Source organism: Mobula birostris, chromosome 14, assembly GCF_030028105.1.
Source record: "Mobula birostris isolate sMobBir1 chromosome 14, sMobBir1.hap1, whole genome shotgun sequence".
NCBI lineage: Eukaryota > Metazoa > Chordata > Chondrichthyes > Myliobatiformes > Myliobatidae > Mobula > Mobula birostris.
In genome coordinates this window covers 85,243,428-85,531,785 of record NC_092383.1, presented here as the reverse complement: position 1 = coordinate 85,531,785, position 288,358 = coordinate 85,243,428, and the positions used below count along the sequence as shown (strand labels likewise).

General features: G+C 43.7%; 1 protein-coding gene and 1 long non-coding RNA gene across 5 annotated transcripts; one reads left to right on the top strand and one right to left on the bottom strand.

Annotated features, from left to right (window-relative positions):
• Positions 1 to 48,189: 48,189 nt before the first annotated feature.
• LOC140209534 (uncharacterized) lies at positions 48,190 to 62,996 on the bottom strand. Its single transcript, XR_011889010.1, has 3 exons — positions 62,876 to 62,996; positions 58,479 to 58,556; positions 48,190 to 48,654 (listed from the first exon to the last, which is right to left on the bottom strand). It is a non-coding gene; the product is annotated as an uncharacterized lncRNA (long non-coding RNA).
• Positions 62,997 to 80,263: 17,267 nt separating this feature from the next.
• Positions 80,264 to 174,976, top strand: LOC140210039 (uncharacterized). 4 transcript variants are annotated; one of them, XM_072278810.1, is made up of 11 exons: positions 80,264 to 80,478; positions 112,248 to 112,313; positions 136,249 to 136,358; positions 141,626 to 141,745; positions 142,115 to 142,180; positions 156,963 to 157,112; positions 159,818 to 159,974; positions 160,849 to 161,375; positions 167,505 to 167,560; positions 168,547 to 168,598; positions 172,324 to 174,976. In XM_072278810.1, exons 2-10 carry the CDS (start codon positions 112,256 to 112,258, stop codon positions 168,581 to 168,583), a joined length of 1,281 nt encoding a protein of 426 aa, XP_072134911.1. In that variant the 5' UTR covers positions 80,264 to 80,478; positions 112,248 to 112,255; the 3' UTR covers positions 168,584 to 168,598; positions 172,324 to 174,976. The 4 variants fall into 4 exon arrangements, with proteins under 4 accessions (XP_072134911.1, XP_072134914.1, XP_072134913.1 ...); XM_072278812.1 differs by lacking the exon at positions 80,264 to 80,478 and adding an exon at positions 80,721 to 80,831; XM_072278811.1 differs by lacking the exon at positions 80,264 to 80,478 and adding an exon at positions 102,649 to 102,723.
• Positions 174,977 to 288,358: the final 113,382 nt, after the last annotated feature.

The window sequence follows — 288,358 nt, the reverse complement described above, 5'->3', positions numbered from 1 at the left end:
AGAAACTGACCATCCTCTGTGTGTGTAAAAAAAAAAAAAAAAAAGTTGCCCCTCAGTTTCCTATTAAATCTTTCTTATTTCACCAATATTCTTGGGCAGATTTGCGAGAGCTGTTTGGGAGGCTCTAAACTAACTTGGCAGGGGGATGGGAACTGGAGTGATAGTACTGAGGATGACTTTATAGATTTACAAACAGAGGCGGTGTGTCGTGAGACTTCTAGCATGAAGAGGCTGATTTTCGGGCAAACTTGCAGTCAGCAGGATGAGTTGCAATGTAAAAGGCAGACAAAATCAAAAAGGGTGAATATTTCAATGTGCGCAGCATGAAGAATGAGGTAGATGAAATTGTGGAACTATTATAGATTGGCATATATGATGTTGAGGAATTCACGGAATCGTGGCTGGAAGAAGATTATAGCTGGGAGCCTAATGTCCAGGTTACACATTGGATCCAAAGGACGGGCAGGTCAACAGAGGTGGTGGTGTGCCTCTATTGGTAAAAAAATGAAATCAAATCATTTGAAAAAGGTGACATAGTGTTAGAAGCTATTGAATCATTGTGGGTAGAGCTAAGGAAGTCCAAGGGTAAGAAGACCTGATGGGATTTACATACGCGCTGCCAAACAGTAACAAAGATGTGGTAGTAAAGGAGGAGGAACAACATCTTATATTCCGTCTGGTTAGCCTCCAACCTGATGGCATAAACATTGATTTCTCAAACTTTAAGTAATGCCCCCCACCCTCCTTCACTATTTTTTTTAGATTAGATTGTAAGGACACGCAGTCCTTTTTTACTGTCATTTAGTAATGCATGCTTTAAGAAATGATACAATATTTCTCTGGTGTGATATTACAGAAACACAGGACAGACCAATACTGAAAAACTGACAAAACCCACATAATTATAACATATAGTTACAACAGTGCAAGCATTACCGTAACTTCATGAAGAACAGGCCATGAGCATGGTAAAAAGCTCAAAGTCTCTCGAAAGTCCCAAATCTCACGCAGACGGGAGAAGGAAGAAAACTCTCCCTGCCTTACCCGAACACAGTCCGACTCTGAGTCATCTGAAAACTTCGAACTCCGACCAGCCCTCCGACACCGAGCACCATCTCTGCCGAACGCTTCGACCCCAGCCCCAGCCACCAGCAGCAGGCAAAGCCGAGGATTTTGGGGCCTTCCCTCCGGAGATTCTCGCTTGCACAGTAGCAGCGGCAGCGAAGCGGGCATTTCAGAAGTTACTCCAGATGTTCTTCTGTCCTCTCACGGCTGTCTCCATCAAATCAGAATTGTGTACAGCCCCTATTTAACAAATACGATATTTAACAAATATTTCCCATCCCTTTTCCCTTTCTCACCTTGCCCACCCATCATCTCCCTCTGGTGCTCCTCGCCCCTTTTTCTTTCTTCCATGGCCCTCTGTCTCTTCCACCAATCAACTTCCCAGCATGTTACTTCATCACCCCCTCCAGGTTTCACCTACCACCTGGTGTTTCTCTCTCCCTACCCCTCACATTTTAAGTCTACTCCTCCGCGATTTTTCTCCAGTCCTGCTGAAGGATTTACTCCCAAAACCTTTTTCCATAGATGCTGCCTGGCCTGCTGAGTTCCTCCAGCATTTTGTGTGCATTCCTAAGGGGTAAGTGATCATAATATGATAGAAATCGCCCTTCAATTTGAGAAGAAGCTAAAGTCAGATGTATCTTTGTTACAGTGGGGTAAAGGGAATTACAGAAGCATGAGTGAGGAGCTGGATAAAATTGATTGGAAAAGAACACTGGCAGGGATGACAACAGAGCAGCAATGGCTGAAGTTTTGGGGAGTAACTTGGAAGGTACAGGATATATACATCTCAAAGAAAGGAAGTATCCTAAAGGCAGGATGACACAACCGTGGCTGACGAGAAGTCAAAGCCAACATAAAGTAGAGGACATATAGTAATGGAATGTTAGGGGACTGGGAAGAGTTTAAAACCAACAAAGGTTAAAAAAAAAGTTATAAGGAGGAAAAAGATGGAATACAAAAGTAAGCTAGCTAATAATATTAAAGAGGATACCAAAAGTTTCTTCAGATGCATAGTGTAAAAGAGGCAAGGGTAGATGTCAAACCATTGGGAAATGATCCTGGAGAGGTAGTGATTCATTGACTAGGAAATGGTGGATGAACTGAATAAGTATTTTGCATCAGTCTTTACTGTGAAAGACACTTGCAGTATGGTGGAAGTTCAAGTGTGTCAGAGGGCTGAAGTGTGTGAAGTTGCTATTACTAAGGAGAAGGTTCTTGGGACACTGGAAGGTCTGAAGATAAATAGATTACCTAGACCAGATGGTATACCCTGGGGCTCTGAAAGAGGTGTCTGAACAAATTGTGGAGGCATAAGAACTGGTCTTTCACAAATCAATTGATTTGGGAATAGTTCTGAAGGAATGGAAAATTTCAAAAGTCACTCCACTCTTCAAAAAGGGAGAGAGGCAGAAGAAAGGAAATCATAGGCCAGTTAGTCTGACCTCAATGGTTGGAACGACGTTGGAGTCGATTGTTAAAGATGTGGTTTCAGGGTTCTTGGAGGCACATGATAAAATAGGCCACAGTCGACATGGTTCCTTAAGGGAAAATCTTGCCTGACAAATTTGTTGGAATTCTTTAAGGAAATAAAAAGCAGGATAGACAAAGGATAATCAGTTGATGTTGTGTACTTGGATTTTCAGAAGGCCTTTGACAAGGTGCCACATATGAGGTAGCTTAACAAACTGGCAAGTTATAGGAAAGATGCTAGCATGGATAAAACAGTGGCTGATTGGCAAGAGGGAAAGAGTGAGAATAAAGGGAACCTTTTTCTGGTTGGCTGCCAGTGACTAGTAGTGTTCTGCAGGGATCTGTGTTAGGACTGCTTTTTTTTATATGTCAATGACTTCGATGATGGAATTGATAGCTTTGTGTATAAGTTTGTGGACAATATGAAGATAGGTGCAGGGGCCGGTAGTTTTGAGGAAATAGAAAGGCTACAGAAGGACTTAGACAGATTAGGAGAATGGACAACTAAGTGGCAGATAGAATTCAGTGTCAGGAAGTGTATGGTTGAAGAATTAAAAGGGTAGGCAATTTTCTAAATGGACAGGAAATTCAAAAAACCTGAGGTGCAAAGGGACTTGGGAGTCCTCATGCAGAATTCCCTAAAGATTAGTTTGCAGGCTGAGTCTGTGGTGAGAAAGGCAAGAATGATGTTAACATTCATTTTGAGTGGACTAGAATATAAAAGCAAAGTTGTAATGCTGAGGCTTTATAAGGCAGTGGTCAGATCATGCTTGGAGTATTGTGAGCAGTTTTAGGCCCCTTGTCTAAGAAAAGATGTGCTGACATCGGAGAGTATTCAAAAGAGGTTCACAAAAATTATTCCGGGATTGAAAGGCTTGTCAGAAGAGAAGCGTTTGATGGTTCTTAGCCTCTACTCACTGGAGATCAGATAAATGAAGGATGACCTCATTGAAACATGTTGAAAGGCCTCAACAGAGTGGATGTGGAGAGGATGTTTCCTATGGTGGGGGAGTCTAAGACCAGAGAACACAGCCTCAAAATAGAGGGGTGTCCTTTTAGAACTGAGATGATGAGTAATTCCTTGAGCCAGACAGTGGTGAATCTGTGAAATTCGTTGCCTCAGGCAGCTGTGGAGTCCAAGTCATTGGGTATATTTAAGGCAGAGATTGATATATTCTGGATGAGTCAGCACATGAAGTGATACAGGGAGAAGGCAGGAGATTGGAGTTGAGAGGAAAAATGGATCAGCCATAATGAAATGACAGAGCAGATTCCTTGGGCCAAATGGCCTAATTCTCCCCCTATAACTTATGGTCTTAAACTCATACCCACTCATACTTTATTCCCCAATCTTTGAAAAAAAGACTGTATGTTCACTCTATCTACATTATCCATGATCTTATACACCTTCATAAGATATCACCCCTCATCTCCAACACTTCAAGGAAAAGTCCCAGCCTATATATTCTGTCCCTGGCAACATCTTTGTAAATATTTTCAGCACGCTTTCCAGTTTAATAGCATCAATCCAATAAATAGAACATAGAACAGTAGAGCAAAATACCAGCCCTGCAGCCCACGATGCTGTGCCAACCTTTTTCAAAGTTCAAGGAAACTTGATGGTTGAAGAATAATAACTGTTTCTATGGTTCCTGAGGCTCCTGTACCACCTTCCTGATGACAGCAGCGAGAAGACAGCATGGTCTGGACAGTAGGGCTCCTTTATGGATGGTGCTTTCCTGCGACAGCACTCCACGTAGGTGTGCTCAATGGTAGAGAGGACTTTACCCATGATGGACTGTGTTGTATCCACAACTTTTTGTTGGATTTACCATTCAAGGGCATTGGTGTTTCCATACTTGGCCATGATGCAAGCAGTCATAAACTCTCCACCAGACATCTGTAGAAGTTTGTCAAAATTTCAGATGTCGTGGAATCTTTGCAAACTTCTAAGAAAGTTGACTCACTACTGTGCTTTCTTCATAATTGCACTTATGTGCTGTGCCCAAGACAGATTCTCTCAAATGATAACACAGAAGAATTTTAAGTTGATAATGCTTCTGATCAGCTGATAAGGACTGACTCAGGGACCTCCTGTTTCCTCATCCTGAAGTCAAAAGTCAGCTCTTTACTCTTGCTATTTAGTGAGATGTTGTTGTTGTGACACCACTCATCCAGATTTTCAGACTCCTCTCCTATATGCTGATTTATCAGCACCTTTGATTTGGCCACAGCAGTGGTGTCTTCAGCAAACTGAAGTGACACTGGAGCCGTGCCTGCCCTCACGGTCATAAATGTAAAGCCAGTAGAGTGGGGGCTAAGCACGTAGCCCTGTGGTTCACCTATGCTGATGGACATTGTGGAGGAGATGCTTTTGCCTATCCAGATCGACTGGGTCTTCAAGTGAGAAACTCGAGGATCCAATTGCACAAGGAGATATTGAGGTCAAGGTCTTGAACAAACTTGATTAGTTTTGAGGGGATGATAATGTTGAATGCCAAGCAGTAGTCAATAAGGAGCTTCCTGATGTACTGTATGCAGTAATCTTTTTAACCTACTCTAAGATCAATCTAACCCTTCTCTCTCACATATCCCTATATGTTTCTTTCATCCATGTGCTTATTTAAGAGTCTCTTAAGTGTCCCTGCTGTATCAGCCTCTACCACCACCTCTGGCAACATGTACCATGCCCCTCCCACTCAGTGTAAATAACTTATTTCTGACATTCCCCCTATACTTCCCTCCAGAATACCAATGCCTCTTCTTATCTTGCAGACCTCTACCAAATCACTTGTTTGCTCTGAAGAGAACAGCCCTAACTCACTCAAACTACCCACATAAGACATGCTCTCTAATCCAGGCAGCATTCCTTGTGAATCTCCTCTGCACACTCTATAAAGCTTCCACATCCTTCCTGTGATGAGGTGGCCTGAACTGAAGACAAAATCCCAGGTGTGGTGTAACCAGAGCTGCAACATGACCCTACGGCTCTTGAACTGGCATGGTGACCAGACCTGAACACAATAATGCAAAGGCAGCCACAGCAACATCTTGTACAACTGCAGCATAACCTCCTAACTATACTTAGTGCCCTGACGGAAGAAGCCCAGTGTGCCAAAAGCCTCCTTAACTGGCCTGTCTACAAGTGACTCCACATCTGGGAAACTATATACCTGAAGTCCAGGCTACCTCTGCTCGGCAACACTCCCACTTCAGGAATCATTCTGTTTCTTCCTCCATAGATACTGCCTAAATTGATCACTATTTACAGAATTTTTTTTTGTTTATAAGTGTTAGGTTTCCATCATCTGCAGTTATGGATTTCCATTTAAGGATGAGTTGTAAGTCCTGATGATTGATGGGGGATAGATGGATAAGGCCCTTTAGTGCTGCCACAACAACAGCCTCTCACTCAACAACAGCAAAACCAAAGAGCCGATTATTGACTTTCGGAGGAAGAAAATGGAGGACTATGAATCAGTCCTGATTTTGAGAGCCAACATAACACCAGATGGTTGCAGGTCACTAGTGATGTTCCGCAAGGGTCAGTGTTGGGACCACTTCTTTTTATGTTATACGAGGGGTGATTGATAAGTTTGTGGCCTAAGGTAGAAGGAGTCAATTTTAGAAAGCCTAGCACATTTATTTTTCAACATAGTCCCCTCCTGCATGTATTCTTAGTCCAGCGGTCATGGAGCATACAGATCCCTTCTTTGTAGAAGTGGTTAACAGTTGATAAGTTCGTGGCCTAAGGTAGAAGGAGGTGAGTTATTAAAGTCAAACTTTCTGCATTATCACTCAAGGAGTTGAACTGCACATGTATGTAACAAGAGCGTCTTGGACCTCCAGGTGGTGCACAGCAGGGGTGATTGATAAGTTTGTGGCCTAAGGTAGAAGGAGATGAGTTATACACCCTTCATGTGTCAGAGATTTGAATGATGGAATTGATGGTTTTGTGACCAGGTTTGTGGACAATATGGAGATAGGTGGAGGGGCAGCTGATGTTGAGGAAGCAGGAAGGCCGCAGAAGGACTTAGACAGATTAGGAGAACGGGCAAAGAAGTGGCAGATGGAATACAGTGTGGGGAATGCACTATGGTAGAGATACACTATTTTCTAACCGGGCAGAAAATTCAAAATTCTGAGGTGCAAAGGGACTTGGGCATCCTCGTGCAGGGTTCCCTAAAGGTTAATTTTTTTTAGATTATGAGGACACTCAGTCTTCGTTTATTGTCATTTCAAAATGCATTAAAAAATGATACAACGTTTCTCCAGAATGATGTCACAAGAAAACACAGGACAAACCAAGATTAAAACTGACAAAACCACATAATTATAACATATCGTTACAACAGTGCAAAGCAATACCATAATTTGATAAAGAGCAAACCATGGGCATGGAAAAAAAAAGTCTCAAAGTCCCGATAGACTCATCATCTCACGCAGGTGGTAGAAGGGAGGAACTCTCCCCGCCGTGAACCTCCAAGCACCGCCAACTCGCCGATGCAGCACCATTGGAAGCACCCGACTGCAATGGACTCTCGTCCGAAAACTTCGAGCCTCCGACCAGCCCCTCCAACACAGCCTCTCTGAGTACTATACTCTGCCGAGCAACAAGCAAAGCCAAGGACTCAGGGCCTTCTCCTCTGGAGATTCTGGACCACACAATAGCACCAGCAGCGAAGCAGACATTTCAGAAGTTTCACCAGATGTTCCTTCGTGCTTTCACGTCCGTCTCCGTCAAATCAGGATTGTGCATGGCACCCTACTTGACAAATAACAGACATCACCACCGGAGCAGCCGCTGCGAGCTGCATCGCGCTGCCATCTTCCTTTCTCGGATTTGCAGGTTGAGTCAGTGATGATGAAGGCAAAGGCAATATTAGCATTCTTTTCGAGAAGACTATAATGTAAGCGCAAGAATTTCATGCTGAAAATTTATAAGGCACTGGTCTGACCACGCTTGGAGTATCCTGAAAAAGTTTTGGGCCCCTTATCGAAGAAAGGACGTGCTAACATTGGAGAAGTTTCAGAGGAGGTTCACAAGAATGATTCCAGGAATTAAAAGGTTACCATATGAGGAATGTTTGATGGCTCTAGGCCTGTACCCACTGAAATTTAAAATAATTTAAAAGAGGGGGTATCTCATTAAAACAGACCCATATAAAGTGGATGTGGAGAGGATGTTTCCTATAGTAAGGGAGTCTAGCACCACAGGGCACAGCTTCAGAATAGAGGTGTGGAGGAATTCCTTTATCCAGAGCATGGCAAGTCTGTGAAATTCATTGCCACAGGCAGCTGTGGGTGCATTTAAGATGGCGATTGATAGGTGGATTAGTTAGAATGTGAAAGGTTATGGGGAGAAAACAGGAGACTAGGATAAAGAGGGAAAATGGATCAGCCATGTTGAAATATAGGAGCAGACTCAATGTGCTGAATGGCCTAATTCTCCTCCTATATTTTATGGTCTTATGGTCTCATTAGGGCATTAGAGATGGAGAGTGTCAGTAACTTTAAATTCCCTGGCGTTGCCATTTCAGAGGATTTGTCCTGGGATCAGCTCCTAAGTGCCATTAAAAGTTTATGCAAAATTCAGCATGCCATCAAAAACTTTGATAAACTTCTATAGATGCACCGTGGAGCTTATCCTGACTGGTTGCATCACAGCCTGGTATGGAAACTTCAATATCCACTCAGCTCAGCACTGAACTCAACCTATGGACTCACTTTCAAAGACTCTACAACTCATGTTCTCAGTATTATTTATTTCCTTATTTCATTATTAGTATTATTTCTTTATTGTATTTGTATAGTTTGTCTTTTACACATTAGTTGCCTGTCAGTCTTTGTGAGTAGTTCTTCATTGATTCTATTGTATTTCTTTGTTCTACTGTGAATGCCTGCAAGAAAATGAATCATAGGGTAGTATATGGTGATATACAAATATCTTGACAATAAATGTACTTTGAACTTTGATGGAACAAAATTTGTTTAGTTCTTTCTTACTGTACTTAACTGTGGATCAGACAATTTTACAAATGCAATCAAACATAGAACAGTGTACATTTCAGCACGGTACAGGTCCTCTGGCCCATAATGTTGTGCCAACCTTTTAACCTAATCTAAGTTTAATCTAATCCTTCCCTCCTACATAGCCCTCCATTATTCTATCATCCACGTGCCCATTTAAAAGTCTTTAAGATGTCTCTAATGTATCTGCTTCTACTACCATCCTAGCAGGGCATTCCACACACCCACCACTCTCTGTGTTAAAAAAAAACTTAACTGCAGTGCCTAAAAGTGTATTCACCACTCTTCCCCCATCCTTGGAAGTTTTCATGTTTTATTCTTCTACAACATTGAATCACAATGGATTTAATTTGGCTTTTTATGACACTGATCAACCAAAAAAGAATCTTTCATATCAAAGTGAAAACAGATCTCTACAAAGTGATCTAAATTAATTACAAATATAAAACACAAAATAATTGATTGCATAAGTACTCACCCCCTTTAATATGACAAACCAAATCATCACTGGTGCAGCCAATTGGTTTTAGAAGTCACATAATTAGTTATGGTGTCCTAGCTATCTATAAACTTGTGTGCAGTCAAGGTGATTCAATTGATTGTAGTAAAGGCACACCTGTATCTGAAAGGTCCAACTGCTGGTGAGTCAGTATCCTGGCAAAAGTTACACCATGAAGACAAAGAACACTCCAAGCAACTCCATGAAAAGGTTATTGAAAGCACAAGTCTGGAGATAGATACAAGAAAATTTCCAAGTCACTGAATATCCCTCGGAGTACAGTTAAGTCAATCATCAAGAAATGGAAAGAATATGGCCACAGCTGTAAATCAGCCTACAGCAGGCCATCCTCAAAAACTGAGTGACCGTTCAAGAAGGGGACTAGTGAGGGAAGCCACCAAGAGACGTATGACAACTCTGGAAGAGTTACAAACTTCAGTGGCAGAGATGGGAGAGACTGCGCATACACCAACTGTTGCCCAGGTACTTCACTAGTCACAGCTTTATGGGAGAGAGGCAAAGAGAAAGCCACTGTTGAAAAAAAACACCCACATGAAATCTCAGCTAGAGTTTTCCAGAAGGCATGTGGGAGTCTCTGAAGGTCTATGGTCTGATGAAACCAAAATTGAGATCTTTGGCCATCAGACTAAACACTATGTTGAATTAAGCCAAACACAGCACATCATCAAAACACACCATCCCTACCGTGAAGCATGGTGGTGGCTGCATCATGCTGTGGAGATGCTTCACTGCAGCAGGCTCTGGAAGGTTTGTGAAGTGAGCGGGTAAAATGAATGCAGCAAAGTACAAAGAAATCCTGGAGGAAATCTTGTTGCAGTCTGCAAGAGAACTGTGACTTGGGAGAAGATTTGTTTTCCAGCAAGACAATGACGCCAAGCATAAAGACAAAGCTGCACAGGAATGGCTTAAACAACAAACAACTCTGGAGTGGGCAAGTCAGAGTCCAGACCTCAATCCAATTGAGAATTTGTGGCTGGACTTGAAAAGGACTGTTCACTCATGATCCCCATGCAATCTGACAGAGCTTGAGCAGTTTTGTAAAGAAGAATGGAGAAAAATTGCAGTGTCCAATGTGCAAAGCTGATAGAGACCTTTCCACACAGACTCAAGCCTGTAATCGCTGTCAAAGGTACATCTACTAAATATTGACTTGATGGGGGTGAATACTTATGAAATCAATTATGTTGTGTTTTATATTTGTAATTAATTTAGACCAACCTGTAGAAATTTGTTTTCACTTATACACAAATGACTCTTTTCTGTTGATCAGTGTTAAAAATAAACAATTACATCCACTGTGATTCAATGTTGCAAAACAGTAAAACAAGAAAACTTCCAAAGGGGTGAATAGTTTTTATAGGCACTGTAAATAAGAGTTTTAGAATTTACCTAAATAAAAGATTTAAACTGTATTGATGTATGGAAATAGATGGGGAATAGGGAGATGTTACTGACATGCAGTACACTTAGCCGAACAACAGGAAAACTCTGAGTTTCATTTGCTGATGAAGGGAATCAGCCTAAAGCATCAACTGTTCTCTTTTCCATAGATGCTGCTTGGCCTGCTGAGTTCTTCCAACATTTTGTGTGTGTTGTTTGGATTTCCAGCATCTGCAGATTTTCTCTCTTTGGTTTCATTTGCTATCATCTACTGTGTTGGTGCAAATATAATTTGCAATGAAATTCTAACAGTAAGCTTCTTTAGCTCTGCATCATCATTCCAGCAATCAAATAAACAAACTACATCCTGTTTAATCAATCGCTGGTATTTTACATATTTCTTACTAAACAGTTTACCTCTGGCAGTATGCCTTTTATTTAAAGTTATTGCCTGTAAAGACTCTAATGATCAAGCTCTTGGATGTGGAAGTGATGAAATTCTTCCACTACAGATCATTCAACAGCCAGCAAAGTGAAGTCAGTGTGCTGGATGGTTCTGTGACAGAAATGATCAAACAAATGAATCATAATTGCAGAAACAACATCACCTAAAGGAGCAAAATTTGTAACTTCCTTTTGGTTTTCATATGAAGAGGAGGGCCAACTTCAGAGGAGAGGGTTATTTGAAACGGTAATAAACTGACAGTGGTAACCATATCTGTTGTGTATTGTGTACCTGTGACCTTAATAAGCTGATTACCGATTTGTTGTTCCATCACTTGGTCAGATTATAACTTGTAGCTCAGAGCCATGTTTCGCTCTACCGCCATGTTCCTTAATGCCTTTAATACAGGGGTCCCCAACCTTTTTTGCACCACGGACCGGTTTAATATTGACAATACTCTTGCGGACTGGCCGACCGGGGGAGGGGGGTGTATTCAAGTAGAGTTAAACTCACCTCAACATGTCTTTTACAGTTAGGGTTGCCAACCTTCTCACTCCCAAATAAGGGACAAAAGTAGCAGTCAAATCCCGGGACACTGGAAAGACCACCATGACCATGAAACCTTGCGCGGGCACCTGTGTGCGCATACGTGACGTGCGCATTTGCGTACGTGCCGAATTTTTCCCCACCAATCGGTTTTGCCTTCATCTTCCCGACTATACTGTACATACATTATTTCTACTTTATATAGGCTGTGTATTTATCATATCATTCCTGCTTTTACTATATGTTAGTGTTACTTATTTTCGGTTTTATGTGTTATTTGGTATGATTTGTTAAGTTATTTTTTGGGTCTGGAAACGCTCAAAAATTTTCCCATATAAATTAATGGTAATTGCTTCCTTGCTTCACGTCATTTCGGCACGAAAGGTTTCATAGGAATGCTCTACCTTAGGGAGGGAAATACGGGACAAACCAATTTAGCCCAATATACGGGATGTCCTGGCAAATACGGGACAGTTGGCAACCCTATGTTCAAGTTCAATGGTGCGTGACAGGGAATGAGGAAAGGTGCAGCTGACTCGTATCATTTCCTTACGGCCTGGTAGCACCTGCTCTGCGGTCCAGTACCAGTCCGCGGCCCGGTGGTTGGGGAGCACTGCTTTAATATATAGATTCAGATTTTTTTTCGGATTCAGATTTATTTATCACAGGTACATTGAGACACACAGTGAGACGTGTTTATTTGCATTAACAACCAAAACACCCAAGGATGTGCTGGGGGCAGCCCGCAAATGCCGCCACACATTCGGGCGTCAATGCAACGTGCCCGCAATGCTCACCAGAACGTACAATCAACAACCACTACAGCCACAAAATTAAAAACAGACAGCAACAAAACAATTTCCTTTCCCACCCTCCCACCCCTGTGCAATCATACACACACACACAGGCCTCCAGCCCCAGGGCAAGCTGCATCCGGGACTTCAGACCTTGACCCCAGAATGTAATATCTAGTACTATTGAAGTCCACGATGTCCAGGAGATATTTTCCTTTTTCTTACATCATGACCTTTCCATGACTGCTATGACTGGGGTTCTCGACTGTATCTTAGCTCTTCCTCACATTCCTGCTTCATCTACTGGACACAGTGGTGATAAAAGCTCCCATGGTCCTCACCTTTCACCCTACTAGTCTCTGCAGTGAATATGTTGATGCACTTTCTGTTACCTTTAATGAGATTTCACCCTTGCACATATCTTCACCTCCCCTCACTTCCCAGCATTCTGGAAAGGCACTCCCTTCAGACTATATAGTGCGTACTTCTGTTTCCAGCAATCAACTCCCTTCTCGAGCAGCAGGGGTTAAGCGTCAACTTTATTCTCCATATACAGTACACTTACATGGATTAGGAATGTGCCGTAGTGTGGTGTGCAACAAGAAACAACAACATTCAGCCATAAATAAAGAACTATATAAAAATAACATTAGAGATTAAAGTACGGATATGGAATACAATGAGCCTCAATAAATAACTTCCAGCATTCATTTACAAAGTAAACAGCATTATAGTGCAGTGACATGAGCAATAAGTAGAAGGGGTGGAGGGAGTCTCTCTCTCTCTCTCTCTCTCGCTCTCACTCTTATTCTCTTTCTCTCTATCTCTATCTCTCTCTCCCCCTCTCTCTCTCACTCAGTCTGTCTGCCTGTCTCTTTGTGGAAAGGGTGCACAAAAAATTCACTTGATATTACTGTGGCTGGATGACTTAAGCCATAAGGAGGGACTGGAGAGGCTAGGGCTTTATTTTCCTCTGGAATACTGGAATACTGGGGGCTGAGGGGGGTGACCTTACAGTGGTACAGAATATAAAATCAGGAAGGATGTAGAAAGGGTGTTGATAAAGTCTTTTTTCTAGGGAGGGGATATCTAAAACTTGAGGACATGACTTTAGTGTGTAAGGGAATGATTTAAAAATAACTTGAGGACAAATATTTTCACAACAGGAGAGTGAGTATTTGGAATGAGTTGCCAGAGCTCGTATTAGAAGCAAGATTATCTACAATGTTTAAATGATAAACACAAGAAATTCTGCAGATGCTGGAAATCCAAAGCAACACACACAAAATGCTGGAGGAAATCAGCAGATCAGGCTGGAAATGAACAACCAGTTAACATTTTGGGCTTTTCTTCAGAACATATAAATAACAACAGCACAAGTATAACAAGTGACGAAGGGTCTTGGCCTGAAACATCGACTGCACCTCTTCCTAGAGATGCTGCCTGGCCTGCTGCGTTCACCAGCAACTTTGATGTGTGTTGCTTGAATTTCCAGCATCTGCAGAATTCCTGTTGTTTGCGTTAACATTGACTTCTCTAACTTCCACTAATGCCCCACTTCCCCCTCGTACCCCATCCATTATTTATTTATATACACACATTCTTTCTCTCTCTCTCCTTTTTCTCCCTCTGTCCCTCTGACTATACCCCATGCCCATCCTCTGGGCTTTCCCTCCCCCTCCCCCTTTTCCTTCTCCGTAGGCCTCCTGTCCCATGATCCTCTCGTATCCCTTTTGCCAATCACCTGTCAAGCTCTTGGCTCCATCCCTCCCCCTCCTGTCTTCTCCTATCATTTCGGATCTCCCCCTCCCTCTCCCACTTTCAAATCTCTTACTAACTCTTCCTTTAGTTAGTCCTGACGAAGGGTCTCAGCCCGAAACTTCGACTGTTCCTCTTCCTAGAGATGCTGCCTGGCCTGCTGCGTTCACCAGCAACTAAGTGCGCATGCGCCGGTCGTGCATGCAGCCTGTTACAGCTGTTCCGAATAGTTTTCTTACTTTTTTTCTTCTTACTTTTTTAACTTGTGTTATTTGTTGTATTTTTTTTCACGGTAACACGTCGAAGCTGCACCCTCTCTAACATGCTGGTGGAGAGAGTTTTATTTGGGTTTTTAGTGCTGGTAATAGCTACATTCGGACACGTCTCATTAGCGGGGCAGCAGTATGGTCGTATTGTTTATTCCAGGTACCAGCTGATTGCGCTTATGCCGGCCGGTTTAGCGAGCAGAGCGGTGGACACCCTGGCTGAAATCTGGAGGAAAACACACAGAGGATGCAGAGGAGGATCACAAAGGTAAGGAAAGAGGACTGGGTCGAGACAACAGAGACTTATGGAGAAGAGGAGTTCGATGGGTAATAAAATGGACGAGTTGATGGCCCTAGCCAGGCGTCAGAGAACATTTCGGGAGTGCAGTGTTATGTGTTTTACTAAAACGGGGCTGCACAAGGACATACCCGATCAAAACTTTTCCATGGATGGCTTCCAGACCGTTCCGGCTGACCGGAAGTGCACTGAGAGCGGTAAGCGTAAAGGAGTTGGGGGCCTGCTGTTCTGGTTAACAACGGATGGTGCAATCCTGGTCATATTACGATCGAGGAACGTGTTTGTAGCCCGGATATTGAACTTTTTGCTGTTGGACTCTGGCCATATTCCACCAAGATACAACACTGGGCGTCACGGGAGGTTGTTCCTGCCTGCGGCCATCGAACTTTGCAGCTCCTCCCGTGGAGGGTCAGACACCCTGAGCCAATAGGCTGGTCCTGGACTTATTTCCATCTGGCATAGTTTGCATTTTGTTGTTTGATTGTTTGTGGTTTTTGTATTGTTATATTTATGCTCGATTCTTGGTTGGTGCGGCTGTAACGAAACCCAATTTCCCTCGGGATCAATAAAATATATCTATCTATCTATCTATCTACCTATCTATCTTTGATGTGTGTTGCTTGAATTTCCAGCATCTGCAGAATTCCTCACGTTTGGGATTATCTCCAGTGGGTACCTTGGTCAGCGTGAACAATTGGACTGAAGGAGCTTCTTCCAGACTTTGTCGCACCATGACCCATGAAAAAGCATACTTCCTCTCCTTCCAGTTCACACGAAGGATCTCTCACCCAACATCTTCATATCATCTCTCTCTATAGATGCTGCCTCTCATGCTGTAAATCCAAAGCAACACACACACACAATACGGGAGGAACTCAGCAGGTCAGGCAGCATCTATGGAAATCAATAAACAGTTGACTATTCATGCCAAACCCCTTCAGAGACTTGTTACCAGCAAATTCTGTTTCTCCATCTATTTGGCTCTGCCATAAATGCATTCAGTGCCTGGGCCCCCACCGCCCTGTAGGATAAAGAATCTCAACCCTTCATCTCTCTCTGTGTGAAGGGATTTTCTTATCACCATTCTGAATAGCTGGCCTCTTAAGTAAACAGATGGAATGCTGATTCAAAGCACTCCAGCCTGGGAATATATTCAAGCAAGTACACTTCAAGGCTGCCTATGCAAACATTATTTAATTAATGATAATGAACAACAATATCATCCCAGCATTTTACCTTGCCAAACCAAAGACTAACTTTGTATGTATCTCTGAGATGACTCCTCATTCTTCTAAATCCTTGCGAATGCAGGCACAGTCTGCTTCATCAGATCCACAGTGGAATTACTCAGGTGAACCCACAGTATGTTCTGCTTCCTCTTTCAGAAGTATTTCCACCTGAACAATGTAAAATTACAAAGCTAATGTGCTTGGCAAAACAGTCCATTTCTAAGTGTCAGTAAGGATTAGATCTCAGCTCTGAACAATGTTAAAATAAAAGTCTGGTACATAAACCTCACTGGTTGGGGAGGACCCAGTTACAAAAAAACACTTCCTCGTTGACATAAGGGGTACCGCAGATGCTGGAGATCTGGAGCAATGCACACAGTGCTGGCGGAGCTCAGCAGATCAGCAGCGTCTATGGATGGGAATAAACAGTCGACGTTTTGTGCTGAGACCCTTCCTCAAGACTCCAGCATCTGCAGTATCTCTTTTGTCTATGATTTACTTTTTCACTGCAAAGTTTCTTTGAGGTACGATGATTCTAAAGAGTTTAAATCTTCTTTTTGATGGGAGTTCTACGAGACCCTCTCTGACTGCTCCTCCACTGTGATCTCTGCTGCTCTCCGACTTTTCAACCACGTGCTCACCCAGACTTGTTATCATAACCACGTATCCTTCCTGAACCTGTCTTTGCCGTTAGTCCTGATAAAGGGAATCAGCCAGAAACGTTGACTGATTATTACCATCCATAGATGCTGCCTTACCTGCTGAGATCCTCCAGCACATTGTGTGTAACACTTTGTCACTAAAATGTTCCTTTTCTTTTCCATTAGAATGCTGAACTCTTCTCCCCATTCCACCAACAACAATGGAGCAGAAATCAAAGATGATGGAAATAATTGATTAGTTTCTCTCCGGATCTTTAATGCTGTCCTTGTAGAGTTTGCGCATTCTTCCCTGACTGTAAAACCAAAAACACAGGAGCAGAATTAGGCCTTTTGGCCCATTGAGTGTATTCCACTATTCCATCACGTTTGATTTATTATCCCTCTCAACCCGATACTCCTGTCTTCTCTCTGTAACACATGACGCCATTACTAATCAAGAACCTATCAACCTTCTCTTTAAATATACCCAATGACTTGGCCTCGACAGCTGTAATTGGCAATGAATTCCACAGATTCTCCACCCTCTGGCTAAAGAAATTCCTCCTCATCTCAGCGATGGAAAATGGCGGTCTATGTATAAGGGAAGGGTAGGTTCAAATGTTGGCACAACACAACATCATGGGCCGAAGGTGCTGTGCTGTAGCTTTCGATCTTTTATGTTCTTTCTTTTTATTTTTTTAAATTTTATTTTTATTTAGAATCACAGCGTTGAATAGTCCTTTCCAGTCCTTCAAGCCGTAGTGGTCCGCAACCCCCGACAAGCCTGATTTCACCCTAAGCTTCTCACGAGACAATTCACAATGACCACTTATTCTACCCGGTACATATAGAGACCTAGCAGAGGACACTGGAATTGACTCCAATGCCTCAAGCTGCAATGGTGTTGAGCTAACCACTACACTACCATGGTGCCCATGTTCTATCTCTGTTCTAAAGGGACGTCCTTGGATTCTGAGGCTGTTCCCTCTGGTCCTTGACTCACCCAGTACTGGAAACATTCTCTCCACGTCCTTTCAATATTCAGTTGGTTTCAATGAGATCCTCCCTCATACATCAAAACTCCAATGAGTACAGGCCCAGGGCCATCAAGTGGTCTCTTATAGTATGTTACTCCTTGTGACTTTGTGGCTTACCTGTTTCCTCTGATGTGCCAAAAGTGAGCAAGAAGGTTAATTACTCACTGTAAATTATCCCTATTGTGCAAAAGTGGTAATATAGCGGGCATAGAGTGAGTGTTGATGGGAAACAATGGAAAATATGGGTTGGGGAAGATTTGTTTTGCTAAATAGGTGCTGATGGTAAGTGAAGATTCAGAGGATTGAAGGGCCTCTTTCTGTACCATATGTCTCCATGACTCCATTAATGTCTGTAGACTGTGCAGTCTGAACTTGCCAAGGTGATGCTCTATCCAACAGACTTCACTGTAAACAGCAGGATCACTTCATCTAGGATAACCACTGTCTTGCCTATTCTCTCTGTAGCTGAAACCTCACTTGTTTATTCTCTTTCCCAGTTTTCATGAAGGGTTTTTTGACATTCTGCATGTTGAAAGAGCCCCGAAGAGAGAATGTCCAGGACGGCCAAGGTGTTTGATTCTGTTGGTTGCTTTGTTGAGGGAGTGAGAAGTATCGACAGAACCACAGAGAGTAAGTTGGTTTCTGTGAAGCGCTGAGCTGTGCCCACATCTCTCAATAGTTTCCTGTGGTCACATGCAATGCAGTTGCATCACCATGCTTTTATGCATCTGGATAGTATGATTTCTCTAGTGCATCAATAAAATCTTGGAAGGGTCGACGGGGACATGTAAAATTTCTTTAGCCTCCTGAAGAAGTAGAGACATTGGTGGGATTTCTTTGCCATGATGTCTACATGGTTGGACCAGGATGGACTACTGGTGAAGTTAGCTCTTTGGTCTTTAATGCTGTCAACCCTGACATCGTGAACACCATTGATGTACCAGCCGCCCATTCCCCCAGAAGTGAATGACCAGCTCTTTTGTTTTGCTGACGTTGAGGGAAAAGTTGTTGCCATGACACCATGTCACTCAGCTGTCCATCTCCTTCCTGTGGTTATTTCCTCATTGTTATCTGAGATACCACCCACTACAGTGGTATCAACTCCAATCTTATAGATCAGGGTCTCCCAACCTAGGGTCTGTTGACCCCTTGCTTAATGGTATGAATCCATGGCATAAATAAGATTGGGAATGCAATATAGATGGAGTAAGAGCAGAGTGTTTATTGTTCCATACACTATCTACAGTCTCTAATTTGGACTTCTAATATTTTGTTTGGCTAGTTGATAAAGGTACTTTTTAAATGGAAATATTTGTTCTTGCAATAAATCATCTATACTTCACTCAGGCCAGTCTTCATGTAAAGCTGCCAATACACGTACTGACAGCTTGGCGAACACACAACTTCTAATGTCGTGGATGGCAGGAAGCTAGGCATAGTCATTTAGAATCCGTTAAAGATTAATTTATTCCTCTGGACTACTGGTTCTTCAACACAAAGCCAAGCAAGTTTAATTAAAGATATCTTTCCACACCAGCGCCATGGGAGCTGTTATCTTGATAGTGATAACAAAAGTGAGAAGGTTAGCACAGATCAAAGGAGTCTGGAAATTCATCTCTCTCTCTCTCTCTCTCTCTCTCTATATATATAATTTTTTTTCAAGACAAATTACTACAGTACTGTGCAAATGTCTGAGGTGCTACTTTTGCACAGCAATGTAGTAATTTTCATGAAGAAAAGTTCACGACATATGTGAATGATGATAAACCTGATTCTGATATGGCTCTCTATTGTGGACTGAGATTGGGAAGAGGGGCAGAGAGAGGGGAATCATGCTTGTGAATAGGGAAAAGGAGAGGAGAGGGAGCAGGAAGCAACAGAGAGTCATTTTCTAATGGTCATTAAACCAATTGCGTGGAATCAAATGACCTTACCTGGTGTCTCAGGACTGAGGGTGTCAGCACCCATCCCACATCCTACCCCTGGCACTCCTTCTCTGCCATCTCCTGCGGCACTTCACCCTGGCCATTCTCAACATCCTTTGCTTCCACCAGATTTGCAAGCTCGCTCTCCCCTCCACTCTGACAAATACAGTATTGTGCAAAAGTCTTCGGCAGCCTAGCTATATATATGTGTATCTCTAAGACTTTTGTACAGTACTATATATATACACACACACACACACACACACACACACACACACGCACACGCACACACAGATAGATCGGTATAGACATGTAGATAGCTCTAGCTAGATAGATATAAAGACACAGACATAAGCAAACCCATATATCCTATGGTAGGTGAGTCTCAAACTGGAGGCTATACTTTGGAATAAATTGAGAGCAGAAAAACTTGAGATTTTTAAATCAGCACTTCAATTTATTTCCTTAGCACCATCACACATAACTAACTGCTTTGTTAAACTAAGGTACATTTGCACAAGCTGAATTGGGATTTTATATAGATAAATGTAGACACAAGATCACACCCCATTTCTGGTAAGTTTTTGCCTTCAGCATAACTATAGTCTGGAAAAACAGTGTATTTTAAAGGTTTTTGACTGACCCAAGGAGAATTCCAATTTTTTAAAAAATAATTTTTCTTTTTTTTTGCTTCAACATGTAACTGGTTTCTGGATGGTGTTGAATGGAACAGAAGCCTTTATCCTGGTCAGAGAGTCAATGTGATTCTGCTTAATGAGACATCTGGTCTGACAAGCTCTTCGGATACATCCTTTCCGTGTCAGTTACAACCACACACAGAGCCTGCATTCGTGGCTGCTAGTATTGTAACATAAACTATTGTAGCCACATTTTCACGACCAACACTGCAGTTTGAATCTGAAACAGGTATGATTCAACTTCAGCTGCATCATTCTCCAATTTCTCCAACCTACCCCCGCTCTCTGTTGCTTTCTCTTCCTTCCTGAGACCTACTGACTTCCTCCTAACCCACCCCTGACCCCTACCCCTACCCTCATCAGCCTGATTTTCCCCTCCTCCACCCAGTCTGTTAGAAATTATTCTGGAGATCTGAAGACAGCAGACTCCGATTCAGAAACAACTTCTTTGCCTCCACGATCAAACTTCTGAATGTTCCATGAAACCATGAGCACCACCTCACTCTTCCTTTTGCTTTGCACTGCTTATTTAATTAATAGTAATTTTATACTTTATACTTTATTGTCGCCAAACAATTGGTACTAGAACATATAGTCATCACAGCAATATTTGATTCTGCGCTTCACACTCCCTGGATTACAAATATTAAAGATATTAAAAATAGTTAGAAATAAGTAAATATTAAAAATTTATATTATAACTCATAAATAGGAAGTAAGGTAGTGCAAAAAAAACCTGAGAGGCAGGTCCAGATATCTGGAGGGTACGGCCCAGATCCGGGTCAGGATCCCTTCAGCAGTCTTATCACAGTTGGAAAGAAGCTATTCCCAAATCTGGCCATTCAAGTCTTCAAGCTCCTGAACCTTCTCCCGGAGGGAAGAGGGACAAAAAGTGTGTTGACTGGGTGGGTCGTGTCCTTGATTATCCTGGCAGCACTGCTCCGACAGTGTGCTGTGTAAAGTGAGTCCATAGATGGAAGATTGGTTTGTGTGATGTGCTGCGCCATGTTCACGATCTTTTGCAGCTTCTTTCGGTCTTGGACAGGACAACTTCCATACCAGGTTGTGATGCACCCTAGAAAAATGCTTTCTACGGTACATCTATAAAAATTAGTGAGGGTTTTAGGGGACAGGTCAAATTTCTTTAGTTTTCTCAGGAAGTAAAGGCGCTGGTGGGCCTTCTTGGCAGTGAATTTAATGCCTCTGCACTGTAATGCTGCTCTGCAATGACAAATTTCACCTCATACGTATAAGACAATGATAATAATCCTGATTCTGATTCTGATATTATTTATAAAGAGGATTGCAGGGCATGCAAAGCCAGGATATAAAACCTGTTGACAACTTGTAAACACAGGAGATTCTGCAGATTCTGGCAATCCGTAGTAACACACACAAAATGCTGGAGGAACTCAGCAGGGCACGAAGCTTCTATGGAGAGTAACAAAGAACCGATGTTTCTGGCCAAAACGCTTCATCAGAGCTGGAAAGGAAGGGGGAAGAATCCAGAATAAAAAGCTGGGGGAGGGGAAGGAGTACAGGCTAGAAAGTGAAAGGTGAAACTAGTTTAGGGGGAAGGTGAGTGATAAACTGAGAAAATGGGAGGAGATAGGTAAAAAAGGTAAAGGACTAAAGAGGAAGGAATCTGATGGGAGAGGAGAATGGATCATGGAAGAAAGGGAAGGAAGAGGGGCACCAAAGAGAAGTAATACTCAGATGAGGAGAAGTAGTAAGAGAACAGCTCATGTTAATTGGTGCTCCTTGAAATCTTCAGGATGAAATCAGAGAAAGCATTAAATGGCCATCACCTGTATTAAAACATCATTAAATGTTCAAAGCAGGTCTCTTTTGTTGTAAAGTTCTGGCTAGTTGTATGTTCACAGGCCAGACCTCAATACCATCACAAAAGAGGCACATTTTGAGTCCTCTGCAATCAATGGTATGGTTGGAATTCATCAATGCGTCTGCTGAGAAGCTTTCAGACCAGCCAGATGTATAGAATTTCCGAAGGGGTTTTGCTAGTTGGGATATGCTAACATTGTAAATACATAATTCTGCAGAACTACCTGTCCACATTCAAAGTGTTAAAGGTAAGTAGGTGAATATAGCCATTAAAACGGAAGTTAATCACTCATTATTCTCCTGATGTTTAGACCATGAGACCATAAGATATAGGAGCAGAATAAGGCCACTTGGCCAATCAAGTCTGCTCTGCCATTTCATTCTGGCTGATCCATTTCCCTCTTAACCCCAGTCTCCTGTCTTCTCCCTGTAACCCTTCATTCCTTGACTAATCTAGAACCTATCAACCTCTGCCTTAATGACTTGGGTTCCACATCTGCCTGTGGCAACGAATTCCACAGATTCCCCACTCTCTCACTGAAGAAATTCTTCCTGATCTTCATTCTAAATGGACATCACTCTATTCTGAGGCTGTGTCCCCTGGTCTTAGTCTCCCCCACCATAGGAAACATCCTCTCCACATCCACTGTTTTGAAGAGTTTCAATGTTCAACAGGTTTCAATGTTTATACTTTAAAAAGAATTTACATTGTGTGAGAAGAGCAGAATTAGATTCTCTAGAAGGTCCGTTATGTGAACAAATATCTCTCAAATCTTCTAACTACAGTTGTACGGCTCAGTTTAGTCAATCATACCAACTCCATCTGGCCAACCCCCCTGGCCATCACCAACAAATTCTTCTCACTGGATCTCCTCCCCTAACTGTTCCCATCTGCCATCCGCACCTCCGTCTCTGATGAAGGGTCATGACTTGAAATGTCAACTGTCCTTGTCTCTCCATAGTAGCTACCTGACTTGTTGAGTTTTAGTTGTAGTCTTCTGCTTCAGCTGCATTAGTTATCTTGCTGTCTGCTCGGATTTACCAGGCTAATCTGTACTGTCACTACATCCTAAGCAACCGAGCCATAACTAGCAACTCTTATTAGAATCAGAATCAGGTTTACTATCACTGGCATATGTCATGAAATTTGTTAATTCTGCGGTAGCAGTACAGTGCATTACATGATAATAGAGAGAAAAAATGTGTATTAAATAGATAAATTAAAGTAGTGTAAAGAAATGCAATATAAAAAATAAAGTAGTGTCAGTATCTCCAGCTGAGCTTTGTCTTTTTGTGTGTTTCCCCCTACCTGTCAGTCTGTGGTTTTGTACTGCCATGAGCTCCTGTCCCCTCTCCTGCTCTACTCTGGCCCGTGTATTACTGAGTACCCTGTCTCTCATCTGTTTCTCATTATTACCTGTATTGCTGCCACCTGTATCTCATTGTGCTCCACCTATCATCTGCCTCTCTGTTCAGTGTATTTCAGTCCTGTGTTTCCAACTGTTTGTTGCCAGATTGGGCCAGTGAATTTTCCTGAGTGGTTCAAGTGTTTGTATCTGTACTCTCTCTCTCTGTCTGTCTGAATATTGACTGGGCCTGTTTCCTGATTCTGGTTTTGGCTTTCTCTGGATGTTCTGACCTTTGTCTGAACTTTGATGCTGGCTTTGTTCACAGCATGGGATTTGTTACTCAATTAATATCACTGTGTGCACAGTACTGGGTCTGTAATTGGCTCCCTGCTCCAGTGCCCTGACAGCACAATCTGGCCAGAATGGATCCAGCAGACCCTGGTTGTCTGAGAGCTGCCCTGGATTAACAGGGAGTGATGCTGGTGAGACCCTCGAACCAGCTGGACTCACTGTTCAGGGCAGTGGAGTTGCTTTCTGCTACTACGACAGCTGATCTTGTGGCCCAGACTCTGTCACTCCAGCTGTCCCAGAATGTCATCAACATTTAGCGACTGCATCTTCCGCCCTGCCCCCCCGTGTCCTTGCATGCTCCTCCCGTCCAAGAGCCCTGTCTGCCTCCTCTAGAAAATACTGGGTGAACCCAGTACCTGCCGCTCTTTTCTTTCCCAGTGTGCCCTCCGTTTTGAATTGCAACCAACAACATTTCCAACTGATCACACCAAGGTAGCTTGTCATCACCCAACTGTCTGGTCAGGTGAGAGAATGGGGAACAGCTGTCTGGGAGGCAGGTTCCCCTTTCTGCAGTAGTTTTCAGTTATTTTCTCAGGAGATGAGAAAAATGTTTGACCGCTCCAAACATGAGAGAGAGGCTGCCTGTGAAATGCTGCACATGCACCAGGGGTGCAGATCTGTGTCAGATTACGCCATAGAGTTCCGGACCCGAGCCACCTCCAGCAGCTGGAACTCAGAAGCACAGTGTGACACCTTCCTGAATGGCCTCTCCGAAGACATCAAAGATGAGCTGGTCACCCAGGACCTTCCTGCCACCTTTGAAGCCCTGGTGGATTTGGCCATCGGCATTGATGTTTGCCTTCAGCAGTGCCCATAGGGGGAAGGGTTCCAGAGGGTCCCTGGGGGTACTGGGTGAGTTCCAAGCTCCTCATCAGTCTACATTGCCCTGCTGTTTGCCTCCCGAGGTTATGCAGATTGACCGTATCTGCTTGTCGCCGACTGAAAGACAAAGGAGAATCAGCACCCGATCCTGTCTGTACTGTGGCCAACCAGGCCATTTCATCTCCACCTGCCCAGTAAAAGCCAGTGCTCACCAGTAGGACGGGAGTACTGGTGAGCGTGACCCCTGGCCGGCCCTCCTCAACACCATTCACTTTCATACCTGCTTCTCTGGAGTGGGGCGTCCAATGCCGAGCAGTCTCCATCTTGGTCGATTCTCTATTTTATCAATTCCAGTTTGGCTGCCCAGTGGGGACTACCCACATCTGCTGTCCAGTCACCATTAATTGCCAACGCCTTGAACGGTCAGACTGGCTAACATCACCCATGTCACAGCCCTGGTGAGTTTCAGTTTATCAGGCAACCATCCTGAACAGTTAACCCTTTGTTATTGACTCTCCTCAAGCTCCCATTGTCCTGGGCCATCCCTGGTTAGTCAGACACAACCCCCACATTGACTGGCTCAGTCGCAAGATTGTAGGCTGGAGCCCATTCTGTCATTCCCACTGCCTCTGTTATGCTCAGATCCCCTTGTTTCCAAGCCCAGAAACCCCCTGATGAATTTCTGGACCTTAGTGCCATCCCTCCTGAATACATGAACCTCAAGGCTATATTCAGCAAGTCCTGGGCCACTTCCCTGCCGCCTCATCATCCATGATTGGGCCATTGACCTCTTGCCTGGAACATCTTCCCCCAAGGGGCCACCTGTATTCCTTGTCCGTACCTGAAACAGAAGCCATGAATAAGTACATTCAAGAATCTCTGTCTGCAGGCATCTTCTGGCCATCTTCTTCCCCTGCTGGTGCCGGTTTTTTCTTTGTTGAAAAGAAGGATGGCTCCTTGCGTCCATGCATTGATTACTGGGGACTGAAGGAAGTCACTGTTAAGAATTGTTGCTCTCTTCCACTCATGACCTCGGCATTTGAGCTACTACAAGGATCCTCAGTTTTCACCAAGCTTGATCTCTCCGTAGTGCCTACCATCTTGACCGCATCCGTGAAGGAGACGAGTGGAAGACAGCCTTCAACACCACGTCAGACCATTACGAGTATCTGGTCTTGCCATTCGGTCTCACCAATGCTCCTGCTGTCTTCCAAGCCCTGGTAAATGACTTTCTCGGGGACATGCTGAACCAATTTGTTTTTGTTTATCTCGACAACGTTTTGATTTTTTTTTCTAAGTCCCTTGCTGAACACACAGGTCACGTCCGCAGAGTTCTCCAGCACCTTCTGGAGAACCAGCTCTTTGTGAAGGCTGAGAAATGAGTTTCATTGCAATAGTCTCCCTGAAATATGTAATTTCAAGCAGTTCCATTCAGGTGGACCAAGAGAAGGTCAAGACGGTGGTCGAATGGCCCCAACACTTGACTTGTCGGGAGTTGCAATGCTTCTTGGGCTTTGCTAACTTCCATTGCCACTTCATCAGAAATTACAATACACTGGCTGCATCATTCACTGCTCTTACCTAAATTGCTGTCAGATTCTCCTGGTCCCCTGCTGCTGAGAAAGCATTCTCTGACCTGAAGGAAAGTTTCACCTCTGCCCATCCTGATTCAACCCGACACCGACCAGCAGTTCATTGTGGAGGTGGATGCATCTGACATTGGTGTAGGAGCTGTTCTCTCTCAGCGCTCGGCCAAGGATGAGAAGGTACACCCCTGCGCCGCCTTCTGTCATCGCCTCACTCCCACGGAGCGGAATTACGATGTCGGAAACTGGGAGCTGCTGGCTGTGAAGCTAGCTCTGAAGGAGTGGAGGCATTGGCTGGAGGAAAAAAAGGTGCCATTCTTAGTCTAGTCTGATCACAAGAGTCTGGAATATATCTGTACAGCCAAGCATCTCAACTCCCCTCAAGCTCGTTGGTCCCTGTTTTTCTCAAGATTCAATTTTACTCTGTCCTTCCGCCCCAGTTCTAAGAATGGAAAACCCAATGCCCTCTCCTGAAGATTTCCTTCCTCTGAGACCCCTGAGGCACCCGAAGTCATCCTCCCTACTCTCTGTCTCATGGGTGCAGTGCAATGGGACATTGAAACCATGGTGCAAGCTGCTCAACAGAGCGAGGCAGCCCCTCGTCAATGCCCCACTAACCGTGTTTATGTTCCCAGCTCTGTCCGGTCACAGGTATTGCAGTGGGCTCGTTCTTCCCGGTTATCCTGTCACCCTGGAACCAAGTGTACTCAAGCCTCCATCAGTCAGCAGTTCTGGTGGCCCTCCATGGGAAATGACATCTGCAACTTTGTCTCAGCCTGCTCGGTTGGGGCTCAAGGCAAGAACTCTAACCGGTCACCTGCTGGTCTTTTACAACCCCTGTCTATCCCCAAGAGGGCCTGGTCCCACATTGCCCTGGACTTTGTCACCGATCTTCCCCCATCAGATGGTAACACCACAATTCTCACAGTAGTTGATAGTTTCTCTAAGTCTGTACACTTTATTCCTTTACCTGAACTCCCCTCGGCCAAAGAGACAGCCAGATTACTAGCACTACATGTTTTTAAATTACATGGTTTGCCTGTAGATGTTGTGTCAGACAGGGGCTCTCAATTCACATGCAACTTCTGGAGGGCATTCTGTAATCTTCTGGGTGCCTCCATGTGTCTGGCTTCAGGATTCCACCCACGAACCAATGGCCAGACCAAACAGGCCAACAGCTGGAGAATCTATTGTGGTGTCTGGTCTCCCAGAACCCCTCTGCATGGAGTCAGCAGCCACCCTAGGCTGAGTACACCATAAACTATTATCCACCAGTCTGTCCCCTTTTGAGTGCTGCCTTGGCTACCAACCTCCACTGTTTCCTGCCCAGGAGGAGGAGGTTGGCGTTCCATCTGCTGAGGCATTCATCTGCCATTGTCAGCGGATGTGCTCTGCCCTTCCCCATGCCTCTACTAGGATCAAGCATCAAGCTGACCGCCATCGATCCAAGGCCCCGCCTCGAGGGACAGCGTGTGTGGCTTTCAACCCGAGACCTGCTCCTCAAGTTGGATTTCTGCAAGCTCGCCCTTCGCTTCATCGGCCCCTTTCCCATTGCTAAAGTCATCAGCCCTGCTGCCGTCTGTCTCAAGCTCCCCTCCACTCTCCACCGCATTCATCCCACCTTCCATGTGTCCCATATCAAGCCTGTCATGAGTCACCCCCTGTGCCCTGTCCCCCAAACACCCCCTCCCTAACAGCTCATGGATGGGTCAGAGGCCTTCACGGTGCGTCGACTGCTGGACGTTCGTCGCCAGGGCCGTGGCCTCCAGTACCTTGTGGACTGAGAGGGCTACAGTCCTGAGGAGAGGTACTGGGTCCCCACCCATAACATCCTGGACCCCTCTCTCAGGGACATTCATCGCCAGCACCCAGCTCTTACCTGCTGTGACGCTAGGAGGCGTCTATGGGGGGGGGCGGTGTTGCTGTCAGTGCCTCCAGTTGAACTGTCTTTTTGTGAGTTTTTTTTCCCCCACTAGCTGTCAGTCTGTGTTTTGTATTGCCATGTGCTCCTGTCCCCGCTCCTGCTCTGCTCTGGCCCCTGTATTACTGAGTACTCTGTCTCTGTCTGTCTGTATCTTGTTTTACAGCGGTCGGCATCCAGCTTAATGGTACATTACCGCCACCCTCTGCTCCGGAATGTGCACTAGACATATACTCTAAATCCCTTCACCCAATCGCGCACGCGTGTGTACACACACACACACCCACACACACACACACACCCCCCCCCGACACTTTACCCTCCCATCTTTGACCATCCTAGTACCCTATTCCTGTTTATCCATCATATCCTATTAAAACCCCTGTACCCCTTAAAAACACTAAAAATACCCTGACGTGCTCTCTCACCCATACCCAGCAACCATTTTAATGTGAATTCCTGCACCCCCAACTCCCTTAATTTAATTCTCATCATCTCTCTCTGTATCCCATACTTCCTGCAACACAAAACTACATGTTCTACTGACTCCTCTTCCTGACATTCCTCACACAACCCTGTCTGGTGTTTCCCTATCATTTTCAATGTTTTGTTTAATGCACAATGCCCCAGCCTTAACCTAGTCCACACAGTTTCCTCTCTTCTGTTTCCATTACCTTCCCTAGTAACTGCAACACTCTTTTGTATTTGATATAAATGCCTCCCTTTCCCCTCCCTGTCCCATCTTTCTTGCCACATTCGGTTGACTTTTTCCCAGATTACACACTTAACCTCTGCTTTACTGATACTAATGTGCATTTCCACATTTTCTTTCTTTAACGCCCTCTTTGCCAACTCATCCACCCTCTCATTTCCCTTCATCCCTACATGTGCTGGAACCCATAGAAATTTTACCTGACCTCCCTGATTTGCAATTCTTGTAACTAACTGAAGGACTTCATAAAGTACATCTTGCCGACTGTTTGTGTGAAAAGACCTTAAACTTGCTAGAACTGAGGATGAATCTGAACATATCAATGCTTTGGCTTGTCTGGCTTTCTGCACCCATTGCAACTCAACCAACACTGCCAGCATCTCCACTGTAAACACCCCTAACTTATTAGATGTTCTTCTGCTGATTCCAATTTCTTTTGCTGGTATTACCACCCCAAACCCTGTCACTCCTGTTTCAGGTTCCTTTGCACCATCCGTATAAATGTGAGTATAATCACTATACTTTTCCATCACATGACAGTTAAATGCATTTACCAAATCTGTTTTATATCTTTCTTTCCTTTTTAACTCTAACAAATGCCAGTTTATGTCAGGCCATACAAGCGTCCATGGAGCTACAACCGGATAAACTACTGAAGGACTTATCCTCAGATCAAACACTCCACATTCTTTCGCGATATCATTCCCTACCCGACTAAAGGTATCTCTCTGAAACCTCCCGTTTTCCCAGCACTCCTGCAACACTCCTTTAGCAGGGTGAGAATCATTGTGCCCCTGCAAGTTAGCCCAGTAGTTTGCCATCAGTTGCATCCTTCTTAGTTCCAAAGGCATTATTCCCATTTCTACCTGTAGGGCTGACACTGGTGACGTTTTAAAAGCCCCACTGCACACTCTCAAGGCCTGAGCCTGAATCACATCCAGTTTCCTTATAAGAGACCTAGCTGCTGATCCATATACTATATTTCCATAGTCCAATACAGATCTCACTAAAGCCACATACATTCTCTTCAAAACTGAACAACTTGCTCCCCATTCCCTACCAGTCAAACACCTCATCACATTACTTTTTTACATTTCTCCTCAACTTTCCTGATATGGTCTGCTCATGCTAATCGTGAATCAAATATGACTCCCAGAAATTTAAATGATGCAACCCTTTCTAATTCAACCCCATACATCCTTAACTTCTTCCTTACCTCAACTCTTTTCCCAGTAAAAAATAGTGCCATTTTCCACTATGTACTGTTTTGATAATTCTGATCCAATCCGAACTTGAATTTTTCTACCAAACAAAAAATCTTTAATCCAATTAAAAACTCTCCCACCAACCCCCATCTTGTGCAGTTTAATTAATAATCCTTCCTTCCACATCATATCATAGGCTTTTTCAATGTCAAAGAACACTGCCACTACTGACTCTCTATTTGCCTGGGCCTTCCTTATTTCAGTCTCTAACATTATCACTGAGTCCATGGAATTCCTTCCCTTTCTAAAACCACTGATAACTTGCCAGTATTTCCCTTTTCTCAAGCTCATACGATACCCTTTCTGTTATCATCCTTTCCATTATCTTACATATACCTGATGTTAATGCAATTGGTCTGTAGCTAGTGGGTTTTGACAGATCCTTACCAGGCTTCCTTATTGGAATTACTACTGCTTCTTTCCATGCACTTGGTAATCTTCCCTCCTCCCACACCCTGTTATAAAAATGCAGCAACTTCAAGAGCGCTCCTTCTCCTAGATTTTTTAGCATCACAGAGCATATCAGATCTTTCCCTGGCGAGGTTGGTCTCGATCTCTTTATTGCTCTCACCATTTCTGTTAATGTAAATGGACCATCAATTATATCATCTGTTCCTTCCCTCCTGCTTAACACACCTGGGTGTGGGCTCATTATTCTTTCCCTTCTTCAGACAAATTTTCTGAACTGTGTATCAGTACAAATGACTTGACAGTAGCCTTATCCCTACTGGAGACTGCAGTTTCCTCCTCAGATATCATTACTGGATATTCCCATTCCCTTCTATCTCCTCCCATCCTCTTAATCATTCCCCATATCTCTCCCACAGGTGTTGTTCTTCCTACCTTGTCGCAAAAACTCTTCCAACCCCAACTTGTCCTTTTAGCTTGACATATAGTTCTTCTCACCACTGCCTGTGCTTTCTTATATTGAACCAAATGCTGCATATTGTGGGTTCTTTTAACTAGCCTGAATGCTCTATTTCTGTTTTTCACAGCCTGACAACATTCCTCTGTCCACCATGGTACCAGTTTTCTATTCATCCTATTTTTACTCCTGGGTATAGATCCTTCTGCTGCCATGATAATTGCTGAAGTCACCTGACTGTTTAATTCATCTACATTTCCAGAAATATCAATCTTTGTCAACTCTTCTTCACTCAATTTCTGGAACTTACCCCAATCTGCTTTTCCAAACACCCACTTTGGGGTTCCGCCACCTGGTCTTACTTCAACTCTTTCACCCACTGAACACAAAACTGGGTAGTGATCACTGCCTACTGTTGAAGCAGTCCAAACTCCCCAGTTACTAATGCCAGCCAAGGTATTAGACACTAACGTAATATCTAATACTGACTCAGTTCCTGTTGTTGTGTCTATCCTTGTGCCTCTACCATCATTCATACACACCAAATCCCTTTCTTCCATCAAATCTTCAATTACCTTTCCATTTGGATCTGTAATCTGATCCCCCCATTTTGTGCTATGAGCATTGAAATCTGCACACCACACTACTTTATGTCTGATTTGTCCTTGTATCTTTAACAGGCTGTCCAAATCCAATCTTTTACATGGATTGTAGTAGTTAATTATAACCACTCCCTCCCCTCTCTCCCACACTTCCACCACTATGTATTCCTGATCATCTCCTTTTTCCAATACCCTAGATGGTATACCTTGCTTGATTAACATAGCACAACCCCCTCCTCCCCCTAGATTTCTATCTTTCATTATTATTGTATACCCATATACCACAAAGTCTAAAGTTGGTTTCAACCAAGTTTCCTGAATACACACTACATCCGGTTTTACAACCATTTCTTTAATAAAGTGCTTGAATTCCTGGCTATTGACCAGTAAGCTCCTTGCATTCCATTGTAAAAGAATCACCATAATTAGTATTAACCAACATATGACACTTCCTGGCTTGACTGATTAGTGAGGTTCTCCCTCACTTCCTCCCATGTCAGTCCTACTAACCCTAAATGGTTTACTGCTGCTTTGACCACCAGCTGAATTTTGTCACTTTTTGACTTTACCTCAGCCGTACTATTAATCACTCCTGCAGTGAATGTTACTAGAGCCTTTTTGTCTACATAAATCTTGTCATTTGTTCTTTGTTGCATCTCTCGTATCCCTATTGCTTCCTGTTCATTAGGAGCGTTATTCTGTTCTCTTGACATTCTTACAGCTTCTGCACAAGTGATCTTTCTTTTCACTCTTATTTCTTGAATTTTAGTCTCCCATCTGACAACCTCACACCCACTATATGCAACATTATGAGCTCCTCCACAATTGCAGCATTTTAGTTGCACTCCTGTTCCACACTTTCCATATTCATGATTACCCCCACATCCAGCACATCTCCTCTGCCTTTTACAGTTTTTAGCTACCTGTCCAAACCTTTGACAATTATAGCACCTCAGTGGCTTTGGCACATACACCCTTACTGGGTAACTCATGAAACCCAGGAACACCTTCCTTGGCACTCCTTCTTCTTCAAATTCAATCAATACTGATTCACTTTCCTTCTTCACTCCCTCCTTTGTTTTCAGTCTTTGAACATTCATTACTTTCCCTCCTTTGATATTCCTCTTTAACTCCTCCGTATCTATACTCATTGGTATCCCCGTGATCACTCCTTTACAACCACTATTTTGTGCTCCCACCCTCCCAGTGTATTCCACCTTGCATTTTCCTATCTCTTTTAGCTTGAGCGCTTTCTCAAGTTGTTCCTCATTCACACATCTTACCAATAAGTTGCCATCATTAAGGACTTTTGCAAATACTATTTCCCCTATCTTATTTGCCAGAGTTGTTGTTAGCACAAACAGGTTAATTTTCTTCATATGTCCCTGAGCCTTCTCATTAAACCTAATTATGACAACACCTCCTCTCTGAGCTTGTTCATCTTCCTCACTTTCAGAGCTTTCTCCACTATCATTTCTTATTCTTTTATTCCCTTTGTCTTGGTTTTTATTCATCCAACCCCTCACTATCTCCTCATTCCCTTTATTTCTCCCTTCACAATAATCCACCTCTCCCTAGCTGCCTACCTCTGGTCCCAAGTCCCTATTCCTCTCCTTCTCCACTTTCTTTCCCTCAACCCCCCCCCCTTATCTTGTCCACCATTACCAGACCCACTCAACCCCCTCCCAGCAATTTCCATTCCTTTCCCACTCTCTTTCCCTCAACAGGTTCCAAACCACATTCACACATCAAGTAAAACACAGCCAGCTTCCAGTCAAGCCAACTCCCTCTCACCCAGCAGCAGCCTTTCATTACTCTTCCATCCAACCCAACCACCTGGGCTTTTTCGAGCCCTTAAGTACTCTGTCTCTCATTATTACCTGTACTGCTGCCACTTCTGTCTCATTGCGCTCCACCTATCATCTGCCTCTCTTTATTACTCTGTGTATTTCAGTCATGTGTTTTCACCTGTTTGTTGCCAGATTGGGCTAGTGAATTTTCCTGAGCCTTTCCAGCATTTGTGTCTGTACTCTGTCCGCCTGAATATCGACTCTGCCTGTTCTGATTTTTAGAGATCTCTGGCTGTACTTTGACGCTGACTTTGTTTACACCTTGGGATTTGTTACTCAATTAACGTCACTGTGCACAGTACTGGGTCTGCGATGGGATCCCTGCTCCAGCGCCCTGACAAGCGGTGAGGTCCATTAAAAATCAGATGGCAGAGGGGTAGAAACTGTACCTGAATTGTTGAGTGTGTGCCTTCAGGCTCCTGTACCTCCTTCCTGATGTTAGAGATAAGAAGAGGACTTCTTACTGAAGTTCAACAATAAGAACTTCATCTCTTCCAAATGTGCAGCTGTTTTTTATGAGTCATAGCTCGGTGGCATTTTGCCTGAACATTCTCAGTGGCACGCTCAGCTGATGAAACTAATCAAGAACAATAAACGGGTAATTTTTTCCCTCTGTTTCCCTCTATTGAGGATGTATTTTAATGCCAAAACCAGGGAAGGTCACAAATGCAAAGTAAAGACTTTATATTCTAAGAGTACCAACACTGTCTCCTGCCGATTTATAACGCAACGAGTGAAAGCAACACACTGAGTCGAGCAGGGTCTGGTTGATCTGTTTACTGTTTCAATCTGCGCGCGCTTAAGTGCCCGCTCCCAGCATCCCCCGCTCTTTGCAGGGCGGAAGTGACGTCGGCTTCCGGGCCGAGGTCTGCCCCGCACTCAGAGTCCTCTCGGTTGCCGCCGGCTGCAGACTCGCCTGCAACTGCTGGAGCCAGTTCGCTTACCGCGTAGGCGAGCCGCCACATGCCCCCCCCCCCCCCGGCCCTCCAAGAACCGGCGCTAGGAGGTGCAGAGTCCACAGCCTGCACACTGTCAGTTCTTTTAGGTGGCCGGCCTCGTCATCGTGGGGGTGGAACCGCAACCGGGCGTTCAAGGTCTAGATGCACCGGTTTGAGACGGTGAGTGGTAAAAGTCTCTTCACGACTGCCGATGTTGAGAACGCAGGTCGCTTCATTATGGCGCACCACCTTGTAGGGTTCTTCGTATGGTTGCTGCAGGGGTGATCTGTGCACGCCTCGGCGAACGAAAACATACTTGTTCTGTTGTAGGTCCTTGGGCACGAAAGAGGGTGCTGTTCTGTGATGGGACATCAGGACTGGGACAAGTGTTCCAAGCCGCTCCCAGAGTTTAGTTAGGACCACCGTAGGTGTGTCCTCCTGGCCCCAGTGTGCTGCACAAACTCACTGGGAACTATGAGCGGGGACCGTAAGCAAATTCGGCCGATGATACGGCCAGGTCCTCCTCGGGTGCCGTGCGGATGCCAACCAGCACCCAGGGGAATTCGTCCACCCAGTCTGGCCCTCGGAGGCGTGCCATCAGGACCGACTTCAAGTGCCTGTGGAAACGTTCCACCAGGCTGTTGGACTGCGGGTGGTAAGCAGTCGTTTGGTGGAGCTGCGTTCCGAGGAGTTGTGCCAGTGCAGACCACAAAGCCGATGTGAACTGTACTCCCCTGTCTGAAGTGACGTGGGCTGGGATTCCGAACCATCCCACCCAGGTGGCAAGCAGGGCTCTGGCGCATGTCTCCGTGGCCGTGTCAGCGAGTGGGATAGCTTCCGGCCACCTCGTGAACCTGTCCACCATGGTGACCAGGTACCTCGCTCCTCTCGAAACCGGCAGTGGGCCGACAATGTCCACGTGGACATGTCCAAACCTCCTATGCTTCGGCTGGAAGGGTTGCAGTGGGGCCCTCATGTGCCTCTGGATTTTGGAGGTTTGACAGTGCGTGCATGCCCTGGCCCAGTTCCCAACCTGCTTGCATAGGCCGTGTTACACAAACCAGTCTGCGATCAGCCAGATGGTCGCCCGGGTGGAAGGGTGGGCTAAACCGTGCAAGGCGTCGAAAACGCGGCGCCTCCGAGCGGTTGGGACAATGGGTCGAGGTTGCACGGTGGACACATCGCAAAGGAGCTCATTACCTTCGGGTCCAGTGGATATGCCTTCGAGGCGGAGTCCTGAGACTGTGTTTCAGTACACCGGCATCTCGCTGTCCAGCCGTTGCGCCTTAGCTAACGCCACGTAATCCACCCCCGGAGACAGAGAGTGCACTGATTGGATGGAGGTGCATGACAGCACGTCGGCTGCCACGTTGTTCTTCCTGGAGATGTGCTTGATCGTGGTGGTAAACTCCGAGATGTACGACAAGTGGCGTTGCTCGCGGCACAACCACGGGTCCAACACTTTGGCAAATGTGAAAGTGAGGGGCTTGTGGTCTGTGAAGACCGTGAGCTCCCTCCCTTCCAGGAAATACCCGAAGTGCAGGATGGCAAGGTACAGGGCCAACAGCTCCCTGTTGAAAGCACTGTACTTAACTTCCGGGGGTCGTAGGTGCAGGCTGAAAAAAGCGAGCGGCTTCCACTGGCCTTCGATGAGCTGCTCGAGCACACTGCCAACTGCCGCGTCGGGGGGATCCACAGTGAGGGCAGTGGGGACGTCGACCCGGGGGTGGACCAGGAGCGTGGCGTTTGCTAGTATGTTCTTGGCTTGTTCGAAGGCCGCCTTCGCCTTATCTGTCCAGGTGACCTCTTTGACCTTGCCGGACATCAAGCCAAAAAGGGGCCGCATGATCCGGGCCGCCTAGGGCAGGGAACGGTGATAAAAGTTAACCACCCCAACATATTCCTGCAGGCCTTTAACAGCGCTGGGTCTGGTGAATTGGCGGATGGCTTCAACTTTTGCCGGCAGGGGCACAGCTCCATGGCGGTCGATCTGGTGTCGCAAGAAGTCGATGGCGGGTAGACCGAACTGGCACTTGGCGGGGTTGATAGCCAGGCCGTAGTTGCTTAGGTGGCAGCAGAGTAGGCGTAGATGTGCTAGATGTTCCTGGCAGGAGTGGCTGGCGATAAGTATGTCATCCAGGTAGATGAACAGAAAGTCCAGATCTCGCCCTACTGTGTCTTTCAGGTGCTGGAACGTCTGCACCACATTTTTGAGCCTGAACGGCATTCTGAGGAACTCGAACAGGCCAAAGGGGGCAATGAGGGCTGTCTTGGGTACATCGTCTGGGTGGACTGGGATCTGATGATACCCTCGGATCAGGTCAATCTTCGAAAAGATGCGCGCCGCGTGCAGGTTGGCCGTAAGATCCTGGATGTGTGGTACCGGATAGCGATCGGACGTGGTAGCGTCGTTCAGCCTCCTATAGTCGCCGCACAGTCTCCACCCTCCCGCGGACTTGGGCACCATATGGAATGGGGAGGCCCATGGGCTGTCAGAACGCTGCACAATCCCCATCTCCTCCATCTTCTTGAATTCCTCTTTCGCGAGGCAGAGGTTGTCAGGCGGTAGCCTGCGGGCCCGGGCATAAAGGGAAGGTCCCTGTGTGGGGATGTGGTGCATCACACCGTGCTTGGGGTCTTTTGAGGAAAACTGCGGCGTGATGATAGATGGGAACTCCGATATAACACTCTGGCGAACTCGTTGGCAGAATAAATGACGGAGTCAAGGTGCGGGGCCGGTAACCTGGTCTCACTGAGGGAGAAAGACTGGAGCGTCTTCGCATCGACCAATCGTCATCCCTTCAAATCCATGAGCAGGCAGTGCGCACGGAGGAAGTCTGCCCCAGCAATGGCTGTGACACTGCAGCCAGTGTAAATGTCCATGTAAGCGGCTGGAACCGAACTGCAAGGGGATGGTTCTTGTGCCGTAGGTGCAGATGGTGCTGCTGTTGGCTGCCGTAAGTTCCAGTCCTGTTCTTCTAGTTCGGGTGTCGTGGCTCGAGGGGGGTAGGACAATGACTTCCGCCCCTGTATCCACCAGGAATCTTCACCCAGAGAGCTTGTCCCAAACGTAGAGGAGGCTATCATGGTGACCAGCCACCGTAGCCATCAGCAACGGCTGGTCCTGGCGTTTCCCTGGAACGAGCATGGCGGTCGGCAGCGGCGGGCCCCGGAACCCCACCTGTGATGATAAAAACACCAAGACTCAGAAGTGGTGCCGTCCCTTGGTGTGGGTGTTACGTGCTCTGCTGCTGTGGTGCGGGAGGGCTACACTTTCGGCCGTAGTCGCAGCATGAATTTCGATGGTGGTTCCGCCATTTTGTTTGGCGCGCCAAAGCACATCCGCGCGGGCAGCCACCCTGTGTGGGTCTCTGAAGTCTTCATTTGCTAGCAGGAGGCGGATGTCTTCTGGCATTTGCTCCAAGAGGATCTGTTCAAAAAGCAGGCAAGGCCTATGGCCGTCTGCCAGTGCTAGCACGTCACTCATCAAGTCTGATGGCGCGCAGTCGCCCAGGCCGTCCATGTGCAGTAACCGCGCGGCCCGTTCATGGCGGGAGAGGCTAAGTGTGCGGATTGATAGGCCCTTGAATGCCTCGTACCTGTCTGTTGTCGGGGGCTGCTGCAGAAAGTCATTCCATTTTTAAAATCCTTTTATTGATACATAATCTTCTACAGCTTTAAAATGGTACAAGATGACAGCAAATTAATATATATACAGTTAATAAAGCAGAAAAAAACTTAACAAAAGAGAATAATATGATAATGAAAAAAATATATTTTTTATAAAGAAAAGAAGGATAAAGAGAACCCCAACTACTAAAAGAGGGGGAAAAAAAACAGAAACTACAAGAGAAAGAAAAGGAAAAAAGAGAGAAAAAAATACCATTAGGAACCAACTCCCGGAGCAATTCGACTTACAGTCAGCTGTATAAATAAAGAAGAAAAATCATCAACTGCCAATTCACATTTATATAAAATAAGATTGGACGGAAACCATATAAATTAATTCAAATTAAATGATAATATTTGGCAAAAGAGCCCCATCTTCTCTCAAAATCGAATTGAGAATCAAAAGTACTACTAATTTTTTCCAAGCTAAGACATGACATAACTTGAGAAAACCATTGTATCAAAGTGAGGACAGAGGCATCTTTCCATTTCAATAAAATAGCCCTTCTTGCCAACAATGTGACAAATGCAATTACATGTTGGTCTGAAGATGAAATACCCTGGATATGCTGCGGAACTATTCCAAATAAGACAGCCAATGTATTAGGTTGTAAGTTAATTTTCAGAGCTTTAGAAATGGTAGAAAATAAAGATTTCCAAAAAGATTTTAATGAAGAACATATGTGACAAAATGGCTACTTCAGTTTTACACCTATCACAACAATTGTCTGTGTTAAGCAATATTTTAGATAATCTCTCCTTTGTTAAATAATAACGGTGAACAATTTTAAATTGAATTAAAGAGTGATTGGCACATATTGAAGAAGAATTAATCATTTTCAAAACTCGCAACCAATCTTCATTAGGTTATGAGAACACTCAGTCCTCTTTTATTGTCATTTAGAAATGCATACATGCATTAAGAAATGATACAATGTTCCTCCAGAGTGATATCACAGAAAACAGGACAAACCACAGACTAACACTGACAGAACCACATAATTATAACATATAGTTACAGCAGTGCAAAACAATACCATAATTTGATAAAGAACAGACCATGGGCATGGTAAAAAAAAGTCAAAAGTCTCAATCGACTCCCGAGTCCCCGATAGCAGGCAGCAAAAGGGAGAAACTCCCTGCCATAAACCTCCAAGGCACCGACAACTGCCGATGCCTTGGAAGCAGCCGACCACGGCCAACACTGAGTCCGTCCATCCAAAAACTTCGAACGTCCGATCAGCCCCTCCGATACAGCCTCCCGAGTGCCATCCTCTGCCGAGTACCTTCGACCTAGTACCAGACGCCGAAACAAGCAAAGCCGAGGATTCAGGCCTTCTGCTCCGGAGATTCCAGTTACCACACAGTAGCAGCAACAGCGAAGCGGGTATTTCAGAAGTTTCTCCAGATGTTCCTCCGTACTCTCAGATCTTTCTCCATCAAATCAGGATTGTGCACGGTCCCCTACTTCATAGATAACAGATATCATTCACCGGAGAGGCCAGAGACAAAGGTCATATTAAGTTCTCTCTCCCAATCTTGTTTAATCTTTAGTGAGAGGTTATCTTTTTGTAGTAAAAATAAATTATAAATTCTACCAATGGAACCTCTCACTAAAGGATTCATATTTAAAATAGTATTCAACAAATCAGATTCTTGCTTATATGGAAACTTAGATAAGTATTTTTGTAAAAATGTCTAACCTGAAAATATTGTAGGAAGTGTGTCTGAGAGAGAGAGTATTCGCTAATTAACTCTTCAAAAGTCATCAATTGACCATCACAAAGTTAATCCGCAAAAGAACAGATCTTGTTATTTCTCCATAAGAGAAAAATGGGATTGGTTGTTGATGGTTTAAATAGAAAATTTCAGTAATTTCAATTTAAATTGTTTCAAGTTAAAAGAGTTGCGAAACTGAAACCAAATCACGTCGGCGAGCTGCCACGATATTCTTTACTGTAATATTAAAATTAACAAAGCAATCTGTTTCACATTCAGCAGTAAAATATGGGACCAGGCACCATTTTATGTCACATAGTGATAATCTCCAGATTGTTTAATGTCATTTTCAGAACACAAGTGTAAAGGAGGACAAAACAATTGCTACTCAGTATTCAATGCAGCACAAAAAAACACAAAATAGGATAGAGAACACACTAATAAATAAAAACAGAATAAATATACATAAGATATATTATATACGAGATTGTTTACGTTCATAAAGTGACAGGCACAGGAGTGTCTGTACAGAAGGTGACTGACAGAAAATGGTAAATTATTAGTGGTCGGGGGTGTGGAGCAGAGGATTAGTGGGTGGAGGTGTTGATCAGCTTTACTGCTTGGGGAGTACAACTGTTTTTGAGTCACATGGTCCTGGAATGGATGCTACGTTGCCTCTTCCCTGATGGGAGTGGTTGGGGTCCTTTATGATGTTACTGTCCCTTTCTGTATATATGTCCTTGATGGCAGGTAGGCTGGTGCTGGTGATGCATTGGGCAGTTTCCGTAATCTGTTGTGGGGTCTTCCTGTCTGCCGCAGTGCAGTTTCCGTATCAATCAGTGATGCAGCTTGTTAAGATGATCCCTACTCTACATCTGTAGTAGAGATATAGATGTACAAAGTCCTCTTCTCTTTCGCTTCCTTGGAAATTAGAGGCATTGGTGAACTTTCTTGACTATGTCGGATGTGTTCTGGGACAATGAATGGTTGTGTGAGACGTGCACTTCCGGGAGTTTGAAACTGCTCACAGTTTCCACTATTGTGCCGTCATCGTAAGGAGGCCTGTGAATGGTGTAAGTTCTCCTGAAGTCAATAACCACATCCTTAGTCTTGTTCGCGTTGAGGAAGCGGTTATTTTCCTGGCACCAAGCGTCGAGCTCGTCCACTTCCTCTCTGTAGGCCAGCTCATTGTTGTTGGTGATGAGCCCCACCAATGTCGAACGTGATGATGTGATGACTCGGGTGTCTGGCCATGCAGTCATGTGTGAGCAGAGGGTACAGCAATGGGCTCAGCACACAGCCCTTGGGGCATCCATTTTGATGGTGGTGGTGGTGAGGGAGGAACAATTGTGCATCATGACTATCTGAGACCGTAGAGCTGTTCTGTTGGTAAGCACATACTGAGTGTCCAATGTGGCAAGAATGGAACTTTTGGTTTGTGCCATTATCATCCATTCAAAAAAGACGCTTGGCATCAGTGGCACTGGGCACAAGTTATTTAGTTCTGAAAGGGTAGAGGGGATGATGCTGGCTGATTTGAAGCATGTGTGGATAGCAGTCTGTATGGGTGAAGTGTTGAAGATGTCAGTGAGCTGGGATGTACACTCCCTGAGTACTTGGCTGGGGATGTTTTCTGGCCTGGCTGCCTTACTGTGGTTGGGTCTCTGCACCTTCTTACGTCTGTAGCAGTTACAGATAGTGGCTGCTCACTTGGGAGAGGGGTAGCTATCGTGGCCGGTGTTGTGTTGCATACCTCGAAACATGCACTAAAGTTTTTAGAATATCAGGGAGGGTGGTGTCACCGGTACATTTGACGCTGTTTTTCCTTGTGTAGTCAGTAATATCCTTGATACCCAGTGAAATATGCCGGACATTGTCATCAGACAGGTGTTCCTGAATTATTTGAGCGTGGGCAGTCTTTTCCTTCTTGATGCCTATGGTGATGACTTGGCTGCACTGAGAGCCCTTCTGTCACCAGACTTGAAGGCAGCATCCTGGGCTTTTAGTAGGGAGTACACCTCAGCATTCAGCCAGGGCTTCTGGCTGCGATGTGAGATGACTGTTCTTGAGGTACCAATGTCGTGTACACACTTTCTGATGTAGCCAATCACAGATGAGGCATATTCCTCGGTCTGTGTCTTCTCCATTTGTTGTGACCTCCTTCAACTTCTGCCAATTCATCCACTCAAAACAGTTCTGAAGCATAGAGATTGCCTCATTAGGCCATACAGTGATGGTCCTCTTGACTAGTTTCCCCATTTTCAGTTACAGTCAGGATGCTGGGATTAATGTTAAGGAGACATAGTCAGGGAGACTAAGATGAGGCGTGGGATAGAATTTTAAATACCGCATCTGTTTGTATAAGCATGGTCCGGTCTGTTATTGTCTTGGTGGCCATGCTGGAATTTGTGTAAAATGTCTGGCAGGTTAACATGATTGAAGTCTCTGCAATTATGAAGAGATGGCCTGGATGCTTGTTTTAGAGAGAGCCGGTGAGCTGGTGATACTGTAAAGGTCTCCCAGTGTGACCTTGCTGTTCGCACTCAGTTGTGGGGGCAGGTAGGGAATGTAGACGGTGGTAATGATTCCAGGATATAAATGCTAGCCATGTGAAGAGTGTTTGATGGCTCTGGACCTGTATTCACTAGAATTCAGAAGAATGAATGCTGACCTCATTCTGATGAAAGGCCTTGATGGAGTGGAGGTGGAGAGGATGTTTCCTATGGCAGGTTTGTCTAAGACCAGAGGACAAGGCCTCAGAATCAAGGGGTGTCCTTTCAGAACAGAGTTGAGGGGTTATTTCTCAAGCCAGAGAGTGGTGAATCTGTGGAATTCTTTGCCACAGGCAGATGTGGAGGCCAAGTCTTTATGTATGTTTAAGGCAGAGGTTGATAAATTCTTGATTGGCCAGGGCATGAAGGGATACAGGAAGATGACAGGATATTGGGACTGAGTGGGAAATGAATTAGCCATGATAAAATGGTAGAGCAGACTTAATGGGTCAAATGGTTTAAATATGCTCCTATATCTTATGGACTTATGGCTAATGAACACCACAGTAAATGTCCTGATCAGATAATGTGTCCGGCATTTAATTGTAATATGTTCAATTGCTCCACGTCAATTTTCCCAGGTAAATCAGAAATTGACTCCTAAATTTCTTTGAATGTTACCTTGGGATTGTTAATATCCAGTTGAACTGAGGCCTTGGCCTGTTGTCTTATTCACATAGTGGTGCCTCTGAGCATTGTGATGAACTTGAGAGGAACTTCAAGTCAATATCTTCCGAATTATTTTAATGCTAATGCTATTGAGGGAGAGCAGCGTAGGTTCACAAGGTTAATTCCTGGGATGGCGGAACTGTCATATGTCGAAAGATTGGAGCGACTGGGCTTGTATACTCTGGGATTTAGAAGGCTGAGGGGGATCTTCTTGAAACATATAAGATTATTAAGGGATTAGACACGCTGGAGGCAGAAAGTATGTTCCCGCTGATGGGTGAGTCCAGAACCAGAGGCCACAGTTTAAGAATTAGGGGTAGGCCATTTAGAACGGAGTTGAGGAAAAACTTTTTCACCCAGAGAGTGGTGGATATATGGAATGCTCTGCCCCTCTGTGGAGGCCAAGTCTCTGGATGCTTTCAAAAAAGGGATGGATAGAGCTCTTAAAGATAGCGGAATCAAAGGTTATGGGGATAAGGCAGGAACTGGATACTGATTGTGGGTGATCAGCCATGATCACAGTGAATGGCAGTGCTTGCTCAATGGGCCGAATGGCCTACTCCTGCATCTATTGTCTATTGTCTATTGCCTATAATGGATGTGCTACAAGTAAAGGCAAGCTGACAGCATGATAAGGGATAACAAATCATGATGGAATGGCAAAGCAGACCCAAAGGGCTGAATGGCCTTATGCTCCTCCCACGGCTTCTGATCTTATGATCACATATAATATATCAAGTTTTGATGAAAGAGAAACATAAGGTTCGAATGCTGGAGACCAGAAACTAAAGAGAAGAATAAATTAAGTCATGCCAACTAACATGATCTAAGCAGATTATCGCTAATATGATGCACGTTTCAACAAAACGGACTATTCGAAACAGCAGGAGCTGCTTTAACTTACTGTGATGGATCCGTACTGTGGTGAACCGTCCAATGGCCAATGAATTACCCGATAGTTATAGCAAGACCGTAGTGCCGGGATTCGTAACCTGGGGTCCACAGACCTCTCGGTTAGTGGTAGCAGTTCATGACATTAAAGAAGTTGGGAATCCTTGCTGTAGAGGAACGACACCACAAAGAAGGACATACTATAGAGCAAGGATGTATTTAACAGTGGAAAGGACAATATAGGAAGGTTCAAAGGTTTATTTTATTGTCAAAGTGTGCATATACAATACAACTCTGATATTCGTCTTCTCCAGATAGCCATGAAATACAGAAAAGAGAAGAGACATCAACCACCTCCCCACACGAAAAGGGAGGTCTCTTTTTCAGCCTTCCCCCCACCCGTGAGAGTCCTGAACTCCCTGCCACCACCCACGTCTGATCACATAGAAGAGCCAGTAGCATTACACCGTTTGCCTTTTAACTTGTGTCATAAATGTACATTATGCTAAATCTCAAACTTCTGAAATATATTTTATTATTAAATTTATTAGTGATAATGTTACTTCGTGTGTTGCGTGTGAGTTGTATGTACTGTGTTGTGCAAACTTGGCCCAGAGGAACACTGTTTTATTTAAGGTATACTGTATAGGGTCAAATGACAATAAAAGTGAACTTGAACTTTATCTCCTCTAGTGGTCACAGTGTGCCATTTATAAACTCACTGAGTTTTCCATCAATGGGCGCGGTAAAGGAACTAGAGTGACAGGAAGTTGGTGGATGAGATGAGGATCTTTTGCTTGTTAACAGCTGGTTCGTATACTTATTCTGCTGATGGATCTTGATTTGCCTGTCATTGACACAGCTTGCTAACCTCCAGGATAACAAGCTCCTCTTCAGATTACACCAAGTGCTGGCCAGTTGACATTTCACTCGTGTTGAGTTGGACATGGGTTCACTGTGTACCAGAAGCATGCTCATTTGTAAGGTCACGCATAAATGGTTGTAGCTTATCATTGCTTATTATGTTCAGTGCCAACAATGAAGCCATTTATGAGTTGCTCAGTTAGCAAGTACTTGGTGCCTCTTTCTCTGAATCATTAACATGATGCAGAATATCTCTGAGACCTCTGACACTTCTGAGCTTTCCGTTGAAGGCTTTAATGTAGGCAATGCACAGTGTGTTACAGTAAAACTTCTACAACCCTGGATACTCCGAAGTTCCCTGGTAATTTTTAGAAGGGTACATGGTAAGGTTAAATGGATTTGGGAACTGTGGCATGTTAAGGTTAAAGGGAACAGGGGTGGTGGGCCTGGTGGGTTGAAGAGAAGTGAGGGAACTCTGACTACACAGAGCTTAAAGGGAACTGGGATCTTAAGACCATAAGACATAGGAGCTGAATTTGTTCGTTAGGTCTATCAAGACTGCTCCACCATTCCGTAATGATTAAAACACAAAATGCTCCGCAGATGCCTGGGGTCAAAGCAACACTCACAACACGCTGGAGGAACTCAGCAGGTCGGGCAGCATCCGTGGAAATGATCAGTCAACGTTTCAAGCCGGAACCTTTCGTCAGGACTGAAGAGGGAGGGGGAAGAGGCCCTATATAGAAGGTGGGGGGAGGGTGGGAAGGAGAAGGCTGGTAGGCTCCAGGTGAAAAACCAGTAAGGGGAAAGGTCAAGGGGTGGGGGAGGGGAAGTAGGGAGGTGGATAGGCAGGAAAGATGAAGAAGGAATAGGGGAAAGCACAAAGGGTAGTAGAAGGACGCAGAAACATGAGGGAGGTGATAGGCAGCTGGGGGAGGGGCAGTGTGAAACTGGGATGGGGGAAGGGGGAAGGGAGGGGGAGGGGACTACCAGAAGTTGGAGAATTCAGTGTTCATACCAAGAGGTTGGAGACAGTATATGAGTTGTTGCTCCTCCAACCTGAGTTTAGCCTCGTAATGATTGATTTATTATCCATCCTCTGGCTGAAGAGATTCTTCTTCATATCTTTGGTAAATGTCATAGAGTCATTGATAAATACAACAGAGATACAGACCCTTCAGCCCAACAAGTCTATACTGACCATGGTGCCTACCCAGCTAATCCCTATTTCCTGTGTTGAGCCATATCCCTCTAAGCCCCACTCCTCCATGTACCGATCCAAGTGCTTCCTAATCGATAGTGTTGTACCTGCCTCAACCACTTTCTCTTGCAGTTTCTTCCCTATATTCACCACCTTTTGCAAATAAAAGTTGTCTCTCAGATTCCTTCTGAAGTCTTTCCCCTCTCACCCTGAAACTATGTCCCTGAGTTTTGTATTCCCCTCCTTTAGGGAAAGACTGTTACCATCCTCCTATCACAATTTTAAACACTTCTGTGATGTTGCCCCTCGTTCTCCTATGATCCAAGTTTTTTTTTAAAAAAAGAGACAAGTCCTGGTCAACCTCTCTCTTCCTATAACTCAGGCCCTCTAGTCTTCTATACGCTCATAAATCTTTTATACTCTCTTTCCAGTTTATCTATGTCTTTTCTATACTGGGATGATCAAAAATGTACACAGTACTCCAAGTTTATCCTCACCAATGGCATACAACCCCAACGTAATGTCCAATTTATGCTGAGTACACTGATGGATTAGGACCAAAGTTCAAAGTAAATTTATAACCAAAGTACATACATGTCACCGAATACTATCCTGAGGTTAATTTTCTTGTAGGCCACTGTGCTAAAAGCCTTTTTTAGCACCATGTCTACATGTGATGCTGCTTTCAATCAACTGTACCTATGAGCTCCTAGGTCCCTCTGGCCCATTATACCTCCTAGTGCCCTACTATTCATAGTATAAATCTGACACTAATTTGACTTCTAAAAATGTATCGCCTCACACTTAACTGCACTGACATCCATTAGCCACTCCTCGGCCTACTTCTCCAGCTGATCATGAACCCCTTGTGACCTACGGTAGCCTTCTTCACTGTTAACACCACCTCCTAATGTTATGTCACCTGCATTTCGTGATGTTATTATTTGTGAGTGGCAAGGGAGTGGGGCAAACATCATATTGTATGCCATACTTTGAGCCATTAGGATTCCTGGATACCGAATGATTGGAGTTTCACTGTATTACCTGACCTGTACTCCTGAATCTGAAAGCGTTCCCAATGCTTGGGAGGAAGTGACATTTACATGTGAATGAAGTAACTTAGACACAAGAGATTCTGCAGATGCTGAGAATTTTGATCAACACGCACACAAGATGCTGGAGGAACTCAGTAGGTCAAGCAGCATCTATGGAGAAAAATAAACAGTCGAAGGTTTGGGCCGAGACCCCTCATCAGAACTGGAAAGGAAGTGGGGAAGGAGCCAGCCACATTTTTCAATAATGAATATATTGAGTTTTCACTGTATGGATTGAGTTCTGATATAAGAACACAAGAGATTTGACGGATGCAGGAAATCGAGAGTAGCATACACATATTGCTGGAGGAACTCAGCATGTCAGGCAGCATCTATGGAAAGGAATAAAGAGTTGGCATTTCAGCCCAAGACCCTCATCAGGTTTCTTTCTTCACTAAAGCTAACTGAGGGGCTCAATATTTCCAACTTTTACTCTTAAAAGTAGAGCTGTTCTTTTGCCAAATACATTTTCAAATATTTTATTTTCCTTTGTAAATCTTGAGTCTGATTTACCAGTCACATCACACAACTTTGGTCAGAGAGAGCAGACGGCTCAGATATTCCTTATACGCCTGATAGTGTCAATGGTCAGCTACACCAATACTCTGTGCAGTTGGATTGTTTCCATTGATCCTAGCTGATAGCCTGTTGCCAGGTTTCTAGTGGGAACAGCCACACCAGAATGCAGATAAAAGCAGGAAGGGATACGACACACTAATAAGATAATGAGCTATACAAAAGGCCTTGTTTCCCAGAGACTGGGTGAGAGATGCTATGAAGGACTCCTAAACAGAAAGTCAAGTTGAGTCAAGAGGAAGATCTGGTAGTGTATCAGTTAGTGCAAGGCTTTACAGCTATCGCAGTCACTGATTGGGACTCAGTTCCCACACTGTCTATAAAGAGTTGCCATGTTCTACCCTTTACTGAGTGGGCTTCCTCAGGGTCCTCAGGTTCCCTCCCATATTCCAAAGATCTACCGTTAGGGTTAGTGAACTGTGGGCAAGCTGTGCTAGTGCTGGAAGCCTGCTGATCCTTGCGGGCTGTCCCAGCACAATCCTCAGACTATGTTGGTTGTTGACACCAAACAACGCAGTTCACTCTGCGTTTCAATGTTTCCACGTACGTGTGAAAAATAAAGCTAATCTTCGTAATCTTTTTTTAAGATGCGCTTGCTGGGACATGCATGCACAGGTACAATTGAAAACTTAATTGCAGCAGCATCAGAGACATATCAAGAAAAATTTTAATTAAACATAAATTATTGACAGTTTTACAAAGGAGAACACAATTAGAACAAAAAAGAAGCTAAGTCCGTTCTTGTGCAAAGCAGTCAAGGTGATTATGGTGTTGGTATACCGGGACAGTGATTACTTGTGTTGGTTCACCCAAGAACCGAGTAGTTGAAGGGAAGTAGCTGTACTTGAATCTGGTTGTGTGGGGCTTCAGGCTTCTGTATCTTCTGCCCAGTGGTAGCTGTGAGAGGATGACATGGCTCAGGTGATGGGGATCTTTGATGGATTTTGCCTTGAAAAGCTGTGCTCTGCAGCAGTGTGAGTCAAACACTGAGGGAAATGGAATTAATCTAATATATACTTTCAGCCGGAAATAACTTTCGGAAGTCATGGATTAGGGATAACATCTGTTGCTTGTGGCTGTTTTATGAATACTGAGACCTTGAGTTGCAGGTTCCTCAAAAATGAGTCAGTAGGTTGTGGAATCAGTTCAGGGTTGTGGTGGGTGAAGTTATCCACAGCAGCTCAGTAGGATTTTGTGGCCAAAGTAACAGACTAAAATGAAAAAAAAATCCAGACTAATTTAGTTATTTAAAAGTTAAGTTTTTTTTTAAAACAAGTACTTTGATAATATGTTTACTTTGACTAAATCATCTGTAAAGAAAAATATTTATTTATTTATTTATTTCCGGATACTGCATGGTAACAGGGCCTTCTGGCTCCTCAAGCCAGTGCTGCCCAGTTACCCCCACGTGACCAATTAACCTAAACCCCTGTAAGTCTTCAGAATGTGGCAGGACATCAGAGCCTCTGGAGGAAGATATGCTCTAATAGCATTATACAAACCACTGTCCTCCTTTGGTGGATCAAATTCACTTAAATCTTTTAACTAGTGCAATTTTAATTGAAAGTAAGCATGTTCTATTGTACCATTTTGCTGAAAATCAACAATCCTGTTCAAATTCATGGGGCAGCAATGACAGGCTTAAAATTAAGTAGACTTATGCAAAAAAATATGGAGGAACAAGACTGAGAACATGGTTGAAGATCGGGGAGCAGTAGAAATCATAGTATCATTACAGAGATGAACATGAAAGATACACACAGTGGCCAGTTTATTAGGTACAATGGTACACCTGATCATTAATCTAATATTTAATCAGCCAATCATGTGGCAGCAACTCAATAAACAAAAACATGCAGACATGGTCAAGATGTTAAAAGTTCAAGCAAATCCACTAATAGAAAGGTTGTGAGTGGTGGTAAAAATCTTCTGAGGTGTATATATTTCAATGCTAGGAGTATTGCGGGGAAGGCGGATGAGTTGGGGGCGTGGATTGACACGTGGAATTATGACGTTGTAGCAATTAGTGAAACTTGGCTACAGGAGGAGCAGGACTGGCAGCTTAATATTCCAGGGTTCCGATGTTTCAGATGTGATCGAGGCAGAGGGGTGAAAGGTGGGGGAGTGGCATTGCTTGTTAGGGAAAATATTACAGCAGTGCTCAGGCAGAACAGATTAGAGGGCTTGTCTACTGAGTCCTTGTGGGTGGAGCTGAGAAACAGGAAAAGTATGGCCACATTAGTGGGATTGTATTACAGACCACCCAATAGTCAAAGAGAATTGGAAGTGCAGATCTGCAGAGAGATAGCAGGCAACTGCAGGAAACATAAAGTTGTGGTGGTAGGGGATTTTAATTTTCCATATATTGATTGGGTCTCCCATACTGTTAGGGGTCTAGATGGTTTAGAGTTTGTAAAATGTGTTCAGGAAAGTTTTCTAAATCAATATATAGAGGGATCAACTAGAGGGGATGCAATATTGGATCTCCTGTTAGGAAACGAGTTAGGACAAGTGACAGAAGTCTGTGTAGGGGAGCACTTTGGTTCCAGTGATCATAACACCATTAGTTTCAATTTGATCATGGACAAGGATAGATCTGGTCCTAGGGTTGAGTTTCTTAACTGGAAGAAGGCCAAATTTGAAGAAATGAGAAAGGATCTAAAAAGCTTGGATTGGGACAGGTTGTTCTCTGGCATGGATGTGATTGGTAGGTGGGAAGCCTTCAAAGCAGAAATTTTGAGAGTGCAGAATTTGTATGTTCCTGTCAGGATTAAAGGCAAAATGAATAGGACTAAGGAACCTTGGTTCTCAAGGGATATTGCAACTCTGATAAAGAAGAAGAGGGAGTTGTATGACGTGTATAGGAAGCAGGGAGTAAATAAGGTGCTTGAGGAGTATAAGAAGTGCAAGAAAATACTTAAGAAAGAAATCAGGAGGGCTAAAAGAAGACATGAGGTTGCCTTGGCAGTCAAAGTGAAGGATAACCCAAAGAGCTTTTGCAGGTATATTAAGAGCAAAAGGATTGTAAGGGATAAAATTGGTCCTCTTGAAGATCGGAGTGGTCGGCTATGTGCAGAACCAAAGGAAATGGGGGAGATCTTAAATAGGTTTTTTCGTCTGTGTTTACTAAGGAAACTGGCATGAAGTCTATGGAATTAAGGGAAACAAGTAGTGAGATCATGGAAACTGTACAGATCGAAAGGAGGAGATCCTTGCTGTCTTGAGGAAAATTAAAGTGGATAAATCCCCCGGACCTGACAGGGTGTTCCCTCGGATCTTGAAGGAGACTAGTGTTTAAATTTCAGGGGCCCTGGCTGAAATATTTAAAATGTCGCTGTCTACAGGTGAGGTGCTGGAGGATTGGAGAGTGGCTCATGTTGCTCCGTTGTTTAAAAAAGGATCGAAAAGTAATCCGGGAAATTATAGGCCAGTAAGTTTAACGTCGGTAGTAGGTAAGTTATTGGAGGGAGTACTAAGAGACAGAATCTACAAGCATTTGGATAGACAGGGACTTAGTAGGGAGAGTCAACATGGCTTTATGCGTGGTAGGTCATGTTTGACCAATCTGTTGGAGTTTTTCGAGGAGGTTACCAGGAAAGTGGATGAAGGGAAGGCAGTGGATATTGTTTACATGGACTTCAGTAAGGCCTTTGACAAGGTCCCGCATGGGAGGTTAGTTAGGAAAATTCAGTCACTAGGTATACATGGAGAGGTGATAAATTGGATTAGACATTGGCTCGATGGAAGAAGCCAGAGAGTGGTGGTAGAGAATTGCTTCTCTGAGTGGAGGCCTGTGACTAGTGGTGAGCCACAGGAATCAGTGCTGGGTCCATTGTTATTTGTCATCTATGTCAATGATCTGGATGATAATGTGGTAAATTGGATCAGCAAGTTTGCTGATGATACAAAGATTGGAGGTGTAGTAGACAGTGAGGAAGGTTTTCAGAGCCTGCAGAGGGACTTGGACCAGCTGGAAAAATGGGCTAAAAAACGGCAGATGGAGTTTAATACTGACAAGTGTGAAATATTGCACGTTGAAAGGACAAACCAAGGTAGAACATACAGGGTTAATGGTAAGGCACTGAGGAGTGCAGTGGAACAGAGGGATCTGGGAATACAGATACAAAATTCCCTAAAAGTGGCATCACAGGTAGAAAGGGTCGTAAAGAGAGCTTTTGGTACATTGACCTTTATTGATCAGAGTATTGAGTATAAGAGCTGGAATGTTATGATGAGGTTGTATAAGGCATTGGTGAGGCCGAATTTGGAGTATTATGTTCAGTTTTGGTCACCAAATTACAGGAAGGATATAAATAAGGTTGAAAGAGTGCAGAGAAGGTTTACAAGGATGTTGCCAGGACTTGAGAAACTCAGTTACAGAGAAAGGTTGAATAGGTTGGGACTTTATTCCCTGGAGTGTAGAAGAATGAGGGGAGAAATGATAGAGGTATATAAAATTATGATGGGTATAGATAGAGTGAATGCAAGCAGGCTTTTTCCACTGAGGCAAGGGGAGAAAAAAACCAGAGGACATGGGTTTAGGGTGAGGGGGGAAAAGTTTAAAGGGAACATTAGTGGGGGCTTCTTCACACAGAGAGTGGTGGGAGTATGGAATGAGCTGCCAGACGAGGTGGTAAATACGGGTTCTTTTTTAACATTTAAGAATAAATTGGACAGATACATGGATGGGAGGTGTATGGAGGGATATGGTCCATGTGCAGGTCAATGGGACTAGGCAGAAAATGGTTCGGCACAGCCAAGAAGGGCCAAAAGGCCTGTTTCTGTTCTGTAGTTTCTATGGTTTCTATGCTCATTTGTTGTTCAGACCAAATGTCAGAATGGAGAAGAAATGTGATCTAAGTGACTTTGACCGTGGAATAATTGTTGGTGCCAGGTGGGGTGGATTGAGTATCTCAGAAACTGCTGATCTGCTGGAATTTTTTTTACACACAGCTGTCTGTAGAGTTTACAGAGAAAGTTGGAAAAACAAAAAAACAAATCCGTTAAGTTTGATATAAAGGATATACTTTGTATTGAAAGGACAGGCAGGAAGGCATAGGCAGTGGTGTGGCTCTGTTGGTAAGAGATGGAATTACATCTTAAGAAGAAGGTGACATAGGGTCAGAGAATGATGAAACTTTGTGTTTGGTGTTAAGAAACAGCAAGGGTTAAAAAAAAACCTTATGGGAATCATATATATGCCTTCAAACAATAGCCAATATGTAGGGTTGAGGTTGCAAAGGGAGGTGGATAAGGCATGTATTTAGGGTAATGACACAATTGTAATGGGGACTCAAATGTGCAAGGAGATTGGGAAAATCAGGTTGGTGTCAGATCACAAGAGGGAAGTTGTTGAATGCCTATGAGACAGCTTTGTAGAGCAGCTTGTGGTTGAGCCTACTTGGGGAAAGGCTATCTTAGATTGGGTGTTGTGTAATAGCCCAGATCTTATTTGGGAGCTTAATGCAAAGGAACAATTTGGAGGCAGTGATTATAATATGATTGAATTCATACTGCAATTTGACAAGAAGTACACATCAGATGTATCAGTATCAAATTGGAATAAAGGGAATTACAAGAGGTATGAGAGAGTTGGTTTGGAGGAGAATACTGGTAGAGATGAAGGCAGAGCAGAGATGGCTGAATAAGAGCAGGATAGATATGTCTCACAGAGGAAGAAGTTCTTAAACGGCATGGGTAGACAAAGAAAGATGAGGACTGCCAAAAGCCAAGGAAAGGGCGGATAAGGTAGCAAAAGTGAGTGGGAACTTGGATTATTGGGAAGCTTTTAAAATCCCAAAAAAAAAGGCATCTAAAAAAGCTATAAGAAGGGAAAAGATGAAATATGAGGGCAGCCTAACCAATTGTATAAAACAGGATACCAAAAGTTTTTCAGTTACATAAAGAGTAAATGGGAGGTGATAGCTGATATTAGACTATTGGAAAATGATGCTGGTGAGGTAGTAATGGGGAACAAAGAACTGGCAGATGAACTTGAATGGTACTTTACATCTGTCTTCACTGTGGAAGACACTAGCAGCATGCGAGAGATCCATGAGTGTCAGGGAGCAGGAGTGAGGTCCGTTGCCGTTACAAGGGAAAGTTGCTAGGCAAACTCAAAGGTCTTAAGGTGGATAAGTCACCTGAACCAGCAGGACTATATTCCCAGAGTCCTTACAGAGGTTGCTGAAGAGTTAATGGATGCATTGGTCATGATCTTTCAAGAATCACTTGATTCTGGCATGGTCTTGGAGGATTGGAAGATTGCAAATGTCACTCCGCTCTTTAAGAAGGGAGGAAGGCAAAAGAAAGAAAATTATAGGCCAGTTAGCCTGACCTCGGTGGTTGGAAAAGTGTTGGAGTCTATTATTCAGGATGAAGTTTCAGGGTACTTAAAGACTAATAATAAAATAAACCAACATCAGCATGGTTTCTGTAAAGGGAAATCTTGCCTGACGAATTTGTTAGAATTATCCGAGGAAGAAACAAGCAGGGTGGACAAACGAGAGGCAGTGGATGTCAATTTTCTTAGATTTTTCAGAAGGCATTTGATAAGGTGCCACACAGGAGGCTGCTGAACAAGATAAAATCCTGTGGCATTACAGGAGAGATACTGGCATTGATAGAGGAATGGCTGACAGGCAGGAGGCAGCGAGTGGGAATAAAAGGGGGCCTTTTCTGGTTGGCTGCCGGTGAATAGTGGTGTTCCTCAGGGATCAGTATTGAGACCGCTACTTTTCGCATTGTTTGTCAATGATTTGGATAATGGAATTGATGGCTTTGTGGCAAAGTTTGAAGATGATACGAAGATAGGTGGAGTGGTAGGTAGTGCTGAGGAAGCAATGCCATTGCAACAGGACTTGGACAACTTGGAAGAATTGGACAAAAAAGTGGCAGATGGAATAGAGTGTTAAGAAATGTATGATAATGCACTTTGGTAAAAGGAACAATAGTGTAGACTATAAATGGGGAGAAGGTTCAAACATCAGAGGTGCTGAGGGGCTTAGGAATCCTCATGCAAGACTCCGAGAAGGTTCATTTACAGGTTGAGTCTGTGGTAAAGAAGGCAAATGCAATGTTGGCATTATTTCAAGCGGGATAGAATATAAAAGCAAGGATATAATGCTGAGCCTTAATTAGTCAGGCTGCCCTTGGACTATTGTCAACAGTTTTGGGCCCCATATCTCAGAAGGATGTGTTGTCATTGGAGAGAGTCCAGAGGAGATTCACAAGGATAATTCTGGGAATGAAGGGGTTAACATATGAAGAGCATTTGGCAGCTTTGGGCCCAAACTCACTGGAATTTAGAAAAATGCAGGGGGATGTCATTTCCAAATGTTGAAAGGACTAGATAGGGTGGATGTGGAGAAGATGTTTCCTGTGGTGAAGGTATCCAGAATTAGAGGGCACAACCTCAAAATTGAGGGGCAACCTTATAGAAGAGAGGTAAGAAGGATTTTCTTTTAGCCAGAGAGTAGTGAATCTGTGGATATGGTCTGCCACAGACTGTGGTGAAGGCCAGGTCTGTGGGTATATTTAAGGCGGAAGTTGATTTTTTCTGGTCAGGGCATCAAAGGAAAGGGCAAGAAGGCAGGCGTATGGGATTGAGTGGGATTCGGGATCAGCCATGATGGAATGGTGGAGCAGACTTAATGGGCTGAATGACCAAATTCTGCTCCTATGTCTTATGGAGCTGCAGTTCTATGGGCGAAAACACCTTGTTAATAAGAGAGGTCAGAGGAGAACGACCAGACTGGTTCAAGCTGACAGAAAGGGGACAGTAATTCAAATAACCACAGGTTACAACAGTAGTGTACAGAAGAGCATCTCTGAATGCACAACATGTCGAACCTTGAAGTGGATGGGATACAGCAGCAGAATACCACAACACCTCCTTCTCCCGTGTGTGTGTGTGTGTGTGTATGTGTGTGAGAGTGAGTGTGAGACTGTGACTGACTGTGGTATGTGGTATGTGGTATGCCATATACTGGGTGAAACGCAAAGTCTTTGGAGTAACTGCGAGTCTGTGTCTTTGCTATTGCTTTGCTCATGCTTGAGTGCTGGGTGGCTTTTTTTTGCCAGTGGGGGGAAGGGGGGTATTGTTGCTCACTACCACTTGTGAGCAGGAGGGAGGGGAGCTGGGGAGGACTTTGGGGTTCTAACATTCAACTGTCATTCATTCTTTGGGGCAGTCCTCTGTTTTTGTGGATGGCTGCGAAGAAAAAACATTTCAAGATGTATATTGTATACATTTCTCCGACATTAAATTGGACCTATGAACATACATTCAATGGCCACTTACTAGGTACACGAGGTACCTAATAATGTGCCACAGAGTATATAATGGGAGTAGTTAGAATGCTGACAAGTAATATTAAGTCCAGTAAGCCATGTATGCACAGGCAATGCTTAGATTCCTAAAACAAGCAACATATCTTCTTAGCATTCTTAATTTCCTTGTTTGGTCAGTATTTGTTTCTTTCAAGCATACAGGAATTGCCTGGGAATACACAAATATAAAGAGGCAAAGTTTAAGTGTTTCCTGACCACCTCAATCATTCATAAATTTTGTTTAAACATGTTCCAAAGATCTTGCTATGCTGACCTGTTTACCTTGACTAGACTTCATTTACAATGGAAACAACAGGAATTCTGCAGATGCTGGAAATTCAAGCAACACACATCAAAGTTGCTGGTGAACGCAGCAGGCCAGGCAGCATCTCTAGGAAGAGGTACAGTCGACGTTTCAGGCCGAGACCCTTCGTCAGGACTAACTGAAGGAAGAGCTAGTAGATTTGAAAGTGAGAGGGGGAGGGGGAGATCCAAAATGATAGGAGAAGACAGGAGGGGGAGGGATGGAGCCAAGAGCTGGACAGGTGATTGGCAAAAGGGATATGAGAGGATCATGGGTCAGGAGGGCCGGGGAGAAAGACGGCGGGGGGGGGAACCCAGAGGATGGGCAAGGGGTATAGTCAGAGGGACAGAGGGAGAAAAACGAGAGAGAGAGAAAGAATGTGTGTGTGTATATAAATAAATAACGGATGGGGTACGAGGGGGAGGTGGGGCATTAGCGGAAGTTAGAGAAGTCAATGTCATGCTATCAGGTTGGAAGCTACCCAGACGGAATATAAGGTGTTATATTAAATATAAGGGCATAAATTAACATTCATTATAACTCACTTGCATGATACACCAAACTAAACTTAATGATGTTAGTGCAAGACTGAGTGAAAAAAATAATAGTTTGAGGCAGTGTTAAGGATTTTCCAATCAGTTCAAGAAGCAGTGGGAAAGAAGCTGTTGTTGAAACTCGAGGTTTGCATCTTCAGTATCTGCTTTCTACCATCAAGCCAACACTTAGCCATCTCTCCTGGATCCTATGCAATTTCACCTTCAAGATCAGCCTTCCATGTGGGACCTCAAAGGCCTTGCTGAGCTCCATGCAGACAACGTCCACTGCCCTGACCATGCCAATCCTCTTGGTTACATCTTCAAAAAAAAACTCTGAACAGATTTACCTTGCAAAAAGTCATGGTGACTGTTCCTGATCAGTCCTTTGTCTGTCCATGTTCGAATAAATTTTGCATTTACATGACCTGAGATAATGTTATGTTTTGTAACTTCAGAACATTAAACCAGTTCAATGAAAAAACATGGGCATCTGGGAATGCATATGTAGCATTGCCATGTCTTTAAGCAAGGTGCATATGTAATTAATGTATTTTTACATAGAATCTTTTTAGCCAGAGTCTGGAGAAAGGGTGGAATTAATTTCCACAGACATCAGTGGAGGCCAAATCATTGAGTATATTCAAAGTGAAGGTTGAAGGGTTCTTGATTAGTGAGGGTGTCAAAGAGCATGGTGAACAGGCAGGATAATGGGATTGAGAGGGATAATAAATCAACCATTATGGAATGGTGAAGCAGACTTGATGGACCTAATGACCTAATTCTGCTCATATGTCTTATGATCTTAAGACCCCAGTTCCCTTTAAGCTCTTATAGTCATAGTACCATCACTTCTCTTCAACCCACCAGGTCCACCACCCCTGCTCCCGTTAACCTTAACATGCCACAGTTCCCAACTCCATTTAACCTCACCATGTACCCTTCTAAAAATTACCAGGGAACTTCAGAGCATCAGGGGTTGTAGAAGTTTTACTGTAACACACTGTGCATTGCCTACATTAAAGCCTTCAACAGAAAGCTCAGAGGTGTCAGTCCGTGTTATTATGCATCATGGTAACAATTCAGGGAAAGAGATAAAATATTTGCTAATTGAGCAACTCATAAGTGGTTTCATCTTTGGCACTGAACAAAATAATGATAAGCTACAACCATTTATGTGTGACCTTACAAATGAGCATGCTTCTGGTACACAGTGAACCCATGTCCAACTCAACACGTGTGAAATGTCAACTGGCCTGCACTTGGTGTAAACTGAAGAGGAGCTTGTTATCCTGGAGGTTAGCAAGCTGTGTCAATGACAGGAAAATCAAGCTCCATCAGCAGAATAAGTATACGAACCAGCTGTTAACAAGCAAAGGATCCTCATCTCATCCGCCAACTTCCTCTCACTCTAGTTCCTTTACCGCGCCCATTGATGGAAAACTCAGTGAGTTTGTAAATGGCACACTGTGACCACTAGAGGAGATAAAGTTCAAGTTCACTTTTATTGTCGTTTGACCCTATACAGTATACCTTAAATAAAACAGTGTTCCTCTGGGCCAAGGTTGCACAACACAGTACATACAACTCACACACAACGCATGAAGTAACATTATCACTAATAAATTAAATAATAAAGTATATTTCAGAAGGTTGACATTGAGCAAAATGTACATTTACGACGCAAGTTAAAAAGCAAATGGTGTAATGCAATTGGCTCTTCTATGTGATGAGACCTGGGTGGTGGCAGTGAGTTCAGGGCTCTCACGGCCTGGAGAGGGTGAAGGGTGAAAAAGAGATTGAAAGGATTAGAGGGGTTGATGAAGTACCAAATAAACAAGTTGCTTTCTGCTAAATGGTGTCATACCTTCCAGTTTTGTTTCTTTTCCCTTTTCGTGTGGGGAGGTGGTTGATGTCTTTTCTCTTTTCTGTATTTCGTGGCTATCTGGAGAAGACGAATATCAGAGTTGTATTGTACATGCATACTTTGACAATAAAATGAACTTTTGTACCTTTGAACCTTCCTCTATTGTCCTTTCCACTGTGCAGTATGTCCATCCTCTACAGTATGTCCTTCCCTGTGGTGTCATTCCTCTACAGCAAGAGTTTCCAAACTTTTTTATTGTCATAAACACCGACCAGTAACCGAGAGGTCTGTGGACCTCAGGTTGGGAATCCTGGCACTACAGTCTTGTTATAACTATAGTGTCATTCATAGACCATTGAACAGCTCATGACAGTATGGACCCTTCATCACAGTAAGGTTAAGCAGCTCCTGTTGTTCCCAATAGTCTGTTTTGTTGAAAATGTGCATCATATTGGGGATAATCCGCTTAGATCATAATAGTTGGCATAACTTATTGTGTTCTTCTCTTTAGTTTCTGGTCTCCAGCATTTGAACCTTATGTTTCTCTTTCATCAAGGCTTGATATTTTATATGTGATCATAAGACTATAAAATATAGGAACAGAAGTAGGCCATTCACCCCATCGAGTCTGTTCCACCATTCAATCATGGGCTGATCCAATTCATCCAGTCATCCCATTCCCCTGCCTTCTCCCCATACCCTTTGATGCCCTGGCTAATCAAGAACCTATCTATCTCTGCTTTAAATGTACCCAATGACTTGGCCTCCACAGCCGCTCATGGCAACAAATTCCACAGATTTACAACCCTCTGACTAAAGTCATTTCTCCGCATCTTTGCCCTAAATGGACATCCTTCAACCCTAAAGTTGTGTCTTCTTGTCCGAGACTCTCCTACCATGGGAAAGAACTTTGCCATATTTCATCTGCTCAGGTCTTTTAACATTTGGAATGTTTCTATGAGAACCCCCCTCATTCTCCTGAACTCCAGGGAATACAGTCCAAGAGCTGCCAGAAATTCTTCATACAGTAACTCTTTCATTCTTAGAATCACTCTTGTGAATCTTCTCTGAACGCTCTCCAATGTCAGTATATCCTTTTTAAAATAAGGAGCCCAAAACTGCACACAATACTGTAAGTGTGGTCTCACGAGTGCCTTATAGAGCCTCAACATCACATCCCTGCTCTATATCTCTAGAAATGAATGCCAACAATATATTCCTGTTCCTCACAACCAAATCAGCCTGGAGGTTAACCTTTAGGGTATCCTGCACAAGGACTCCCAAGTCCCTTTGTATCTCTGCATTTTTGAATTCTCTTCCCATCTAAATAATCTGCCCATTTAATTCTTCCACCAAGTGTATGACCATAAACTTTTCAACATTGTATCTCACTTGCCACTTCTTTGCCCATTAACCTGAACTATCTAAGTCTCTCTGCAGGCTCTCTGTTTCCTCAACACTACCCACTCCTCCATTTATCTTTGTATCATTGGCAAATTTAGCCACAAATCCATTAATCCCATAGTCTAAATCATTGATATATATTGTAAAAAGCTGTGATCCCAACACCGACCACTGTGGAAATCCACTGGTAACCGGCAGCCAGCCAGAATAAGATCCCTTTATTCCCACTCTCTGTTTTCTGCCAATCAGCCAATGCTCCACCCATGCTCATAATTTCCCTGTAATTTCATGGGCTCATACCTTGCTAAGCAGCCTCATGTGCAGCACCTTGTTAAAGGCCTTCTGAAAATCCAAGTACACCACATCTACTATTTCTCCTTCATCTCAGGAAACCATGCCGGCTTTGGCCTATCTTGTAATGTGCCACCAGGTACTCCATAATCTCATCCCTAACAATCGATTCCAACAACTTCCCAAACATTGATGTCAGGCTAACAGTTCTATAGTTTCCTTTCTGCTGCCTCCCACCCTTCGTAAATAACGGAGTAACATTTGCAATTTTCCAGTCATCGGTACAATGCCAGAATCTATCGATTCTTGAAAGATCATTTTTATTCCCTCCGCAATCTCTCCAGCTACTTCCTTCAGAACCGGAGGGTGCATTCCATCAGATCCCGGAGATTTATCCACCCACAGACGGTTAAGCTTTCTGAGTACCTTCCCAGTTGCAATTTTCACTTCACATACTTCACTTCCCTGACACTCTGGAATGTCCAGTATACTGCAGGTGACTTCCACTGTGAAGACTGATGCAAAATAAGCATTCAGTTCCTCTGCCATCTCTGCATCTCTCATTATACTACCTCCAGCATCATTTCCTATTGGTCCTACCCTCAACTCCCTTTTATCCTTTATATACTTAATAAGATCAGAAGCCATGGGAGGAGCATTAAGCTATTAAACCCATTGAGTCTGCTCTGCCGTTCCATCACGGCTGATTAGTTATCCCTAATTATGCTGTCAGCTTGCTTTTACTTGTAGCACATCCATTGAAATAAGTCAGAAGATATTGGCTTGAAGTTCCTCTCAAGTTCCTCACGATGCTCAGAGGCACCACTATGTGAATAAGACAACAGGCCCAGGTCTCAGTTCAACTGGATATTAACAATACCAAGGTAACATTCAAAGAAGATTAGGAGTGGTTTTCCCATTTACCTGGGAAAATTGACACCCGGCAATTGAACATATTACAATTAAATGCCAGACACGTTACCTGATCAGGACGTTTATTGTTGTGTTCATAAGTCCATAAGGTATAGGAGCAGATTTAGACCATTTGACCCATTAGGTCCGCTCTGCCATTTCATCATGGCTAATCCATTTCCCATTCAGTCCCAATCTCCTTCCATCTTCCTGTATCCCTTCATACCCTGGCCAATCAAGAATTTATCAGCCTCTGCCTTAAACATACATAAAGACTTGGCCTCCACATCTGCCTGTGGCAAAGAATTCCACAGATTCACCACTCTCTGGCTTGAGAAATAAACCCTCGACTCTGTTCTGAAAGGACACCCCTCGATTCTGAGGCCGTGTCCTATGGTCTTAGACTCTCCCAACATAGGAAACATCCTCTCCACATCCATTCTATTGAGGCCTTTCATCATTTGATAGGTTTCTATGAGGACACCCCTCATTCTTCTGAATTGCAGTGAATACAGGCCCAGAGCCATCAAACACTCTTCACATGACAAGCCATTGTGTCCTGGAATCATTAGCACTGTCTACATCCCCTACCCACCACCAACCCCCACACCCTGTAGCCACCACCCCCTACCAACCGAGTGCAAACATCAAGGTCACACTGGGAGACCTTTACAGTATCACCAGCTCACCGGCTCTCTCTAAAACAAGCATCCAGGTCATCTCTTCATAATTGCAGAGACTTCAATCGTGTTAACCTGCTGGACATTTACACAAATTCCAGCATAGCCACCATGACAATAACAGACCGGACCATGATTATACAAGAGATATGGTATTTAAAATTTTATCCCACGCCTCATCTTGGTCTCCCTGACTACATCTCTATAACGTTAATCCCATTGTCCTGACCACAACTGAAAATGGAGAAACCAATCAAGAGGACCATCACTGTATGGCCTCACGAGGCAATCTCTATGCTTCAAAACTGTTTTGAGTGGATGAATTGGCAGAAGTTGAAGGAGGTCACAACAAATGGAGAAGACTCAGACCGAGGATCATTCCTCATCTGTGATTGGCTACATCAGAAAGTGTGTACACGACATTGGTACCTCAAGAACAGTCATCTCACATCGCAGCCAGAAGCCCTGGCTGAATGCTGAGGTGTACTCCCTACTAAAAGCCCAGGATGCTGCCTTCAAGTCTGGTGACAGAAGAGCTCTCGGTGCAGCCAAGTCATCACCATAGGCATCAAGAAGGAAAAGACTGCCCACGCTCAAATAATTCAGGAACACCTGTCCGATGACAATGTCCAGCATATTTCACTGGGTATCAAGGATATTACTGACTACACAAGGAAAAACAGCGTCAAATGTACCGGTGACACCACCCTCCCTGATATTCTAAAAACTTTAGTGCATGTTTCGAGGTATGCAACACAACACCGGCCACGATAGCTACCCCTCTCCCAAGTGAGCAGCCACTATCTGTAACTGCTACAGACGTAAGAAGGTGCAGAGACCCAACCACAGTAAGGCAGCCAGGCCAGAAAACATCCCCAGCCAAGTACTCAGGGAGTGTACATCCCAGCTCACTGACATCTTCAACACTTCACCCATACAGACTGCTATCCACACATGCTTCAAATCAGCCAGCATCATCCCCTCTACCCTTTCAGAACTAAATAACTTGTGCCCAGTGCCACTGATGCCAAGCGTCTTTTTTGAATGGATGATAATGGCACAAATCAAAAGTTCCATTCTTGCCACATCGGACACTCAGTATGTGCTTACCAACAGAACAGCTCTACGGTCTCAGATAGTCATGATGCACAATTGTTCCTCCCTCACCACCACCACCATCAAAATGGATGCCCCAAGGGCTGTGTGCTGAGCCCATTGCTGTACCCTCTGCTCACACATGACTGCATGGCCAGACACCCGAGTCATCACATCATCACGTTCGACATTGGTGGGGCTCATCACCAACAACAATGAGCTGGCCTACAGAGAGGAAGTGGACGAGCTCGATGCTTGGTGCCAGGAAAATAACCACTTCCTCAACGCGAGCAAGACTAAGGATGTGGTTATTGACTTCAGGAGAACTTACACCATTCACAGGCCTCCTTACGATGACGGCACAATAGTGGAAACTGTGAGCAGTTTCAAACTCCCGGAAGTGCACGTCTCACACAACCATTCATTGTCCCAGAACACATCCGACATAGTCAAGAAAGTTCACCAATGCCTCTAATTTCCAAGGAAGCTAAAGAGAAGAGGACTTTGTACATCTATATCTCCACTACAGATGTAGAGTAGGGAGCATCCTAACAAGCTGCATCACTGATTGATACGAAAACTGCACTGCGGCAGACAGGAAGATCCCACAGCAGATTTTTTTTGCTTATTATTGTGCTCTTTATCCTATTGTGTGTGTGTGTTTTTTTAGTGCTGCATCGAATACTGAGTAGCAATTATTCTGTTTTCCTTTACACTTGTGTTCTGGAAATGACATTAAACGATCTTGAATATGGAGACTTATCACTATGTGACATAAAATGGTGTCAATTCCCATATTTTATTGCTGACTGTGAAACAGATGGTTTTCTGTTGTTTTCAATATTACAGTGATGAATATATATTTTATTGACTGCTAATCACCAGGAAACAGTGATTGGTACTCTTGGAATATAAAGACTTCACTTTCCCGTTTGTGACCTTCTCTGGTTTTGGCATTAAATTACATCCTGAGTAATTATGACAGAGGGAAAGAAATACTCGTTTATTGTCCTTGATCACTTTCCCCAGCTGAGTGTGCCACTGAGAATGTTCAGGCAAAATACCACAGAGCCATGACTCATAAAAAACAGCCGCACATTTAGAAGAGATGAAGTTCTTATTGTCATATAGATAATGAGGGTACGTGTGTACAGAACTGAAAAAGAGTGACACTTTGTAAAGATCAAACGGCTTCATGGGGAACCAAGTGGTGCCTATTGTGGAAAATATTTAAGATTCAGCCAGCTTGGTTGTAGCTGGGAAAATAATGCCAGTAGCCAAAGAACCACAACATTTGTGGATGGATAAGAATGTAGTGGAGCTAAAACGGGATTTGTGAAGCTATAAGTAAGATATGACAGCGGCTATATTTCATTAGGAGTTTGAGGAGATTTGGTATGTCACCGAAAGCACTCACAACTATCTGCAGATGTACTGTGGAGAGCATGCTAACTGACTGCATCACTGTCTGGTATGGCGGGGGGGGGGGGGGGTGGGGGTGGTGGGAGAGCAACAGCACAGGATCAGAGTAAGCTGCAAAGATTTGCAAAATCAGCCAGCTCCATCATGGCCAGTAGCCTCCATGGTATCCAGGACCTCTTCAAGGAACGGTGCCTCAGAAAGGCAGCATCCATCATTAAGGAGCTCCACCACCCAGGACATGCCCTCTTCTCATCGCGACCATCAGGAAGGAGGTACAGGAACTTGAAGGAACACACTCAACATTTCAGGTGCAGTTTCTTCCCCTCTGCCATCCGAATTTTGAGTGGACAGCGAACCCATGAACACTACCTCACTACTTTATTTTTTATATCATATTTTTTGCACTTCTTGTTTAATTCAACTATTTAATATATATATTTTTCTCTCTATTATCATGCATACACTGTACTGCTACTGCAGAATTAACAAATTTCAGGACATATGCCAGTGATATTAAACCTGATTCTGGTTCTGATTTTAATAAGAGTTGCTAGTTATGGCTCGGTTGCTTAGAATGTAGTGACAGTACAGATTAGCCTGGTAAATCTGAGCAGACAGCAAGATAACTAATGCAGCTGAAGCAGAAAACTACAACAAAAACTCAACAAGTCAGGTAGCTACTATGGAGAGACAAGGACAGTTGACATTTCAAGTCATGACCCTTCATCAGAGACGTAGGTGTGGATGGCAGATGGGAACAGTCAGGGGAGGAGATCCAGTGAGAAGAATTTGTTGGTGATGGCCAGATGGAGTTGGTATGATTGACTAAACTGAGCCGTACAGCTGTAGTTAGAAGATATGAAAGATATTTGTTCACACTACGGACCTTCTAGAGAATCTAATTCTGCTCTCCTCACACAATGTATATTCTTTTTAAAGTATAAACATTGAAACCTATTGAACATTGAAACTCTTCAAAACAGTGGATGTGGAGAGGATGTTTCCTATGGTGGGGGAGACTAAGACCAGGGGACATAGCCTCAGAATAGAGCAATGTCCATTTAGAATGAAGATCAGGAAGAATTTCTTTAGTGAGAGAGTGGGGAATCTGTGGAATTCGTTGCCACAGGCAGATGTGGAACCCAAGTCATTAAGGCAGAGGTTGATAGGTTCTAGATTAGTTGAGGAATGAAGGGTTACAGGGAGAAGACAGGAGACTGGGGTTAAGAGGGAAATGGATCAGCCAGAATGAAATGGCAGAGCAGACTTGATGGGCCAAATGGCCTTATTCTGCTCCTATATCTTATGGGCTCATGGTCTAAACATCAGGAGAATAATGAGTGATTAACTTCCATTTCAATGGCTATAATCACCTACCTACCTTTAACACTTTGACTGTGGACAGGTACTTTTGCAGAATTACGTATTTACAATGTTAGCATATCCCAACTAGCAAAAACCCTTTGGAAATTCTATACAGCTGGCTGGTCTGAAAGCTTCTCAGCAGACGCATTGATGAATTCCAACCATACCACTGATTGCAGAGGACTCAAAATGTGCCTCTTTTGTGATGATATTAACTTCTGGCCTGTGAACGTACAACTAGCCAGAACTTTACAACAAAAGAGACCTGCTTTGAACATTTAATGATGGTTTAATACAGGTGATGGCCATTTAATGTTTTCCCTGATCTCATCCTGAAGATTTCAAGGAGCACCGATTAACATGAGCTGTTCTCTTACTACTTCTCCTCATCTGACTATTACCTCTCTTTGGTGCCCCTCTTCCTTCCCTTTCTTCCATGATCCATTCTCCTCTCCCATCAGATACCTTCTTCTTCAGCCCTTTACCTTTTTTACCTATCTCCTCCCAGCTTCTCAGTTTAACACTCATCTTCCCCCTAAACTAGTTTCACCTTTCACTTTCTAGCCTGTATTCCTTCCCCTCCCCCCAGCTTTTTATTCTGGTTTCTTCCCTCTTCCTTTCCAGCCCTGATGAAGCACCTTGGCCAGAAACATCAGTTCTTTGTTACTCTCCACAGAAGCTTCGTGCCCTGCTGAGTTCCTCCAGCATTTTGTGTGTTACTCTTGATTGCCAGCATCTGCAGAATCTCCTGTGTTTATAGGTTGTCAACAGGTTTTATATCCTGGCTTTGCATGCTCTAGTATCCTCTTTATAATTAATATCAGAATCAGAATCAGGATTATTATCACTGTCTCGTACGTGTGAGGTGAAATTTGTCATTTCAGAGCAGCAGTACAGTGCAGAGGCATTAAATTACTATTAATTAAATAAACAGCGCAAGGCAAAAGGAAGAGTGAGGTGGTGCTCATGGTTTCATGGAGCATTCAGAAGTTTGATCGTGGAGGCAAAGAATCTCTGAATCTCTGAGTCTGCTGTCTTCAGAACTCCAGAATAATTTCTAACAGACTGGGTGGAGGAGGAGGAAAATCAGGCTGATGAGGGTGGGGGTAGGGGTCAGGGTTGGGTTAGGAGGAAGTCAGTAGGTCTCAGGAAGAAAGAGAAAGCAACAGAGAGTGGGGGTAGGTTGGAGAAATTGGAGAATGATGCAGCTGAAGTTGAATCATGCAACACACATAAAAGTTGCTGGTGAACGCAGCAGGCCAGGCAGCATCTCTAGAGAGAAGTGCAGTTGACATTTCAGGCCAAGACCCTTCATCAGGACTAACTGAAGGAAGAGTGAGTAAGGGATTTGAAAGTTGAAGTGGGAGGGGGAGATCCAAAATGATAGGAGAAGACAGGAGGGGGAGAGATGGAGCCAAGAGCTGGACAGGTGATAGACAAAAGGGATACGAGAGGATCATGGGACAGGAGGTCCGGGAAGAAAGACAAGTGGGGTGGGGGAGAACCCAGAGGATGGTCAAGGGGTACATTCAGAGGGACAGAGGGAGAAAAAGGAGAGTGAGAGAAAGAATGTGTGCATAAAATAAGTAACAGATGGGGTACGAGGGGGAGGTGGGGTCTTAGCGGAAGTTAGAGAAGTCGATGTTCATGCCATCAGGTTGGAGGCTACCCAGACAGAATATAAGGTGTTGTTCCTCCAACCTGAGTGTGGCTTCATCTTTACAGTAGAGGAGGCCGTGGATAGACATGTCAGAATGGAAATGGGATGTGGAATTAAAATGTGTGGCCACTGGGAGATCCTGCTTTCTCTGGCGGACAGAGCGTAGGTGTTCAGCAAAGCGGTCTCCCAGTCTGCGTCGGGTCTCGCCAATATATAACAGGCCACATCGGGAGCACCGGACGCAGTATATCACCCCAGCCGACTCACAGGTGAAGTGTTGCCTCACCTGGAAGGACTGTTTGGGGCCCTGAATGGTGGTAAGGGAGGAAGTGTAAGGGCATGTGTAGCACTTGTTCCGCTTACACGGATAAGTGCCAGGCGGGAGATCAGTGGGGAGGGATGGGGGGGACGAATGGACAAGGGAGTTGTGTAGGGAGCGATCCCTGCGGAATGCAGAGAGAGGGGGGGAGGGAAAGATGTGCTTAGTGGTGGGATCCCGTTGGAGGTGGCGGAAGTTACGGAGAATAATATGTTGGACCCGGAGGCTGGTGGGGTGGTAGGTGAGGACCAGGGTAACCCTATCCCTAGTGGGGTGGTGGGAGGATGGAGTGAGAGCAGATGTACGTGAAATGGGGGAGATGCGTTTAAAAGCAGAGTTGATAGTGGAGGAAGGAAGGCCTCTTTCTTTAAAAAAGGAAGACATCTCCCTTGTCCTAGAATGAAAAGCCTCATCCTGAGAGCAGATGCAGCGGAGACGGAGGAACTGCGAGAAGGAGATGGCGTTGTTGCAAGAGACAGGGTGAGAAGAGGAATAGTCCAGATAGCTGTGAGAGTCAATAGGCTTATAGTAGACATCAGTGGATAAGCTGTCTCCAGAGACAGAGACAGAAAGATCTAGAAAGGGGAGGGAGGTGTCGGAAATGGACCAGGTAAAGTTGAGGGCAGGGTGAAAGTTGGAGGCAAAGTTAATGAAGTCAACGAGCTCTGCATGCGTGCAGGAAGCAGCGCCAATGCAGTCATTGATGTAGCGAAGGAAAAGTGGGGGGCAGATACCAGAATAGGCACGAATGCCCCACCTCCCCTTCGTACCCCATCTGTTACTTATTTTTATACACACATTCTTTCTCTCACTCTCCTTTTTCTCCCTCTGTCCCTCTGAATATACCCCTTGCCCATCCTCTGGGTCCCCCACCCCTCGTCTTTCTTCCCGGACCTCCTGTCCCATGATCCTCTCGTATCCCTTTTGCCTATCACCTGTCCAGCTCTTGGCTCCATCCCTCCCCCTCCTGTCCTCTCCTATCATTTTGGATCTCCCCCTCCCCCTCCATCTTTCAAATCCCTTACTCACTCTTCCTTCAGTTAGTCCTGATGAAGGGTCTCGGCCTGAAACGTCGACTGCACCTCTTCCTAGAGATGCTGCCTGGCCTGCTGCGTTCACCAGCAACTTTTATGTGTGTTGCTTGAATTTCCAGCATCTGCAGAATTCCTGTCGTTTGAAGTTGAATCATACCTGTTTCAGATTCAAACTGCAGTGTTGGTCGTGAAAATGTGGCTACAATATTTTATGTTACAATACTAGCAGCCACGAATGCAGGCTCTGTGTGTGGTTGTAACTGACACGGAAAGGATGTATCCGAAGACCTTGTCAGACCAGATGTCTCATTAAGCAGAATCACGTTGACTCTCTGACCTGGATAAAGGCTTCACACCATCCAGAAAGCAGTTACATATTAAAGCAAGAAAAGAAGGAAAAGTTATTTAAAAGAAAATTGGAATTCTCCTTGGGTCAGTCAAAAACCTTTAAAATACACTGGTTTTCCAGACTGTAGTTATGCTGATGGCAAAAACTTACCAGAAATGGGGTGTGATCTTCTGCCTACATTTATCCATATAAAATCCCAATTCAGCTGTGCAAATGTACCTTAGTTTAAAAAAGCAGTTAATTATGAGTGATAGTGCTGAGGAAATAAATTAAAGTGGTGATTTTAAAATCTCCTTCAAATTTTTCTGCTGTCAATTTATTCCAAAATATATCCTCTAGTTTGAGACTCCCCTGCCACAGGATATATGGATTTATTCATACCTGTGTCGTTATATCTATCTAGCTAGAGCTATCTACATGTCTTTATCTATCTATATACATGTGTTTGTTTGTGTGTGTATACAGTACTGTACCACTTAGAGATACACATATATATAGCTAGGCTGCCGAAGACTTTTGCACAATACTGTATTTGTCAGAGTGGAGGGGAGAGCAAGCTTGCAAATCTGGTGGAAGCAAAGGATGTTGGGAATGGCCAGGGTGAAATGCCGCAGGAGATGGCAGAGAAGGAGTGCCAGGGGTAGGATGTGGGATGGGTGCTGACACCCCCAGCCCTGAGACACCAGGTAAGGTCATTTGATTCCACACAATTGGTTTAATGACCATTAGAGAATGACTCTCTGTTGCTTCCTGCTCCCTCTCCTCTCCTTTTCCCTATTCACAAGCATGATTCCCCTCTCTCTGCCCCTCTTCCCAATCTCAGTCCACAATAGAGAGCCATATCAGAATCAGGTTTATCATCATTCACATATGTCGTGAACTTTTCTTCATGAAAATTACTACATTGCTGTGCAAAAGTAGCACCTCAGACATTTGCACAGTACTGTAGTAATTTGTCTTGAAAAAAAATTATATATATATATATATATATATATATATAGAGAGAGAGAGAGAGATGAATTTCCAGACTCCTTTGATCTGTGCTAACCTTCTCACTTTTGTTATCACTATCAAGGTAACAGCTCCCATGGTGCTGGTGTGAAAAGATATCTTTAATTAAATTTGCTTGGCTTTGTGTTGAAGAACTAGTGGTCCAGGAGAATAAGTTAATCTTTAACGGATTCTAAATGACTATGCCTAGCTTCCTGCCATCCACGACATTAGAAGTTTTGTGTTCGCCAAGCTGTCAGTACGTGTATTGGCAGCTTTACATGAAGACTGGCCTGAGTGAAATGTAGATGATTTGTTGCAAAAACAAATAGTTCCATTTAAAAAGTACCTTCAGCAACTAGCCAAACAAAATATTAGAAGTCCAAATTAGAGACTGTAGATAGTGTATGGAACAGTAAACACTCTGCTCTTACTTTATACTTTATACTTTACACTTTATTGTCGCCAAATAATTGATACTAAAATGTACGATCATCGTAGCGATATTTGATTCTGCACTTCCCGCTCCCTAGATTACAAATCGATAGTAAATATTAAAAACTTAAATTATAAATCATAAATAGAAAATAAAAAAATGGGAAGTAAAGTAGTGCAAAAAAACCGAGATGCAGGTCCGGATATTTGGAGGGTACGGCCCAGATCCGGGTCAGGATCCGTTCAGCAGTCTTATCACAGTTGGAAAAAAGCTGTTCCCAAATCTGGCTGTATGAGTCTTCAAGCTCCTGAGCCTTCTCCCAGAGGGAAGAGGGATGAAAAGTGTGTTGGCTGGGTGGGTCGTGTCCTTGATTATCCTGGCAGCACTGCTCTGACAGCGTGCGGTGAGTCCAAGGACGGAAGATTGGTTTGTGTGATGAGCTGCGCCATGTTCATGATCTTCTGCAGCTTCTTCCTGTCTTGGACAGGACAACTTCCATACTCCATCTATATTGCATTCCCAATCTTAATTATGCCATGGATTCATACCATTAAGCAAGGAGTCAACAGACCCTAGGTTGGGAGCTCCTGATCTATAAGATTGGAGTTGGTACCACTGTAGTGGGTGGTATCTCAGATAACAATGAGGAAATAACCACAGGAAGGAGATGGACAGCTGAGTGACATGGTGACATGGCAACAACTTTTCCCTCAACGTCAGCAAAACAAAAGAGCTGGTCATTCACTTCTGGGGGAATGGGAGGCTGGTACATCAATGGTGTTCACAATGTCAGGGTTGACAGCATTAAAGACCAAAGAGCTAACTTCACCTGTAGCCCATTCTGGTCCAACCATGTTTACATCACGGCAAAGAAATCCCACCAATGTCTCTACTTCTTCAGGAGGCTAAAGAAATTTTACATGTCTCCGTCGACCCTTCCAAGATTTTATTGATGCACTAGAGAAATCATACTATCCAGATGCATAAAAGCATGGTGAGGCAACTGCATTGCATGTGACCACAGGAAACTATTGAGAGATGTGGGCACAGCTCAGCACTTCACAGAAACCAACTTACTCTCTGTGGTTCTGTCGATACTTCTCACTCCCTCAATAAAGCAACCAACAGAATCAAACACCTTGGCCGTCCTGGATATTCTCTCTTCCGGCCTCTTCCAACATGCAGAATGTCAAAAAACCCTTCATGAAAACTGGGAAAGAGAACAAACAAGTGAGGTTTAAGCTACAGAGAGAATAGGCAAGACAGTGGTTATCCTAGATGAAGTGATCCTGCTGTTTACAGTGAAGTCTGGTGGATAGAGTATCACCTTGACAAGTTCAGACTGCACAGTCTACAGACATTAATGGAGTCATGGAGACATATGGTACAGAAAGAGGCCCTTCAATCCTCTGAATCTTTAATTACCATCAGCACCTATTTAGCAAAACCAATCTTCCCCAACCCATATTTTCCATTCTTTCCCATCAACTCTCACCCTATGCCCGCTATTTTACCACTTTTGCACATTATTAATTAATCTTCTGCTCACTTTTGGCACATCAGAGGAAACAGCACCTGCAGGTAAGCAACACAGTCACAGGGAGTAACATACTGTAAGAGACCACTTGATGGCCCTGGGCCTGTACTCATTGGAGTTGTGAAGGATAAAGGAGGATCTCATTGAAACCTACTGAATATTGAAAGGTCGAGATAGAGTGGATATGGACAGAATGTTTCCAATACTGGGTGACTTGAGGACCAGAGGCACAGAATCCAAGGACATCCCTTTAGAACAGAGATAGACCATAGGCACCATGGTAGTGTAGCAGTTAGCTCAACACCATTACAGCTCGATACATTGGAGTTCAATCCCAATGTCCTCTGTATGTAGGATGATTGGTCATTGTAAATTGTCTCGTGATTAGTTTAGGGTTAAATCAGGCATTGCAGGCAGTGTGGCTTGAAGGACTGGAAGGGACTATTCCATGCTGTGATTCTGAATAAAAATAAAATTTAAAAAAATAAAAAGAAAGAACATAAAAGATCGAAAGCTACAGCACAGCACCTTCGGCCCATGATGTTGTGTTGTGCCAACATTTGAACCTACCCTTCCCTTATACATAGACCGCCATTTTTCATCGCTGAGATGAGGAGGAATTTCTTTAGCCAGAGGGTGGAGAATCTGTGGAATTCATTGCCAATTACAGCTGTCGAGGCCAAGTCATTGGGTATATTTAAAGAGAAGATCGATAGGTTCTTGATTAGTAATGGTGTCATACGTTGCAGAGAGAAGACAGGAGTATCGGGTTGAGAGGGATAATAAATCAAACGTGATGGAATAGTGGATATACTCAATGGGCCAAAAGGCCTAATTCTGCTCCTATATTTTTGGTTTTATAGTCAGGGAAGAATGCGCGAACTCTACAAGGACGGCATTAAAGATCCGGAGAGAAACCAATCAATTATTTCCATCATCTTTGATTTCTGCTCCATTGTTGTTGGTGGAATGGGGAGAAGAGTTCAGCATTCTAATGGAAAAGAAAAGGAACATTTTAGTGACAAAGTGTTACACACAATGTGCTGGAGGATCTCAGCAGGTAAGGCAGCATCTATGGATGGTAATAATCAGTCAACGTTTCTGGCTGATTCCCTTTATCAGGACTAACGGCAAAGACAAGTTCAGGAAGGATACGTGGCTATGATAACAAGTCTGGGTGAGCACTTGGTTGAAAAGTCAGAGAGCAGCAGAGATCACAGAGGAGGAGCAGTGAGAGAAGGTCTTGTAGAACCCCCATCAAAGAGAAGATTTAAACTTTTTAGAGTAAGCATACCTCGAAGAAACTGTGTAGTGAAAAAGTAAATCATAGACAAAAGAGATACTGCAGATGCTGGAGTCTTGAGGAAGGGTCTCAGCACAAAACGTCGACTGTTTATTCCCATCCATAGACGCTGCTGATCTGCTGAGCTCCGCCAGCACTGTGTGCATTGCTCCAGATCTCCAGCATCTGCGGTACCCCTTATGTCAACGAGGAAGTGTTTTTTTGTAACTGGGTCCTCCCCAACCAGGGAGGTTCATATCCCAGACTTTTATTTTAACATTGTGCAGAGCTGAGATCTTATCCTTACTGACACTTAGAAACGGACTGTTTTGCCAAGCAAATTAGCTTTGTAATTTTACATTGTTCCAGTGGAAATACTTCTGAAAGAAGAAGCGGAACATACCGTGGGTTCACCTGAGTAATTCCACTGTGGATCTGATGAAGCAGACTGTGCCTGCATTCACAAGGATATAGAAGAATGAGGAGTCATCTCAGAGATACATGCAAAGTTAATCCTTGGCTTGGCAAGGTAAAACGCTGGAATGATATTGTTATTCATTATCATTATCATTAATTAAATAATATTTGCATAGACAGCCTTGAAGTGTACTTGCTTGAATATATTCGCAGCCCAGGGTGCTTTGAAACAGGATTCTATTTTTCCACTTAAGAGGCCAGCCATTCAGAATGGAGATAAGAAAATCCCCTCACACAGTGAGCGGTGAAGGTTTGAGATTCTGTATCCTGCAGGGCTGTGGAGGCTCAGGCACTGAATGCACTTAAGACAGAGAAAAATAGACAAGGCAAACAGAAAATGCTGGTAATGAGTCTCTGAAGGGTTTTGGCACGAATAGTCAACTGTTCATTGATTTCCATAGTTGCCGCCTGACCTGCTGATTTCCTCCAGTATTTTGTGTGTGTTACTTTGAATTTCCAGCATCTGCAGAATTTCTTGAGTTTATCATTTAAACATTGTCGATAATCTTGTTTCTAGCACGACCTCTGGCAACTCATTCCAAATGCCCACTCTCCTTTTGTGAAAATGTTTGCCCTCAAGTTAATTTTAAGTTATTCCCTTACATGCTGAAGTCATGTCCTCAAGTTTTAAATATCTCCCCCCTACAGAAAAGATTTTTATCAACACCCTTTCTACATCCTTCCTGATCTTATATACTGTACCACTGTAAGGTCACCCCCTCAGCCCTCGGTGTTCCAGAGGGGAAATAGCCCTAGTCTCTCCAATACCACTTTATGACTTAAGTTGTCCAGCCCCAGTAACATCTAGTGAAGTTTATGTGCACTCTTTACACAGAGACAGACAGACTGAGTGGGTGAGCTTTTATCACTGCTGTGTCCAGTAGATGAAGCAGCACTGTGAGGAAGAGCTAAGATACAGTCAAGAACCCCAGTCATAACGGTCATGGAAAGGTCATGATGTAAGAAAAAGGAAAATATCTCCTGGACATCTTGGACTTCAATTGTACTAGATATTATATTCTGGGGTCAAGATCTGGAGCCCGGATGCAGCTTGCCCTGTGGCCCGAGGCCTGTGTGTGTGTGTGTGTGTGTGTGTGTGTGTGTGTGTGTGTGTGTGTGTGTGTGTGTGTGTGTGTGTGTGTGTGTGTGTGTGTATAATTGCACAGGGGTGGGAGGGTGAGAAAGGAAATTGTTTTGTTGCTGTAGTGGTTGTTGTTTGTACATCCTGCTGAACATTGTGGGCACCCTGCGTTGACGCCGGAATGTGTAGCAGCATTTGTGGGCTGCCCCCAGCACATCTTTGGGTGTTTTGGTTGTTAATGCAAATAAACACATCTCACTGTGTGTTTCAATGTACCTGTGATAAATAAATCTGAATCTATATATTAAGGGCATCAAGGAATATCGGGGCAGAGCAAAACTTGGCTCTGAGCTACAAACTATAACCTTACTAAGTTCAAAGGTTCACAGGTCCAATTTAATATCAGAGAAATATATACAATATGTATCCTGAGATACTTTTTCTTTGCAACTATCCATGTAAACAGAGGACTGCCCCAAAGAATAAATGACAGTTCAATATTAGAAACCCAAAGTACCCCCCCAGCTCCCCTACCTCCCATGCGTAAGCGGCAGCAAGCAACAACCCCTCCCCCCACCAGCAAAAAAAGCATCAGCACCCCACCACCAAGCACTCAAGCGTGAGCAAAGCAATAGCAAAGACACAGACTTGCATTTCACCCAGTATACGACATACCACAGGCTTTCTCTCTCCCTAATAAAGGAGAAGCAGGTGTCACCATTTTCCCAGCGAGCAGGGAGCCATAACAAAGAACTTGCTGGTTTACGATGTTAAAAGTCTGTTACGTCGCTTTTTTTAAGCTCTGCGCCTGAAGATCTTACAGATCTCGGGTTTCCCGGTATACAGCCGTAGATGTTTTGACTGCCCTGATGACACACGGGTCTCCTGCCGTTACACTGACCCTCGATCCGCCCATCTCCAGAGCCCCGAGATCTTAGGCTTCCAAATCCGAGCCAGACTCTTAGGCCAAGCCCTTGGCGTGCCGAATGACGGCCAGTTATGAAACCCCGGGAGCGGGTCCCATTCGCACAAAGAACCGAAGTCAGCGTGTAAGTGATGGAACAGTGAACTGGTAATCAGTTTATTAAGGTCACAGGTACTGAGATACAGTGGAAAGCTTTTGTTTTTAGGTTATCCATACAGATCATTCCAAACATATCGAGGTACACTACTGTGCGAAAGTCTTAGGCACATATATATAGCTAGGGTGCCTATGACCCTTATATAGTACCGTATTTGTCAACGTGGAGCGGAAAGCAAATTGTAAATCTGGTGGGAGCTAAGGATGTTGGGAATGGCCAGGGTGGAGCGCTGCAGGAGGGGTGTGGGACAAGTGGTAGAGAAGAAGGGCCAGAGGTGGGGGCAGTGGGGGTGGTAGCATGGGTGCAGACACAACCAGCTCTGAGACACCAGACAAGGCCATTTGATTCTAAACAGTTGGTTTATTGATCATTACGGACACTTCCTGTTCCCTCCTCTTTCCCCAACCACGATTCCCCTTTTTCTGCGCACCCCACCCTTCCCATCTCAGTCCACAACAGAGACCTATAACAGAATCAGGTTTGTCATTACTCACATATGTCATGAAATTTGTTTTTCTGTGTGGCGGTGGTAAAGTGCAATACAGTAAATTGCTGCAGTTCTGTGCCAAAGAGTAGGCACCCTAGCTGTGCCCAGTACTGTAGTACTAAAGAGAAAGAATACAGAATGTAGAATATAATGTTACAGTTACAGAGAATGTGCAGTGCAATAGACAGATAGAGTGCAAGGTCCATGACAAGGTAGACTGAGAGATCAAGAATTCATCTTCATGGAATAAGAGGTCCTTTCAGGAGTCTTATAACAGTGGCATAGAAGCTGTCCTTGAGACTGATGGCTATTATAGGTTGTATGTTTATTTTTGTCACATGTAACAAGATACAGTAAAAAGCTTGTCTTAAATAAGATATAGGGGCAGAATTAGGCCACTTGGCCCATTGAGTCTGCTGGACCATTTCATCATGTCTGACCTATTTTCCCTTTCAGCCTCAGTCTCCTGCCTTCTCCCCATATAACCCTTCATGACCTGACTAATCAAGAATCTATCAATCTAAACAATGACTTGGCCTTCACAGCTGCTGTAGCAACAAATTCCACAGATTCACCACTCTTCGGCTAAAGAAATTCTAAAAGGATGTCCCTCTATTCTGAGGCTGTGTTCTCTGGTTTTAGACAACCACTCCACAAACTGTTCCTGCAGATCAGATTGCATTCAGGTAGAACAAGGCTAAAACAATAACAATGCAGAATAAAATGCTAAAAGTCCAGAGAAAGGAAATTATAAAGTGCAAGATTCTAACAAGGTAGATTGTGAGGTCAAGAGTCCAACTTGGGGGATACGTGTTCTTAGACTTTTGTATGTTCTCCCCAATTTGGGGAGGGAGGGATGAAGAAGAGAGAATGAACTGGGTCAGAGTAGTCCTTGATTATGTTGGCTGCTTTTTCCAAGGCGGTGGGAAGCGTTGACAAAGTCAGTGGGGGAGAGCCTATTTTCAGTAATAGACTGGGCTGCATACACAACTCTGCAACTTATTGCAATCTTGCACAGAGCAGTTGCCATACGAAGTTGTGGATAATGGGATAGGCCAAATGCTCTTTCCCTGCTTTCATTCCTGAAATTCTTATACCAGTTGCCAATGTGATGCTTGGGTGGCATGGTGATAGAGCAGTTAGTACAACACTATTAGAGTGACAGTGGCTCGAGTTTAATTCCCATCGCTGCCTGTAAGGAGTTTGTATGTTCTCCAGAAGGGCTTGTTACTGTGCTGTATCTCTAAATTTTAAAAAATAAAGTTTTTTTTTAATAGTTTGTGCTCGGTAGTACTCAGTCCATCAAGTGCAGCCAAGTTTTGTAAACATACAATCAATATCATTCAACATATAAATTTACAATGGTTGCCTATTAATAGAAGGAACATTAGTGCGTGTACTTGCAATCATATGAAGTTATGGACGTAGTTTAGCTTAACATTTTTTGACCAGTTGACGATTGAGACACAGCCAGGGAACAAACTTCAAAACTGAAGGAGTTCATCAGCTTTCCCATGATCAGCCATGCAGGTGTATGGCAGTGTTTCAACTTGTCGGCTTCTCACTCAGATAATATCACAATTTATGAGCATGCTATAATTAACAATAATATACAGTTTTATCAAAATTCAATTGTGGTCATGCTGTGTTGGTGCTGGAAGCATGAAGACACTTGTACAATCCTCGCTGATTTGATTTGACACAAACAATGCATTTCATTTTTTTTTAATGTACACAAAAGGCAAAGACAATGAACTAGAAATTAAATATCCAACAATTCCAAAGGGTTCTTCAACTACAATAAATACTGTACAACAGGACATTAAATGTGGTCATGGTGTGTAGAAAGTCGTTCAGATAGCTGCAGGGGCTGGAATTGCTCTCTACATCAAATGGCCGTAGACAATAGACATTAGGTGCAGGGGTAGGCCATTCAGCCCTTCAAGCCAGCACCGTCATTCACTGTGATCATGGCTGATCATCCACAAACAGTACCCTTTTCCTGCCTTCTCCCCATTTCCCTTGACTCCACCAACATTAAGAGTTCTATCTAACTCTTTCTTGAAAGCATCCAGAGAATTGGCCTCCACTGCCTTCTGAGGCAGAGCATTCCACAGATCCACAACACTCTGGGTGAAAAAGTTTTTCCTCAACTCCGTTCTAAATGGCTTACCCCTTATTCTCAACCTGTGGCCTCTGGTTCTGGACTCCCTCAACATCGGGAACATGTTTCCTGCCTCTAGCGTGTCCAATCCCTTAATAATCTGATATATTTCAAGCAGATCCCCTCTCATCCCTCTAAATTCCAGTGTATACAAGCCCAGTCACTCCAATCTTTCAACATATGACAGTCTTGCCATCCCGGGAATTAACCTTGTGAATTTACACTGCACTCCCTCAATAGCAAGAATATCCTTCCTCAAATTTGGAGACCAAAACTGTACACAGTACTCCAGGTGTGATCTCACCAGGGCCCTGTACAACTGCAGAAGGATCTCTTTGCTCCTATACTGAACTCCCCTTGTTATGAAGGCCAATATGCTATTAGCTTTCTTCACTGCCTGCAGTACCTGCATGCTTACTTTCAGTGACTGATGAACAAGGACACCTAGATCTCCTTGTACTTCCCCTTTTCCTAACTTGACACCACTCAGGTAGTAATCAGCCTTCCTGATCTTGCCACCAAAGTGGATAACCTCACATTCATCCACATTAAACATTGCATCTGTCCACTCACCCAACCTGTCCAAGTCATCCTGCATTATCATAACATCCTCTGCACATTTCACACTGCCACCCTGCTTTGTGACACCTGCAAATTTGCTAATGTTACTTTTAATCCCTTCATCTAAATCATTAATGCATATTGTAAATAGCTGCAGTCCCAGCACTGAGCCTTGCAGTACCCCACTAGTCACTGCCTGCCATTCTGAAAAGGACCTGTTAATCCCCACTCTTTGTTTCCTGTCTGCCAACCAATTTTCTATCCATGTCAGTACCCTACCCCCAATACCATGTGCTCTAATTTTGCCCACTAATCTCCTATATGGGACCTTACCAAAGGCTTTCTGAAAGTCCAGGTACACTACATCCACTGGCTCTCCCTTGTCCATTTTCATAGTTAAATCCTCAAAAAATTCCAGAAGATTATTCAAGCATGACTTTCCCTTTGTAAATCCATGCTGACTCGGACCGATCCTGTTACTGCTATCCAAATGTGTTGCTATTTCATCTTTTATAATTGACTCCAGCATCTTCCCCACCACTGATGTCAGGCTAACTGGTCTATAATTCCCTGTTTTCTCTCTCCCTCCTTTCTTAAAAAGTGGGACAACATTAGCTACCCTCCAGTCCTCAGGAACTGATCCTGAATCTATAGGACATTGGAAAATGATTACCAATGCGTCCATGATTTTTAAAGCCACCTCCTTCAGTACCCCGGGGTGCAGACCATCAGGCCCTGGTGCTTTTCACGTATCAGGTCAATATTAATAGGTGAACAATAGACACTATTTGGTCAGTAAGGGGCACTATGCCTGTTTAAAAATAGACACAGTACTAGGTTAGTAATGGATAGTGACACAGAAGCTGGTCAGTAAACGATGCCTCTCTAGTCAGTATTGGCCACTCGGTAAATCGTGAACACTGAACTGAGGCGGGAGAAAATATGGTATAGTATTGTGTCATATAAGGGTAGTGTACTGGACTAGTAATAGACCCTATACTGGGCCGCTAATGGACACTGCGCCGGGTCAGCAATGTACACTGTCCTGGCTCACTCTGCTGACTGCCTGTCATCCGGTGATCGGACGGAGAGCGAGTGCCGGTCTCCCCAGAGCCGCTCGGGTCGCTGTGCAACAGCTGCAGTCTGGCTGCCGGGAAATCACATGGCCCAGGGGAGGGTTGCGAAATAAAGTCGGTGCCAAAAGAGAAGTGTGCGTTGTTCGCTCAGTCCAGGTATTGCCCGCAGCCGCTCGGCCATGTGCGCTGACATTTGTGATGTGAACTTTCCCTGAGAAGGCACGTTGTCGAATCCCCGGAGTTACTCCCGACATCTGCTCCCTATGAAGAAGCAAGCGGCTCCCTGCAAACTCAAGGCAAGTGACATTTGGCGCTAAAGCGGTCTCCCGGTGCGGGCTTTCGGACAGTGGAGAAGTTTCACTTAATCGTTGTCAGGGCTTTCTTGCAGAGGGAGTCTTGGTTCGCCTCGGGCGCGATTATTTCCACTAAACTAACATGTACAACTGATCAGGTCGCATCGAATCTGTGTTTTGTCTGTACTTTCACTTTCGTAGCTTTCGTCGTTTGCCCTTCTCTCTCTCCGAAATGCTGCGTTGTAAAAGTATCTGCATGCGAATAGACCTGTGTTCCTCAGACGCTAAATCCTTTTGGTACTCTTCGTGTCGTTAGCCCATTCCTAAAAAAACGGCATCTGCCGAGACGTGACCAGGTAAGGTTTCTTCTTGTCCCTGACTTTTAAGAAAACGCAGCAGCGCTTTTGTGTTTGTACTTCAGCGCGAGAGGGGTTATCTCCACATCCAGAGGTGATTCAAGTGCTGTTTTGCGAAGGCCCCCTTTCCAGTGTGGTCTTTCAAATGTAGGTCAAACTTAACCTCTGTGTGCTCGCAGGTACATAAAGGGTTGTGAGAGCACTGCCTAATCTTCCAATCATTAAGCACCCAAATAGACTTCCATGCCTTATTGTGTGTGTGTGTGTGTGTGCGATCTTGCTGTAGCAAATTTCTTACACAATGACTTTAACCCAAAGTTATTATTGCTGTGACTTGACAGAGGTGTACAAGATGATAAGAGGCTTAGATGGATCCCTTCTAATCTGTAATCGCCCTGAGGGATATTTGTCTAATCTTTAAATGTGTGTTTATTAGTGACCAGCTTTTAAATTTTTTTTTGAGGTACGGCGCGGAGCAAGAACCGCTCCGTTTAGCAATCCCGCAATTTAACCCTAGCCTAACCACGGGGCAATTTACTATGACCAAACAGTTCACTAACCCGCAGGTCTTTGGAATGTGGGTGGAAACCGGAGCACAGGAGGAAACACACGTGCTCACGGGAAGAACGTACAAATTTCTTACAAGGCAGCGGCGGGAATTGATCCTGGGTTGTTGGCATCGTACCCTCTAATTTGTAATGACCAATGTGTGCAAAAAAATATCTTGTGCTGTGCAATTTTTTTGACCAGCGACAACATGTATAAATAAGCCAGTTTTAAAATCTGCAGACAAATCATTGCAAACTCCACGTTGTCAGCACTGTCCGCATTAGAAATTGGAAAAGGGAATGTGATTGTGTACGATCGTGAAATATTCTTATCATACCAACGAGGTAGAGGGTGACAACTTTTTGTGTGCAATTTAAGTTCCGTTGTGTGATAGTAGCAAATGATGTGTGCACGAACATACCTTAGAGGGTACATGGGTTGCTGGCACAGTAAAGGAGTGCGCTGACCACTACTCTACTGTGCTACCCAGCCTCTTGATTTGGGATTTTGCCTCCGCACCCCATTCCCTGCCTTGTGAAACTCCATTATTTAAAGGTTGGTCAAGCCCCGTCCCTTCCTGAGAACCGCCTTTGGCAAAGGAGAGATATACCAGATCAGACCCATTGTCATTGACTTACTTACAAGATGTGAAAGTTGTTGTTTTTGCAGCCGGAACGCGGTGCAAAGAGATAAAATCACTATAAACTACAAAGTAAATAAATAGTGCAATAAAAAAATAGAATTGCAAGGTAGTGGTGTTCATGGGTTCACGGACCATTCAGAAGTCTGAAGCTGTTATTGAATCATTCAATATGGATCTTCAGGCTCCTGCACTTTCTTCCTGGTGGCAGTAACAAGAAGAGGACATGTGTTCAATGGTGAGGATTGTTAACGATGTAAACTGCCTTCCTGAGGCACTTGTAGATGCCCTTTATAGTGGGGAGAGTTGTACCCATGATGGAACTGGCTGAGTATATCCCTCTGCATCCTCTTGTGATCCTATGCACTGGATTCTCCACACCAGACACTTGTGTGGAGAATGAGGAGAATGGGCTTAGCTGGGTAGCTTTTTAAAAGTGATGGTCTTATCTCTTTGAGGTCGTTAAAATCATGAGGGGCATGGATAGAATGAAAACACTTGGTCTTTTTTTTCACCAGGGTTGGGAAATTAAGAGCCGGAGATGACAGGTGAGATGGGAAAAATTTAATTGAAACCTGAGGGGCAACTTTTCTTTAGACAGTGGATGGTTCAGATATAGAACAGGCTGCTCAAGGAAGTGGTTGAGGCAGGCACAATAGCAAATTTTAAAAGACAGCTGAATTGGATTGTGGATTGGAAAGGTTTCGAGGGATATGGACCACATGCAGGCAAATGGGACTTGCTTGGAAGGGCATCTTGGTCAGGCTAGATCAGATGCGCTGAAGTATGATCACAGTATGATTGAGTTTCTCATACAAATGGAGGGTGAAATAGTTCGATCTTAAAACTTGTTTAGTGTATTATGTCTAAACGGGGGAGACTACAAGGGGATGAGGGAGGAGTTGGATAGAGTAGACTGGGAACACAGGCTTTCTGGTGGGACACGAGAAACAGTGGAAGACTTTCATTGAGATTTTTCTTCATGCTCAACAAAAGTATATTCCAGTTAAAAGCAAGGACAGTAAGGTTAGGGAGAGCCAGCCTTGGATAACTAAGGAAGTAAAGAAAGGTATCAAACTAAAAGCTCGTGTGAGGCATCTGGAAGGAAATGGATCCATCAGGCAGATGCAACATGGATTCAGCAAAGGCAGGTCTGTTTGACAAACTTACTGGAGTCCTTTGAGAATATAACAAGCACAGTGGATAGAGGGGAACAAATGGACATTATTTACTTGGATTTCCAAAAAGCATTTGATAAGGTGCCACATGAAAGACTTATCCATAAGATAAGGATGCATAGAGTTGGGGGTGATGTATTAGTACGGATAGAGCAATAGAAAACAGAAAGTTGGGATTCACGGGTGTTTCTCTAGTTGGCAATCAGTAATGAGCGGTGGTTCGCAGGGGTCGGTGCTGGGCATATAACTGTTCACGGTATACATTAACAAAATGGAACAGGGGATCAAGTAGTGTCTCTACGTTTGCTGATGACACTAAATTGAGTGGAAAAGCAAACTGTGCAGAGGATACAGAGAGTCTGTGGAGAGATATAGATAGGTTAATTGAGTGGGCAAGGATCTGGCAGATGGAATACAATGCTGGTAAGTGCAAGGTCATCCGCTTTGGAAGGTAAAATGGAAGATCAGATTATTATTTAAATGGTAAAAGATTGCAACGTAGAGCTGTACAGAAGGACTTGAGAGTGCTTGTGTGTGAATCGCAAAAGTTTGGTTTGCAGGTGCAGCAGGCTGTCAAGAAGGCAAATGGAACGTTGGCTGAGTGGGATTGAATTTAAGAACAGGGAGGTTATGCTGCAACTATATAGGGCACTGTTCAGGCCCCAACTGGAGTACAGCATGTGGTTCTGGGCTCCTTACTTGAGGAAGGATATACTGGCTTTGGAGGCAGTGCAGAGGAGGTTCACCAGGTTGGTTCCAGAAATGAGAAGGTTAGAACATAGAACATGGAATAGTACAGCACAGTACAGGCCCTTCGGCCCACAATATTGTGCCGACCCTTAAACCCTGCTTCCCATATAACACCCCACCTTAAATTCCTCCATATACCTGTCTAGTAGTCTCTTAAACTTCACTAGTGTATCTGCCTCCACCACTGACTCAGGCAGTGTATTCCACGCACCAACCACTCTCTGAGTAAAAAACCTTCTCATAATATCCCCCTTGAACTTTCCACCCCTCACCTTAAAGCCATGTCCACTTGTATTGAGCAGTGGTGCCCTGGGGAAGAGGCACTGGCTGTCCACTCTATTTGTTGGTCTTAATATCTTGTATACCTCTATCGTGTCTCCTCTCATCCTCTTTCTCTCCAAAGAGTAAAGCCCTAGCTCCCTTAATCTCTGAACATAATGCATACTCTCTAAACTAGGCAGCATCCTGGTAAATTTCCTCTGTACCCTTTCCAATGCTTCCACATCCTTCCAATAGTGAGGCGACCAGAACTGGACACAGTACTCCAAGTGCGGTCTAACCAGAGTTTTATAGAGCTGCATCATTACCTCATGACTCTTAAACACTATTCCTCGACTTATGAAGGCTAACACCCCATTAGCTTTCTTAACTACCCTATCTACTTTCAGGGATCTGTGGACATGTACCCCCAGATCCCTTTGCTCCTCCACACTACCGAGCATCCTACCATTTACTTTGTACTCTGCCTTGGAGTTTGTCCTTCCAAAGTGTACCACCTCACACTTCTCCGGATTGAACTCCATCTGCCACTTCTCAGCCCACTTCTGCATCCTATCAATGTCTCTCTGCAATCTTCGACAATCCTCTACACTATCCACAATACCACCAACCTTTGCGTCGTCTGAAAACTTGCTAACCCACCCTTCTACCCCCACATCCAGGTCGTTAATGAAAATCACGATATGTAGAGGTCCCAAAACTGATCCTGTGGGACACCACTAGTCACAATCCTCCAATCAGAATGTACTCCCTCCACCACGATCCTTTGCTTTCTGCAGGCAAGCCAATTCTGAATCCACCTGGCCAAATCTTCCTGGATCCCATGCCTTCTAACTTTCTGAATAAGCCTACTGTGTGGAACCTTGTCAAATGCCTTACTAAAATCCATGTAGATCACATCCACTGCACTACCCTCATCTATATGCCTAGTCACCTCCTCAAAGAACTCTTTCAGGCTTGCTAGACACAATCTGGCCTTCACAAAGCCATGCTGACTGTCCCTTTTCAGACCATGTTTCTCTAAATGCCTATAGATCCTATTTCTAAGAATCTTTTCCAACAGCTTTCCCACCACAGACATAAGGCTTACTGATCTATAATTACCCAGACTATCGCTACTAACTTTTTTGAACAAGGGGACAACATTCGCCTCCCTCCAATCCTCCGGTACTATTCCCGTGGACAATGAGGACATAAAGATCCTAGCCAGAGACTCAGCAATCTCTTCCCTCGCCTCGTGGAGCAGCCTGGGGAATATTCCATCAGGCCCCGAGGACTTACCCGTCCTAATATATTTTAACAACTCCAATACCTCCTCTCCCTTAATATCAACATGCTCCAGAACATCAACCTCACTCATATTGTCCTCACCATCATATTGTCCTCTTCATTAAGATGGAGAGTGACATAGTTAATTCAGAAACAAAGGTTCTGAACTTAAAGAGGGGTAACTTTGAAGGTATGAGACGTGAATTAGCTAAGATAGACTGGCAAATGACACTTAAAGGATTGACGGTGGATATGCAATGGCAAGCATTTAAAGATCGCATGGAAGAACTACAACAATTCTTCATCCCAGTTTGGCAAAAGAATAAATCAAGGAAGGTAGTGCACCCGTGGCTGACAAGAGAAATTAGTGATAGTATCAATTTCAAAGAAGAAGCATACAAATTAGCCAGAAAAAGTGGCTCACCTGAGGACTGGGAGAAATTCAGAGATCAGCAGAGGAGGACAAAGGGCTTAATTAGGAAGGGGAAAAAAGATTATGAGAGAAAACTGGCAAGGAACATAAAAATTGACTGTAAAAGCTTTTATAGATATGTAAAAAGGAAAAGACTGGTAAAGACAAATGTAGGTCCCCTGCAGACAGAAACAGGTAAATTGATTATGGGTAGCAAGGACATGGCAGACCAATTGAATAATTACTTTGGTTCTGTCTTCACTAAGGAGGACATAAATAATCTTCCAGAAATAGTAGGGGACAGAGGGTCCAGTGAGATGGAGGAACTGAGCGAAATACATGTTAGTAGGGAAGTGGTATTAGGTAAATTGAAGGTATTAAAGGCAGATAAATCCCCAGGGCCAGATGGTCTGCATCCCAGAGTGCTTAAGGAAGTAGCCCAAGAAATAGTGGATGCATTAGTGATAATTTTTCAAAACTCTTTAGATTCTGGACTAGTTCCTGAGGATTGGAGGGTGGCTAATGTAACCCCACTTTTTAAAAAAGGAGGGAGAGAGAAACCGGGGAGTTATAGACCGGTTAGCCTAGCGTCGGTGGTGGGGAAACTGCTGGAGTCAGTTATCAAAGACGTGATAACAGCATATTTGGAAAGCGGTGAAATCATCGGACAAAGTCAGCATGGATCTGTGAAAGGAAAATCATGTCTGACGAATCTCATAGAATTTTTTGAGGATGTAACTAGTAGAGTGGATAGGGGAGAACCAGTGGATGTGGTATGTTTGGATTTTCAAAAGGCTTTTGACAAGGTCCCACACAGGAGATTAGTGTGCAAACTTAAAGCACACGGTATTGGGGGTAAGGTATTGATATGGATAGAGAATTGGTTAGCAGACAGGAAGCAAAGAGTGGGAATAAACGGGACCTTTTCAGAATGGCAGGCAGTGACAAGTGGGGTACTGCAAGGCTCAGTGCTGGGACCCCAGTTGTTTACAATATATATTAATGACTTGGATGAGGGAATTAAATGCAGCATCTCCAAGTTTGCGGATGACACGAAGCTGGGCGGCAGTGTTAGCTGTGAGGAGGATGCTAAGAGGATGCAAGGTGACTTGGATAGGTTGGGTGGGTGGGCAAATTCATGGCAGATGCAATTTAATGTGGATAAATGTGAAGTTATCCACTTTGGTGGCAAAAATAGGAAAACAGATTATTATCTGAATGGTGGCCGATTAGGAAAAGGGGAGGTGCAACGAGACCTGGGTGTCATTATACACCAGTCATTGAAAGTGGGCATGCAGGTACAGCAGGCGGTGAAAAAGGTGAATGGTATGCTGGCATTTATAGTGAGAGGATTCGAGTACAGGAGCAGGGAGGTACTACTGCAGTTGTACAAGGCCTTGGTGAGACCACACCTGGAGTATTGTGTGCAGTTTTGGTCCCCTAATCTGAGGAAAGACATCCTTGCCATAGAGGGAGTACAAAGAAGGTTCACCAGATAGATTCCTGGGATGGCAGGACTTTCATATGAAGAAAGACTGGATGAACTAGGCTTGTACTCATTGGAATTTAGAAGATTGAGGGAGGATCTGATTGAAACGTATAAAATCCTAAAGGGATTGGACAGGTTAGATGCAGGAAGATTGTTCCCGATGTTGGGGAAGTCCAGAACGAGGGGTCACAGTTTGAGGATAAAGGGGAAGCCTTTTAGGACTGAGATGAGGAAAAACTTCTTCACACAGAGAGTGGTGAATCTGTGGAATTCTCTGCCACAGGAAACAGTTGAGGCCAGTTCATTGGCTATATTTAAGAGGGAGTTAGATATGGCCCTTGTGGCTACAGGGATCAGGGGGTATGGAGGGAAGGCTGGTGCAGGGTTCTGAGTTGGATGATCAGCTATGATCATAATAAATGGCGGTGCAGGCTCGAAGGGCCGAATGGCCTACTCCTGCGCCTATTTTCTATGTTTTTATGTTTCTATGTCATCCAAGTTCCCTCTCATTGGTGAATACCGAAGAGAAGTTTTCATTGAGGGCCTCGCTCACTTCCACAGCCTCCAGGCACATCTTCCCACCTTTATCTCTAATCGGTCCTACCTTCACCCCTGTCATCCTTTTGTTCTTCACATAATTGAAGAATGCCTTGGGGTTTTCCTTTACCCTACTCGCCAAGGCCTTCTCATGCCCCCTTCTTGCTCTCCTCAGTCCCTTAAGCTGCTTTCTTGCTTCCCTATATTCGTCAATAGATTCATCTGATCCTTGCTGCCTAAGCTTCATGTATGCTGCCTTCTTCTACCTGACTAGATTTTCCACTTCACTTGTCACCCATGGTTCCTTTACCCTACCATTCTTTATCTGCCTCACCGGGACAAATTTATCCCTGACATCCTGCAAGAGATCCCTAAACATCGACCACATGTCCATAGTACATTTCCCTGCAAAAACATCATCGCAATTCACACCCGCAAGTTCTAGCCTTATAGCCTCATAATTTGCCTTTCCCCAATTAAAAATGTTCCTGTCCTCTTTGATTCTATCCTTTTCCATGATAATGCTAAAGGCCAGGGAGCGGTGGTCACTGTTCCCCAGATGCTCACCCACTGAGAGATCTGTGACCTGACCCAGTTCGTTACCTAATACTAGATCTAGTATGGCATTCCCCCTAGTTGGCCTGTCCACATACTGTGACAGGAATCTGTCCTGGACACACTTAAACTCTGTCCCATCTAAACCATTGGAACTAATCAGTTGCCAATCAATATTAGGGAAGTTAAAGTCACCCATGATAACAACCCGTTATTTTTGCACCTTTCCAAAATCTGCCTCCCAATCTGCTCCTCGGTATCTCTGTTGCTACCAGGGGGGCCTATAGAATACCCTCAATAGAGTAAATGCTCCCTTCCTGTTCCTGACTTCCACCCATACTGACTCAAAAGAGGATCCTGCTACATTACCCACCCTTTCTGTAGCTGTAATAGTATCCCTGACCAGTAATGCCACCTTTGCTCCCCTTTTCCCCCTCTCCTCACCTTTTCCCCCCTCTCCTCCCCTTTTTCCCCCCTCTCTATCCCTTTTAAAGCACTGAAATCCAGGAATATTAGGCTATGAGGAAAAATTGAGTCACCTGGACTGTACTTGCTGGAATTCAGAAGGATGAGAGCAGATCTTATAGAAACATATAAAATTATGAAAGGAATAAATCAGATAGATGCAGGAAAGTTGTTTCCACTGGTAGTTAGACTAGAACTAGGGGACATAGCCTTAAGATTCAGGGAAGTAAATTTAGGACCGAGGTGAGGTGGAACTGCTTTTCCCAAAGAGTGGTGAATCTGTGGAATTCTCTGCCCAATGAAGCAGTGGAGGCTACCTCAGTAAATATATTTAAGACAAGGTTGGATAGATTTTTGCATAGGAGGGGAAATAAGGGTTATGGGGTAAAGACAGGTAGGTAGAGATGAGTCCATGGCCAGATCAGCCATGATCTTACTGAATGGTGGAGCAGGCTCGATGGGCCAGTTGGCCTACTCCTGCTCCTTATCCTTATGTTCTTGTGAAGGGCCTTTTCTGTGCTGTATGATTTTATGACCTGCTCCTGCACTGTTCTAGGACGTGCAGAATCATTTCACAAGCACCCTTTTCAGCAGGATTCAGCTGTGGCTCTAGCACGTACTTCTCCTTGCAACAAAATACCAGGGTAGTCAATGTATATGGACTGACTTTCTGAATCTCCACCTTTGCCGCCAGCGCCAACATAGCATGCCCTTCATGTTTGGTAGAACAGCACGAGCAGCTGCAACGACTAAACAAAACAACGTCAACAAAACAAGCCCCTTTTTCTCTCTCCCACCCATACACACACACACACACACACACACACACACACACACACACACACACACACACACACACACACACACGCACAGTCAGGCCTGCAACCACATGAGAGGCTCCCTCCGGCCCCCCAGACGTCCAGTCCCCGGCCTGGATTTAGGGCTTCCAGTTTCCGGACACTACCTCACTATTCCTCTTCCACACAATTTGTTTATTTATTTTTGCAAGTTATAGTGATTTTTATGTCTTGAACTGTTCTGCTACAAAACAATGCAAAACAACAAATTTCACAACATTTCTCAGTGATAATAATTCAGATTCAGATTCTGCAGTCTATTTAAAACAGCCTTGCTATTCAATACGATCAGACCAATCTATTCCAGGCTTCCTTTGTTCCACATTCTCCTAATCCTCAATCCCCTGATCACTAAAAGATATTTTAATGAGCTGGACTCTCCAACTCTCCAGAATAGAGAATTCTAGAGATTCACTACCCCATGGTGAGAAAAAATTTCTGCATCTCTTAATTACAAATGCTACCTCCGCCCCCGCCCGATTTGGAAACTATATGCCCTCGTTCAAAACTTTCCCTCTAGTGAAAACATCTGGATATCTACCTTATCATATCCCCTTAGGATAAAGTATGTTTCAAGAAGTCTTACCTGTGACTCCTCTAAACTCTAGAGAAAACAGACCCAAACTGTTTAGCCTCCCTCGGCCAGCCAAAGAAATCAATTCCCAAGTTCAAAGTAATGCAGTTATTAAAGGAAACATAAATTGTTGATATACTTTATATAACAGCTCAGGATCGGGAACTAAAGAATTCTGCTTCCTCATCTTATGGTCTTACAATTTCAAGCTAGGAGTCCTTATTGGATGGTAGTAGGTAATAAATTTAGTAGGAAATTATAAAAGACATCAGAATCAGATTTATTATCATAGACTTATATATGTCATAAAATTTTGTTATTTTTGCATCAAGAGTACAGTGCAATATATTAAAAATGCAATAGGTAACAATGAAAAATATAAAATAAAAATATTGCAGAAAGAAAGCAAAATAGGTAGTGTTCATGGGTTCATGAATCGTTCTGAAATCTGATGGCGGAGGGGAAGAAGTTCTTTCTGAAACATTGACTGTGCATCTTCGCTCTCCTATACCTCCTCCCTGATGGCAGTAATGAGAAGAGGGCAAGTCCTGGATGCTGAGGGCCCTCAGTAATTCTTGAGATGTCACCTTTGGAAGATGCCCTTGATGTTGGGGAGTTGCTCCCGTGATGGGGCTGGCTAAGTCTACAAACCTCTGCAGCCTTTTCTGTACCTGTGCAACTGTGCCTCCATACCAGTTTGTGATATAATCAGTGAGGATACTCTCCACGGTACATCTGTAGAAATTTTACTAAATTAGTATACCAAATCTTCTGAAACCCCTAATGAAGTAAGGCCACACACAGGTGTGCCTTCTTTGTGATTGCGTCGAGATGTTGGACCCAGGATTGATCCTCTGAGAAGCTGACACCCAGGAACTTAAAGTTGCTCACCCTTTCCACTGCTGGCCCCTCAATGTGGATTGGTGTGTGTTCTCCTGATTTTTGCCTTCCTGAAATCCAAAATCAATTCCTTGGCCTTACTGATGTTGACTGCAAGGTTGTTGGTGTAACACTGCTCAATCAGCTGATGTACCTCATTCCTGTTTGCTTCCTCATCACCATCTGAGATTCTGCCAACAGTTGTGTCATCGGCAAATCTATAATTGGCCTTTGAATTGGGCCCAGACAGAGTCATGGGTGTAGAGAGTGTAGAGCAGTGGGCTGAGCACGCATCCTTGCACTGTTTGTCAGTGAGGATGAGATGTTATTTCTGATCTGCCGACTGTGGTCTCCCAGTGAAGGATGTCACGGGTACAGTTGTAGAGAGAAGTACTGAGGGACAGGTTCTGAAGCTTGTTGATTAGCACAGAAGAGATGGCATTGAACGCTGAGCTGTAATCAATAAACAGTAGAAATTGCTGTCATCCAAGTGGTTCAGAGCCAAGCTGAGAGTGAGTGAGACTGCTTCCAGTGTAAACCTGTTGTGAGCATCACAATAGCATAGTGGTTAGTGCGACACTAGTATCACTGGGGGCGTTTCAGAGTTCAGAGTTCAGCTCCAGTGCTGGCCGTAAGGAGTTTGTTCGTTCTCCCCGTGAACAGTGTGGGTTTCCTTCAGGGGCAAAAATTTCCATCCACAGTCCAAAAGATGTACCAATTAGTAGGTTAACTGGTCATTGTAAATAGTCCTGTGATTAGGTTAGGGTTAAGTGGGGGGTTGCTGGGCAGTGCGGCCTGTTGGGCTGGAAGGGCCTGTACCGCATTGTATCTCTAAATGAACAAACAAACAAAACAAACAAATTGCAGTGAATAGTGAGATCTTATTTGCTCATGGGCTCTCACTCCCAATGCCAGCACATGTCGTCTATCCCTTGTAGCCTCTCAGTTGGGGAGGCTAATTAGTCTTCAGCACTGGGGGTGGGAATCAGACACAGCCCGGACTGTGTAAGGACGGCAGATTCCCTTCCCGGAGAAATGGTAGTGAACCAAGCAGGTCTTTACATGGAGGCGCAAGAGACGCAGATGAATAAACTGGAGCAAAATCCATCTCAACGGGGGTCAGACAGCGTCCGCAGAGGGAAATGGACAGTTGACATTTTGGATTAAGTCCTCTCATCCAGCCTCTAGGTCTGAACCTGAAGCGTCAACTTCCCACTTCCCTTAACCGTTGGTTTTTATGTGGTTTCATCACTGAGATTAGCTTCTTTTTTTCTTCTTCAAAAATCCTTTTTTAAGTTTATTTGAATTCTCTGTGGGACTTGAACTCAAGTTGCATAGTCTAGATAGAACTCCAGCTTCTAGTCTGGTAACGCAGCCACTGCATTATCACATCACTTGGCATGACTGTCAGCAGATGATATGGTTACAAGGGTGTGGCTCTGCTGCTCCCGCACTTAATAAACACTTGAGGGAAGAGGGAATGATTCACAGTTCTGAGGTTTGCTGGTGTGATGAAGGGGGAGAAGTGGTGCAGCGTAAACACTAGTATGGATTAGATGGAATAAATGCCCATTGTCCGTGCTGATGCTTTATGCAATCTAATGAAAACAAGTGGTTCTCAGTCTAACACCACGTGCTGAAACTTAATAGTTGATGTTGGGAATTGTTCAAAGTTCTGATGTACAATCCTATCTTGAAGTACTTCTACTTCTTATTTGTTCAACAGTGAAAAATGTCAGTGTTTGTACTAACACTTTCAGGAGATTACATTGGTAAAGCACACTTATCTGAGATACAGTATGCCCAGATAATCGAGAGGACTTTTTACAATGTGTAACTAAGGGCACGGGAAAGCCCCGAGGCAGATTTCCTGCTTTAGAAGGGAAAGGAGGTTATGACAAAGGGGTTGGCTTAGGAGTGGGGAGAGGGTTTGTGTGGGGTACATACATACTTTATACTTTATTGTTGCCAAACAATTGATACTAGAACGTACAATCATCACAGCGATATTTGATTCTGTGCTTCCCGCACCCTGGATTACAAATATTAAATATTAAAAATAGTAAATATTAGTAAATATTAAAAGTTTAAATTATAAATCATAAATAGAAAATAAAAAATGGATACCTTCTCATTCTATACTGTACATCCTGCACAGTTAGGCACTGAAGATGGTGTATATACCATGATTAAACCATAGAACATGGAACAGTAGTGAAGTCACTCAAATTGTGTACGATGTTCTCCAAAGGGGTTGTCTATTGGCGTGTCCTCAGGTGGCTGTAGGGGCCGATCTGAGATCTACATATTCCATGGGACTTAATCCAGGATGTTAGGATGGATTCCCTGAACGGACTCCCCTGATGTGTCTTTGCTTAGCGTGGGGAGGGTGACGCACATGATTCATGGAGATCGGGGTCAGGGTCCAGTGGCCTGGAGTGCAAGATGACTGGGGACCCTTCCCTGCTGTGGCCTCACTCCACCTCCGCTGCGCTGCGATGTGTCGTCGTCTCCTGCCAGCACCACTGTCAGGCTCTTGGCTGGATTGCTCTTCGTCTGCATCCTCTCTCTTGGTTTCACCGCCACGGGTGACCCTAGCCGGAGCTAAGCGCCGGATGGGTAAACTCCAGGCGGCATCGCTCTCTGGGGCTCACAGGTCTCTCCACAACAACCTTTGGAGAGGACATGCAACAGCAGAGCACGCAGACGAGTCTTTCACTCCGTGATGTGAGCGCCAACCATGCTGATAGATCTAATCACTCCGGCTGCACAAGATCCATATCTCTCTATTCTCCGTCTGTTCCCGTGTCTCTTAAAATTTATTTTTGTATGTACTTTAAGTAAACTGTGGGATTAACTCTTACAATCACAGCCACTAGACCTCCACATTGAACGTTCCGCATTAGGAAGCCCAAGGCGCTTACAGACTCCAACACTGGCATGAATCAACACTCTCCTGACCAATCACTAAATGATCTAGCCTTCTCCCTGTAAAGGGTATCACCCCACACGTGGAATGTATATATAAACTCCTACTATTTGTTTCAAAGGAATCCTGTTTGAGATTTGTTTCTCTGTAAATTCTAATGTTTAAGCAGAATTTTTTGATGCTTATAATGTCATTTACACTATTCCAAGAAGTGAGTCTCTTGCACAAGTCACACATAAAATGATTTAACCCATGTTAGATCACATGTTGCTTCCGTAAAGCAAACAGCACTATAAAGGACCTCACGCACCCCTCATACAAACTCTTCTCCCTCCTGCCATCTGCAAAAAGGCACCGAAGTATTCAGGCTCTCACGACCAGACTATGTAACAGTTTCTTCCCCCAAGCCATCAGACTCTTCAATACCCAGAGCCCAGACTGACACCAACCTACTGCCCTCTACTGTGCCTATTGTCTTGTTTATTATTTATTGTAATGCCTGCACTGTATTGTGCACTTTATGCAGTCCTGGGTAGGTCTGTAGTCTAGTGTAGTATTGTGTTGTTTTACGTAGTTCAGTGTAGTTTTTGTATTATTCATGTAGCACCATGGTCCTGAAAAACATTGTCTCGTTTTTACTGTGTACTGCACCAGCAGATATGGTCAAAATAACAATAAACAGTGACTTACTTGACTTGATATACAGGCAATTATTTCCAAGTTAATTTGAGTCTGTTGGAATTTTAGTGTGCAATTCTGCTTAATGCCCTGAGATTTTCAAACATCTCAATAAAAGGATCTCATTCCAGCTCTAATGAAGCATCTCAACCCAAAATACTGACTATCCATTTCCCTCCAGAGATGCTGTCCACCCACTGTGCTGCTCTGGGAGTTTTTTTTTTTGCTGATCTTCATTCCAGCATCTGCAGTCTTCTGTGTCTACATGCTGACCTTCCTCGCAGACTTGCAGTTTTCAGCTCATGGGATATTACTGCTGCGTTTTCATGTTAATCTCCAAGCCAAATGTTGTGCTGTAGCTATGGAGCCATACAGTACAGAAACAAGCCCTTCAGCCACCTCGTTCATACTAGCTACTTTGCCCACATCGGGTCCATAACCTTGCCTATTGAAATGCCTGTGTAAACATCACTGAAGCACAGTGATTGTATTTAATTCTAACTACCTTCTCTGCTACCATGTTCCAAGTATTAACCACCTTGATGTACATTTAATCTTCAAACCCACTTTAAAACCAGAATCAGGTTTGTTAGCACTAGCACATCATGAAATTCATTCTACTTTGCAGCACGCACAAAAAAAACTAAGTCAGCAGTAAGAAACACGTTTGTAATAGATAGATTAGATGGATAAAGCAAAACAGTGAAGTAGTGTTCATAGTTCATAGACTGTTCAGAAGTCTGAAGGAGGGGGTGGAAGAAGCTGTTCCTAAAACATGTATTGTACAGAAGCATGAAGTCACATTCTCAAAGATTTAGGTTCTTCCCCTTTGCCATTTGATTTCTGAATGGTCATTCAACCCATAAACATTATCTCACTACTTTTTATTTCTATTTTTGCACTACTTAACTATTTTATATATATGCTTTCTGTAATTCAGGTCTGTTATTATGTATTGCATTGTACTGCTGCTGCAGAGTTAATAAGTTTTACAACTTATGTCAGCGATGTTAATCCTGATTCTCTAAACCGCGTCCTCTCATCTTAAACCTGGGCCCTTTAGTTTTTGATACCATTACCGTAGAAGAAATGTTTCTGGAGCAACATACACAAAGTGCTGGAGGAACTCAGCAGGTCAGGTAGTACCAACGTAGAGAAATAGACTGTCGGCATTTGAGCCAACATGCTTCAACAGGACGACAAAGTCTCATGATTACGAAAAGATAATCAGCAGTCTGTCCCAAGTCTCATAGCATTATACATACCCCTATCATATCGCTCCTCATTCTCTTGCACCTGAGGGAAATCAAGTCACACTACCCAACATCTCCCCAAGTTCCTCCAATATAGGTAAGGTCCTGGTGAACAACCTCTGCCCTCCCGCCATCACCACCGCAACACTCACAACACGCTGGAGGAACTCAGCAGGTCAGGCAGCATCCGTGGAAACGATCAGTCAATGTTTCGGGCCGGAACCCTTCGTCAGGACTGTAGAGGGAAGGGGCAGGGGCCCTATAAAGAAGGTGGGGGAGGGTGGGAGGAGAAGGCTGGTAGGTTCCAGGTGAAAAACCAGTAAGGGGAAAGATAAAGGAGTGGGGGAGGGGAGGCAGGGAGGTGATAGGCAGGAAAGGTGAAGAAGGAATAGGGGAAAACACAATGGGTAGTAGAAGGAGGCGGAACCATGAGAGAGGTGATAGGCAGCTGGGGGAGGTGGCAGAGTGAAATAGGGATAGAGGAAGGGAGGGGGAGGTAATTACTGGAAGTTGGAGAATTCAATGTTCATACCAAGGGGCTGGAGACTACACAGACGGTACATGAGGTGTTGCTCCTCCAACCCGAGTTTAGCCTCATCATGGCAGTAGAGGAGATTGACATTGAATTCTCCAACTTCTGATAATTCCTTCCCCCTCCCTTCCTCTATCCCTATGTCACTCTGCCCCCTCCCCCAGCTGCCTATCACCTCCCTCATGGTTCCGCCTCCTTCTACTACCCATTGTGTTTTCCCCTATTCCTTCTTCACCTTTCCTGCCTATCACCTCCCTGCCTCCCCTCCCCCACCCCTTTACCTTTCCCCTTACTGGTTTTTCACCTAGAACCCTCCAGCCTTCTCCTCCCACCCTCCCCCCACCTTCTTTATAGGGCCTCTGCCCCTTCCCTCTACAGTCCTGACGAAGGGTTCCGGCCCGAAACGTTGACTGATCGTTCCCATGGATGCTGCCCGACCTGCTGAGTTCCTCCAGCGTGCTGTGAGTGTTGCTTTGACCCCAGCATCTGCAGAGTATTCTGTGTTTAGGCATCACCACCATATCATTCCTGTAGTGTCGTGACCAGAAGTGCACGCAGTACTGCAAGTGCTTTGTAAAGTTGCCTCATTGACCTTAATGTGAGGGTGGCACAATAACATAGCAGTTAACATAACGCATTAGAGTGCCAACTGTAAGATCGGGGTTCAGTTCCCACTGTTGTCTATCAGGAGTTCATAAACTCTTCCCGGGACCATTTGGGTTTCCTCCGGACACTCCCGTTTCCTTCCGCATTCCAAAGATATACGGGTTAGTGTTTGTAAATTGTGCACATGCTGTGCTGGCGGAGTGCTTTCAGGGTGTCAATTGACACATTTCACTGAATCTATCGCTGTTTCAATGTAAGTGTGACAAATAACGCTACCTCCTTAATCTCCCTTTTCGTACATCCCTGTGGTATGAGGTCACAAGTTGACATAACCTGATTTTGGCCAGGCAATTTTTGGGCTGCAGGAGCACCCACACACAACATATGGCTGTATCCCTCCATTTCCATCATCTCGATGCCAACCTTTTGCTCGGCTGCACTGTAGCTCTCATGCACTGATTCACTGATTAATTTAAGGTCTGACACTTGTTGCAATGTTAGTGCTCATGCCTGGGTTAGACCACACCCAGGGAGAAATTAGCTCCAACTTGTATATGGATGTTTCACCTTAATATTCACCACTTCCAGGTGTGATTTCTGTGTTTAATAACGGTCATAAGATAGAGAAGCAGAACCAGGCCATTTGGCCCATCAAGACCATTCTACCATTCGGTCATGGATGATTTATTACTCTTCTCAACACTCTTCTCCTGCCTTTGAAACCCCCCACTTGAACTATACCTAATGATTTGGCCTCCACAGCCGTCTCTGGCAATGAATTGCACAGATTTGCCACCCTCTGGCTAAAAGACCAAGACTGCTCATAGTTCCTCTGTTACTAACACTGGGAACTTTGTGCAACTCCTGTCAAAAGCCATACAGGTCCTGTTTCTACCTCTGGTAAATCTCGGTTACATTGATTGTAATGTATTGTTGGTTAACTTTTTTATGATGGAATCTGATTAGATGTTGCTGTTATTCACAGCAGATGTCTGATGCATCCAGAAAGGGCGTTTACCAAATATCTGGTAGTTCTTTTGATCCTTGGAACTAGATTTAACAACAGACTGATGGGGTGGCTTCCCATTCCCGCAGACTAATAGTTTACACAAGAGATTATGTAAATGCTGGAAATCCAGAGTAACAAACACACAAAATGCAGGTCAGGCAGCATCTGGGGAGAGGAATAGACATAGTTTATTGACAGCGAAAGAGGCTTCAATGGGACCCTTCCCAGCCAGTAAAAACAGAAGGTGCTGGAGCTATTCAGCATCTGTGAAAGAGAAAATCTGTTGTCATTTCAGTTTGATAGCTCTTCCTCAGCACCGGGACTTTTGATGTGAATATACAATTGGGTAGCTGGTTGTGCAGCAAATGACACTGCTGTCTCATTGTTCCAGCAACCTAGGTTCAATCCTGACACTTACTTTACTTCATATTTTATTGTCGCCGAACAATTGATACTAGGGCGTACAATCATCACAGCGATATTTGATTCTGTGCTTCCCGCTCCCTGGATTACAAATCGATAGTAAATATTAAAAACTTAAATTATAAGTCATAAATAGAAAATAGAAAAATGGAAAGTAAGGTAATGCAAAAAAAAACCAAGAGGCAGGTCCGGATATTTGGAGGGTTTGGCCCCAATCCGGGTCAGGATCCGTTCAGCAGTCTTATCACATTTGGAAAGAAGCTGTTCCCAAATCTGGCCGTACGAGTCTTCAAGCTCCTGAGCCTTCTCCCGGAGGAAAGAGGGACGAAAAGTGTATTGGCTGGGTGGGTTGTGTCCTTGATTATCCTGGCAGCACTGCTCCGACAGCGTGCGGTGTAAAGTGAGTCCACGGACAGAAGATTGGTTTGTGTGATGTGCTGCGCCGTGTTCATGATCTTCTGCAGCTTCTTTCGGTCTTGGACGGGACAACTTCCATACCAGGTTGTGATGCACCCTAGAAGAATGCTTTCTACAGTGCATCTATAAAAATTAGTGAGGGATTTAGGGGACAGGCCAAATTTCTTTAGTTTTCGCAGGAAGTAAATGCGCTGGTGGGCCTTCTTGGCAGTGGACTCTGCTTGGTTGGACCAAGTCAGGTCATTTGTGATACTGACCCCGAGGAACTTAAAGCTTTTGACCTGTTCCATTTCCCTGTACTCCTTGGTATATGTACTTCCTCCCTGTGACTTCATAGACTCCCCCTCCCCTGGGTGCTCCAGTTTCCTCCGATGTCCTTAATGTGTGCAAGTGGATTGCCCCAGTGTGTGTTGGTGCTGGTGGGCGGTGAAATCTGGGAGGAGTGGAAAATGGAATTAACCCAAATGGATGCTGGATGGCCAGCATGCATTTGTCGGGAGGGAGAAAGAGAGAAAGGTTGAGAAAAAGAGAGGAAGAAAGAAAGGCAATTATTTGTCACATATACATCGAAACAGTGAGGATTGTGTTGGGCAGCTGGCAAGTGCCACCATGCTTCTGGCGCCAACAGAGCATGCTCACAGCTCACTAACCTTAACTCATATGCCTTTAGAATGTGGGAGAAAACTCGAGCAGTCAGAGAAAATGAGGTCATGGGGGAGACAGTGGAGGGAGTTAAATCCCCACCTTGTGGCTGGAATGGTGAAGCAGTGTGCTAACCATGGCTCACCACTTCCACTGCGTAGCCTCTGCCTCAGGTAGGACCAGCTGAGCTGAGGTTTTGGCCAACATTAGTGCAGAGCACTCTGGTGTTCTGAATGGTGGTGAGGGAGGAAGTGTAAGGGCATGTGTAGCACTTGTTCTGCTTACAAGGATAAGTGCCAGGAGGGAGATCAGTGGGGAGGGATGGGGGTGGGTACGAATGAATGGACAAGGGAGTCGCGTAGGGAGCGATCTCTGCGGAAAGCAGAAGTGCTACACATGCCCTTACACTTCCTCCCTCACCACCATTCAGGGCCCCAGACAGTCCTTCCAGGTGAGGCGACACTTCACCTGTGAGTCGGCTGGGGTGATATACTGCATCCGGTGCTCCCGATGTGGCTATCTATACATTGGCGAGACCCGACGCAGACTGGGAGATCATTTCGCTGAACACCTACGCTCTGTCCGCCAGAGAAAGCAGGATCTCCCAGTGGCCACACATTTTAATTCCACGTCCCATTCCCATTCTGATATGTCTATCCACGGCCTCCTCTACCGTCAAGATGAAGCCACACTCAGGTTGGAGGAACAACACCTTATATTCCGTCTGGGTAGTCTCCAACCTGATGGCATGAACATTGACTTCTCAAACTTCTGCTAATGCCCCACCTCCCCCTCATACCCCATCCGTTATTTATTTATATACACACATTCTTTTTCTCTCTCTCCTTTTTCTCCCTCTGTCCCTCTCACTATACCCCTTGCCCATCCTCTGGGCCTTCCCCCTCCTCCCCCTTTTCTTTCTCCCTAGGCCTCCTGTCCCATGATCCTCTCATATCCCTTTTGCCAATCACCTGTCCAGCTCTTGGCTCCATCCCTCCCCCTCCTGTCTTCTCCTATCATTCAGATCTCCCCCTCCCCCTCCCACTTTCAAATCTCTTACTAGCTCTTCTTTCAGTTAGTACTGACAAATGGTCTCAGCCCGAAACGTCGACTGTACCTCTTCCTAGAGATGCTGCCTGGCCTGCTGCATTCACCGGCAACTTTGATGTGTGTTGCTTGAAATTCCAGCATCTGCAGATTGCCTCGTGTCTGGTGTTCATAATGGTTTTACAGAGTGCCACAAAAATGCTAGCCCTGCATCCTAATTGAAATGGGTTTGAAAATTTCCAACTTGAACAGAGGTGAAGAGCACCCGCAAAAATTAACATACATGTTTCAGGAAATGTAAGCATTGACAGCAACAGGGGATCATTGTGGTTAAAGACTGAGATAATGAAAGCTTTCTCAATTGTACACCCATGCTATTATCTGTATGGGTGTGTTTGAAATTACAATTAATTATGGATTAAGATTAATTCAGAAACACTGTGTTCTTCCATGTTGCACAATTAACAAATGGAATTTTCAAATCTTACAGTAGAGGTTAGAAATTATACCTATAAACTTCATGCCCAATGACTGTAACTGTATGTCGCCAACTAAAATACTGCAGATGCTAGAAATCTGAAATAAAATCAGTCAAAGCTAGAAAAAGAGTCGTACAGCAGCGTAGTGGTTAGCCCAATCACTGTAGCACCATATCATCAATCGGGGTTCAGTTCCCACTGCTATTTGTAAGGAGTTAGTACGTTCTCCTGGTGACCACATGGATGCCTTCTGGTTGCTCTGGTTTCCTTCCACATTCCGAAGATGTGCAGGTTAGGGTTTGCGAGTTGTGGGCAGGCTAAGTTGGCTCCGGAAGAGTGGCAACACTTGCGGGCTGCGCCCCCCCCCCAGCACAATCCTTGCTGATTTGATTTGACGCAAATGACACATTTCGTTGTACGTGTGACAAATAAAGCTGATCGTTATCTATCCTTTTTTTAAAAGAAACTCAGCAGGTCAAGCAGCCGCTGTGAAGTGAAAAACAGATTTCGTGTCAGTCACTTTTCATCAGAACACAGGCTCTGTAATGGGATCGCGGGGTTGGAGAGAATCAATAAGTAGCAGTGTAGCTGTGTAACCAAAATAGAAAAAGGGCATCAACAAATCACAGAATGTCAGTCTCAAGGAGAAGCAAGCATGAAAATGTAAATAAACAAGAGGAGATTAACATGTAAATGATCAGCAGGAAAGAATTCAATCATAATTCTATGATTCAATCCAGCTGTTGTTCCTTTAATTATATTGAATGGAAAAGCCTAAAAAGATTCAAAATGCAGGTCGCATCTCTCCCTTAAAAGAGAGCAAATAATTAATGTCAAAGAACAATACAAATCAAGAATCTAATTTGGACAGAGCCACATTAATCTCAGGAATAATAATGGTGGTTTGTGTCCTGTTTTAGATTATGCAATACCACAAGAAAACAGTTTGAATCTAACACACTGCATCATTGTTTATGCTGGAATGAGTGTTGTTAGTATAAATCCCTTCTAGCACACAATTTTAGGCTTCAGCTGCAAAGGGCCTTTTTATGAAGGACATTGTCGTGTATTTAATATTTTAACAATATTTAAGTAACCTTGTATTGTTTGATTAAGCACTTAAATAATTCATTACGAGTTATTTGTAAACACATGTTAATTGCATACGCTATCACGTTACGTGATATGCATACACCTCGCTTAAAGTAAACCCAATGTGAGACTCACATTTTGTAGTCCTTTGTCTTCCTTTGAACTAGTTTAATGTTTTGAAGTTACAAAACACAACAGACATGCAGTAGTATATGCCAATGACTTCTTCCTCCTCTGCTTCTAAGACAGCTCAGCACGGTCAAGGATGACTTTTTGAGATGGCCTCTTTTTCGCAGGCAAACAAAGGTTGAGATGCTGTCCTGAAGGTGGTGAACTTTATCATCAGTGTGAGGTGGGTGTTCCTACCACACAGACATGATAGAGTGAGATCGTGGTCCAGGGAGATTTTCACATATGTGTATATGGACTTGCGTGTGTTACCCACTTAAACACACACACAGAGCTTCTATGTGCTCCTGATGCACAGTTCCAAAGGTCATAACCTCTTCCACCTCCCAGCTGTCATATCGCCTTCTCTGCACACCCATTATCCCCCTCACCGATCACCTGCCAGGTCGTAGCCTCCCTCTCACCCCCAGCTTCTTATTCTGGCTTCTTCCCCTTCCTTTCAAGTTCAAAACGATGACTGTTTATTCCTCGCTATAGATGCTGCCCGACTTGCAGAGTTCCTCCAGCCTTTTGCGTATGTGAGAAAATGAAGGAGGTTGTTTTCATTGAGAGGAACGAAATGACGCCAGCCGGGAATTGAACAAGAGGTAGAGACGCAGGTCCTCCGTGCAGGGTTGTGACTAGAAACCTTTATATTCCTTCCCCTCACACCCACCCACCCCCTCCCGACAACAGGTGCTGCTCAGCTTACTGGCTTCCTCCGGCAGATTGCTTGTTCCTAGAGCAATAAATAATCTAATGCTCTTTGACCCATTTCATAACCACAAAATATCACCCCCATGACCAATTATTTCTTCCTGCAACGTATTCACCATGCACTCTGAATGCTGTGAGCTGAGGCAGAAATGTTGACCGGGTCACCAGGAAAACCCCTGGCAATGTAATGGGAGTTTTCATTTATCTGAAGAATATTCAGAAGTATAGCACGACTGAGAGGACAGCATTACATCATGTTTGCACTAAGTTGTCAGCTATGGCTACGTGCTAATGCACTGACTGGTGGTGCTTGAACGTACAGCCTTCGGACACATTAAGAACTGCAATACGTCTGCTTTCTGGCTTCACTCAAACATTACGTGGCCCGAGCACAAACACAGGAAAATCTGCCGACGCTGGAAATCAAAGCAACACACTCAAAGTGCTGGAGGAACTCAGCAGGCCAGGCAGTATCAATGGAAAAGAGTACAGTCAACATTACAGGCTGAGACCCTTCATCAGGACTGGAAAGGAAGAGGAGAAGTCAGAGTAAGAAGGTGGAGGGAGGGGAGGAAGAAGTACAAGGTGGTAGGTGATAGGTGAAACCGGGAGAGGGGAAGGGGTGAAGTAACGAGCTGGGAAGTTAATCACAGAAAGAGATAAAGGGCTGGAGAAGGGGGAATCTGACAAGAGAGGGTAGAAAACCATGGAAGAAAGGGAAGGGGGTGGAGCACCAGAGGGAGGTGATGTACAAGTCAGGATATAAGGTGAGAGAGGGAAACGGGAATGGGAAATGGTGAGGGGGGGGCGCAATTAACAGAAGTTCGAGAAATCGTTGTTCATGCCATCAGTTTTGGTCCCCTAATCTGAGGAAAGACATCCTTGCCATAGAGGGAGTACAAAGAAGGTTCACCAGATTGATTCCTGGGATGGCAGGACTTTCATATGATGAAAGACTTTCATATGATGAAAGACTGGATCGACTAGGCTTATACTCGTTGGAATTTAGAAGATTGAGGGGGGATCTTATTGAAACATATAAAATCCTAAAGGGATTGGACAAGCTAGATGCAGGAAGATTGTTCCTGATGTTGGGGAAGTCCAGAACGAGGGGTCACAGTTTGAGGATAAAAGGGAAGCCTTTTAGGAACGAAATTAGGAAAAACTTCTTCACACAGAGAGTGGTGAATCTGTGGAATTCTCTGCCACAGGAAACAGTTGAGGCCAGTTCATTGGCTATATTTAAGAGGGAGTTAGATATGGCCCTTGTGGCTAAGGGGATCAGGGGTATGGAGAGAAGGCAGGTACAGAGTTCTGAGTTGGACGATCAGCCATGATCATACTGAATGGCGGTGCAGGCTCGAAGGGCCGAATGGCCTACTCCTGCACCTATTTTCTATGTTTCTATGTTTCTAAGTGGCCCCAATAATTCATTCTGCTTATCTGTAACTGATTTGTGAAATGGGCTTAAGGAGGGAGTGGCGTGTCTTCACCATGACTGTTACATGTAGATCCAGACCAAACCATTGGGTTATGATCATTAAAGTGGTAAAGACAGCAATAGCATAAACACATGAGATTCTGCAGATGCTGGAAATCTTGAGCAAAACCCACAAAATGCTGGAGAAATCAGCATATCAGGCAGCACCAATAGAGGGGAATAAACTGCCGACATTACTGGCCAAGACCTTTCATCTGGACTGGGAAGGAAAGGGGCAGAAGTTCTCCCTTGTTTATAATGTCTGATCTATTGCCAAGGAATTTCACTCCTGATGTGATTCAGCTCATCATTCCAAACATGCTAAATAGATTTATGAAAATTGTCTTTTAAAAAGTAACAAATGTTCAGCTGGAGCTTCTCCTGTCTGCCCATTGACCAATGTGCTCAAGACACTTCCATGCAAACTCTTTGAAACATAACTGCCATGGGAACTTAGTCACACAGACACAGGAAGATAGCAAGTTATAAACATAATAGATTCTACAGATGCCAGAAATCTAAAGCAACACACACAGAATGCTGGAGGAACTCAGCAGGTCAGGCAGCATATACAGAAATGAATAAACAGTTGATGTTTCAGGCCGAGATCATTCTGCAGGACTGGAAAGGAGGGGGGAAGATGACGGAGTAAAATGGTGGGGGGAGGGGAAGAAGGATGGCTGGAAGGTGATAGGTGAAGCCAGGTGGGTGGGAAAGGTAAAGAACTGGAGAGGAAGGAATCTGATAGGAAAGGAGAGTGGACCATGGGAGAAAGGGAATGAGGAGAGGACTCGGGGAAGTGATAGGCAGGTGAGAAGAGGTAAAAGGCGAGGGACATAGCCACAGACTTACAGACTTCTGGATGTAATGGGCTAAATCACATTCTTCTGTGCTGTGAGGTTGTACAGTTTTGGACACACACATACATAGAGGTGCAGTCGACATTTCAGGCCGAGACCCTTCGTCAGGACTAGTCCTGACGAAGGGTCTCGGCCTGAAACGTCGACTGCACCTCTTCCTACAGATGCTGCTTGGCCTGCTGCGTTCACCAGCAACTTTGATGTGTGTTGCTTGAATTTCCAGCATCTGCAGAATTCCTGTTGTTCACATACATAGAAACATAGAAAGTAGGTGCAGGAGTAGGCTTTTCGGCCCTTCGAGCCTGCACCGCCATTCAGTATGATCATGGCTGATCATCCAACTCAGAACCCTGCACCAGCCTTCCCCCCATACCCCCTGATCCCTTTAGCCACAAGGGCCATATCTAACTCCCTCTTAAATATAGCCAATGAACTGGCCTCAACTGTTTCCTGTGGCAGAGAATTCCACAGATTCACCACTCTCTGTGTGAAGAAGTTTTTCCTAATCTCGGTCCTAAAAGGCTTCCCCTTTATCCTCAAACTGTGACCCCTCGTTCTGGACTTCCCCAACATCAGGAACAATCTTCCTGCATCTAGCCTGTCCAATCCCTTTAGGATTTTATGTGTTTCAATAAGATCCCCCCTCAATCTTCTAAATTCTAACGAGTACAAGCCTAGTCGATCCAGTCTTTCATCATATGAAAGTCCTGCCATCCCAGGAATCAATCTGGTGAACCTTCTTTGTACTCCCTCTATAGCAAGGATGTCTTTCCTCAGATTAGGGGACCAAAACTGCACACAATACTCCAGGTGTGGTCTCACCAAGGCCTTGTACAACTGCAGTAGTACCTCCCTGCTCCTGTACTCGAATCCTCTTGCTATGAATGCCAGCATATCATTCGCCTTTTTTACCGCCTGCTGTACCTGCATATCCACTTTCAATGACTGGTGTATAATGACACCCAGGTCTCGTTGCACCTCCCCTTTTCCTAATCAGCCACCATTCAGATAATAATCTGTTTATCCATACTTACTGACATGTACACCCACATGGACACAGACATATACAGAGACATAACGACAGACACACATGGACATATAGACATAAATGCACATGTACATGCACAACACACAGATATGGAATCACTCACTCTCTCTTTCACACACGCACACACACACAAGCACACACACACACAAGCGCACACACACACACACACAGACAAGCATTGTAAGCCTTGGAGGGGACATTGGCAACAAGATGTTAGAACATAAGCAAACAAGAGAAAAATAACAGATTTCATTAATAACTCATTCCATTTCCAGACTATTTTTATTAAAAAAGCCAGATGCTCCCCACTGTGCATTGAACCATAAACACATGGCAGTACGTATCAAATCATAACCTCGGAGGATTTGATGTGTATCTCAAGACATTTCTCTGAAAAGATCTCTTTAATGCGAGATATCACAAGGATTAGTACAGGATTCCATTGACCTGGAGCCAGACAGCTAAGGTTCTTACTATTACTGTAGAAGCACAAGATACAGTGGTCAGAGAAAGGTTATTCGGGTTCATATGTGGTGAAAGGGGTAGGGATGATAATTGAAGCCTAAATGTTAATCCCCAGCACAGAATCCCTGTCCATAGCTCGGCTCTCAATCTCAGGATTTCTTTCAGATTTAGAATAAACTCAAAAAGAACAATCAATGCAAAATTTAATAATTAACTTTTGATTTAGAAAATGATTTGTAAGGTATTCACATTCACTATTAATCGGTTGCCATGAAATACTGGTCACAACACAGTTGGCTTTTGAGTTAGCAGCACTGAGCTCATTGTAAAGCGGCAGGAGCAGGGCAGTTTGTTTGTTCTCTTGGGGCTTCCTGTCTAACCTTATGAACATACCAATTTCCTGTTCAAAGTTTAGGCATAAAAGAGTAATGGAGATAATATAGAAAAAAAGGAAGCTGCCCCATCAGCTCTTCCTATCACAGCTTGACCTATGAAAGGCACAAGTTAAAGCTACACTGTGCAGTCTTATGGATTAACTGCTTTGCAGTTTTCCTCTTCCTTTTTTATATTCCAGTTGCACTCCAATATGGTATTGATTCTCGTCAAACCCGTGCTTATGTCTCCATGGTAACAGAGCAGTCAGCGCAACACTTTGCAGCACCGTCTGTAAGATCAGGAGGTACGATTCCCTCTGCTGTCTAAAAGGAGTTCTTTACGTTCTCCCCGTGATGGCGTGGGTTTCCTCAGAGTCGTCCGGCTTCTGCCCACATTCCAACGACACACGGGTTAAGATTAATGAGCTGTGGGAATGCTATACTGGTGCCAGTAGTGCGGTGAGATTTGTGGACTGCACAGCACAATCCTCTCTGACTTGAGTGGGTACAAGCAACGCATTTAACTGTATGTCCCGATGTACTGTACATGTGACAAATAAAGCTACTCTTTCCTTCCTCCTTTCTTTCCAGCCATCCTGGGCACACGCTTGTCACTGCTGTGTGCAACGTTTGGCCTTCTCCCCACTGCGGAGAGTGGGTTGCATTGTGCCCATTTCTTTCACTCATGCTGGCAGCTAATGATTGACCAGAGACGTTCAATAAACCTACCAAAGATGGTGCCTTCTTCACCATGTCTGCTTCAGTTGCAGAGTGAGTGGCTACTGAACCTGCTAGCACAGTGCGTGATACTGTAATGGCTTGGAAACAACGAGAAAATGGCTCAGTCTTTAGTGTCAACAGGGTAGGATGCTGAATGCTGGGCTGCAGAGACTCGGCCACTTTTGGAGTTCTTACCTTTTACGTAGGGTGTTAAGACACTATTGGCCTCTCATGGGGACATAGAGCATCACGTGAGCAGGGGAGTTAAACCCGATGCTACGATCAGCATCTCTCAACTGGACTATTTGTCATGCAGTACTCACAGAGCCTTTGCACATCCTGCTTTATAATAGCAGCAACATGTCAAGCAATGTCTGTGAAACACGCCTGAGTTGCATGGGAAGTCAATAAGAAGGCATCGTGTAACTACAAGACATCTTGCTCGCCTTTAAATGCTTATGGAATAGAGTGTTCATTTCAGGTGTCTAGATCCAGGCATGGACCCGAATGCTCTTAAGGTTTTAATGCCAGGGATGTAGGCCAAAGAGAGGGCACTGACACGGATTCACTTATTCCACACCCCTACCCCCAGTGGATTTAGAGGTTTTGGCAAAATCATAATCCACTATTAGATTAGTATTGTTTTCAACAATTAATATTGTTTTCATCAATAGTATCTCTCCTGTGCCCATAATGCACTAACCCTAACCCATACAGTATGTCTTTGGAATGCAGGAGGAAACCCAACCGGTCACGGGGAGAATGTGCAAACTCCTTCCAGGCACTGACAGGAATCGAACTCCAGTCGGAGTTTGCTGGTGCTGTAAAGCGATTGCGCTAACTGCTATACCAACCTGCTACCCCTAGGCCTATGACGGGACCTTAAACAGCATGGCCGTCGCTCAGTGAAAGCGGGCGTCAATGATACCACTATTTCCAAAGTGCCAACACAGCCCTTGGACATCAAAAGATAAGAATGTTCAAAAAGAAAGATGCCAAATCCTGTTCAAGACTCTTGTTGTGCAAGCGGGCTGTGATGATGCCCACCTTCCTGTATGGTCAGAGACATGACAGCTACAACAGAAACCCCGGGGCACTGGAGAGATTCTATGAATGGATCCTCTGCAAAATCTTCCAAATTATCCAATAGGATGAGTAAATACACTAGCAAGGCCTCACTTGGAGTATTGCGAACAGTTTTGGGCCCCTTATCCAACAGAGAATGTGCTGACATTAGAGAGGGTTCAGAGGAGGTTCACAAGAATGATTCTGGGAATGAAAGGGCTATAAGAGGAGCATTTGATCGCTCTGGGCTGTGACTCAGTGCAATTTAGAAGAATGATGGGCAGATCTCATTGAATGTCAGAAGGCCTCAATAGAGTGTATGTGCAGAGGATGGTTCCTATACTAGGAGCATCTAGGACCATGGGGCACGGCCTCAAAATAGAAGGATGACCATTTAGAACGGAGGAATTCGTTTCTCAAGCCAACGGATGCTGAATTTGTGGAATTTGTTGCCACAGGCAGCTGTGGAAGCCAGATCGTTAAGTGCATTTAGGTTCTTGATAAGTCAGGGTATGAAAGGTTGTGGGAAGAAGGCAGGAGAATGGGGTTGAGAGGCAAAATGAACAGGCCACGATAAAATGGCAGAGCAGACTCGATGGCCCAAATGGCCTACTTCTGCTCCTGTCTCCTATGATCTTGTGATCTAAAGCTAACATCAGGGTCCTCCCAAAGGGCAGCAAGCCCCAGCATCAATGACACGTCTCCACAGGGAGAGTCATATTGCAGGCTTGCCCAACACTAGACTTCTCTTAATAGGTGGTATCACAGGAAAAGATCACCACTAAGGTAGAAAAAGCAGTTTCAGACCTCCTTCAGGGGGTATAAAAAATGGAACATAATGGGAACCACTGTCTTAACACTGTTCAAAATGGAGGAGGTCCATTCAGTATGGTAGCAAGTACCTCGAGTTTCTTCACTGGGTGCATATAAGAGCTGTATAACAACAGTAATGGGAGTACATCGATCCCCAAGCCAAGGACTTCCTTTCCCACCAATGGCATTGTTTGGGAGTATCATAGTCATCTCACCAGCCTCCAAAAATCCCACAGTTCTAAGTCACCCTCAATAATAATGGGACAGGCCAAGTGGAAGAATATCTTTATTCATATGAGCTTTAGGAAATACATCCATAGATCAGAAGGTAGATCACAATGTAGCCCAACCACAGCTTTGTATCTATTCATTTTACGTGTTCATTTGTATAGCTATTGGACGATTATTGCTTTGCTGCGCTTATGCGTGGGAGAGGGAGGTAGGGGAGCTTTGGGTTCTAACATTTTTACTCATTCTTTGGGACACCCTTCTATTTTTGTGAATGTCTGTGAAGAACCAGAATTTCAGGTTGTATATTGTATACATTCTCTGATATTAAAAGGAACTATGGATGAAAAGGATGGAAGGAGTAAAGGAAATTGATGGAAATGTTTGTAGCTTCAGTGCAGACAAAGGGGATCAGAGCCAATTAAGTCATTCTGTAATGTATTAAGCAGATACAAAAGCGAAGTTATGCCTGACACAAGCAATAAAGAATTAAACAACCGGAAAGAAATATCCAAACATCCAGTTTAAGAAATTATCCTCAACTCCCTACAGTTTCTTTTAAAATTGTCTAACTGGATTTTGACTACAAACTCAAAGTAAGTTTATTATCGGAACATGTGTAGTCACCATATGCTACCTAGAGATTCATTTTCTTGCAGGCATTCACATGAAAATAAAGAAATACAACCCTGCTAGCAGTCGTTTTCTCATGCACAACATGAAAACTGCACGTACAACATGCAGAGTCAACAGTTAGAGCCAAGACATCAAATGCTTATTCTCCTCCATGGATATGCTGAACTCCTCCATCATTTTGTGTATGTTGCTCAAGATCTCTAGCACCTGCAGAGTCTCTTGTGTTTATGAAATGCATGCCCTGTGTTCTTTGAAATGAAGTCTCGCCCCATCCCTGTGCATGTTCACCACTAGATGGGGTTTCGTATATTCTTGTGTATTGGTGCACCTAGCATCATGCACCTTGAATGAAGTTTGATCCCATCACACCTAACAATATGTTTTGATATAAAGTACAAAGGATGGTTTATATTAATGAGAGGGTGCTGAAGAGCAGTGTAGAGAGAGAAATGCCGGGCTTACTTGTGTGACTACAATTAAGGCCGGAAAGAAAATCAATAGTTCCATAGTTCCATTTAATTTCAGAGAAATGTATATAATATACAACCTGTAATTCTTGTTTTTCACAGACATTTACAAAATCAGGAGAGTGCCCCAAAGAATGAGTGACAGTAAAAATGTTAGAACCCCAAAGCTTCCCTACTGCCCTCTCCCATGCACAAACGGCAGCAAAGCAATAATTGTCCAATAGATATACAAATGAACATGCAAAATGCATAGATAGAAAGCTGTGGTTAGGCTACATTGTGAGTATTGTGTGATCTGGAAAACCCTATTACAGATAGTGTTAGAGTCAGGATTACAATCACTAACATATGTCATAAAATTTATTGTCTTGTGGCAGCAGTACAATGCAAGACATAAAAGTTAATATAAGTTACAAAAAAAGTGCAGAAGAGGAACAGTGAGATAGTGTTCATTGGTTCATGGACCATTTGGAAATCTGATGGCAGAGGGGAAGAAGCTGTTCCTAAACAGACAGCATGGGCCCTCAGGTTCCTATTCCTCCTCCCTGAAGTGATTAACGAGAAGAGGGTATTTCTTGGTTGGTGAGGGTCCTTAATGATGGATGCCACCTTCTTGAGTTAAATACTTCTTCCAGGTGACCCTTCAATCTATATCACTCCAGAGAATCAATCAATTTGTCCAACCTCTCTATATAGCTAATTCTCTTTAATCCAGGCAACATCCCAGTGAACATCTTCTGCACCGGCTAGGGCTTTGCATTTTGAGGTTTAATGTTCTGTGTATTGTTCGCTCATTTTTTTTCCGTTTGCATGACTTGCTTTTTTTTGCTTGTAGCGTGTTTGATGATTTCTTCGAAGGGGTTCCATGGTGTTTCTTTGTTTTGTGGCTGTCTGCCTGAAGGTGAGTCTGAGGATTCCATACTGCATACATACTTGGAGAATAAATGTACTTTGAACTTTTGAATCTGTTAAAAGGCTCCACATCCATCCTGTATTGCAGCAACCAGAACTGCACACAGTATTCCAAATGTGACCTAATCACCATTGTACAATTGCAACATAATTTCCCAATTTCTACACTCAACAATCTAACTGATTAAGGCAAATGTGTAATTCTCCTTTTTAACCATGCTACCTGTGTTGCCACTTTCAGAGAGCTATGCATTTGTACACCAGGTCACTGTATGTCTGTTTTTCTAAGTGTCCAGCATTTACAGGATACTTTCCTCTTGTATTTGACCTCCTGCAGTCCAATGCTGCTCACTTGTCCAGACTAAACTCCATCTTCCATTTCCCTGTTCATATTAGTAACTTTTCTAGATCCTGCTGAATCCATTGACAACTTTCCTGACAGTCCACAACTCAGCCAGTTTGTGTGCCATCTGCAAGCTTGTTAATCAGCCTCCCTACATTATTGTCCAAGTGATTTTCCCAAAAAAAAACAGAGTTTCCTGCACTAATCCTTGTGGAATATCACTGGTCATGTACTTCCAGTCAGAATGACACACCATTGTTTTATTTGGTCAAGCCAATTTTTAATCTAGTCTACCAAGGCTCGCTGAGCCTTCTGGATTCAACTTACCATGAGGAACCTTGTCAAAGGCTTTTCTGAAGTCTCTGCACAATAGACACAGATCTTTTACACAGACTTCAGTAAAACCTTTGACAAGATCCATCATAGTAAGCTGATCCAGTGGATACAAATTGTCCATGATGCGTTGAGCAGTTTTGACTCCCCATTGTGCTACGTATATAATATTTAAGTAATACTGTAAATATATTGTTTGATTAAGCATTCTCTCTTGTTTACATAATCCTGCGGGTTTATATGTAAAAGTATGTGAATAGCATACACCATCTCGCCATGTGAATGGCATACGCCATAAGTGCGTACCTTGCTAAAAGTAAAAATGAAACTAAGACACATATCTCTCAGGATCCCTTTGTTTTATTTTGATTAGTTTGCTGTTTTGGAGTTACAAACATAATGGTAGTGAAGTGTAAGTTTTAAAACAGTTCTGAGATGACTACCTACCTGTTGAAGCACAGTGAAATATTTGAGTTTAAGGAAAGCACAGCATACCTTCTTCACAAGAGGAGAAGATGTTCAAGTTAAAAAAAAGGCAGAAAACAAACAAATTCATGGGTTTATAAACATTGAGTACAAGGTGATAATAATACAGTTTTTTTTTAAATCAGAAATGGCTGGCTACATCGGAAAGATAAACCTGTTCAATTGCAGAAAAGATAACTGGCTACTGTATACAGACCAAATTGAGCAGTATTTTGAAGAAGATGAAATAGCCAATGAAAAGCAAGTGCCAAATTTGCTGAGTGCATTGGATTTAAAGGCAATGAAATTTGCTTAGAAATTTAACTGTTCCAACAGAGCAGTTGAAATACCTGTATTAATGGAAACAGCAGACAGAGGCACAGTAGAGCTGCAGTCAGTTATGAAAGTGAGCATGAACAAAATTGCAGTGTCTAATCATACATTGGCCTGGCTGAATAAATTGTGTCACCATTGTGGCAGGGGCTCACATACACCAGACCAATGCTGACTTAAACTTGAAATTTGCATAAAATGCAACAAAGAGCAAGTCAGGCAGACAAAATAAATGGACTGAACAGCAAAGAGAAAAGAATAAAATGTCAAGCTGCAATTTCAAAAAGAGCACTGATCTGCAAGCTGCCGATGAAAACTCTGATAATGATGAGAGTGATACAAGACTGGGTAGCCTTGAGATTTTTAATGTGAAAACTAACTAAATATGGCTTACACCAGAAATGAACAGCAAATTAATTAGAACGCAATTGGACACTGGCTCAGCTTTTGCAGTAATTTCACAAAATGAGTTTGAATGGCATTTCAAACTGAAGCCTGCAGATATCCAACTAAGAACTTTTACTGGAGAAAATATAACTCCTGTGGGAATGCCATTTGTAACAGTGAAATACAACAACCAACAATCCACATTGGGCTTGCACAGTATGTGTGAAAGACAGGAGGGCCAGCATTGTGGGGTTGAGATTGACTGAGGCAACTACAACTTGATTGGAGATCCATCCACTATTTACATGCCACATCCCCTGCAACAGAGTCAACTAAAAGCAAATTAAGAAATGTACTGGATGATGCCACAGCAGAATTTAGGGATAGCATTGGAAAACATAAATGTGTCAAGGGTAAAAAAAGAGTTAAATGAAAATGCAACACCCAAGTTTTACAAAGCCTGTCCTTTTTCTAGCTAGTGAGCTAGATTGCATGGAGGCTGAAGGATTTCTTTCCAAGGTTGAGTGGAGCCCATGGGCAATGCCAGTGGTCCCAGCAGCCAAGAAGAATGGATCTGTCAGGATTTGTGGTAATTTTAAGGTCACCATCAACCCAGTACTGAAAATAGATCAATATTCTGGATAGAGGATATCTTTGCGAGCCTTTCTGAAGGGAAACACTTCAGCAAAGTGGACGTAGCTGAGTCCTACCTGTAGATGAAGATGAGAAAAGAGTCCGATGTGTTTCTCACCATAAACACTCACAATGGGCTTTATCACTATAATAGGCTTATTTTTGGAGCAGTATCTGAGCCGGCATTCTGGCAGAAAGTTATGGACCAGGCACTCAGTATTACCTGGATGACATCATTGTCACTGGTAAGGTTGACAAGGAACATCTGCAAAATCTCAAGACAGTGTTAAAAAGATTAGTAGATTATGGGCCAAGAGTAGTCATCTACAGCAATTAAATCTTTGGGGCTAGTGGGAGAATTAAAAATTTGCTATACTGTGGTATTATATTGTATACTGTGTAAATAGTTTAGATGCATTCTATATTAAAGGTTCAAAGGCTCATTTAATGTCAGAGAAACGTATACAATATACATCCTGAAATGCATTTTTCTTCGCAACCATTTATGAAAACAGAGGAGTGCCCAAAAGAATGAATGACAGTTAAATGTTAGAACCCCGAAGTCCACCCAACTCCCCCCTCCCGTGCGTAAGCGGCAGCGAGCAACAATTCCCCCCCTCCCCCCACCGGCATAAATAAAGTGCACCCGCTACCAGCACTCAAGCGTGAGCAAAGCAATAGCAAATACACAGACTTGCAGTTACCCCAAAGACTACATTGTTCACCCGATAATTCGACATGCTGCAGGCTCTCTCTCTCCTAATAAGGGAGAAAGAGGTGATTCCATTCCATTTTCCAGCAATTGGGGAGACATAACAATCAACAAGTTTGAGTTTATAGCTAAGCAAGAAGGATGGTTATGTATTTATCTTTCAGTAATATTTGAGTAGTATTGTAAATGTACTGTTTGATTAAGCATTCTTTGTTGTTTACATAATGAATTGCAGGTTATATGTTAAAGTACATGAATGTCATACCTCACCACGTCATAAGTGCTCACCTTGCTAAAAGTAAAAATGAAACTAAGCTTGCTGGCTTCCTGGCTCCGTTTTTATTTCAATCAGTTGTTATGTTTTGGAGTAGCTTGTTGAGATGCTCTGTATTGCGCATCTGTAGAATGACATGAGTATGGATGCGCAAAGTCCACCTCTCTTCAACCTCCTCAGAAAGTAATGGCATTGGTGAGCTTTCTTCTCTGTATAGGATGTGTCCTGGGACTGAGAGGTTGTGTGTGATGTGCACTCCCAGGCATTTAAAACTGCTTGGGGTTTCCATTCCTGCAATAGAGTGAATGGGATAGCAAAAACTATTCCCACTGATTGAAGAGATGGTAAGAGGATGATTGGGAGCAATTCTTTACATTAAGGACTGATTTTGTCTTGAACCAGTGGGCATAGCCTCAGAATATAAGGATGTTTCTTAAGAACAAAGGTGAAGAGGAAATTTGTTAGAGGGTGGTGAATCTGTAGAATTCATTTCCAAATATGGGTGTTGAAATCACTGGGTACATTTGAAGTGGAGATCGATATGTTTCGGATTAGTAAGGGCTTCAAAGGTTACAGGGAGATGACAGGAGAACAGGATTGAGAGGGATAACAATTCAGCCATGATGGATTGGCAGAGGAAATTCAATATGCCAAATGGCCTAATTCTGTTTCTATGATAGACTGGAATGCTGTGCCACTAGAAACAGCTGGGATAGGGATATGAGCTGATTGAAGGAAAATTGATGAAGGGTCCTGGCCCGAAGTGTTTACTGTTTACTCTTTTCCATAGATGCTGCCTGACCTGCTGAGTTCTTCCAGCATTTTGTGTGTATTGCTTTGACTTCCAGCATCTGCAGCTTTCCTCTTGTGAGGGAAAATTGGACTCCTCACTTAGAGGAGCCTAAAGCCGAGGGATTTAAGGAGTAGGTAGTGGTGTCAGAGAGTTGGAAGTGAAACACCCTGGTTTCCTTGGCCGCATAAATTTAGGGAAGAAAACCTCCAACCCTGCCAAACTCGTGAGATTGAGGAACACTCAATCCCACCCCAAACCTTGGATTGTGTCGCTGCTGTGTCGTTTGCTACCTTGTTAAAAATCAATGCCACAAAATAACAGCTAGTACACTGCATACGATTAAAGGAATTACATTTACGAATCTTAACTAAAGGGTTAGTAAAGAATAATGAAAAGATAAGGGCCCATTCTAATTAAACAAGTTGGAGCTCATCTTGAACTTCCCTGTCACTCATGCGCTGGGCCCTCGGTCAACATGATGACACACACCACCTTCCGAACATTGCTTGCAATCCATCCCGAATAAGCGGGTCTCCCACCAGGTCATATCCTACAGCCGGTTCTCCCCAGTGTCTTCTCTCTTCACCTCCTCTCAAACAAAAGCCCCAACCCCAGCCTTGGTGTCCCTCACCAGAGAAACCTCCCCTTAATCCAACCATCCTAACTGGATAGCATATGTTTCTCCCCATCTCATATCTTCAACAGTAATCTAAACAAACATGAAAACAGAACAGCCTGTTCTTACAGAACTGCCAAAATGAAATTCATACAGCATGACGGTAAAAAATATAAACCAGGGCATTACAGAAGGGATGACATGTTGGAAATGGAACCATTCTGTATTGTAACCAAAGGCATTTTCATTAGATTTCCTCAAGGGATCAGGTTATTGCTAGAGCAATTTGACTAAGCACTCATATCTAATTTCCTTTGCTTCAACTTCTGAGCTTTCTTATCAGTGCTAAGTGAGATATTTCTCTAGAGGATTAAGGACATGAGATGCAGTTCAATCAGTCACGAAATACAAACGTTTCTACATGGAGCACTGCTGCAGGAAAGCAGCATCCATCATCAGGGAACCACACCGCACAGATCATGCTGTCTTCTCACTGTTGCCATTAGGAAGAAAGTACAGGAGCCTCTAGACTCTCACTACCAAGTTCAGAAAGAGTTATTACCCCTCAACCATCAGGCTCTTGAACCAGTGGGGATAACATCATCCATCACTGAACTGTTCCCACAACCTACGGAGTCACTTTCAAGGACTGTTCTTCTCATGTTCTTGATATTTATTGCTTATATATTATTTATTATTATTTTCTCTTTTGTATTTGCACAATTTGTTGCCTTTTGCACATTGCTGTTTGTCCACCCTTTTGGATGTGATCTTTCATTGTTTCTGTGATGTTTCCTGGAGTTATTGAGTATGCCCACAAGAAAACAAATCCCAGGGGACATATGTGTACTTTGATAACTAATTTACTTACACTGCTGAGCAATAGCCACACTCATTATGCTCTGATAATTTTACAAACCAGATTAAATTATCTGTTTTACCCCCAGTGATTGAACCAAAACTACTCAGAGCAACACATATTGTAAGATAATTAGCTTGCATAATTAGCAGTGCAATATCTAATAAGGGTCGATGCTTGCAAAGACAGCAAACGTTGCTTGCTCATGCTTCTGTTAGTTCAAAGTTCAATGTTCAAAGTGAAGTTAAGAGTAAATTTACTATCAAAGTACATACATGTCACCATATACAGCCCTATGATTCATTTTCTTGCAGGCATACTCAATAAATCCACTATAGAATAACAGCCATGATTGAATCAGTGAAAGACCGCACCGACCAGAGTGCAAAAGACAACGAGCTATGCAAGTACAAAGAGGAAGATATAATAATAATGAATCAATGAGCATTAAATATGGAGAACATGAGATTGAGAGTCCTTGACAGTGAGTCCGTAGGTTGTGGGAACATTTCAATGACGAGCAAGTGAAGTTATCCACACTGGTTCAATAGCTTGATGGTTGAGTGGTAATAACTGTTTCTGAACCTAGTGGTGTGAGCCCTGAGGCTCTTTTCCATGGAGTTACAGTGCAAAAAGAAGATACCTCAGTATCACATTCTCAAGGGCTATTGTCCAATAAATCACAAAATTGATACTGATGCCTACATTTTATGAAAGAATGCTTGAACAGGCATCGCAAGAAGTTTTAGGATATGGGCTAATAACAATTGGCAAATCATAAACACAAGTGATGCTGCAGATGCTGGAAATCCAGAGCAACACTCACAAAATGCTGGAGGAATTCCCCAGGTCAGGTAGCATCTATAGAAATGAATAAACAATCGACGCTTTGGACCAAGACCCTTCATCAGTCCTGACTCATTTCCATAGATGCTGCCTGACCTGATGAGTTCTTTCAGCATTTTGTGTGTAATTACAATTGTCACTAGCCGGCTGCTGACATAGTGGCATCAGCGCCGGACTTCGGGGCGAAGGCTCCCAAGTTCGAATCCAGCCGGCTCCCTTGCACACTTTCCATCCGTGCTGCCTTGAGCGTCAAGTTAGCAACTCGGCCTCGTAAAAATAAGAAATAAGAGTCATCGGGGCAACGGCGTCCTGATGACTCCACTCAGAGTTATGGGCTTTCTTCTTTACAATTGTCACTATTGCATATCTTGTGTGTGCATCTGGACATTGATATTGGCATTAGTTTATTATTGTCACACGGACCAGGATACAGTGAAAATCTTGTTTTCTGTTCATACAGATCAGATCATGACGCAGTGCACTGAGGCAGAATAAGATTAAAGAATAACAATGAAGAGTAAAGTGTAAAAGCTATAGAGAACGTGCAGGGCATGTAAATAAAAAGTGCAAGATCATAACAAGGTAGATTGTGAGGTCACAGTAGCTGTCCTTGAACGTCACAGTACATGCTTTCAGGCCTTTGTGTCTTCTGCCTGACAGGAAAGGGTGGAAGAGAAAATGTCTGGGGTGGGTGGGCTCCTTGGTAATGCTGGCTGATTTCCTGAAGCGATGAGAGGTGTAGGCCACAGAGGGGAGGCTGGTTTCTGTGATGAGCTCAGCTGCTCTCTGCAGTTTCTTGCTGGGATGTTACTGTAATTGCCGTTTAAAGCAGCATTTATGAAACGGTGTTGCTGCTCTGTCCTGTGACATAGTAATGCTGAAAAGCAGTGGCCAACTGCATTCTGAAGCAATGGCAGCACCGTGGCATAGAAAAAAATATCGTCGAGTAGGCTACGATTCTGGAGTTCGGTACAAGTCTGCGTTAGGAACAAATTCTTGAATCAGCTCGATTACTTGCATTTAGATTTAGAGAGGGGGAGGGAATGTCAACTCAGACCATGAGAGGCCTGCGTTGGGCATTTTCATGCCTTACAAGGCGCAGGTTGGAAGTCTGTGTGGGGCGCCACTCCTCGCACAGACATTAGAGCAATGTGTGATTATGTGCCTTGCTCAAGGGCACAAACACGCTGCCACAGCTGAGGCTTGAACCAGCGACCTTCAGATCACTAGACGAATGCCTTAACCACTTGGCTACATGCCCTACATGATACAGCACAATAACAGGCCCTTCTAGCCCAATGAGCCCACCACCCAATTACACTCATGTGACACACTAGCCTACTAACCCCTACACCTTTGGAATGTGGGAGGAAACTGAAGCACTTGGAGGAAACCTATGAAGTCATGAGGAGAATGTGCAAACTCTTTACAGACTGTGGCAGAATCGAAACTGGGTCACTGGTGCTGTAATAACATCATGCTAACAGCAGAGTTACCGTGCTGCTCATTGTCACCAGCATATGACGGAAGATTCATTGTCTTATACAATGCAAAGGCATAAAAATCTATAAATTACAAAAAAATAAATAGTACAAAAAAAAGGAATAACGAGGTAGTGTTCATGTTCAAGATATGGACCGGTTATTCTTGAGGAGCTGGTGGTGAATGGTCTGTCGTAGCAACTATTGAAGCCAGAGTGTCACAGCGTATGGATGTCTCCAAACAAGAGTTTTTCATGATCGTGACATCCGAACAGACACCAAAATGTTAGTGTGCAAAGCAGTGGTGATCCCAACGCTCCTGTATGCATCAGAAACCTGGACAAGATACCGACGATATCTGAAGGCACTTGAAAAGTTCCATCAACGCTGTCTTCAAAACATTTTAAATATCAGCTGAGAAGATAGAAGAACCAACGTCAGTGTGTTAAATGAAGCAAAAACAGCAAGCATTGAAGCCTATGTCATCAAGAATCAACTAAGGTGGAGCGGTCATGTTGTTCGGATGAAGGACGAACGTCTGCCGAAACAAATCTTCTACTCCCAGCTTAAAGAAGGTAAACATAAAAGAGGTGGACAACAGAAGAGATTCAAAGATGTCTTAAAAGCTAACATGAAGTACAAAAGTAACATCAACATCAACAATTTGGAAACCAAGGCCAAGGACAGGAAACTCTGGCAAATCATCATCCGAGAAGGAACAGCAATTTTCAAAGCCAACAGATGTGCAGAATTAGAAGAAAAGAGAAGAAAATGGAAAGAGAGGCAGCAACAATCAAAGCCCGAGCTGCCATCTGGAACTACCTGTCCTGAATGTAGAAGAACTTTCACAGCCAAGATTGGACTCATAAGCCACTTGAGACCCCATAAATAGATAACGGAACGAAGGCCACCATCTTCGACCTCGAGGGATAGCCACAACGATGACGAATAAAAACTATGAATTACAATAAGTATATATATGTAAAATTTTAAATAAGTAGAGCAAAAATGTAGTGAGATAGTGTTCATGGGTTCAATGTCCATTCAGAAATCTGAAGGCAGAGGGGAAGAAGGTATCCTCTCTTCGTTCTCCTGCGAATTCATGCAAGAAAACGAATCTCAGGGTAGTATTGGTGACATACAGTATATGTACTTTGATAATAAATTTACTTTGAACTTCTGAACTTTGAACTTTGAATCTGCCTAGATAGTGGAAACTTTAAAATTAGAAGATCCAATCTAATCTGTAACATTACATATGCTAAAACTAGTAAGTTGGGTTATTATTGTCACATGGGCTGAGGTACAGTGAGAAACTGTCCTTGCATACTGTTCATAAAGGTCCGTTCAGGACACTTGGCATTGTGATCTAGTATAAGTTAAAAACAATAACAATAGAGGATATTTATATTTATGACGAAGACATAAATCTTGCTCGAACTGTGTAAAATACTAGTTAAGCGACAGATGGAACAATGCATACAATTCCACTCACAACATCAGTGGAAAGACTTGTGATTGATAAATATGGGCTTAAAATTGCACACACTTTCTTGGTTGGGCCTATTTTCTTTGGCACAACAATAACTGAAGGAAGCTTCTGTTGTGAAGTAGAAAGCTATTAAGGGCCAAAAAGTAATTGTTTGCTTTAGTGAAGAATGCAGCAGCATAAAAATATAGAATTAAGTTGATTGGTAGAAGGATTAGAGAGGAGCTGAAAATAAATGTAACAGTCAGTGATTGGGAGGTGCCTGGATCTTAATTTTTGGAAAAATAATGGATGCAGAAGCATTCACTGTGTTGAGGAAGGATGTAGATATATAAAGAGCTATGTACAAAGGTTGAGGATTAGCCTTACATTCAGTTGGGCCAGCATGGACATGAAGCTGTAAATTCCTTTGTGTTGACAAGGTGCAATAATGAGCTCAGGAAATTTTATTTCGGACATCTGTGACGTCCAATCCACTTACCATTGTTTTGCAGGATCTTGTTGAGAACCAGAGTCATAATCAGAATCAAGTTTACTATCACTGACAGATGTCATAAAATTTGCAGTTTATCATAACATATATGATAAATTTATATATATAGAAAAGATAATTAAGTTTTGCAAAAAGAGAGCAAAAATAGTGAGGAAGGTGGTTGGGAAGTTGTTGGCGTCGATTGTCAAGGATGAGGTAACAGAGTACCTGGAGGCATATGACAAGATAGGCAGAACTCAGCATGGATTCCTTAAAGGAAAGTCCTGCCTGACAAACCGATTAGAATTTTTTGAGGAAATTACCAGTGGGCTAGACGAGGGAGATGCAGTGGAAGTTCTATATTTGAATTTTCAGAAGGCCTTTGACAAGGTACTACGCATGAGGCTACTTAACAAGATAAGAGCCCATGGAATTACGGGAAAGTTACATATGTGGATAGAGCGTTGGCTGATTGGCAGGAAACAGAGAGTGGGAATAAAGGGATCCTATTCCGGATGGCTGCCGGTTACCAGTGGTGTTCCACAGGGGTCCGTGTTGGGGCCACTTCTTTTTACATTTACATCAACGATTTGGATTATGGAATAGATGGCTTTGTGGCTAAGTTTGCTGATGATACGAAGATAGGTGGAGGGGCCGGTAGTGCTGAGGAAACAGAGAGTCTGCAGAGAGACTTGGATAGATTGGGCAAAGAATTGGCAAATGATATACAATGTTGGAAAGTGCATGGTTATGCACTTCGGCAGAAGAAATAAATGTGCAGACTATTATTTAAATGGGGAAAGAATTCAAAGTTCTGAGATGCAATGGGACTTGGGAGTCCTCGTACAGGACACCCTTAAGGTTAACCTCCAGGTTGAGTCGGTAGTGAAGAAGGCGAATGCAATGTTGGCATTCATTTCTAGGGGAATAGAGTATAGGAGCAGGGATGTGATGTTAAGGCTCTATAAGGCACTGGTAAGACATCACTTGGAGTACTGTGAGCAGTTTTGGTCTCCTTATTTAAGAAAGGATGTGCTGACGTTGGAGAGGGTACAGAGAAGATTCACTGGAATGATTCTGGGAATGAGAGGGTTAACATATGAGGAACGTTTGTCTGCTCTTGGACTGTATTCCTTGGAGTTTAGAAGAATGAGGGGAGGCCTCATAGAAACATTTTGAATGTTGAAAGCTGTGGACAGAGTGGATGTGGCAAAGTTGTTTCCCATGATGGGGGGGTCTAGTACGAGAGGACATGACTTAAGGATTGAAGGGCGCCCTTTCAGAACAGAAATGCAAAGAAATTTTTTTAGTCAGAGGGTGGTGAATCTATGGAACTTGTTGCCACAGGCAGCAGTGGAGGCCAAGTCATTGGGTATATTTAAGGCAGAGATTGATATGTATCTGAGTAGCCAGGGCATCAAAGGTTATGGTGAGAAGGCGGGGGAGTGGGACTAAATGGAAGAATGAATCAGCTCATGATAAAATGGTGGAGCAGACTTGATGGGCCAAATGGCCGACTTCTGCTCCTTTACCTTACGGTCTTATGGTCTTACTCATGGATTCATTGTCCATTCAGAAATCTTATGGTGGAAAGGAAGAAACTGTTCCTAAAATATCATGTGTGTGTTTTCAGGCTTCTGTACCTGCTCCCTGATGGTATTATTTAGAAGGGGGCACCTTCTATGTAGTGGGTTCCCTAATGATGGATGCTGCTTTTTTGAGGCATCGCGCTTTGAAAATGTCCTCAATGGTTATTTAATTTGGGTTGTTTCAAACTAGACAATGTTGGCTAAGTTATTTAGTTCAAGAAACCTTCAGTCCAGGCTGAGATTATGACTCAGCACATCAAATATCTAATCCGTTAATAGTTGGAACATGTGTGTACTCAGGGAGTTAACTTCACAGTGTTAATTGTAGGAATCTGGGATCTGTCTCCAGGAGCTTTTAGACAATTTGTGTAAGAAGGTATCTGAAAAATAGCATGTGAGAAACAGAGAAACAGTATAAGTGCAAAGAAAGCAGTCCAGGGTTTTTAGGAATGGCCTAAAAACGTCAAGAAGAATGACAGAAACTGAGAGTGGACTAGAATCCATTCCTCTGCTCTTGATTTCTGCGAAGGACAATTAATTCATCTGCGGCTTGTAGGCTTTTTACTTTATAGGAGTTGTAACTGTGTTTTGGGAATCCTTTGTGTTTCAGAAATGGTTTGTAATTTGGAAATTTTGTATACAATAGAGATCTCTGTGAGTTTTAAGTCTGTTTAAGTTTGTTGTTTGGCTTTAAACTTGTATCACTGAAAATAAATGAACTGAGTTTATATTACTTTGTTAGCTGGAAGCATCTCTTCCTTGCAGGAAGAGGAGAGCCACTGCTCAAATAGTGGGTATGGACAGCTAATCTTGCCGTGAAGGATAAAGAGGGAAGTAAACTCTTTGAAGATTGGGTGGTTACAATATAACCTCCCTTTAGTGAAGATACCCGTAATTATCTATATTGGATAGGGCTTAAGGTTTTCATCAGAGTTTTCCCCATCGCACTGGAAAAGTGTGAAGTGATTCTCTTGGAAGTGAGAACTTGAAGGCAGAACACAGGGTTAATGGCAGGATCTTGGCAGTTTGGTGGAAGAGAGGAATGTTGAGGTTCATGTCCATAGATCCCCCAAAGTTGTAGAGCATTTGATAGGATGGTTAAGAAAGTGTGTGTCAGCTTCATTAGTTGGGGATTGTGAAGACAGACTCCGGCGGATTGAGCAGACGAGACCAATGGAAGGTCCAACGGTCAAGGCGGCGGTCTCTGCAAGCGCCATGGAACGTGTAGAGCAGGACAAGACACAGAAGACGTCCTGGTCATCCACTGCGCCTAGTCCCATCTCCAGCCGTCTAGACTCTGGATCCAGATGGGAATTGGGAAGAGAGAGTGAGGCTGACGCTGTGCAACTCTCCCTCACTTAAATCCAAATCACGTGCTAGTCTTGACACCATCATAATGGTGTCGAGGTCCTCATCGACGTCAACGATGGATGAACAACAACAGTTGGGGATTGAGTCTGTGGCCAGGGGATAATGTTGCAGCTCTATGGAACTCTGGTTAGATCGCACTTGGCGTGTTTGTTCAGTTCTGGTCGCCTCATTACTAGAAGGATGTGAAAGTTTCAGAGAGCGTGTGGAGGGGATGTACCACGTGAATGAAAAAATGGAGTGCAATGTAAGAGGGAAGGATAGGATAGATCTTGGAGTAGGTTAAAGTGTCAGCACGACATTGTGGGCCGAATGGCCATTATTCTGATTTCTAACTTCTGATTACAGTATTCTGATGGTGGGGTGGCTCGTGCCCATGAAGGAGCTGGCTGTGTTTCTGACCCTGTGCAGCGGTGCCTCCATATCAGTCAGTGATGCAGCCAGCTCGAATGCTCTCCATCACACATGTACAGCATCCAGGGTGACAACTGGAACCAGAGCCAGTGGAGAGAAATACAGCTGAGCTCTAGGGCAGTGCTCAGGTTGTCGTTGCCATGGAAACGTATAATCTACCGGGTGAAGGTGAACAAAGTACAAACCAAAGCTGATAAACAGAAAGCTGGCAGAGCTAGTGAAAAACTGCCCTCTGTCCATTAACTAAGTATAAGAGAACTTATCTTATAAACTTTATTTGTCACATGAACATCAAAACATACTGCGAAATGCATCGTTTTGCATCAAAGACCAACATAGTGTGACAGGGCAGCCGCAAGTGCCGCTACATTTCTGACGCCAACATTAGCAGATGCTCAACTCACTAACCCTAACCCCTGTGTCCTTGGAATGGGGCGGGGGGGGGCTGAAACCGGAGAACCCAAAGTAAACCAACACAGTTCACAGGGAGATTGTTTCATCTCCTTATGGATGGTGGCAGGAATAAACCCCGATTTCTGGCACTGTAAAGCATTAATGCTAACCATTAGACTACAGTACCTCCCTAGGCTTGTATAATGAAAGGAAATGCTTTGTGAAATGCAGTTGCTCCAGTACAGGTGACATCCTTGCAATGGAGTTCAATCCTGGAACCAGGTTCCGGAATACCATTACCTTAGGAACACACTTAAGACGCTGGAGGAATTCTGCAGGCCAGGCAGCATCTATGGAAAAGAGTACAGTCGACATTTCAGACCAAGACCCTTCATCAGGTCCTGACCTGCTGAGTTCCTCCAGCATCTTGTGTGTGTGTTGCTTGGATTTCCAGCATCTGCAGATTTTCCCTTGTCCATTACTGTAGGAATCATTTTCTAGAAATAATATATAAGCTGTTGGAACTAAGGAGTTTGAATGGCACATTAAAGTTGAAAGTTCAAAGTAAATTTATTATCAATGTGCATATATGTCACCAAGTACAACCCTGAGGTTCATTTTCTTCTGGGCATATCAATAAATCCACAATAGGATCAATGAAGAACCGCTCCAACTTGGGCATTTAACCAGTGTGCAAAAGACAACAAACTGTGCAAATACAAAAAGAAAGAAATAATAATAAAAGTAAATAAATATCGAGAACATGAGATGAAGAATCCTTGAAAGTAATCCATAGATTGTGGGAACATTTCAGTGATGGGGCAAGTGAAGTTGAGTGAAGTTATCACCACTGGTTCATGAGCCTGATGTTTGAGTGGTAGTAATTTTTCCTGAACCTGTTGGTGTGAGTCCTGAAGCTCCAATATTTTCTTCCTGATGAATGCTGCCTTCCTGTGACTGCACCCCATGCAGATGTGTGCCACAGTGGAGAGGGCTTTACCTCTGATGGACTGGGCCACATCCACTACTTCTTGTAGGAGTTTCTGTTCAAGGGCATTGGCCAATCAATATACTCTCCACCACACATCTATAGGTGCTTGATCCAGATTAGATTCTTCCAGGAGGAAATTAGGCCGAAGACACAGTTACTGACACTCTTCTGTATTGGGTTTCCTTGGTTACTGTCCAAGGTAAGCAGCACACAGATTGGGTATGAGCTGAATCACACAGCAATCATTTCTCTGTTTTTTTCAGCCCTTATTCATGACAGAACTGGCATTAACATTTGGTGCTTTTTGAATCCCTCTGGTGTCTTCAGCTCTGTACACCAAGCCAATTTAGAAGAACAACCATTTTGTTCTCTGGTTGTTTTGAATCCCACACTCAGAAGTAAGAGAATCATTCAGAACTAATCATTTGTAAACTGACAGCCAAATTTTGTCAGCCTGTAACAAAGCTGGCTGTTAAAGGAATTTATTAGTTGTGCATTCTAGAAGAACTTAGTGGCAACTTGGCGGTGTAAAAATTGCCATTATTTACACCAGAAGAAAACATTTGAGCTTTTAAATTGTATCTACTACTTGTCCTCAATGATAACTGGGCTTGCTGTGTGTGCTTCGTCAGTGGGCTTGTTTCAGCTCAGGGTTAGTCAGGCCAACTCTGAACCCTATCATAACCCAAATCTAGGCCATAGATAGGGTTGCTAACTTTCTCACTCCCAAATAAAGGACAAAAGTAGCAGTCAGATATGGGACACTTGTGTTTACCCTGAGAAAGACTACCATGACCATGAAGCCTTGTGTGGGCACCTGTGAGCGCATGCGTGTACGTGCCGATTTTTTTTTCTACAAATCGATTTTGGCTTAATCTTCCCGATTCTGTTAAGTGAAACTACACTGTACATACATTATTTCTACTTTATATAGGCTATGTATTTATCATATTATTCCTGCTTTTACTATATGTTAGTGTTATTTTTAGGTTTCTGTATTATTTGGTATGATTTGGTAGGCTATTTTTTGGGTCTGGGAATGCTCAAAAAATTTTCCCTTATAAATTAATGGTAATTGCTTCTTCGCTTTACGCCATTTCGGCTTATGAATGATTTCATAGGAATGCTATACCTTAGCAGGGGAAATACAGGACAAGGGGGGTCCCGTATGGGACAAACCAATTTAGCCCAATATACCGGATGTCCCGGCTAATACGGGACAGTTGGCAACCCTAGCCATAGAGTCCAGGCCTGAGAGCATATCGAAGCAACAGGGACCACGTCCAAGAGCAAGGAACAACCCAAGGTTTGAATGATTTAAGCAGCAGGCCTAATTGAAGCAGTGGGTTCTGGGGCTGGGATCATCTCGAAGCAGCAGGGCCCAAGTCTGAAAGCAAGGAATGACCTGAGGTATGGATGAGTTAAGCTAGACATCCCACCCTGCAAAAACTGATTTCAGGGAGGTAGTACCATCAATTTGCAGGAGACTTCCGGGAGAGGTGGGATGTCTGCAATAGAGTAGCTCCTTAGCAGCTGGCCAGCAAGTTTAAATAACGTTAGCTATGCTAATGAATGAGTGACACCTGTTAAACTCACCTCAACATGTCTTTTACAGTCTTAACCCACCATGGGCAATAGAAAAGTCACTGTTGCAAACAGTGCAGCGAGCAACACTGTCATTATTTTTGACCCCTATTAGGCAGGGGTACACTTTAGTCTGGGGTGACGTACATTTTATATTTTCTTTTTTTGGAACACTCTGCCACTCTGACTTTTTTTGGAACTCTCTCGCTCTTGCTCTTGCACTCATGCTCTCTCACTCGTGGTCGCTGTCACACGCGCTCACTCTCTCGCGCTTGCTTTCTCGCTCTTGCTCTCGCTCTCTCGCGCTTGCTTTCTCGCTCTTGCTCTCGCTGTCTCTCGCGCACGCACTCTCTCGCTCTCTCTCTCACGCTTGCTTTCTCGCTCTCGCTCTCTCGCGCTTGCTTTCTCGCTCTTGCTCGCTCTCTCGCTCGCTTGCGCTCGCTCTCTCACTCTCTCTCGCGCGCTGTGTCACGCTCGCTCTCAAAAAAAAAGTCAATTTCCGGGACATTGTATATAATTTGCTGGCATCAGGGAGCCACTATTAATTTGCGGGAAACTCCCGGAACGTCCGGGAGAGATGGGATGTCTGAGTTAAGCGCCAGGCCAGGGTGTCAGGACCTGAGGTTTACTCATCTCTGTGCTGAACCCAGCGCTGTAGCCTGCAGCTAACAGGCTACTGGATCGGCTACAGTGATGCCTGGCTTCGCAGCTGTGGGCTCACTTTCATGAACTTCATTGGCCTGTTTGCTTTTCTTGTTTGCACAATTTGATTTATTTTCTGCACATTGGATGTTAGACAGCCTTCTTTTTTTAATGAGTTCTCTTGGGATTCTTTGTTTTGTGGCTGCCTGTAAGGAGGTGAATCTCAAGGTTGTATATAGTCTACATCCATTGATAATAAATGTATTTTGACTTCTTGTCAGGATTTTACTGTTTGTCCATGGTTAACCTGAAGTGAAATTTCTTAAACTTTCCACTGAGTAGTTTTATAAAACTATCTCAGAATCAGAATCAGGTTTAGTATCATTGATATATGTCATAAAACTTGTTGTTTTGCAGCAGCAGTACATTGCAGTATATAACCATTATTATAAATTACAGTAAGGATATATAAAAAACCAAATTGTGCAAAATGAGAGAAGGTAGTGAGGAAACGTTCAGGGATTTGTTGTCCACTTGGAAACCTGATGGCGGAGAGGAAGAAGCTGTTCTTAAAACATCTTCAGGCGTCTTCACCTCCTCACTGATGGTAGCAATGGGAAGAAAGCTTGTCCTGAATAGTGAGGATCCTTCATGATGGACGTCACCTCCTTGGGGCATCGCCTTTGGAAGATGCCCTCATTGGTGGAGAGGCTGGTGACCATGACGGATCTGGCTGAGTTTACAGCCCTCTGCAGCTTTTTTTTTCCAATATTGTCCTCCGGTGCCTTCATTACAGACAACCCGGTCAGAATGCTTTCCATCATGCATCTCTAGAAGTTTGCCAGGGTCCTTGGTGGCGTACCAAATCTCTTCAAACTCCGATTGAAATATAAGCATGGGCTTGCCTTCTTTGTAATTGCCTCAATATGTTGGATCCTGCATAAGTTTTCAGAGATGTTGATGCCAAGGAATTGAAGTTGCTCACCCTGTCCTCTGCTGACCCCATCCTAGCTTGCTCCCAATTATAGGGGCATAAGTAGGGCGAATTGGGGCACAGACTGGGTGAATGGACACCATCTTTCTCCCATTAAGAACTAGAGATTTCAGGTGAAAGGAGAAAGATAGGAACTCGAGGGGTAACTTTTTCATATACTGTATATTGAACAAGAAACTAGAGGAGGTGGTTGAGGCAGGTATAGTGACAAAATTTAGAAGAGTATTTGGACAGACACATTGGTAGAAAGCTTTAGAGGGATATAGTAGTGGAATGGATTTGTTATTGTCATATCGACAGTGAAAAGCATGTCATTGTTTATACAGATCAAATCATTATAAGACCACAAGGCCATTTGGTCTGTTGAGTCAACTCCACCATTTTGTCATGGATGATCCATTTTCCCTCTCAGCCTTCCCAATCTCCTGCCTTCTCCCCGTATCCTTTCATGCACTGACTAATTAAGAATCTGTCAGCCTCTGCCTTGAAAATACCCAACGACTTGGCCTCTGTAGCTGCTTGTGGCAACAGATTCCACAGATTCACCACTCTGGCTAAAGAAATTCCTCCTCAATTCCATTCTATTCTGAGGCTGTATCCTCTTATACAGCGTAAAAGCTACTGGAGAATTGCAGTGCTGGTAAACAAATAAAGTACAAGATCATAATGAGGTAATTTGTGAGGCCAAGAGTCCATCTTACTGTGCGAGAGGTCGATTCAAGAGTTTGATAATGGTGGGTGTAGAAGCTGTCATTGGGCCTGGTGCTTCCAGGCTTTTGTATCTTCTGCCAGATGGGAGGGGGAATGTTTGGGGTGGTTGGAGGGAGCTTTGATTATGCTGGCTGCTTTAGTCAAGCAGTGAAAAATATAGACAGCGTCTATATGATGTTGTTGTTTAAAGTTAAATTGGATAGATATATGGACAGGAGAGGAATGAAGGATTATGGGCTGAGTGCAGGTCGGTGGGACTAGGTGAGAGTAAGAGTTCAGGCCAGACTAGAAGGGCTGAGATGGCCTGTTTCCGTGCTGTAATTGTTATATGGTTATATGAGTTAAACACCACAGGCACATGCGACTAGCTTGGTTGGGCATTTGGTCAGCATAGTTGAGTTGGGCCAAAGAGCTTGGTTCCATGCTGTATTACTCCATAACTTAGTAAGACCATAAGACAGATAGAACCAGATTTAGGAGTCTCCTTCATGGCTGATTTATTTTCCCTCTCAACCTTACTCTCCTCCCTCCTCCCTGTAACATTTGACATCCTGGTCAGATCCCACTCGGAGTACTGTGCTCAGTTTTGGTCGCCTCACTACAGGAAGGATGTTGGAAACCATAGAAAGGGTACAGAGGAGACTTACAAGGATGTTGCCTGGATCGGGGAGCATGCTTTATGAAAACAGGTTGAGTGAACTCGGCCTTTTCTCCTTGGAGCGACGGAGGATGAGAGGTGACCTGATAGAGGTGTATAAGATGATGAAAGGCATTGATCGTGTGGATAGTCAGAGGCTTTTTCCCAGGGCTGAAATGGCTGCCACAAGAGGGCATGGGTTTAAGATGCTTAGGAATAGGTACAGAGGAGATGTCAGGGGTAAGTTTTTTACGCATAAAGTGGTGAGTGCGTGGAATGGGCTGCCGGCAACAGTGGTGGAGGCGGTTACGATAGGGTCTTTTAAGAGACTCTTGAATAGGTACATGGAGCTTAGAAAAATAGAGGGCTGTGAGTAATGCCCTCTAATCACCGAGATGCCCCATTATTGGAAATATAGTAGGACTCAATCATCTATTACAACTTGCAGGAATATTAATTGTCTCTCCCTCACTAGAGATATACACCCTACTGATTGAGACAGTTTGCAAACATCATCAACATCAAGAAGAGAGTTAGTCACAAGATGAATTGGTAGGAAATGATACTTATTAGTTACTGTGGTTTATGGCAGAATGGAGTTGGAACCCAATCATAGGTTAACACATACAGAAGAAATTCCATTCTTCACTAAAGCATTATCTGTTTTCAAGAGTAATATATATGATGATCTAACACATTTCTGGAAAGGGTTATAATACTTCTCATCCATACTGGAACGAAAATCATGGCTGTCATGTTACATGTTTAAAATATGCGAGTATGGGGATTTTTAATTATTTAGTTTCAGAGTTGTTGAACTGTAAAATTCTGATTGCTTTCAATTCCTTTGTGAACCATTCACAATAGAGTAAGGGAGTTTGCCAGGAAGTTATTCCATAGAATGTCAAGAAGGCACTTGACATAAGGGATTTGGCTGGGCTTAAATTGTTAAGTCATGTTTTCTGAATCAACATGCAAGTGACCCTCCCACAGAGGATCTACAAGCAATGTCCTCTTGGGAAGTTAGGCTGATGGGTCAGTGGAGGAGCACTTTAGCAGGAAATACAAAGCTATTAGCTTCAAAATAATTCTGAAATGAGAGTGATAGGTTTTGGAGGTCTAGCTTTAACGGCAATAGAAAGAAAATTGAAAACATTGATTGGCAGAGACTGTTGGTTTGTACTTTCCCTGTGTGGCAAATAGGAGATTTTTAATAGTGAGATAGAATGAGTTCAGGGCCAGCATGGTCCTGTTAGCATGAAGGTCAAGGCTGGCACGATAAGGGAACCTTAGTTGACAATGGACATTGAGACTCCAGTCAAGATACAGAGGAAACCGATGTCGGCTAGAGGTAGCTGTAGTCAAGTAAGTCCCCTGGGGAGTATAAGAGATGTACGATATACTTAAGAAGGCAAAAAATAGACATGAAATACCCATCATTTCATTGGTTCATCATTCAGCTCTAGAACATCAAGATGCTCTTCATTGACAACAGCTCAGTATTCAGCACTATCAACCCCTTGAAACTAATCACTAAGCTCCAAGACCTATGCTTCAATACGTCCTTGTGCAATGAGATCCTCAATTTCCTTACTTGCAGACCCCAATCAGTACAGATTGGCAACAGCATCTCCTCCACAATAACCACGGGTACAGGTGCATAGAAGGCTATGTCCGTAATCCTCAACGTTATCCATTTTATACCTCTGACTGGGAGGCTAAACAACTCCGATACCACTGTTATTTACTGATTCAAAGTTGTATTGGCATATAGGAGAGAGATTGAAAATCTAGTTGAATAGTGCCACAACAACAACCTCTCACTCAGCAGCACTAAAGAGCTGATTATTGACTACAGAACCCGGAGATCTATGAGCCAGTCCTCATCAGGGGATCAGACATGGAGAGAGTTAGAAACTGTAAATTCCTTGGAGTTATCATATCAGAGGATCTCTCATGGGACTAGTATATAAGTACTATTAAAAAGAAGGCACACCCACATGTCTACTTTTTTTAAGAGTTTGCAAAGATTCAGCATGTTACCTAAAACTTTGACAAACTTCTGTAGATTTGTGGTGGAGAGTATATTGACTGGTTGCATCATGGGCTGTTATGGAAACACCAATACCCTAGAATGGAAAATCCTACAAAAAGGAGTGGATGCAGTTCAGTCCATCACAGGTAAAGTTGTTTCCACTATAGAGCACATCTACATGGAGTGCTTTTGCAGGAAAGCAGCATCCATCATCAAGGACTCCCAACATCCAGGCCATGCTCTGTTCTCACTGCTGCCATTATGAAGGAGGTGTATGAGTGTCAGGGTGCACGCCACCAGGTTCAGAAACAGTTACTACCCCTCAACCCTGAGGCTGCTGAACCAATGTCAATAACTTCACTCACCTCAACGCTGAACTGATTCCGCAGCCTATGGACTCTCTTTCAAGGACTCAACAACTCATTTTCTCCATATTACTTATTTACATATTATTATTATTATCATTATCATCATCATTATTATTATTATTGTCGTATTTTTTATTTTGTTCTCAGCTCAAGCTGGTAAAAGCTGAGGTACAGGCATTGCCATGTACACTCATTTCTCAATTGCTAGGAACTTTCAGACTATTCTAGTGGAGTTTATTTTTGTGGCTCCTGGAGATTTACATAAATATTGTTGTGTAGGCCTAATTGGTTAATGCTATTATGTAATGCCTTTAGGATGATACCAGTTGTAGATATTACTATTGGGACAATATACAGTATACCCTGTTCATGTTTCATAATCTTTCAGTTTCCTCTTTTAATTCAGCATATTTCTGGTGTTTTCATTTAGTGACTTCTGTATGTTATTTGTGTTTGGAATGGCTATATCTATTAAGAAAGCTGTTTCTACTTGCTTATATTGGATTATTATATCTGGGCAGTTATCATGGATTATCCTGTCTGTAATAATTCCTCGGTCATAATATAGTATGTGGGAATCTGACTCTAAAAATGGATCAGGCTTGTATTTATACTAAGGGATGGTGTCTTTTATGAATTTGTATTTTAAAGCATGATTTTGGTGAATAATGTTTACCACTTCATTGTGCCTGTGTAAGTAATTAGATTGGGTTAAACTGCAGCAGGATCCTGGAATGTGTTGGATTGTTTCTAGTTTCTCTTGGCATTTTCTGCATTTATCATCTTAAATTTGTTGATCTTTTAATACGTATTCTTGATAATTTTTTTGTGTTAACCACCTGGTTCCGTATTGCCACAAGGAACCCTTCTGTTTCTGAGAAGTGGTCTCCAACACTGATCCAAGCATTCGATGCTTCCTTGTTGATATCTAGTCTGCTCAGATCATGGGGGTGCCTTCCATGGAGGGTCATGCTCTGCCATTGGTTAACTTTTTCTTCAATACTGATAATTTCTTCATATTTCTGGGTTGTGCTCTCATTTAAGTTTAGTGATGTGTACTTATTAGAATTTCTTATGCTCGTGTGGAGTGCTGAATCCTGTTTTCGTTGATGATTTCAGGATCTTTAAAGAAAATTATTGATGTACATTAATAGATACAGATAAGTCAAATTTTTTATACCGATAATTATGAATGTTATCACTGCCAGTACTTTTCCAGTTGTGGGTATTTTTTAACCTCTTTTAGCATATCCATTGTAACTTCAAGTGTTTGCATGTCTTCAGTTGTGTGAGTATGCTCTTTTTCCTCCCTAATCCAGCTTGCTTCTTGATTGTGCATCATCCTTTTTGACCAGATATTAGACCAAAAGTTCATTATCTCTGTGTTTGTTGGTAATTTTGTGCTAGGGTTGGCACATTTCATGTATCCATTTAGTCTTGCTTTGTATGCACCAAGCTTTTGTTTTAGTGTATTTATAAATTCTACAATGCTTTTGTTAGGTGGATTGTATCTTGTATGGACTTTTATATTTCCTTAGAGTTTCCTTAGCTTTTCTCTTAACTTTCTTGCTTCAGTTATCCATTTTATATTCTATTACATGGGCTATTTCTGCTCTTAAGGTTTCAATTTTGTTTTTTAATCTCTTCTGCCATTTTGGTGTTCTCATTTTGTTACTCAGTTTTGAATTTCTATTAATGAGTGTCTCTATTTTGGAGCCATTGCATTGCACTGTTGTTAATGCTCAGCATGTTATTGCGTGTCATTCTACAAATGTTTCAAATTTTCCTAAATATGGTAATATAACATTGTTGAGAGTATTAAAATTTTTTTGCAAATTTTGATGACTTTTTTTGTTTTGGTATGTAGGCTGCTTTTGCCGAGTCAGTGCCCATATATTCTGTTAGTGTGGTGTTAAGTGTTAGGATTATTTTGTCTGCAATTATTATAGTTGCATTTACACAGTTACTATTTATATATGTATTTATTATTATTGTATTTGCATAATTTTCTTCTTTTGCACATTGATTGTCAGTCTTTGTGTATAGTTTCTCATTGATTCTATTGGATTTCTTTGTTCAAATGTAAATGCCTGCAAGAAAATGAATCTCAGGGTAGTAGATGGTGACAAAATAAATTTACTTTGAACTTTGAACTTTTGCAGGTAAGATAAAGGAGGACCTAAATAAAACGAAGCAACAAGGGAGTGAGTTGGTGTTGTGTGAAATCTGGTTCGCAGGTTCGATGAGTAGGGACAGAAGACACTCACTACCGGTAAGTAGTTTATTTATTTAGAGAACAAGACAGAGACTAAACATTCAGTATACCCTTCAATTTAAAACTCAGTTACCAATACTTATCTGAGGTGTATACCTGAAGTAGCAGGACAAGACAGACGCTGAACATACAAACAGTGGCAAATACTGATCGAAAGTGTGCACTCAGCCCCTCTTTACTGCAGCGCACTTCCACTGTTCACTGTTTCCGTGGCACTGGCCAACCGCCACCCCCCAGTCCATGGCAACACCGAGAGGGACTAAAAGGAGTGCATGTTTTCAGTGCACTAGATCTATACTCTACCTGCACCAAGACATTTTCAGCTAAATGGCACTAGTGCTAGGGGCTGCAGTGTTCCTTAAACAACCCCATTCCTTGCTAGCACAGTGGAGCGGGTTTCAATGAACAGGTAAAATGGACAATTACTACAACAGTAGGTTTTCTTAAGGTCTAGTTTGTAATGTATTAATGGAGCCATTGGTGATAGGGAAACTCTTAAATGAATACTTTTTTCTGTATTCAAAAAGACCTGTTTCTGTGCTGTAGTACCCTATGACTCTATACTGGGAAGCATTTCACTCATCGGAGATAGTGGTGTTTCGTTGTATCTGCTTTTGTCCAGCCTGATGGTGATGGTCACGAGTTTGGGACGTTCTGTCCTGAAGAAGGGTCTCGACCTGAAACATCAACTATCTGTTCATTCCCAGAGATGCTGCCTGACCCGCTGAGTTCCTCCAACATTTTGTGTGTGTTGCATTGGATTTCCAGCACTTGCAGACCTTCTCATGTTCTGTCCATATAGCCTGTTTAAAAGGAGAACGATTCCAGGAATGAAAGGGTTAACACGTGAAGTGCATTTGATGGCTCTAGGCCTCTACTTGCTGGAGTTTAGAAGAATGACGGGGGATATCATTGAAACCTATCGATTGTTGAAAGCCCTAGATATAATAGATTGGAGAGGATGTTTCCTATAGTAGGTGAATCTAGGACCAGAGGGCACAGTTTCAGAATAGAAAGACATCCATTTAAAACAGAGATTAGAAGGAATTTCTTGAGCCAGAGGGTAGTGCATCTGTGGAATTCATTGCCACAGATGACTGTGGAGGCCAAGTCATTAAGCAAAGGTTGATAGTTATTTAGAGTGTCAAAGGTTAGGGGAAAAGACAGGGAAGTGGGGTTGAGAGGAATAATAAGTCAACCATGATGGAATGGTGGAGCAGACTCAATGAGCATAGTGGCCTAATACCGCTCCTGTCTTAATGGTCTTACGGTCTTAAGTAACTTTACTGACCTCACAGCCAGGTGCGTCGATGGGACCCACTGCAGAGATTCCTGCCAGCGATGCAAGGAATGAATGTCTGTAGTGATGGATAGGATGAGAGCCAAACAAATGAATTTGTCCTGGATAAGAGTCAAACTTGTTTAGTGTCATTGGAGCTATAGCCATCAAGTCAAGTGGAAAATAATCAGCCATGGTCCAGATTTCTGCTTTATGGGTTACTCCCACCACCCACCCCACTACAGTGTTGCACTGGACTGACAACACCAACTTGCTTTTGTAGCAATAGTGTTTACATGTCAAGATAAATTGGGAGACTTGCCAATAGCAATGGTCAGTGGTGTAGGGGCATCAGCACTGGACTTTGAGGGACTTTGAGGTAGAAGGTCCTGAGTTCAAATCTGGCCAGGTCCCAACATGGACTGAAGAAAGTCTTGGCAATCTACCTCCATATCTTGCCACAAAAATCCTACGGACAACTACACGATCCATAGGGACAACTACACTCTCCATAGGGTCACCATGAGTCACTCTATGACCTGACATCACTCAACGACAATATCTCCTGATCCTGAAAGATTTTAAAGCGCTCTGCAGCCAAACAAATGCAGCATGGTTTCTGTTGTAAAATGCAGAGAAATATGAACATTCACTGTGGAGAACGTCCTGCTCTATTCTGGAATAGAGCTGTGGGATCTGAGGGGGACCTCAGATATGCATCTCCCCCAAGGGCTGACACTCTGGACAGAGAAGTACTGGGTGTCAGCCTAGATTACTTGCTTAAGTCCTTGTTGTGGAATTCCATCCCTGAGCCTTCTGGCTCAGAGGCAAGCTGAACACATCTGATTGTTATTGAGAAATGATTTTGTCAGATATTTTTGTTTAAAGATGCAGCGTGGAATAGGTGCTTCTGGCCCAACAAGCCTCACTGCCCAGCAACCCAACTGTTTAATGTACAGGACAATTTATAATGGCCAATTAACCTACTAGCCAGCACATCTTTTCGAATCTGGGAGGAAAACCAAGCACCCGGTTGAAACCCACACGATTCACAAGGAGAACAAACAGATTCCATAAAGACAGCCACCGAAGTTGAACTCCAGGCTCCGGAATGTTCTGAGTTATAATAGTGTCACACTAACCCCCGCACTACTGTGACGCCAAGAGTATACCAGAAAATATCACCAGATGTGGGATGTCTTTGGTTATGAAATATGTGAAGGGATTTTTTACACCATTTTGCATGGAGAAGCAGTTCTCTTCAGTCCTTTATACTGTATGTCTCTCTTTGCTTCTCAGCTGCACTAAAATTGTGGAATCCCTTTTTTGAATTTCACAGGGATTTTTTTTTAATAATGGCTTGTGGTTTTGGAATTCTGCAAACACAATGAAGGGCAATTCCAATGTTTTCGAAGGGGATTCCCAACTGCCAGATAAAAGATTTTCTATGTGACCCTTTTGCAACTTTGTCAGTATACCAGAAATTCCTAACATGCTTAAAAAACAATAATTTCACAGTCTTAAACTATGCATCTCACAAATCCAAATTTTATTGCCAGTGAAGAGCTGCTTCACATACCTAAGTTATCTTATATCCTGACGGTGCAAAGAGGATTCCTTCACTGAGAAGATTTTGTAGTACTTTTTGTTAACACTTATTACAAAAGTTCAAAGTGAGTTTATCATCAAAGTACATATATGTCACCATATACTTGAGATTCATTTTCTTGTGGGCATTTACAGGAAAATAAAGAAATACAACAGAGATTATGAAAAACTATACATAACAAAGACTGACAAACAACCAATGAGCAAAACAAGATAAGTTGTACAAATAAAAACTGATACTGAGAGCATGAGTTGTAATGAGTCACTGAAAGTGAGTCTGTCGGTTGTGACACACATCAAAGTTGCTGGTGAACGCAGCAGGCCAGGCAGCATCTCTATAAAGAGGTACAGTCGACGTTTTGGGCCGAGACCCTTCATCAGGACCGAAGCGTCGACTATACCTCTTCCTAGAGATGCTGCCTGGCCTGCTGCGTTCACCAGCAACTTTGATGTGTGTTGCTTGAATTTCCAGCATCTGCAGATTTCCTCGTGTTTGCTGTCGGTTGTGAAATCACTTCAGAGTTGAGGTGAGTGAAGTTATTCAAGCCAGTTCAGGAGGCTGATAGTTGTAGGGCAATAGCTGTTCCTGAACCTGGAGATGAGGGACCTAAGGCTTCTGTACCTTCTACCTGACGACAGTCGCGAGAAGACAGCATTCCTTGGATGAGGGGGGGCTTTGAATGATGGATGTTGTTTTCTTGTGGCAGCGCTCAATGTAAGTGTCTTCAGTGATGGGGAGGGCTTTGTCTGGGATGGAATGGGGAGTGCAAGTAATTTTTAAAAAGTAAAAAAAAATATACTAAGAACATAAGCTGTAAAGTCCTTGAAAGTGAGTCATTAGGTTGTGGAGTGAGTTCAGCATTGAGGTGAGTGAAGTTATCTACGCTGGTTCAAGACCTGATGGTTGAAGGGTAGTAACTGTTCCTGAACCTGGTAGTGTGTGACATAAGGCTGCTGTACCTCCTGCCCAATGGTAGTAACTGGAATAAGTCCGCTCATCCTATTTCCATCAGAACTGCAAACTGGTATTGTCTATCACCATCTCATAATGTACATTGCAGTTTGGACAATTCAACACGCAGCAGTGTACACTAATGAAGTTAAGTATAACTCTGTAAAGCCCACTCTATTGCTTACCATGATTTTTAAAAAATGCTTTAACTTTTTTTTGTGGGGGGAAGGAATTGTCAAAGATTCAGATCAGACCTTGCAGTGAAAATGCCTTCCCTCTCCCCAACAGCTGCTGAATTCCTCCAGCAGATTGCTTGTTGTTCCACACTGTAGCATCTGCAGGCTCTTATGTTTCCTCTTGCTTTTAGGACATTTCTTTATTGTATTTCTTTATTTTCTTGCTTTTATGTCCTTGCACTTGGAGTTCAAATGCTACCCAGGATGGTAAGGTAGAAGCTCCTTTATCTAGCAAGTGTAAAGGTGGATCTGAGATACCTTTGAACGTGTCAAATTCCTTCCTGGACATGGACTCAGAATTTGGCAATGAGGCCATTGAGGTTGGCGTGGTCTAGCACCTTTTAGGAAATTCAGGGTTAAACATTTTTAAAGATTAGCTTTATTTGTAACATGTGCACCAAAACATATAGTGAAATATGTCATTTGCATCGATGATCAACACAGCCTGAAGATGTTTCTGGGGGTAGGGGGTGGCATCCTGCAAGTCTCGCCATGCTTCTGGCACCAACATTGCGTACCCTCAACACACTAACCCTAACCCGTACATCTTTTGGAATGTGGGAGGAAACTGGAGCACCTGGAGGAAACTCAATGTGGTCATGGGGAAGAACATACAGGCAGTGGTGGGAGTTGAACCCTGATATTCCATTCACTGGCACTGTGACGCGTTACACCAACCACTATACTACCGTGCCACCTTGCACCTTACTGTGCCACTTCTGACCCAGGAGTCACTGGTGTGGGCACTGTCCACCACACTAAAGTTTGGAAGAGTTAAAAGTATATAAAGTAAGGTGAAAATATGGAAATTGGCATTACCAGATCCCTCTTCCACCTTTTTTTTGACCAACTCCGTATTGTCTACTTAATCTTTGGTCTGAAATCCTTATTCCTGAATCACAAGTTCTGAGTTCTAGCTTTTGTTTCTCAACAAAATATTAATTGCCACAATGGCATATGGACTCAAAGGATTTACCCAAGCAGGGGATTTAGTACCATAGAGAGTGAAAAGGAAGTTTTGTTCTGGAAGCTAAAACTGGATAAACAGAGGGAGATGTTGATAGGTCATGATAAGATATGGATGTTGGGTCAAATAGCTGTTCTCTAAAGGTGACCGTCTGACTGACTGTTTGTACCTGCATGACTGAGCCACACTGATGGCAATGATTGTATTTCCGTTTTATTGCAGGCACTCTTCTTCATGTGTCTTGTGTTTCTGCTGCATATTAATGCATCAGATTCATGGCGTGCTTTCATCAAAAACACAATAGGAGCGGCAGGGAGCTGTCGGGAAAAGATCGATAATCTGGTTAGAAAACAAACAGTATAATGCTGACACCTCAATGTCTAATGCATTTGTCCTTGTTAACACTAATAAACCCCCCTCTCCCCTTAAGTTAACACGAATAACCCCTGCTCTCCCTTTAAGTTAACAAATTTCACAACATATGTGCTGGTGATATTAAACTTGATTCTGATTACGATATACCCACCAAACTATTATACCCTGAGCTATGATTTCCCACATGGACGCTACTAATCTTGATATAGCTTTTAACTCTCTGTAGTGCTGCCTGTAAGAGCTTCAATCCTTTTTAAAATACCCCAGAGGCTATAAACCCTAATGAACTTCAAATGCATTAATGTCAGACACCTTAACTGTATCTTTCTTTTCCAGGCTAGTACCCTGCTTCCAAGTGTGGTGCGATATGAAGTTTTATCAGATACAGACGTTGAAAATCTGGTAAGAAATTCTTATGTTGGATCAATTTTACAACAGCATGGAGTGATGTTCTCTCTAAGTTGTTTTGCTCTATGAATGAGTATTAACGTGTGTGGTGGAACACAGGAGCCAGATACTGACAGTTCAAGTTCAAGTTTAGTTTATTAACATTCAACCGTACACACGTATACAATCAAACAAAACAATGTTCCTCCGGACCAAGGTGCATAATACAGTACATATAACTGACACACACAACACTTAAAGAAATATTACTGGTATAAATTAACAAGTATAAGGTGTATTTACGACACAAGTTAAAATTAAACAGTGTAACACTACTGGCATTTCATATGTAATGAGACCTAGCTGGTGGCGGTGAATAGACTAGACTCACAGCCTGGGAGGGGAAGCTGTTCCCTATTCTAACAGTCCTTGTCATAATGCTACGGTACGTCTTGCCTGATGATAGAGGGCCAAAAAGATCGTTGGATAGATGGGAGTGACCATTGACGATGCTAAGAGCTCAGCATACGCAGTACTCTGAATATATATATCTGATGGGTGGAATAGAAACCCCAGTGGTCCTCTAGGAATGGAGCATTCCTAGTTTAAAAACAGAAACAGTGGGATTGCCGAGCAGCTCAGGAAACAATTGTGGAATGAGAAACAGAGTTAACATTTTGAGTTGACTGTATTTCATTAGGACTGTGCAAAGTTAGAAATAAACCAAGTTTTAAGAAGGGAAGAGGTGGAGAGGACAGATAGAGTGGAAGGCAGGAGAGATAAAGTGTTGTGCAAAAGTTTTGGGCACACGTATATTACTAGGGAGCATAAGACGTTTGCACAGTACTGCATTTGTCAACAGCGGAGTGCAAGTTTGTAAATCTAGCGGGAGCGAAGGGTGTTGGAATGTCGGATCTGGAGTGCCACAGGAGGGGAGTGGGACAGGTGTCACGTGATTGGCAACAATGACTATCAATCGAATTGAGTCAGGTTTTATAAAAACAATCAAACATTTATTAAACTCTGCTCAATATTAAAAAAAAACAAATGAAAATCTTAACCACAAGTAAACTGCTATGCAGCTATTTAACAAACCGCCACTCAGTACTAGTCCTTAAAGTGGTAAATGCGAAAACAGTCTTAAAGTGGTAAATTCAAACACAGTTCTTAGAATGGTAAATTTGAAAGTCCAAGAGATTTATACAGTCAATTAGGAGAGACTTTCCTGAAGTAAAGAATTCCTCAAAGACGCGACGTCACTGCCAATCCCAGCCGGATCCTGCCTTGTCCGCAGGATCACATCGACGAAAATAAAACATTTTAAAGGCACTAACCTTTCCCTCTGGATACTAGATACTGCACAACCTTTCTGCTGCTTTTAGCAGAGGCTATCTCATGCAGATCACTCTTACTTGAACGAATTCAATAATGGTCAATCCTTTCAACCGTTGAACGACTCCCGTCTTCACTCTCCAATGCTACTGAAAAGGTACATCAACAAATCTGGCAGCTATTGGTTAAACTGCCGACCCAACACTTTTGTACCTTACAATAGAACGTAAAGCTCCGTTTTAAATCAAAACTGCATCATAAAGCAAATACACAGGGGAACGGAGTATCTGGCTGATGTTCTAACTGGAACCCAGGGGTCTCCTTTTATACCCGTGGTGAACGTGTCATCACGTGACCTCACATTGGTGGGAAAATTACATCAGGTGACCTCCAAAAGACCATTACATCATCCTCATAAGACAGTCAGAAGATATCCATGAGGTATGTATCACAGGTGACAGAGAAGGAGTGCCGGGGGGGGGGGGGGGGGGCGGTTGCAGGTGCAGACACACCCAGCCCTGAGACACGAGGCAAGGTCATTTGATTCTAAACACATCTTAGGTACCCCAGCAATATATATGCGTCTCAGGCTTTTGCACGATATAGTATAAATCAGGACTGAATCTTGCAGCTGGGTGATGAAGAGAGGTGATCAAAGGGGATCGTAAAATCATGAAGGAAAGGCTTAGATGGAGTAGACAGTCAGCAATCCCAGGGTGGAAATGGCAAATACAAGAGGACATAATTTTAAGGTGATTGGAGGAAAATACACGGGGCATGTCAAAGTGTGTGGTTTTTTTTCCACACAGAATGTGGTGAGTGTGTTGAATGTGCTGCCGAGGATACGTTAGGGGCATTTATGAGACTTTTAGATAGGACGTGGATTATGCAGAAAGAGAGGACTACGTGGGAGGGGAAGGGCGAGATTGATCTTTGAGTTGGTTAAAGGGTCAGCACAACATTGTGGGCCGCATGGCCTGTACTGTGCTGTAATGTTCTATGTTCTGTGTGTTAAGTCAGCAGATCAGATAGTGAGGAGGCACAAACCAGGGATGTGATTGACTAAGGAATCAAAAGTGATTGGGGCAAAAACCCCTTTGTGCAGCGAGTGACTTCAAAAGAGTGCAACAATGATTCATGATAATTTTATCCTCAGTTATCAGGAGAGGCTGGTCAATCTAGAACTTTAATCATTGGAGTGTGGGAGATATTATGGAGGTGTATAAAATCATGAGGGCCATAAGTAGAGTAAATCTTGCAATCTCTTTCCTAGGGAAAGGGAATCAAAGACTAGAGGTCATAGGTTTAAGGTGAGGGGTGAATTGCCTGTGGAGCTATTTCTTCACACAGATGCTGGCGCATAGCTGGAACGTGCTTCCAGAAGGAGTAATTGAGGTAGATACAATGACAACACTAAAAAGACATTTGGAAGGGTACATGGACAGGAAAGGTTTAGAGGGATTTGGGCATTTTGGCTGGCATTGTTGGATCTTGATACTCTTGCGATCCAAAGATTCTTTGGAAGTCAAGATTGAGGTGCAAACCTTGTTGCGTGCGACCATTTTATGAACTGCTACAAGAACAAAGAACAGGCAAAGAGAGCTGAGAGAAGCAAAGTAAAGAAAAAAAATGTAGGCCTGGTCATCTCCTGCTCAGACTAGAAATAACAACATTCCAGTGATAAGAGAGCCAGTTCCAAGTGGCATGACACCTACAGAAAACTAAAAAGCTTCTAGAAAAGTGCAGAAGCAGCTGAACTTTTCACTGAATAATTACGTGTGTATACAGTAGATGATTATACATGAATATAGCTAAAAGGCCTTCTACTGAGCTGTAAGACTCTATGAGTTATTGGGCTAGGGAATCGACTGGTAAGGAAGGCTCCATCGTATCCTCTGGAACAGAACTGGAAAAATATCCTAAAGGAAAGAATCTAGAGAACACAGACTGTGCAAAAGTCCGAGGCACGTATAGACATAGCTAGGTTACCGAAGTCTTCTGCACGGTGTGGTAATTGTCAATGGGGAGCAGAAAGTGAGTTTATAAATCTGCCAGGAACGAAGGGTGATGATAGGAATAGTGAGGGTGGAGCACCGCGGGAAAAGTGTGGGACGGGTGGCAGAGAAGGTCTGCCAGGTGCCGGGGTGGTGGGGTAGGGGGTGGGGTGGTGGAGCAGGTGCAGATACACCCAGCCCTGAGACACCGGGCAAGGTCATTTGATTCCAAACAATTGGTTTTTTGATCATTACGGAATGTCTGTCTGGTGCTTCCCGCTCCCTCCCCCCCCCTTTCCCCTTTTCCCAACCATGATTCCCCTCTCCCTGCCCCCTTCCCACTCTCAATCCACAATAGAGACCCATATCAGAATCAGGTTTATCACTACTCATGTATGTCATGAAATCTGTTTTTTATTTTGTGTCAGCAGTACAGTGCAATACATAAAATTACTACTGTACTGTTTAAAGGTGTTAGGCTCCTATCTATATATACAAGATATTAAGAGGAATAGATAGAGTGGATAGCCAGCATCTCTTCCCCAGGGCACCACTGCTCAATACAAGAGGACATGGCTTTAAGGTAAGGGGTGGGAAGTTCAAGGGCGATATTAGAGGAAGGTTTTTTACTCAGTGGCTGGTGCATGGAATGCACTGCCTGAGTCAGTGGTGGGGTCAGATACACGAGTGAAACTTAAGAGACTATTAGACATGTATATGGAGGAATTTAAGGTGGGGGGTTTTATGGGAGGCAGGGTTTAAGGATCGGCATAACATTGTGGGCCGAAGGGCCTGTACTGTGCTGTACTGTTCTGTGTTCTATGTTCTATTTGCCTTAGACTTCTGCACAGTTCTGAATAAGGAGAGAGAGTGGGGCAAATTGGAGAAGTCTTATATTGGGTCATTTGGGGACTGAAGAGCAACTGTGATTGACTAAGGAAGAGCATTTTGTGATTCTGTATTGGGACAAATCAAAAGAAAGGACCAAATTGGAGCAAATGTAACCATACGAGAAGAATCATGGAGAATTGCAAGTGGAAACACCATAAGACAGACATTGGTGCCATCATCTGCTCTGTCATTTCATCTTGCCTGATTTATTACCCTTCTCAATCCCGTCCTCCTGCTTTCTTCCCATAACCTTTGATGCCCTTACTAATCAAGAACCTATCAAACAACACTTTAAATATACCCAATGACTTGGCCTCCACAGCCGTCAGTTGCAATGAATGCCACAGATTCACCACCTTCTGGGTAAAGAAATTCCTCCTCATCTCTGTTCTAAGGAGAAGTCCTTCTATTCTGAGGCTGTGCCCTCTGGCGCTAGACTCTCCCACTATTGGAAACATCCTCTCCACATCCACACTTTTTAGGCTTTTTAAAATTCGGTACACTTCAGTGATCCCCCACTCTTCATTTGTCTTGAGGAGTGGAGCTGGATGAAATCCTGCGGAGCTTAACAGTGCCGAGGACAGAGCTGCCTGCTTGATTAGTGTCCTCAGCCACCTTGACCATGAACTCTTCATTACAGTTATTGGGTCCAAGTCTTGGAATTCCTTATCTAAGAGCACTGTGGGGTCCCTTCACCTGACAAGCAGACTGTAATAGATTAAAAGGCATCTCACCACCAAGTTCTAAGGCGTATTTAAGGATGGACATAAATCTGCAATTAACATATCTGTACAGAGTAAACTTAAACTTAAATATTCAAATAACCTCCAAACAAGTTCACCCAAACATAATACCATAAGCTATAGAAGCAGAATTAGGCCATTTGGCCCATCGAGTCTGCTCTACCATTTCATCATGGGTGATCCAATTTTTCTCTCAGCCCCAATCTCCTGTCTTCTCCTCATATTCTTTCATGCCCTGACCAATCAAGAATCTATCAACCTCTGCCTCAAATATACTTACAGACCTGGCCTCCATAGCTGCCTGTGACAAAGAAATCCACAGATTCACCACTCTCTGGCTAAAGAAATTCCTCCTCATCTCTTTTCTAAGAGCACTCCCCTCAATTCTGATGCTGTGTCCTCTGGTCTTAGGCTCTCCCACCATAGGGAACATCCTCTCCATATCCACTTTCTCAAGGCCTTACACTCTTTGATAGGTTTCAATGATGTTATCCCTCATTCTTCGGAATTCCAGTGCATACAAGCGCAGAGCCATCAAACACACTTTATATGACAAGTGATTCAATTCTGGAATCATTTTTGTGAACGTCCTTTGAACCCTCTCATGTTTCAGCAGTTTCTCAGATAAGGGACCCAAAGTTGCTCACAATACTCCAAGTGAGGCCTCGCCAGTGCTTTGTAAAGTCTCAACTCTTTCCTTATGATCAACAATTCTTTGTACCCTTTTCCCTGAGCACTAGCTTAACTTGCAAATAGAACCACTCGTGAAGTGCAACCAAATGCGGTCATTTGTGGTCAGCAACTTTTGAGGAGCAGCAATGAAAAATGCACTCATAAATCAAAAGCAATTACCAGAAAATTCTGGAGGAACTCAGCCAGTCAAGAGACATCAATGGAAAACAAGAAAAGCTAGTGTTTCAGATCGAGAACTGTGGGTTGAAGAGCAGCGACAAATCCTGTGGGATAGAGCTATTAAGAAAAACAAAAACTTTATATCATCATAGAAGTTTCTTCCCTTGGACAAATTATCTGATTAACCATTCTACTTGTCAACCCACCCTGTCTATTAACCCTGAAATGCACTGAACTGCAGTTAAACCACTTATTATAATGTTGTTTACATTTTAAATTCATGTTGGCATTCATGCTCATTTTACTGTACTTAACCTCTAACTTAATTTTTAGATAACACCTCTTTCTTAATAATTGTTCAATGCTGTCATTTTTTGTCGCTAGCTCGCCAACACACCATAGCAAGTGCACCATAAATCCGATGTCATATTTACCTTTGCTGGCAACACCGGTGCCATTGGCCAAATCAAAGGTGATGAATCAGCATGTAGGAGAGAGATTGAAAATCTGGCTGGATGATGCCACAACAACATCCTCTCACTCAGTATCAGCAAGACCATTATGACTTCAGGATGAGGAGACCAGGGGTTCGTGAGCTAGTCCTTATCAGGGGATTAGAGGTGGTGAGGGTCAGCAACTTTGAAGTCCTCAGTGTGATTATTTCAGAGGATCTGTCCAGGGCCCATACATAAGTGCAGTTATGAAGAAAACACAGCTGCTCTTGTATCTACTTAGGAGTTTGAAAAAATTCAGCATGACATCTAAAACCTTGACAAACACCCATAGATGTGTGGTGGAGAGAATATTGACTGGTTGCATCATGACTTGGTGTGGAAACGCCAATGCCGTGAATGAAAATGCCTGCAAAATGTGGGTAAAGCCCTCCCCACCATTGAGTACATCTACATAGAGCATTGTCACAGGAAAGCAGCATCCATTATTAGGGACCTCCACCAGCCATCTCATGCTCTCTTCTCTCTGTTGCCATCAAAAAGAAGGGACAGGAACCTTATGACTCACACCAGGTTCAGGAACAGTTATTACCCATCAACCATCAGGCTCTTGAACCAGTGGGGATAACTTCACTTGCCCCATCACAGAACTGTTCCCACAACCAATTAATTCACGTTCAAGGACTTTTCATCTCATGTTCTCCCTATTTATTGCTTAATTATTTTTATTATTTTTTTTTCTTTTGTATTTGCAGTTTGTTGCCTTTTGCACATCTGGTTATTTGTTGGGTGCTGTCTTTTCATTGATTCCATTATGGTTCTTGGATTTACTAAGCTCGCATGAAAACATGTTACGACACGCACCCATCCAGGGTTTAGACACTAACTGTCTGGAGTATGGGTAGCTAGTGCAGCACCTTTAAAGATTCAGAGCAGTCCCACTAATTGCCGTTCATGTTTTAAGCACCAAGGTTTGAGCATTTAAGGAGCACCTGAACTGAGGTTCGATGCTCAATTGTAAGCCTACTCACGATTACGTCTAGTGTTTGTTTTGAGCTCAGGTCTCTTTCCACTTTGAAACCCTGTCTCAATCCTAGCCTTGGATACCCCTCATCTGAGTCCAAGCCATTCTCGTCAAAGACTCTCATCACAGTATGACTGAGCCAGTATGGACCCAGTGGGGTACCAGAGTCTTTCGTCTGCTGTGACCAGCCACAGCGAAGATGTTTCCCAACAGAGCCTGCAGGTACAACACGACCTCCAGGTATCCATGGGTCAACTTGTGCAACGAGGAGAGCAGAGTCGCTTGGGAAAACCAGTCAAAGCCAGCAAATCTTCCAACCCGGAGAGATTCAAAGGTCACCTGGGTTCTTATCTCGACTTCCTTATCCAGTGCTTGTTAGTGTTTGAGGGATTCATTTGGCCCTCCACCTCTCCAGCCAGCACTGGCTTCTTCTTAGAACAGAAGGCGGACAGGAATCTGTAGCCTTACATTGACTATAGAGGGCTGAATTGCAAAACAGTCAAGGATGGTTACTCTCTTCCACTCATGAACACTGCTTTCGAGATTTTCCAAGGAGCAAGAGTATTCTTGAAGCTGGTCCTGCAGAGTGCATACAACCTCATTCACTTAAAGGCAGATGGTGACTGAAAGACAGCATTCAACACACGGACAGGGCCCTGTAAGTACCTAGTTATGCCCTCGTCCTTATGAATCTGCCAGCAGTTTTCCAGGCCTTTATAAATGACATTCTCCAGGATGCTCTCCATAAGTATACCTTCATCTACTTGGATGACATCCTAATTTTCTCGAAGTCATTGGAGCAGCACATCACTCAAGTCAAAGATATCCTAAAGAGGCTTCTTGAACATGGATTTTACGTCAGGCTGGAGAAGTCCGAATTTCACATAACCACTATTTATTTTTGGGCTTCATCCTCTCTAATGGCAGTATCAAGATGGACCCTAGAAGGACGCAGGTCGTCGGAGACTGGCCACCACCATCCAGTGTGAAGCAGATGCAACAATTCTTGGGATTTGCCAACTTTTATCAAAAGTTTGTCAGGAACTTCAGCTCAGTGGTGGCTCCGCTGACAGCACTAACCAAGAGATCCATGGGCCCTTTTATTTGGACTACCGAGGCGGAGGCTGTTTCTCAGAGCTCAAACAGCGGTTCACGACAGCTCTCAACTTGGTCGCACCTAACCCGGACCTTCCTTTCATCCTGGAAATGGACGCCTCAGATGTCAGAGTGGATGCAGTGTTGACTCGATGAACATCTTCGGACAATAAACTGCACCCATGTGCGTTCTTCTCCAGGTGATTATCCCCGGCAGAGGTGAATTACGACATTGGGATTAGAGAACTGCTCATGATCGAGTTGGCTGTGGAGGAATGGCGTCACTGGTTCAAGGGAGCCAAGAGTCTTGTTACCGTATGGACGGACCACAAGAACCTGGCTAATATTCAGGAGGCCGAGAGACTGAATTCCAGGCAGGCCAGGTGGTCTTTTTTCTTTAACCGTTTTGATTTCATCCCGACCAAGATCTAAGAACCAGAAGCCAGATGCTTTCTGCTGTCCGAGCAATGAATCTGAATGGGAAAAGCTGCCTACCACTATTTTGCCCCAGGTCAAAGTGATAGCGCCTATTCATTGAGGGATTGGCACACTTGTTCACAAGGCCCAGGGATGAGGGGAAATTCCTCAGAGTGGCCCCCTGGGTCAGCTGTTTGTTCCTAGTCCTGTCCAGTCACAGGTTCTTCAGTGGGGACGTGCATCAAGATTCATATCTCACCCAGAGATTGCCAGAATCCTCGAGTTCATTAAGAGAAGATATTAGTGGCCTGGAATGCTGAGGGAGGTCCGTCCACATGTGCAGGCATGCGAGGTGTGCATGCAGAACAAGGGGTCCTGCACCCAACCTCAAGAGCTCCTTCATCTTCTGCCTGTTCCGGACAGACCATGGGCGCACACGTCCGTGGACTTTGTCATGGTAACTGAGGATCATTTTTCAACTTCCGTCTGCGGCAAAGGTCTACAGGATCCACGGCTTTCCGGTGGACATTGAATCAGATCGCGGTCCACAGTTCGCATCATGTTTCTGGAGGGCATTTTGCAAACTGATTGAGGCAACAGCGAGTCTTTCCTCTGGGTTTCACCCGCAGTCCAATGGCCTGTCAGAGCAGATGAACCAAGATATGGAGGGTACTCTAAGATGACTGTATACCTCTAAAAGACCGAATGATTGGAGCAACCACTTGATGTGGGCAGAGTCTACCCAAAACACTTTACAGCATTCGGTGCACGGGATGTCTCCTTTCAAATGCCAATTTGGGCGTTCTCCACCACTCTTCCCTGAGCAAGGAGGCAGAGGTTGGGGTTCCTGCGGCTGAAGATCTCATCCGATACCGCAAGGTGAGATGGACTAGGGCAAGGGAGATTTTGTTAGCTTCTACCCGGAAGGCTGAAGTAAAAGCTAACTGCAAGAGCAGACGGGGACCAGTTTTGCAGCTTGGGCAACAGGTCGGTCTGTCTCATGGAGTGGAATCCAGGAAACTGGCACCCAAGTTCATTGGACCCTTCAGGATTCTCGGGAAAGTAAACCCTGTGGCCTACACCTTGCAGCTCCCCAAGACCCTCAAACTCCCACTTTCCATGTTTCCAAGTTAAAGCCCATTAGCCTCACCACCATCAGGCCCGCCGCCACCCAGGTTTGCTGATGGGGAACAGGTTTTCACTGTGAGAAGAATTTTGGACTCACGTACTGTCTGAGCTGTTCAGCAATATCTCATGGACTGGGAAGGATTCGAACCAGAGGAGAGGTGTTGGGCGCCCGAAAGAGACATGTTGGATTTAGCTCTCATCCATAACTACAATTGTTCCTCCAAGCAGCCAGCCATAGAGGAGGAGGTCCTGGTACGACACACACCCATCTGAGCCAGCTTCTGAGGCTTAGATGCTCTAATTCTCCAGAGTATGGATAGCTGACTCGGCCCCTTTAAATATTCAGCACAGTCTCACTTATTGGCAATCATGTTTTGGGTGCCAAGTCTTGAGAACTTAAGGAGAACCTGAAATCAATCGTAAGCCTACTTGGAACTTTGTCTAGTGTTTGTTTTGTGCTCAGATTCTCAGTCCAGTTTGAATCCATGTCTCAATCCTTGCCTCAAACACTCCGGCAATTGGGTCCAAGCCATCCTCGTCAAGGACTGTCGTCATAACAACAAATGAGGATCAGAGGGATCTTGGGGTCCGAGTCCGTAGGACAATCAAAGCAGCTGGGCAGGTTGACTTTGTGGTTAAGAAGGCCTTCATTAATCGTGGAATTGAATTTAGGAGCCAAGAGGTGATGTTGCAGCTATATAGGACCCTGGTCAGACCCCATTTGACCACCGAGTCTCTGGTGGCCAGTGCTATCATGTTTGCTGTTGTGTGCTGGGGCAGCAGGCTGAGGGTAGCAGACACCAACGGAGTCAACAAACTCATTCGTAAGGCCAGTGATGTTGTGGGGATGGAACTGGACTCTCTCACGGGGGTGTCTGAAAAGAGGATGCTTTCTAAGTTGCATGCCATCTTGGACAATGTCTCCCATCCACTACATAATGTACTGGGTGGGCACAGGAGTACATTCAGCCAGAGACTCATTCCACTGAGATGCAACACAGAGCATCATAGGAAGTCATTCCTGCCTGTGGCCATCAAACTTTACAACTCCTCCCTGGGGGGGGGGGGGTCAGACACCCTGAGCCAATAGGCTGGTCCTGGACTTATTTCATAATTTACTGGCACAATTTACATATTACTATTTAACTATTTATGGTTTTATTACTATTTATTATTTATGGTGCAACTGTAACGAAAACCAGTTTCCCCGGGGATCAATAAAGTATGACTATGACTATTTGGAGTACTGTGCTCAGTTCTGGTCGCCTCACTACAGGAAGGAAGCCATAGAAAGGGTGTAGAGGAGATTTACAAGGATGTTGCCTGGATTGGGGAACATGCCTTATGAAAACAGGTTGAGTGACCTCGGCCTTTTCTCCTTGGAGCGATGGAGGATGAGAGGTGATCTGATAGAGGTGTATAAGATGATGAGAGGCATTGCTCGTGTGGGTAGTCAGAGGCTTTTTTCCAGGGCTGAAATGGCTGCCACAAGAGGGCACAAGTTTAAGGTGCTGGGGAGTAGGTACAGAGGAGATGTCAGGGGTAAGTTTTTTACGCAGAGAGTGGTGAGTGCGTGGAAAGGGCTGCCGGCAATGGTGGTGGATATGATAGGGTCTTTTAAGAGACTTCTGGATAGGTACATGGCGCTTAGAAAAGTAGAGGGCTGTGGGTAAGCCTAGTAATTTCTAAGGTAGGGACATGTTCGGCACAACTTTGTGGGCTAAAGGGCCTGTATTGTGCTGTCGCTTTTCTATGTTTCTATGACATATATGTGCTTTGGTGATAAGTTTACTTTAAACTTTGATAATATGGAGAATAAGGCTTGATAAGGTTTCTTGAAAAACAGCGTGCACATTTTGCAATACAGTTGAGACGGCGGATAAGCCAATCTCTTACGTATCACCCTTCCCTCTTACTTATCCCTCCATTTTTCTATCATCCATGTGCCTATCTCAGAATCCTTTAAATGTCCCTATTGTATCTACCTGTATCTATCGGGCAGATGGGGCTCATCAGACGTGGTTGGCAGCTCATCTAGGAGAAGGATAACTCTGATCTCAAACCTCCTCATGGGGGAGGCTTTAGGAGTAAACCCAGAGGGAAAAATCAGCAGCTGGAGTCCTTAATGCAGTCGTATGTTGACTTCAATGCAGACAGGCAACCCCTGGGATGCTGCTGGTGCTAAACCCTGTGCTTCTTTGGTTTTACCAGATGCACAGAGAGGGGGAGCTTGCGACATGAACAGCTTGCTCTCCATACTCTACTGCTCAGGCTTGCGTATCTAGACAGCTAGGACACATCATCCATGGTCGACCCTGAATGACGAAGGCCTGAATCTCAATCTAGCTGTACCACCACCCCTGGCAGGACATCCTCCACACCTCACACACACTGTAAAAATCTTACTTCTTGCATCTCCTCCCCATACTTTCCTCCAATCGCCTTAATATTGTGACCCCTCACATTAGCTATTGCTATCCTGGGAAGAAATCTGGTCTTCCATCAGCAATGGCAGTTCTTTGCTCCCCTTTGCTGACCATCATTCAAATTGCTCTTTGGGAATGTCAGCAGGTTATGTGATAGTTTAGTCCAAGACCCATTCTCTTACTTGCTGGATTGGTATCCAGAGGCCAGAACAACTCTTCACGTTACCTGCTAATAGGTGGAGCACTTAAACTGAAATAATCAAATAAATCTATTTTGTATAAAAATCTAGACTCAGTAACAGAAACCCATGGGGCTGCCATATTATTGTGTAAAAAAAGACATCCTCAGACTGATTTGAAACACTAAACCTACCACAGTCAACAGAGAGGTAACTTTTTGTATAGTGTGGTCCATATATGAAATAACTTGCCAGAGGAAGTGGTTGAGCCAAGCATAATAACAACATCTAAAAGATATTTAGATCTCAAAGGTATTGAATACAGATATTTCTCCCCATCCTATTACTGCTATCTTTGGATTACCTAAAACTTCCAGTAATCTTTCCCCTTCAGCCCATAGAATGATTGCATTTTTTACTTTAATGGCGAAAAGATGTATTTTACAACATTGGAAGGAGATTAATGCCCGAACTGCGTTTTTTTGGTTTTCTCAAACGATACTATGTTTAAATTTGGAAAAAAATCAGAAGTAATCTTTATGATACTTCAGTTAAATTTGAACAGACCTGGAGATCTTTTATTCAACATTTTCATTTAATGTAACTTTTTTTTTCTCCTTGACCATATTTACATTCCCTTCTTGGTTTTTAACTGTTATTAATGGAGGTCGGGTTTGAAGACGTGATTGTTTAAGTTGTTTAAGTCTACTTGGTACCTAGTTAGCCCATTGCTTTGCTTTGCTTTTTAGGTTAGTTGCACGGTGGGGTTTTTTTGGGGGGTTTTTTTCTTCTCCTCATTGATATATATGGAAAATTAGTATACTACTATATTACCTCGTTATTTTATAACTAAACTGCACTGTTTCTACTTTTTTATGTATTATTATCTCTTGTAAATTTATATCGCAACAGTGTATTAGTTTCTATATGTTTTACCTTTTGTGTACTAATTCAATAAAAAGATTTAAAGAGAAAGAAAAGACATTTGGACTTGGACATAGATAGGAAATGTTTACGTTATATTGATATGGGCTAAATGCATGCAAGTGGGATGAACTTTAATGGGTATCTTGGTTGGAAATGACAAGTTGAGCGAAGCTGTTTCAGTATTGTACCGTACTACAGAATATATAACACAGCACAGTACAGGCCCTTCAGCCCATAATGTTGTGCTAACCTTTTAAGCTACTCTAAGATCAATCTAACCCTTCCCTCCTACAGAGCTCTCCATAGTTCTATCATCTACGTGCCGATGGGTTTCTTAAATGTTCCTAGTGTATCTGCTCTATAACCACCCTTGGCAAGGCGTTTCACACACCCACCAATCTCTGTTTGAAAAAACCTATCTCTGACATCGCCCCTGGACTTCCCTCCAATCACCTTAAAATTATGCTCCCTCGAATTTGCCATATCCGTTCTGGGAAAAAGTCTCTAGCTATCCACTCAATCTATTCATCTTATCATCTTGTACACCTCTGTCAAGTCGCCTTTCATCCTCCTTCACTCCAAAGAGGAAAACCATAGCTCACTCAACCTATCCTTGTAAGACATGCTCTCTGATCCAGGCACCATCCTAGTAAGTATCCTCCGCATCCTGTCTAAAGCTTCCATATCCTACCTATGATAAGGTGACCAGAACTGAACACAGTAGAATCAGAGTCATAAACTAATACAATACAGAAGCTGGACCTTCGGTCCAACTGAGTCATGTTGATCATAGCATCCTCTCTGCTATTCCCAGATGCCTATGTTTTACCCATAACCCTCTCAGCACCCCTCTTCCATGTACCTACCCAAAGCCTTTTAAAATATACTTGCTTTGATCACTCATTCGAAGTAGTCACTACCCTCTGTGTAAAAAAAGGTATATCTCAGATCTCAGATCTTTTTCAGATCCTTCTGATCTTATATCTGTGTGCTCTAGACTTGGACTCCCCAATCCTGGGGAAAAGACCTTATCTATACTCCTCATGAATTTATAAACATTTAAGAAGTCACCCCCTCATTCTCCTGCACTCAAGGAAATAAAGATCCAGCATGCCCAACATTCCTCAATAACTTAGGTCCTTCAATCTAGCCAGCATCTCTTCTGCATTATCTCCACTTTGACAGTGTTCCAAGTGTGGTCTAACCAGGGTTTTATAGAGCTGTAATGTTATGAAATGCCTTAATGGCAATATTTCCAGCAGGGATATTGTATGAATGCTCACTTCTTAAGATGGAAGAGAAAAGGTTCATATTGTTTCATCATCTTCTCCCCACAGACTGTTTGCTGCTTTATCAGTATCACTGCTCATCAGCTGTCCTACACATTCAGCAACCTATCGAAAAACTTTAAAAATGATTCCAAAATTGCCAACGAGATATCAAACTGGCTGTCAAGAGTTTGCTGTGGACGGAATGCTGCAGTCCAGGTTTGGCCCCCTCTGCTTTTTTCTTGCTGTTTAAGTCACAGTGGAGTGGATCGCTATATGTGGTGCGTGACAAGGGTTGCATATGTACACAAGAGTACCAACTGTTCCACAAGGGACAGATGTTTATCATGTTCAAGGCACAGTGTCAATCGCCCAAGGATTTCATTAAAGGTTTGAAATAAACACAGATATGGATTAAAATCTCCCACAAAACATCTGTTGGTTCCTCTTACGCCAATGCTGTCCATTTGTTTATATGAATAAATAAATAAATAACTGTGGTATTTGTTACATTGCTCCCATTCTTAAAACTGGGATCAGTAGATGTTTAACTTGGGTAATTTTTGTTTTAATTTGCTTCCTCACTATGATGACAATTATGGTGTTTTCTTCCAAGTATCTTGCCATTGTTTTATTTTTGTAATAGTGGGCTCTGCGTAGCCAGAAGAGATACACTTACAGACCCCTACCTGTTGAAACCAGTAAGGGGCCTTCAAAAAAGATCCAACTAAATTTATTTGCGGATCCAAAAGATTAGATCAGAAGTGTGGGATGGCACAGTCAAACAGCTGTTAATGCAACACTATTAAAGCTCCCGCTGTAAAATTCCCACTGCTGTTTGTGAGGAGTTTGTATCTTCTCCCCTTGACCATGTGGGTTTATTCCTCCTACATTTCCAAAGATTACATTTGAGGTCAGTGAGTTGTGGGCATGCTATGTTGGCATCAGAAGCATGGCGACTCTTGTGACTTGGCGCAAAACGTTGCTTTGATGTACGTGTAACGAATAAAGTTCATCCGTCTCAGAATCCAAGTTATCAGCACTGACTTGAATGATGTGAAATATATTGTTTTGCTGCAACAGTACAGTGCAAAGACAAAAATTTGCTGTAGAGCACAAAGTTTTGCACAAAAGGGTGAAGAAGACTCTGACAAACTACCACCGACATGTCATCTGTAGAATGAGAGGATCCAGCGTACACAGTCACTGTTACAGCACCATCAGGAATGCCAACTGTGCCATCCCATGCCCGCACTTCGGCAGGTCCGATCACTGCCTGTACCTCTACTGTTAGCGTATAGGCAAGACTGAAACACCAGTAATGAGAACAGTAGGCATGGTCGAGAGAGCTGGTGGAGTGTTTATAGGCCTGCTTTGAATTAGTGAACTAGACCATATCCAGGGATTCATCCCTTTATCTGAGTGAATATGCCACAGCCATTACTGACTTCATCAGGACCTGTACTCAGCAAATCTATAGAACAGTACTTACTACAGGATCAATGAAAGATGAACGAGAGCACAGGAGGCAACAAACTGTGAAAATGCAAATATAAATAAATAGCAATAAATAATGAGAAACTGAAATAACAAGATAAAGAATCCTAAAATGAGAGCATTGGCTGTGAGAACATCTCAATGGAGGAGCAAGTGAGTGTAGTTAACCCCTTTGTTTAAGAGCCTGATGGTTGTGGGGTAGTAACTGCTCTTGGACTCCTGGGCTCTTGCCCCTTCTCCCTCATGACAGCAGCGAGAAGAGAGCATGACCTGGGTGTTGGGGATCACTGATGATGGGTGCTGCTGTCCTACGACAGGGTTTCGTGTAGATGTGCTCAGTGGTTGGGAGGGCCTTACCTGTGATATACTGGGCTGAACCCACTACAGTTTGTACAGGCCATTCAGCCCATCAGTCCATGCCAACCATCAAACACCCACTTACCCTATTCCTACATTAATCCCAATTTTCATCCTCCCCACACTCTTCGACTCACTAAGCCGCTTAGAGAGGCCAATTAACCTACCAGCTTGAACATCTTTGCAGTAAGGAAGGAAACCAGAGGAACCAAAGGAAACCCATGCAGTTCACAGGGAGAACATGAAAACTCCACACAGACGACACAAAAGGCCAGGATAAAACCCAGGACACTGGAACTGTGAGGCAGTGGCTTCACTAGCTATATCACTTGTGCTACTCTAATACATCACAGGTTTGCTTGAGCAATGCTCTAACTGACAAATATAATGTTCTTTTTTTTTTGCCCAGTGAATATCTGGATATACCTCACCCCCAAAAAACTTACATGTGTAGTTATCAGTCACATAAAACTGTTGAGGCTTCTTCCCTGTTTTGCTCCTTCGGCACTGTGCGATTGACTGACAGATTTTCTCATGTTTGAGGATGTTAGAGGCTGTCAATCAACAATGAATAGTTGGGGATGAGGTACAGATTATCTAGGACCTGATTGACTGGTCAAACAGAGGCCGGGAACCTATGGGCTATTCCCAAGTCACCAAAAAAATATTGCCAGAGAAAATGATGGTGGAATGTTAACCAAAGGAACTATGTAAGTGGGACATCTGAGGAACATGACAGGACACCTCCACGTTTATGGAAAGAAGGACCTGAAGACCAAAAGTAAAAGAACAACTTACCAGAGATGTTTGAGATGTTTCTTTTCTCCATCCCCCTACCCCAGTATTCTGCCCTTAAATATGAACTTACTGAATTATTTTTTTTTGAAAATGTTGATGCTTATGATTGGGATTGGGGAAAATTCTAAGCAAACATTTCAATTCCATTTTGTTTTCCAGAAGGTTGGCATTTATTGGTTGATTGAGATCGTTTTCACGTTTGCCCACTAAAAATATAACAGTAAATGTTTAATTGTGGAAAATAAGTGTTTTCTTTTAATTGCTCTCCACAGTGTCCTGAATCGTGTTTGACTCCAACACCAAGGATTGTGACAGGGTGTACAAATAACCTCTTTGAATATGCTAAGACTATCCTGCTTCTATATGAAAAGTTAACAGAGCAAAGTGATTCCAAAGTTCAAGACTCAAACATTCTCAGCCTCCTGAGAAGTAAGTGGAATTTAGTTGAATTTTACACACCAGAAAAAATATCCTTCATCCTACTGCTAACTCTTTAAAAGAACACGTCTTGGTCCTAATAGGTTATCTTCTCCTTGCACCGAGTACATTACATACTGTATATCCTTTCACTTTTCAGCTTTTGGCCCATGAGAATTTGTTTTTGCGAAACTCTAGATGTGTGCATTTATTTGAAAGATTGATACTGCCTTCTGGCTATTAGATATTTTATTCAAAGTCTACATACCAATGCTTTACGACTTCCTTCCAAAGTGCTACAGCTTACTAGGAAAATAAGTTATTCCTGCCAAAGGCATTCTCAAATTACATAAAACTGTTATGACTTCTTCCTGCGTTTGCTTCTTTGGCACCACATGGTCCTGAGTACAGCCTCCTGTTCCACCCATCCAGTCATTGCGGCTTCCTCTTTGATCTACCCAATTGTTGCAGTTTTCCTTTCAACCTATCCAATCGTTGCAGTTTCTCCTTCAACCTATCCAATCGTTACAGCTTCCTCTACTACCCATCCAATCATTACAGCCTTCTCTACTACCTAGCCAATCATTGCAGCTTTCTCTACTACCCATCCAATCATTGCAGCTGTCTCGATCCTCTCTGGACAACCATTCTCCTTCTACTGTTAATCAGTATTTTTTTTCAACTGCCAAGGAATCGCCCTCTTTTATTGACGTTGGTTGAAATGCATTGACATTGATCCATGGTCTGTACTTTATTACAGTGGTGTTACTTGGGTCCTGTGTTGTGAAGAAGATATCACAGAGTCTGTGTATGAGCAGCAATGTCTGGGATGTTTGGAATACAGTATAGCCTTCCAAAAACCTGACATGTTTGATTCTTTCTGCAGATCACAGCAGTTCCATTGATTTGAATTCTTGTGTGCTTAATCTTTACAACGGATTGCCCTCCAACAATTTCTTCACAAGCTTATGCTCTCAGTATTTGTCTACTACGAGCCCACCACCACAGACCTCCACTTCCATGATGCCTACCACACAGACTGCAATGAACAATGAGCTTAGCACCAGCAGAGAAGGCACAACCACTCCAGACAGCTTGGTGATAGAAGCCAATCATCAGCGACCTAGCACCACCGAGGAAGTGTCAACAGCCGAGCCAACTCATCATGATGTCACCTTGTCACGCACAGAAACCAGTTGGGGTGGACCTAGATCTAAAAGACAGCCTCTGTCCCACCCTACTGTTCTCTACTCACAGACTGCAAGTGTAGCCGATGGCAAAGCAGGAAAAGTTGTGTTCAAGTTAGATGCAAAGAACAGCAAGAACAACATGACTATATTGGTTATAACCGCTGTTCCATTGGCAGTGATTATCTTAGTTATCGTGTTCTTCTACACATTCAAGAAAATAAGGGTAAGTAATTTGTCTCATTCAGTCCTCCTTTCCTGATCTTCTAAGTGTAGAATAAGAGAATTAATAAACAGGGAAGCAGTTCATTCATGTGCCAATGAAACCACTCCCAATCTGCCTGGCAACTACAGCCTATTCTTATCCATGTAGGTCATTCTACCTTGAGTGCATAGATAGTTCACTGATTTATTCAGATTCATTCATCTCATGTATAACAAAATAACAGAGCCAACATAACCCAAGGAGTCGCCAGACAATTCTGGCGCCAACCTAGCATGCCCGCAAGGTTCATCAGAATGACACAAGCAACAACAACAGGAACAGAACAACATCAATAAAGCAACAACAGCAAAACAAGCCACTTGCCACCTACTCACAGACAGTCCTCCAACCTCAGGACAAACCACCTCCAGCCTTCAACCTCCAATGGACTCACGGTTCACACCTTCTCTGCAGACAGTGAATTCTTGACCATCACCTCCCCCGTAGCATTTGGTCAATTGTTGAAAGCTGTTCCAACCCCAACACCCCTAAATCCCCCATCCTTGTCTCATGCATTTTCTGCTACTTGTCTATCTCAACCAGTAATAATTCACCATAAATCTTCTCTCATTATTCTTCGCTCAATGAGGAAAGCTCCTCATCTCCAGAAAGCCTTGCCACTGAAACCCAACTGCCTGGAACCATTTTGTGAAACCTTTTTTTTTGCACATTCTCCAGAACCTTCATATTCCCACCTAAAACAAGGTGATCAAAATGGAATCCAGCACTGCTGTCATGACTCCATCTGTGCTGATATTGTCTCCATGTTTTGCCTCTCAGGAAGTGGCACATAAAGGATGTGAATCAGAGCTTTTCTTAGCAACGTGGAAGAACAGAGCGATCATAGGGTACATGTCCATAGATCCCTGAAAGTTCCAGCACAGGTTGATAGGGTCATTAAGGCATATGGTGTCTTAGCCTTCTTTAGTTAGGGAATTCAATTCAAACACCTTGCGATAACATTCCCTATATAAAGACCTGATTAGACCACACTTGGAATATTGTGTTCATTTCTGGTCTCCTCATTACAGGAAGGGTGTGGAAGCCTTAGGAGGGGTTGCTGAGGAGATTTATACAGATGGTGAGAACGTGTCTTATGAGGAAAGGTTGAGCCAGCTAGAATTTTTCTCTTTGGTGTGAAGAAGAAGGAGAGGCAACTTGATAGAGGTGTACAAGAAGACAAGAGGCATAAATAGTTTGGACAAACAGACATCTTTATCCTCCAGGTGGAAATGTCTAATACCAGGAGGCATAATTTTAAGATGATTGCAGGAAAGTATAGGTCACAAAGAGAAAGCACAAACTCCTTACAGACGTCAGCGGAATGAACTTAGGTCACCGGTACTGTAATAACGACGTGCTAACCACTATGTTACCCTGCCACTCCAAAGTCTAATGAGCTCTTTACCAAAGGTGCCCAGTATTGTGATGGAAATAGAACAGAGAACTGTACAGAATATACAGGCCCTTCAGCCCACAATATTGTGCCGAACATATAACCGACTCTAAGATCAATCTAACCCTTCCCTCCTACGGGGCCCTCCATCTTTGTATTACTCAAGAGCCTATCTAAAAGTTTCTTAAATCTCTTCAATGTACCTCAGAATCAGGCTTCATATCGCTGGCATATGTAGTGGTATTTGTTGTTTTGCGACAACAGTACAATGCAATAAATAATAAAAAACTATAAGTTATAATATAAAAAATGTATGTGGAATATAAAGAGTAAATTAAATTAGTGCATAAAGAAAGCAAAACAAGAGAAAATATATAGTAAGGTGATGTACCTACCTCTACCATCACCTAGTGGCAGGTCATTCCATACACCCGCTACTCTCTGAATTAAAAAACAACTTACTTCAGAAATCCCCCCAATGTATTTTTCTCCCAGCACCTTAAAACCTACTCTAAGGTCATTCTACCCCTTCCCTCCTACACAGCCGTCTGTTTTTCTTTCATTATGTGCCTATTTAGGAGATTCTTAAATGCTCCTCTTTCACCACCTCCACACACGCCACTTCATGTAGAAAACTTACCTGCCTAGTCCCATCTAACTGTACCCGGACTACAACCCTTCATACCATTCTCATCCATGTACCTATCTGAACTTCTCTAAAGTGTTGCGTATGAGCCTGTATCCATCACTTACGCTGGCAGCTTGTTCCACACTCATATCACCCTCTGAGTGAAAAAGGTTCCCCTCAGGTTTCCCTTTAATAGAGTCATAGAAAAATACAGCACAGAAAAGGCCCTTCGGCCCATCTAGTCCACGCCGAGCAAGTTAAACTCACTACTCTCATCGACCTGCACCCGTGCCATATCCGTCCATACCCCTACCACACTTCTCTTCAGCATTAAAATCAAGCTTACATGCACCACTTGTGCTGGCAGCTCGTTCCACACTTTCACAGCCCTCTGACTGAAGAAATTTCCCCTCATGTTCCCCTTAAACTTTTCACCTTTCACCCTAGACCTGTAACTTCTAGTTCTAGTCTCACCCAACCTGAGGGGAAAAAGCCTGGATGTATTTACTATATCTATACCTCTCATAATTTTGTATACCTCTAGAAGATCTCTCCTTAATCTACCACTCTTCAGGTAATAAAAACAGAACATGGAAATTTACAGCACATTACAGGCCCTTTGGCCTACAATGTTGTGCCGACCATGTAACCTACAAGCTAATTTCCCTAGTGCATAGTCCTCTGTTTTTCTAAGCTCCATGTACCTATCCAAAAGGCTCTTAAAAGACCCTGTTGTATCCATTTAATAAAGTCCTAACCTATTCAACCTTTCCCTATAGCTTCAAGTCCCAACAACATCTGGGATGGAATTTGACCCTGAAGCCTTCTAAACCTGAGGCAGGAACATTACCGGCACTGAACTGTTGTCAAACTTTGAAAGAATCCAGCCCAGCTCCAAAGTTGTTGAACCTCTTGAGAAACCACATACAAAATTTGGAGGTTATATCATGGAAAATGCTATTTGTCACCTGCTGCCTCTTTTTTTTTGTTAATGTTTTGGGTGGAGTGGTAAGTAAAGGCAGTTTAGGATATCAGTTCATTGCCAAGTGATGCAATATTGCAGAATTTCCCAGACAAACACACAATACAGCCTGTTACAACTTGCTAGGTTGTAAATGAATAGGAACAGAGGTCACAGATACATTTTCACCTGACGGTATCTGAAGAATTGCCCAATATTTGAGACACTTTCCTAACATTCCAGACTTCTCATCTTTTTTTTCCAGTCCTGTAGAAGGGCCTCAGCCCAAAACATGGACTGTTTACTCTTTTTCATAGATACTACCTGGCATGCTGAGTTCCTCCAACATTTTGTTTGTGTGGTTTTTTAGTTTCCAGCATCTGCAGATTTTCTCTTGCTTGTGATTCCAGGTAGTTACCTATTCCTCTGTTGAACTGGGTCAGTTCAGAGGCAATTTGCTGCAAAATGAGAGACAACGGCATCCCCTCTTAATCGAGCAAATCCTCAAAACTCCCATCTCTGTACCCGAGTCTGCGTCAGATGTCATCCCTCCTGATCCACCTAGAGAAGGTGCAGAGAAAAATTCCCAGGATGGTGCCTGGATTAGAGAGCGTGTCTTATGAGGAAAGGTTGAGCAAGCCAGGGCTTTTCTCTTTGGAGAGGAGGAGAATGAAAGGTGACTAGATAGAGGTGTATAAGATTATGAGAGGCATAGACAGAGAAGACGGCCAGAGTTTAATTTTCCCCAGGGAGGCATGGTTAATACCAAAGAACATCCTTTGAATGTAAGTGGAGAAATGTTTAAGGGGGATGTCAGAGGTAGCTTTTTTCAAACACAGAGTGACAAGTGCATGTAGTGCACTGCCAGTGGTGGTGGTAGACATAGATACTTCAGTGATATTGAAGGGACCCTAAGACCAGGGCACAACAATAATAGAAAAATGGAGGATTATATGGAAGGGAAGGATTAAATTGATCTTGGAGTAGAGTAAAACATTGGCACAACCTTGTAGGCCAATGGACCTGTGCTGTACTGTACTGTTATATGTTCTAATCCTCTCTGTTTTTTATTTAATAAGTATGGAGTTCTTTATATTGTTATAATCAGCCATACATTATGTTAATTAGGACAATCAACCTTCGGATTCATTCTCAATGCATGTGATGGCTCACTGGTGAACCAGAGATTTACAAAAACCTGTGTTTTATATATATATGTTCCAAGAGGAAAGTGGAAGAAAGTCAATTAATTGTTACTTACTGACAAGTGTAACAATGCAAATCACATTCCATCTGTTCTTTCTGATGAAGGTAGATGAGGGTAAGGTAGCGGGTGTTATCTACTTGGACTTCTGCAAAGCCTTGAGTGCAGTCCTGCATGGTGGGCTGGTTTGGTAGGTTAGGTGCCATGGAATCCAAAGAGAGCTAGTTAGGTAGATTCAGAATTGACTCAGAGAAAAGAAGCAAAGTGTGGAGATTGAAGGCTAACAACAGGAATTCTGCAGATGCTGGAAATTCAAGCAACACACATAAAAGTTGCTGGTGAACGCAGCAGGCCAGGCAGCATCTCTAGGAAGAGGTGCAGTCGACGTTTCAGGCCGAGACCCTTCGTCAGGTTGAAGGCTGTTTCTTTGATAAGAGCCCAGTGACAAGTGGTGTAACAAAGTGTCTGGTGTTGAGGCCCTTGTTACTTATTATTTATATAAATAATTTGGCTGTGAATTTACAAAGCTTGATCAGTAAGCTTATGGATGACATAAAATTGGAAGGTGCTATTGATTATGAAGTTATTGTAGATTACGAGATCTTATTCAGTTAGGAAAGTGGTCTGAGGAGTGGCAGATGGAAATAAATGCAGATGTGTGAGGTGATGTATTGTGGAAAGTGGAAGCAATGTAGGACTTATTCTATTAATGGGGCACTAGGGTATGTATTGGAACAGAGGGACCTGTGAATGCAAGTTCATAGTTTGTTGAAAGCAGCATCACAGGTGGATGTTTTTGTTGTGTGCCATACTCTGCCAGAGCCTTGGCGACCACTTTTTTTTTCAAGTGTTTTTCTTGGAGGAAAGATTCTGTGAGTGGTCCCCCACGTCCTTCTCACAGCGCAGTTTTTTTTTATGAGGCCGAATTGTGAGCCCGACACTCCGGCCTCACAGGTGGATAGGGTGGTGAAAAAGGTGCTTAGCATTGAGCCCTTCATCAAGGCATTGGGTATACAGTATGAGGTGAGACATTATGTTGCAGTTGTACAAGTCATTGGTGAGGCCACACTTGGAATACTACAGTACGCACAATTATGATCACCCTGTTATAGGAAAGAATTGGTTAAACTGGAAAGTGCAGAAAAGATTTTTGAGAATGTTGCCTAGGCTTGAGGGCTTGAGTTATATGGAGATATTGGCCATTCTAGGTCTTTAGTTCCCTGGAACACAGGAGAATGAGGAGCAACCTTACAGGAATGCCTTAAATTATGAGAGACATAGGTAAGGTGGATGGTAATAGTCTTTTCATCAGGCTAGAGGAGTCTAAAACTAGGAGGGCATTGGTTTAGGATGAGAGGGGAAGGACACAGAGGATGGCGAGTATATGGAACAAGCTGCCAGAGAAAGTGGTTGAGGCAGATACAATAGTGTCATTTAAGAATCACTTGGATAGGTACATGGAAGGGCAGGACTTTGAGAGATATGATCTGAACACAGGAATTTGGGACAAGCCGGGTGGGCCCTGTGGTCAGCATGGACTCATTGGGCCAAAGGGCCTGAATATCAGCTCTATTGCTCCATGACTCTACGAAGTCAATGGGCAGTCATACTACAGCACCATTTAATGCTAGCAACCAAAGAAAAAATTCTGACTACTAGTACTTTTCCCACACAGCAGTAAGTTTGTAGATTAGATACCCAATCATAGACATTTTGATGGTAGAAGGAGCTTGATTTTTCTGTAATGGTTGACAGACTTACTTGGACAAGTTTGGTTTCCAACTCTTACACAATAATGGCAGTATGTCATGTGCAAGTCATCCCACTGGAATAATAATGAAAATCTAAGGAGAAAAATGCATCATTATGAATATTAATGTCATCTTAATATTACCTTCCAGACGCAGAGGAGGAGCTATCAGGCATGGTCCTTTCAAGATTCTGCACTATATACTAGGTAGGATTTTACTGTATTTTTCACTCTCATTTTCTCAAAATGCAGGCAGTCCCAGAGTCCCGGGGTTCAGTTCCTGAAAATTCTCCAAACCCCTATTTTTCCTGTGCCAATGAGGACTGATGGTCATGAATGTTTATTAATTAGAGACGGAGAAGCTGCAGATGCTGAATCTGAAGCAAAAAAAAATGGTGTATGAGCATAGTGGGTCAATCAGTAGCTGCAGAAGCAAGGGGAATACTTTTCTTTGCATGTATTAATAATTTATTTATCATCTTCCCTGATGCTTCAGTGTTGCTAAATCAGAATGTCCCATATCTTATGGTTAGAATGGTGGCATTAAAGTATCAATGGATGCTGCATTGTTTGAAATAGTATTTTACAAGTGTCAGCTGAAGAAATTTGCCTTGTCAGTTTCCAGAGCAAATTTGTTAAGTGGCCTCCCACTGTGAACTGGTAACTGTGTTCTTGATCTGTCTGATTACTGCAAGATTATTTGTAAACAGTTATGTTTTAAAGACTGATAGTCTTTTGAATGAAGTAACTGCTATGCCTGATCCAAAATTTCTGTAACTAACTTCCCTGTGTTGGAAAATGCTTTAAAATTTTTATGGGAGAATTTGCATAAAATCATTGATTACAGGCTCTCACTAATGCAATATTACAGTACTTTGAGATACATCCCGGGTACAGTTTCAAACTACACAGTCATTGTAACCCAGAGTGCACTCGAGCTCCTGTGGCACCCACCACTCCCAAAAATCCCTCATTGTGTCTGTGGATAAATTGACATTCTTAACAGTACTGGACAATTAGTTGCTAAGAGCCTGGTCATCTGCTCTTCCCATCTCTAACCCACTGGTGGGTATAGCTGCTAATGGACACTCTGAACATAAAATGAAGAGTTCAGGATGTGTTATTGGTTGGAATTAGGCAGTGCTTCACCCTTCTCTTCAGACTGCCAATCTTTACTACTTTTCTCTTTACAGCAATAGCTGTGCAGAAGACCCCTTTAACAAACTTTAAAGGAGTAGAAGAGTGGTAAGTGTTTAAAAAGTTTTACGCACGTGGATCTGAAAATCACTGCAGCTGATTGGAAATGCAATTCACCCCACTAAAGTCGTTGAACTGATGATATCAGTAACTGTACAGGAAGTCATACTTGAGAATGGTTTCAAATGTCACATTACACTGAGGTCCCATCTGCCCACAGGTAAAATATCCCAAACTTCTGCTTTACAGAACAGATACCTGGTATCCAGGCCAGTATTTATACTTCGGACTGCACCTTAGTATTATCATGTTGCAGTTAGTAAGATCTGTGTGGACAAATTCCTTGTCATGTATCTGACACAGCAAGAAGAATTACCGTGAGAAAAAAACTACCCACGATGTCTGTGCTAACCACGGAGCCAAACTAAAGCACAGTTAAACACAAGAGATTCTGCAAATGCTGGAAACAATAAGCGAAACATTCAAAGTGCTGGAGGAACTCTGCAGGTCAGGCAGTCGATTTTTCGGGCCACGGCCCTTCAGCAGGACTGGGTAGGAAGGGGACTGAAGTGAAATAAGAGGGCGGCGGGGAGGGGAAGGAGTACAGTTTGGCAGGTGATGGGTCAAGTCAGGTGAGGTGAAAGTGGAAGTAGGAAGCTGGGAGAGGATTAGTGGAAGGGGTAAAGAGCTGAAGAAGAAGCAAACTAATAGGAGAGGGCAGAGGACCGTGGAGCACCAGAGGGAGTTGAGGAAAAGAGAAAGGGAGCCGGAATAGGGAATGTAGAAAGAGAGGAGTAGGGGGTGGGAGAAATTACTGTAACTTAGAGAAATTATGTTCATCTGGAAATTAGAAAAATTACTGTTCAAAACTGACTGCACATGATCTTCATTCCCTGCATATTCTAGTGGCCTACTGAATGCCTTAAAGGCTACACTATCATATCTGCTTCCACCATCACATCTTGCAGTCATTCCAGACATCCAACTCTCTCCATGCAAAAAAAAAATTTCCTGTGTATCTCCTCCAACTTAACTTAATGGTTTGTCCTTCAGCATTTGATATTTCCACCCTTTGAAAAAGACTCTGACCATCTACCCTGTCATTACCCAGGAGGTCCACGATATCCAATATCCATGAGGACTCCCCTCAAATCTTCAACGCAACAGAGAAAATGGTCCAAAATTGTCAAACCACTCCTTATAGTGAATACTCTAGGCAAGCAGTAACACACACAACACTGGAGGATCTCAGCAGGTCAGGCAGTCTCTATAGAAATGAAACATCGACTGTTTATTCATTTCCATAGATGCTGCCTGACCAGCCGTGCTCCTCCAGTATTTTGTGTGCGCTGCTCAAGATTTCCAGCATCCGCAGAATCTCTGGTGTTTAAAATCAGTTTTGAACGTTAGCCTCTGCCCATCCATCCACCATCCAATCAGTGAATTCTATTGGTGGACACCATAGAATGCAGAGAATTTAATGTGCATTTCTGTGGAAGCGTGGCGGTTAGCATGGCACTATTACAACTTGAGCGTACCAGATTTCAGAGTTCAATTCTGGGACTGTTCTGTAAGGAGTCTCTGTACGTCCTCCCCGTGGAACGCAGACACGAGGAAATCTGCAGATGCTGGAATTTCAAGCAACACACATAAAAAGTGCTGGTGAACGCAGCAGGCCAGGCAGCATTTCTAGGAAGAGGTACAGTCGACATTTCGGGCCGAGACCCTTCATCAGGACTAACTGAAAGAAGAGTTAGTAAGAGATTTGAAAGTGGGAGATCCGAAGTGATAGGAGAAGATAGGAGGAGGAGGGATGGAGCTAAGAGCTGGAAAGTTGATTGGCAAAAGGGATATGAAGCTGGAGAAGGGAGAGGATCATGGGACGGGAGGCCTGGGGAGAACGAAAGAGGGAGGGGAGCCCAGAGGATGGGCAAGGAGTTATAGTGAGAGTGATAGATGGAGAAAAAGGAGAGAGAGAAAATAATAAGTAAATAAATTGATAGATAGATAGATAAGGGATGGGGTACGAAGGGGAGGTGGGGCATTAACGGTAGTTAGAGAAGTCTATGTTTATGCCATCAGGTTGGAGGCTACCCAGACAGAATATAAGGTGTTGTTCCTCCAACCTGAGTGTGGCTTCATCTTGACAGTAGAGGAGGCCTTGGATAGACATATCAGAATGGGAATGGGATGTGGAATTAAAATGTGTGGCCACTGGGAGATCCTGCTTTCTCTGGCAGACAGAGCGTAGGTGTTCAGCGAAACGGTCTCCCAGTCTGTGTCGGGTCTCGCCAATATATAGAAGGCCGCATCAGGAGCACCGGACGCAGTATATCACCCCAGCCGACTCACAGATGAAGTATCGCCTCACCTGGAAGGACTGTCTGGGGCCTCTCCCCCTTTCTTTCTCCCTAGGCCTCCCGTCCCATGATCCTCTCGCTTCTCCAGCCTCATATCACTTTCGCCAATTAACTTTCCAGCTCTTGGCTCCATCCTTCCCCCTCCTGTCTTCTCCTGTCATTTCGGATCTCCCCCTCCCCCTCCCACTTTCAAATCTCTTACTATCTCTTCTTTCAGTCAGTCCTGACGAAGGGTCTCGGCCCGAAACATGACTGTACCTCTTCCTAGAGATGCTGCCTGGCCTGCTGCATTCCACCAGCATTTTTTACCTGTGTTCCCCGTGGAACGTGCGTGTTTTCTCCGGTTTCCTTCCACAATCCAAAGGGGTACTAGGTAGGTTAATTGGTCACTGTAAAATGTCCCATGATTAGGTCAGAGTGAATCAGGCTTGTTGGAGGCTGCCAGGGCAGTGTACTCAACGGGCCGGAAAGGGCCTACTCTGTGATGTAGATAGATAGAAAGAAAAAAGGTCAGAGGCTTTCAAGAATAACATGTAAAAATAGAAGTTCTTGGTGAATTGATATCATTCTGTAAAGCCTAAAAAATATCTATAGTCTGCTGGTTGAGAGCATTAGAAAGGCTTTAATCTGAAGTGCTTCTAAATGAGTCTAGCATCTGCCTGCTTACACAGAATAGATCTCTAAAAGACAATCACAAACAAAAGAAAATCTGCAGATGCTGGAAATCAAAGTAATATACACAAAATGCTGGAGGAACTCAGCAGGCCAGGCAGCATCTGTGGAAAAGAGCAAACAGTCAACGTTTCGGGCCGAGACCCTTCATCATGATTGCCGTCCGAAACGTCGACTATTTACTCTTTTCCATAGGTGCTCCCTGGCTTGTTGAGTTCCTCCAGCATTTGACAACACAAACTCAGTCCCCATTGTCCTGCTCCCCACAACTATCCTGGGACCCAAATGAACTCATCAGCTGCAAACTTGGAAGCTTGGCCCTAATTCTGTGCGCGTCACACAATTTATATTATTGACTGTGTGTTCTGGCATGCTTCCAGAATTGAGTTCCATTGAAGCAGCTACCACAGTCATGCAAAACCACAAGCATAGTTCTATTCCTTCATGTTTTATCGTTTATTCCTTCATGTTGGCTTCTGCAGTCCTATTTTTGTGGGTAGATCAGCTCTATTGGCTTTCATAACCATGGAGACCTTTATGCATTACAATTCGTAAACAGGCAGGAACACTGCACAAGCTTGCTCTGCTATTCAACTAAAATCACAGTTAATCTGAACATTGGCTGCATTTAATCACCTAATAAAGTAGAAATCAGAAAGCAGCAGCTAAAATAAATGGTCATTAATTCCCTGCGAACTTTCTATTCCCTATCTGAGCTAACATGTAGCCTTTCTATTGCAGGTTTGATGGAATTCAGGAGGTTTTGGCTTCTGTGAAGCAGACTGTGTTTGCTTTCTTACCATTTTATTGATGGACCTGGATCATGTCATGAACTTTCCCAGCGAAACTAGTTCCCGAGCTCCCTGTGAGTTTTTGGCTCCAGACTACAGCTCGCCACGTTTCTACCCAAACTGATATGAAGCCAAATAACGAATGCGGGACTCTTGCCACATACAAAAGGCACTTCTTTATTATTCAATATCTGTAACTGGGAAGCATGAGGCGGTCTTTTCTTTGTACTAGGTAACCTGGCCTGAATCTTTGTACCCTTCGCCTATTGTTCTGGGCTAAAGGAACAGAAAGTGTCTACTGTTGAAAGTAGCTGGAACAACTGAATTGTGTTTGTAAAAGGGTGGACACTGGATAAGAAATTATTTTTATATTAAAAAATAGGTGTTGTATATAAAATAGATAGTAACTGATATTACTGATTCTACATACCAGAGCTGCCTTAGAGATAATAATCTCACTTTACTAAGTCAGTAGTTAATGAGTAAGCCTTGGTAATGTATTGCCATTGAGCTCTCTCAAAGTAATCTCACTGTCATTTCACTAGTTCTCCATCACCTGCTCATTACCAACTAACAGGATACCCAATTTCCCAGTACACTAGTACCGATTCAGGTAAAGCAAGCAGTTCAAACGCCTGGCAGAGTGTAATCGCTTATTGCTAATGGAATGAAATGCAGGAGGTTATGCCTCAGTCATACAGAGTAGTGATGAGACCACACCTAGAGTAGTATGTAGTTTTGGTTTGCATATTTAAGGAAGGATGCTAATGCTTTCAAAGCAGTCCAGGAAAGGTTTACTGGACTAAATTAATGCACTTTGGTAGAAGGAATAAAGGCATAGACAATTTTCTGAATGGGGAGTGAATTCAGAAACTGGATTTGCTAAGGGACCTGGGAGTCCTAGTACAGAATTCCCCAAAGGTTAACTCATGGATTGAGTCTGTAGTAAGGAAGACAAATGCAATGTTAGAATTCATTTCAAGTGAACTGGAATATAAAAGCAAGAATGTAATATTGAGGCTTCATAAGGCATTGGTCAGACCACACTTGAAGGTATTGTGAGCAGTTTTGGGCCTCTTATGTAAGAGAGCTGATGTGCTGACATTGGCAAGGTAACAGCGGAGTTTCACGAGAATGATCCCAGGAAAGATAGGGTTAACATATGAAGAGCAATTGATGGCTCTGGGCCTGTACTCATTGGAGTTTAGAAGAATGAAAGGAGATGTCATTTAAACCTATCGAATATCGAAAGGCCTAGATAGAGTGAACAATGAAGAGGATGTTTCCTATAGAAGTCAAGGACCAGGGGGTACAGCCTCAGAATACAAGTACATTCCTTTAAAAACAGAAATGAGGAGAAATTTCTTTAGCCAGAGGGTAGTGAATCCACAGAATTCATTTTCACAGACAGCTGTGGAGACCAAGCTATTGGGTCTGTTTATAGGTTCTTGATTAGTAAGGGTGTCAAAAGTTAAAGGGAGAAGGAAGAAAAATGGGACTGAGGGGGATAATAAATCTGCCATGATAGAATAGCGGAGCAAACTCGATGGGCCAAATGGCCTAATTCTACTTCTACATCTTATATTCTTCCGGTGAACTGTGAAATGGGCAGGTGGTCTCGTAAGGAAAGGCTGGGCTCATATCCACTGGAGTTTGATAGAGTGAAACACAAGGCAGATAGTGGACGTGGAACTCCTGATGGCAGTTGATGGTACCTGATGTACTCCAGTAAGCACATACAGGGTAGACAGTCAGAATCTTTTTTCCCAGGGTAGAAATGTCAAGTACTGGATTCAGGATGAGAGAGGGAGAGCTTTACGGAGATGTGCAGGGCATGTTTATGTACACAGAGAGCAACAGAGCCTGAAACTGGCTTCAGGAGGGTAGTGGTAGAAGCAGATGAAATATTAGCATTTAAGAGGCTTTTAGATATACCAACGATTATGCAGGAAATGGAAGGATATGGACAGCATACAGGCAGAAGAGGAGTAGCTTAATTCAGCTTAACGCACAAAAAATGCTGGAGGAACTCAGCAGGTCAGTCAGCATCCATGGAGAGGAACAAACAGCTGATGTTCTAGACTGAGACTCTTCAACAAGTGATTGGCGCAGGCAACATGTTCCTTTGAACAATTTATGCCCCAGACACCTGTGCAACCCTGGATGTCTCAGCAGCAGAGGGTAGGGGTGACAGTGAACTATGTCATTTGGCAGAGCAGAAATCTGTAAGCATCCTTCTAGAAATAAAAGATCACTCCTAAAATATTCCTGAAGATTTGAGACAAACCAGTTCTTGGCCATTTTCTTTGGAACTTCTGTGGAATTTTGAGGTGTTTTAGTTTCCTAAGGTGTAAAGTAAATAAACAATTTAACAACTATAGAATAGATCACTATTATAATACTTTCATAGTGCTTACATTCTGGAAACAGCCATGTTAAAGTGCTTCCTTACCATGTTCTTTTGCTGAACATTGGAAGGCTGATGTTCCAGTGTTATATTGGAAATTACAACAGGATATTGTGCCAGTGTAAAGAGTTGGCAGAAGCTGGATTCTGAATTATGGGTTCCTTTGTCTGAAAATTAAACAGTATGTACAGCACACCGCCAATGTCTTGTAAATATTCATTATTTAGTGCTATATTTTAACCATTGAATTTTTTTTCATTCCATCGCAATGTTTTTTTTTCATCAATGATGTCACCAATGATGCCCTCACCCGCATCTCCTCCATTTCCTGCACTTCGGCTCTCACCCCATCCTCCTGTCACCACAACAGGTACAGAGTTCCCCTTGTCCTAACCTACCACCCCACCAGCCTCCAGGTCCAGCACATTATCCTCCGCAACTTCCGCCACCTTCAGCAGGACCCCACCACTAAGCACATCTTTCCCTCTCCATCCCTCTCCGTTTTCCACAGGGATCGGTCCCTCCGCGATTCCCTGATCCACACGTCCCTCCCCACTGATCTCCCACCCGGCACTTATCCCTGTAAGCGTAAGTGCTACACCTGTCCCTACACCTCCTCTCTCGCCACCATTCAGGGTCCCAAACAGTCCTTCCAGGTGAGGCAACACTTCACTTGTGGTCTGTTGGGGTCATCTATTGCATCCGGTGCTCCCAGTGCGGCCTCCTCTACATCGGTGAAACCTGACGCAGATTGGGGGACCGCTTCGTCGAGCACCTCCGCTCCATCCGCCACAGCAGACAGGATCTCCCAGTAGCCACCCACTTCAACTCTGCTTCCCATTCCCATTCAGATATGTCCACACATGGCCTCCTCTACTGCCATGATGAGGCTAAACTCAGGTTGCAGGAGGAACACCTCATATACCGTCTAGGTAGTCTCCAGCCCCTTGGTATGAACATAGAATTCTCCAACTTCCGGTAATTCCCTCCACCTCCTTTCCCCTATCCCTATTTCACTCTGCCCCCTCCCCCAGCTGCCTCATGGTTCCGCCTCCTTCTACTACCCATTGTGTTTTCCCCTATTCCTTCTTCACCTTTCCTGCCTATCACCTCCCTGCTTCCCCTCCCCCACCCCTTTATCTTTCCCCTTACTGGTTTTTCACCTGGAACCTACCAGCCTTCTCCTCCCACCCTCCCCCCACCTTCTTTATAGGGCCTCTGCCCCTTCCCTCTACACTCCTGACGAAGGGTTCCGGCCCGAAATGTTGACTGATCATTTCCACAGATGCTGCCCGACCTGCTGAGTTCCTCCAGCGTGTTGTGAGTGTTGCTTTGACCCCAGCATCTGCAGAGTATTTTGTGTTGTTTTTTTCCCAAGATCTCTATTATCTGACACTCCAGCTGCTACTGACAAATCTCTTCCATAACTCTATGAAAGCAGCCTTTGCCATCCTTCCCTCAACCACTTACATGTACTCTCTCACACAAATTTTGTCGTTAACTACCAACACACCCGGGGTGGGCTGGGGGCAGCCCTCAAGTATCAACAGACATTCTGGCACCAACATGGCCACCGTGTTCAGCAGAACAACACTCAAGAAATCAGAACATACCAAGCAACAATCATAATAAAATAAGGCCCGTTCCTTCCACCCACCCACGCACCCAAACTCAAACAGGGTCCTGTAAGCCAAGGGCAGGCTGTCTTCTTCGGCCTCCAGCAGACACTGCGCCTTCAGCTTCCCCAGCGGATTATCAGAGATTCACAGCTTCACGGCTCCGCCCAACGAGCCTCACCTTCTGGACTTTCGATCAATGTTCGGGCTTCAATCTGGACTTCTGGTCAACCTTCGGGTTTTGGTATTGACCCAGGACTCACCAGCAACACTAAATGAGGACCCAGACTTCAGTCAATAAATCAGCTATGATCAAATGGCAGAATAGATGAGCTAGATGGCCTAATTTTGCTCCTACACATTACGGTCATGTGATGAAACCTTCCCTCTCCCAATTTTTAACCATGTCCCAACCCATTATGACCTAGAATGCCCTTCCTTCCTTCCTTGTAATTCCGGGAACTCCCCACCCAAAGGCATGGAGGACTTTCACTGCAAACGCGACAACTGTACTCGATGATGACCAACTTCTCGTGGACAAGGATGGATGGATATAATTGTCAGCAGAGTATGTGTGCCAAAAAGAGAATAAAATGGGCTTTACCCATTCCCTGTAGCTTTCTTTTCCAGTTTTTGGAAGATAACAGCAAGTGAGTTGGGATGTTGCCAAAGGGGATATGGGAAATTGTTACAGCTGCCTCCTGGATAATGGAGCGTTAGTGCATCCACGTGCGAGGTGAAAGTGCAGATAATACTTGCACTGTAGTGCATTTCCCTATATACACACTGGACAACAAATTTTTTGAAAGTGTTGCTTCCTCAGAATTTTTTTCCTTATGAGAGACTGCTTGAAGCTGAACACATATCATTTCAGGCTACTTATATCAGGTAGGCACTTGTAGAAATGAATGAAATTTTATTGAATATAATGTGTTTTTTTAAATACTGTATTTTCAAAATTTTCAAAAAAAAACAATGGAATCAACAAGAACATACCAGCTCAGACATGTAAAAAAATGAAATAAGCAAAAAAAAAGAAAGAGACATAACATTAGAGGGATGCCTATTGTACAAAGTGCTCAGAAATACTAAACATTAAATCTCAAATGAGGGCCATGAAAAATCAGCTTGGGGGGAAATTGCTCATCGGCTCCCGGCCTCATCCAGGTAGGCAAGAAATGGATCCCAGGTAGCTGAAAATTTTTTAATTGAATTGGTTCTCAAGAACCTAAGTTTCTCCATCTGTATGACTGAGATCATATCAGCCATCCATCTCCGAAAGGAATGGGGAGAGGGTGATTTCCATTCCATCAAGGTAAGTCTTTTGGCAACAATCATCCCCAGCATCAGAGACTGTTGTATGGCTGCAGGGAAACAAATAGTAGATTGCGAGCAGCCAAATATAGCGAGACCAGCTTCCAAGGGGAAGGATCTTTTATAGGCCTTTGAGTACCAGTCAAATATTTTGGACCAAAATCCAGTCAGTAATGGACAAAACCAAAAGGTATGTGACAACATGGCTTCCGTCCCTTGGCATCTATCACACATTGGTGAAACAGAAGGGTAAATCCTGTGCAACCTAAGTTGAGAGTAATGGAGACAGTGGACAACTTTAAACTGGATCATTTGGTCCCTGCTGTTAACAGAGCAAGCCTGTATCATAGACAAACACTTATCCCAGGCAGCTTCAGATAATTCAATGCCCATCTCCTCTCTCCAGGTGTCTCTAATCTTCACAGTAGATGCTACAGTGCAATTATCAAACAAATGTACAAACTTAGAAACGAGACGCCTGGAGTCAAGAGGGTTCTTTAGTCATAGTCATACTTCATTGATCCCGAGGGAAATTGGTTTTCATTACATTTGCACCAACCAAGAATAGAGTATAAATATAGCAATATAGCAAAAAACACGTTTCCCTGGAAGGATTTCAAAATTACAAATCTTAGATTGAATGTAGTGTCTAATTTGTAAGTAACGAAAAAAGTGCGAATGAGGCAGCTCAAATTTCTCTTTCAGCAAAATAAATGCTGCAAACCATCTCTCTATGTACAGGTCTTCAATAGAAACTAGACCCTTCTCCCTCCAAGCATAGTAAGTTTTATCTGACCTTGAGGGTGGAAAGGAATGATTGAAACAGATTGGTGTTTGTACAGAGGTTCTGGTAAATTCAGAACGCTCTTAATCTGATTTAAAATTCTGATGGAATTTTTCAAAACAAAACTCAAACTTTTTGAAGTCCCAGGCTTCTCTAACTTAGAGAACAGCATGGCTGGCAAGGAGGAATTGACAACTGAGTTAGACTCCATACATAGCCACAAGGGAGCCCCAGGGGCGGGGCTAGGTTATCCGGAGCCCCCTGTTGCCAAAACATTAAAACCCTAGCATTGACAGCCCAATAATAGCGTCTAAATACAGGTAATCCCAGCCCTCCTTCAGACTTGGGCTTTTGTAAATGAATTTTCAAAATCCTGTGATTCTTATAACTCCAGATATAAGACAATATTATGGAGCCCAAATTCTTTAAGGAAAGCTGATGTAAGAAAAATGGGCAAATTTTGACAAAGATAGAGAAGCCTAGGAAGGGAAACCATTTTAATTGAATTTATACGACTAATCTTGGACAGAGGTAGGTTTTTCCAACTTTCTATATTCTGTTTAAGTTTTGAAATAAACTCCGCGAAGTTTAATTTGAGTATTAATTTAGGATCTTTGAGGATTGTCAAGCCAAGATAAGTAAAGTGATCTTTAACTACTTTGAATGGGACACTTTCCAAAAAACCCCACGTGTAGTCGTTGGAGAGGGGCAAAAAGGCACTTTTTGTCCAATTGATTGAGTATCCCGATAGACTGCCAAAAGAGGTGATTAAATCTAGAAGAAGAGGGACTGAATATCATGCGTTTAATTGCACAATGATGCTGATGCTTTGTAATAGTTCAACTAAGCTAAAAGGGTTCTATTGACAAATTTTATTTGTACTCAATGTCTGAGGCTTCTTGTTTAAGTGTCCAACAATAATCAGCCAGCATTGATGAATTCCAGTTGCCCCAATACCGTTTCTCCATGACCACAATGTCCTAGTGAAACCTTTTAACATGCTCGTCACTGACAGCGCCAAGATTTGCAGGGAAGAAGTCTAGATGGAAATGTAGAAGATCAGTCTTTAGTGACATATTGCACTTTGTGGTTTTATATGCTTGAACCGTGTTGTCAACCAGCTACATCAAGTTTGGTGCTCTGTAGTTACCAAGAAAATTTTCAGCAACATCCTTGAATGCCTGGTATGTGATTTTCTTCAGTCGCACTAGATGTTCCTCGAATTACCTGATATTTATGACCTGTTTGATTTGTGGACCAACATAAATGACTTCATTAATCTTGGCATCGGTTATTCAGACTTGAATTATGAATTGAAATAACAAACATAGGTGATTTTTTAAAAGGTGCTTGACAGAGGATATAGAATGTCTTAGACAGATTAGGAGAATGGGCAAAGAAATGGCAGATGGAATATGGTCTTGGGAAGTATATGGTCATGCACATTGGTAGAAGAAATGAAAAGGTTGGCTATTTTCTAAATGGAGAGAAAATACAAAAAACTGAGGTCAAAGGGACTTGGGAGTCCTTTGTGCAGGATTCCCCAAAGGTTAATTTTCAGTTGAGTCTATGGTGAGAAAGGCGAAAGCAATGTTAGCATTCATTTCAAGAGGACTAGAATATAAAAGCAAGGATACAATTTTGAAACTTTATAAAACACTGGTGAGGGCTCACTGGGAGTATTGTGAGCAGGATTTTGGGGCTGAGAGGAAAATTGAATGAGCCATGATGAAATGGCAGAGCAGACTCAATGGGTCAAATGGCCCAATTCTGCTCCTACATCTTATGGTCTACGGTGATAGGGAAATTTCATTGTGATTTTCATGACCAGCAACCAAAAATCCATACGATATACACAAAAGTATTCAGGCAGCAAAATATTTGTTGTCCAGTGTTATTAAAATAAAAGATATTGGATTCAATATGCCTCAGCACAATGGAGAGGCTGCATTCCTAGAAAAACATTGGTATCCCAATACTCCAAAGCATAAATTCTTAACAAAAACGGGTATTTTTCCCATTTGCTTTCCTCTTTGTGTTGCTCTCACGTCCTTCAGTCTGACTCATCCATGCTGACTGAGGTGCCCACCTGAGGTTCTTCCGTTTGGTCTGTTATGTCTCTGAGCCTTAATGCACAGTGTTTCCCAATGGGTCCCGTCCAGAACTTTAGTAATTAGTATACGGTGAGCTTGGAATGGTATGGCGGCAATTGCAAAATGTGTGGTGACACTTGTGGGCTGCCCCAAAACATCCGTATGTGTGTTGGTTGTTAATGCAAACACTGTGTTTCAATGTATAGGTGATGACTGCCTCTGAATCTGACAACAAGGTTAGAGAGTTGGGTGAAGCTGGTGCTCCACATGGCTGGAGATGGGAAGAGCAACACGACTGTTCACATTTTGTATGCATTTCTGGTCACACCCACTGCAGGAAGGTCACGGAGTCCCTGGAGACAGTGCAGAAATGGCTCACCAGGATACTGCATAGGTTAAAGGGCACAAGCCATAAGAAAGGTTTGGACAATGCAATATTGCCTTCCATAGAAGTCAAAGGCTGAGGAGAGACCCGACACAAGTTCATAAAGTTGTGAAAGGCATTGATCAGATAGACAACTGTTAAAACTTCCCCAGGGTAGGCATGTCAGTTATCAGAGGAGTGAATTTTTTTTAATTCTGTACCTCATTTTTTAGTGATGGTTTGTAAATCCAGCGAAGGCATATTTCCATTACAAGGCGGCTAAGGGGAGGAATAAATGGTGGCCGCCAGTGACTAGGGGTAGACTTTACATTTTAAAGATCTTCAGAAACATTTTCCATCAGGAGTTCCGGAGCACGAGAGATGGTATAGCCTACTGGTGTCTCATTTCTTATGTGAAGTACTGTTACCTTTGTTTGAGTTAATTTATTTTTTCCAGCTTCTCAAGCATGCCAAACGTTTTTCAAAGGCTAAAGGCCAAAGTATTACATGTCTATTTACAGGATTCTGTAATATTATTTACAGCGCAGTGTAAATCCTTAAAATGCAGTACTGAGCCTAAGGAGCTTTAACATTTCAATATACTCTTGCTGCAAGATACCACAGTGCACTATTACTGTAATGAGTGCATTGCTGCTGTATTCTTCTTGAACCTGGTGTCCTCTTACTGTACAGTGTTCCTGGAGAGGTTCCAGAGGTTATCCAGTGGCTTTTAAGTGCAGAGCATTGCAATTAATTATATAAGCCTTTGAAACATCACATGCTTAACCTGCAAGCTGATAATATCTGAGATTTACAGTATATAACTGTATCTGTTATCATGCACAAATAGTATATAAAACACAACCCTGCTCTCAATTGCTCTGACAAGTTTAAACTCGATAAGAGATTACAGGATCATTTCTGCCTGAACCATAGGCAGGAGTGACAGTGAGGTTGGTGAAAGAATTCAGATCCTCAGGTATGTCGATTGTTAACACAAACGAAGCTTTTCACTCTGTGTTTTGATGTAAATCTCACAGATAAACCTGAATCTTAAATCCTAATCTCGACTAAAATAGATGACTCATCAAAGGAAGAGGATTATAAACTAATCACTTTCAATGCAGCTAGTCACCTAGCAAAATGCAAACATCTGTGAAAACTAATCATTTAAACTTTGGTATTTCAAAGTCAAAACTCAAATTTACTATCAAAGTACCAGTAGATTAACAGATTCATTTCCTCGCAGGCATTCATAATGGATACAAGGAAATACAATAGAACCAGTGAAAAACTACACACAAAGAGAGACAAACAACCAATGTGCAAAAGACAAACTGCAAATAAAAAAAAAAAGAATATTGAGAACACGAGTTGCTTGTTAAACCAAGCTGGAAACAGGCAAGTTTCAGGAAAATTTCAATGTGAAAATAATAATAAACTCCTGATTGAGGAAAGATGTGGTGAATCATGGGGTTCTCCTGGACAGAGGAGCACTGAAAGCTCTGAAATCCTCCGGCAACTTCATGGTGGTAACAGGATATGTTCCTATTTTATTTATTTTCCAGAACATGGGCATCTCTGGCAAGGCCGGCATTTATTGGCTATCCCTAAACACCGCTGACAGGGTGGTGGGTGAGCTGTCACTCCGGACCACAGCTGGCCCTTCTGATGAAAGCTGTCCACTGCTGTTTCAGAGAGGGTACCTGGACTTTAAACATAGAACATCGAAAATTACAGCATGGTTCATGACTTTTGGCCCACAAATTTGTATCAACTTTTTAACCCAAGATCAATCAAACCTTTCCCTCCAGCATAGTCCTCCATTTTTTATCACTCATGTATCTATCAAAGATTTTCTTAAATGCCCCTAATCAATGTTCCCTCTAAGCATTAGAGTCTAAGGTGCATGCCTGTGCACACACACATCTTTTGCTACTAGTGCACAAAGGAATTTAAACTGCACTACCTCATTGAAGTGTTAAGTACATTTCACAATCGTACACAATCACATTTCCTTTTCCGGTTTCTGATGTGGACAGTGTTGACAATGTGGAGCTACAATGATTTCTCTGCAGATTTTAGAACTGGCTTATTTATACTGATTTCCTTGAAGAAATTATTGATACACTATGTTGAATTCTCAAGAAGCAAAGGGTGTGAGGTGCAAAAGAACTACTAGTTCATTTAAAGCAGAAATGCTTAATTAAACAGTAGAAACTGCTGCGCTGAAAGCTCATGAGGTCAGGAACATGCAGCTACGAGAAATATTTCTGCACAGTACAGAAACTGGCGTTACCTGCATGGATTGTTGTGATGCAAAAGTTCAAACGATCGAACCCAGAGGAGATGAAAGATCTTATTGACATTATAGTCAATGTTTCAGGCCAAGACCCTTCAGCAGGACTGGAGAAAAAAAGATGACGGGGAGGGGAGAGAGAAACACAAGGTGATATGTGAAACCTGGACGGTGGGGGGAGGTGTGTAAAGAAAAGAACTGGGAGGTTGATTGGTGAGAAACATGCAGGGCCGGAGAAGAGGTAATCTAATAGGAGAGATCAAGGAAGAATGAAAAGGGGTGAGGAGCACCAGAGGGAGGTGATGGGCAGGCAAGGTGAGACAGGAAAAAGGAGATGGGGAACGGTGAAGTGGGGGGGGGGGGAGCGCAGAGGACCATTACTGGAAGTTGGAGAAATTGATGTTCATGCCACCAGGTTGGAGCTTACCCAGACAGGATATAATGTGTTGCTCCTTCAAGCAACGCCTTATCTTCCGTCTGTGTAGACTCCAACCTGATGGCATGAACAGCAATTTCTTGAACTTCCAGTAATGGCCCTCCCTCTCCCCTTCATCATTCCCCATCCCCTTTTACCTCTTTCACTTTATCTCTTTGCCTGCCCATCACCTCCCTCTGGTGCTCCTCCCCCCTTTACATTCTTCCGTCCTTTCCTATTAGATTACCGCCTCTCCAAGTGGGATCTGACCAGGGCCCTATATAGCTGCAGCATTACCTCTCAGCTCCTAAACTCAATCCCACAACTGATGAAGGCCAATGCACCATATGCTTTCTTAACCACAGAGTCAACCTGCGCAGCAGCCTTGAGTGTCCTATGGGCTCGGACCCCAAGATCTCTCTGATCCTCCACACTGCCAAGAGTCTTAACATTAATACTATATTCTGTCATCATATTTGACCGACCAAAATGAACCACCTCACACTTGTTTGGGTTGAACTGCATCTGCCACTTCTCAGCCCAGTTTTGCATCCTATCAATGTGCCGCTGTAACCTCTGACAGCCTTCCACACTGCCCACAACACCCCCAACCTTTGTGTCATCAACAAATTTACTAACCCATCACTCCACTTCTTCTTCCAGGTCATTTATAAAAATGACAAAGAGTAGGGATCCCAGAACAGAGCCCCGAGGCACACCACTGGTGACTGACCTCCATGCAGAATATGACCCATCTACAATCACCCTTTGCTTTCTGTGGGCAAGCCAGTTCTGGATCCACAAAGCAATTTCCCCTCCTTACTTTCTCAATAAGCCTCGCATGGGGTACCTTGTCAAATGCCTTTCTGAAATCCATATACACTACATCTATGGCTCTACCTTCATCAATGTGTTTAGTCACATCCTCAGAAAAATTCAATCAGGCTAGTAAGGCATGACCTGCCTTTCACAAAGCCATCCTGACTACTCCTAATCATATTATGCCTCTCCAAATGTTCACAAATCCTGCCACTCAGGATCTTCTCCATCAACTTACCAACCAATGAAGTAAGCTCACTGGTCTATAATTTCCTGGGCTATCTCTAATCCCTTTCTTGAATAATGGAACAACGTCCACAATTCTCCAATCCTCTGAAAGCTCTCCCATCCCCATTGATGATGCAAAGATCATTGCCAGAGGCTCAGCAATCTGCTCCCTCACCTCCCACAGTAGCCTGGGGTACATCTTGTCCAGTCCCAGTGACTTATCCAACTTGATGCTTTCCAAAACCTCCCGCACATCCTCTTTCTTAATATCTACGTGCTCAAACTTTTCAGTCCACTGTAAGTCATCCCTACAATCACCAAGATCCTTTGTTGTTGGCGTCACTGGGCAGAAAATTACACAGCACAAGATTTTTGCGCACAAATGTCTTTACAAATTAGGGAGAACATTGTCCATAATGTATCTGCCTCTACCAGCATCCCTGACAGAGTGTTCCAGACACCCATCACTCTCTGTGTAAAGAATTTAACTCATATATATTCCTCTAAATCACTTTAAAATTATGCACCCTCGTACATCACATTGCCCTGGGGAAATGGTCTCTGGCTGTCAGCTCAATTTATGCCTCTTAATCTTGTACATCTCTCTCAAGTCACTTCTTGTGCTTCTTTGCTCCTAAGAGAAGAGTCCTACCTCATTCACCTGTCATAAGACATGCCCTCTAACTCAGGCAGCATCCTGGCAAATCTCCTTGGCATCCTCTCTAAAGCTCCCAATTCCTTCCTATAATGAGGCAACCAAAACTGTAAATAACATTCCAAGTGTGGTCTAACCAGGGTTTTATAGAGCTGTAACATTACCTTGTTGCTCTTGAACTCACTCCCCCAAACTATGAAGGCCAGCACACCATATGCCTTCTTGGCATTTAGACCCAGTATTTGTGAGCAGTATTAATTCTGAGTAGGGATGGTGTGTGGACCTGAGGGCAATCTCAGAATTGGAATCATAAGAATACTAGTAATAAAAACTGAATTACAGTAAATATAAGTAAAGGCATCCATTAGTCTTGCGAGACCATGGATCTGCGCCTGGAGAGTCTATATGTAATAGATTAATAAATAGAGCAAAAAAAGTAGTGAGGTAGTGTTCATGGGCTCAATGCCCTTTCAGAAATTAGATGGCAGAAGGGAAGAAGCTGTTCCTGAAACATTGAGTGTGTGCCTTCAAGCTTCTGTACCTCCTTCCTGATGGTAGCCGTGAGAAGGGAGCACATCCTGAGTGATGGGAGTCCTTAATGATGGATGCCGCCTTTTTGAGGCATCGCTCCTTGAAGATGTCCTGGATGCTACAAAGAAGGCACGACAGCATTGATATGTTGGGCCCAGGATAGACCCTCAGAGATGTTGACATCTAGGAACCTGAAATTACTCACACTTTCCACTTCTGATCCCTCTGTGAGACTGGTGTGTGTTCCCTCATCTTACCCTTTCTGAAGTCCACAATCAGTTCTTTGGTCTTACTGACGTTGAGTGCTAGGTTGTTGCTGCGATACCACTGAGCTAACTGATATATCTCGCCTTCTCAACACCATCTGAAATTCTGTCAATAGTTGTGTCATCAGCAAATTTATAGACGGCATTTGAGCTATGCCTAGCCACACAGTCATGGGTGTAGAGAGGCTAGAGCAGTGGGACAATGTTGACTTTCAGCAAGCCAGAGATGTTATTCCTAATCCACACAGACTTCTGGTGAGGAAGGTGAGGATCCAGTTGCAGAGGGAAGTACGAAGACCCAGGTTTTGGAGCTCTTCGATCAGAACTGCAGGAATGATTGTGTTAACACTGAGCTGTAGTCAATAAACAGCATCTTGTATTAGTATTATCTAGGTGATCCAAAGATGCATGAAGAGCCAATGAGATAGGATCCGCTGTAGACCTATTGTACTATAGGTAAATTGCAGTGGGTTCAGGTCCTTGCGGAGACAGGAGATGATTCTTGCCACGTCCTCAGCGTAGACGTGAACGCTACTGGATGATAGTGGTGGTGCTCCTGTGCACTGACTACCTTTGTCCATTGTTTTGCTAAAAGTTGGTTTGGTACCTCCCTTAGACAAGAAAATCTGCAGATGTTGGAAATCCAAGCAACACACATAAAATCCTGGAGGAATTCAGCAGGTCAGGCAGCATCAATGGAAAAGAATAAACAGTCAGCGTTTCGGGCCAAGACCCTTCATCAGGACTGGAAAGGAAGAAAAGTCAGAGTAAAAGGTGGAGGAAGGAGTGGAAGTAGTACAAGGTGGTTGGTGATTGGCAAATCCAGGGATAGGGAGGGGGGTGAAGAAAAGAGCTGGCAAGTTGATTGGTGAAACAGATAAAGGGCTGGAAGAGGGAAAATCTAATAGGAGAGGACACAAGATCATGGAAGGAAGGGAAGAAGGAGGGGCACCAGAGGGATGTGATGGGCAGGTAAGGATATAAGGTGACAGAGGAAAACAGGAATGGGGTATGATGAAAGGGAGGGGGGGGGTGGCATTTACTGGAAGTTTGAGAAATCAATGTTCATGCAATCAAGTTGGAGACTACCCAGATGGAATACAAGGTGCTGCTCCTCCAACCTGAGTGTGGCCTCGACACAGCAGTAGAGGAGGCCATGTTGGAATGGGAATGCGAGGACAGCGCATTGGTGCTCGGTGAAGTAGTCTCCCAATTTATGTCGGGACTCACCAATACACAGGAGGCCACACTGGGCCTGAAGTTAGACCAGATAAAGTTGTTCCTTCTCCTCATTTCAACGTAATGCTTGACTCTATTATCAGGGAAGGTATGCAGAATGAGTTTTGAATGTTGCAAGGTGCATTTTTGCACAAGTATCTACTTCCACTGCTGACAGGTTTGAAGCATGTTGCAGAATGTGTGGAAGGACAACTGAGCACATTAGAAAGGAATGAAGCTCCAGTGTTACTATCCTGGCCAATTGTGGTCAGTTGTAGTAACAATAGCCACAAGACTGCTTGATCCCTTGGGCAGGAGAAGACGCCACTGAATGAAGTAACACATACTTTACTCAACAAACTGCATCGTTTGGCTACTTTATAATATTTATATGAAGGAGAAAATGTGGCTCTTACCTGGCTGTGCTCACCTGAATACAGGCAAGGGAAGTCCAGAATATTTAATTATTAACACTCAAGTGTTTTATGCCAACACAAAATAACTATAGTTTGAAAACATCACCAAAGACCTTTCAAAATATGATGGACAAGTACAGCGTGCATTTTTGTGAGCAGAATCAGAATTAGATTTGCTATTACAGAGAGTCATAGGGTCATAGAAAAGTACAGCACAAAAACAGGCCCTTTGGCCCATCTAGTCTGAGCCAAGTCATTTAAGCTGTCTACTCTCATCGACATGCACTAGGACCATAGCCCTTCATACCCCCACCATCCACAAGACGATAAGACACAGGAGCAGGATTAGGCCATTCAGTTCATCGAGTCTGCTCCGCCATTTCTTCATCGCTGATCCCAGATCCCACTCAACCCCATAGGCTTGCCTTCTCACCATACCTTTGATACCCTGACCGATCAGAAAACCATCAACTTCCACTTTAAATTTACCCCCAGACTTGGTCTCCACCGCAGTGTGTGGTAGAGCATTCCACAGATTCACTACTCTCTGACTAATAAAAAAAATCCTCCTTACCTCTATTCTAAAAAGTCACCCCTCAATTTTGAGGCTGTGCCCTATGGTTCTGGATACCCCCCCCCAGAGGAAAAACCCTCTCAACGTTCAGTAGGTTTCAATGAGATCCCCCCCAACACTCCACCCCCCCTGACATTCTTCTAAATTCCAGTGAGTACAGGCCAAAGCTGCCAAACACTCCTCATATGTTAACCCCTTCATTCCTGGTATCATTCTCGAGAACCTCATCTGGGCTCTCTCCGATGAGATATGGGGCCCAAAACTGTTGACAATACTCCAAGTGCGGCCTGACTAGTGTCTTATAAAGGCTCAGCATTATCCCTTTGCTTTTATATTCTATTCCCCTTGAAATAAATGCCAACATTGCATTTTCCTTCTTTACCACAGACTCAACTTGTAAATTAACCTTCTAGGAGTCTTGCACAAGTACTCCCAAGTCCCTCTGCACCTCTGATGTTTGAACCTTCTCCCCATTTAGATAATAGTCTGCACTGTTGTACCTTTTTTCAAAATGCATTATCATACATTTCCCAACACTGTATTCCATCTGCCACATTTTTGCCCCTTCTTCCAATTTGTCCAAGCTCTGCTGCAATCACATTGCTTCCTCAGCACTAACCGCCCCCACCTACCTTTGTATCATCCACAATCTTTGCCACAAAGTCATCAATTCCGTTATCTAAGTCATTGATAAACAACGGGAAAAGTAGTGGTCCCAATACTGACCCCTGAGGAACACCAATAGTCACCAGCAGCCAACCAGAAAAGGCCCCTTTTATTCCCACTCACTGCCTCCTGCATGTCAGCCATTCCTTTATCCATGCCAGTAACTATCCTGTAATGCCATAGGATTTTACCTTCTTAAGCGGCCTCATGTGTGGCACCTTATCAAATGCCTTCTGAAAAATCCAAGTAAATGACATGCTCTTCCTCTCTCTTGTCCACCCTGCTTGTTACTTCTTCGAAGAACCAACGGATTTGTCAGGCAAGACTTCCCTTTACAGAAACCATGCTGACTCTGACTTATTCTATCATCAGTCTCCAAGTACCTTGAAACCTCATCCTTAATAATAGACTCCAACACTTTCCCAACCACTGAGTTTAGGCTAACTAGCCAGTCATTTCCTTTCTTTTGCCTTCCTCACTTCTTAAAGAGCAGAGTGACATCTGCAATCTTCTGGTCCTCCAGAACCATGCCAGGATCAAGTGATCCTTGAAGATAGAGGGCTATGGGCAACCTTAGGTGATTTTGAAAGTAAGTACATGTTCGGCACGGCGTTATGAGCCGAAGGGCCTGTATTGTGCTGTAGGTTTTCTATGTTTCTATGTTTCTAGATCATGACCGATGCATCCATTATCTCTTCACCACTAGTCACTGGTAGCCAACCAGAAAAAGGCTCCCTTTATTCCCATTCACTGCCTTCTGCCTGTCAGCTATTCTGATACCTTTCCATGCTGGTACGTTTCCCATAACACCACAGGGTTGCTAGGTGAGATTTATGACTAGGCTGTGGATGTGGAGCCACATGTGTTATGTGCAAAGAATCTAGCTTTTAAATCTGTGGATGATAAGAAAATATTTTTAAATCAGGCAAGATTTAATGTGCCTTATCTTAAAGGGAAATCTAAGGAAGTTCATTTGTAAATTTCAGAGTAACTGAGTACATGGTTAACAATGAAATCATTGCAATGATGGTGGGAATTGGAACAAACAGAACAGCACAGTCTATGTGGGCTGGTGGCTTCCTGTTCTGTATGATGGCTCGCTGATTATTTTAAATGTGTTCCCTTCCTTTATCACAACAGCCACAGAAACAAACTATTGACATTATCTTTATTGAAACTTTTCATCAAGCTTAAGATTTTTGGATTGAAAAAGATAGTTTTCCTCAAACTATCTCTTAGTTATTGCAACTTCTGCTCAAGAAGTGGAAATTTTAGTCACCTGTATCTCCTATACAAACTCGAGAAAAATAAGTGGTATATAACTCTTCGAGATCTCTGCTGAAGCTTCCTAGCAAAAACCTTAACACGTGCAGTTCAACAAATCAAATTCAAAACTGTAGGAAAAATAAGTACTTCAAAATAAGTCCATTGGCATCTTCCAGGTTTCCAGTAACTTAGATTCTGACTTTTACAATATTAAAATAATTTACCATCTTACACAGGAAAGGACAAACCTCAAAGAATTTCAATTAAACTTATTCTGTAAAGGTTTCTAAACACACACTTTCATTCTCTAGAAATCTTATTATTTCAGCCCATTCACCTCTGAATTATTTCAATCACATAAGTCAGGTCAAGTTACTTTTTATTGTCATTTTGACCATAACTGCTGGTACAGAACACAGTAAAAACGAGACAACATTTTTCAGGACCATGTTGCTACATGAAACAATACAAAAACTACACTGAACTATGTAAAAACACAAAAACTACACTAGATTACAGACCCTACCCAGGACTGCATGAAGTGCACAAAACAGTGCAGGCATTACAATAGATAATAAACAAGACAATAGGCACAGTAGAGGGCAGTAGGCTGGTGTCAGTCCAGGCTCTGGGTATTAAAGGGTCTGATGGCTTGGGGGAAGAAACTGTTACATAGTCTGGTCGTGAGAGCCTGAATGCCTCGGTGCCTTTTCCCAGATGGCAGGAGGGAGAAGAGTTTGTGTGAGGGGTACGTGGGGTCCTTCATAATGTTGTTTGCTTTATGGATGCAGCGTGTGGTGTAAATGTCTGTAATGGTGGGAAAAGAGACCCTGATGATATTCTCAGCTGGCCTCACTATCCGCTGCAGGGTCTTGCGATCCGAGATGGTGCAATTTCTGAACCAGGCAGTGATGTAGCTGCTCAGGATGCTCTCAATACAACCTCTGTAGAATGTGGTGAGGATGGGAGGTGAGAGATGGACTTTTCTCAGCCTTTGCAGAAAGCAGAGAAGCTGCTGGGCTTTCTTTGCTATGAAGCTGGTGTTGAAGGACCAGGTGAGATTCTCTGCCAGGTGAACACCAAGAAATTTGGTGCTCTTAACAATCTCTACAGAGGAGTCCTCGATGTTTAGCGGAGAGTGGTCGCTCCGTGTCCTCCTGAAGTCAACAACTGGCTCTGCACCAGTCCGTTAGCCGCTGCACCTCCTCTCTGTATGCTGACTCATCGTTCTTGCTGATGAGACCCACCACGGTGGTGTCATCGGCGAATTTGATGATGTGGTTCGAGCTGTGTGTTGCAGCACAGTCGTGGGTCAGCAGAGTGAACAGCAGTGGACTGAGCACACAGACCTGAGGGGCCCCCGTGCTCAGTGTGATGGTGTTGGAGATGCTGCTTCCAATCTGGACTGACTGAGGTCTCCCGGTCAGGAAGTCTAGGATCCAGTTGCAGAGGGAGGTGTTCAGGCCCAGTAGGCTCAGCTTTCCAATCAGTTTCTGAGGAATGATTGTGTTGAATGCTGAACTGAAGTCTATGAACAGCATTCGAACGTACCTGTCTTTTTTGTTCAGGTGGGTTAGGGCCCGGTGGAGGGTGATGGCAATGGGATCGTCTGTTGAACGGTTGGGACGGTACATGAACTGCAGGGGGACCAGTGAGGGGGGCAGCAGGGTCTTGATGTGCCTCATTATGAGCCTCTCGAAACACTTCATGATGATGGATGTGAGTGCGACGGGACAGTAGCCGTTAAGGCAGGACACTGAAGACTTCTTCGGCATGGGGACGATGGTGGCAGCCTTGAAGCACGTAGCAATGACGGCGCTGCTCAGTCCACTGGTAATAATTTAACCCACTGGTAAAAAAAAATCCATCGGGAATTGCACGAAAAGGCCAGGTTTTTAAATCAAATTGCAAAAAACAGACATGGTTTTAATGAGATAGAAGTCCAATTTTGAATTTCATACTAAGATTATGAAACATTTGCTGGTAAAAATGTCACCAAATTACACAGACTTCTTTATTGTTCACCCGTAATCACTGCTCCTTAACTGAAATCCCAAATCTTACAATTGCATTTGTGTAAAACTACATTAAACAAATTCTGATTCATATGGCATTGATTTCCAATCAACAAAATCTTTATTTGGGTTTAATTACAAGAGGGGAAGCAAAGGGTGGTTGGGGGAGTGGTGAGAAGACAGTGAAAACAGGAAGGAATGATAAAAAGATGTATTGGATGGATGTGGGGAGAATGGCTGTGAAGAAATAACAGCTGGGGTTGAGAACCGAACGTATTTTAACAGAGGAGCCTAAAGATACTTTGAAGTGAAGGTGGTGCTCTTGGAACTTCATTCTAAATTTGATTGCTTTACAGTCTGGTCAAGAGTACTACAATCATTATACAGTGCTACTGTTTTTTTAATAATGACAGCAGAAGCAGCCAACTCTAAAAAGCAAATCTAAAATATTGGCAAATACCTTCAGTCAGAGGTACCCAGTTGAAAATCCTTTTTCTTGGCCTTCTCATAAAGATCCCGCGATGACAACACTAATCTTCAGTTAATTTGATTCACTCAATAAATGGCTGAATGCAGCGAGGATTACCGATCTCACCCTCAAGCTGTAGAAGAATCTCTATTTCTAAACCAGCTTTGTATTTAGTCAAGCTCCAATTTTGTAACTTAATTAGCAATATAGAAAGCTGCTACAAAATTTGTCCAGACCCAACTAAGGCCCAAAACCTGGTGAAAGAAACCATCAAAGTAATCAAAGTGTCCAGCGTGCTACCATTTGATTTTGGAACTTAAATCTAGATGTGTAATATACATTTAGTGGCCATTTTATTAGGTACAGGAATGGAACTTACTGTGGTCTTCTGCATCTGTAGCCCATCCACTTCAAGGTTCAATATGTTGTATGTTCAGAGATGCTCTTCTGCACACCACTGTTGTAACACGTGATTATTTGAGTTACTATCATCTTCAAGTCAGCTTGCACCAGTCTAACCATTCTCCGCTGACCTCTCTTATTAACAAGGTGTCTTTCCCCCCACAAAAAATGCTGCTCACTGGATTTTTTTTCTTGTTTTATCCATCATTCTCAGTTAACTTCAGAGATGGCCGTGTATGAAAGTCCCAGATCAGCAGCCGAAATCGAGTTTGCATGCATTACTTCCGCTGGCAGCTTGTTCCACACTCTCATAACTCTCTGAGTGAAGAACTTTCCCCTCATGTTCTCCTTAAACTTTTCACCTTTCACCCCTAACCCATGACCTCTTGTAGTTTCACCCAACCTCAATAGAAAAAGCCTGCTTGCATTTACCCTCTCTATAACCCTCATAATTCTGTATTCCTCTATCAAATCTCCTCTCAATCTTCCACATTCCAAGGAATAAAGTCCTGACCTATTCAATCTTTCCATATAACTCCAGTCCTAGCAACATCCTTATAACCAGTACTCATTTAACCTTTGGCCGGCTGGTGGCATAGTGGCATCCGCACCGGACTTCGGAGCGAAGGCTCCCGTGTTCGATCCCAGCCGGCTCCCTGGCACACTTTCCATCTGTGCTGAGTTGAGCGTCGAGCTAGCACCTCGACCTTGTAAAAAAGAAACTGCCTGCTACAGAAACATCAACAGCAAAAAGTTGATGGCCTATGCTCTCTCGTGAGTTTAAAAGGCAATTTCCTTCCTCTTTCCATTCAATCTTATTTATATATTTCCTCTAGGTAGCTGACTAAAATTACACTCCAAATTAGGCTTCAATGTCCTATAAAACTTCAGCATAACATCCCATCTAATGTTCTTAGTACTTTGATTTATTAAGGCCAATGTGCCAAATGCTTTCTTTATGACCCTACTAACCTGTGACACTACTTACAATTAATCATGGACCTCTATTTCCAGATCCCTTTGTTCTGGTGCCCTGCATTACTCACACTTCATTGTTACTCCTGCCACCTATCCCGTTCACACTTCTACAAATCCCTTGTTTTTACTGTTTTCTGAACATCCTTTGTGAACATTACAATTTCTGGAAGCTACATCTATAATTTGTTACTGTTACAGTTTGTAGAAGTTACATCTACTGTTTGTATAACTTGTGAACTTTACAGTTTCTGAAAGCTGCCTGTACAACTTGTAAAGGCTGCAATTTTAAACAACCTACACATATAATCTGAACATAAGAAAGTCTGCAGATGCTGGAAATCCAAAGCAACACACACAAAATGCTGGAGGAACTTAGCATGTCAGGCAGCATCTATGGAGAGAGGAATAAACAATCGATGGTTTGGCCCGAGACCCTTCTTCAGGACTGAAAAGGAAGGGGGAAGTTGACAGAATAAAATAGTGGGGCAGGGGGAGGGGAAGGAGGATAGCTAGAGAATATTATAATTTTTAATCACCACAACTTTTGAAAACTACAAGTATTAATTCCTGAAATGTTACAGTTACTGAAATTTTGATGTATGCATTCAATTTGTGAAAGGTATATGTATAATCTGGGAATGTGACAATTTCTGAAGACTACATCTGCGAAGGTGACTTGTCAGTACCTTATCAGATACCGCCTGAAATAACTGGAGGTATTTTTGTTTTCCACATCACTCTCTATAAGTTCTAAAGACTGTTGTGCATGAAAATCCGAGGAAATCGGCAGTTTCTCAGATACTCAAATCACCCCATATGACACCAATAATTATTCCACAGTTTAATTTGCTTAGATCATATTTCTTCCCCTTTTTGATGTTTGGTCTGAACGACTGCATCTTGACCATGTCGGCATGCTTTTATACACTGAGTTGCTGTCACCTGATTGGCCCATTAGATATTTGCATTAACGAGCAGGTGTATGGATGTAGCTCAAAGTTGACACTGATTTATATATTGTGAAAGCTCAGCACAATTTGTGATGGTTATAGTTCTTGAAAGCTAATGTACAATTTCTAAATGCTACAGTTTGTAAAAGTTCCAATATAATCTGTGAATTGTAAAAGTTGAAAGCTAATGTCCATCTTCTAAACTATCATTTGTAAAATCTACATGTGCAGTATAATTTGAAAATACTACAATTTCTCAGCACAACTTTTGAAAGCTACAGGTAAAAATTCGGAAAGTTACAGTTTATGTAAGTTCTATGTATAATTTTGAATCCTACAATTTTGAAGCTAAATTTATAATAAGTAAATGATACAATTTGTAGAAGCTACTAAGTTAACCAATTTCCCCCAGGATCAACAAAGTATGACTATGACTATGACTATGATTTGAGAATGCTACAATTTCTGATTGCAACAAAATTTGAAACCTACAGATATATTTTGTGAAAATTGCAACTCATAAAATTTACAAGTACAAGTTGTCAATGCTACAAATTTGTAATATCTATATATATAAATATGAACAATTCCTGAAGCTCTGTGAGTAATTTATGAACACTACAATGCGAAGACCATAATTTGCAAAATTTACATGTATAATTAGAAAATGCTACAAATTCTAAACGCAAAAGTTTTTGAAAGCTAACAAGAGAAAATCTGCAGATACTGGAAATCAAGCAACACACACAAAATGCTAGAGCAACTCGGCAGGCCAGGCAGCATCTATAAAAATAACGGAGTCGATGTTTCGGGCCAGGACCCTTCTTTAGGTACAATTTGTGGAAGTTCGCTTTTATGGGACGTCCATGTATAGTTTACAAGCACTACAATTTGAGAAAGTTCAAATTTGTTAAAACTTTAGGTATAATTTGTGATTACTGCAGTTTTTGAAAGTATTGTGTATAATTACTGAACATTATGGTTTAAGTTACATATAGTATATAATTTGTTAACTAGTTTTGAAAGAGACATATAACTTCTCAATGCCACATTTTAAAAAATCTACATGTACTACATGTATCATTTGTGAATGCTATAATTTTTGAATGCAACAATTTTTGCAAGAGCTTTTGAAAGCTACGAGTATCGTGTGAAAATTACAGATGAAGGTTACATGTTAGTCCTGACGAAGGGTCTCGGCCTGAAACGTCGACTGCACCTCTTCCTACAGATGCTGCCTGGCCTGCTGCGTTCACCAGCAACTTTGATGTGTGTTGCTTGAATTTCCAGCATCTGCAGAATTCCTGTTGTTAAGGTTACATGTATAGTTTTTGAATGCTACAGTTTGTGAAGGGTTTTTGTATAATCTGTAACAATTTATGCAGGCTGCATTTATGATTTTTGAAGGTTGCAGTGTGTTAAAGCTGTATGTGGAAGGTGTGAATACTAGGATTTCTGAACAAGTTGGGAAATCTACATGTATTATTTCTGGAGGTTATACTTTTTTAAAATTTACATACACAATTTACAAAGAAAACTATTTGTGAAGCTGCACACACAAATTGTAAAAGTTACAATTTATGAACACTACAGATTTTGAAAGGTACAGATATAATTTGTGGAAGTTACAATTTATGAAAGTTACATGTATAATTCTTAAATGCTACAATATGTGTGTGCTACAATATGTGGAATGTACCTGTGTACATTATGATAACTACGATGAGTAACAATTACATTTAGAATTTCTGAATGTTACAGTTTGTTAAAGCTGTGTATAATGTGTGCATGCTACAACATAGAGTCATAGAAAAATACAGCACAGAAACAGGCCCTTTGGTCCATCTAGTCCATGCTAGATCATTTAAACTGCCCATTCCCATCTACCTGGGAAAAGCTTCAGGGGTAAACCCAGGGGGAAAAATCCAGAGCTGGAGTTCCTAAGGCAGTCCTACATTGAATTCAATGCTGACTAGCAACTCCTGCGAAACTGCTGGCACCAAACTCTATCAGTCTCTGTGGTTCCTTTGGTTTCATTAGGTGTGTGGAAACTTCTGTTTGATTCATGACCAACGGCGTGCTCTCCACATTGTACTGCCCAGGCTTGCGTATCTAGACAGCTAGGATGCAATTTCCGTGGGCAACTCTAACCGATGGAGGCCCTCGCTCACTCATGCCGTGTCCTTATCTTCACATAGATTTGACTTTTCACTCTCATGTTGGCCTTGCATAGGTTGTACCTGGACCTTATGTAGGCTTCTGGATTGCCAGTCTTGAACACAACAGATCTGGCCCTCAGCAGACTGTACATCTCCTGGTTTATCCAGCACTTCTGGTTTCAGTGTGCTCAGTATGTTCTCAAAAGCATACACTCATCCATGCAGGTCTTGATGAAGTCAATGACGACTGTGGCATATTCCATCAGAGCCAAAGATGGGCCAGTCCACCACTTAAAGCAGTCCTCTACCACCTTTGACCATACTTTTGCAGTCTTTACAACTGGTTCTGTGGTCCTCAATCTCTACCAGGAGTAGAAGGTGTTTAAACTTGCCACAATGCAGGCTTGGGATGGTACTGTAACTGTTCTTGATGGTGTTGTAACAGGGATCAAGTGTGTTAGTTCTGCCAGTTCCACAAGTGACTTGTTGGTAGTAATTTATCACAGACTTCTTCAAGCTGGCCCATGTTGGAGAAGGCATCTTGGTTCACTGTCTCGTGAATTTATGCTGTAAGCCCAGGAACCGGAGCCCCAACTTAGTGGAAAAGACTTCAGGAACCAGAGCCCCAGTGAAGCTTAGGGATCAGAGTCTCAGATGAGTGGAAGGGAGTGTGGGACCCACGGGCCAGGTTAGTGGAAGGGAACATGGTAGTCAGCACAGTACTGAACCACTGGAATTTCTGAATTGTCAGACAGCAGATTATTGGAGTTTTGCTGTAGCAGACATTTTCAAATAATGACACAAGCACAATGGAGAACTCAAAAGAAGCAAGCATAGATTGTTCGAAAAGAAGTAGTTAATCTTGGAATGAAAGTGCATACAAGAGATTTGGTATTTCACTTGAGAAATAGCGCAAGTAGTCATGGGGCGTATATAGCGGTAAAGACGGTGGCCCACTCAGACACAATGGCTTCTACGGGGACAAGCAAAGCCATTGTTAAATGAATTTCTTACTATCGCAAGGCCCTGCTGGACATTAAGAATATAACGTACTCCAGGTCTACCCCATCAGCAAGTTGCTCGTTAGTGGAGAAACTGAAGGAGCTGGACTTGGTACAGATCATGCTGCTCTCTGTGAGAGAGAGGCGTCAATGTGTGAAGGCAGTCCAACAGCAAATGATCATCTTAGTCACTTTCCTTGTGATCACAAGACCCTGTTGAACATTGCTAATGTGAAATGCTGCAAGTCCAATTCACTGACTTATTGGTGAACAGCGGGGGGCAAATGACAGGGCAGCTGCTTAGCGTCAGTTGTAGCAAGGACCTGGCCTCTTTCTGCACTGTCACCTAGGAGACAGGCGCTGGAGTCGGTGCACTCTACCAGAGTGCCAGAGGTGGAGTGACGCCACGTCGATGCTGCCCTCTAGTGTTCACCCGGCAGAAGACAAGATGTGTCCTGTTCGACTGCAGACTGCTGCAGCATTAATGGACTCAGGGACTTGGACTAGTTTTTTTCATGTGAATGTATTTTGCTGCTGTTTTATGTATGCTACGTGTGCCTTGTGTTGTGTGTGACTGTGGGTACTGTGTGTTGCAACTTGGCCCTGGAGTAACCTTGTCTCATTTGGCTGTATTCATGGGTATCCCTGTATGGCTGAATGTTAATTTGACATGAATTTGAACTTGAGAGAAAACTTGAAAATATTTCAGCACTTGTGCTGTTTCCAGCTATGGTGCAATGTAGCTAGGGTTTTGCCAAAACTTACAACAGTACCATTGCCTTTTACATGAGTTACTAAATAAAAGGCAAGGAATAGAAATGGAGCAAAGAACAGCAAAGCGCATGTGCATAGTTCCCTGAAAGTGGAAGCATATACTCAGTGGCCACTTTATTAGGTACAGGAGGTGCATGTTTCTTGTTTGAAAAACATATCAGTTGTTAAGTCTGAGAATCGTGACAGTATGCAGTACTCCTGGAGCAGACGCTCCCTCGCTGCATTCAAAAAGATATTGAGGTCAATATACTGCTTTCTAATCAACTGCTTCATCTGCCTCTTGGTGCTCAGCATGGTAGCTGAAGCGTGCAACATCAAAAAACATCTCTGGGAACTGGAGATTAAGTTGAAAGCATACAGTGATAAAATCATAAACGCAAAATAATCTGCAGATGCTGTGATCAAAGCAACACTTTCAGTACGCTGGATGAACTCAGCAGGTCGGGCAGCATCAGTTAGAAACCATGAGTCGACGTTTCGGGCCAGAACCCTTCGAATGAAAGATGGGGAAGGATTTGAAGAATGCTTGTAGCTTCAGTTTTCCCAGTTCCTCCGTCTCCGCTGCATCTGCTCCAAGGATGAGGCTTTCCATTCCAGGGCATCTCAAATGTCCTCTTTCTTTAAGGATCATGGTTTCCCTTCTACTGTCATCAATGATGCCCTCATCCGCATCTCCTCCATTTCCCGCTCTTCGGCCCTCACCCCATCCTCCCACAACCACAACAGGGTCAGAGTTCTCCTTGTCCTCACCTACCACCCCACCAGCCTCCGGATCCAGCACATTATCCTTCCGCAACTTCTGCCACCTTCAACAGGACCCCACCACTAAGCACATCTTTCCCTCTCCACCCCTCTCCATTTTCCGCAGGGATCGGTCCCTCCGCGACTCCCTTATCCATACGTCCATCCCCACTGATCTCCCACCCGGCACTTATCCCTGTAAGCGTAAGTGCTACACCTGTCCCTACACCTCCTCTCTTGCAACAATTCAGGGCCCCAAACAGTCCTTCCAGGTGAGACAACACTTCACTTGTGCGTCTGTTGGGGTCATCTATTGCATCCAGTGCTCCCGGTGCGGCCTCCTCTGCATCGGTGAAACCCGACACAGATTGGGGGACCGCTTCGTCAAGAACCTCCACTCCGTCCGCCACAACAGACAAGATCTCCCGGTAGCCACCCACTTCAACTCTGCTTCCCATTCCCATTCAGATATGTCCACACATGGCCTCCTCTACTGCCATGATGAGGCTAAACTCAGGTTGGAGGAGCAACACCTCATATATCGTCTAGGTAGTCCCCAGCCCCTTGGTATGAACATCGAATTCTCCAACTTCCGGTAATTCCCTCCCCCTCCCTTTTTCTATCCCTATTTCACTCTACCCCCTCCCCCAGCTTCCTCATGGTTCCACCTCCTTCTTCTACCACCCATTGTTTTCAGGGCTATGACATCAATGCTTCCCCTCCCCCACCCCTTTGTTCAAATTACTGGTCTTCCAACTGAAGCTACAAGCATTCTTCAAATCCTTCCCCATCTTTCATTCTTCAATCCTGATGAAGGGTTCCGGCCCGAAACGTCGACTCATTGTTTCTAACTGATGCTGCCCAACCTGCTGAGTTCATCCAGTGTACTGAAAGTGTTCCAGTGATAAAATCACTGCCTGGTCTGCTGAGTTCCTCCAACACATTACGTGTGTTGCAGTGCTGAAAATCGTTCCTTGCTAAAAAAAAGGAGGGAAGTGTTAGATTGATCCTAGATTAGGTTTTAAAGTTTTGGCTTACCATTGTGGGCCAAAAGGGCAGTAATGTGCTATAAAGTTCTATGTTCTAAAAGTTTAGAGTGATCTGCATTTTACCCTTGCTGCACGTGGCTGAAAAGATGAGATTGTCTCACTCCTGTGCTGAGTGAGAAGAAACTGAATCTGTCTGTAGCCCCCTATGGAAATTCATAAGAAGTATGTCAAATGAACAAAGAAAAGAATCATCGTGGCAACACTGGAGCAGTTAATGAAATGATAGTCAATTGGAGAGGATCATCTCTTAGTGGAATACACAACAATATTTTCTTCAGATGCAGCTTCACCTGATGTACCAACAAGATTTTTAAAAAACTTGCCCTGCAGGTCAAAGTTCAAAGTAAATTCATGATGAAAGTACGTATTATGTCACCATTTACTGCCCTTAGATTCATTTTCTTGCAGGCATTCACAGTAGAACATAGAAATACAATAGAATCAATGAGAAACTACACACAAAGACTGATAAGCAACCAGTGTGAAAAAGACAATCTGTGCAAATACAAAAATAATAATTTATGATGGCACATTGGAGCTTATACATCAGTTTATCGAGTGCAGGAGATGTGATGTTATGTTGTAGTTGTATCAAATGTTGGTGAGGCCTAATTTTGAATATTGTGTGCAGTTTTGGTCACCTACCTTCAGGAAAGATGTAAGTAAGGTTGAAAGAGTACAGAGAAAATTTACAAGTATGTTGCCGGGACTGGAGGACCTGAGTTATAAGGAAAGATTGAATAGGTTAGTACTTCATTCCTTGTAGCATAGAAGACTGAGGGCAGATTTGATGGAGGTATGAGAGGTATAGATAGGGTAAATGAAAGCAGGCTTTTTGTACTGCACCGGGGTGGGACTACAATTCAAGCTAATGGATTAAGGATGAAAAGTGAAAAGTTTAAGACCGTAAGATCATATAACTATAAAAAATATAGGAGCAGAATTAGGCCATTTGACCCATCAAGTCTGCTCTGCCATTTCATCATGGCTGATCCAATTTTCCTCTCAGCTCCAATCTCCTGTGTCTCCCCCCTATCTCTTCATGCCCTGACCAACCAAGAATCTATCAACCTCTGCCTTAAATATACATAGAGACTTGACCTCCTCAGCTGCCTGTGGCAATGAATTCCATAGATAAACCACTCTCTGTCATACTCATCTCCGTTCTTAAAGGATGCCCCTTTATCCTGAGGCTGTGTCCTCCAGTCTTAGACTCCCCCTCAATAGGAAACATCCTTTTCACATCCACTCTATCAAGGCCTTTCAGCATTCAGGAGGTTTTCATTCTTCTGAATTCCAATGAGTAGAGGCCCAGAGCCAACACTCTTCATATGACAAGCCTTTCAATCCCAAGATCATTTTGCAACCTCCTTTGAACCTTCTCCAATGTCAGTACATCTTTTCCTAGATAAGGGGCCCAAAGCTGCTCACAATGCTTCAAAGGAGACCTCACCTGTGCTTTATAACGACTCAATATTACATCCTTGTCTTTATATTCTAGTTCTCTTGAAATGAATGCTAACTCACATTTCCCTTCTTCACCACTGACTCAACTTGCTAAATAAACTTTAGGGAATTCTGAATTCCCAAATCCCTTTGCACCTCAGATTTTTGAATTTTTTCTCCATTAAGAAAATAGTCTACCGTTTTACTTCTTCTACCAAAGTGCATGACCATACATTTCCCAAAAGTGTATTCTATCTGCCATTTCTTTGCCCGTTCTCCTAATCTGTCTTGGTCCTTCTGTAGCCTCTCTACGTCCTCAAAAGTACATGCCCCCCCCCCACACCTATCTTCATATCATCCACAAACTTTGCAACAAAGCCATCAATTCCATCATCTAAATTATTGACATATAGCGTAAGAAGAATCGGTCCCAACACAAAACCCTGTGGAACACCTCTAGTCACCGGCAACCAACCAGAAAAAGCTCCCTTTATTCCTACTCATTGCCTCCTGCCAATCAGCTGCTGCTTTATCAATGCTAAAATCATTTCCTCTAATACCATGGACTTGTAACTAATAGAGCAGCCTCATGTGTGGCACTTTGTCAAAGGCATTCTGAAAATCCAAGTACACAACATCCACCGATTCTCCTTTGTTTGTCCTCCTTATTATTTCTTCAAAGAATTCCAACAGATCTGGCAGACAAGATTTTCCCTTGAGGAAACCATGCTGACTATGGCCGATTTTATCATGTGCATCCAAGTACCCTGAAACCACATCCATAATGATCAACTCCAACATCTTCCCACCCACTGAGGTCAAACTAACTGCCCTATAGTTTCCTTTCTTCTGCATCTCACCCTTCTTGAGGAGTGGAATGACATTTGCAATATTCCATTCCTCTGGAACCAATCTAGAATCTAGTGATTTTTGAAAGATCATTACTAATGCCTCCACAATCTTTTCAGCCACCTTTTTCAGAACCCTGGGGTGTACACTATGTGGTCCAGGTGACTTATCTACTTTCAGGCCTTTCAACTTCTCAATATCCTTCTCTCTAGTAATGGCATCTTCACACACTTCTGCCCCTGACACTCTATAACTTCCAGCATGTTACTAGTGTCTTCCACAGTAAAGACTGATGCAAAATGTTTATTCAGTTCATCTGTCATTCCCTTGTCTCTTATTATTACCTCTCCAGCATCATTTTCCAGTGACCGATATCCACTCTCACCTCTCTTTTACACTTTATGTATCTGAAGAAACTTTTGGTATTCTCTTGAATATTATTGGTCAGCTTATCTTCAAATTCCATCTTTTCTTTCTATATACTTTTTTAGTTACCTTCTGTTGGCTTTTAAAACCTTCCCATTCCCAAACCTCTAACTAATTTTTGCTCTATTATATGCCCTTTCTTTGGTTTTTATGTTGATTTTGACTTCTCTTGTTAGCCATGGTTGTGTCATCTTGCCTTTAGAACACTTCTTTGCTCTTAGGATGTATATATCCTGCACCTTGCAAACTACATCTAGAAATTCTAGCCATCATCCCTGTCAGTGTTCCTTTCCAATCAGTTTTGTCCAGCTCCTCTGTCATGCCTCTGTAACTCCCTTTGCTCCAATATCATACTGGTATATCTGACTTTAGCTTTTTCTTCTCACATTACAGGGTGAATTCTATTATATTATGATCACCTACCCCTAAGGGTTTCTTTACCTTAAGCTCTCTAATCAACTCCAGTTCATTGCACAGCACCCAATCCAGAATAGCTGATCTAGTGTGCTCAATCACGAGCTGCTCTAAAAAGCGGTCTTGTAGACATTCCACAAATTGCCCCTCTTGGTATATAGAACCAACCTAATGTAACTTCTTCAGTCCTGTATTCACTCTTTTTGATTTTACAACTCATCCTATTAACTGCAATTTTGCCCTGTCATCAGCCTCTCCCTGCTAGCCGCCTCTGTTTGTAAAGCAACTATCATTTTTTATGATAGATACTGCTTTCTTGACGTAGTGCCTTCTGTAGACAGTGCCACTGGTGGGGCAATATGTGCCATTGATCTATTAGGCAGAGTCCAATACTCTCTGCTACTTCCTACACTCCTGCACATTCAAAATTGATATACCAGACCACAAAGCAGGCTGTCAGGATACATTCAAAAGTGTATCTGTAGAAGTTTTTTACAATGCTTGGTAACAAACAGGACCTCCTTAACCTCCGAGAAGTGTAAAGACACTGGCACGCTTTCTTTGTGATTGCATCTATGTGCTTAATCCAGAACAGGAAATTCAATATGTTAAGGCAGAGGAACTAAAAGTGGCTGACCTTCTCCACCACTGCCCCCGTAACGTAGACCAGTGAGAGTTCACCCTCCTTTCCCTTGTTTTGCTGACACCGAGTGAGAGGTTGTTGTTGTGGCACCACTCAACCATGTGTCCTTTCATGTTCCGCTAAGCTGCCTCATTTCCACCTGTGATTCGTCCAACAAACTGTTGGAAAATATGGAGCCATGCTTAGCTGCACAATCATGTGTGTAAAGAGAGCAGCCAGGGACAAAGCACACAGCCTTGAGGTGCACCTGTGATGGTTATCTTCTACGGATGCCCAGTGGAGAGAATCCTAATTGGTGGCATCATGGCGTGGTATGGAAACACCAATGGCCAGGAATGGAAAAGGCTACAGAGAGTGGTGGATACAGCCTATCCATCACAGGTAAAGCCCTTCCCAACAATGAGCACATTTACCTGGAGTATTACCACAAGAAAGCAGCATCCACCATCAAAGACCTTCCCCTCTTCTTGCTACCATCAGGCAAGAGGTACAGAAACATTAGGTCCCACATCACCATGTTCAGGAATAGTTATTACCCTTCAACCATCAGATTCCTAAAGTGCCAAGGATAACTTCATTCTCCGATACTCCGAACTGATCCTACAACCTACAGATTCACTTTCAAGGACTCTTTTCAACTCTTGTTCTCAGTATTTTTTTTATTTTTGTTTTCTTTTGCATAATTGCTATTTGTCAATCTTTGTTTATGTATAGGTTTTCATAAATTCTATTGTATTTCATTTCTCCCTGTAAAAGCCTGCGAGAAAATAAATCTCAAGGCCGTAAATGGTAACATCTACATTCTTTGATAATAAATTTTCTTTAAACTTCAGAGAGAAAATGTTATTACAAACCTTTACTGACTGAAGGTATTGAGTGGCAGAGGAATCTGCAATGCATTGTATTCACGAAGGGATAAATTGCATTATTATAGAGGAAAACTTCTATAAAACATCCTTTATTCTTCTAATGGTTGCAACACACACAAAATGCTGGTGGAACGCAGCAGGCCAGGCAGCATCTATTGGAAGAGGTACAGTCGACGTATCGGGCTGAGACCCTTCGTCAGGAATTTCCAGCATCTGCAGATTTCCTTGTGCTTGTGTTCTAATGGTTGTTTGGTTTTCAGCTTTACACTTCAATCCTGCAAGGGAATATCAAAGAGACTGATTATGAGGTATTTCTGAAGTTGATGCAGAAGATCCATAAGATATAGGAGCAGAATGAGGCCATTCAGCCCATCATGATGGCTCCACCAACCAATTATTGCTAAATCCCCAATCTATAACGTGAGGGCTTAACTTCTTCACTCAGAGGGTGGTGAGAGAGTGGAACAAACCACACACAAAAATTGCTGGAGGAACTCAGCAGCCCAGGCAGCATCTATGGAAAAAAGTACAGTCGACATTGTGAGACCCTTTGGCGGTCTCGGCCCGAAACCTCGACCTTACTTTTTCCATAGATGCTGCCTGGCCTGCTGAGTTCCTCCAGAATTGTGTGTGTTGCTTGGATTTCCAGCATCTGCAGATTTTCTTGTTTGCGAGTGGAACAAGCTGCCAGCGGAAATGGTGGGCGCATATTTGATTTCAACATTTAAGTTTGGATAGGTACATGGACGGGAATGATTTGGAGGGCCATGGTGTGGGTTTGGGTAGATGAGACTGGGCAGGAGGCCAGGCTGGCACGGACTTGATGGGCCGAAAGGCCTGTTTCTGTGCTATAGTGTTCTATGACATTATGACTCAATGATACCTTCCAATCTGATCAGCAGAAGCCAGAAACCTGCCATTGGAGCACAGGTACAAATCTGTCTGTCATTATTCATTACAACTCTTCCTGAGCAAAACGAATAGCTTTGTCCTCATCGGCTAATAGTAGAATTTTTTGTAACTACTCATTTTATGAAAGGTCATCAATGTTAAGCATTAATTATGACAAAGTTACAACATTGCATGCCATATCTTCAGGTCAAATATCCTTCAGAGGTTTTACATCATCTACAGGCCCTTTCCCACCTCTCTGATCTCATCACTTTCCGGATGATATTTTGGGTGTCAGACTGGGGGCAAGGTCCACATGACAAAACAATCACTTTTTAGACCCCTCAGGTGAACATGTTGCAGTCGAACAGCCCAGATTTAGTTGTTTTTGCAGGTTTGCAAGGATGGTTTTAGGGACAGAGAGGGGAATTGCAGATCAGGTTAGGGTTGAGAGACAGGGATATGAGGAGTTAGAAGTCAGGCTGGAGCCTAGCCCTCCAAACTGTGATCCCAGGCCAGTGACAATGTTGTCAGAGGACATCTGTGGACGAAAGCCAGAGGGGATGAGGTCTGGTGCTTCCCACCCCTGTGGGATCAATGGAATCATGTGTCCGTGCAGGCAGAAGGCACGAGGGCCAGCAAACCCCAAGATAAACAAGCTAAAGGTTTCGGAGTTCAAGACCAAGAACTCAAGAGCCTGCCTTTGGCAAACCCTGGGGTCAATACAGAAAGGCCAATCTGGTCTGGAAGTCAAAGCCCTAGGTGTGTAAGTCCACTGGGACAGTCTGAGGCCTGATGCCAGTGAGTCCAATGGAGGCTGGAGACCCACAGGCAGTCTGCCCTGGGGTTGGAGGACTCTGTGTGTGTGTGTGTGTGTGTGTGTGTGTGTGTGTGTGTGTGTGTGTGTGTGATCGGTGAGTGTGTGGGAGGAAGGAAAGGAGCTTGTTTGCTACTGTTGCTTTGTTGCTGCTGTGCAAGGTGGACTTAGTGTGTTGGCGTATTAGTGCATGGCCACACTTGTGGGCTGCACCTAACGCGCCGAAGATTCAACTTGTTGTTAACATAACTGATGCTTCACTGTATGTTTCAATGTACATGTCATAAATATATGAATCTGAATCTGCTTTTTTTTTTCATTTTTGACCTGAAGCATTAATTTGGTTTCTTTGATCACAGATGCTGCCTGACGTGTGGTATGACTATGAACTGAGTCACCAAAGAGACAATAAAACTGGTTAATGTACAATTGTCTTTATTCATTGCAGCAAGCTTTTTAATATGTTTCAAAAATAAATCTTATTCCTAATAACAATATACACCCAGCTGCCACTTTATTAGGTACACCTGCACACCTACTTGTTAATGCAAATACCTACTCAGCCAATCGTGTGGCGACAGTTCAATGCATTAAAGCATGCAAGCATGGTGAAAAGGTTCAGTTGTTGTGCAGGCCAAACAGCAGAATGGGGAAGAATTGCAATCTAAGTGGCTTTGTGGAATGATCGTTGGTGCCAGGTGGGGTGGTTGGTTGTTCAGACCAAACATTAGAAAGAGAAAGAAATGTGATCTAGGTAATTGACTGTGGAAAGATTGTTGGTGCCAGATGGGGTGGTTTGAATATCTCAGAAACTACAGATGTTCACACATAACAGTCTCTAAAGTTTACAGGGAATGGTGTGAAACACAAAAAAACATCAAGTGAGCAGCAGTTCTGTGGGCAAAAACACCTTGTTAAAGAGAGAGGTCAGAGGAGAATGCCCAGATAGGAAGGGGACAGTAAGTCAAATAACTACATGTTACAACACTGGTGTGCAGAAGGGCATCTCTGAATACACAACATGTTGACCCTTGAAGTGGCAAGAGACCATGAACATACACTCAGTGACCACATTATCAAGAACAGGAGGTAATAAAGTGGCTACTGCGTGCATATTGTGAATTTTGTTATTGTGCAGCAGGATACTGTGCAAGAAATAAAACTTACTATAAGTTGCAAAGGCTGTAGATAAATAGTGCAAAGGATGAATAACAAGGAATCTTTCCTCATTATTTATTTATTTATTTAGCAATACAGCACCGTAACAGACCCAATGAGCCCATGGGGTCAGAATACATCCATGTGACCTGTGCATCTTTGGAATGTGGGAGGAAAGTGGAGCACCCAGGGGAAACCTACACAGTCATGGGGAGAACGCATAGACTCCTTACAGCCAGCATCGGAACTGAACCTGGATCGCTGAGACTATAATAGCGTTGCATTAAACTCAACTCTACTGGGCCTCACCAATCTGCGTGGGTGAGACTCTTTGTTACTCCCCTAGCAGCACTGGGCAATGATATAATGAAGAGTTCATTTACTTTTCCTCAAATTTAAACTTACACAAATTTTGCCCTACATACTTCTAATGTCTCATGCTGTGGAAGTGATTTGGAGACGGGCCCTTAACGTTTTCAATAAGAGTCCCCAAGCTCTTTCTGACCTTTTACTCAAATTTTCAGTTTGTTGTAAAATATATTTTCACCACACGGAAACAACAGTCACCACAATTCACTTGGTGACCTAAATTTTGACCCCACAGAGCTTGTGATTTTGCTATACAGTTCCTCATGAAAGATTCATTTTTATGGTTTGCTAATTCAAAGTCCTACAGACTTGCATTATTGCTCAGATCAGAGACTCACAATTCTTTGCTTCGTTAACCTTGTTCATTTTTGTCATAATTTGCCCTCTTATTATTTTTTCTCATACTTGCCTTGTGGGAGAGTTCTGGAACGCGAGCACTTTTGTTTCTAATTTGACAGAGAGGTCACAAACTGTGCAATTCCAATGAGATTTTGTAGATAAATCTGCTCATTCCAAACAACTTTTTTCTCCTCTGTCCCAAGATATATGTACAGTCAGTGGCCACTTTATTAGGTACACCTGTGAATCTGCTCAACAATGCAAATATCTAATCAGCCAATCACATGGCAGCAACTCCATGCATAAAAGCATGCAGACATGGTCAACAGGTTCAGTTGGTGTTCAGACCAAATTACAGAATGGAGAAGAAATGGGATCTACGTGAATGATTGTTGGTGCCAGATGGGGTGGTTTGAGTATCTGAGAAACTGCTGATCTCCTGGGATTTTTATGCACAATCAAACAGTCTCTAGAGTTTACAGAGAATGGTGACCAATGGTTCTGAGGGCAAAAAATGCTTTGTTAGTGAGAGAGGTCAGAGGAGGATGGTCAGACTGGTTCAAACTGACAGGAAGGTCAAGTAACCTCGTGTTACAGCAGTAGTGTACAGAAGAGCATAACTGAATACACAACATGTTAAGCCTTGAAGTAGATGGGCTATAGCAGAAGACCATGAGATACACAAGGTACCTGGTAAAGTGGCCACTGTATGGAAGTGAGTGAACTACAGACAGCTGGCCCTGGTATCAGATCCCGGGGTTGGGCAGGGAACAGGGTGCAACCTGGAGCTGCAGACACATGGGGGAGCACAGCAGCGAAAGGAATTGCCAACCTTTCGGGTTGAGACTTTTATCTGGAATTTTCAGCTGGGGTTGAATACAGGGCTTGTTCTGGAACGAGGGCAGATGTTGAACAGGTTTGGGACCCTGACAGGAGCTGGAAGACCTAGACTATGGTTGAGGCTGATGCCCGGGTTAGGCCTGGGTTTGGTTTGGAAGCCAGGTCGGCAGCTGGTTTGGGGGATGGGACTGAAGGTGGAGTTGGAACCGGGTGTGGAGTTGGAACAGGGAGTTGATTTCGGACTGGGCATGGAGCTGGGACTGAGTGTGGAGTTGTGCTGGTTGTGGAGTAGGGACGGGTGTGGAGTTGGGATGGGGCATGGAGTTGGGAAAGAGTGTGGAGTTGGGACAGGTTGTGGAGTTGGGACGGGGCGTGGAGTTGGCATGGGGCGCGGAGTTCGGACAGGGCACGGAGTTGGGATGGGTCGTAGAGTTGGGACAGGGAGTGGAGTTGGGATGGGGCGTGGACTGGGCCTTTCTGAGGCATTGCTCCTTGAAGATATTTTGGATAATACAGAGGCTAGTACCCAAGATGGGGCTGACTAATTTTACAATTTTCTGTAGCTTCTCTTGATCCTGTGCAGTAGCCCCCGGCCCCCGGCCCCCCATCCCACCACCACACCAGACAGTGATGTAGCCTGTCAGAATGTTCTCCACGGTACATCTGTAGAAGTTTTGGAATGTCTTAGGTGACAAATCAAATCTCTTCAAACCCCTAATGAAATATAGCTGCTGCTTTGCCTTCTTTATAGCTGCATTGATATGTTGGTACCAGGTTATATCCTTAGAGATCTTGACACCCAAGGACTTGAGGTTATTCACTCTGTCCACTTCCAATCCCTCTATGAGGATTAGTTCATATTCCCTCGTCCTATCCCTTCTGAAGTCCACAATCAACTCTTTGGTCTTACTGACACTGAGTGCAAGGTTGTTGCGGCAACACCACTCAACTAGCAGGTATACCTCACTCCTATACGCCCTCTTGTCTCCCTCTGCGATTCTGCCAAAAATGGGTGTATCATCAGTAAATTTATAGATGGCATTTGAGCTGTGCCTGGTCACACAATCATGGGTATAGAGAGAGTAGAGCAGTGGGCTAAGCACACACCCCTGAGGTGCACCAGTGTTGATTGTCAATGAGGAGGGGGAGATTGTGGTCTTCCAGTTTGGAAATCAAGGATCCAATTGCAGAGGGAGATACAGAGGCCCAGGTTCCATAGTTTATTGATCAGGACTGTAGGACTGATAGTGTTAAACACTGAGCTATAGTTAATGAAGGGTATCCTCACATAGGTGTTTGTATTGTCCAGGTGATTTAAGACGGAGTGAAGAGCCACTGCCATAGACCTATTGTGGAAACAGGCTAATTGCTGAGGCAGGAGTTGGTCCTAACCATTACCAACCTCTCAAGGCACTTCATCAACGTAGATCTGAGTGCTACTGGACGATAGTGGTGGTACTCCTGAGCGCTGAGGGCACAGACTCAGAATAGAGGGATGTCCATTAAAAACAGACATGACAAGGAATTTCTTTAGCCAGAGGATGGTGAATCTGAGGACATCATTGCCATGGACACTGTGGAGGACAGGTCATTGAGTATATTTAATGGGATGATTGATAAATTCTTTATTGGTCAGGCCATCGAATGTTACAGGGTTAAGGTAGGAGAATGGGGTTGGGAGGGATAATACGTTTGTAAGTCAGCCATGCTGGAATGGCAGAGCATACTCAATGGGCTGAATGGCCTAATTCTCCTCCTTTGTCTTATGTTCATTGAGGCAGGTTACCATAAAAGTGAGGAATCCATTGGAAGATAATCCATTGACATCGCAATACTGTTGAAACTGTTGGCAGTATTTCCATTGTAGATCAGTGTCCAATAGCAAGGGATTAAGAAAAGAGGAGCTTAGGAGAGTGATGGCACCTAATAGCAACTCCTTTGCCTGCATCTTCGGAAACAGCTCTATTTCTATCTTCAATATCTCTATTTTCCCCTGTCAGGGCTCTTTTGAAGACCCTGACCTGGAGCTACAAACCAATTTCGGTTCTTTGCGGGAATGGGACCTGCTCTCTGGGTCTCACAACTGCCCACTATTTGATATGCCAAGGACATGGCCTAGAAGACCAGTGCAACTTCAGGGCTCCGGGATCTCGTGGTTCTGGAGGCGGGCGGACTCGAGGTTGGTTCTGCTGCAGGAAACTGGTGTGTCGTGGAAAACGGAAAATCGAAAGCAGCAAGCTGGCTGCTAGCTGTGTGCCACGAGACCTGAGTTCTTTGGGCACAGCGCTGGGATCAAGCAATGCAACAGACTTTTAACATGGTAAATCAGCGAGTTGCTTGTTATGTTTCCCTTCTCACTGTGAAACAGGGACACTTCTTTCTCCCTTATTAGGAACAGAGAGAGCGCCTGTGGTATGTGGAATTACTGGGTAAGCAAGTAATCTTTGGGGTACTGCAAGTCTGTGTTTGTATTGATGTTTTGCTGCACACTTCAGTGCTCGGTGGGGGAGGGGTGGGCCATTGCCTTTCTCCTGCTTATGCATGGGTGGGGGAGCTGGGGTGTCTTTGGGGTTCTAACATTTAACTGTCATTCTTTCTTTGGAGCACTCCCGTCTCCGTGGATGTTTGCGAAGAAAAAGATTTTCAGGATGTATATTGTATACATTTCTCTGACATTAAATGTATCTTTGAAACCTTTCATGTCAATTACAGAGAGAGTCAAATGCTTTGTAATGATCTTTCTTTTCTGCTAAATGTATCACATATCTAAAGCTCTACTCCACCGAAGGTATAACTATATCAACCATATAACAATTACAGCATGGATTCAGGCCATCTCGGCCCTTCTAGTTCGTGCCAAACTCTTACTCTCACCTGGTCCCACTGACCTGCACTCAGCCCATAACCCTCCATTCCTTTCCTGTCCATATAGCTATCCACTTTAAATGACAACATCGAACCTGCCTCAACCACATCTGCTGGGAGCTCATTCCACACAGCTACCACTCTCTGAGTAAAGAAGTTCCCCCTCATGTTACTCCTAAACTTTTGTGCTTTAACTCTCAACTCATGTCCTCTTGTTTGAATCTCCCCCACTCTCAATGGAAAAAGCCTATCCTCATCAACTCGATCAATCCCCCTCATAATTTTAAATACCTCTATCAGGTCCCCCCTCAAGCTTCTACGCTCCAAAGAATAAAGACCCAACTTGTTCAACCTTCCTCTGTAACTTAGGAGATGAAACCCAGGTAACATTCTAGTAAATCTTCTCTGTACAATCCATAGCTACTGGAGGATATGCTCGCCTTGAAGTTAGTCCAGCACTAACTCAATGGATGGGCTTAGCGATAAGTAGTTTGGCCTGTATTCGTAGCGTTTAGAAAATTAGAGATGATCTCAGTGAGACACATTCTATTCTGAGAGGAATGAGATAAGGATCATTTTTTAAATGCAATGTTGTAAATCATTTGCATAGATATGCTTTTAAGTTAGAAACGGCACAGTAGCCTAGCGGTTAGCTTAACACTATTACAGCAACAGTGATCTGGGTTTGATACCCACTGCCATCTATAAAGAGCTTGTACATTCCCCTTGTGACTGTATTTCATCCGCATGCTCCAGTTTCCTCCCACATTCCAGAGACGTTTGGGTTAGTATATTAATCGATCATATCAGGGTAATTTGGCAGTGTGGGCTCGATAGGCCAGAAGGGCCTGTTATTATGCTAGATCTTTAAAAAAATAAATAAAATCTGCTAAATTTCATGCCCTGGTGGGCTGTAGATACTCTGCTCCAGATTGAGAGTTGCAGAAACTTGGCCATCAAGGGAATCAAGGGAGGTTGGGTGCTCCTCTCTTATGAAAGTCTGAATAAAACTGAGATGAATTGCCTAAAGTACAGGGAGCAAGTGTTATTGTGTTAAAGCTTTGACCATGGTTGTTGAGTCACGGAACAGGCTTGAGGGACTAACTAGCCTACTGCCGCGATCTCTTCATATGCTTTTTTTTAAGTGTTGAGCATTTTGTGTTAACTTGTGTTAAGGTGTTTCTGACCTTTGGGTACATAGTTACAGAGAACTCAGGAGCAAGTAAGACCTAACCACTTTCTGTGGGTGATCATTTTAGACCATAAGATACAGGAGCAGAATTAGGCCATTTGGCTCATCAAGTCTGCTCCGCCATTTCATCATGGCTGATCCAATTTTCCTCTCAGCCCCAATCTCCTGCCTTCCCCAATATTCCTTTATACCCTAACCAATCAAGAATCTATCAACCTCTGCCTTAAATATACATAAACACTTGGCCTCCACAGCTGCCTGTGGCAAAGAATTTCACAAATTCACCACTCTCTGGCTAAAGAAATTCCTCCTCATCTCCATCCTAAAAGGATGCCCCTCTATTCTGAGGCTGTGTCCTTTTGTCGTAGACTCTCCCAACATTGGAAACATCCCCTCCATATCAACCGTATCAAGGCCTTTCACCGTTCAATAAGTTGTAATGAGGTCACCCTTTATTCTTCTGAATTCAAGTGAATACATGCCCAGATCTATCAAACGTTCTTCATATGACAAACTATTCAATCCTGAAATCATTTTCGTGATCCTCCATTGAACCTTCTCTAGTTTCAGCTCATTCTTTCTAAGATAGAGGGCCCAAACCTGCACACAATACACCAAGTGAGCTCCCAACAATGCTTCATAAAAGTCTCACCATTACATCCTTGCTTTTATATTCTAATCATCTTGAAATGAATGCTAAAAGAATAAATAAAATCTGCTTTGGTGCCTTCCTCACCACGGACTCAACCTGCAAATTAACCTTTAAAGGATCCTCCACAAGGACTCCTAAGTCCCTTTGCACCTCAGTTCTTTGTATTATCTCTCTATTTAAAAACTAGTCAACCCTTTCATTTCTTTTACCAAAGTGCATGACCATACACTTTCCAGCACTGTAGTCCATCTGCCATTTTTATGCTCATTTTCCTAATGTAAGTCCTCCTGTAGCTCCTCTACTTCCTCAGAACTACTTGCCCCTCCACCTATCTTCTTATCATCTACAAACTTTTCAACAAAGCCATCAATTCCAACATCCAAACCATTGACATAAAACATAAAATGAATCGATCCCAACACAGACCGTAGTGGAACCAGAAAAGGCTCCCTTTATTCCCACTCCAAGTACCCTGAAACCACATTCATAGCAATCGACTCCAACATCTTCCCATCCGGTAAGGTCACACTAACTGCCCTACAGTTTTCTTTCTTCTGCCTCTCTCCCTTCTTGAAGAGTGGAGTGACATTTGCAATATTCCAGTCTTCCAGAACCATTCCAGAATCTAGTGATTCTTGAAAGATCATTACTAATGCCTCCACAATCTCTTCAGCCATCTTTTTCAGAACATTGGGGTGCACAAAATTTGGTCCAGGTGACTTATCCACCACCAGGTACTTCCATTTCCTAAGTACCTTCTCCTTAGTTGGGATAACGTCACATACTTCATGACCCCTGACACCTGGAACTTCTACCATACTGCTGGTGTCTTCCACAGTGTAGGCTGATACAAAATACTTAATCAGTCATCCACTATTTCTTTGTCCCCCATTATTACCTCTCCAGCATAATTTTCTAGCAGTCTAATATTTACTCTCACCTCTTTTTTACACTTTATGGATCTGAAGAACCTTTTGGTATCCTCTTTAATATTATTGGCTAGCTTCCCTTTGTATTCCATCTTTTTTCTCTTTATAACTTTTTTAGTTGCCCTCTGTTGGTTTTTAAAAGCTTCCCAATCCTCTGACTTCCCACTAGTTCTTTCTCTATTATATGCCCTCTCTTCAGCTTTTATGTTGGCTTTGACTGCTCTTGATAGCTACGGTTGTGTCATCTCCAGCTAAACACATATACAAATAGAGAATCAAGGAGCATTTCAACTCTTCGGACCCCCGGCACATGTGGTATGGCATACAGGTCATTACAGACTTCAAACCACTTAGTACCATGCCCCCTTCTAGCTCTGCTTCCCTCCCTGATGAGCTCAATTACTTCTACACTCGCTTTGACCGAGAAAACAAGGAGGTTACCCTCAAAGCGGATCACCCACCTGGTGAACTGCCTCTCTCACTTTCCACCTCTGATGTTTGTGCCACCCTGAGCTGGGTGAATGTACAGAAGGCAGCTGGTCTGGATGGAATACCTGGCCGTGTGCTCAGAGACTGTGCAGGGCAGTTGGCCGGGGTCATCACGGACATTTTTAATCTGTCCCTGGCCCAGGCAGTTGTCCCCACAAGCTTCAAGATCGCCACCATCGTGCCAGTGCCGAAGCATTCCACCGCCACGGGGCTGAATGACTTCCGCACAGTTGCACTCATCCCCATCATTGCAAAGTGCTTTGAGAGACTGGTTCTATCACATCTGAAATCCTGTCTGCCCACTACACTGGACCCCCATCAATTTGCCTATTGCACCAACAGGTCAACAGAGGACGCCATCTCCACGGCACTTCACTCTGCCCTGTCCCACCTGGACAGCCCCAACCCTTGTGCCGTAATAGAAAATAGAAAAATGGGAAGTAAGGTAGTGCAAAAAAACCGAGAGGTAGGTCCAGCTATTTAGAGGGTACGGCCCAGATCCGGGTCAGGATCCGTTCAGCAGTCTTATCACAGTTGGAAAGAAGCTGTTCCCAAATCTGGCCGTATGAGTCTTCAAGCTCCTGAACCTTCTCCTGGAGGGAAGAGGGACGAAAAGTGTGTTGGCTGGGTGTTGTTCCTCCAGCCTAAGTGTGGCCTCATCACAACAGTGGAGAACGGCATGGATAGAGACATCAGAATGGGAAGTGGAATTAAAATGGGTGGCCACTGGGAGATCCCATTTTTTTCTGGTGGACAGGGCGTAACTATGTCGGGTCTCACCGATGTACAGGAGGCCACACTGGGATCATCAAACACAGTAAATGACCCCAACTTGGAAGGACTGTGTGGGGCCCTGAATGGTAGTGAGGGAGGAGGTGTAGGGGCAGGTGTAGCATTTGTTCTGCTTGCAAGGATAAGTGCCAGGAGGGAGATCATTGGGGAGGGATGAATGGACAAGGAAGCGGGGGGTTTGGAGGGAAAGATGTGCTTGGTGGTGGGATCCTGTCAGGGATGGCAGAAGTTTCAGAGAATTATGTTCTGGATGTGGAGGCTGGGGTGGTAGGTGAGGACAAAAGGAACCCTATTCCTGGTAGGATGGCGGGAGGTCGGGGTAAGAGCAGACGTGCATGAAACGGAAGAGATGCAGTTGAGGGCAGTGTTGATTGGGGAGGAAGGCAACCCCTTTTCTTTGAAAAAAGAGGACATCTTTGTTCTAGAAAGAAAAACCACATCGTGAGACCAGATGCGGCAGAGACTGAGGAATTAAGAGAAGGGGATCGCATTTTTACAAATAACAGGGTGGGAAGTGTTATAGTCCAGGTAACTGTGAGCATCGGTGAATTTATAATAGACATCAGTGGATGAGCTGTTTCCGGAGATAGATACAGTGAGATCGAGAAAGAGGAGGGAGGTGTCAGAAATGGATCAGATAAATTTGAGGGCAGGGTGGGTGTTGGAGGCAAAGTGGATGAAGTCAAGGGGTTCAGAATGGGTGCTGGAAGCAGCACCAATGCAGTCGTCGATGCAGCATAGGAAGAGTGCAGGACGGTCACCAGTGGAGACTGTTCCACACAGCCGACAAACAGGCAGGCATAGCCGGCACCTACGTGAGTGCCCATGGCTACACCTTTTGTCTAACGGAACTGAGAGGAGCCAAAGGGGAAATTATTTAGAATGAGGATAACTTCCGCTAGGTGGAGGAGAGTAGTGGTTGAGAGGAACTGGTTAGGTCTGGTGGCTAAGAGAAAACAGAAAGTTTTGAGGCCTTCCTGGTGGGGGATGGAGCTGTTTAGAGACTGGATATCCATGGTAAAAATAAGATGATAGAGACAGGGAATCTGAAATCATTGAAAAGATCCAGAGTGTGTGAAGTGTCACGAATGTAGGTAGGAAGAACTGAACTAGGGGGGATAAAACAGAGTCAAGGTGTGCAGTGAGGCAGGAACAATCTGAAACAATGGGGTCTACCTGGACAAGCGGGTTTGTGGATCTTGGATAGGAGGAAGGAACAGGAGGTGCGGGGTGCATGAACTATGAGGTTGGTAGCAGTGGATGGGGGATCCCGAGAGTCAATAAGGTTGGTGATGGTGTGGGAGACAACGGGCTGGTGTTCCTTAGTGGGGTCCTGTTCAAGGGGTAAGTAAGAGGAGGTGTCTGAGAGTTGGTACTGGGCCTCAGCAAGGTAGAGGTCACTATACCAGACTACTACAGTACCTCCCTTATCTGCGTGTTTGATGGTGAGGTTAGGATTGGTGCGGAGGGAGTGGAGAGCCGAGCGTTTGGAAGGAATGAGGTTCCATCATCTTGAGATGACTTTGTCAGAAGGGTTCTTTTGCCAGAGAAGTGTGAGGTGGTTCATTTTGGTAGGTCAAATATGATGGCAAGACTCTTGGCAGTGATGGAGGATCAGAGGAATCTTGGGGTCCAAGTCCATAGGACACTCAAGGCTGCTGCACAGGTTGACTCCGTGGTTAAGAAAGTATTTGGTGCATTGGCCTTCATCAATTGTGGGATTGAGTTTAGGAGCTGAGGGCTAATGTTGCAACTATATAGGACCCTGGTCAGATCCCATTTGGAGTACTGTGCTCAGTTCTGGTTGCCTTACTATAGGAAGGATGTGGAAACCATAGAAAGTGTGCAGAGGAGATTTACAAGGATATTGCCTGGAATGGGGAGCATGCCTTATGAGAATAGGTTGAGTGAACTTGGCCTTTTCTCCTTGGAGCGACGGAGGATGAGAGGTGACCTGATAGAGGTGTATAAGATGATGAGAGGCATTGATCATGTGGATAGTCAGAAGCTTTTTCCCAGGGCTGGGAAGGCTAGCATGAGAGAGCACAGTTTTAAGGTGCTTGGAAGAAGGTACAGAGGAGATGTCAGAGGTAAGTTTTTTACACAGAGAGTGGTGAGTGCATGGAATGGGCTGCCAGTGACGGTGGTGGAAGCAGATACGATAGGGTCTTTTAAGAGACTCATGGAGCTCAGAAAAATAGAGGGCTATGGGTAATCCTAGCTAATTTCTAAGGTAAGAACATGTTCGGCACAGCTTTGTGGGCCGAAGGGCCTGTATTGTGATGTAGGTTTTCTATGTTTCTACGTTCTTTTACCTTAAGCTCTCTAATTAATTCCAGTTGATTGCACAATACCCAATCCAGAATAGCTGATCCCCTAGTGGGCTCAACCACAAGCTTCTCTGGGAATTCTCCTTCCGGGAATCCAGCACCAACCTGGTTTTCCCAATCTACCAGCATATTGAAATCCCCCATGACTATTGTAACGTTGCCCTTTTGGCATGCATTTGCTTTTTCCAGTTGTAATCCCTGCTACTGTTTGGGAGTCTGTATGAAACTCCCATCAGGGTCTTTTTACTATTGCAGCAGTTAGTACTGCTGGCTTGCTAGTCCAGCAACCCAGGGTCAGACCTAACACACAGCATTACCTGTGTGGAGTTAGCTTGTTCTTTTCCTGTGATGCTGTGTGCTTGCACCAGGTTCTCTGCCACACTCAGGTTGGAGGAACAACACCTTATATTCCGTCTGGGTAGCCTCCAACCTGATGGCATGAACATTGGCTTCTCAAACTTCCGCTAATGCCCCACCTCCCCCTCATACCCCATCTGTTATTTATTTATTTATATACACACATTCTTTCTCTCTCTCTCGTTTTTCTCACTCTGTCCTTCTCACTATACCCCTTGCCCATCCTCTGGGCATCCCCCCCTCCCCCTTTACTTTCTCCCTGGGCCTCCTGTCCCATGATCCTCTCATATCCCTTTTGCCAATCAACTGTCCAGCTCTTGGCTCCATCCCTCCCCCTCCTGTTTTCTCCTATCATTTTGGATCTCCCCTCCCCATCCCACTTTTAAATCTCTTACTAGCTCTTCTTTCAGTTAGTCCTGACGAAGGGTCTTGGCCCAAAACGTCGACTGTACCTCTTCCTAGAGATGCTGCCTGGCCTGCTGCGTTCACCAGCATTTTTTATATGTGTTGCTTGAAATTCCAGCACCTCCAGATTTCCTCATGTTTGCGTTCTCTGCCTTCCTCTCAGTTCCCAAAGTCACGCCAGTTGTTTGGTCGATTGCCCACTGCAAATTGTCACTAGTATCGACGGATGAGGGAGAATCAGGCTGGCGTTGATGGGCAGAAGGGCTTAAAAGGAGGCTGCAGATGCAGGAATCTGGAGCAACAAACAATCAAGATTCAAGATTGTTCATGGTCATTCGTCAGTACAAGAGAGTATGGGAGTACAAAGTGATTGTTACTCCTGACGTGATGTAGCATAAAAAATATAAAAAGCATTCTTATAAAACACAATGTACAAGTAACTCAGGTGTGGCCATATATACTTAAGAGTAGCTTAGATACTGTACATAGACTGATTTACATACTATATGTAAAGTATCTGAAACGGGGGTGACTGACAGGAAATGATAAAGTGACAAAGAGGTCTTGGCAAGAGGAATTCTTCTAGGCAACCACAAGGCACATGAAAACACAGTGACCTTGTCAGTGTGGGTTGAGGTGCGGAGTGTGGGTGTTATGTGACAGCACATGGGAGATGAAGGATGCTGAAAGGGTCCCTTCCTCCCCCAGCAGGCTGAACTGCATTGCTAGGGGAAAGGAATTGCCAACGGGACAATAGAAGCATGGCATCGGGACCGAGAGTGGGTGGAGAGGAGACAGCCAGGGGTGGATGGGAGTGGGGGAGGTGGTGAAGGAAGATGGGTTGTGCAGGGTGGGGGGAGGGGACGATGGAGGGGCAGGTGAATGAGAGGTGGAGGCAGGCCAAGAGAAAAAGGAGGAAAAATGAGAGCAGATGGACAAGATGGGAGGAGGAGAGTGTGGGGGCAGAGACAGCTGCAGGAAGGAGATAAGCAGGAACACAGAGCACTTTCAGTGTAGAATAAGATCAGTAAAGGAGGCGGTCGTGGGAACCACTGGAGGGGAGCAGAACGTCAGATAAAATCAGAAGTCAGTGAGAGGTTGCTGTGGGCGAACTTCGTGGGCGTGCTGTTGGTGGATGGGAACAGGAGGGGTGGGGGAGAAAGATGGGCAATGGCGGGGAGGGGTGTACTGAATCAGTTGTGGGAATGGAGATAAAATGAGAGGACCAGAGCAGGATCAGAATGAGAGTGAGAAAGATCTGGTGGGGGGGGTTGGGAATAACGGGGAAATAGGAGGAGTGAGTTATTTAAAAATGAATAACACAACATTCATGTTATGGAGCTATTAACTAGCCAAGCAGAATATGAGCTGTTATTTCCCTAGAATGTGCTTGGTCTCTCGCAGTGGAGGCATGAGGCTGACAGAAACGAACTGAGAGATGTGATTTACGAAGGGAATCTTCCTTCCAGAACAGAGTTTGCATCATTCTGAGCAACTGGAGGCGTCACAGTTAAGGTGGCGGGAAGATGGGGTGAGCGCAGATGTGCAGGAAATGGAGGAGACGCATGTGAGGGCAGCATCAACAGTAGAAGGAGGGAAACCCTGCTCCTTAAAGAAGAAGGACACCTCTGATGTCCTGGAAAGGGAAACCACTTCCTGGGAACAGGTGCAGCGGAGGCTAAGAAACTGAGAAAAAGGAGTAGCATTATTACAGGAGAGGGGTTAGGAAGAGGAGTAGTTGAGGTAACTGCGAGAATCAATCGGTTTATAAAAGATGTCGGCTTACAGAGATGGAAACAGCGAGGACAAGAAAGGGAGGTGTCAGAGATGGGCCAAGTAAATTAAGGGAATCTTAATTCTCCGTTGTATCCAGGACATCTTGAAGGAGCAATGCCTCAGAAAGGTGGCATCCATCATTAAGGAACTCCCCCCCCCCCAACCCAGGACATGCCCTCCTCTCATTGCTACCATCAGGAAGGAGATGCAGAAGCCTGAAGGCACACACTCATTGATTCAGGAACAGCTTCTTCCCCTCTGCCTTCCAATTTGAACCTATGAACATTACCTCACTGCTTTTTTATTTCAGGCAACACACATCAAAGTTGCTGGTGAATGCAGCAGGCCAGGCAGCGTCTCTAGGAAGAGGTGCAGTCGACATTTCAGGCCGAGACCCTTCGTCAGGACTAACTGAAGGAAGAGTTAGTAAGAGATTTGAAAGTGGGAGAGGGAGAGGGAGATCCAAAATGATAGGAGAAGACAGGAGGGGGAGGGATGGAGCCAAGAACTGGACAGGTGATTGGCAAAAGGGATACGAGAGGATCATGGGACAGGAGGTCCGAGGAGAAAGACAAGGGTGGGGGGAACCCAGAGGATGGGCAAGGGGTATAGTCAGAGGGACAGAGGGAGAAAAAGGAGAGTGAGAGAAAGAATGTGTGTATAAAAATAAATAACGGATGGGGTACGAGGGGGAGGTGGGGCATTAGCGGAAGTTAGAGAAGTCGATGTTCATGCCATCAGGTTGGAGGCTACCCAGACGGAATATAAGGTGTTGTTCCTCCAACCTGAGTGTGGCTTCATCTTTACAGTAGAGGAGGCCGTGGATAGACATGTCAGAATGGGAATGGGATGTGGAATTATAATGTGTGGCCACTGGGAGATCCTGCTTTCTCTGGCGGACAGATCTTTTTGCACTACTTAATTAATTTAACTATTTAATACACGTATATACACTTACTGTAATTCTATAATTCTAATGTCTCTATATTTATGATTTATTGTACTGCTACCGCAAGATTAACAAATTTCATGACATATGCAGGCGATATTAAATCCGATTCTGATTTATATCATGTGCTATTTCAAGGGCAGGAAGTATCGGCTTGGACATCATATCACTACAGGAAGAATAGACAGTTCCACTGTTGCTCTGGATTTCCAGCACCTGCAGGATCTCTTGATTTATTGTTACATGGTAATCTTTTTTTTTAATAAATGGGCCTCTAGGGAGAAGTAATCATTCTAAAATGTAGAATGAAATATACTTCATGAATGCACAAAAAACCAGCAGGAGATGAGTGACAGAGAATACTCAAGATATTATTAAATCAAGCAAGAGGCTGATAAAGTTGCTAGAAACAGCAGTTCAGCTGAGGAGCACACACAAAATGCTGGAGGAACTCAGCAGATCAGGCAGTATCTATGAAAAATAATAAAGAATCAACATTTCAGACCAAGGCCCTTCATCAGGACTGGAAAAGAAGGGGAAAGATGCCAGAATACAATTCTCGGGGGGGGGGGGGGGAGAAGGAGGACAAACTGGAAGGTGATAGGTGAAGCCAGGTGGGAGGAAAAGGTTATGGGCTGGTGAAGAAGGAATCTGATAGGAGAGAGGAGTGGGCCATGGGAGAATGAGAAGAAGGAGGGGCAATGGTGGGGGGGGTGTGATAGGCAGCGTAGAAGAGGTTGGAAATAGAAGAAAAGGGAAAGGGAAGGCCTCCAAGAGGACCACAAATCTGTCATGGTCCGGAGGCTTATGTGCCTCAATGAGCCAAAGAGCTATGGTGGCTGGAGTCAGGGTTTTACGCTTTGGCTCATAGTAGCGTCACCCATGCCAAACAGATCAGAGGGTAGACGCCAGACGAAAAGTGGTTCACTAGTCCTCCAGGTTCAGAGGTTCAGCTCAAGGCTACCAACTCTGACTGGTCATATAAAATTATTACATTTTGCAAACAGCAATGAAACATCCCTCTACATCTGAGTGGCCAAGGTTAGGCAGAGATGGAGACCTTCATTACTGCCCTAAACAGCAGTGGGGGTAGCAAGCAGAAAGTAAGAGGGGAGAAGGGGGAAAGAAAAAAAGAGAGAAAAAAATTACCAAAAGGAGACATTGATGTTCATGCCATCAGGTTGGAGGCTACTTAGATGGAATCTGAGGTGTTGATCCTTCATTCTGAGGATGGCATCATCATGGCGGAAGGGGCAGCCATGGACTGACATGTCAGAATGGGAATGGGAATAGGAGCTAAAATGTTGGCCACCAAAAATTCCACTTCTGGTGGACAGAGGGGAGGTGCCCAACAAAACAGTTCTCCAATTTACGTCACGTCTGACCATTGTAGAGAAAGCCACATTGGGAGAACCAGATACAAAGATGCCCCAGCGGATTAACTGAGTTTAACTCAGTTTAACTGAGAGTTGGGTGCATTTAAGGCTCAGACTGCTTCCAGTGGTGGGAGCCCAGGACCGGATGCCACAACCTGAGACTAAAAGAGTGATCCTTTAGAATAAAGATAAGGAGGAATTTCTTCAGAGTGTGATAATACTGTGGAATTCATTGCTGCAAACAGCTGTGGAGGCCCTATCACTGAGTATATTTAAAATAGGTTTTGATAGGTTCTTTGTTATGGAGAGATGGCAGGAAAATGGAGTTGAGAGGGGAAAAATAAATGACCACAAATGAACGGGGACTCAGACTCGATGGGCTAAATGGCCTTACTCCGCTCTGATGTCTTATGGTCAGAAATGAAGAATAAAGAAATTGAAGGAGTACGAGAGTAAACTGGCATAGAACATAAAAATGGACTGGAACAGGTGTGTAATGAATGAAGTTATAGATCTAGGAGAATTTATTTCAAGGATTAAGAAAAGAACAGAGGAGTTAAAGAACAAATTAATGTCAGCCTTCAAGGCAGAAGCCAAAAAAAAATAAACAGAAATACCAGAGAACCAAGAGTCCAGTGAGAACAAGGAACTGAAAGAGACGGGGAGGCACAGTATCACTGGGGTTAGCACAACACTTTTATAATGTCAGCTGTATAAGATCAGGGTTCAATTCCCACCGCTGCCTGAAAGGAGTTTGTATGTTCTCCCCATGACTGCGTAGGCTTCCTCCAAGTACTCCGGTTTCCTCTCGGACTCCAAAGATATATGGTTCGACTCAGCTCAATCCTCACTGATTTGATTTGATGCTAAATGGAGCATTTCAGTGTACACTCAGTGCCCCTATTATCAGGTGCCCCCAGAACCTGATAAAATATCCACTGAGTGAGTGTTGGTGGTACTTTGTCGCTGTAGTGAATCCACTTCAAGGTTTGACACGTTGTGATTCGGAGATGCTCTTCTCCGCACCACTGTTGTAACCCATGGTCATTTGAGTTACTGTCACCTACCTGTCTGCTGGAACCATTCTGCTCTAATCTCTTCCATTAACAGGCAATTCCCCCCACAGAACTGCCACTCACTCGATGTTTTTTTTGTTTTCACGCCATTCTCTGTAAACTCCAGAGGCTGTTGTGCATGAAAACCCCACTAGATCAGCAGTTTCTGAGATACTAAACCACCCGCCCGGCACCAATAATATTACACAGTCAAGGTCACCTAGGTCACATTTCTTTCTTCCGTTCTGATGTTTGGTCTGAACAACAACTGAACTTTTGACTATGCCTGCATTCTTCTATAGTTTGAATTGCTGCCACATATTGGCTGAGAACCAAAGGCCACAGTTTAAAAATAAGGAGTAGGCCGTTTAGAACGGAGTTGAGGAAAAACTTTTTCACCCAGAGAGTGGTGGATATATGGAATGCTCTGCCCCAGAAGGCTGTGGAGCCCAAGTCTCTGGATGCTTTCAAGAAAGAGATGGATAGAGCTCTTAAAGATAGTGGAATCAAAGGTAATGGGGATAAGGCAGGAACTGGATACTGATTGTGGATGATCAGCCATGATCACAGTGAATGGCGGTTTGAATTAATGAAGAGGTGCACAAGTGTACCTAATAAAATGGCTACTGCTTTGTTGAACATGTAACAAATAAAGCTAATCTTAAATAGCCAAAAAAAAGTACTGGAGGGTATGGTAATCTATCAGGTGATAAGCATTTGCGTCCATTGAAAGAGTTGACTATGGAATAAGTGAACAAATTCCAATTCCAAAATCATTATGAAAGGAGGAAAAGGAATTGTTTATATATTGGTCCAATCTCATTTGAGTAAAATTTTTGTATTTGATAATGAAGGATACGAGAGTGGGATATTTTGAAAATAAAAATAGGACCAGCATGATTTCATGGAAAGTGTTGTAACCTTGAATGAGCCATACAGGGACTGCAGTTGGAAATGTATAATAGGTTTGTTCAGCCCAAATTACATCCAGATGTTTCACCTGAACAGGACATGCCTTTTATTGGCATGGTAGAGCTGAGGGAGGAAAGTCAAGTGCCAAAAGTGATTTAAAGTCTCCCATTCATGTGTATTAAACAGCTTTTATTTCTACCCCAATAAATTATTCTTCCAAAATTTATGTTGGTAGCAGAGATTTAAAGAACTTACCAGTTAGTGTCAACCTTGCAAATAGAAGTTGCCTGAGGAGATTTGGTTTGCCAGAATCAGAAGCAGGTTTATCACCGGCATATAGCATGAAATTTAACTTCATGGCAGCAATACAATACAATACAATACAATACATGATAAATAAATATAGAGAAAAAACTGAGTTACATTAAGAGTATATATATGTGTGTGTGTGTGTGTGTGTATAAGAGTAGTGAGGTAGTGTTCACGGGTTCAATGTCCATTTAGAAATCTGGTGGCAGAGAAGAAGAGGAGACCAAGCTGTTCATGAATCACTGAGAGTGTGCCTTCAATTTTCTGTACCTCCTTCCCGATGGTGACAGTGTGAAGAGGGCATGTCCTGGCTGGAGGGGGTCCTTCATGATGGACATTGCCTTTCTGAGGCACCGCTACTTGGAGGTGCCTTGGATACTGTCTGGTTTAGAGAGTATGCATTATGATCAGAGATTAAGGGAGCTAGGGCTTTACTCTTTGGAGAGAAGGAGGATGAGAGGAGACATGATAGAGCTGTACAAGATAATAAGAGGAATAGATAGAATGGATAGCCAGCGCCTCTTCCCCAGGGCACCACTGCTCAATACAAGAGGGCATGGCTTTAAGGTGAGGGGTGGGAAGTTCAAGGAGGATATTAGAGGAAGGTTTTTTACTCAGAGAGTGGTTGGTGCGTGGAATGCACTGCCTGAGTCAGTGGTGGAGGCAGATACACTAGTGAAATTTAAGAGACTACTAGACAGGTATATGGAGGAATTTAAGGTAGGGGCTTGTATGGGAGGCAGGGTTTGAGGGACGGCACAACATTGTGCAAAACAATACCATCATTTGATTAGGAGCAGACCGTGAGAATGGTAAAAGTCTCAAAGTTCCGATCGACTGCCGATAGTCCCGATAGCAGGCGGCAGAAGGGAGAAACTCTCTCTGCCATAAACCTCCAGGCACCGACAATTGTTGATGCATTGGAAGCACCTGACCACAGCCGAAACTGAGTCCGTCCGAAAACTTCGAGCCTCCGACCAGCCCCTCGACACCGAGCACCAAGCACCATCTCTGCCGAGAGCTTCGACTCCGTCCCGGCCACCAAGCAACAAGCAAAGCCAAGAACTCGGGCCCTTCCCCTCTGGAGATTCTGGATCACACAGTAACAGCGGCAGCGAAAAAGGCATTTCAGAAGTTGCTCCAGATGTTCCTCCATTCTCTCACATCTGTCTCCATCAAATCAGAATTGTGCACAGCACCCTACTTGACAGATTACAGATATCATTCACCGGAGTGGGCGCGCAAGCAGTGAGACGTGCCGCCGTCTTCTCCTCCTCCTTAAGAAGGCATTACTGAAGACAAGCGACAACCTGATGGCAGTTCCTAAACCAATAAATACAACGAAATACTTCATTAATAACACTTTTCTGTAACCATTATGGTAAACATTCACCGCAATCAATGAAGAGGCGAGAGAAGGAGAGACTGACTTGAGGGTAGAGGTGTGCAGGTGTGATACAAGTTCAGAGCTAGGTCGGGGCATGTTCAAGGACAAGTGCTCGGAGTGAGGTTGAGACATGGTCGAGGTGGAGTTGGGCCTTTCGAAGTGGAGAAAAGCCAGAGCGGAGGAGTTTCAGAACCCATCCATCTAAACCAAGAGTGAGGTCTGATCGATTGAAGTGCCAGGCCGACTTGGAAAGGTCAGGTTCAGACTGGAACACGGTGACAGGGTCTGGGCCCAGAGAGTATTGATGCGACAGGCCGCAGGGTTGAGCAAGGGTTGACCCGATGTTTGGACGACTTAAACACTGGGCTGAATGCATTGGAAAAACAGGGTGTCGGGAGTGGTTCTGCGTAGGTCATGGATAGGGCTAGTTCTGTTCACTGCCCGTAGCATTTGCTTCACTCTTCACTGCAGTAAGGCTGAGGCTCTGGGCCTGCTCCCGTTGCTCTGGGCTTTGTGTCTGCAAACGCCACGATGTTTTGCTCCACTGTGTGGTGAACTGAAGCTGAGGCTGTGGGCCTGCTCCAATCGCTCTGGGCTTCGTGTCTATGGACTCCCTTTTGCTCTGAATGCTGTTGCCTACTTTTGTTGTTTGCATGATTTGTGTTCTCTCTCTCTTTCTCTGCATTGGGTGTTTTTTTGGTTCTTTTTTTAATGCATCCCTTAGGGTTTCTTGTTTTGTGGTTACCTGTAAGGAGACAAATATCAAGGGCTTATAATGTACGCATACTTTGATAAAAATTGTACTTGGCCCTTTGAAAAGAAAAGACAGGGAGGAAGAGTTGGCTAGCTGCCCTGTGTTGAGATGCAGGAAGTATTAAACAGATGTAACCATGATTCATTATAGATACAATAAGTAGATATGAAGCCACCACTCATTCAAGAATCATCCTTCACCCACAATCCATTCAATACTAAGTTGTGCTGCCCCTGTTTCCCATGATGTAAAACTGTAATCCTATCTTCCAGAGGATCATCGGACCTTGACAATCCTCCAACACCAACATCAGTCACACCCAATGACTGCAACTGCTCCCTCTGGCACCCTCTCCTCTCCATTTGCTTCTCAGCTCAAAGGCATTCATTCTTTGCCCAATGATAATTCCTTCAGCCATAATCATCTGACAGTCTCGAAAAGGAGCTTAGGTTGCTATTGATTCTTCTCAACCAACTGAGTCGGCAATTAAAGGCACAACTTCACCAATAGTTTGATTAAGTAACCTTATTTAACCCTTAATCAAAAGAACAAAGAAAGTAGTAACTCTAGTAATTTTGTTTAACTCGTAACTACAGCTCAAATTCTAATCCAACTCAGCTAAAAGAACAAAACTCAGACTTTTCTGATTCTTCACTAATAAGTCAATTCACAGTAACAATTGTCAGCAATTAACAATTAGCAGCGCTGCTTGTAGACTCTGTACCAGTCAGTCTCTAGCCACCAGGGAACCTCAACACTTCGAAGAGACTTGAAGGGGCATCAAGATAGTCTGGCACTGGTCGTGACCCAGCCCATGGAGAAACTCCTAAAGTTCCTTGAAACAATCTCATTCTCCCCTTTGTCTCCCCTACAAGTGAATATCAACTCCACATCAGAACTCTAATGCACAATTTACTGGAAACTACCGCATGATTTCTTGCAAATGCCCTCAGACGGGCCTAACTGCATAACGAAAGCCTAAAACTCTCTTGTCAACTTCTTCAGCCATTTTATAGCTATTGCAACAGGGAAATCATTAATTCTGTTTCATCTTCCTGTACTGACACAGAGACTGCCCTCAATAAATCCAAGTGTCTAATGACTTGTAAAATCCAAGTTGATTGACATGTTCGGTCATTGTGTTCTTTCCTTCTGTCGTTAACCTCTACCCACAGCAACACAATTTGGTCAGATTCACTGTAGCAGAACAATTCTGGCTCAGATCATTAGAGGTGCAGGATTTTGCTGCCTGACAAGTTCAAACTATATACCGAAGAATTTAAGTTAATCTAAGCAGTAAATGTATCAGATCAATACTCCTTATAGCAAGTTAAGAACGAAGAACATAAAGCTTTGTGCTGTGATTTTCTTGTTATTTTCTTATGAATAGATTTTATTTTCAGAATAAAAAAAATGAACTCATACCCAGTTCCAGATCTGTTCCCATCTCCAACATTCCATGCCCTTGCTTCAGATGTTTGCAATGCTTTTTTAACAATTTTTGTTATAACTTTGCCTAACAACATTCAAGGGCTATCTGCTGGGCTATAGAGAGGCAGGTTGCAAGGGAAACCAACATTTGAGGATGAAACTATTTGTCTGTGGACAGGAAGTTAATGGTTCTAAATCCCAAGCCAAGAATAATTCCAACTCATTGACACTGGTTGTGATTCAGCCCATGGAGAAACTCCTAAAATTCCTTGAAACAACCCTTTGTCTCCCCTAAAAATGAATATCAACTTTAATCTTTCATCCTATTTCCTAAGACATTGTGTATTTCCACAAAATGGCTGTGCTCTCAGTTGCAGAACATTTCAAACTCATGACAAATTGGGACAGTTCCAAATATGACCACACTTGAGGGGAAAAGATGACTGTTTGAAACTATTAATAATTATTACCCTACAAGCATCAGGCTCCTGAACCGAAGTGGATAACTTTGCTCACCTCAACTCTAAACTGATTCCACAACCTATGGACCCTCCTTCAAGAACTCGGCAACTCATGATCTCAGTATTATTCTTAATGTACTGTATATATTTTTATCTGCACAATTTATCTTCTTTAGCATATGGGTTGTTTGCCTTATTTATGTATGTTTCTTTCACAAATTCTATTATATTCCTTTATTTCCCTAAAAATGCCTGAAAGAAAATGAATCTCATGACAATATATTGTAACATATGTGTAATTTGAAATCAAATTTACTTTGGTTTAGAAGGTGGCTTAGATGAAGAGAAAGCCACTGACACAGTTCCTGCAGTAACACAAATTTATTTGGCACAGCTAGAACTCTCAGCTATAATAGAAAGCACGATCACCTAGGCAACCAGAAAACCACGACACACATTACAGCTGCCCTGAAATGGAAAAGGGTGCCGAGACAAAGGATCAAGCTGTCAGACCAAATTTTTTGAAACATATGAATTATTAAATACACAGCAATGCCAAGACAGAGGTCCTGTCTGTCAAAGAAAGCAAAATCAGAATCAGAACCATGTTTAATAGGAGGAGGCGAAGATGGCGGTGCGACGGCAGCGCGCGCGGCCTCTCCGGTGATGAATATCTGTTCTCTGTCAAGTAGGGGACCGTGCACAATTCTGATTTGATGGAGACGGACATGAGAGTACATAGTCATAGTCATAGACATAGTCATACTTTATTAATCCCGGGGGAAATTGGTTTTCGTTACAGTTGCTCCATAAATAATAACTAGTAATAGAACCGTAAATAGTTAAATAGTAGTATGTAAATTATGCCAGTAAATTATGAAATAAGTCCAGGACCAGCCTATTGGCTCAGGATGTCTGATCCTCCAAGGGAGGAGTTGTAAAGTTTGATGGCCATAGGCAGGAATGACTTCCTATGACGCTCTGTGTTGCATCTCAGTGGAATGAGTCTCTGGCTGAATGTACTCCTGTGCCCACCCAGTACATTATGTAGTGGATGGGAGACATTGACCAAGATGGCATGCAACTTAGACAGCATCCTCTTTTCAGACACCACCGTGAGAGAGTCCAGTTCCATCCCCACAACATCACTGACCTTACGAATGAATTTGTTGATTCTGTTGGTGTCTCCCACCCTCAGCCTGCTGCCCCAGCACACAACAGCAAACATGATAGCACTGGCCACCACAGACTCGTAGAACATCCTCAGCATCATCCGGCAGATGTTAAAGGACCTCAGTCTCCTCAGGAAATAGAGATGGCTCTGACCCTTCTTGTAGACAGCCTCAGTGTTCTTTGACCAGTCCAGTTTATTGTCAATTCGTATCCCCAGGTATTTGTAATCTTCCACCATGTCCACACTGACCCCCTGGATGGAAACAGGGGTCACCGGTATGGAGGAGGAACATCTGGAAAACTTCTGAAATGCCCGCTTCGCTGCCGCTGCTACTGTGTGGTAACCGGAACCTCCGGAGCAGAAGGCCCCAAAATCCTTGGCTTTGCTTGTTTCAGCAGCCAGGGCTAGGTCGAAGGCGCTCAGCAGAGGATGACGCTCCGGAGGCTGTATCAGAGGGGCTGGTCAAAGGCTCCAAGTTTTCGGACGGACGGACTCAGTGTCGGCTGTGGTCGGCTGCTTCCAAGGCATCGGCAAGTTGACAGTGCCTGGAGGTTTACGGCAGGGGAGTTTCTTTTGCTATCAGGGACTCAGAAGTTGATCGACTCGGGGACTTTTGAGACTTTTTTTTACTGTGCCCATGGTTTGTTCTTCATCAAATTATGGTATTGCTTTGCACTGCTGTAACTATATGTTATAATTATGTAGTTCTGTCAGTGTTAGTCTTTGGTTTGTCCTGTTTTCTGTGATATCACTCTGGAGAAACATTGTATCATTTCTTAATGCATGTATGCATTTCTAAATGACAATAAAGGAGGACTGAGTGTTCTCATAATCTAATATTGCTGGCATATGTCGTGAAGTCTGTTGTTTAGTGGCACCAGAAAAGTGTAATAAATAATTTTTTTAAACTGTACAGTAAATATATGTTATAAGTAGTTTGCAAAACGAGAAAAAAAAAGAAAAATCAGTGAGGTAGTGCTCATGGGTTCAAAGTCCATTCAGAAATCAGATGGCAGAAGGGAAGAAACTGTTTCTGAATCACTGAGTGTGTGCCCTTAGGCTTCTGTATCTCCTTCCTGATGGTAGCAATGAGAAGAGGGCATGTCCTGGGTGATGGGGGTCCTTAATGACAGATGCTGCCTTTGTGAGCAGTGCATAGAATGTGGAGATAAACTAGGAACAAATGAGTTGAAGGTTGGCACACGGTATAGGGGATTTTATGGAAGGATTTATTAGAAGTTGCATTCCTCAGAATCAAAATCAAAACCGGAATCAGGTTTACTGGCACTGGCATACGCCGTGTGATTAGTTGTTTTGTGGCAGCAGTACAGTGCAAGACGTAAAAATCATTGTGAGTTGCAATAACAAATATTTTTTTAAAGTAAGTCATGCAAAAAGAGAGCAAAAGCTTGAGGTAGTGTCTGTGGGTTCATGGACGGTTCAGGTAGATGGAGGGGAAAGGCTTGGAGGGTCGTGGGCCAAACATGGACAACTGAGACTAGCAGAGGGGGGGATTTGTGGTTGGCACATGCCTGTAGGGCCGAAGGGCCTGTTTCTGTACTGTCTGACTCGATGCTCCATGACTCTGTGATTTTATATCATTGCTTCCTTCCCTGAAGACACCACATCTCGCTAAGTGACCGTTCATGGCAATAATTCCAACACTGGAATCAACAGTCTTGCCATGTATCGTTCACTTGCCAATGTCTGCCAACTCATACACTGTGCCCATCCCCTACCTGTCACTTCTCATCCCTCCTCAGTGCCCTTATCACCCCAAACACAAGTATCACCACTCCTCCCCTCCTCTTCATCTCACCTTGCCACTCTTTGTCCATCATCACCCAGACTGTGAGATTTCTGAGCACCCTGCTACCGCCCAGTACACATTATTTATGGCAGCACCAAAAGCAGTAATGCTATTGTATATTTAACTATACTGTACGTCACGTATGGACTTAATACTTTTTTAATCTGTTAATATTGTTGGGTTAGTATTATTGGAACCAGTGCCAGAATCAGGTTTAATATCACCTGCATATGTCGTGAAATTTGTTAACTCTGCGGCAGCAGTACAATGCGATACTGATAAAGGCAGAAGGAGAATATGGCAGCGCGCGCAGCTCTTCGGTGAAATGATATTGTATCTGTTAAATAGGGGCCGTGGACAATTCTGATTTGATGGAGACAGACGTGAGAGCACAGAGGAACATCTGGAGAAATTTCTGAAATGCCGGTTCACTGCCGCTGTTACCGGAGGGAAGGCCCCAAAATCCCCGGCTTTGCCTGCTGCTGGCGACCGAGGCTGAGGTCGAAGCGTTTGGATAGAGATGGTGCTTGGTACTCAGTGTCGGAGGGCTTATCGGAGGCTCGAAGTTTTCGGACGACTCAGAGTCGGACTGTGGTCGGGTATGGCAGGGAGAGTTTTCTTCCTTCTCCCATCTGCATGAGATGTGGGACATTTGAGAGACTTTGAACTTTTTTACTGTGCCATGGACTGTTCTTCATCAAGTTATGGTATTGTTGCACTGTTGTAACTATATGTTATAATTATGTGTTTTTTGTTAGTTTTTCAGTTTCGGTCTGTCCTGTGTTTCTGTGATATCACACCGGAGGAATATTGTATCATTTCTTAATGCATGCATTACTAAATGACAATAAAAGAGGACTGCGTGTCCTCATAATCTAATCTTACCTAACAGAGAGAAAAAGCTGTAAATTACAGTAAGTATATATGCGTGTGTGTGTATATATATATATATATGACATAGGAGCAGAATTAGGCATCTGGCCCATCAAGTCTGCTCCGCCATTCAATCATGGCTGATCCTTATTTTTTCTCCTCTTCAACCCCAGGTCTCGGCCTTCTTCCCGTAACCTTTGATGCCATGTCCAATCAGGAATCTATCAATCTCTGCCTTAAATACACCCAATGACCTGGCCTCCACTGCTGCTCATGGCAAAAAATTCCACAAATTCACCACCCTCTGGCTAAAGAAATTACTCTGCTTCTCTGTTTTGAAAGGGAGCCCCTCTATCCTGAGACTATGCCCTTGTGTCCTAGACCTCCCTCCATGGGAAATATCCTATCCACATCTACTCTGCCTAGGCCTTTCAACATTCGAAACATTTTAATGAGATCCCCCCTCATCCTTCTGTATTCCAGTAAGTTAGAAATAGAAATGAAAATCTAGTGACATGGTCCTTCCAGGTGAGTCGACACCTCATCTATGAGTCTGCTAGAAATATTTACTGTGTCCGGTGCTCCCGGTGTGGCCTTCTGTAGATTGATGAGACCCAATGTAGATACATAGATTGGGAGACAGCTTCATCGAGCATCTACGCTCCATTTGCCAGAACGAGTGGGATGTCCCAGTGGCCCCATGCACTTTAATTCCACTTCCCATTCCCATTCCGATCCACTGTTGCGATGAGGTCACACTTAGGTTGGAAAAACAATACTGTGACACTCTGGGGAGGGGGGGAGCGTGGTCGACACCTGCCCCTGCATTTCTAATGACCAGCACTGTTTATTGTTCTCATGTTAAAATGTTTTTGTGGGATTATGGTGGGAAGTCCCAGTTCATTTATTGTTACATTTTAGCTTGGGTTATACAGTTATTCACTTGTGTATTTGTGGGTCACTCTGACTGTAACTGGGGTGTGTGATGGTCACCTCCCCCGTCGGTGTGAGACTGGTTGGGTTCACTCTCCGGGTCATGGTGCCCCGTCTGTTTTGTGTCTATCGCAATAAAATGGATGTTGAGTTCAACAAGCTTCCTCGTCTGTCATTATGAATCAAGTGCTTCCTTCCCTCTTTGGTATCAGAAGTGGGATGCGAGATTAAAGAGCTACAATGTCCGACAGAGTGCCTTAAGACCCAGGGAATAAGCCGAGGGACCGGGCAGTATGGCTCCCCTGCACCCTCCGGAAGGAGGACCTGGGAACTGAGCATCGTGCCTTCCCAGACAGCCCCGACGGAGTGAGCGTACCCAGGCTCCCCGACCCGGGGGACAGAGAGGAGCACATCACCTGTCCCCTTGGCAACCCACACCGGGGAACCCAAGGCGCCGTAGCCATGGGAGGACGGGCACCATGGCAGACGCCACTGGAACAACAAGAAGACCAAAGGGCCTCGACGATTTACGCCCCAGGGCCCACCCTGAACCTCCCCAGATACAATGGTACCAGCCGCCTGCAGCCTTACCTGGCGCAAGTCAAACTTGCCGCACGACGCAATGGGTGGATCCATCAAGACAGCGGGGAACCTTGCCCTGGCACTGGAGGGAGATGCCCTGTGGGCCTTTCTCGACTTAACGTCAGCAGAGCAGCATGCCTACAGGGCCTTTGGGGTGACTTTTCGAGCAGAGGCGAACCACTACCGGTTTCACAGCAGCCCTCGGCGGAGCAGCACACCGAGCTTCAGCCCAACGCAGCACAGCTGGACCAGGGGCAAATGACAGCTGGCGACGACCTCCCCACCATGAACCAACAGCTGCACAACGAACAGGTGAGTGATCCCGTGCTGGTCCGGGTGAGGGAATGGCTGAGCGTGGGCCGACAGACGGAGTGGACAGAAGTCTCTGCCCTGGACCCAGGGAGCAAAGCCCTATACTCGCAGTGGGGAACGCCGGAGGTTCACGACAGGTTGCTGATCAGGCGGTGGCAGTTGTTTGATGGTGAGGGAAGCCTCTTGCAGCTGGTGGTCCCCCGGGGGCTGCGCACCATGGTGCTGTAGTCGATGCACGGGCTGGTGCGGGCCGGCTATTTCAGAGTTGCAAAGACGTTGGGCAGGCTATGTGAACGCAGGACATGGAGCTTGCTTGTCCCAGAAGAGGCTGGGCCGCCAGTCTAGGGCACCAGTGCAGCAGTACATGGTGGGGGCCCCGGTATGGGTCTACTATCACAAATGACCTGACTTGGTCCACCCAAGCAGAGTTCACTGCCAAGAAGGCCCACCAGCGCCTTTACTTCCTGAGAAAACTAAAGAAATTTGGCCTGTCCCCTAAAACCCTCACTAATTTTATAGATGCACCGTAGAAAGCATTCTTCTAGGGTGCATCACAACCTGGTATGGAAGTTGTCCTGTCCAAGACCGAAAGAACCTGCAGAAGATCGTGAACACGGCGCAGCACATCACACAAACCAATCTTCCGTCCGTGGACTCACTTTACACCGCACGCTGTCGGAGCAGTGCTGCCAGGATAATCAAGGACATGACCCACCCAGTCAACACACTTTTCGTCTCTCTCTGAGCCTTCTCTTCCCTCCGGGAGAAGGCTCAGGAGCTTGAAGACTTGTACGGCCAGATTTGGGAACAGCTTGTTTCCAACTGTGATAAGACTGCTGAACGGATCCTGACCCGGATCTGGGCCGTACCCTCCAAATATCCGGACCTGCTTCTCAGTTTTTTTTGCACTACCTTACTTCCCATTTTTCTATTTTCTATCTATGATTTATAATTTAAATTTTTAATATTTACTAATTTTACTATTTTTAATATTTTAATATTTAATATTTGTAATCCAGGGAGTGTGAAGTGCAGAATCAAATATCGCTGTGATGATTGTACGTTCTAGTATCAATTGTTTGGTGACAATAAAGTATAAAGTACTACCCCTTCTGGAAAAAGGGACTATCCCCCGGGCTTGGAAGCCACTGGAAGGGGCCGGGAGAGGTGCTTGACCACACCTCCGATGTGGTTGCCTGAGCAACGGAAGGCAGTCGTGCTGCACTGGGACCGGCCAGCACCATGTCAGTCCTTGGCCACCACTAACCCAGCGAGGCTGAAAGAAGGAAGTGACACTCCGGGGGCCCTGCCTCTTGCCTCACACAAACAGGCGACAGTGTCGATGTCTACCAGGACTTCTGAGCTTTGTCATGGACTCTGGGTTTGCCAGGAATGGCTGACCACTTGGGTGGGGGCAATGTGATGCTCTGGGGGGGGTAAGTGGGGGGCATGGTCAACAGCCCACCCCTGCGTTTATAATGATCAGCACTGTTTATTGTTCTTGTGTTAAAATGCTTTTGGTGGGAAGTTCCAGTTTACTTATTGTTACATTTTATCTTGGGTTATACAGTTATACAGTTGTGTATTTGTGGGTCACCCTGACTGTAACCGGGGTGTGTGATGGTCACCTCCCCCATCTGTATGAGGCTGGTTGGGTGCACTCTTCGGGCCATGGAGCCTGGTCGGTTTTGTGTTTATCACAATAAAACCGTTGTTGCGTTCAACCAGCTGCCTCGTCTGTCATTGTGGACTAAATGCTTGCCACGTTACCTTATATTCCGTTTGGATAGCCCCCAACCTGATGGCATGACCATTGATTTCTCAAACTTCCAGTGATACCCATCACCCCTTCACCATTCCCTATCCCCTTTTCCCTCTCTCACCTTATCTGAGCACCTCCACTCCATCCTCCAGAAGTGGAATTTCGCAGTGGTCAGACATTTTAATTCCAATCCCCGTTCCTGTTCTGACATGTTGGTTCATGGCCTCCTCGTGTGCCACCCTCAGGGTAGAGGACCAACACCTTGTATTCTGTCAGGACAGCCGCAAGCATGATGGCATTAACATTAATTTCGCCTTCTCATAATATAATTTTCCCTCCCCCTTCCCTCTTCTTCTATTCCGCATTCTGGCCTCTTACATCTTCTCACCCTCTGGGTCTCCTTCTCCTTTCCTTTCCCCTATGGTCCACTCTCCACTCCTATCAGATTCCCTCTTCTCCATCCCTTGACCTTTCCCACCCACCTGGCCTCACCTATCACCTTTTAGCTATCCTCCTTCCCCTCCACTCATCTTTTATTTCTGGTGTCTTCCCCATTCCTTTCCAGTCCTGAAAAGGGGTTTTGACCCAAAACATTGATTGTTTATTCATTTCCATTGATGCTTCCTTGCATATTGAGTTCCTCCAGCATTTCGAGTGTATTGCTCTGGATTTCCAGCATCTGCAGACTATCTTGTGTTTAAAACTTAAACTTGAACATAAGCTGGTGTAACACTTGCTTTGCCAGGTGGCATGATCTCGGGGTGATAACCCCCTGCCCGGCCAAACCTTAGCACTCTCGTTTGGGTGGATGCTGTGTGTTCTGTCCCCTGTGTAACAGCAGTACCCCGAAATAACATTCAGTCCACAATGTGCAGTTAAACGATTAAGAATTTATATTTAAATATGGGGATAGTAGAGAAACAAAAGAAAAGGAAAACAAATAAAAGCCACCAATAATCTCATAAACAAGTCCAGTGCACAATGTTGGAGCTCACGGATTTCCTTTTGCTGATCCTCCTTCGCTCGTCGTCGACCCCTGAGCTCCCGCTCCGAGCCCAGGCCCAGTGGGTCCGGCAACCATCTCCTCAAGCCACCTTTTCTCTCTTCATCCTCTTCATGTCTTCTTCCTGAAGCCCATGCAAGCTAACAGCTTTCACACCAACAGAAAGAATATCATCTATCCCAATAGGTTAGTAAATGAATACAAGTCCTATTATCACTAATTATAACCCAAACATGCTACTATAGAGATCTTACTAGCTCTTCTTACAGTTAGTCCTGACGAAGGGTCTCGGCCCGAAACGTCGTCTGTACCTCTTTCTAGGGATGCTGCCTGGCCTGCTGCATTCACCGGCAACTTTGATGTGTGTTGCTTGAACTTCCAGCATCTGCAGAATTCCTCGTGTTTGCGCTATAGAGAACCACTGTCTCAGCAGTTAACAGTACAGAGAAGCCACTTTATTCATCTTAGCAGTAACATAATAAGAAGAAACCCTTACCCTGCGATGTCAACAATTCTTTTCTTTTCAAGGATACTGTATGGCTCACTGAGATCCTCCAGCATGTTGTCAATTGGTTCAGGCTATACCATCTGCGATCTCTTGTGTCTCCAATAATGGATACCCACGAACAAGTAGCTCATCAATGAAATGCCAGAAGATTGACAGGCTGTACTGAACTCTGTGGACAGTCTGGATATTGGACGCTGCAGTCTGGTCTGAGCCTGCTCTTTCAGGTCTTCCAGGGTCTACAGAACATGCTCCTAAATATCGAGAAAGCGAGAAGCACCCTGATGAACTGCTAATTCAGCTGAGACAATGCCATGGCATTTGCAGCATCTGGTTTCTACATTGTAAGGAACGATCCAAAATTTGCTCTGGTGAGAGGAAGGGTCGGATTCCTAATCACACCTAAAATATATCTTGGCAATCATATGCCATTGTTATTACATGGAGCAAAATGTCGCTACTTTCACGTTGACCAGAGGTTACTTGTGATAACTCTGTTGCCTGCATTGGCTACCTTTTGCAACACAATCTGTCTTATCATTTGAATATCCTAGGACATTCCCAGTACAACAAAAAGTGGAAATGATCTCATGTTGACTTCACAAGGTTCTCAACAAATGATCTTGGTGCTTTCTGCAGCTAAGACTTAAAGCAGAATTTTCTCACCATAAAGTCATTACCCTTTCCGTAGATAGATGAGGACTGACAGTAACAAACTCAACATCGAAGACCATTCCGATTGCTTATGAAAAACTTCTGCCGAACTGTCCATCATATTATAACTCTCTTCTTTTCTATAAGTGCTGCTCTGCTCCAATTTCAATTGTTAGTGTTTTGCAATATCCATTTGCCTGTTTCCTATGTTCCTGTTTTTGTGGAGGTAGTTTTATTTTACTTTGTTATCTATTGCACACAGGAGCCAACATCTGTTTTTATAAACCCCAGAGATTCTGCAGATCCTGGCAATCCACAGCAACACACACAAAATGCTGGAGGAACGGCAGCACCTATGCAAAAGATTGAACTATTCTATTAAAGATGTTAGCACAAATAACTTTCGACTCTTAAAATCTGTTGCACTACTCCAAGCTACCCTGTTCAAGCTTGTTCTTCTAAATGTGAGATCCCTTTCAAACACAACTTTTATCTTCAATGATTTTATCACCCCTATAGACCTTAATTTTATGCTTTTTTTTGTAGCTGAGAGCTGGTTAAAGCCAAATGGTTGCAGCCAGTATCTGAAACAAGAGAAAATCTGCAGATGCTGGAAATCCAAAGCAACACACACAAAATGCTGGAGGAACTCAGTAGGTCAGGCAGTATCTATGGAAAAGAATAAACTGTTGACAGTTCGGCCGGACACCATTTCAGGACTGAAAAGGAAGGGGGAAGACATCAGAATAAAAAGGTGGGGGGAGGGAAAGGAGGGTAGCTAGAAAGTAACACACATCAAAGTTGCTGGTGAACGCAGCAGGCCAGGCAGCACCTCTAGGAAGAGGTGCAGTCGACGTTTCAGGCCGAGAAACGTCAACTGCACCTCTTCCTAGAGATGCTGCCTGGCCTGCTGCTTTCACCAGCAACTTTGATGTGCGTTGCTTGAATTTCCAGCATCTGCAGAATTCCTGTTGTGTAGCTAGAAAGTGATAGGTGAAACCAGGTGGGTGGGAAAGATAAAAGGCTGAAGAGGAAGGTATCTGATAGGAGAGGAGAGTGGACCATAGGAGAAAGAGAAAGAGAATTATTCCTGTCTCCCTGTCTGATATCACTATCACTGATCATTCTTGTGCAATTTTTGATGCCCTCCTGCCTGGAACCAAGACCATGAAAGAAGTTACAATAAAAAAGACAAACAAGAGAAAATCTGCAGATGCTGGAAATCAGAGCAACAGATGCAAAATGATGGAGGAACTCAACAGGCCAGGCAGCATCTATGGAAAAGAGTTGATATTTTGGGCCGAGACCCGTCATCAAGACAACAGAAAAGAAATGGTTTCTTCTTGCTGTGGCGTAACGTAAATTTTCAGACGGCATGTTCATTTCAGTCACATAATAAAACTAATTCACACCTTTATATCAAATAGACTAGATCACTGCAATGCACTTTTTACTGACCTTCCAAAACAACCTATTGACAAACTTCAACTCATTCAGAGCACCGCTGCTGGACTTCTAACCAAAACCAAGATGAGGGAGCATATCATTCCTGCACTAGCTACTCTACATTGGTTTCCTGTATCCATTAGAATTGATTTTAAAGTTCTCTTACTTGTTTTTAAAGCTCTTAATGGTTTGGGACCAGAGTACATCACAGAATCACATTTGTTTTATAATCTTGCTCAAGCTCTCTCCGGTCTCTTCAATATAAATAATTTCCTTCAAAAGAGAATTAGCAGGTCAGCTTTTCTGAGCTATTCTCCTAAACTGTGGAACTCAGTACCTAAATCCATAAGGGATGCAGACTCAGTTGACACTTTAAAATGCCAACTCAGAAATATTTATTTAACCTTGCTTTTAGCTAACATCTTTTTGTCTTTTATGTACATATTTATTTTTATTTTGTTTTTCATATTTGTACTTTTATCCCACTGTGAAGCATGTTGATATCATCATCTGTATCTGTATCTGTATCATCACCTGTATGAAAAGCATTCTCTAAATAAAATTATTATTATTATTATTATTATTTATTTGTTTTTTCTCAGCTGAATCTGGTAACCCCTGCATAGCCAAGCACACGCATTTCTCAATTGCTAGGAACTTTCAGACTGTTCTAGTGGTGCTTAGTATTGTGTCTTTCCGAAGATTTACTGTACATAGATATTACTGTGCAGCCTTAATTGCTTAATGCTATAGTGCAATGCCTTTGGGATGATACCAGTTGTAGATATTACTATCAGGGCAATGTATTCCCTGTTCATGTTCCAAAGTCTTTCAATTTCCTCTTTTATTTCAGCATATTTCTGGTATTTCTCACTTACTGATTTCTATAAGTTATGCATGTTTGGAATGGCTATGTCTATTAAGTAAGTTGTTCCTGCTTGTTTATCCTGTATTATTACATCCGGACGGATATCATGGATTGTCCTATCTGTAACAATGGATCAGTCATAATATAATCTGTGGGATTCAGACTCTATAAATGGATCAGGCTTGTAATTACAGAAAAGCATGATTTATTTTATGAGTTTGTATTTTAAAGCTAGATTTTGGTGAACGATGTTTGCCACTTAATTATCCCTGTGTAGGTAATCAGATTGAGTTAAACAGTTACATGATCCTGCAATATGTTGGATTGTTCCTGGCTTTTCTTGGCATTTTCTACATTTATCATCTTGAATCTGTTGGTCTTTTATTTTTTTTTTTGCTGTTTTCTTCTATTAACCACTTCACTCTGTGTTGTTACAAGGATCTCTTCTGTTTATGGGAAGAGATCTGCAACCCTGAGCCAGAGTTTCTTGTCGACATCAATCTGCTCAGGCCCTGAGGATGTCTTCCATGGAGAGTCATGCTCTTCCATTGGTTAACCTTTTCTTCTGTAGTGATAATTTCATATTTCTGGCTTGTGCTCTCATTGAAGTTTAATGGTGTGTATTTCTTATCAGAATTGCATATGCTCACATGGAGTGCTAAATCCTGTTTTCCTTGTTGGAAATTAATCCTCAGAAGTTTTATCTGACTGTTGTGTGATTTGCTAATATCTGTTATTCCTCTTCCCTATTTTACCATAGGTAGTGTTCATCTAAGCGTATTCGTATGCACATAATGTTTTCTGAAAATTGTCATTTCAGTTTTTATTTTGCTTTGTAAGTTTTCCAGATTAGTCTTCCAGTCCATCACAGATAAAGCCTTCCCAGCCATTGAGCAGATCGACACGGAGCACTGTCACAGGAAAACTGCATCCATCATCAGTGATCCCCACCACCGAGGTCATGCTCTCTTCTCACTGCTGTCAACAGGAAGAAAGTACAGGAGCCTCAGGACTCACACCACAAGATCCAGAAACAGTTATTACCCCTCAACCATCAGGCTCTAGAACCAGTAGGGATAACTTCACTCATATGTATCTGCCATTCTTATGTATAAACTCTGGTTTCTGTCCTCACATGGGAGTCTGTTGTTCATCTGCACCTGGGTTCTCTTGTTGCCAGCGTTCACCATCAAAGGCATATCCTTGATGGTAGGGACCTTTGATGATGGATGCTACCTTTGTGATGCATTGCTTCCTGGAGATACTACCAATGGGGAAGAGGGATGTGGCAGTGATATTTTGGGCTAAGTCCACTACTCCCTTCAGCTTCTTACATTCCTGCACATCTTGTTGTTAATTTCTTGCTCGTTAATATCATTGGCTGCACTTTTTTACAGATTGGAATATTCAAGAAACAGGTGTCATTACTCAATATCTGAGGGCAGGTTACAAACACATGTACACCCAGTGGCCACTTTGCAGTTTACCTCCTGTACGTAATAAACTGGCCACTGAGTGTATGTTCATTGTCTTCTGCTGCTGTAGCCCATCCACTTTAAGCTTTGACATCTTGTCCATTCAGAGATGCCCCCTTGCCTACCACTGTTTTCTCATGAGGTTACTTGAGTTACTTCCGCCCTTCTCTCAGCTTGAAACAGTCTGGCCATTCTCCTCTGACCTCCCTCATTAACAAAGTGTTTTTGCCAACAGAATTCTCACCCGCTATGTACTTTTTTTCCTTTTTCGCACCATTCTCTGTAAACTCCAGAGACTGTTGCACATGAAAATCCCAGGAAATCAGCAATCTCAGAAATACTCAAACCACCCCATCTAACACCAATAATCATTCCACGTTCAAAGTCACTCAGATCACATTTTCTCCCAATTCTGATGTTTGGTCTGAACAACACCTGAACCTCTTGACCATGTCTGCATGCTTTTATGCATTGAGTTGCTGCCACATGATTGGCTGATCAGTAATTTGTATTAACGAGAAGGTGTATAGGTGTACCTAATAAAGTGGCCACTGACGATATGCTTCCACTTTCAGGGAACTATGGCACATGTGCTTTGCTGTTATTTGCTCCATTTCCATCCCTTGCCCTTTATTTCGTAATTCATGCAAAAGGCAATGGTACTGTTGCAAGATTTAGCAAAAACCTAGCTACGTTGCACCATAGCTGGTAACAGTGCAGCAATATTTCTGCAATATTTTCAAGTTCCCTGTCAAATTCAAGTTCATGTTTAATTATCATCCAACCATACATGAATATCTATGAGTAGAGCCAAACAAAACATTGCTACTCTGGGGCCAAGGTACAGGGCACAATACCAGCAGTCACACACACTCACACATAGCATGTAGAAGACAGCAGTAAAATACAGTCACACGAAGTAAACTATTCCAAGTCCCTGAGTCCAGCAATATTGCAACAGTCTGCAGTTAAACACAATACCTCCTGTCTTCTGCTGAGCGAACACTGGAAAGCAGCATTGATGTCGCATCACACCACCTCTTGCACTCCGGTGGAATGCACTAACTTCAATGCCTCTCTCCTAGGTGGCTACAAACAGGAGACACCACCATTTGAGGCCTAGTCCTTGCTACAAATGAGGCTACACAGCTCCCCTGCCGTCTGCCCCCGCTGTTCGCCAATAAAACTGTGAATTGGACTTGCAGAGTTCCACATTACCGATGCCCAACAGGGTCCTGAGATCGCAGGAAAAGTGACTAAGATGATCACTCGCTGTTGGACTGCACACTGCCCTCACTCTCTTTCGTAGGTAGCAGCATGATCTCTACCAAGTCCAGCTCCATCAGTTTCTCCACCAATGAGAAACCTGCTGCTATACTTTATGTTCTTAATGTCCAGCAGGGCCCTGCGACCATAAGAAATGCATTTAAAGAGGACAATAGCAGCTTTGGTTGGCCCCATAGAAGCGGGCCGCCATCTTTACCACTATATACCTCACACAACTACTTCCACTTTTTCTCAAGTGAAACCAAATCCCTTGTATGCATTCTCACTTCAAGATTAACTACTTCCTATCGAACAATCTATGCTTGCTTGCTTTTGAGTTCTTTGCTGTGTTTGTGTAGTTATTTGAATATATCTACTACAGCAAAACTCTAATAATCCGCTATCTGACCGTTCTGAAATTCCAATGGTTCAGCATCAGGCTCACTACAATGTTTCCTTCCACTAACCTGGGCCCTGAATCCCATATTTGCATTAATGTATAGTTGTACATATGTAACCGGGTGACCATTGGATCTTATTCAGTATCATTAAAAGTGTACTTAGGCTTCCATCCGGGTAATGCTACAATTGTTGTCTGTGCCTTTATGATTATGAGGACACACAGTCCCCTTTTATTGTCATTTAGTAATGCATGCATTAAGAAATTATAAAAATGTTCTGCCAGAATGATATCTCGAAAACACATGACAAACAGACTTAAAAACTAACAAAAACCACATAATTATAACATATAGTTACAACAGTGCAAAGCAATAACGTAATTTGATAAGAACAGACCATGGCACAGTAAAAGTCTCTCAAAGTCCCATCATCTCACGCAGACGGTAAACCTCCAGCGCCAACTTGCCGATGCAGCATCCCGGAAGCATCTGACCACAGTCTGACCCGAGTCCATCCGAAAAACTCCGAGCCTCCGGCCACCTGCCGACACCAATGCACCGAGCACCATCTCTGCCGAGCAGTTCGACCCCAGCCCCGGCAACAGGCGATACGGAAAGCCGAGGATTTGGGGCCTACGTCTCCAGAGATTCTTGATCGCACAGTAGCAGCGGCAATGAAGCAGGCATTTCAGAAGTTTCTCCAGATGTTCCTCTGCGCTTCACGGCTGTCTCCATCAAATTCGGATTGATGCACGGCACCCCTAGTTACACATATCGATATTCATTCGGAACTGCCGCATGCGCTGCGTCACGCCATCTTCTCCTCCCTCCTTTAAGGGAGATAGTGATGTCATTATGCACGCGCAGGATAGTGGAGAGACCATTTTGCTTTCTGCTAAAGACGTAAGGTGTTGGATTTGGCTCCTCCCGAGACTGGGCATGGTGAGGAAAGGTGAGCATTAATTGACAATATCCATGTGAATTCGTTTATGCTTGTTGGCGGATCGAGAATATCGGTAATTTGACATGTTTTACATGTGGATGCTTTAGATTTCCACGAGTGAAGAAATCAATGCTGGGTAGCGTGGCTTATATCAAGTTCCTCACCATCCAAGTAGGTCAGTCTTCCTGTAATTTAACTACCAGGGAATACCCTGTAAAAGTTGTGCCAAAGTGTACCTTTTGTCTAACTTTATTGTATCGGGACTGATTGTGCATGTAACCGCGTAACGTGAATGTTTAGTCTCTGTTCGGAGATCAGCACGTGTGTACGTCTTGGATGAGATGTATTCGCTTACATTTTTCACTGTTATATATAAGATGCAGGGTGAGTGGGATTCTAATGTTGTTTGTATTGTGTTCTTTCAGGATTGCCTCTACTGTATTAGTACTGGTATTTTTATACTGCAAACGCAATTCAGTCCATACACAAGGGTGTGAATCGGAAGTTAAACCGAGATTGTAACAGCAAGAACTGGTTGTAAATTCGTTGGTTTTGCTTTGCGACCCACTTCTGGCACTTAAACATCAAAAACCAATAAAGGAATTAAAACCCGAAAAAGTCCTTGTTGTCCTGAGTGTGTACTTTTCCTCAGGCTACAAAATCTGGTACCAGGAGTGGGGTTAATTCCAAGCCAGTTTAGAGAGTCTCCGATTGTTGTATGAAGTATAATATACAGTACCTAATACAGCAGTGGTGAAGACAGGACCGAGTTCCCATCGGGCGGAAGGAGAGAGCGCGGTAGAGCCACGTGGAGAGCGCGGTGTGGCCTCGGGAATGGGCCAGGACATCAGCGACTGATGTCAGGACGCAGAGCGGTGACGTGGACCCCGGGAACTGCGGGCCGTGAAGCCATCACTTTTGCAGCAAAGGACAGCAGCCGCTCCCTTTTGCAGGCTTGTGAAAACTTTAAAGACTTGAGGGTTTACGATGTCATGCTCACAGGACACACCAGTTGAACTTGATTTGAATGAACAAATTACGGAATTGCGTACTAGGTATGATGAAGCCATGGCAACCATTGATAAATTAAGCAGAAGGTCCTATGTATATGTCCCAAGGGAAAGACACATTATTCCATTTATGGGGGATGTTGAGAAAGATGGGAGGTCTGTTGATGACTTTATTGAAGAAATGCAATGTGCACTTCATAGTAGAGGTCAGTCTGACCAGGATCAGTATGACTTTGTTATGTCCCTGCTCAGGGGTGCAGCCTTACAGGAAGCACGTATGCCTAGTGATGCTGGGGAAGACGGCGCTGATGACTTGTTCACCTATCTCAGGGAAGCTTTTGGAGACCAGTGTAGTTCACCCCAGCTGTGGCATAGCTTCTACACATAATAAAGTGGCCACTGAGTGTAAATTCTTTCCCTCTGAGCCATGAAGCCCAGGCAACCTCAAGCTCACGCACAGGCCAAAACTTATCTCACATTACATCTATATCTGATGCATTCATGATTGAAATTAGATAAGGTGTGTTTAAAAGCATGGAGTAGGATGCCAATATATGAGCCTCACACCCTGTATCAGAGACTTCACTGAAACATGGGCCATATCCTGCCACTGAGATTTTCCAGCAATTGACTGTACTTGTCCTGACGCAGGCACTCAATCTGAAACAGTGAGCGTTCATTTGCCTCTGCAGATGCAGCCCGGCCCACTGATTTTCTTTCACAACACACAAAGAATGTTGGAGGAACTCATCAGGCAGCATCTATGGGGTTTGGGGCGGGGGGGGAACGTAGTGAACAGTCGACGTATCAGGCCGTGTCTCTTCATCAGGGCAGTTCAAGATCTCTTGGGTGCTGCTCAAGAGTTCCGTTCCAGGATCTGCAGAATCCCTTGTGTCTCTGAGTACCTTCAGCAATTGTTCCTCCAGATTCCAGTATCTGCAATCTCTTCTGCCTCTATCTTGTTTACACTTAGTCAATCATGAGATAGAGAGATACAGCATGGAAACAGGCACTTTGGCACCCCCCCCCCCCCCATTTATTTAAAGCTGACACTAATCCCACTTTATTCTCATCACTCAGGTGTCGGGGTGGAGGTAGGTCTCTACCAAAGGAGGTGGAAGGGGCTCCTTCTCTCTGCTAGCCCGCAGCTTACCCTTGGGCAAGTTGTAGCACCTGCTTAGCCCCCCAATCAGGGTCACATGAAGCCATTGGAGCAGGTGGTGGATGGTCGTAGGAGCAGCTGATGCCTATCACAGGTCCTGGTTATGTGACCACTGATGCCAGGCGATCTCTGAAGTGTATTGATAACGGTTGGACTCACCCATCTTGTAACGACACTGCCCAGAAGAAGGCAGTGGCAAAACACTTCCGTAGAAAAATTTGTCAAGAACGATCACGGTCGTGGAAAGACCATGATCTCCTGTGTCTATGACATAACAAACGAACCATCCTCACCGCACTCTCATCAACTTGGCCCAGATATTACCACTCACCAACACACCAGAGGCTATTTACATTGGATAATTAACCTACCAACCCACAAGTTTTTGGAATGTAGGAGGAAAACGGAGCACCAGACACAGAGGAGTAGAGAGGTCAGCATTGGACCTGGTTCTCAGGCAATGCAAGATAGTGTCTCAACCTAACTAGGTCAATGCTGTCCTTCCCTTAGTAGTGACTTCCACCAAATGGTATCTGTTTATCGCTGGTGAGATCACTCTGTACAGAGAGGGAGAATGTTGCCTTGGTTTTCTGCATTTTGGATGTGGACTTGGACTGTGGACTCATTTTTTCAATCTTATGATTCTTTTGTATTCTGTGTTTCTCGCCCAAACTTTCTCATTTTTCTTTGTGTGCAGGTGAGTGGGATTGGGGGTTGATGAGCCTGTTCTGTTTTTTTCCCGTTTTTTTACGCGGGGAGGAGGGATTTGGGGGATGATGATTGTGTTGCCATTCTTTTCTTTCTTGGTTTCGTGGCTATCTGGAGAAGAAATAATTTCAGCGTTGTATTCTTTGAAAATAAATGAACCTTTGAACATTTGTTTCCCTTAATGTGCAGCCTCAGACGGCATTCCTGATGGTGAATCAGAAACAGAATCAGGTTTAGTATCACTGGCATGCGTTGCGAAACGTCAACTCTTTATTCCTCTTCGTAGATGCTGCCTGACTTGCTGGCCTTCTCCAGCATTTTCTGTGTGTTACACGGGATCAGCGATGTTGTGGGGATGGAACTGGACTCTCTGACGGTGGTGTCTGAAAAGAGGATGCTGTCCAAGTTGCATGCCATCTTGGACAATGTCTCCCATCCACTACATAATGTACTGGGTGGGCACAGGAGTACATTCAGCCAGAGACTCATTCCACCAAGATGCAACACAGAGTGTCATAGGAAGTCATTCCTGCCTGTGGCCATCAAACTTTACAACTCCTCCCTTGGAGGGTCAGACACCCTGAGCCAATAGGCTGGTCCTGGACTTATTTCCTGGCATAATTTATATATTACTATTTAATTATTTATGGTTTATTACTATTTAATTATTTATGGTGCAACTGTAACGAAAACCAATTTCCCCCGGGATCAATAAAGTATGACTATGACTATGACTATGATTATTTCCAGCATCTGCAGAATCTCTTGTGTTTATGACATCCAGGTGGCTGGGCTAGTGCAGGGAAGCTCACAGTAAATGCACGGCAGGTACAGCATAATCCAGCAACCTAAACTCTAGAACTCCTTCAACCCCTCCATTCAGGATCCCTCAGTTCCTCCACTAAAGCCTCACTTCATCCAATGAAAATCCACACCAACTCTACTGGAGACTGGAGCTCACTTCCTTTCCCTCCCTCAGGAACTGGAGGCTATCTCAAGACTCCAGAAGACTCTCCAAGAACAGATAATGCCTCTTTCTTTATAATTTCTTGCTGTGGAATATAGTTACACAGCTATTTTAGTTAATAAGGTTATCATGTTATGCTGTAATAAGCTTGTAGAGAGTAGAACACTCTACCTAATACATCACAATTCAGGTTTTTCTTGTGAATGATGCTTATACTGTACGATTCTCTGTGCCTGTGATGCTGTTGCAAGTAAGTTTTTCATTACATCTCTGCATATACGTACTATTGCATATGATAATAAACTCGACTTTGAACTGTCTTTGTAATTTTCACAACCAGATACAACTTAGGGAGCAAAGGTTCCACTGTCAGAGTTCAGAACATAGAGGCCTGTATTATTGACTGCCTCTTTAAATGAATTTTATCACAAACAATTGAAAACTGCATTTGTTTACACCAGATTTTAGAATCTGAACTTTAACATTCAAAAAATGTATGATTACACCAGAAAGTAAGTATGAACAAATTAGGTTATTTCCCAGGCTGTGTATCACAAGGGAGAGTTTTTACTTAGGAGGGAATTTTGTTCCCTTTAAATCTGTCATCACCTCAAAACTATTCTAGATGTCTTCCTGATATGATAATGGGACGATTACTTCACTGGTCTCATATCTGAGGGTTTTCTGTTCCAAGATTCACACTGTAACAAGGGAGCTTAAATTCAGACTGTTAATTATTTTTCTAAAAGCAAACAGCACCAAGTGCTTTTTAAAAAGGAAAATTTCTGAGTGCTACTTACAGCAGCATATCACATAGCATTATATAAGAATTAAAGTAGTAAAGTAGTAAATTTTTATGATTATCGAAGTATATGTATGTCACCATATACAACCCTGAGATTCATTTTCCTGTGAGCAAACTCAGCAAATCTATAGAAAAGTAACTATAACAGGATCAGTGAAAGATCAACCAGAGTGCAGAAGACAAAAACCTGAGCAAATGCAAAATATAAATTGTTACGTACCCCGTAACTGGGTTGCCAAACCAGCAGAAATGGATCACTCAGTTGGAGTCTGGATTACTAGAACTAAGAAAGTTTTATTAAAGAAACAAGCAACACAGTACTCTAATCAAAAGGATAATGAATGCAACAGTTCAGCAATGATAAACACACCTGTGCACAGAATTAAGATAACAGGATCAATCAAGCTCTATCGTTGTCTAGGGGTAAATGACCAGTTTCAAAGTGACACAAAGTCCAGTTCAATTTAGTTCGGTTCACAGTAATCGTTGTCATGGCGATGGACAGTGGGGGGAGGGAGGAGAGAGAGCGAAACAAATGAATATTCAACACAGCTTCCACACGCAGACCTTCGCAGTCAGCTGTCGGGCAAGTCCTTTGTGATGTCATCTGAGGTCACCGACCGCGACCCCTCCGTTTCCAGATACGATCGTTTCCCTGCACTGAACCTGGCACCCAGGCAAGGGTGGACACACACCAGGTTCCCGCCGATCATGCCTTTCCACCCTGTGCGTTTTATGGCTTGATCCCGCGATCAGCCGTCCAAAAGCTTCCCACCGACTTGTGAGAGGCGCACCGCTTCCAGGGTCTCGTTACCTCGGGTGTTGTGTGTGTCCTGCCTTAGCGAACCTGTCCCTTTTTATCCCCCTGCTGGGGTATCGCCTGTCCATCACTTCAAACAGTTCAGGGTTCAAAGGGGGAGCCGCTCTAGACAGCTCTCTCTCCCGTCCCTTCATTACACATCTCCAAATGCTGCTCCATTGTCTGCCTTATCTCTCTCTCTCCCGAAGACAGGTGGCAGACCAACTGCTGATCAGTCAGAACAGCTAACATCTATGTGCATTCTTGTCACACTTCCCCCCTTTAAGGATTTTTACCGGGGGGGTAAAAATTACAAACATGAATACATTATTTGATACACACACAAATATACATCTTTATCAGCTATTTGGCTAACACAGCGAGTTTGAAGTCGTCAACACCTTGACAGACAGTCAGTCATCACATTTTCTGTTCCTTTTATATGTTATTAATAATCCCTTGGACCAGGCTCCAACTCAGCAAACTTCGTAGTGGCCAAAAACACTGATGAATTGCGATCAATGTAACCTCTCATTTGGTTTTGTCCCGGACCACAATAACAAGGGTCGTCCCATTCCGACCTAGTTTTCTCTCACAAGGGCTTAGTAGGAGGGGGAGGGGTAGTGACCGCAGAGTTATTGCAACACTTCCTACAGTACCCCACCATCTCCAAGAGCCTTCTGAGGGCCCTCTTGTCTGTCGGGGTTGGGAGGTCAGCGATAGCCTGCACTGTAGCTTGCATCACTGCCAGCTGCCCCTGTGTCACCACAATTCCCAGGTAAGTGACCTTCGTGTGGCCGAACTCATTTTTTTCAAGGTTCACTATCAAGCTGGCTTCAGACAGCCGTATTAAATTGCCAATACACACCTCTGTGTTCGTCAGCCCTTTAGTCACTGAATTACTCATTCTATATGGTTATTGCTCACTAGGCTGACCTATTGTAACAGACACAACCCAACGTCCCAGTTCTTTGCATCGCCTCCGGACAATCAAACACACGGGTGCAAGTCGTTTAATTACTTCTCCTGAAGAGTCGCTTTGTTCGGGAGTTAAGGGAGAGACCTTATCAGCAGACCTGGCCAAAACAATAGCCTTCTCCCATCTGGTCGATACCATATTCATCTTTTCAAAATGGTTTTTCTCTCTTATCGGGGGGACCCTAGCTTCATTGATTTCCACGCTAACCCGGACTAGGTTTGTTAGCATATCAAAAGCCTGTGACCGTCTCAGTTCGCATCAGCCATAATCAATAACATCCTCCTGCCTGGGCAGCCGGTAAACCTCTTTCATGATTCCACCAACTGTTTCCTCCAGCACCACAAAATGTCCACCGGGGGGTACCTTGTGGGCCAGGTTAAAAACCTCATCCCCATAACTCTTTTGCACCACCCCCCATTCCTCATTTGCGGGCCCGGCACTTGGTCTCCTTTGCTTCCTTAGCACTTCCTCCTCCACACAATAGCCTACTGGTTCCCTTGTCAAGTCTGTGTCACAGAGAGCTGTCTCTGCCAAAACCATCAGCCCCTCATCTCGCTCCTGCGTCTGCACAATTTCTTTCCTGGCTAATGCTACATCTGTCCCAGCTCCCTCACTACCTCTTGCCTCACTACACTCCTTCTTTTCACTTTCTACCCCCTGCTCGTACAAGGTTGGCAGAAACGTTTCAGCTAAATTTACCACCGCAGCCCCATGATGAACCTGTGAGTCCATGGGCGGGGCCTCACTGCTGGCAGGCTGACCTGTCAATCTCACGATTGGGAACACGATTCCCCCGGCGATGTCATTACCGAGCAAGACTTCCACGCCTTTCATCGGTAATTCGGACCTCACCCCGATCGTGACTAGTCCAGAGACCAGGTTGCTTTGTAAGTGTATCTGGTGCAAAGGGACTGACTCTGTCCCTCCCCCAATACCTTTTACCTTGACCTCCCCAGTCTGGGTCTCTGAGCTAAACTCTAATACACTCTTCAGTATCAGTGACTGACACGCTCCCGTCTCTCTCCAGATCCGCACTGGAACTGGTTTTAACCCCTCCTTCACCGACACCAATCCGGCCAAGATAAACCTCTCACGCCCTTCCTGAACTTTGGCAGACCTGTCCTTCCCTAGCGGTTCGTTTACCAGCTCGATACAGCCAATCAAAATCGCTGTTTTCCCTTTTCCCGTCTCCTTCTTTGGGGCAAAGCACCTGGACGCAAAGTGTCCGACTTTCCCACAATTATAACAGATGACCCCAGGAGACTTCCTACCAGACTGCTCCCAGTCTACCTTATCCTTCTCACTAGTCCCCGGTTTACTTTCTGTCTTTTCTGGCGGACTCTCCCTGCCTCCTGACTACCCTTCTGGTAGCCTTTACTCGGGGCAAACTTCATTTTATGCGTCAACGCATACTCATCCGCTAACTTAGCAGTTGCGGCTAACGTGGCTGCCTCTTTCTCATCTAGGTAGGGTCTCATACCCTCAGGGACACAACCTTTAAACTGCTCAATCAGGATCAGCTGTAGCAGTCTGTCATAATCCCCCTCTACCCCCTTCGAGGCGCACCAACGCTCACAATGTGTCTGCATCTCACGGGCAAACTCTAAATACGTGCGGTCCCACTGCTTCCTTGCATTCCGGAACCTCTGCCGGTATGCCTCCGGGACCAACTCATAAATCCTGAGGATGGCCTCTTTCACCACCTCATACCTCTAGGCATCTTCCGCGGACAAAGCTGAGTAAGCTTCTTGGGCTTTCCCTTTCAGTACACTCTGAAGCAAAACAACCCACTTATCCCTCGGCCAGTCCTGACTTATAGCCACTTTTTCGAAATGGAGAAAATACCGATCCACGTCGGTATCGTCAAATGGGGGAACCAGCCTAACCTCCTGGGTCGCCCGGAACCCTCCACCTTGGTTCGGCATGGGCCCCTGTTCTGCCCTTATCTTTAACCTTTCCAGCTCGAATTCCCTTTCCCTCTGTTTCTCCTCTCGCTCCCACTGTCTCTCTCTCTCCCTCTCTCTCTCCCGCCTTTCTAACTCTTTCTCTTTCTCTTGCCTCTCTAACTCTCTCTCCTTCTCTTCTCGCTCCAACTGTCGTACCCGGAACTCGTGCTCAAGTCTCAGTTTTTCAAGCTGCACCTGTACCACGTCTCCGGCAGGTTTTTCAATAGACACCGCCTCCAGCTCGCCTTGGGGAAACACACCTTTAGATACATAGTGCTCTACGATAGCTCTGTGTATCTCCTCTCTCCTCATTGTCGACTTCCCCTTAGCAAGATTCAACCGTTTGGCCACAGCTACCAATTCCGATTTCCTAGCATCCTCTAATGCCTCCAAGGCCGGCGCCTTTATAAATTCCTCAGCCTCCATTTCTGCTGTTTGTCTTTTCTTTCTTTCGGGAATTTTAACCCAATCAATTTACTCCGTCCCAAATTTAGCCTTCAAAATCCCGGATGAGCCCCCACTTATGTTACATAGCCCGTAACTGGGTTGCCAAACCAGCAGAAATGGATCACTCAGTTGGAGTCTGGATTACTAGAACTAAGAAAGTTTTATTAAAGAAACAAGCAACACAGTACTCTAATCAAAAGGATAATGAATGCAACAGTTCAGCAATGATAAACACACCAGTGCACAGAATTAAGATAACAGGATCAATCAAGCTCTATCGTTGTCTAGGGGTAAATGACCAGTTTCAAAGTGACACAAAGTCCAGTTCAATTTAGTTCAGTTCGCAGTAATCGTTGCCATGGCGATGGACAGTGGGGGGAGGGAGGAGAGAGAGCGAAACGAATGAATATTCAACACAGCTTCCACACACAGATCTTCGCAGTCAGCTTTCGTGCGAGTCCTTTGTGATGTCATCTGAGGTCACCGACCGTGACCTCTCCGTTTCCAGATACGATCGTTTCCCTGCGCTGAACCTGGCACCCAGGCAAGGGTGGACACACACCAGGTTCCCGCCGATCGTACCTTTCCACCCTGTGCGTTTTATGGCTTGATCCCGCGATCAGCCGTCCAAAAGCTTCCCACCGACTTGTGAGAGGCGCACTGCTTCCAGGGTCTCGTAACCTTGGGTGTCGTGTGTGTCCTACCTTAGCGAACCTGTCCCTTTTTATCCCCCTGCTGGGGTATCGCCTGTCCATCACTTCAAACAGTTCAGGGTTCAAAGGGGGAGCCGCTCTAGACAGCTCTCTCTCCCGTCCCTTCATTACACATCTCTAAATGCTGCTCCATTGTCTTCCTTGTCTCTCTCTCTCCCGAAGACAGGTGGCAGACCAACTGCTGATCACACAGGACAGCTAACATCTATGTGTATTCTTGTCACAAAATAAATAGCAATAAATAATGAGAACATGAGATAATGAGATAAAGTGTCCTTAAAGTGGGATCATTGGTTGTGGGAACATCTCAATGGATTGGCAAGTGAGTGTAGTTATCCTCTTTGGTTCTATAGCCTGATGGTTGAGGAGTAGAAACTGTTCTTGAACATGGTGGCATAAGTCCAGAGGCTGCTGTACCTTCTACCTGACGGTAGCAGCAAGCAAAGAGCATGGCCTGGGTGGTGAGGTACTTTGACGATGGATGCTGCTGTCCTACAACAGCATTTCATGTAGATATGCTCAATGGTTGGGAAAGCTTTATCCGTGATGTACCAAGCTGAATCCATGACCTTTTGTAGGATTTTGTATTCAAAGGCATTGGTGTTTCCATAGCAGACCGTTATGCGGCCAGTGAATACACTCTCCACCACACAACTACAGAAGTTTGTGAAAGTTTTAGACGTCATGCCAACTCTCCGCAGGCTCCAAAGGAAGTAGAGGCACTGCCGTGCTCTCTTTGCACTTCAGTACGTGATTTGTCCAGGACAGGGCCTCTGAAACAGTAACACCCAGAAATGTAAAGCTGCTAACCCTCTCCACCTCCGATCCTACAATGAAAACTGGCTCATGGACCTCTGATTTCCCTCACCTGAAATCTACCATCAGTGCCTTAGTCCTGCTGGCATTGAGTGAGAGGTTGTTGTTATGACACCAATCGACCAAACTTTCAATCTCCCTCCTGCATATTGGTTCATCACCTCCTCTGATCCAGCTGGCAATCATGGTGTCATCGGCAAACTTGAGTATGGTGTTGGAGCTATCCCTAGCTACAGAGTCATAGGTGTAAGGTGAGCAAGCAAGGGGCTTACCAAGCACACTGCCCTGTGGTACACCTTGGCTGATGGAAATTGTGGAAGAGATAAGCAATCACAAGAAAAAAAATAAATTAAAAATAAGTTAAACACAAACTTTACAAGAAAGAGCGCAATTAGAACAAAGTCCATTTTAGTTCAAAATGGAACTGGAGCCTCAAGATACCACTCAAAACAACAGATTTCACAACATGGAATCACTGATAATAATTCTGATCCAGATTCAAATGGTGATCATTATTATGTACCTTGTTGAATGACGTGGGCGATCATGGTCTTCAACCATGCTTGCTCTTGGTAAGCTTTTTTCAACGGAAGTGGCTTGCCTCTTCTACGGAAGAGCCTCAGGACTTGCACCACCAGGTTCAAGAACAGTTACCACCCCCTTCTTCTGGGCAGCGTCTTTACAAGATAGGTGACCTCCAGCCATTATCAGTACTCATCAGACATTGTCTGCCTGGTGACAGTGGTTGCACAAACAGCACTTGAGATGTGCACCAGCTGCTTATACGACCATCCACCATGACTTCATGTGTTCCTGATCAAGGGGCTAAGCAGGTGCTACACCTTTCCCAAGGGTGACCTGCAGGCTAGCAGAGGGAAGGCGCACCTTACACCTCGTTTGCTAGAGACATATCTTCACCCTGCCTCCCAGATTCTGAAGGTAGGGAGGTCTAAAACTACAGGGCATTGGTTTAACGTGGGAGTGAGGAGACTTAAAGGGGACATGAGCGATAAATTTTCTAATCAAAGAAAAATTGGTATCTGGAATGAGCTGCCAGAAGAAGTGCTGGAGGCAGAAATGGTAATATTTAAGAAGTATCTGGACAGATACTTGAATGAACAGGGAATAGAGGGATATGGAATTAATGCCAGTAAGCAGGAATAGTGTAGGTAGGCATGATGGACAGTTTACATGTGGTGGGCCGAAGGGTCTGTTTTGATTCTGTACAATGAAGAATCTGCTGGAGGAATTTCAGCATCTGTGGAAGGAAAAGAATGGTTAACATTTTGGGTCAAAATCCTGCATGAGTCCAGATGTAGGGTAGTGACCCACAACAGTGACAATTCTTGTCCTCTTGCAGATGCTTCTCTACACACTCAGTACCTCCAGCAGACTGAGTGTTGCACCAGATCCCAGCATCTGCACTCTCTTGTGTCTCTCTATGACTCCAGAGAGAAGTTAAAGAAAGAGAGAAAGGTACAGAAGGCTTTCCTCACTCTCAACGGGAGATTGCCTGCCAGCGTTAAGGAGTGGGTGCTCTCAGTTCCCCAGCAATGGTTCAGAACCCCACTTCTCAGCACTAAGCAACTGCACAACCTCCCCAATTCCATCACAGGAAAAGTCCTCTCCACCACTGACCACATCTACAAGACAGCAGCATCCATCTTCAAGGGCTTCTGCCATCCAGGCCATGCTCTCTTCTCACTGCTGCCATCAGGAAGGAGGTACACCAACCTTAGATCCCACACCGCCAGGTTCAGGAACAGTTCTACCATCAGGCTTCTGAACCAGCATGGATAACTTCACTCACCGTAACACTGAACTGATTCCACATTATTAGTACTTTTGTTTTTGCAGAGTTTTTCTCCTTTTGCACATTTGTTGTTTATCAGTCTTTGTGTGCAGTTGATCATTGATTCTATTGTATTTCTTTGTTCTACCAGAAGAAAATAAATCTCAGAGTAGTATACAGTGACAAGTACATACTCTGGTAATAAATTTACTTTGAACTTTGAACCCTCACAGTGAACTTTGTCCCACCCAACACAGAAGCAGGCTTTTTGGTCCACTATGTCCACACCAACCACTGTGCCCATTGCACTAAACTCTTAAGACCATATCCGTCTCTGTCTAGTTTATTGAAGTATCTGTCTAACTGCTGCTTAAGCATCTGACTCCACCACCTCTCCGGCAGTGTGTTTCGGATATCAACTGCACTCTGTGTACAAAAACTCCACCTTTTAAAACTCCTTCTCACTTCAAAAACCATGTTATCGTCATCTTGTTCCGCCTACCACAGGGAAATGATTTTAACTATACTTCCATAAAATTATATACTTCTGTCAGTTTGCTACAGGAAAACCCAACCTAACCAATGTCTAACCCTATACTGAAGGCCTCCAATGCAGGCAACACCCTGCTGAATCTCCTCTGCACTCTCTCCGGTGAAATCACACATACTGAAGAGCGGCCAAACGTGATCTACATGCCTACATCATTATGTTCTAGCTTTTATAATCCCTAGCTTTGGCCCCAAGCACTTCGGTGGCACGGTAGCATAGCGACTTGCGTAATGCTCTACGGCGCCAGCGATTGTGACTGGGGTTTAATTCTTGACATTGTCTTTTAGGAGTTTATACATTCTCCCCATGATGGTATCAGTTTCCTCCCACACTCCAAAGACATACAGGTAAGTGTTAGCAAACTGAGGGCACGCTATGTTGGCACTGGAAACGTGGTGCCGCTTGCCCCCAGCATTATCCTTGAACCGTGATGGTTATTGATGCAAATGATGCATTTCACTGCATAATTCAATGTTTCAATATACAGTGCAAATAAAGCTACTCTCTCTTTGTATTCTCTGCCCTGCAATATGAAGTTAAGCATACCATATGCTTTCTTCACCACGCCTTCAACCTATTTTGACACTTTCATGACCCTTTGGACTTGGACCCTTCTGTACATCTGCATTCCTCAGTGTTCTATCAGTTATTGTCTACATTCTACCCTTATTTGTTAGTTTTGCTATATCCATGCAAGTAGCAAACAACAATTTTTTTCATTATTGGCTAAGAACAGGATTTCCTGTCTCACTCCATTCAAAGAAACTGCTGATCTTCACACGTAACCAGAGTGGAAATAACCAAAGGGAGTTTCCTATCTGCTTACACCAAATGAAGGCAGCTGTGGCAACCCTCTGTACCTTAGGTTCACAGGCACCCACCACTCCTGGTGTAAAACACCTTCCTCTGACATCTCCCCTAAACATTCCTCCACCCACTTTAAATAGATGTCCTCTGGTATTGGCCATTGCCACCGTGGGGTAAAGGCGCTGGCAGTCTACAATATCTATGACTCTCATTATCTTATACTTTATACTTTATTGTCCCAAACAATTGATACTAGAATGTACAATCATCACAGCGATATTTGATTCTGCACTTCGCGCTGTCTGGAGTACAAATTAATAGTAAATATTAAAAATTTAAATTATAAATCATAAATAGAAAATAGAAAAGAGAAAGTAAGGTAGTGCAAAAAAAACCGAGAGGCAGGTCCGGATATTTGGAGGGTACGACCCAGATCCGGGTCAGGATCCGTTCAGCAGTCTTATCACAGTTGGAAAGAAGCTATTCCCAAATCTGGCCGTACGAGTCTTCAAGCTCCTGAGCCTTCTCCCGGAGGGAAGAGGGAAGAAAAGTGTGTTGACTGGGTGGGTCGTGTCCTTGATTATCCTGGCAGCACTGCTCCGACAGCGTGCGGTGTAAAGTGAGTCCAAGGATGGAAGATTGGTTTGTGTGATGTGCTGGGCTGTGTTCACGATCTTCTGCAGCTTCTTCCGGTCTTGGAAAGGACAACTTCCATACCAGGTTGTGATGCACCCTAGAAGAATGCTTTCTAGTCATAGTCATACTTTATTGATCCTGGGGAAAATTGGTTTTTGTTACAGTTGCACCATAAATAATTAAATAGTAATAAAACCATAAATAGTAATATATAAATATGTAAATTATGCCAGGAAATAAGTCCATGACCAGCCTATTGGCTCAGGGTGCCTGATCCTCCAAGGGAGGAGCATTTATAAAAATTACTGACGGTTTTAGGAGACAGGCCAAATTTCTTTAGTTTTCTCAGGAAGTAAAGGCACTGGTGGGCCTTCTTGGCAGTGGACTCTGCTTGGTTGGACCAAGTCAGGTCATTTGTGATATTGACCCCGAGGAACTTAAAGCTTTTGACCTGTTCCACTTGCGCACCACCGATGTAAATGGGGTCATGTGGTCCGCTACTCCTTCTGAAGTCAACAACCAATTCCTTCAACTTAATACACCTCTATTAAATCTCATCCTCCATTGGTCGAAAGATGAAAGACCTAGCTCACTGAACCTTTCCTCGCAAGAGCAGGTGGTGGATGGTCGTGTGAGCAGCTGCTGCGTATTACAAGTTCTGGTTATGTGACCAATGACGCCAGGCAGACAACCTCTGAAGAGTATTGATAATGACTGGGGTCTCTGTCTTATAAAGACACTGCCCAGAAGAAGACAATGGCAAAGCAATTCTGCAGAAAAATTTACCCAGAACCATCATGGTCATAGACCATGACCACCTATGTCAAACGACCGTGGCACATAATGACTATGATGATTCTTTCTACTAGTTTGTTTAATTTGAAGAACATCACTAATGGCAGACAAAAGACGACAGATCTGCAGAGTCTGAAACAAAAACTAAGCTGTGCAGAGAACTCAGCAAGTCAGCATCTGTAATGGGAACTGGACTATCAATGTTTCATCTTGAGACCCTTCATCTGGACTGAAAGAGTAGGGGGGGAGATGATCCATACAAAGAAGTGAGACGGAGGGGAGGAGAAGGTGCTGGTAATTGATAGGTGGATCTGGGTGAGGATGGGTAATGGACAGATAGAGACAGAAGTGGAAATAGGAAAGAGGCTGGGAAGCAAAGGGTGGGGGCAAATGATGGAATCTGTTAGGAAAGGAAGGCAAAACAAGGAGCCCAGTAATGACATGGAGTAGACAGATATGAACCACAGGGAGAGGGATCCCAATGGGTAAATGTATGGGCAATGGGAATGGAAAAAAACTTTCCAATGGTGGAACAGGACGGTAGCATAGAAATTCACATAACACTATAACAGTACCGGCAAGCAATGATTTGGATTTAATTCCCACCACTGTCTGTAAGGAATCAGAATCACATTAATTATCACCGGCACGTGACGTGAAATTTGTTAACTTAGCCACAGCAGTTCAATGCAATACATAATCTAGCAGAGAAAAAAATAATAATAAATAAAATTAAAATAATAATAATAAATAAACAAGTAAATCAATTATGTATATTGAATAGATTTTTTAAAAACATGCAAAAACAGAAATACTGTATATTTAAAAAAAGTGAGGTAGTGTCCAAAGATTCAAAGTCCATTTTGGAATCAGATGGCAGAGGGAAAGAAGCTGTTCCTGAATCACTCAGTGTGTGCCTTCAGGCTTCTGTACCTCCTACCTGATGGTAACAGTGAGAAAAGGGCATGTCCTGGGTGCTGGAGGTCCTTAATAATGGATGTTGCCTTTCTGAGACACCGCTCCTTGAAGATGTCCTGGGAACTTTGTAGCCTTGTACCCAAGATGGAACTGACTAGGTTTACCACCTTCTGCAGCTTCTTTCAGTCTTGTGCAGCAGCCCCTTCATACCAGACAGTGATGCAGTCTGTTAAAATGCTCTCCATGGTACAACTATAGAAGTTTTTGAGTGTATTTGTTGACATGCCTTATCTCTTATAAAGTATAGCCACTGTCTTGCTTTCTTTATAACTACATCGATATGTTGGGACCAGGTTAGATACTCAGAGATCTTGACACCCAGGAACTTGAAGCTGCTCACTCTCTCCACTTCAGATCCCTCTATGAGGATTGGTATGTGTTTCTTCGTTTTACCCTTCCTGAAGTCCACTATCAGCTCTTTCACCTTACTGACATTGAGTGCCAGGTTGTTGCTGCGGCACCATCCCACTAGTTGGCACATCCCACTCCTGTACGCCCTCTCGTCACCACCTGAGATTCAACCAACAGTGGTTGTATCGTCAGCAAATTTATAGATGGCATTTGAGCGATGCCTAGCCACACACTCATGTGTATACAGAGAGTAGAGCAGTGGGCTAAACACACACCCTTGAGGTGTGCCAGTGTTGATTGTCAGCGAGGAGGAGATGTTATCACCAATCAGCACAGATTGTGGTCTTCCAGTTAGGAAGTCAAGGATCCAATTGCAGAGGAAGGTACAGAGGCGCAGGTTCTGCAACTTCTGCCACAGGGAGAATATACAAACAAGGAGTTTGTACGTTCTCCCTGTGATCACGCATGTTTCCTCTGGGTGCTCCTGTTTCCTCCCATATTCCAAACACATACAGGTTAGTAAGTTGTGGGCATGCTACATCAGCTCCAGAAATGAGACAACTCCTGCAGGCTACCACCAGTACATATTCGGACTGTGTTAGTCATTGATCCCAGAGAGCTATGTTGGCTGGAGTCAGGGCTTTACACTTTGGCTCTTGGTAGGGTCACCCCTGCCAAACAGGTCAAATGGTAGAGGCCTGACTAAGAGTGGTCTACCTGTCTTCCAAGTTTGGGGGATCAGCTGAGGGAAAACAACACTGTCTGGTAAAACAAAATTGTTGTGGAAACAGCAAAGAAGAACCTTTGTACATCTGGGTGTACGTCCATTCCTGAGCCCTCACCCAGGACTTGTATGATTGACAATAGTAAAAACCGAAAGGAAGCTGCTGACATGATGAAGGAAATCGTGAACACCGTCAGAGATGGAGGACCTTCACTGCTGCCCTAAAAACCAGTGGAACAATGGGCAGTAAGCAAGTCAGTTGGTCCTTCATGTAAACGACACATTTCACTGTATGTTTCAATGTTTCAATGCACATGGTGACAAACAAAGTTAGTCAAAAGAAAAATGGAAGATGGGATCTGGGAGTGGATGGCTTGGAAAGGACATGTGTGAGAGGTCTGAGCAGATCAGGAGAGTCAGTAATGAGCAGCAAGGCTGAAAGTGAGAAATTAGAAACTCAGATATTGACTTCCTTTCTGGATGGCATGTGAAGCCAGAATATCAACAGGGTGATTTAGCCAAAGGGCAGAGGGGGTTTGAAGGAAGATAGAGTGGGGGTCAGTTGTGGAGTCTGGAGCTTTTGTGATGGCAAGCTCAGGAGAGTGCCCAGTGATTATTTTTGGCAATGCCACTCATTGTTCTGTGAACTCAAAGATAAGACGCAGCCATGCGTAGGAAGACATCGGCTTGTACAATCTTATAGATGACTGGGGTGCACTATCTCTGCTCTGATCACAGTTTCTTCGTATACTTGAAAAACAACTGAACGGCAGCAGTTTCCTAGAAATGAGGAGATAAGTACTTGCGGTCACTGCATAGAATCCTCGTGTCACGAATATGCTCCGTTTGTTGCTCTTATGTTCTGCAACTAAATTATGAGAAATTATTTCTGAGATTGGTTTCGTTTTCATTTCAGGTTCTTGTTTTGGTTGTTTAAGAACTTTGTGGTTTAATTAAAATTAAGCATTTTGGTTTATCACCTAATTCACTCGAAGACTTCTACAGATGTATCGTGGGGAGAATTCTGACAGGCTGTATCATCATCTGATATGAGGGTGGGGTAGCTACTTCACAGAATCAAAAGAAGCTACTGAAGGTTGTAAAATTAGTCTGCTCCATCATGGGTACTAGCCTCTGTAGTACACAAAAATCTTCAAGGAGCAGTGCCTCTGAAAAGCAGCATCAACTATTTAGGATCTCCATCACCCAGGACATGCCCTCTTCTCATTACTATCAGGAAGGAGGTACAAAAACCTGAAGGTTCACACTCAGCAATTCAGGAACAGCTTCTGCCACACGATTTCAAAATGGACATTGGAACCCATGAACACTGCCTCCCAGTTTTTTGAGCAACACACATCAAAGTTGCTGGTGAATGCAGCAGGCCAGGCAGCATCTCTAGACGTTTCAGGCCGAGACCCTTCGTCAGGACTAACTGAAGGAAGAGTTAGTAAGAGATTTGAAAGTGGGAGGAGGAGGGGGAGATCCAAAATGATAGGAGAAGACAGGAGGGGAAGGGATGGAGCCAAGAGCTGGACAGGTGATTGGCAAAGGGGATATGAGAGGATCATGGGACAGGAGGTCCAGGGAGAAAGACACAGGGAGTGGAAACCAAGAGGATGGGCAAGGGGTATAGTGAGAGGGACAGAGGGAGAAAAAGGAGAGAGAAAGAATGTGTGTATAAAAATAAATAACGGATGGGGTACGAGGGGAAGGTGGGGCATTAGCGGAAGTTAGACAAGTCGATGTTCATGCCATCAGGTTGGAGGCTACCCAGACGGAATATAAGGTGTTGTTCCTCCAACCTGAGTGTGGCTTCATCTTTACAGTAGAGGAGGCCGTGGATAGACATGTCAGAATGGGAACGGGATGTGGAATTAAAATGTGTGGCCACTGGGAGAACCTGCTTTCTCTGGCGGACAGAGCGTAGGTGTTCAGTAAAGCGGTCTCCCAGTCTGCGTCGGGTCTCACCAATATATAGAAGGCCACATCGGGGGCACCGGACGCAGTATATCACCCCAGCCGACTCACAGGTGAAGTGTTGCCTCACCTGGAAGGACTGTCTGGGGCCCTGAATGGTGGTAAGGAAGGAAGTGTAAGGGCATGTGTAGCACTTGTTCCGCTTACATGGATAAGTGCCAGGAGGGAGATCAGTGGGGAGGGATGGGGGGGACGAATGGACAAGGGAGTTGCGTAGGGAGCGATCCCTGCGGAAAGCGGGGGGAGGGGGAGGGAAAGATGTGCTTAGTGGTGGGATCCCGTTGGAGATGGCGGAAGTTACGGAGAATAGTATGTTGGACCCGGAGGCTGGTGGGGTGGTAGGTGAGGGCCAGGGGAATCCGATCCCTAGTGGGGTGGCGGGAGGATGGAGTGAGAGCAGATGTGCGTGAAATGACTTCTCTAACTTCCACTAATGCCCCACCTCCCCCTCGTAACCCATCTGTTATTTATTTTTATACACACATTCTTTCTCTCACTTTCCTTTTTCTCCCTCTGTCCCTCTCACTATACCCCTTGCCCATCCTCTGGGTTTCCACCCCACCTTGTCTTTCTCCCCGGACCTCCTGTCCCATGATCCTCTCATATCCCCTTTGCCAATCACCTGTCCAGCTCTTGGCTCCATCCCTCCCCCTCCTGTCTTCTCCTATCATTTTGGATCTCCCCCTCCCCCTTCCACTTTCAAATCTCTTACTAACTCTTCCTTCAGTTAGCCCTGACGAAGGGTCTCGGCCCGAAACGTCGACTGTACCTCTTCCTAGAGATGCTGCCTGGCCTGCTGCATTCACCAGCAACTTTGATGTGTGTTGCTCGAATTTCCAGCATCTGCAGAATTCCTGTTGCTCACATTTTTTTTATTATTTCTGTTTTTGCACTACTATTTTTAATTTAGCTATTTAATATACATATATATACTTACTGTAATTCATCTTCTTTTTCTATATTTATCATGTATTACCTTGCTCTGCTGCCACTAAATTAACAAGTTTCACGACATAAGCCGGTGATATTAAACTTGATTCTCATTTTGGTTCTAATTTCCCCTCAAAATTGTGCCACCAGCCTTATCACTAAATAATTGAAGAAAGAAACAAACACATAAATAGATAGATAGATAGAGGCAACCTAAAGAAACAAAGGTTGACCGATTATTTTCTTACAAGAGTACATGGTCTGTTAATAGATACAACAATATCCTCATCGTAATGTCAAATCCTCAGATAAATGCACTATTGTAACTTGCATCTACAGCAGAGATTCCCAACCTGGAGTTCACTGATTCCTTGCTTAATGATATTGATTTATGGTGTAAAAAAGTGTTGGGAACCTCTGATCTACAGGATGACGGCCTCAAAAGCATGGCAATTATCACCAACGATCCCCACCGTTCAGGCCATGCCCCATTCTTGCTGGTATCATCAGTCAGGAGCAACAGAAGTCTGAAATCCCACACCTCCACGCTCTAGAATAGCTATTTTCCTACAACCATAATGCTTTCAAATCAACCTCACAACCCTAAACCTACCTTAGCAATGGAAGACTACAGACCACCTCTTGCACTGTCATGGGCTTATCTCTGATTTTTGCTTTTGCTCTAATGTCCTTGTTTTTCACAAGCTTTCTTTTCTTCAATGTCTTGTACATTTTATGCATAATTTATGCATAATTTATATCCTGCGTCTGAACTTGCATGCTGCGAGCAAGTTTTTCATCATACACGTGCACCAGTGTGCTGTCCATTTGGACTTGAGCTCAGCCTTCAACAAGGTCTCATATAGTAGGCTGGTCCCATGGAATTCAGGGAGATTCAAAGATTCAAAGTACATTTATTAACAAAGTAGGTGTACAGAATACATCTCTAAGATACGGCCTCCCACAGGCAGCCATGAAACAAAGAAAGAAACACCATGGGATCCCTTCAAGAAAACAACCTGCGAAAAAAGAACAAAGTGCACACATGGCAAAAAGCAAGCAAACAACACATAGAATATCAAACATCAAACCAAGAGTCCAGTATTGTTAGTATAGTTCAGTTCAGTGCCATGTCATTAGCCCTCTGCAGGCCTCAGAGTCGTTCTTCACCAAAGCGCCCAGCCCCATTCAAATCCCTCCAAACAGCAAAAAAAAAGTAACCAGAGTCCAGAAACACATGCAACATGAACCTCAAAGTCCCCCAAAGTGAGTCCACAGCCTTTTAGATCAATCTTTACAACGTGTATCCCAAGACTCCTGCACTATCCTCTGACAGCAGCTAGCAAGAGGAAGAGGGAGACTGGTCAAATGCAGGCAGACAGTACTGATTGTCCACTTGTCCCCCACTCCCATCCTCCTCGGCTTCAACTGTGCTTAGCACCTAAATCAGAGAGAAGCAACAGAGTCGAGGGTGGGCTTGTGCCCCACCTTCAGGCATAGAGACCTCCAGGTCGAACACTCTGCTCCAAACCTCACCGAACACCCTCAAACGTAGCAAAGCGCCAGATCGCTCATTTGGCCCAAAAGCACACCATCAGAATGTAAATCACAGTTTCCAATCACACACAGCTTAGTAGTAAAATCATAATTGAAAGAAGAAGTAAAAGAAGTCGTTTCGTAAACTGCCTGCAAGACGTCACTGTTGGTTGTGTTTTTTGCTGGCGCCACCTTGAAGAGTAGAGAGAGAACAAGGCAGGTGGATTCATTGGCTCTTCACTCAACCCTGGAACATCTGGACAGCAAAGATGCATACAACAGGATGCTTTTTATAGACTACAGATCAGCATTCAATACCATCATCTCCTCAAAACCAATCTATCAGCTTCAAGACCTTGGTCTCAATATCTCATCGTGCAATTGGATCCTCGATTTCTTCACTTGTCCTGGTCAGTTGGATAAGCAACAACATCTCCTCCACAATCTCCATCAGCACAGATACTCCACAAAGCTGTGTGCTTAGCCCCCTGCTCTACTCACTTTACCCTTATGACCATGGGGCCAGCACAGTTCCAATGCCATATTTAAGTTTGCTGGCAACACCACTGTTGTTGGCCAAATCAAAGGTGGTGATAAATCAGCACATAGGAGGAAGACTGAAAATCTGGCTGAGTGGTGCCACAGCAATAACCTCTCACTCAATGTCAGTAAGACAAAGAGTTAATTATTTTCTTCAGGAGGAGGAAATCAGAGGTCCATGATCCAGTCCTCATCAGGAGATCAAAGGTGGAGAGGGTCAGCAACTTTAAATTCCTCTGTGTTATCACTTCACAGGACTTGGCTAGGGCCCAGCACTTAAGTGCAATTATGAAGAAAGCATGGCAGCACTTCTACTTCCTTAGAAGTTCGCAAAGATTTGGCACAACATCCAGTATTCTGATAGACTTCTACAGATGTGTGGTGGGGAGTATATTGATTGGTTGCATCCCAGCAAATATGGAAACTTTGAATGGAAAGTCCCACAAGAAGTGGATATTGTAATGTGTGGATATATATTTTTTAGAGCGATAACCTCCCCTCCCCCCATATTATCTATTGATCTGTTATATGCACATGTGCTGTTCTCTACACATGTACATTGTTCTCTCTCTCTCTCTCTCTCACTGCAATGTGAATATACCAGTAAAAGCCATCTCCCACATGCATGCTTTTATTTAATCGAAGTATAGCTGTGCACAGACACAACAAATTGGCGACGAGTACGAATCTGAAAGTCAGAAATGATCACGAACTGCACTGAGAGTTACGGCATAGTTACAGGGTGAAACAGCAAGAGTTAAGCAGTACAGAGAATGTTGTCATTGACGCTAGCATCAGAACATGTGAGTAACAATGAAAGATGCACTGAACCTAAAGTGAAAGTAACATATCGATGGCCTCAGTCGGGAACTTTGACAAATTTGATAACGCTAATGAAGGCTGGGAGTTGTATATCGAAAGGGTTGAACTTGTTTGTAACACGAACACCATGGAGAAGCAAAACAAAGACCCTACATTTCTTAGCTTGGTGGGCCCAAGAATGTAGTCTCTCACACGACCTAGTAACCCCTGAAAAACCAGCAAGCAAGACTTTCGAAGAAATTGTTACAATTTTACAAAATCACTTGAGCCCTAAACTGCTGGCAGTTGCTAAGAAATTTCAGTTTTACAAAAGGAACCAGTCAAAATATGACAGCATTTCTGAATACATTGCAGAACTGCGCTAACCTTCCCAGTACTGTGACTTCGGAGATGGACTTTCTGAAGCATTAAGGGGCAGGCTTGTATGTGGCATGCATATTCAAAGCACTCAGAAGAGGCAACTGTCTGAAAGAGATCTCAACTGAGAACAGGCAATATCGTTAGAGACAGCAGCAAAGAATGCTGCAGAACTACAGAAAAGGAAGTTAGATTGTGAAATGCACAGAATGTCCCTGAATGGTGCAAAAATTCAGCCAAAGATGTCATCAATGTGGCAAGTCCTCCTGCGATGCAAATGACTGCTAGTTCAAAGAAAAAGTCTATATAAAGTGTCATAGACAAGGTCACATGGAGAGAACGTGAAAGACAGACAAAAAGCACAACCGAATGAAAGATCTCAAACACAAAACTAAGCAAATGCATAAAATTACCAAACATAAAACAGAATCAGACAATTTAGAGTCTGACAAAGGTGAACGGTCATGCCTAGAACTGTACAGTATAACTAAAGCAGATCACAAAATCAGGTCGATCACAATAGATATGTCCGGTGTAAAACTGAAAATGGAGCCGGATACAGGATCAGCTTCGTTCATAATTCCAGAGGTTGACTACCACGGACTGTTTTCTAAGATACCATTAGAAAAGACCTCGGTGATGCTAAAGACCTACACAGGCAAAAAAGTGTCTCCCAAAGGCAAACTGAAGGTGAATGTGACATATGGAGGCCAAACACAGCAGTTAGAACTATATGCCTTGAGAAGTGGAGGGCCAGTACTTTTCGTATGTGAATGGTTGAGAAAAATCCAACTAGACTGGCACTCAATCAAGCCGTCAGTGTGCCATCAACAGGCAATGCAACCCAAATAGCAGTGCTATCCAGAGACTGGCACAGCTGCTTAATGCCAATGAGAAGGTGTTTGAGAAGGGGATTGGTAAACTCAAAGGCATGAAGGCCAGAATTGAACTGAATGAAGCAGCAACACCAAGATTCCACAAAGCATGCCCCGTGTCTTACACTCTACGCCCTAAAGCGGATGCTGAACTGCAGAGTTTGGAGACGTCTGCAATTCTCTGCAAGGTTGAGTGGAGCAATTGGGCCACACCTATTGTCCCAGCGATCAAGAAAGAGAAGGCCGGAGTCATTCACGTATGTGGGGATTTCAAAGCAAGCATCAACCTGGTGCTGCGTACTGTGCAGTATCCCCTGCCACGAACGGAAGACATTCTGGCATCTTTGGCAGACGGGGACGGGTTTTCAAAGATTGATTTGCCACAACCCTATCTTCAAATGGAGATTGAGGAGTCAAGCAGGAAGTTCCTCACAATCAATACTCGCAAGGGACTGTTCCACTATAATCGTCCCATCTTTGTCGTCGCATCAGCTCCAGCAATTTGGGAAACAATGGACCAGGTGCTCCAAGATATCCCAGGAACACAATGTTACCTTGATGACATCATCATGACTGGCAAAAATGACGAAGAGCACCTCCAGAGCCTTGCTAAAGTGCTTATCAGGCTGAGTGGGTATTGTGTGTGTGCAAAGAGAGAGACACGTGAGTTTCTCAAGAACAAAATCTCATATTGTGTACATATCACTGACAAGCATGGCTTACATAAGACACAAGAGAACGATTGAAGGAGTGCGACAGGCACCCAAACCGGAAGATGTGTCACAACTCAGGTCATACTTGGACCTTGTAAACTACTACCACCGGTTTCTCCCAAACGTTGCTACAGTGCTGCACCTATTGAACATGCTGTTACAGACAGGAGCAAAGTGAGAATGGTTAGAAAGATGTGAAAATGCATTCAAGGAAACAAGGAGACTAAGAACACCTAATGAACTGCTCACCCATTAGGACCCATCCCTGCCCATCACACTGGCATGCATTCCATCCCCTTACGGCAATGGAGCCTTTTTGTCACACACTTTAAAAGATAGATCTGGTGTCATGGTCCGGTCCGTGAAGTCCACATTCCGGTTCACGGTGCAGTCTGTGGACTCAGGACTCCGGGTCTTCCAGCTGTCCCTTGTTTTGTTTGAGCTAATCATAGGCATCTGATTCCCATCTTGAGGCTTGGAATATAAGTAGCCTTGGGGTTGAGTGTGGGCTGTGGGTTTGTCTTGTCAAGATCCCCTGGGAGCAACCTGCTGGTGGAAGGCTAGTGTGGTCACTTGCCATTTTTAGGCTGTGTTGGAGAACCATTGCTTCATGGAGCCTTACTGTCAGTAGTCAGAGCTATGGATTTGGCTGTTTCCTGGGCCAGCTGAGTGGCTGTCAGCCACTCTGAGCTAGGTAGGGATCTGGCTGTTTCTGTAGCCATCTGGAGTTGCTGGCTGTAACTGACTTGGATCAACCCTGAAGCAGAGATGGAACTGTCTGTTGTTCTTTGGTGTTTGTCTCTTCTTGTCCTTGACCCTGTGGGGTAAGTCAGGCTGTTCTGCTGTTGCCCTGTGGGGGGTCCTGTCTTGTATTGTCTTTGCCTCTGTTGGGTAAGTCTGGCTGTTCTGCTGTTACCTGATGGATGGATTTGTCCCACCTTGGTGTGGAGAAAAAGTGGAGTCCCAGCTTGTCTAAGGATAAGTCCTGGCTCTATGTCTATGTACTGTCCTGTCTCATACTGGTGTTGTGTTAAAGATGATTCCTGGCTTTTCAAAGGATAAGTCCTGGCTCTATGTTGATGTACAGTTCCCAGACTGTCTCTGAGCTCCAGCCTCCGAGTCATCAGCCTCTGCAGCCTCAAGGGCCAGGTCTCCAAGCTCAAGAGCCAAGACCGCAGCCTGTCTCCAAGCTCAAGAGCCAAAGCCCCAGCCACGTCCTGTCTGGTAGCCATGTCATGTCCTTGCCTAGTTCTGGGGTCTGAGCCTGAGGCAAGACCCAGGTCCTGGGTCCTTGTCCTGTCTCTGGCTCGGAGTCCAAGCCCTGGCTCCTAGTTCATAGTTCCTTGTCTGGGTTCCCTGTTTCTTGTCCATGTTCTAGCCCAAGCCTGCGGTCTTGTCCCTGCTCCTTGTCTGTATCCTGTCACGTCCCTACTCTAGTCAAGTCCTGTTCCTTGTACTTCAGTGTCTGTGTCTTGCAATTGGGTCTGCTACCAGTGCCCCCTTTGTGACATCTGGACACCCAAGTGTGTTTACATCCAGGTCACTGACAAGTGCAGAACACCACTATGCACAGATTGACAGGGAATAAAGAAGTTCCACCACTACTTCTATGGAAAAAGTTTACACTCATGACAGATTACCAGCACCTTGTGTCCATTTCCAATGCCAGGAAGGGAATTGCAGTGATGACTGCTACTCAATTACAACGTTGGGCACTATTCCTAGGAGCCCACTCTGATGACATAGAGTTCAAGGGCACCAAAAAACACAGCAACTCTGATTACTTGTCACATCTTCCACTATTGGCAACTGAAGAAGAAAAGTCTTCATATTGTGACCCAGCAGAAGTGTTCCACACTGCAATGGCAGACAAGTTGCCGGTAACAAATTCTGAAATACAAAGGGAAACAAGGAATGACCCAACATTGTCAAAAGTCTATGACATCACCATGCAAAGATGGCAAGTTCATAGTAACCCTGTGTTTCCAGAGTTCTCAGCAAAATGAGACCAACTGTCAGTATGTCAAAGAATGCTGATGTGTTAATCTCATGTTGTGTTTCCCTCTGAACTGCACACCAAAATGTTAGAAAATCTGCATGAAGGACACCTGGGTACAGTCAAGGCGAAGAGTCTCACCCAGAGCTATGTGTGGTGGCTGGGAATAAATAAACAGATTGAAGATTTGGCCAAGAGCTGTTCGGGATGCCAAGATGTTCAAAATGTACCCCCACGGCCACTGTTACTCTTGTGGGAGTGGCTGTCTTCACCATGGCAAAGAGTACATACTGACTTTGCTGGGCCATTCATGGACTCCATGTTCCTGATTGCTGTGGATGCTCATTTGAAGTGGCTGGAGGTTACACCAATGAAGCCAACCACATCAGCAAAGACTGTCTCTGCTCTGGGGAACATCTTTGTCAGAAACGGCTTACCCGAACAAATTGTGAGTGACAACAGACCACAATACACATCAGAAGAATTCCGAAGAAAAATGGCATCAGACATTTCAAGTCAGCTCCTCACCACCCAGCAATGAATGAATTAGCTGAAAGGTTTATCCAAACCTTCAGTAAGGCCATTAAAGCGATGCACAAGGAGGACATTTCTCTACAGCACAAGTTGGACAGCTTCCTTTTGGTGTATCAGAATTCTGTTCATGCTGTTCAGTCACCGGACTAACCTCTCATTGATGATCATGTCACTGACGGCAACGTGACGCAGGAAAACGAGAACACTGTCTTAGAGACAAGACACCTACCAAACCCGATGTCACTCCACAGGTCCAGAGGCGCGATGAGAACATTGTTGCTGACAGGACATCTGCCAAACCTGATGTCACTCCACAGGCCCAGAGGCACTATCCTGAAAGAAACAGAGCACCGCCCAAAAGACTGAACCTTTAGAACTGTGAAGTTAGTTATGGACTGTTAGTGTGAAAGCATGTCTCTTTGGAATATGGGTTTATGAAAGGGAAATGGAATGTTTTGTACATATACAGTTTTATGTTGCATTAATCTAAAAGGGGAAGAAAGGTAATGTATGGATTTATTTTTTTAGAGCAATGAACCCCCCCTCCCACCCCCAGCACTATATATTGATCTGTTGTCTGTGCAGAACAGGTATGGTTATGGGAAAAGGCCTCTTCTTCATTGAGCACATCTGCGCAGAGCACTGCCGCAGGAAAGCAACGTTATCAAGGATCCCACCACGCAGTCCACGCTCTTTTCTCACTGCTACCATCAAGAAGGCGGTACAGGAGCCTCAGGACTCACACAATCAGGTTCAGGAACATCTATTACCCCTCAACCATCAGGCTCTTGAACCAGAGGGGATAACTTCACCCACCCATCACTGAACTGTTCCCACAACCTATGTACTCACTTTCAAGAACTCTTCATCTCAGTTCTCAATACTCATTGGTTATTTATTTACTTTTATTATTTTTGCTGTCTTTTGCACTGTTTGCTTGGGTGAGATTTTTCACTGATTCTATTATTTTTCATGGATTTACTGAGTATGCCTGCAAGAAATTGAATCTCAGGGTTGTATATGGTGACACATAAATGTACTTTGATAAGAAATTTATTTTGAAATTTGAACATACATAATAAGGTTTGACCTTATAGAAATGTTTAAAATTATAAGAAACGTACATACATAAAGTTGGACAGTAAAAGTCTTTGCCCCAGGGTAAGGAAGTCCAAAACTCGGTGCCATAGATTTAGGGTGAGGGATGAAGAGGCATCAGGGGCTACTTTTTTCAAGCAGAGGGTGCTGTGTGTATGGAATGAGGGGAGGTTTGACTGAGTTATACAAAATTACGAGGGTATACGTAGGGTAAATGCAAGCAGGCTTTGTCCACTGAGGTTGGGTGAGACTAGAATTTGAAGGTCAGAGTTTCAGGGTGCAAGGTGATTTAAAGAGAACCTGAGGGGAAACATCTTCATCCAGAGGGTGGTGTGAGGAGGAAGAAGGTGCCAGTGGAAATGGTGGATATGGATTTGATTGCAACACTTAAGAGAAATTTGCGCAAGTGCGTGGATGGGAGCAGAATGGAGGGCTATGGTTCAGGTTGTGGTTCAACTGGACTAGCAGAATAATAGTTTGGCACAGACTAGGTGGCCTGTCTGTGTGCTGTCATGCTCTATGATTCCATGATTCTAATTCGAAATGGTTTGGGTGGAACCAGGAAGTAGAAGAGCTAAGAAAACATTGGCAAGAGAGAAACAAGCTGCTGGACGAATTCAGCCGTCTGTGGAGGGGAATGGACAGTCGATGCTTGGGCTTGAAACCCTTCACCTGGACTGAAAGAGTAGGGGTGAGATGGTCAGTATAAAAAGGTGAAGAGGAGTCCTAAGCAGACAGGAAGGAAAGGGGAGAGATAATGACAGAGGTAATTTTCACAAAGCAAAATTAGGACTAAAGATGTAGATCTTCAATTCTTGGAATGTACACAAGAACAGTACTGCAGAGGGCTAGCAAGGCAAAGGACTATCTTAGATTGAGTACATTGTCATGAGAAAGGCTAATTAATAAACGTGGTGAAGGAACCTTGTGGAAAGAGTGACTGTGGTATGATAGAATTTTGCATTAATATAGCAAGTAAATAATTCAATTGACAATCAAAAGAAATAGTGAGTTACAAGGAACAGATCGCAAAACTACATTGAAGGGGTGGGTCAGTGTGGTTTTCGAAATGGTTGGCATTTAAGGTAATAACGCAATATTTTTAAAAAGGGGTGGCGGGGCAGAGATAGCACTCTGTCAAAGGAGGAGTAAGGTTTTTCCTTCCCTCCGCTATCCTGCAGGTCACCCTTGGGCAAGGTGTAGCACCTGCTTAGTCTCCTGATCAGGGTCATGTGAAGCCCTGGGAGCAGGTGGTGGGCAGTCGTATGAGCAGCCGGTGCCTATCACAAGTCCTGCTTATGCGACCACTGACGCCAGGCAGACAGTCTCTGATGAGTATTGATAATGGCTTGGGTCACCCATCTTGTAAAGACACTGCCCAGAAAAAGGCGATGGCAAACCACTTCTGTAGAAAAATATGCCAAGAACAAACATGGTCATGAAAAGACCAAGATCGCCCATGTCATACCACATGGCACATAATGAATGAACAATTACAAAATATTCAAAAAAATTCATTCCTTTAAGACACAACTAGAAATGTTTCTTAGCACCCACCCTATCAATTCCTTCAGAATTTTACTCATTTTGTTGAGATTTATGAATATCTCCTTAATTATCACACACTGCTGATCTACTGTCTTGAATGACAGGCGTAAAATGACAGAGAAGCTCAACAGGTCAGGCAGCATCTATGGAGAGAAGTAAGCAGTTGATGTTTTGGGCCGACATCCTTCGTTAGGAATTTTGTGAGTGTTGCTCTGGATTTCCAGTATCTGCAGAAACTTTCATGGTTATGATTTGCTTTGCTGTCTTTACTCTGCTCTGTCTGTCCACTTAAGTCAATTTTGGCCTCATTCCGTTGTAATTGCATTTATTTAAGGTTAGGACACCAGCGTCAGATCCAGGTATTTCTGCCTCAGGGCGAATTTGTAATGCTACTGTTCTCTGATCGCAGTTTCCATGGACACGGTGCTCATCCAGAAACTTCATGCTGAAGAGGATACTTTCTGCATAGTAGTTAGCGTAACACTATCACACTGCCAATGACCCCATGTTGAATTGTGCCACTGTCTGTAAGGAGTTTGCATGTTCTCCCCACGACCCCGTGGCCTTCCTCTGGGTGCCCTTGTCTCCTCCCACAGTCAAAAAAAACATGGATTAAGTTTAATTTATTGATTGAGATACAACATGGAATAGGCCCTTCTGGCCCTTTGAGCTGTGCCACGCTGCAACCCTCCTGCTTAAACCTGGCATAATCACGGGACAATTTACAGTGACCAATGAACCTACCAACCAGTACGTCTTTAGACTGTGGGAGTAAACTGCAGCATCTGGAGAAAATTCATGTGGTCATGGGGAGGACATAAGGATTCCTTACAGAGGATGCTGGAATCGAACTCCAAACTTCAATGCCTCCAGCTGTAGCTGCATCATGCTAACTGCTGCAATACCATGGTAGCAGCATAGTTGTGGACGTCCACGCTGGCACCAGAGGCACGGTAGGCTTCCCACAGCTCATTCTCGGAATACGTTAGTCATTTACACAAGCAGCGTATTTCCTTGTGTGTTTTGAGACACAAATGACTAATAAAACTAATCTATATTTAGGGGCAAGCTGACCCAGGGCAAGTAATGAGTTCTGTTTTCACAGAGGTCCTCAAATCAGAAAATACACTTAAGTCACTCCATGTGGTAACCATTGTCCCACAGTATTGCAATGAAGAGTACCAAATGTGCATAAGATCAATAAGAAAGAATAATTACTAAAAGTGGAGAGAAAGAGCCATCTATAGGAACAAATGTATGAATTTACAGTAGACTTTTGAATGAAATAATATTATGAGAGCTTGTTTATGTGTAGGGATATCCACTAGTTTTGTGTTCGTACCCCAGGGGCAGCCTCTAGTGAGTTCCAAACCTCCACTACACATTGAGTTAAATAATACTTCCTGTACCTAATAAGGAGGCCACTGAGTGTATGTTCGTGGCTTCTGTTCCTGTAACCCATCCAGTTCAACGTTGGACATGTTGTGCATTCAGAGATGCTCTTCTGCACAGTAGTGTTGCATTTGAGTGACTGTCACTCGCCAATCTTGCCATTCTCCCCTGATCTCTTTCATTAGCAAGGGCATTTTCACCCGCAGACCTGCTGCTCATTGGATTTTTTTTTTGGTTTTTTGCACCATTCTCTGTAAACTCAAAAAAACTGTTGTGTGTGAAGATGCCGGGAGATTAGGAATCTCAGAAATACTCAAACCATCCTGTCTAACACTAACAATAATTCCATGGTCAAAGTCAAATAGATCACATTTCTTCCCCATTCTGATGTTTGGTCTGACCATGTCGGTATATTTTTAATGCATGGTGTTCCAATAGATTAGATGATTATATATTTGTATTAATGAACAAGTGTACAGATGTACTTAATAAAGTGGTCACTGAGCAATACTTTTTCCAAAGCCTTTCTAAGCTTCTTGCTATTAACTTAAACCTCTGACCCCCTAATTAAGGATCTCCCTGGTAAGGAAAATAAGTCTTTGCTGTTTCCCTCTATGCAGGTTTTTCATAATGGAGTAGATCCATAGTGCAGTAGTCAGCGTTACACTTTACAGTACCAGTGATCTTGTGATCATGATCGGTCTTCAATTCTCTGCTCTGGGTAAGGAGGTTGTACTTTCTCCCAATGACCCTATGCATTTCCTCCAGATGCTTCCTGCTTCCTTAGTAGTTTGTGAATATTCGTAATGGCATTCAAACCTTTGACAAACTTCTATAAGTCTGTGGTGAAGAGTATATTGACTGGCTGCATCACAGCCTGGTATGAAAGCACCAACGTCCTTGAGTGGAATTCTGAAACGTATGCGATGCGGTCCAATCCATCACAGGTAAAGCCCTCCCTCCATTTAGCATATCTACACATGATGCTGTCACAGGAAAGTAGCATCATCAGGGACACCCACCACCCAGGCCATGCTCTCTTCTTGCTGCTGCCATTAAGAAAAAGGAACAGGACTCACACCACCAGGATCAGGAAGGGTCACTACCCCTCAACCATCAGGCTCGTGAACCAAAGGGGATAACTTCACATGCTCCATCACTGAAATGTTCCCTCAACCTATGGACTCACTTTCAAAGACTCATCATTTCATGTTCATGATATTTATTGCTTACTTATTATTATTATTTCTTTCATTTTGTATTTTGTTGTCTTTTGCACACTGGTTGAAGGCCCAAATTGGTGTGGTCTTTCCTTGATTCAGCTATGTTTACTATTTTATGAATTTATTGAGCACCACCCACAAGACAATGAACTTCAAGATTGTATATGGTGACCTGCATGTATTTTGATAATAAATTTATTTTAAACTTTGGAATTTGGATGCTGCAGTTTCCTCCCACATTCCAAAGACATAGTAAGTTGCGGGCATATTATATCAAAGCCGAAAACATGCTGACACCTACAGATTTCCGCCAGCACATTCCGAGACTGTGTTGGTCATTGGTGTAAACAGTATGTTTCACTGTGTGTTTCAATATACATGTAGGAAATAAAGCCAATCTTTAATCTTATATAGCTTATATAAATGAAGAGGAAATAGACAAAGGAAATAATTTATGGAAACTTGAGGGAAATCATAAAATGACAGATGCAGACCCAGCTCTCTGTGAACCCAGGGAAATATCTTCAACATATTTGTAGAGGTTAGTGCCCGAATATGGTTGTGGTTCTTTGTAAACTGCCTGAGCTATTATTGACTTTGGAATACAGACAGGCCCCCTCTGCAGACAGTACCACTGGCTCTCTCTCTCTATTCCTCTCAGATGCAGGGGTTTTTCCTGGGGCTTTCCACAACAAGACCCTGAGGAGCTGAGTGTTTATTGACCAAATAATGTAGCATTTTCTATTCTGTTAGCATTATGTTATTTATTCTGGAACAACTTCTATAGCAAAGAGAAAAAAAAGCATTGATAAATTGGCTATTATGAATTCAGAGTGGAATTCAGTCATAAATTAAGTGTAATCATAAGGGAACCACAATGGCATTTTTTGTCCAATGTAAGCATCAATGTTCCTATGACCATACCAGAGATGCTAGCTGTTGAACACGTACAGTGGCTCTCTATTTTACTTGTCGGAACCCGACCTTTGGAGAAGGCAGGAGAATGGATTTAAGATGGAAAATAAATCAGCCATGATTGAATGTTGCAGCTTACTCAACTGGCTGAATGGATTAATTCTGCTCCCATGTCTTATGATCTTGTGGATGCTACACTAAATTCTCCCATTAGTATTGAAGCAGTTTTTAAGCTAGAAATAATCGTAAAATACACAAGAGACCTGCAGATGCTGGAAGTACAGTGTAACACATACAAAATACTGGAGGAACTCAGCAGCATCTATTGAAAGGAATAAAGAGTCAATATTTCGGGTTAAGACCCTTCATCTGGGCTCATGATCATAATTACAATCATATTGTGCAGTGTTAATCAATGCCCGAATACTATATACTCCATTAGTTTAACTGTTCATCTATTTATTTATTTATTTATTGAGTTACTGTATGGGCATGTGGCCAAGTGGTTAAGGCATTGGACTAGCTACCTGAAGGTCGTGAGTTCAAGCCCCAGCCAAGGCAATGTGTTGTGTCCTTGAGCAAGGCACTTAACCACACATTGCTCTGCGACGACACTGGCGACGACACTGGTGACGACACTGGTGCCAAGCTGTATGGGTCCTAATGCCCTTCCCTTGGACAACACTGGTGTCATGAGGGAAGACTTGTAGCATGGGCAACTGCTGGTCTTCCATACAACCTTGCCCAGGCCTGTGCCCTGGAGAGTGAAGACTTTCCAGGTGTAGATGCGTGGTCTCACAAGACTAACGGATGCGTTTATCATTATTTATTGAGTTACAGTGAGGAAGAGACCCTTCCGGCCCTTCAAGCAATTCCTCAATTTGACCTTAGCCTAATCATGGGACAGTTTACAATGCCCAATTAACCCACCAACCGGGTCGTCTTTGGACTGTGAGAGGAAACCAGAGCTCCCAGAGGAACCCCACTTTGTCATGGGGAGAACGTACAAATTCCTTACAGGCAGCAGTGGCAGGAATAAAGCCCAGTTTTCCTGCACTGTAAAGTGTTGTTCTAACCACTACGCTACCATGCCCACTTATGGGTAGTGTTTGGATGATTATTCAAAGATTCAAAATGCAATTATTATCAGCGAATGTATAAATTATACAAACTCAAGATTTGTTTGTTTAACAGGCCGTCACAAAGTAAGGAACCCAAAAGAACCCAATTTTTAAAGAAGTAAGACCAACCCCAGTGCCAACAGCAACGAGAGAGAAAAAACAGATCATGCAAACGATAGAAGCGAACAACAGCAACAGCATTGCGAACCAAATTGAGTCCTTACATCCAGATCCCGAAGCAGCTCGGAGTAGGCCGAAAGCCTCAATATTCAGTGCATCATGTTGGCGGGATAAGTTGCCACATAGGTCACAGTCACGAAGCACAGCAGCCAGAAGTAGTCTCACAGCCTTAGCACCACAGAGTGAGGAGCCTCCAGACCAGCTGGGCTGGTGTTTAAGTTGTCCGAATCTTGCACTTGGAACTGGGCTGCGCTGCGGCGAATCACTCCAGGCCTGGATTTCGCTGCCAGAGAAGCCATGCTCAACCTCTCCAAAGTGTGATCCAACCTCACCCAACTCTTGATACCCAGCCCTTCCGGTCTATCTGGATTGGCGTTTAGATTGTACAAATAGGGTATTGTACCTCGCATTAGGATCCAGACCTCACCGTGTCAAATCGCTCCAGGCCTAGAACATGCTGTCCAGCAATTCGCTTCAGACCTGGATTTCACTACCAAAGAAGCCATTCTTGACCTCACCAAATCGGCTCAGCACTTAGAGCAGTCCACCCTCGCACCCCAATAAGTTGGACGGGCATCATCCCGTCTTCTCCCCTCCGAATCGTCCACTCCAACCAGCACCGCTCCAATTCCGAGTGCCAATTTTGATTATTCAATGAAATGAAAGAATTATAACAGAAGTACAACATAGCTACCTATAAAAATGGGGACATTCTGATTCATAGAAGATTTGTCTTACAGTTAACTCTTGGTAGAACCCTTACATAACCCAGGGACTGCCTGTATTGGCAGAAATACCAACAGAGGCTTTCACAGTTTTCTTCAAATGAGTGCAAAGGGCTCTCTTAAGTGAAAGAGCAGAACATCTGAGGATTACATTCCACTGAGAGATAGGGTTTCACTCCCTCAGCATCACATTGCATTGGGAAACAGGTCAATCTAAAACACTGGACAACAAAGATTTTGCTTCCTGAGTACCTTTAGGTGTACCTTATGAATTTTGGGCTACTGATCATGAAAATCACCATGAAATTTCCCTATCATTGTCATAGTCATACTTTATTGATCCAGGGGAAATTGGTTTTTGTTACAGTTGCACCATAAATAATAAATAGTAATAAAACCATAAATAGTTAAATAGTAATATGTAAATTATGCCAGGAAAGTAAGTCCAGGACCAGCCTATTGGCTCAGGGTGTCTGACCCTCCAAGGGAGGAGTTGTAAAGTTTGATGGCCACAGGCAGGAATGACTTCCTATGACGCTCTGTGTTGCATCTTGGTGGAATGAGTCTCTGGCTGAATGTACTCCTGTGCCCAACCAGTACATTATGTAGTGGATGGGAGACATTGTCCAAGATGGCGTGCGACTTGGACAGCATCCTCTTTTCAGACACCACCGTCAGAGAGTCCAGTTCCATCCACACAACATCACTGGCCTTACGAATGAGTTTGTTGATTCTGTTGGTGTCTGCTACCCTCAGCCTGCTGCCCCAGCACACAACAGCAAACATGATAGCACTGGCCACCACAGACTCGTAGAACATCCTCAGCATCGTCCGGCAGATGTTAAAGGACCTCAGTCTCCTCAGGAAATAGAGATGGCTCTGACCCTTCTTGTAGACAGCCTCAGTGTTCTTTGACCAGTCCAGTTTATTGTCAATTCATATCCCCAGGTATTTGTAATCCTCCACCATGTCCACACTGACCCCCTGGATGGAAACAGGGGTCTCCGGTGCCTTAGCTCTCCTCAGGTCTACCACCAGCTCCTTACTCTTTTTCACATTAAGCTGTAGATAATTCTGCTCACACCATGTGACAAAGTTTCCTACTGTAGCCCTGTACTCAACCTCATCTCCCTTGCTGATGCATCCAACTATGGCAGAGTCATCAGAAAACTTCTGAAGATGACAAGACTGTGCAGTAGTTGAAGTCCGAGGTGTAAATGGTGAAGAGAAAGGGAGACAAGACAGTCCCCTGTGGAGCCCCAGTGCTGCTGATCACTCTGTCAGACACACAGTGTTGCAAGCACACGTACTGTGGTCTGCCAGTCAGGTAATCAGGGATCCATGACACCAGGGAAGCATCCACCATCATGCACCATTTTTAAATAAACTTATGTTTATTATTTCAATTCATAATTCAAGTCAATGTAAGCTGGAAAGTTTCCTATCTTGTCCAGGCATGCTTGGGCATCCTTAGGCAGTGCGGCAGCTGCACGGCAGGACAGGTTTTAGTAATAATTATTGGGTTCAGGACTGTAAGGGTGGAATTTGCTATCACCAGGCACAAAAATTTCTATGAAGGATTTTGATATTTGAGACAGATGCTTCCCAAAATAACTGATGCCAAGATTAAGGAAAGCATATTTGTTGGTCCACAAATCAAAAAGGTCAGCAATGACAGGCAATTTGAAGAATTTCTGGTGGGACCAGAAGGCATTCAAGGAAGTTGTTGAAATTTTTCTCAGCATCTACAGAGCACCGAACTACATGCAGCTGGTTGAAAGCATGCTTCAAGCATATAAAACCATGAAATGCAACATGTCACTAAAGATTCATTTTCTGCATTCCCATTTAGACTTCTTCCCTGCAAATCTTGGTGCTGTTAGTGACGAGCATGATGAAAGCTTTCACCAGGACATTGCGGTCATGGAGAAAAGATACCAGGGCAACTGGAATCTATCAATGCTGGCGAATTATTGTTGGATACTTAAATGAGGAGCCTCAGACACTGAGTACAAATGAAAATCTGAGGCACCACTCCTTGAAGATATCTTGGATACTATGGAGGCTGGTACCCGTGATGGAGCTGAATAATTTTACAACTTTCTGCAGCTTCGTTCATTATTTCTGCTTATTCATTTCCATTGATCCTCCTAACCAGCTGAGTTCCTCCAGCAATTTTTGTGTGTGTTTCTCATCTTTCTATAAGATTTACCTTAAGATCCATTCTTTTGCAACTCCCTTCCAACACTAGCTTATTCTCCTCCTATTATTGTTTTTGTTTAGCATCAGAAGTTCTTAAGTCTGCACACAACAATAGGGAGCTATTACGTTTGTGTCAGAGAGATCTGATTTTCCAATTTCAGAGGTTTGAGCTCAAAATAGTATGTAGAATTTAAAACAGTACAACACAGGAGCACACAATTGGCCAACATTGGCTAAGTATAATGCCAAACATCCCTTCTGACTGCATACACCCCCGCCCAATTTCCTGAATGTGTCTAACTGGTATCAGGGTGGGAAGCTGCTGGCTGTAGTCTCTAGCTGACTGGTGCCTGGCTCCAAAGTCTGCTGATACGTATTGTGTATAAGAGCTGGAATGTTATGATGAGGTTGTATAAGGCATTGGTGAGGCCGAATCTGGAGTATTGTGTTCAGTTTTGGTCACCAAATTACAGGAAGGATATAAATAAGGTTGAAAGAGTGCAGAGAAGCTTTACAAGGATGTTGCCAGGACTTGAGAAACTCAGTTACAGAGAAAGGTTGAATAGGTTAGGACTTTATTCCCTGGAGCATAGAAGAATGAGGGGAGATTTGATAGAGGTATATAAAATTATGATGGGTATGGATAGAGTGAATGCAAGCAGGCTTTTTCCACTGAGGCAAGGGGAGAAAAAAAACCAGAGGACATGGGTTAAGGGCGAGGGGGGAAAAGTTTAAAGGGAACATTAGGGGGGGCTTCTTCACACAGAGAGTGATGGGAGTATGGAATGAGCTGCCAGACGAGGTGGTAAATGTGGGTTCTTTTTCAACATCTAAGAATAAATTGGACAGATACATGGATGGGAGGTGTATGGAGGGATATGGTCTGTGTGCAGGTCAGTGGGACTAGGCAGAAAATGGTTCGGCACAGCCAAGAAGGGCCAAAAAGGCCTGTTTCTGTGCTGTAGTTTCTATGGTTCTATAACATCAGGTCCAAATGCAAGTGGGAGAAACAGGCCTCTTGACCTGACTTTCATTCCAAATCCTGAGTCACAAGCATCAAGTCCACCCTCACCAGCCAGGACACGCGCTCTTCTCATTGCTACCATCAGGGAGGAGGAAAACAGGAGCCTGAAGACACACATTTAACCATTCAAAAACTTCTTCTCAACTGCCATCAGATTTCTGAACAGTTCATGAACCCATGAACATGTCTTTTTTTCCACATTATTTGTTAATTTTGTCATTTTATGTCTTTCCAATGTATTGCTCCCACAAAGCAATAAATTTCATGTAATAAGACAGGGAAAATAAACCTAATTCTGATTCTAATTCTGAGATTGCATCAGTAAGCATAACTAATTGAAATGGTTTTGTTATAGAAAATTGATTTGTTATTTTGTCAACAATGTAGTTCACATCATCAGTATATTTATGCTGTTCTGTACCCTGCCAAAGTGACTAAGGATATGAGCAGACAGCAGAGAGTCTTTTCCCATATTCTTCAATATTCACTTTAGTATCTGGGCCACACTAATGATGCCATGTCGCCCCCTTCTGGTAAAGATGTGAATCATCCCAAATGCGTTCAGTGAGACTGAAATCAGAACTTCCAACAAGGTACAAACAACAGGAATTCTGCAGATGCTGGAAATTCAAGCAACACACATCAAAGTTGCTGGTGAATGCAGCAGGCCAGGCAGCATCTCTAGGAAGGGTCTCGACCTGAAACGTCGACTGTACCTCTTCCTAGAGATGCTGCCTCACCTGCCATGTTCACCAGCAACTTTGATGTGTGTTGTTCCAACAAGGTACTGTAATTATGTGGAGAAAGGCCAATTATCATAGAATCAGAAGAGAACTGATAGGTGTGGATTGGGTTAGGTCATTTTCTAGCAAAGGAATGCTTGGTAAGTGGGAGGTCATCAAAAGTGAAATATTGAGAGTACAGAATTTGTCTGTTCCTGTTAGAATAAAACACAAGACTAACAGATTAAGGGAACCTTGGATTTCAAGGAATGTTGAGACCCTGGTTAAGAAGAAGAAGAAGAAGGAGGCACATAGCAAGTCGAGGCAGATAGGATCAAATGAGGCACTTAAGGAGTATAAGAAATACAAGAGAACACTTAAGGAAGAAAACAGGAGGTCTAACAGAGGATTGAGGTTGCTCTGGCAGACAAGGTGAAAGGGAATGTCATATAACATATAACAATTACAGCACGGAAACAGACCATCTCGACCCTTCTAGTCTGTGCCAAATACGTGTCAGGGGATTCTATTGGTATATTAAAAGCAAAAAGATAGCAAGGAATAAAATTGGTCCTCTTGAAGTCAGGGTGGTCATTTATTCATGGAGCCAAAAAAGATGAAGGAGATCTGAAATGGATTTTTTGCATTTGTACTTGGGAGGTAGACACAGAGTCTATAGAACTGAGGCAAAGGAATGCTGAGGATATGGACTGTATCTGGATTATGGAAGATGAAGTGCTGGCTGTCTTGAGGCAAATTAGGGTAGATAAATCCCCTGGGTGTGACAAGGTGTTCCCTCAGAAATTGTGAGATGCTAGTGCAGAAATTGCAGGGGTCCTGGCAATGATATTTAAAACACCCTTAGCCCCGAGTGAGGTGCCAAAGGACTGGAGCATAGCAAATGTTGTTCCATTGTTCAAGAAAGGCTCTCAGAATAATTCAGAAAATTAGGCGATTGAGCCTGACGTCATTCATGAGTAATTCATTGGAGGATATTTTAAGAGACAGGATATATAAATATTTGGATAGACAGGACCTGACATGTCTTTGCGCATGGCAGGTTGTGTCTAACCAACCTTACAGAGGTTCCTGAGGAAGTTACTGTTGTGTATTTAATACTTCAGTAATCTTTGAGTAATATTGTAAATATATTGTTTGATTAAATGTTCTTGTTTGTTTAAATAATTTATTATGAGTTATATGTAAAAGTACATGAATGGCCTACATTATCACCTCACCATGTCATACATGCATGCCTCACTTAAAGAAAAATGAAACTAAGGCGCTCATCTTTCAGATTCCCTTGTTTTTATTTTGATTAGTTTTATGTTTTAGAGTTATAAAACATAATATTGGTGATGATGAAGTTTTAAACAAACCTGAAATAACTACCCACCTGTAGAACCACAGCGAGGCATTCAAGTTTTTAGAAGTGCAGTGAGAAACGGTTAAGTGAAAAAACAGCGCAGCACGTGCTTCTTCAGGAAGGGACAGAAACATTCAAGTTTAAAAAAAGGCAGAGAACAGACAAAGTCATGGAGTCATAAACAGTGAGGACCAGCTGATAATAAACATGAACAAAAAAGAGAGAAATGGCTGCAACACACACAAAATGCTGGTGAACGCAGCAGGCCAGGCAGCATCTCTAGGAAGAGGTACAGTCGATGTTTCGGGCTGAGACCCTTCGTCAGGACTAACTGAAGGAAGAGGTAGTCAGAGATTTGAAAGTGGGAGGAGGAGGAGGAGATCCGAAATGATAGGAGAAGACAGGAGGGGGAGGAATGGAGCTAAGAGCTGGAAAGTTGATTGGCAAAAGGGGATACGAGGCTGGAGAAGGGAGAGGATCATGGGATGGGAAGCCTTGGGAGAAAGAAAGGGGGAGGGGAGCCCAGAGGAAGATGGATACCAGGCAAGGAGTATAGTGGGAAGGGCAGAGGGAGAAAAGAGAGAGAGAGAGAGAAAGGGGGAAAAAAATAACAATAAATAAATAAATAAGGGATGGGGTAAGAAGGGGAGGAGGGCCATTAACGGAAGTTAGAGAAGTCAATGTTGAGAAATGGCTGGCTACATGGAAAGATAAACGCATTCAATTCTACAAGAGATATCAGGATATTGTATACTGAGTGAATTGAACAGTATTTTGAAGTAAATAAAATAACTAGTGAGAAGCAAGTGCCTATTTTGCTGAGTGCATTGGATTTAAAGGCATGCAGTTTGCTTAGAATTTTAACGGCTTCAACCAAACTAGCTGAAATTGGCTTTGCTGATACCGTGAGAGTAATGCAGAAACATTTAGAACCAAAACCATCGTAGATTGCAGATCGCTTTAGGTTTCTTAAGTGGACTCAAAAGGAAGGGGAGTCCATTTCAGCTTACGTGGCTACATTGAAGAAGTTGTCTGAGCATTGTCAGTTCAGTGATGATGCACTGAGAGATTGTTTAGTTTGTGGAATCTTATAAAAAAAAATCATTCACAATGTCTCCTAATTGAAGCACAATTTACATTTAAAAGGGCAGTTGAAATAGCTGTATCATTGGAAATAGTGGACAGCAATGGAGTTGAGTTACAGTCAGGAATGAAAGTAAGCATGAATAAATTGCAATGTCTA

What these genes read in the sequence shown, in the direction of transcription:
- LOC140210039 (XM_072278810.1), top strand. Translation starts at nt 112,256, where the DNA reads ATGATTTCTTCGAAGGGGTTCCATGGTGTTTCTTTGTTTTGTGGCTGT. An exon ending in TTGTGGCTGTCTGCCTGAAG is followed by an intron (nt 112,314 to 136,248) that starts GTGAGTCTGAGG and finishes GAACTTTTGCAG; the next exon opens with GTAAGATAAAGGAGGACCTA. An exon ending in ACACATTCAAGAAAATAAGG is followed by an intron (nt 161,376 to 167,504) that starts GTAAGTAATTTG and finishes ATTACCTTCCAG; the next exon opens with ACGCAGAGGAGGAGCTATCA.